Source organism: Parasteatoda tepidariorum, chromosome 5, assembly GCF_982258835.1.
Source record: "Parasteatoda tepidariorum strain Cologne lab strain chromosome 5, Ptep-v5.0, whole genome shotgun sequence".
Classification (NCBI taxonomy): Eukaryota; Metazoa; Arthropoda; class Arachnida; order Araneae; family Theridiidae; genus Parasteatoda; species Parasteatoda tepidariorum.
In genome coordinates this window covers 122,635,097-122,923,454 of record NC_141759.1, presented here as the reverse complement: position 1 = coordinate 122,923,454, position 288,358 = coordinate 122,635,097, and the positions used below count along the sequence as shown (strand labels likewise).

The following is a 288,358-nucleotide window of genomic DNA, read 5'->3' as shown; positions in this document are numbered from 1 at the left end:
AAATTCTGATGATTTCGGTACTTAGAAAAATTCAGACGATTTCGGTACATAGAAAATTCTGACGATTTCGGTACTTAAAAAATATCTGACGTTTTCAGTACTTGGAAAATTTCTGACCTTTTCGGTACTTGGAAAATTTCTGACCTTTACGGTACTTAGAAAATTTCGAATGATTTCGGTACTTAGAGAAATTCTGACGATTTCAGTACTTAGAAAATTTCTGACCTTTTCGGTACTTGGAAAATTTCTGACCTTTTCGGTACTTAGAAAATTTCTGACCATTTCGGTACTTGGAAAATTTCTGACCTTTTCGGTACTTAAAAATTATCTGACGTTTTCGGTACTTAGAAAAATTCTGTCGATTTCAGTACTTAGAAAAATTCTGTCGATTTCGGTACTTAGAAAAATTCTGTTGATTTTGGTACTTAGAAAAATTCTGACGATTTCTTTACTTAAAAAATTCCGACGATTTCGGTACTTAGAAAAATTCCGACGATTTCGGTACTTAGAAAATTTTGACGATTTCAGTACTTAGAAAAATTCTGATGATTTCGGTACTTAGAAAATTTCTGACCTTTTCAATACTTGGAAAATTTCTGACCTTTGCGGTACTTAGAAAAATTCTGACGATTTCGGTACTTAGAAAACAATCTGAAGTTTTCGGTACTTAGAAAATTTCTGTCGTTTTCGGTACTTAGAAAAATTCTGATGATTTCGGTACTTGGAAAAATTCTGCTGATTTTGGTACTTAGAAAATTTCTGACCTTCTCGGTACTTAAAAAATATCTGACGTTTTCGGTACTTAGAAAAGTTCTGTTGATTTCGGTACTTAGAAAACATTCAGAAGTCTTCGGTACTTAGAAAATTTCTGACGTTTTCGGTATAAGTACCGAAAAATTCTTACGATTTCGATACTTATTAAACATTCAGAAGTTTTCGGTACTTAGAAAAATTCTGATGATTTCGGTACTTAGAAAATTTCTGACCTTTTCGGTATTTAGAAAATTTCAAACGATTTCGGTACTTAGAAAAATTCAGACGATTTCGGGATTTAGAAAAATTCCGACGATTTCGGTACTTAGAAAAATTCTGATGATTTCGGTACTTAGAAAATTTCTGACCTTTTCGGTATTTAGAAATATTCTGTTGATTTCGGTACTTAGAAAAATTCTGTCGAATTCGGTACTTAGAAAAATTCTGTTGATTTCGGTACTTAGAAAAATTCTATCGATTTCGGTACTTAGAAAAATTCTGTTGATTTCGGTACTTAGAAAATTTCTGCCTTTTTCGGTACTTTGAAAATTTCAGACGTTTTCGGTACTTAGAAAACATTCAGAAGTTATCGATACTTAGATAATTTCTGACATTTTCGGTACTTGGAAAATTTCTGACCTTTACGGTACTTAGAAAAATTCTGACGATCTCGGTACTTAGAAAACAATCAGAAGTTTTCAGTACTTTGAAAATTTCTGTCGTTTTCGGTACTTAGAAAAATTCTGCCGATTTCGGTACTTAGAAAAGACTCGGAAGTTTTCGGTACTTAGAAAATTTCTGAAGTTTTCGGTACTTAGAAAAATTCTGATGATTTCGGTACTTAGAAAAATTCAGACGATTTCGGTACATAGAAAATTCTGACGATTTCGGTACTTAAAAAATATCTGACGTTTTCAGTACTTGGAAAATTTCTGACCTTTTCGGTACTTGGAAAATTTCTGACCTTTACGGTACTTAGAAAATTTCGAATGATTTCGGTACTTAGAAAAATTCTGACGATTTCAGTACTTAGAAAATTTCTGACCTTTTCGGTACTTGGAAAATTTCTGACCTTTTCGGTACTTAGAAAATTTCTGACCATTTCGGTACTTGGAAAATTTCTGACCTTTTCGGTACTTAAAAATTATCTGACGTTTTCGGTACTTAGAAAAATTCTGTCGATTTCAGTACTTAGAAAAATTCTGCTGATTTCTGTACTTAGAAAAATTCTGTCGATTTCGGTACTTAGAAAAATTCTGTTGATTTTGGTACTTAGAAAAATTCTGACGATTTCTTTACTTAAAAAATTCCGACGATTTCGGTACTTAGAAAAATTCCGACGATTTCGGTACTTAGAAAATTTTGACGATTTCAGTACTTAGAAAAATTCTGATGATTTCGGTACTTAGAAAATTTCTGACCTTTTCAATACTTGGAAAATTTCTGACCTTTACGGTACTTAGAAAAATTCTGACGATTTCGGTACTTAGAAAACAATCTGAAGTTTTCGGTACTTAGAAAATTTCTGTCGTTTTCGGTACTTAGAAAAATTCTGATGATTTCGGTACTTGGAAAAATTCTGCTGATTTTGGTACTTAGAAAATTTCTGACCTTCTCGGTACTTAAAAAATATCTGACGTTTTCGGTACTTAGAAAAGTTCTGTTGATTTCGGTACTTAGAAAACATTCAGAAGTCTTCGGTACTTAGAAAATTTCTGACGTTTTCGGTATAAGTACCGAAAAATTCTTACGATTTCGATACTTATTAAACATTCAGAAGTTTTCGGTACTTAGAAAAATTCTGCCGATTTCGGTACTTAGAAAAATTCTGTTGATTTCGGTACTTAGAAAAATTCTATCGATTTCGGTACTTAGAAAAATTCTGTTGATTTCGGTACTTAGAAAATTTCTGCCTTTTTCGGTACTTTGAAAATTTCAGACGTTTTCGGTACTTAGAAAACATTCAGAAGTTATCGATACTTAGATAATTTCTGACATTTTCGGTACTTGGAAAATTTCTGACCTTTACGGTACTTAGAAAAATTCTGACGATCTCGGTACTTAGAAAACAATCAGAAGTTTTCGGTACTTAGAAAATTTCTGAAGTTTTCGGTACTTAGAAAAATTCTGATGATTTCGGTACTTAGAAAAATTCAGACGATTTCGGTACATAGAAAATTTCTGACCTTTTCGGTATTTAGAAAATTTCAAACGATTTCGGTACTTAGAAAAATTCAGACGATTTCGGGATTTAGAAAAATTCCGACGATTTCGGTACTTAGAAAAATTCTGATGATTTCGGTACTTAGAAAATTTCTGACCTTTTCGGTATTTAGAAATATTCTGTTGATTTCGGTACTTAGAAAAATTCTGTCGAATTCGGTACTTAGAAAAATTCTGTTGATTTCGGTACTTAGAAAAATTCTATCGATTTCGGTACTTAGAAAAATTCTGTTGATTTCGGTACTTAGAAAATTTCTGCCTTTTTCGGTACTTTGAAAATTTCAGACGTTTTCGGTACTTAGAAAACATTCAGAAGTTATCGATACTTAGATAATTTCTGACATTTTCGGTACTTGGAAAATTTCTGACCTTTACGGTACTTAGAAAAATTCTGACGATCTCGGTACTTAGAAAACAATCAGAAGTTTTCAGTACTTTGAAAATTTCTGTCGTTTTCGGTACTTAGAAAAATTCTGCCGATTTCGGTACTTAGAAAAGACTCGGAAGTTTTCGGTACTTAGAAAATTTCTGAAGTTTTCGGTACTTAGAAAAATTCTGATGATTTCGGTACTTAGAAAAATTCAGACGATTTCGGTACATAGAAAATTCTGACGATTTCGGTACTTAAAAAATATCTGACGTTTTCAGTACTTGGAAAATTTCTGACCTTTTCGGTACTTGGAAAATTTCTGACCTTTACGGTACTTAGAAAATTTCGAATGATTTCGGTACTTAGAAAAATTCTGACGATTTCAGTACTTAGAAAATTTCTGACCTTTTCGGTACTTGGAAAATTTCTGACCTTTTCGGTACTTAGAAAATTTCTGACCATTTCGGTACTTGGAAAATTTCTGACCTTTTCGGTACTTAAAAATTATCTGACGTTTTCGGTACTTAGAAAAATTCTGTCGATTTCAGTACTTAGAAAAATTCTGCTGATTTCTGTACTTAGAAAAATTCTGTCGATTTCGGTACTTAGAAAAATTCTGTTGATTTTGGTACTTAGAAAAATTCTGACGATTTCTTTACTTAAAAAATTCCGACGATTTCGGTACTTAGAAAAATTCCGACGATTTCGGTACTTAGAAAATTTTGACGATTTCAGTACTTAGAAAAATTCTGATGATTTCGGTACTTAGAAAATTTCTGACCTTTTCAATACTTGGAAAATTTCTGACCTTTACGGTACTTAGAAAAATTCTGACGATTTCGGTACTTAGAAAACAATCTGAAGTTTTCGGTACTTAGAAAATTTCTGTCGTTTTCGGTACTTAGAAAAATTCTGATGATTTCGGTACTTGGAAAAATTCTGCTGATTTTGGTACTTAGAAAATTTCTGACCTTCTCGGTACTTAAAAAATATCTGACGTTTTCGGTACTTAGAAAAGTTCTGTTGATTTCGGTACTTAGAAAACATTCAGAAGTCTTCGGTACTTAGAAAATTTCTGACGTTTTCGGTATAAGTACCGAAAAATTCTTACGATTTCGATACTTATTAAACATTCAGAAGTTTTCGGTACTTAGAAAAATTCTGCCGATTTCGGGACTTAGAAAAGACTCGGAAGTTTTCGGTGCTTAGAAAATTTCTGAAGTTTTCGGTACTTAGAAAAATTCTGATGATTTCGGTACTTAGAAAATTTCTGACGATTTCGGTACTTAGAAAATTTCTGACCTTTTCAATACTTGGAAAATTTCTGACCTTTACGGTACTTAGAAAAATTCGAATGATTTCGGTACTTAGAAAAATTCTGACGATTTCAGTACTTAGAAAATTTCTGACCTTTTCGGTACTTGGAAAATTTCTGACCTTTTCGGTACTTAGAAAATTTCTGACCATTTCGGTACTTGGAAAATTTCTGACCTTTTCGGTACTTAAAAATTATCTGACGTTTTCCGTACTTAGAAAAATTCTGTTGATTTCAGTACTTAGAAAAATTCTGTTGATTTCGGTACTTAGAAAAATTCTGTCGATTTCGGTACTTAGAAAAATTCTGTTGATTTCGGTACTTAGAAAAATTCCGACGATTTCGGTACTTAGAAAACAATCTGAAGTTTCGGTACTTAGATAATTTCTGACGTTTTCGTTACTTAGAAAATTTCTGACCTTTTCGGTACTTAAAAATTATCTGACGTTTTCGGTACTTAGAAAAATTCTGTCGATTTCAGTACTTAGAAAAATTCTGTCGATTTCGGTACTTAGAAAAATTCTGTTGATTTTGGTACTTAGAAAAATTCTGACGATTTCTTTACTTAAAAAAATTCCGACGATTTCGGTACTTAGAAAAATTCCGACGATTTAGGTACTTAGAAAATTTTGACGATTTCGGTACTTAGAAAAATTCTGATGATTTCGGTACTTAGAAAATTTCTAACCTTTTCAATACTTGGAAAATTTCTGACCTTTACGGTACTTAGAAAAATTCTGACGATTTCGGTACTTAGAAAACAATCTGAAGTTTTCGGTACTTAGAAAATTTCTGTCGTTTTCGGTACTTAGAAAAATTCTGATGATTTCGGTACTTGGAAAAATTCTGCTGATTTTGGTACTTAGAAAATTTCTGACCTTCTCGGTACTTAGAAAAATTCTGCCGATTTCGGTACTTAGAAAACAATCAGAAGTTTTCGGTACTTAGAAAATTTCTGTCGTTTTCGGTACTTAGAAAAATTCTGATGATTTCGGTACTTAGAAAAATTCTGTTGATTTTGGTACTTAGAAAATTTCTGACCTTCTCGGTACTTAAAAAATATCTGACGCTTTCGGTACTTAGAAAAGTTCTGTCGATTTCGGTACTTAGAAAACATTCAGAAGTCTTCGGTACTTAGAAAATTTCTGATGTTTTCGGTATAAGTACCGAAGAATTCTTACGATTTCGATACTTATTAAACATTCAGAAGTTTTCGGTACTTAGAAAAATTCTGAAGTTTTCGGTACTTAGAAAAATTCTGATGATTTCGGTACTTAGAAAATTTCTGACCTTTTCGGTATTTAGAAAATTTCAAACGATTTCGGTACTTAGAAAAATTCAGACGATTTCGGGACTTAGAAAATTTCTGACCTTTTCGGTATTTAGAAAATTTCAAACGATTTCGGTACTTATAAAAATTCAGACGATTTCGGTACTTAGAAAATTTCTGACCTTTTCTGTATTTAGAAAATTTCAAACGATTTCGGTACTTAGAAAAATTCAGACGATTTCGGGACTTAGAAAATTTCTGACCTTTTCGGTACTTGGAAAATTTCTGACCTTTTCGGTACTTAGAAAATTTCTGTCGTTATCGGTACTTAGAAAAATTCTGACGATTTCGGTACTTAGAAAAATTCTGTCGATTTCGGTACTTAGAAAAATTCTGTTCATTTTGGTACTTAGAAAAATTCTGACGATTTCTTTACTTAAAAAAATTCCGACGATTTCGGTACTTAGAAAATTTCTGACCTTTTCAATACTTGGAAAATTTCTGACCTTTTCGGTACTTAGAAAATTTCTGTCGTTATCGGTACTTAGAAAATTTCTGTCGTTATCGGTACTTAGAAAAATTCTGACGATTTCGGTACTTAGAAAAATTCTGACGATTTCTTTACTTAAAAAAATTCCGACGATTTCGGTACTTAGAAAAATTCCGACGATTTCGGTACTTAGAAAATTTTGACGATTTCGGTACTTAGAAAAATTCTGATGATTTCGGTACTTAGAAAATTTCTGACGATTTCGGAACTTAGAAAAATTCTGATGATTTCGGTACTTAAAAAATATCTGACCTTTTCAGTACTTGGAAAATTTCTGACCTTTACGGTACTTAGAAAAATTCGAATGATTTCGGTACTTAGAAAAATTCTGACGATTTCAGTACTTAGAAAATTTCTGACCTTTTCGGTACTTGGAAAATTTCTGACCTTTTCGGTACTTAGAAAATTTCTGACCATTTCGGTACTTGGAAAATTTCTGACCTTTTCGGTACTTAAAAATTATCTGACGTTTTCGGTACTTAGAAAAATTCTGTCGATTTCAGTACTTAGAAAAATTCTGTTGATTTCGGTACTTAGAAAAATTCTGTCGATTTCGGTACTTAGAAAAATTCTGTTGATTTTGGTACTTAGAAAAATTCTGACGATTTCTTTACTTAAAAAAATTCCGACGATTTCGGTACTTAGAAAAATTCCGACGATTTCGGTACTTAGAAAATTTCTGACCTTTTCAATACTTGGAAAATTTCTGACCTTTACGGTACTTAGAAAAATTCTGCCGATTTCGGTACTTAGAAAACAATCAGAAGTTTTCGGTACTTAGAAAATTTCTGTCGTTTTCGGTACTTAGAAAAATTCTGATGATTTCGGTACTTAGAAAAATTCTGTTGATTTTGGTACTTAGAAAATTTCTGACCTTCTCGGTACTTAAAAAATATCTGACGTTTTCGGTACTTAGAAAAGTTCTGTCGATTTCGGTACTTAGAAAACATTCAGTAGTCTTCGGTACTTAGAAAATTTCTGACGTTTTCGGTATAAGTAATGAAAATTCTTACGATTTCGATACTTATTAAACATTCAGAAGTTTTCGGTACTTAGAAAAATTCTGCCGATTTCGGTACTTAGAAAAATTCTGATGATTTCGGTACTTAGAAAATTTCTGACCTTTTCGGTATTTAGAAATATTCTGTTGATTTCGGTACTTAGAAAAATTCTGTCGAATTCGGTACTTAGAAAAATTCTGTTGATTTCGGTACTTAGAAAAATTCTATCGATTTCGGTACTTAGAAAAATTCTGTTGATTTCGGTACTTAGAAAATTTCTGCCTTTTTCGGTACTTTGAAAATTTCAGACGTTTTCGGTACTTAGAAAACATTCAGAAGTTATCGATACTTAGAAAATTTCTGACATTTTCGGTACTTGGAAAATTTCTGACCTTTACGGTACTTAGAAAAATTCTGACGATCTCGGTACTTAGAAAACAATGAGAAGTTTTCGGTACTTTGAAAATTTCTGACCTTCTCGGTACTTAAAAAATATCTGACGTTTTCGGTACTTAGAAAATTTCTGACGATTTCGGTACTTAGAAAATTTCTGACCTTTTCAATACTTGGAAAATTTCAGACCTTTACGGTACTTAGAAAAATTCTGACGATTTCGGTACTTAGAAAACAATCAGAAGTTTTCGGTACTTAGATAATTTCTGACGTTTTCGTTACTTAGAAAATTTCTGACCTTTTCGGTACTTGGAAAATTTCTGACCTTTTCAGTACTTGGAAAATTTCTGACCTTTACGGTACTTAGAAAAATTCGAATGATTTCGGTACTTAGAAAAATTCTGACGATTTCAGTACTTAGAAAAATTCTGTCGATTTCGGTACTTAGAAAAATTCTGTTGATTTTGGTACATAGAAAAATTCTGACGATTTCTTTACTTAAAAAAATTCCGACGATTTCGGTACTAAGAAAAATTCCGACGATTTCGGTACTTAGAAAAATTCTGATGATTTCGGTACTTAGAAAATTTCTGACCTTTTCAATACTTGGAAAATTTCTGACCTTTACGGTACTTAGAAGAATTCTGACGATTTCGGTACTTAGAAAACAATCTGAAGTTTTCGGTACTTAGAAAAATTCCGACGATTTCGGTACTTAGAAAATTTCTGACGTTATCGGTACTTAGAAAAATTCTGACGATTTCGGTACTTAGAAAAATTCTGTCGAATTCGGTAGTTAGAAAAATTCTGTTGATTTCGGTACTTAGAAAAATTCTATAGATTTCGGTACTTAGAAAAATTCTGTTGATTTCGGTACTTAGAAAATTTCTGCCTTTTTCGGTACTTTGAAAATTTCAGACGTTTTCGGTACTTAGAAAAATTCTGACGATCTCGGTACTTAGAAAACAATCAGAAGTTTTCGGTACTTTGAAAATTTCTGTCGTTTTCGGTACTTAGAAAAATTCTGCCGATTTCGGTACTTAGAAAAGACTCGGAAGTTTTCGGTACTTAGAAAATTTCTGAAGTTTTCGGTACTTAGAAAAATTCTGATGATTTCGGTACTTAGAAAAATTCAGACGATTTCGGTACATAGAAAATTCTGACGATTTCGGAACTTAGAAAAATTCTGATGATTTCGGTACTTAAAAAATATCTGACGTTTTCAGTACTTGGAAAATTTCTGACCTTTTCGGTACTTGGAAAATTTCTGACCTTTACGGTACTTAGAAAAATTCGAATGATTTCGGTACTTAGAAAAATTCTGACGATTTCAGTACTTAGAAAATTTCTGACCTTTTCGGTACTTGGAAAATTTCTGACCTTTTCGGTACTTAGAAAATTTCTGACCATTTCGGTACTTGGAAAATTTCTGACCTTTTCGGTACTTAAAAATTATCTGACGTTTTCCGTACTTAGAAAAATTCTGTTGATTTCAGTACTTAGAAAAATTCTGTTGATTTCGGTACTTAGAAAAATTCTGTCGATTTCGGTACTTAGAAAAATTCTGTTGATTTCGGTACTTAGAAAAATTCCGACGATTTCGGTACTTAGAAAACAATCTGAAGTTTCGGTACTTAGATAATTTCTGACGTTTTCGTTACTTAGAAAATTTCTGACCTTTTCGGTACTTAAAAAATATCTGACGTTTTCGGTACTTAGAAAAGTTCTGTCGATTTCGGTACTTAGAAAACATTCAGAAGTCTTCGGTACTTAGAAAATTTCTGACGTTTTCGGTATAAGTACCGAAAAATTCTTACGATTTCGATACTTATTAAACATTCAGAAGTTTTCGGTACTTAGAAAAATTCTGCCGATTTCGGGACTTAGAAAAATTCTGTTGATTTCGGTACTTAGAAAAATTCTGTCGATTTCGGTACTTAGAAAAGACTCGGAAGTTTTCGGTGCTTAGAAAATTTCTGAAGTTTTCGGTACTTAGAAAAGTTCTGATGATTTCGGTACTTAGAAAATTTCTGACCTTTTCGGTATTTAGAAAATTTCAAACGATTTCGGTACTTAGAAAAATTCAGACGATTTCGGTACTTAGAAAAATTCTGGTGATTTCGGAACTTAGAAATATTCTTTTGATTTCGGTACTTAGAAAATTTCTGACCTTTTCGGTATTTAGAAATATTCTGTTGATTTCGGTACTTAGAAAAATTCTGACGTTTTCGGTATAAGTAATGAAAATTCTTACGATTTCGATACTTATTAAACATTCAGAAGTTTTCGGTACTTAGAAAAATTCTGCCGATTTCGGTACTTAGAAAAATTCTGATGATTTCGGTACTTAGAAAATTTCTGACCTTTTCGGTATTTAGAAATATTCTGTTGATTTCGGTACTTAGAAAAATTCTGTCGAATTCGGTAGTTAGAAAAATTCTGTTGATTTCGGTACTTAGAAAAATTCTATCGATTTCGGTACTTAGAAAAATTCTGTTGATTTTGCTACTTAGAAAATTTCTGCCTTTTTCGGTACTTTGAAAATTTCAGACGTTTTCGGTACTTAGAAAACATTCAGAAGTTATCGATACTTAGAAAATTTCTGACTTTTTCGGTACTTGGAAAATTTCTGACCTTTACGGTACTTAGAAAAATTCTGACGATCTCGGTACTTAGAAAACAATCAGAAGTTTTCGGTACTTTGAAAATTTCTGTCGTTTTCGGTACTTAGAAAAATTTTGCCGATTTCGGTACTTAGAAAAGACTCGGAAGTTTTCGGTACTTAGAAAATTTCTGAAGTTTTCGGTACTTAGAAAAATTCTGATGATTTCGGTACTTAGAAAAATTCAGACGATTTCGGTACATAGAAAATTCTGACGATTTCGGTACTTAAAAAATATCTGACGTTTTCAGTACTTGGAAAATTTCTGACCTTTTCGGTACTTGGAAAATTTCTGACCTTTTCGGTACTTAAAAATTATCTGACGTTTTCGGTACTTAGAAAAATTCTGTCGATTTCAGTACTTAGAAAAATTCTGCTGATTTCGGTACTTAGAAAAATTCTGTCGATTTCGGTACTTAGAAAAATTCTGTTGATTTTGGTACTTAGAAAAATTCTGACGGTTTCTTTACTTAAAAAAATTCCGACGATTTCGGTACTTAGAAAAATTCCGATGATTTCGGTACTTAGAAAATTTCTGACCTTTTCAATACTTGGAAAATTTCTGACCTTTACGGTACTTAGAAAAATTCTGACGATTTCGGTACTTAGAAAACAATCTGAAGTTTTCGGTACTTAGAAAATTTCTGTCGTTTTCGGTACTTTGAAAAATTCTGATGATTTCGGTACTTGGAAAAATTCTGCTGATTTTGGCACTTAGAAAATTTCTGACCTTCTCGGTACTTAAAAAATATCTGACGTTTTCGGTACTTAGAAAAGTTCTGACCTTTTCAATACTTGGAAAATTTCTGACCTTTACGGAACTTAGAAAAATTCTGACGATTTCGGTACTTAGAAAACAATCTGAAGTTTCGGTACTTAGATAATTTCTGACGTTTTCGTTACTTAGAAAATTTCTGACCTTTTCGGTACTTAAAAAATATCTGACGTTTTCGGTACTTAGAAAAGTTCTGTCGATTTCGGTACTTAGAAAACATTCAGAAGTCTTCGGTACTTAGAAAATTTCTGACGTTTTCGGTATAAGTACCGAAAAATTCTTACGATTTCGATACTTATTAAACATTCAGAAGTTTTCGGTACTTAGAAAAATTCTGCCGATTTCGGGACTTAGAAAAATTCTGTTGATTTCGGTACTTAGAAAAATTCTGTCGATTTCGGTACTTAGAAAAGACTCGGAAGTTTTCGGTGCTTAGAAAATTTCTGAAGTTTTCGGTACTTAGAAAAATTCTGATGATTTCGGTACTTAGAAAATTTCTGACCTTTTCGGTATTTAGAAAATTTCAAACGATTTCGGTACTTAGAAAAATTCTGATGATTTCGGTACTTAGAAAATTTCTGACCTTTTCGGTATTTAGAAATATTCTGTTGATTTCGGTACTTAGAAAAATTCTGTCGAATTCGGTACTTAGAAAAATTCTGTTGATTTCGGTACTTAGAAAAATTCTATCGATTTCGGTACTTAGAAAAATTCTGTTGATTTCGGTACTTAGAAAATTTCTGCCTTTTTCGGTACTTTGAAAATTTCAGACGTTTACCGTACTTAGAAAACATTCAGAAGTTATCGATACTTAGAAAATTTCTGACTTTTTCGGTACTTGGAAAATTTCTGACCTTTACGGTACTTAGAAAAATTCTGACGATCTCGGTACTTAGAAAACAATCAGAAGTTTTCGGTACTTTGAAAATTTCTGTCGTTTTCGGTACTTAGAAAAATTTTGCCGATTTCGGTACTTAGAAAAGACTCGGAAGTTTTCGGTACTTAGAAAATTTCTGAAGTTTTCGGTACTTAGAAAAATTCTGATGATTTCGGTACTTAGAAAAATTCAGACGATTTCGGTACATAGAAAATTCTGACGATTTCGGTACTTAAAAAATATCTGACGTTTTCAGTACTTGGAAAATTTCTGACCTTTTCGGTACTTGGAAAATTTCTGACCTTTTCGGTACTTAAAAATTATCTGACGTTTTCGGTACTTAGAAAAATTCTGTCGATTTCAGTACTTAGAAAAATTCTGCTGATTTCGGTACTTAGAAAAATTCTGTCGATTTCGGTACTTAGAAAAATTCTGTTGATTTTGGTACTTAGAAAAATTCTGACGGTTTCTTTACTTAAAAAAATTCCGACGATTTCGGTACTTAGAAAAATTCCGATGATTTCGGTACTTAGAAAATTTCTGACCTTTTCAATACTTGGAAAATTTCTGACCTTTACGGTACTTAGAAAAATTCTGACGATTTCGGTACTTAGAAAACAATCTGAAGTTTTCGGTACTTAGAAAATTTCTGTCGTTTTCGGTACTTTGAAAAATTCTGATGATTTCGGTACTTGGAAAAATTCTGCTGATTTTGGCACTTAGAAAATTTCTGACCTTCTCGGTACTTAAAAAATATCTGACGTTTTCGGTACTTAGAAAAGTTCTGACCTTTTCAATACTTGGAAAATTTCTGACCTTTACGGAACTTAGAAAAATTCTGACGATTTCGGTACTTAGAAAACAATCTGAAGTTTCGGTACTTAGATAATTTCTGACGTTTTCGTTACTTAGAAAATTTCTGACCTTTTCGGTACTTAAAAAATATCTGACGTTTTCGGTACTTAGAAAAGTTCTGTCGATTTCGGTACTTAGAAAACATTCAGAAGTCTTCGGTACTTAGAAAATTTCTGACGTTTTCGGTATAAGTACCGAAAAATTCTTACGATTTCGATACTTATTAAACATTCAGAAGTTTTCGGTACTTAGAAAAATTCTGCCGATTTCGGGACTTAGAAAAATTCTGTTGATTTCGGTACTTAGAAAAATTCTGTCGATTTCGGTACTTAGAAAAGACTCGGAAGTTTTCGGTGCTTAGAAAATTTCTGAAGTTTTCGGTACTTAGAAAAATTCTGATGATTTCGGTACTTAGAAAATTTCTGACCTTTTCGGTATTTAGAAAATTTCAAACGATTTCGGTACTTAGAAAAATTCTGATGATTTCGGTACTTAGAAAATTTCTGACCTTTTCGGTATTTAGAAATATTCTGTTGATTTCGGTACTTAGAAAAATTCTGTCGAATTCGGTACTTAGAAAAATTCTGTTGATTTCGGTACTTAGAAAAATTCTATCGATTTCGGTACTTAGAAAAATTCTGTTGATTTCGGTACTTAGAAAATTTCTGCCTTTTTCGGTACTTTGAAAATTTCAGACGTTTACCGTACTTAGAAAACATTCAGAAGTTATCGATACTTAGAAAATTTCTGACATTTTCGGTACTTGGAAAATTTCTGAGCTTTACGGTACTTAGAAAAATTCTGACGATCTCGGTACTTAGAAAACAATGAGAAGTTTTCGTTACTTTGAAAATTTCTGTCGTTTTCGGTACTTAGAAAAATTCTGCCGATTTCGGTTCTTAGAAAAGACTCGGAAGTTTTCGGTACTTAGAAAATTTCTGAAGTTTTCGGTACTTAGAAAAATTCTGATAATTTCGGTACTTAGAAAAATTCAGACGATTTCGGTACATAGAAAATTCTGACGATTTCAGTACTTAGAAAATTTCTGACCTTTTCGGTACTTGGAAAATTTCTGACCTTTTCGGTACTTGGAAAATTTCTGACCTTTTCGGTACTTAAAAATTATCTGACGTTTTCGGTACTTAGAAAAATTCTGTCGATTTCAGTACTTAGAAAAATTCTGCTGATTTCGGTACTTAGAAAAATTCTGTCGATTTCGGTACTTAGAAAAATTCTGTTGATTTTGGTACTTAGAAAAATTCTGACGATTTCTTTACTTAAAAAAATTCCGACGATTTCGGTACTTAGAAAAATTCCGACGATTTCGGTACTTAGAAAATTTTGACGATTTCGGTACTTAGAAAAATTCTGATGATTTCGGTACTTAGAAAATTTGTAACCTTTTCAATACTTGGAAAATTTCTGACCTTTACGGTACTTAGAAAAATTCTGACGATTTCTGTACTTAGAAAACAATCTGAAGTTTTCGGTACTTAGAAAATTTCTGTCGTTTTCGGTACTTAGAAAAATTCTGATGATTTCGGTACTTGGAAAAATTCTGCTGATTTTGGTACTTAGAAAATTTCTGACCTTCTCGGTACTTAGAAAAATTCTGCCGATTTCGGTACTTAGAAAACAATCAGAAGTTTTCGGTACTTAGAAAATTTCTGTCGTTTTCGGTACTTAGAAAAATTCTGATGATTTCGGTACTTAGAAAAATTCTGTTGATTTTGGTACTTAGAAAATTTCTGACCTTCTCGGTACTTAAAAAATATCTGACGCTTTCGGTACTTAGAAAAGTTCTGTCGATTTCGGTACTTAGAAAACATTCAGAAGTCTTCGGTACTTAGAAAATTTCTGATGTTTTCGGTATAAGTACCGAAGAATTCTTACGATTTCGATACTTATTAAACATTCAGAAGTTTTCGGTACTTAGAAAAATTCTGAAGTTTTCGGTACTTAGAAAAATTCTGATGATTTCGGTACTTAGAAAATTTCTGACCTTTTCGGTATTTAGAAAATTTCAAACGATTTCGGTACTTAGAAAAATTCAGACGATTTCGGGACTTAGAAAATTTCTGACCTTTTCGGTATTTAGAAAATTTCAAACGATTTCGGTACTTATAAAAATTCAGACGATTTCGGTACTTAGAAAATTTCTGACCTTTTCTGTATTTAGAAAATTTCAAACGATTTCGGTACTTAGAAAAATTCAGACGATTTCGGGACTTAGAAAATTTCTGACCTTTTCGGTACTTGGAAAATTTCTGACCTTTTCGGTACTTAGAAAATTTCTGTCGTTATCGGTACTTAGAAAAATTCTGACGATTTCGGTACTTAGAAAAATTCAGGTGATTTCGGAACTTAGAAATATTCTGTTGATTTTGGTACTTAGAAAAATTCTGACGATTTCTTTACTTAAAAAAATTCCGACGATTTCGGTACTTAGAAAAATTCCGACGATTTCGGTACTTAGAAAATTTTGACGATTTCGGTACTTAGAAAAATTCTGATGATTTCGGTACTTAAAAAATATCTGACGTTTTCGGTACTTGGAAAATTTCTGACCTTTTCAGTACTTGGAAAATTTCTGACCTTTACGGTACTTAAAAATTATCTGACGTTTTCGGTACTTAGAAAAATTCTGTCGATTTCAGTACTTAGAAAAATTCTGTTGATTTCGGTACTTAGAAAAATTCTGTCGATTTCGGTACTTAGAAAAATTCTGTTCATTTTGGTACTTAGAAAAATTCTGACGATTTCTTTACTTAAAAAAATTCCGACGATTTCGGTACTTAGAAAAATTCCGACGATTTCGGTACTTAGAAAATTTCTGACCTTTTCAATACTTGGAAAATTTCTGACCTTTTCGGTACTTAGAAAATTTCTGTCGTTATCGGTACTTAGAAAATTTCTGTCGTTATCGGTACTTAGAAAAATTCTGACGATTTCGGTACTTAGAAAAATTCTGACGATTTCTTTACTTAAAAAAATTCCGACGATTTCGGTACTTAGAAAAATTCCGACGATTTCGGTACTTAGAAAATTTTGACGATTTTGGTACTTAGAAAAATTCTGATGATTTCGGTACTTAGAAAATTTCTGACGATTTCGGAACTTAGAAAAATTCTGATGATTTCGGTACTTAAAAAATATCTGACCTTTTCAGTACTTGGAAAATTTCTGACCTTTACGGTACTTAGAAAAATTCGAATGATTTCGGTACTTAGAAAAATTCTGACGATTTCAGTACTTAGAAAATTTCTGACCTTTTCGGTACTTGGAAAATTTCTGACCTTTTCGGTACTTAGAAAATTTCTGACCATTTCGGTACTTGGAAAATTTCTGACCTTTTCGGTACTTAAAAATTATCTGACGTTTTCGGTACTTAGAAAAATTCTGTCGATTTCAGTACTTAGAAAAATTCTGTTGATTTCGGTACTTAGAAAAATTCTGTCGATTTCGGTACTTAGAAAAATTCTGTTGATTTTGGTACTTAGAAAAATTCTGACGATTTCTTTACTTAAAAAAATTCCGACGATTTCGGTACTTAGAAAAATTCCGACGATTTCGGTACTTAGAAAATTTCTGACCTTTTCAATACTTGGAAAATTTCTGACTTTAACGGTACTTAGAAAAATTCTGCCGATTTCGGTACTTAGAAAACAATCAGAAGTTTTCGGTACTTAGAAAATTTCTGTCGTTTTCGGTACTTAGAAAAATTCTGATGATTTCGGTACTTAGAAAAATTCTGTTGATTTTGGTACTTAGAAAATTTCTGACCTTCTCGGTACTTAAAAAATATCTGACGTTTTCGGTACTTAGAAAAGTTCTGTCGATTTCGGTACTTAGAAAACATTCAGTAGTCTTCGGTACTTAGAAAATTTCTGACGTTTTCGGTATAAGTAATGAAAATTCTTACGATTTCGATACTTATTAAACATTCAGAAGTTTTCGGTACTTAGAAAAATTCTGCCGATTTCGGTACTTAGAAAAATTCTGATGATTTCGGTACTTAGAAAATTTCTGACCTTTTCGGTATTTAGAAATATTCTGTTGATTTCGGTACTTAGAAAAATTCTGTCGAATTCGGTACTTAGAAAAATTCTGTTGATTTCGGTACTTAGAAAAATTCTATCGATTTCGGTACTTAGAAAAATTCTGTTGATTTCGGTACTTAGAAAATTTCTGCCTTTTTCGGTACTTTGAAAATTTCAGACGTTTTCGGTACTTAGAAAACATTCAGAAGTTATCGATACTTAGAAAATTTCTGACATTTTCGGTACTTGGAAAATTTCTGACCTTTACGGTACTTAGAAAAATTCTGACGATCTCGGTACTTAGAAAACAATGAGAAGTTTTCGGTACTTTGAAAATTTCTGACCTTCTCGGTACTTAAAAAATATCTGACGTTTTCGGTACTTAGAAAATTTCTGACGATTTCGGTACTTAGAAAATTTCTGACCTTTTCAATACTTGGAAAATTTTAGACCTTTACGGTACTTAGAAAAATTCTGACGATTTCGGTACTTAGAAAACAATCAGAAGTTTTCGGTACTTAGATAATTTCTGACGTTTTCGTTACTTAGAAAATTTCTGACCTTTTCGGTACTTGGAAAATTTCTGACCTTTTCAGTACTTGGAAAATTTCTGACCTTTACGGTACTTAGAAAAATTCGAATGATTTCGGTACTTAGAAAAATTCTGACGATTTCAGTACTTAGAAAAATTCTGTCGATTTCGGTACTTAGAAAAATTCTGTTGATTTTGGTACATAGAAAAATTCTGACGATTTCTTTACTTAAAAAAATTCCGACGATTTCGGTACTAAGAAAAATTCCGACGATTTCGGTACTTAGAAAAATTCTGATGATTTCGGTACTTAGAAAATTTCTGACCTTTTCAATACTTGGAAAATTTCTGACCTTTACGGTACTTAGAAAAATTCTGACGATTTCGGTACTTAGAAAACAATCTGAAGTTTTCGGTACTTAGAAAAATTCCGACGATTTCGGTACTTAGAAAATTTCTGACGTTATCGGTACTTAGAAAAATTCTGACGATTTCGGTACTTAGAAAAATTCTGTCGAATTCGGTAGTTAGAAAAATTCTGTTGATTTCGGTACTTAGAAAAATTCTATAGATTTCGGTACTTAGAAAAATTCTGTTGATTTCGGTACTTAGAAAATTTCTGCCTTTTTCGGTACTTTGAAAATTTCAGACGTTTTCGGTACTTAGAAAAATTCTGATGATCTCGGTACTTAGAAAACAATCAGAAGTTTTCGGTACTTTGAAAATTTCTGTCGTTTTCGGTACTTAGAAAAATTCTGCCGATTTCGGTACTTAGAAAAGACTCGGAAGTTTTCGGTACTTAGAAAATTTCTGAAGTTTTCGGTACTTAGAAAAATTCTGATGATTTCGGTACTTAGAAAAATTCAGACGATTTCGGTACATAGAAAATTCTGACGATTTCGGAACTTAGAAAAATTCTGATGATTTCGGTACTTAAAAAATATCTGACGTTTTCAGTACTTGGAACATTTCTGACCTTTTCGGTACTTGGAAAATTTCTGACCTTTACGGTACTTAGAAAAATTCGAATGATTTCGGTACTTAGAAAAATTCTGACGATTTCAGTACTTAGAAAATTTCTGACCTTTTCGGTACTTGGAAAATTTCTGACCTTTTCGGTACTTAGAAAATTTCTGACCATTTCGGTACTTGGAAAATTTCTGACCTTTTCGGTACTTAAAAATTATCTGACGTTTTCCGTACTTAGAAAAATTCTGTTGATTTCAGTACTTAGAAAAATTCTGTTGATTTCGGTACTTAGAAAAATTCTGTCGATTTCGGTACTTAGAAAAATTCTGTTGATTTCGGTACTTAGAAAAATTCCGACGATTTCGGTACTTAGAAAAATTCTGATGATTTCGGTACTTAGAAAATTTCTGACGATTTCGGTACTTAGAAAATTTCTGACCTTTTCAATACTTGGAAAATTTCTGACCTTTACGGTACTTAGAAAAATTCTGACGATTTCGGTACTTAGAAAACAATCTGAAGTTTCGGTACTTAGATAATTTCTGACGTTTTCGTTACTTAGAAAATTTCTGACCTTTTCGGTACTTAAAAAATATCTGACGTTTTCGGTACTTAGAAAAGTTCTGTCGATTTCGGTACTTAGAAAACATTCAGAAGTCTTCGGTACTTAGAAAATTTCTGACGTTTTCGGGACTTAGAAAAATTCTGTTGATTTCGGTACTTAGAAAAATTCTGTCGATTTCGATACTTAGAAAAGACTCGGAAGTTTTCTGTGCTTAGAAAATTTTTTGAAGTTTTCGGTACTTAGAAAAATTCTGATGATTTCGGTACTTAGAAAATTTCTGACCTTTTCTGTATTTAGAAAATTTCAAACGATTTCGGTACTTAGAAAAATTCAGACGATTTCGGGACTTAGAAAATTTCTGACCTTTTCGGTACTTGGAAAATTTCTGACCTTTTCGGTACTTAGAAAATTTCTGTCGTTATCGGTACTTAGAAAAATTCTGACGATTTCGGTACTTAGAAAAATTCTGATGATTTCGGTACTTAAAAAATATCTGACGTTTTCGGTACTTGGAAAATTTCTGACCTTTTCAGTACTTGGAAAATTTCTGACCTTTACGGTACTTAAAAATTATCTGACGTTTTCGGTACTTAGAAAAATTCTGTCGATTTCAGTACTTAGAAAAATTCTGTTGATTTCGGTACTTAGAAAAATTCTGTCGATTTCGGTACTTAGAAAAATTCTGTTCATTTTGGTACTTAGAAAAATTCTGACGATTTCTTTACTTAAAAAAATTCCGACGATTTCGGTACTTAGATAATTTCCGACGATTTCGGTACTTAGAAAATTTCTGACCTTTTCAATACTTGGAAAATTTCTGACCTTTACGGTACTTAGAAAAATTCTGCCGATTTCGGTACTTAGAAAACAATCAGAAGTTTTCGGTACTTAGAAAATTTCTGTCGTTTTCGGTACTTAGAAAAATTCTGATAATTTCGGTACTTAGAAAAATTCTGTTGATTTTGGTACTTAGAAAATTTCTGACCTTCTCGGTACTTAAAAAATATCTGACGTTTTCGGTACTTAGAAAATTTCTGACGATTTCGGTACTTAGAAAATTTCTGACCTTTTCAATACTTGGAAAATTTCAGACCTTTACGGTACTTAGAAAAATTCTGACGATTTCGGTACTTAGAAAACAATCAGAAGTTTTTGGTACTTAGATAATTTCTGACGTTTTCGTTACTTAGAAAATTTCTGACCTTTTCGGTACTTGGAAAATTTCTGACCTTTTCGGTACTTAGAAAATTTCTGTCGTTATCGGTACTTAGAAAATTTCTGTCGTTATCGGTACTTAGAAAAATTCTGACGATTTCGGTACTTAGAAAAATTCTGACGATTTCTTTACTTAAAAAAATTCCGACGATTTCTCTACTTAGAAAAATTCCGACGATTTCGGTACTTAGAAAATTTTGACGATTTCGGTACTTAGAAAATTTCTGTCGTTATCGGTACTTAGAAAATTTCTGTCGTTATCGGTACTTAAAAAATATCTGACCTTTTCAGTACTTGGAAAATTTCTGACCTTTACGGTACTTAGAAAAATTCGAATGATTTCGGTACTTAGAAAAATTCTGACGATTTCAGTACTTAGAAAATTTCTGACCTTTTCGGTACTTGGAAAATTTCTGACCTTTTCGGTACTTAGAAAATTTCTGACCATTTCGGTACTTGGAAAATTTCTGACCTTTACGGTACTTAGAAAAATTCTGCCGATTTCGGTACTTAGAAAACAATCAGAAGTTTTCGGTACTTAGAAAATTTCTGTCGTTTTCGGTACTTAGAAAAATTCTGATGATTTCGGTACTTAGAAAAATTCTGTTGATTTTGGTACTTAGAAAATTTCTGACCTTCTCGGTACTTAAAAAATATCTGACGTTTTCGGTACTTAGAAAAGTTCTGTCGATTTCGGTACTTAGAAAACATTCAGTAGTCTTCGGTACTTAGAAAATTTCTGACGTTTTCGGTATAAGTAATGAAAATTCTTACGATTTCGATACTTATTAAACATTCAGAAGTTTTCGGTACTTAGAAAAATTCTGCCGATTTCGGTACTTAGAAAAATTCTGATGATTTCGGTACTTAGAAAATTTCTGACCTTTTCGGTATTTAGAAATATTCTGTTGATTTCGGTACTTAGAAAAATTCTGTCGAATTCGGTACTTAGAAAAATTCTGTTGATTTCGGTACTTAGAAAAATTCTATCGATTTCGGTACTTAGAAAAATTCTGTTGATTTCGGTACTTAGAAAATTTCTGCCTTTTTCGGTACTTTGAAAATTTCAGACGTTTTCGGTACTTAGAAAACATTCAGAAGTTATCGATACTTAGAAAATTTCTGACATTTTCGGTACTTGGAAAATTTCTGACCTTTACGGTACTTAGAAAAATTCTGACGATCTCGGTACTTAGAAAACAATGAGAAGTTTTCGGTACTTTGAAAATTTCTGACCTTCTCGGTACTTAAAAAATATCTGACGTTTTCGGTACTTAGAAAATTTCTGACGATTTCGGTACTTAGAAAATTTCTGACCTTTTCAATACTTGGAAAATTTCAGACCTTTACGGTACTTAGAAAAATTCTGACGATTTCGGTACTTAGAAAACAATCAGAAGTTTTCGGTACTTAGATAATTTCTGACGTTTTCGTTACTTAGAAAATTTCTGACCTTTTCGGTACTTGGAAAATTTCTGACCTTTTCAGTACTTGGAAAATTTCTGACCTTTACGGTACTTAGAAAAATTCGAATGATTTCGGTACTTAGAAAAATTCTGACGATTTCAGTACTTAGAAAAATTCTGTCGATTTCGGTACTAAGAAAAATTCCGACGATTTCGGTACTTAGAAAAATTCTGATGATTTCGGTACTTAGAAAATTTCTGACCTTTTCAATACTTGGAAAATTTCTGACCTTTACGGTACTTGGAAAAATTCTGACGATTTCGGTACTTAGAAAACAATCTGAAGTTTTCGGTACTTAGAAAAATTCCGACGATTTCGGTACTTAGAAAATTTCTGACGTTATCGGTACTTAGAAAAATTCTGACGATTTCGGTACTTAGAAAAATTCTGTCGAATTCGGTAGTTAGAAAAATTCTGTTGATTTCGGTACTTAGAAAAATTCTATAGATTTCGGTACTTAGAAAAATTCTGTTGATTTCGGTACTTAGAAAATTTCTGCCTTTTTCGGTACTTTGAAAATTTCAGACGTTTTCGGTACTTAGAAAAATTCTGACGATCTCGGTACTTAGAAAACAATCAGAAGTTTTCGGTACTTTGAAAATTTCTGTCGTTTTCGGTACTTAGAAAAATTCTGCCGATTTCGGTACTTAGAAAAGACTCGGAAGTTTTCGGTACTTAGAAAATTTCTGAAGTTTTCGGTACTTAGAAAAATTCTGATGATTTCGGTACTTAGAAAAATTCAGACGATTTCGGTACATAGAAAATTCTGACGATTTCGGAACTTAGAAAAATTCTGATGATTTCGGTACTTAAAAAATATCTGACGTTTTCAGTACTTGGAAAATTTCTGACCTTTTCGGTACTTGGAAAATTTCTGACCTTTACGGTACTTAGAAAAATTCGAATGATTTCGGTACTTAGAAAAATTCTGACGATTTCAGTACTTAGAAAATTTCTGACCTTTTCGGTACTTGGAAAATTTCTGACCTTTTCGGTACTTAGAAAATTTCTGACCATTTCGGTACTTGGAAAATTTCTGACCTTTTCGGTACTTAAAAATTATCTGACGTTTTCCGTACTTAGAAAAATTCTGTTGATTTCAGTACTTAGAAAAATTCTGTTGATTTCGGTACTTAGAAAAATTCTGTCGATTTCGGTACTTAGAAAAATTCTGTTGATTTCGGTACTTAGAAAAATTCCGACGATTTCGGTACTTAGAAAAATTCTGATGATTTCGGTACTTAGAAAATTTCTGACGATTTCGGTACTTAGAAAATTTCTGACCTTTTCAATACTTGGAAAATTTCTGACCTTTTCGGTACTTGGAAAATTTCTGACCTTTTCGGTACTTAGAAAATTTCTGAAAATTTCGGTACTTGGAAAATTTCTGACCTTTTCGGTACTTAAAAATTATCTGACGTTTTCGGTACTTAGAAAAATTCTGTCGATTTCAGTACTTAGAAAAATTCTGCTGATTTCGGTACATAGAAAAATTCTGTCGATTTCGGTACTTAGAAAAATTCTGTTGATTTTGGTACTTAGAAAAATTCTGACGGTTTCTTTACTTAAAAAATTCCGACGATTTCGGTACTTAGAAAAATTCCGATGATTTCGGTACTTAGAAAATTTCTGACCTTTTCAATACTTGGAAAATTTCTGACCTTTACGGTACTTAGAAAAATTCTGACGATTTCGGTACTTAGAAAACAATCTGATGTTTTCGGTACTTAGAAAATTTCTGTCGTTTTCGGTACTTTGAAAAATTCTGATGATTTCGGTACTTGGAAAAATTCTGCTGATTTTGGTACTTAGAAAATTTCTGACCTTCTCGGTACTTAAAAAATATCTGACGTTTTCGGTACTTAGAAAAGTTCTGACCTTTTCAATACTTGGAAAATTTCTGACCTTTACGGTACTTAGAAAAATTCTGACGATTTCGGTACTTAGAAAAAAATCTGAAGTTTCGGTACTTAGATAATTTCTGACGTTTTCGTTACTTAGAAAATTTCTGACCTTTTCGGTACTTAAAAAATATCTGACGATTTCGGTACTTAGAAAAGTTCTGTCGATTTCGGTACTTAGAAAACATTCAGAAGTCTTCGGTACTTAGAAAATTTCTGACGTTTTCGGTATAAGTACCGAAAAATTCTTACGATTTCGATACTTATTAAACATTCAGAAGTTTTCGGTACTTAGAAAAATTCTGCCGATTTCGGCACTTAGAAAAATTCTGTTGATTTCGGTACTTAGAAAAATTCTGTCGATTTCGGTACTTAGAAAAGACTCGGAAGTTTTCGGTGCTTAGAAAATTTCTGAAGTTTTCGGTACTTAGAAAAATTCTGATGATTTCGGTACTTAGAAAATTTCTGACCTTTTCGGTATTTAGAAAATTTCAAACGATTTCGGTACTTAGAAAAATTCTGATGATTTCGGTACTTAGAAAATTTCTGACCTTTTCGGTATTTAGAAATATTCTGTTGATTTCAGTACTTAGAAAAATTCTGCTGATTTCGGTACTTAGAAAAATTCTGTCGATTTCGGTTCATAGAAAATTCTGACGATTTCGGAACTTAGAAAAATTCTGATGATTTCGGTACTTAAAAAATATCTGACGTTTTCAGTACTTGGAAAATTTCTGACCTTTACGGTACTTAGAAAAATTCTGACGATCTCGGTACTTAGAAAACAATGAGAAGTTTTCGGTACTTAAAAATTTCTGAAGTTTTCGGTACTTAGAAAAATTCTGATGATTTCGGTACTTAGAAAAATTCAGACGATTTCGGTTCATAGAAAATTCTGACGATTTCGGAACTTAGAAAAATTCTGATGATTTCGGTACTTAAAAAATATCTGACGTTTTCAGTACTTGGAAAATTTCTGACCTTTTCGGTACTTGGAAAATTTCTGACCTTTACGGTACTTAGAAAAATTCGAATGATTTCGGTACTTAGAAAAATTCTGACGATTTCAGTACTTAGAAAATTTCTGACCTTTTCGGTACTTGGAAAATTTCTGACCTTTTCGGTACTTGGAAAATTTCTGACCTTTTCGGTACTTAAAAATTATCTGACGTTTTCGGTACTTAGAAAAATTCTGTCAATTTCAGTACTTAGAAAAATTCTGCTGATTTCGGTACTTAGAAAAATTCTGTCGATTTCGGTACTTAGAAAAATTCTGTTGATTTTGGTACTTAGAAAAATTCTGACGATTTCTTTACTTAAAAAAATTCCGACGATTTCGGTACTTAGAAAAATTCCGACGATTTCGGTACTTAGAAAATTTCTAACCTTTTCAATACTTGGAAAATTTCTGACCTTTACGGTACTTAGAAAAATTCTGTCGTTTTCGGTACTTAGAAAAATTCTGATGATTTCGGTACTTGGAAAAATTCTGCTGATTTTGGTACTTAGAAAATTTCTGACCTTCTCGGTACTTAGAAAAATTCTGCCGATTTCGGTACTTAGAAAACAATCAGAAGTTTTCGGTACTTAGAAAATTTCTGTCGTTTTCGGTACTTAGAAAAATTCTGATGATTTCGGTACTTAGAAAAATTCTGTTGATTTTGGTACTTAGAAAATTTCTGACCTTCTCGGTACTTAAAAAATATCTGACGCTTTCGGTACTTAGAAAAGTTCTGTCGATTTCGGTACTTAGAAAACATTCAGAAGTCTTCGGTACTTAGAAAATTTCTGATGTTTTCGGTATAAGTACCGAAAAATTCTTACGATTTCGATACTTATTAAACATTCAGAAGTTTTCGGTACTTAGAAAAATTCTGAAGTTTTCGGTACTTAGAAAAATTCTGATGATTTCGGTACTTAGAAAATTTCTGACCTTTTCGGTATTTAGAAAATTTCAAACGATTTCGGTACTTAGAAAAATTCAGACGATTTCGGGACTTAGAAAATTTCTGACATTTTCGGTATTTAGAAAATTTCAAACGATTTCGGTACTTATAAAAATTCAGACGATTTCGGTACTTAGAAAAATTCCGACGATTTCGGTACTTAGAAAATTTCTGACGTTATCGGTACTTAAAAAAATTCTGACGATTTCGGTACTTAGAAAAATTCTGGTGATTTCGGAACTTAGAAATATTCTGTTGATTTCGGTACTTAGAAAACAATCAGAAGTTTTCGGTACTTTGAAAATTTCGGTCGTTTTCGGTACTTAGAAAAATTCTGCCGATTTCGGTACTTAGAAAAGACTCGGAAGTTTTCGGTACTCAGAAAATTTCTGAAGTTTTCGGTACTTAGAAAAATTCTGATGATTTCGGTACTTAGAAAAATTCAGACGATTTCGATACATAGAAAATTCTGACGATTTCGGAACTTAGAAAAATTCTGATGATTTCGGTACTTAAAAAATATCTGACGTTTTCGGTACTTGGAAAATTTCTGACCTTTTCGGTACTTGGAAAATTTCTGACCTTTACGGTACTTAGAAAAATTCAAATGATTTCGGTACTTAGAAAAATTCTGACGATTTCAGTACATAGAAAATGTTTGACCTTTTCGGTACTTGAAAAATTTCTGACCTTTTCGATACTTAGAAAATTTCTGACCATTTCGGTACTTGGAAAATTTCTGACCTTTTCGGTACTTAAAAATTATCTGACGTTTTCGGTACTTAGAAAAATTCTGTCGATTTCAGTACTTAGAAAAATTCTGTCGATTTCGGTACTTAGAAAAATTCTGTTGATTTTGGTACTTAGAAAAATTCTGACGATTTCTTTACTTAAAAAAATTCCGACGATTTCGGTACTTAGAAAAATTCCGACGATTTCGGTACTTAGAAAATTTTGACGATTTCGGTACTTAGAAAAATTCTGATGATTTCGGTACTTAGAAAATTTCTAACCTTTTCAATACTTGGAAAATTTCTGACCTTTACGGTACTTAGAAAAATTCTGACGATTTCGGTACTTAGAAAACAATCTGAAGTTTTCGGTACTTAGAAAATTTCTGTCGTTTTCGGTACTTAGAAAAATTCTGATGATTTCGGTACTTGGAAAAATTCTGCTGATTTTGGTACTTAGAAAATTTCTGACCTTCTCGGTACTTAGAAAAATTCTGCCGATTTCGGTACTTAGAAAACAATCAGAAGTTTTCGGTACTTAGAAAATTTCTGTCGTTTTCGGTACTTAGAAAAATTCTGATGATTTCGGTACTTAGAAAAATTCTGGTGATTTTGGTACTTAGAAAATTTCTGACCTTCTCGGTACTTAAAAAATATCTGACGCTTTCGGTACTTAGAAAAGTTCTGTCGATTTCGGTACTTAGAAAACATTCAGAAGTCTTCGGTACTTAGAAAATTTCTGATGTTTTCGGTATAAGTACCGAAAAATTCTTACGATTTCGATACTTATTAAACATTCAGAAGTTTTCGGTACTTAGAAAAATTCTGAAGTTTTCGGTACTTAGAAAAATTCTGATGATTTCGGTACTTAGAAAATTTCTGACCTTCTCGGTACTTAAAAAATATCTGACGTTTTCGGTACTTAGAAAAGTTCTGTCGATTTCGGTACTTAGAAAACATTCAGAAGTCTTCGGTACTTAGAAAATTTCTGACGTTTTCGGTATAAGTACCGAAAAATTCTTACGATTTCGATACTTATTAAACATTCAGAAGTTTTCGGTACTTAGAAAAATTCTGCCGATTTCGGGACTTAGAAAAATTCTGTTGATTTCGGTACTTAGAAAAATTCTGTCGATTTCGATACTTAGAAAAGACTCGGAAGTTTTCTGTGCTTAGAAAATTTTTTGAAGTTTTCGGTACTTAGAAAAATTCTGATGATTTCGGTACTTAGAAAATTTCTGACCTTTTCTGTATTTAGAAAATTTCAAACGATTTCGGTACTTAGAAAAATTCAGACGATTTCGGGACTTAGAAAATTTCTGACCTTTTCGGTACTTGGAAAATTTCTGACCTTTTCGGTACTTAGAAAATTTCTGTCGTTATCGGTACTTAGAAAAATTCTGACGATTTCGGTACTTAGAAAAATTCTGGTGATTTCGGAACTTAGAAATATTCTGTTGATTTTGGTACTTAGAAAAATTCTGACGATTTCTTTACTTAAAAAAATTCCGACGATTTCGGTACTTAGAAAAATTCCGACGATTTCGGTACTTAGAAAATTTTGACGATTTCGGTACTTAGAAAAATTCTGATGATTTCGGTACTTAAAAAATATCTGACGTTTTCGGTACTTGGAAAATTTCTGACCTTTTCAGTACTTGGAAAATTTCTGACCTTTACGGTACTTAAAAATTATCTGACGTTTTCGGTACTTAGAAAAATTCTGTCGATTTCAGTACTTAGAAAAATTCTGTTGATTTCGGTACTTAGAAAAATTCTGTCGATTTCGGTACTTAGAAAAATTCTGTTCATTTTGGTACTTAGAAAAATTCTGACGATTTCTTTACTTAAAAAAATTCCGACGATTTCGGTACTTAGAAAAATTCCGACGATTTCGGTACTTAGAAAATTTCTGACCTTTTCAATACTTGGAAAATTTCTGACCTTTACGGTACTTAGAAAAATTCTGCCGATTTCGGTACTTAGAAAACAATCAGAAGTTTTCGGTACTTAGAAAATTTCTGTCGTTTTCGGTACTTAGAAAAATTCTGATAATTTCGGTACTTAGAAAAATTCTGTTGATTTTGGTACTTAGAAAATTTCTGACCTTCTCGGTACTTAAAAAATATCTGACGTTTTCGGTACTTAGAAAATTTCTGACGATTTCGGTACTTAGAAAATTTCTGACCTTTTCAATACTTGGAAAATTTCAGACCTTTACGGTACTTAGAAAAATTCTGACGATTTCGGTACTTAGAAAACAATCAGAAGTTTTCGGTACTTGGAAAATTTCTGACCTTTTCGGTACTTAGAAAATTTCTGACCATTTCGGTACTTGGAAAATTTCTGACCTTTTCGGTACTTAAAAATTATCTGACGTTTTCCGTACTTAGAAAAATTCTGTTGATTTCAGTACTTAGAAAAATTCTGTTGATTTCGGTACTTAGAAAAATTCTGTCGATTTCGGTACTTAGAAAAATTCTGTTGATTTCGGTACTTAGAAAAATTCCGACGATTTCGGTACTTAGAAAAATTCTGATGATTTCGGTACTTAGAAAATTTCTGACGATTTCGGTACTTAGAAAATTTCTGACCTTTTCAATACTTGGAAAATTTCTGACCTTTTCGGTACTTGGAAAATTTCTGACCTTTTCGGTACTTAGAAAATTTCTGAAAATTTCGGTACTTGGAAAATTTCTGACCTTTTCGGTACTTAAAAATTATCTGACGTTTTCGGTACTTAGAAAAATTCTGTCGATTTCAGTACTTAGAAAAATTCTGCTGATTTCGGTACATAGAAAAATTCTGTCGATTTCGGTACTTAGAAAAATTCTGTTGATTTTGGTACTTAGAAAAATTCTGACGGTTTCTTTACTTAAAAAATTCCGACGATTTCGGTACTTAGAAAAATTCCGATGATTTCGGTACTTAGAAAATTTCTGACCTTTTCAATACTTGGAAAATTTCTGACCTTTACGGTACTTAGAAAAATTCTGACGATTTCGGTACTTAGAAAACAATCTGAAGTTTTCGGTACTTAGAAAATTTCTGTCGTTTTCGGTACTTTGAAAAATTCTGATGATTTCGGTACTTGGAAAAATTCTGCTGATTTTGGTACTTAGAAAATTTCTGACCTTCTCGGTACTTAAAAAATATCTGACGTTTTCGGTACTTAGAAAAGTTCTGACCTTTTCAATACTTGGAAAATTTCTGACCTTTACGGTACTTAGAAAAATTCTGACGATTTCGGTACTTAGAAAAAAATCTGAAGTTTCGGTACTTAGATAATTTCTGACGTTTTCGTTACTTAGAAAATTTCTGACCTTTTCGGTACTTAAAAAATATCTGACGATTTCGGTACTTAGAAAAGTTCTGTCGATTTCGGTACTTAGAAAACATTCAGAAGTCTTCGGTACTTAGAAAATTTCTGACGTTTTCGGTATAAGTACCGAAAAATTCTTACGATTTCGATACTTATTAAACATTCAGAAGTTTTCGGTACTTAGAAAAATTCTGCCGATTTCGGCACTTAGAAAAATTCTGTTGATTTCGGTACTTAGAAAAATTCTGTCGATTTCGGTACTTAGAAAAGACTCGGAAGTTTTCGGTGCTTAGAAAATTTCTGAAGTTTTCGGTACTTAGAAAAATTCTGATGATTTCGGTACTTAGAAAATTTCTGACCTTTTCGGTATTTAGAAAATTTCAAACGATTTCGGTACTTAGAAAAATTCTGATGATTTCGGTACTTAGAAAATTTCTGACCTTTTCGGTATTTAGAAATATTCTGTTGATTTCAGTACTTAGAAAAATTCTGCTGATTTCGGTACTTAGAAAAATTCTGTCGATTTCGGTTCATAGAAAATTCTGACGATTTCGGAACTTAGAAAAATTCTGATGATTTCGGTACTTAAAAAATATCTGACGTTTTCAGTACTTGGAAAATTTCTGACCTTTACGGTACTTAGAAAAATTCTGACGATCTCGGTACTTAGAAAACAATGAGAAGTTTTCGGTACTTAAAAATTTCTGAAGTTTTCGGTACTTAGAAAAATTCTGATGATTTCGGTACTTAGAAAAATTCAGACGATTTCGGTTCATAGAAAATTCTGACCTTTTCGGTACTTGGAAAATTTCTGACCTTTACGGTACTTAGAAAAATTCGAATGATTTCGGTACTTAGAAAAATTCTGACGATTTCAGTACTTAGAAAATTTCTGACCTTTTCGGTACTTGGAAAATTTCTGACCTTTTCGGTACTTGGAAAATTTCTGACCTTTTCGGTACTTAAAAATTATCTGACGTTTTCGGTACTTAGAAAAATTCTGTCAATTTCAGTACTTAGAAAAATTCTGCTGATTTCGGTACTTAGAAAAATTCTGTCGATTTCGGTACTTAGAAAAATTCTGTTGATTTTGGTACTTAGAAAAATTCTGACGATTTCTTTACTTAAAAAAATTCCGACGATTTCGGTACTTAGAAAAATTCCGACGATTTCGGTACTTAGAAAATTTCTAACCTTTTCAATACTTGGAAAATTTCTGACCTTTACGGTACTTAGAAAAATTCTGTCGTTTTCGGTACTTAGAAAAATTCTGATGATTTCGGTACTTGGAAAAATTCTGCTGATTTTGGTACTTAGAAAATTTCTGACCTTCTCGGTACTTAGAAAAATTCTGCCGATTTCGGTACTTAGAAAACAATCAGAAGTTTTCGGTACTTAGAAAATTTCTGTCGTTTTCGGTACTTAGAAAAATTCTGATGATTTCGGTACTTAGAAAAATTCTGTTGATTTTGGTACTTAGAAAATTTCTGACCTTCTCGGTACTTAAAAAATATCTGACGCTTTCGGTACTTAGAAAAGTTCTGTCGATTTCGGTACTTAGAAAACATTCAGAAGTCTTCGGTACTTAGAAAATTTCTGATGTTTTCGGTATAAGTACCGAAAAATTCTTACGATTTCGATACTTATTAAACATTCAGAAGTTTTCGGTACTTAGAAAAATTCTGAAGTTTTCGGTACTTAGAAAAATTCTGATGATTTCGGTACTTAGAAAATTTCTGACCTTTTCGGTATTTAGAAAATTTCAAACGATTTCGGTACTTAGAAAAATTCAGACGATTTCGGGACTTAGAAAATTTCTGACATTTTCGGTATTTAGAAAATTTCAAACGATTTCGGTACTTATAAAAATTCAGACGATTTCGGTACTTAGAAAAATTCCGACGATTTCGGTACTTAGAAAATTTCTGACGTTATCGGTACTTAAAAAAATTCTGACGATTTCGGTACTTAGAAAAATTCTGGTGATTTCGGAACTTAGAAATATTCTGTTGATTTCGGTACTTAGAAAACAATCAGAAGTTTTCGGTACTTTGAAAATTTCGGTCGTTTTCGGTACTTAGAAAAATTCTGCCGATTTCGGTACTTAGAAAAGACTCGGAAGTTTTCGGTACTCAGAAAATTTCTGAAGTTTTCGGTACTTAGAAAAATTCTGATGATTTCGGTACTTAGAAAAATTCAGACGATTTCGATACATAGAAAATTCTGACGATTTCGGAACTTAGAAAAATTCTGATGATTTCGGTACTTAAAAAATATCTGACGTTTTCGGTACTTGGAAAATTTCTGACCTTTTCGGTACTTGGAAAATTTCTGACCTTTACGGTACTTAGAAAAATTCAAATGATTTCGGTACTTAGAAAAATTCTGACGATTTCAGTACATAGAAAATGTTTGACCTTTTCGGTACTTGAAAAATTTCTGACCTTTTCGATACTTAGAAAATTTCTGACCATTTCGGTACTTGGAAAATTTCTGACCTTTTCGGTACTTAAAAATTATCTGACGTTTTCGGTACTTAGAAAAATTCTGTCGATTTCAGTACTTAGAAAAATTCTGTCGATTTCGGTACTTAGAAAAATTCTGTTGATTTTGGTACTTAGAAAAATTCTGACGATTTCTTTACTTAAAAAAATTCCGACGATTTCGGTACTTAGAAAAATTCCGACGATTTCGGTACTTAGAAAATTTTGACGATTTCGGTACTTAGAAAAATTCTGATGATTTCGGTACTTAGAAAATTTCTAACCTTTTCAATACTTGGAAAATTTCTGACCTTTACGGTACTTAGAAAAATTCTGACGATTTCGGTACTTAGAAAACAATCTGAAGTTTTCGGTACTTAGAAAATTTCTGTCGTTTTCGGTACTTAGAAAAATTCTGATGATTTCGGTACTTGGAAAAATTCTGCTGATTTTGGTACTTAGAAAATTTCTGACCTTCTCGGTACTTAGAAAAATTCTGCCGATTTCGGTACTTAGAAAACAATCAGAAGTTTTCGGTACTTAGAAAATTTCTGTCGTTTTCGGTACTTAGAAAAATTCTGATGATTTCGGTACTTAGAAAAATTCTGGTGATTTTGGTACTTAGAAAATTTCTGACCTTCTCGGTACTTAAAAAATATCTGACGCTTTCGGTACTTAGAAAAGTTCTGTCGATTTCGGTACTTAGAAAACATTCAGAAGTCTTCGGTACTTAGAAAATTTCTGATGTTTTCGGTATAAGTACCGAAAAATTCTTACGATTTCGATACTTATTAAACATTCAGAAGTTTTCGGTACTTAGAAAAATTCTGAAGTTTTCGGTACTTAGAAAAATTCTGATGATTTCGGTACTTAGAAAATTTCTGACCTTCTCGGTACTTAAAAAATATCTGACGTTTTCGGTACTTAGAAAAGTTCTGTCGATTTCGGTACTTAGAAAACATTCAGAAGTCTTCGGTACTTAGAAAATTTCTGACGTTTTCGGTATAAGTACCGAAAAATTCTTACGATTTCGATACTTATTAAACATTCAGAAGTTTTCGGTACTTAGAAAAATTCTGCCGATTTCGGGACTTAGAAAAATTCTGTTGATTTCGGTACTTAGAAAAATTCTGTCGATTTCGATACTTAGAAAAGACTCGGAAGTTTTCTGTGCTTAGAAAATTTTTTGAAGTTTTCGGTACTTAGAAAAATTCTGATGATTTCGGTACTTAGAAAATTTCTGACCTTTTCTGTATTTAGAAAATTTCAAACGATTTCGGTACTTAGAAAAATTCAGACGATTTCGGGACTTAGAAAATTTCTGACCTTTTCGGTACTTGGAAAATTTCTGACCTTTTCGGTACTTAGAAAATTTCTGTCGTTATCGGTACTTAGAAAAATTCTGACGATTTCGGTACTTAGAAAAATTCTGGTGATTTCGGAACTTAGAAATATTCTGTTGATTTTGGTACTTAGAAAAATTCTGACGATTTCTTTACTTAAAAAAATTCCGACGATTTCGGTACTTAGAAAAATTCCGACGATTTCGGTACTTAGAAAATTTTGACGATTTCGGTACTTAGAAAAATTCTGATGATTTCGGTACTTAAAAAATATCTGACGTTTTCGGTACTTGGAAAATTTCTGACCTTTTCAGTACTTGGAAAATTTCTGACCTTTACGGTACTTAAAAATTATCTGACGTTTTCGGTACTTAGAAAAATTCTGTCGATTTCAGTACTTAGAAAAATTCTGTTGATTTCGGTACTTAGAAAAATTCTGTCGATTTCGGTACTTAGAAAAATTCTGTTCATTTTGGTACTTAGAAAAATTCTGACGATTTCTTTACTTAAAAAAATTCCGACGATTTCGGTACTTAGAAAAATTCCGACGATTTCGGTACTTAGAAAATTTCTGACCTTTTCAATACTTGGAAAATTTCTGACCTTTACGGTACTTAGAAAAATTCTGCCGATTTCGGTACTTAGAAAACAATCAGAAGTTTTCGGTACTTAGAAAATTTCTGTCGTTTTCGGTACTTAGAAAAATTCTGATAATTTCGGTACTTAGAAAAATTCTGTTGATTTTGGTACTTAGAAAATTTCTGACCTTCTCGGTACTTAAAAAATATCTGACGTTTTCGGTACTTAGAAAATTTCTGACGATTTCGGTACTTAGAAAATTTCTGACCTTTTCAATACTTGGAAAATTTCAGACCTTTACGGTACTTAGAAAAATTCTGACGATTTCGGTACTTAGAAAACAATCAGAAGTTTTTGGTACTTAGATAATTTCTGACGTTTTCGTTACTTAGAAAATTTCTGACCTTTTCGGTACTTAGAAAATTTCTGTCGTTATCGGTACTTAGAAAATTTCTTTCGTTATCGGTACTTAGAAAAAATCTGACGATTTCGGTACTTAGAAAAATTCTGACGATTTCTTTACTTAAAAAAATTCCGACGATTTCGGTACTTAGAAAAATTCCGACGATTTCGGTACTTAGAAAATTTTGACGATTTCGGTACTTAGAAAAATTCTGATGATTTCGGTACTTAGAAAATTTCTGACGATTTCGGTACTTAGAAAACAATCTGAAGTTTTCGGTACTTAGAAAATTTCTGTCGTTTTCGGTACTTAGAAAAATTCTGATGATTTCGGTACTTGGAAAAATTCTGCTGATTTTGGTACTTAGAAAATTTCTGACCTTCTCGGTACTTAGAAAAATTCTGCCGATTTCGGTACTTAGAAAACAATCAGAAGTTTTCGGTACTTAGAAAATTTCTGTCGTTTTCGGTACTTAGAAAAATTCTGATGATTTCGGTACTTAGAAAAATTCTGGTGATTTTGGTACTTAGAAAATTTCTGACCTTCTCGGTACTTAAAAAATATCTGACGCTTTCGGTACTTAGAAAAGTTCTGTCGATTTCGGTACTTAGAAAACATTCAGAAGTCTTCGGTACTTAGAAAATTTCTGATGTTTTCGGTATAAGTACCGAAAAATTCTTACGATTTCGATACTTATTAAACATTCAGAAGTTTTCGGTACTTAGAAAAATTCTGAAGTTTTCGGTACTTAGAAAAATTCTGATGATTTCGGAACTTAGAAATATTCTGTTGATTTTGGTACTTAGAAAAATTCTGACGATTTCTTTACTTAAAAAAATTCCGACGATTTCGGTACTTAGAAAAATTCCGACGATTTCGGTACTTAGAAAATTTTGACGATTTCGGTACTTAGAAAAATTCTGATGATTTCGGTACTTAAAAAATATCTGACGTTTTCGGTACTTGGAAAATTTCTGGCCTTTTCAGTACTTGGAAAATTTCTGACCTTTACGGTACTTAAAAATTATCTGACGTTTTCGGTACTTAGAAAAATTCTGTCGATTTCAGTACTTAGAAAAATTCTGTTGATTTCGGTACTTAGAAAAATTCTGTCGATTTCGGTACTTAGAAAAATTCTGTTCATTTTGGTACTTAGAAAAATTCTGACGATTTCTTTACTTAAAAAAATTCCGACGATTTCGGTACTTAGAAAATTTCTGACCTTTTCAATACTTGGAAAATTTCTGACCTTTACGGTACTTAGAAAAATTCTGCCGATTTCGGTACTTAGAAAACAATCAGAAGTTTTCGGTACTTAGAAAATTTCTGTCGTTTTCGGTACTTAGAAAAATTCTGATAATTTCGGTACTTAGAAAAATTCTGTTGATTTTGGTACTTAGAAAATTTCTGACCTTCTCGGTACTTAAAAAATATCTGACGTTTTCGGTACTTAGAAAATTTCTGACGATTTCGGTACTTAGAAAATTTCTGACCTTTTCAATACTTGGAAAATTTCAGACCTTTACGGTACTTAGAAAAATTCTGACGATTTCGGTACTTAGAAAACAATCAGAAGTTTTTGGTACTTAGATAATTTCTGACGTTTTCGTTACTTAGAAAATTTCTGACCTTTTCGGTACTTAGAAAATTTCTGTCGTTATCGGTACTTAGAAAATTTCTTTCGTTATCGGTACTTAGAAAAATTCTGACGATTTCGGTACTTAGAAAAATTCTGACGATTTCTTTACTTAAAAAAATTCCGACGATTTCGGTACTTAGAAAAATTCCGACGATTTCGGTACTTAGAAAATTTTGACGATTTCGGTACTTAGAAAAATTCTGATGATTTCGGTACTTAGAAAATTTCTGACGATTTCGGTACTTAGAAAACAATCTGAAGTTTTCGGTACTTAGAAAATTTCTGTCGTTTTCGGTACTTAGAAAAATTCTGATGATTTCGGTACTTGGAAAAATTCTGCTGATTTTGGTACTTAGAAAATTTCTGACCTTCTCGGTACTTAGAAAAATTCTGCCGATTTCGGTACTTAGAAAACAATCAGAAGTTTTCGGTACTTAGAAAATTTCTGTCGTTTTCGGTACTTAGAAAAATTCTGATGATTTCGGTACTTAGAAAAATTCTGGTGATTTTGGTACTTAGAAAATTTCTGACCTTCTCGGTACTTAAAAAATATCTGACGCTTTCGGTACTTAGAAAAGTTCTGTCGATTTCGGTACTTAGAAAACATTCAGAAGTCTTCGGTACTTAGAAAATTTCTGATGTTTTCGGTATAAGTACCGAAAAATTCTTACGATTTCGATACTTATTAAACATTCAGAAGTTTTCGGTACTTAGAAAAATTCTGAAGTTTTCGGTACTTAGAAAAATTCTGATGATTTCGGTACTTAGAAAATTTCTGACCTTTTCGGTACTTAAAAATTATCTGACGTTTTCGGTACTTAGAAAAATTCTGTCGATTTCAGTACTTAGAAAATTTCTGTCGTTTTCGGTACTTAGAAAAATTCTGATGATTTCGGTACTTAGAAAAATTCTGTTGATTTTGGTACTTAGAAAATTTCTGACCTTCTCGGTACTTAAAAAATATCTGACGTTTTCGGTACTTAGAAAAGTTCTGTCGATTTCGGTACTTAGAAAACATTCAGAAGTCTTCGGTACTTAGAAAATTTCTGACGTTTTCGGTATAAGTACCGAAAAATTCTTACGATTTCGATACTTATTAAACATTCAGAAGTTTTCGGTACTTAGAAAAATTCTGCCGATTTCGGGACTTAGAAAAATTCTGTTGATTTCGGTACTTAGAAAAATTCTGTCGATTTCGATACTTAGAAAAGACTCGGAAGTTTTCTGTGCTTAGAAAATTTTTTGAAGCTTTCGGTACTTAGAAAAATTCTGATGATTTCGGTACTTAGAAAATTTCTGACCTTTTCTGTATTTAGAAAATTTCAAACGATTTCGGTACTTTGAAAAATTCAGACGATTTCGGGACTTAGAAAATTTCTGACCTTTTCGGTACTTGGAAAATTTCTGACCTTTTCGGTACTTAGAAAATTTCTGTCGTTATCGGTACTTAGAAAAATTCTGACGATTTCGGTACTTAGAAAAATTCTGGTGATTTCGGAACTTAGAAATATTCTGTTGATTTTGGTACTTAGAAAAATTCTGACGATTTCTTTACTTAAAAAAATTCCGACGATTTCGGTACTTAGAAAAATTCCGACGATTTCGGTACTTAGAAAATTTTGACGATTTCGGTACTTAGAAAAATTCTGATGATTTCGGTACTTAAAAAATATCTGACGTTTTCGGTACTTGGAAAATTTCTGACCTTTTCAGTACTTGGAAAATTAATGACCTTTACGGTACTTAAAAATTATCTGACGTTTTCGGTACTTAGAAAAATTCTGTCGATTTCAGTACTTAGAAAAATTCTGTTGATTTCGGTACTTAGAAAAATTCTGTCGATTTCGGTACTTAGAAAAATTCTGTTCATTTTGGTACTTAGAAAAATTCTGACGATTTCTTTACTTAAAAAAATTCCGACGATTTCGGTACTTAGAAAAATTCCGACGATTTCGGTACTTAGAAGATTTCTGACCTTTTCAATACTTGGAAAATTTCTGACCTTTACGGTACTTAGAAAAATTCTGACGATTTCGGTACTTAGAAAACAATCAGAAGTTTTTGGTACTTAGATAATTTCTGACGTTTTCGTTACTTAGAAAATTTCTGACCTTTTCGGTACTTGGAAAATTTCTGACCTTTTCGGTACTTAGAAAATTTCTGTCGTTATCGGTACTTAGAAAATTTCTGTCGTTATCGGTACTTAGAAAAATTCTGACGATTTCGGTACTTAGAAAAATTCTGACGATTTCTTTACTTAAAAAAATTCCGACGATTTCGGTACTTAGAAAAATTCCGACGATTTCGGTACTTAGAAAATTTTGACGATTTCGGTACTTAGAAAAATTCTGATGATTTCGGTACTTAAAAAATATCTGACCTTTTCAGTACTTGGAAAATTTCTGACCTTTACGGTACTTAGAAAAATTCGAATGATTAAGGTACTTAGAAAAATTCTGACGATTTCAGTACTTAGAAAATTTCTGACCTTTTCGGTACTTGGAAAATTTCTGACCTTTTCGGTACTTAGAAAATTTCTGACCATTTCGGTACTTGGAAAATTTCTGACCTTTTCGGTACTTAAAAATTATCTGACGTTTTCGGTACTTAGAAAAATTCTGTCGATTTCAGTACTTAGAAAAATTCTGTTGATTTCGGTACTTAGAAAAATTCTGTCGATTTCGGTACTTAGAAAAATTCTGTTGATTTTGGTACTTAGAAAAATTCTGACGTTTTCTTTACTTAAAAAAATTCCGACGATTTCGGTACTTAGAAAAATTCCGACGATTTCGGTACTTAGAAAATTTCTGACCTTTTCAATACTTGGAAAATTTCTGACCTTTACGGTACTTAGAAAAATTCTGCCGATTTCGGTACTTAGAAAACAATCAGAAGTTTTCGGTACTTAGAAAATTTCTGTCGTTTTCGGTACTTAGAAAAATTCTGATGATTTCGGTACTTAGAAAAATTCTGTTGATTTTGGTACTTAGAAAATTTCTGACCTTCTCGGTACTTAAAAAATATCTGACGTTTTCGGTACTTAGAAAAGTTCTGTCGATTTCGGTACTTAGAAAACATTCAGTAGTCTTCTTTACTTAGAAAATTTCTGACGTTTTCGGTATAAGTAATGAAAATTCTTACGATTTCGATACTTATTAAACATTCAGAAGTTTTCGGTACTTAGAAAAATTCTGCCGATTTCGGTACTTAGAAAAATTCTGATGATTTCGGTACTTAGAAAATTTCTGACCTTTTCGGTATTTAGAAATATTCTGTTGATTTCGGTACTTAGAAAAATTCTGTCGAATTCGGTACTTAGAAAAATTCTGTTGATTTCGGTACTTAGAAAAATTCTATCGATTTCGGTACTTAGAAAAATTCTGTTGATTTCAGTACTTAGAAAATTTCTGCCTTTTTCGGTACTTTGAAAATTTCAGACGTTTTCGGTACTTAGAAAACATTCAGAAGTTATCGATACTTAGAAAATTTCTGACATTTTCGGTACTTGGAAAATTTCTGACCTTTACGGTACTTAGAAAAATTCTGACGATCTCGGTACTTAGAAAACAATGAGAAGTTTTCGGTACTTTGAAAATTTCTGACCTTCTCGGTACTTAAAAAATATCTGACGTTTTCGGTACTTAGAAAATTTCTGACGATTTCGGTACTTAGAAAATTTCTGACCTTTTCAATACTTGGAAAATTTCAGACCTTTACGGTACTTAGAAAAATTCTGACGATTTCGGTACTTAGAAAACAATCAGAAGTTTTCGGTACTTAGATAATTTCTGACGTTTTCGTTACTTAGAAAATTTCTGACCTTTTCGGTACTTGGAAAATTTCTGACCTTTTCGGTACTTAGAAAATTTCTGTCGTTATCGGTACTTAGAAAAATTCTGACGATTTCGGTACTTAGAAAAATTCTGGTGATTTCGGAACTTAGAAATATTCTGTTGATTTTGGTACTTGGAAAAATTCTGACGATTTCTTTACTTAAAAAAATTCCGACGATTTCGGTACTTAGAAAAACTCCGACGATTTCGGTACTTAGAAAATTTTGACGATTTCGGTACTTAGAAAAATTCTGATGATTTCGGTACTTAGAAAATTTCTGACGATTTCGGAACTTAGAAAAATTCTGATGATTTCGGTACTTAAAAAATATCTGACGTTTTCGGTACTTGGAAAATTTCTGACCTTTTCAGTACTTGGAAAATTTCTGACCTTTACGGTACTTAGAAAAATTCGAATGATTTCGGTACTTAGAAAAATTCTGACGATTTCAGTACTTAGAAAAATTCTGTCGATTTCGGTACTTAGAAAAATTCTGTTGATTTTGGTACATAGAAAAATTCTGACGATTTCTTTACTTAAAAAAATTCCGACGATTTCGGTACTAAGAAAAATTCCGACGATTTCGGTACTTAGAAAAATTCTGATGATTTCGGTACTTAGAAAATTTCTGACCTTTTCAATGCTTGGAAAATTTCTGACCTTTACGGTACTTAGAAAAATTCTGACGATTTCGGTACTTAGAAAACAATCTGAAGTTTTCGGTACTTAGAAAAATTCCGACGATTTCGGTACTTTGAAAATTTCTGACGTTATCGGTACTTAGAAAAATTCTGACGATTTCGGTACTTAGAAAAATTCTGTCGAATTCGGTAGTTAGAAAAATTCTGTTGATTTCGGTACTTAGAAAAATTCTATAGATTTCGGTACTTAGAAAAATTCTGTTGATTTCGGTACTTAGAAAATTTCTGCCTTTTTCGGTACTTTGAAAATTTCAGACGTTTTCGGTACTTAGAAAAATTCTGACGATCTCGGTACTTAGAAAACAATCAGAAGTTTTCGGTACTTTGAAAATTTCTGTCGTTTTCGGTACTTAGAAAAATTCTGCCGATTTCGGTACTTAGAAAAGACTCGGAAGTTTTCGGTACTTAGAAAAATTCTGATGATTTCGGTACTTAGAAAAATTCAGACGATTTCGGTACATAGAAAATTCTGACGATTTCGGAACTTAGAAAAATTCTGATGATTTCGGTACTTAAAAAATATCTGACGTTTTCAGTACTTGGAAAATTTCTGACCTTTTCGGTACTTGGAAAATTTCTGACCTTTACGGTACTTAGAAAAATTCGAATGATTTCGGTACTTAGAAAAATTCTGACGATTTCAGTACTTAGAAAATTTCTGACCTTTTCGGTACTTGGAAAATTTCTGACCTTTTCGGTACTTAGAAAATTTCTGACCATTTCGGTACTTGGAAAATTTCTGACCTTTTCGGTACTTAAAAATTATCTGACGTTTTCCGTACTTAGAAAAATTCTGTTGATTTCAGTACTTAGAAAAATTCTGTTGATTTCGGTACTTAGAAAAATTCTGTCGATTTCGGTACTTAGAAAAATTCTGTTGATTTCGGTACTTAGAAAAATTCCGACGATTTCGGTACTTAGAAAAATTCTGATGATTTCGGTACTTAGAAAATTTCTGACGATTTCGGTACTTAGAAAATTTCTGACCTTTTCAATACTTGGAAAATTTCTGACCTTTACGGTACTTAGAAAAATTCTGACGATTTCGGTACTTAGAAAACAATCTGAAGTTTCGGTACTTCGATAATTTCTGACGTTTTCGTTACTTAGAAAATTTCTGACCTTTTCGGTATTTAGAAAATTTCAAACGATTTCGGTACTTAGAAAAATTCAGACGATTTCGGTACTTAGAAAAATTCTGGTGATTTCGGAACTTAGAAATATTCTTTTGATTTCGGTACTTAGAAAAATTCTGTCGAATTCGGTAGTTAGAAAAATTCTGTTGATTTCGGTACTTAGAAAAATTCTATCGATTTCGGTACTTAGAAAAATTCTGTTGATTTTGGTACTTAGAAAATTTCTGCCTTTTTCGGTACTTTGAAAATTTCAGACGTTTTCGGTACTTAGAAAACATTCAGAAGTTATCGATACTTAGAAAATTTCTGACTTTTTCGGTACTTGGAAAATTTCTGACCTTTACGGTACTTAGAAAAATTCTGACGATCTCGGTACTTAGAAAACAATCAGAAGTTTTCGGTACTTTGAAAATTTCTGTCGTTTTCGGTACTTAGAAAAATTCTGCCGATTTCGGTACTTAGAAAAGACTCGGAAGTTTTCGGTACTTAGAAAATTTCTGATGTTTTCGGTACTTAGAAAAATTCTGATGATTTCGGTACTTAGAAAAATTCAGACGATTTCGGTACATAGAAAATTCTGACGATTTCGGTACTTAAAAAATATCTGACGTTTTCAGTACTTGGAAAATTTCTGACCTTTTCGGTACTTGGAAAATTTCTGACCTTTTCGGTACTTAGAAAATTTCTGACCATTTCGGTACTTGGAAAATTTCTGACCTTTTCGGTACTTAAAAATTATCTGACGTTTTCGGTACTTAGAAAAATTCTGTCGATTTCAGTACTTAGAAAAATTCTGCTGATTTCGGTACTTAGAAAAATTCTGTCGATTTCGGTACTTAGAAAAATTCTGTTGATTTTGGTACTTAGAAAAATTCTGACGGTTTCTTTACTTAAAAAATTCCGACGATTTCGGTACTTAGAAAAATTCCGATGATTTCGGTACTTAGAAAATTTCTGACCTTTTCAATACTTGGAAAATTTCTGACCTTTACGGTACTTAGAAAAATTCTGACGATCTCGGTACTTAGAAAACAATCAGAAGTTTTCGGTACTTTGAAAATTTCTGTCGTTTTCGGTACTTAGAAAAATTCTGCCGATTTCGGTACTTAGAAAAGACTCGGAAGTTTTCGGTACTTAGAAAATTTCTGAAGTTTTCGGTACTTAGAAAAATTCTGATGATTTCGGTACTTAGAAAAATTCAGACGATTTCGGTACATAGAAAATTCTGACGATTTCGGAACTTAGAAAAATTCTGATGATTTCGGTACTTAAAAAATATCTGACGTTTTCAGTACTTGGAAAATTTCTGACCTTTTCGGTACTTGGAAAATTTCTGACCTTTACGGTACTTAGAAAAATTCGAATGATTTCGGTACTTAGAAAAATTCTGACGATTTTAGTACTTAGAAAATTTCTGACCTTTTCGGTACTTGGAAAATTTCTGACCTTTTCGGTACTTAGAAAATTTCTGACCATTTCGGTACTTGGAAAATTTCTGACCTTTTCGGTACTTAAAAATTATCTGACGTTTTCCGTACTTAGAAAAATTCTGTTGATTTCAGTACTTAGAAAAATTCTGTTGATTTCGGTACTTAGAAAAATTCTGTCGATTTCGGTACTTAGAAAAATTCTGTTGATTTCGGTACTTAGAAAAATTCCGACGATTTCGGTACTTAGAAAAATTCTGATGATTTCGGTACTTAGAAAATTTCTGACGATTTCGGTACTTAGAAAATTTCTGACCTTTTCAATACTTGGAAAATTTCTGACCTTTACGGTACTTAGAAAAATTCTGACGATTTCGGTACTTAGAAAACAATCTGAAGTTTCGGTACTTAGATAATTTCTGACGTTTTCGTTACTTAGAAAATTTCTGACCTTTTCGGTACTTAAAAAATATCTGACGTATTCGGTACTTAGAAAAGTTCTGTCGATTTCGGTACTTAGAAAACATTCAGAAGTCTTCGGTACTTAGAAAATTTCTGACGTTTTCGGTATAAGTACCGAAAAATTCTTACGATTTCGATACTTATTAAACATTCAGAAGTTTTCGGTACTTAGAAAAATTCTGCCGATTTCGGGACTTAGAAAAATTCTGTTGATTTCGGTACTTAGAAAAATTCTGTCGATTTCGGTACTTAGAAAAGACTCGGAAGTTTTCGGTGCTTAGAAAATTTCTGAAGTTTTCGGTACTTAGAAAAATTCTGATGATTTCGGTACTTAGAAAATTTCTGACCTTTTCGGTATTTAGAAAATTTCAAACGATTTCGGTACTTAGAAAAATTCAGACGATTTCGGTACTTAGAAAAATTCTGGTGATTTCGGAACTTAGAAATATTCTTTTGATTTCGGTACTTAGAAAAATTCTGTCGAATTCGGTAGTTAGAAAAATTCTGTTGATTTCGGTACTTAGAAAAATTCTATCGATTTCGGTACTTAGAAAAATTCTGTTGATTTTGGTACTTAGAAAATTTCTGCCTTTTTCGGTACTTTGAAAATTTCAGACGTTTTCGGTACTTAGAAAACATTCAGAAGTTATCGATACTTAGAAAATTTCTGACTTTTTCGGTACTTGGAAAATTTCTGACCTTTACGGTACTTAGAAAAATTCTGACGATCTCGGTACTTAGAAAACAATCAGAAGTTTTCGGTACTTTGAAAATTTCTGTCGTTTTCGGTACTTAGAAAAATTCTGCCGATTTCGGTACTTAGAAAAGACTCGGAAGTTTTCGGTACTTAGAAAATTTCTGACGTTTTCGGTACTTAGAAAAATTCTGATGATTTCGGTACTTAGAAAAATTCAGACGATTTCGGTACATAGAAAATTCTGACGATTTCGGTACTTAAAAAATATCTGACGTTTTCAGTACTTGGAAAATTTCTGACCTTTTCGGTACTTGGAAAATTTCTGACCTTTTCGGTACTTAGAAAATTTCTGACCATTTCGGTACTTGGAAAATTTCTGACCTTTTCGGTACTTAAAAATTATCTGACGTTTTCGGTACTTAGAAAAATTCTGTCGATTTCAGTACTTAGAAAAATTCTGCTGATTTCGGTACTTAGAAAAATTCTGTCGATTTCGGTACTTAGAAAAATTCTGTTGATTTTGGTACTTAGAAAAATTCTGACGGTTTCTTTACTTAAAAAATTCCGACGATTTCGGTACTTAGAAAAATTCTGATGATTTCGGTACTTAGAAAATTTCTGACCTTTTCGGTATTTAGAAATATTCTGTTGATTTCGGTACTTAGAAAAATTCTGTCGAATTCGGTACTTAGAAAAATTCTGTTGATTTCGGTACTTAGAAAAATTCTATCGATTTCGGTACTTAGAAAAATTCTGTTGATTTCGGTACTTAGAAAATTTCTGCCTTTTTCGGTACTTTGAAAATTTCAGACGTTTACCGTACTTAGAAAACATTCAGAAGTTATCAATACTTAGAAAATTTCTGACATTTTCGGTACTTGGAAAATTTCTGACCTTTACGGTACTTAGAAAAATTCTGACGATCTCGGTACTTAGAAAACAATGAGAAGTTTTCGGTACTTTGAAAATTTCTGTCGTTTTTGGTACTTAGAAAAATTCTGCCGATTTCGGTTCTTAGAAAAGACTCGGAAGTTTTCGGTACTTAGAAAATTTCTGAAGTTTTCGGTACTTAGAAAAATTCTGATGATTTCGGTACTTAGAAAAATTCAGACGATTTCGGTACATAGAAAATTCTGACGATTTCGGAACTTAGAAAAATTCTGATGATTTCGGTACTTAAAAAATATCTGACGTTTTCAGTACTTGGAAAATTTCTGACCTTTTCGGTACTTGGAAAATTTCTGACCTTTTCGGTACTTGGAAAATTTCTGACCTTTTCGGTACTTAAAAATTATCTGACGTTTTCGGTACTTAGAAAAATTCTGTCGATTTCAGTACTTAGAAAAATTCTGCTGATTTCGGTACTTAGAAAAATTCTGTCGATTTCGGTACTTAGAAAAATTCTGTTGATTTTGGTACTTAGAAAAATTCTGACGATTTCTTTACTTAAAAAAATTCCGACGATTTCGGTACTTAGAAAAATTCCGACGATTTCGGTACTTAGAAAATTTCTAACCTTTTCAATACTTGGAAAATTTCTGACCTTTACGGTACTTAGAAAAATTCTGACGATTTCGGTACTTAGAAAACAATCTGAAGTTTTCGGTACTTAGAAAATTTCTGTCGTTTTCGGTACTTAGAAAAATTCTGATGATTTCGGTACTTGGAAAAATTCTGCTGATTTTGGTACTTAGAAAATTTCTGACCTTCTCGGTACTTAGAAAAATTCTGCCGATTTCGGTACTTAGAAAACAATCAGAAGTTTTCGGTACTTAGAAAATTTCTGTCGTTTTCGGTACTTAGAAAAATTCTGATGATTTCGGTACTTAGAAAAATTCTGTTGATTTTGGTACTTAGAAAATTTCTGACCTTCTCGGTACTTAAAAAATATCTGACGCTTTCGGTACTTAGAAAAGTTCTGTCGATTTCGGTACTTAGAAAACATTCAGAAGTCTTCGGTACTTAGAAAATTTCTGATGTTTTCGGTATAAGTACCGAAAAATTCTTACGATTTCGATACTTATTAAACATTCAGAAGTTTTCGGTACTTAGAAAAATTCTGAAGTTTTCAGTACTTAGAAAAATTCTGATGACTTCGGTACTTAGAAAATTTCTGACCTTTTCGGTATTTAGAAAATTTCAAACGATTTCGGTACTTAGAAAAATTCAGACGATTTCGGGACTTAGAAAAATTCCGACGATTTCGGTACTTAGAAAATTTCTGACGTTATCGGTACTTAAAAAAATTCTGACGATTTCGGTACTTAGAAAAATTCTGGTGATTTCGGAACTTAGAAATATTCTGTTGATTTCGGTACTTAGAAAACAATCAGAAGTTTTCGGTACTTTGAAAATTTCTGTCGTTTTCGGTACTTAGAAAAATTCTGCCGATTTCGGTACTTAGAAAAGACTCGGAAGTTTTCGGTACTCAGAAAATTTCTGAAGTTTTCGGTACTTAGAAAAATTCTGATGATTTCGGTACTTAGAAAAATTCAGACGATTTCGATACATAGAAAATTCTGACGATTTCGGAACTTAGAAAAATTCTGATGATTTCGGTACTTAAAAAATATCTGACGTTTTCGGTACTTGGAAAATTTCTGACCTTTTCGGTACTTGGAAAATTTCTGACCTTTACGGTACTTAGAAAAATTCAAATGATTTCGGTACTTAGAAAAATTCTGACGATTTCAGTACATAGAAAATTTTTGACCTTTTCGGTACTTGAAAAATTTCTGACCTTTTCGATACTTAGAAAATTTCTGACCATTTCGGTACTTAGAAAACAATCAGAAGTTTTCGGTACTTAGAAAATTTCTGTCGTTTTCGGTACTTAGAAAAATTCTGATGATTTCGGTACTTGGAAAAATTCTGCTGATTTTGGTACTTAGAAAATTTCTGACCTTCTCGGTACTTAGAAAAATTCTGCCGATTTCGGTACTTAGAAAACAATCAGAAGTTTTCGGTACTTAGAAAATTTCTGTCGTTTTCGGTACTTAGAAAAATTCTGATGATTTCGGTACTTAGAAAAATTCTGGTGATTTTGGTACTTAGAAAATTTCTGACCTTCTCGGTACTTAAAAAATATCTGACGCTTTCGGTACTTAGAAAAGTTCTGTCGATTTCGGTACTTAGAAAACATTCAGAAGTCTTCGGTACTTAGAAAATTTCTGATGTTTTCGGTATAAGTACCGAAAAATTCTTACGATTTCGATACTTATTAAACATTCAGAAGTTTTCGGTACTTAGAAAAATTCTGAAGTTTTCGGTACTTAGAAAAATTCTGATGATTTCGGTACTTAGAAAATTTCTGACCTTTTCGGTACTTAAAAATTATCTGACGTTTTCGGTACTTAGAAAAATTCTGTCGATTTCAGTACTTAGAAAATTTCTGTCGTTTTCGGTACTTAGAAAAATTCTGATGATTTCGGTACTTAGAAAAATTCTGTTGATTTTGGTACTTAGAAAATTTCTGACCTTCTCGGTACTTAAAAAATATCTGACGTTTTCGGTACTTAGAAAAGTTCTGTCGATTTCGGTACTTAGAAAACATTCAGAAGTCTTCGGTACTTAGAAAATTTCTGACGTTTTCGGTATAAGTACCGAAAAATTCTTACGATTTCGATACTTATTAAACATTCAGAAGTTTTCGGTACTTAGAAAAATTCTGCCGATTTCGGCACTTAGAAAAATTCTGTTGATTTCGGTACTTAGAAAAATTCTGTCGATTTCGGTACTTAGAAAAGACTCGGAAGTTTTCGGTGCTTAGAAAATTTCTGAAGTTTTCGGTACTTAGAAAAATTCTGATGATTTCGGTACTTAGAAAATTTCTGACCTTTTCTGTATTTAGAAAATTTCAAACGATTTCGGTACTTAGAAAAATTCAGACGATTTCGGGACTTAGAAAATTTCTGACCTTTTCGGTACTTGGAAAATTTCTGACCTTTTCGGTACTTAGAAAATTTCTGTCGTTATCGGTACTTAGAAAAATTCTGACGATTTCGGTACTTAGAAGACATTCAGAAGTCTTCGGTACTTAGAAAATTTCTGACGTTTTCGGTATAAGTACCGAAAAATTCTTACGATTTCGATACTTATTAAACATTCAGAAGTTTTCGGTACTTAGAAAAATTCTGCCGATTTCGGCACTTAGAAAAATTCTGTTGATTTCGGTACTTAGAAAAATTCTGTCGATTTCGGTACTTAGAAAAGACTCGGAAGTTTTCGGTGCTTAGAAAATTTCTGAAGTTTTCGGTACTTAGAAAAATTCTGATGATTTCGGTACTTAGAAAATTTCTGACCTTTTCGGTATTTAGAAAATTTCAAACGATTTCGGTACTTAGAAAAATTCTGATGATTTCGGTACTTAGAAAATTTCTGACCTTTTCGGTATTTAGAAATATTCTGTTGATTTCGGTACTTAGAAAAATTCTGTCGAATTCGGTACTTAGAAAAATTCTGTTGATTTCGGTACTTAGAAAAATTCTATCGATTTCGGTACTTAGAAAAATTCTGTTGATTTCGGTACTTAGAAAATTTCTGCCTTTTTCGGTACTTTGAAAATTTCAGACGTTTACCGTACTTAGAAAACATTCAGAAGTTATCGATACTTAGAAAATTTCTGACATTTTCGGTACTTGGAAAATTTCTGACCTTTACGGTACTTAGAAAAATTCTGACGATCTCGGTACTTAGAAAACAATGAGAAGTTTTCGGTACTTTGAAAATTTCTGTCGTTTTCGGTACTTAGAAAAATTCTGCCGATTTCGGTTCTTAGAAAAGACTCGGAAGTTTTCGGTACTTAGAAAATTTCTGAAGTTTTCGGTACTTAGAAAAATTCTGATGATTTCGGTACTTAGAAAAATTCAGACGATTTCGGTACATAGAAAATTCTGACGATTTCGGAACTTAGAAAAATTCTGATGATTTCGGTACTTAAAAAATATCTGACGTTTTCAGTACTTGGAAAATTTCTGACCTTTTCGGTACTTGGAAAATTTCTGACCTTTACGGTACTTAGAAAAATTCGAATGATTTCGGTACTTAGAAAAATTCTGACGATTTCAGTACTTAGAAAATTTCTGACCTTTTCGGTACTTGGAAAATTTCTGACCTTTTCGGTACTTGGAAAATTTCTGACCTTTTCGGTACTTAAAAATTATCTGACGTTTTCGGTACTTAGAAAAATTCTGTCGATTTCAGTACTTAGAAAAATTCTGCTGATTTCGGTACTTAGAAAAATTCTGTCGATTTCGGTACTTAGAAAAATTCTGTTGATTTTGGTACTTAGAAAAATTCTGACGATTTCTTTACTTAAAAAAATTCCGACGATTTCGGTACTTAGAAAAATTCCGACGATTTCGGTACTTAGAAAATTTCTAACCTTTTCAATACTTGGAAAATTTCTGACCTTTACGGTACTTAGAAAAATTCTGACGATTTCGGTACTTAGAAAACAATCTGAAGTTTTCGGTACTTAGAAAATTTCTGTCGTTTTCGGTACTTAGAAAAATTCTGATGATTTCGGTACTTGGAAAAATTCTGCTGATTTTGGTACTTAGAAAATTTCTGACCTTCTCGGTACTTAGAAAAATTCTGCCGATTTCGGTACTTAGAAAACAATCAGAAGTTTTCGGTACTTAGAAAATTTCTGTCGTTTTCGGTACTTAGAAAAATTCTGATGATTTCGGTACTTAGAAAAATTCTGTTGATTTTGGTACTTAGAAAATTTCTGACCTTCTCGGTACTTAAAAAATATCTGACGCTTTCGGTACTTAGAAAAGTTCTGTCGATTTCGGTACTTAGAAAACATTCAGAAGTCTTCGGTACTTAGAAAATTTCTGATGTTTTCGGTATAAGTACCGAAAAATTCTTACGATTTCGATACTTATTAAACATTCAGAAGTTTTCGGTACTTAGAAAAATTCTGAAGTTTTCGGTACTTAGAAAAATTCTGATGATTTCGGTACTTAGAAAATTTCTGACCTTTTCGGTATTTAGAAAATTTCAAACGATTTCGGTACTTAGAAAAATTCAGACGATTTCGGGACTTAGAAAATTTCTGACGTTATCGGTACTTAAAAAAATTCTGACGATTTCGGTACTTAGAAAAATTCTGGTGATTTCGGAACTTAGAAATATTCTGTTGATTTCGGTACTAAGAAAACAATCAGAAGTTTTCGGTACTTTGAAAATTTCTGTCGTTTTCGGTACTTAGAAAAATTCTGCCGATTTCGGTACTTAGAAAAGACTCGGAAGTTTTCGGTACTCAGAAAATTTCTGAAGTTTTCGGTACTTAGAAAAATTCTGATGATTTCGGTACTTAGAAAAATTCAGACGATTTCGATACATAGAAAATTCTGACGATTTCGGAACTTAGAAAAATTCTGATGATTTCGGTACTTAAAAAATATCTGACGTTTTCGGTACTTGGAAAATTTCTGACCTTTTCGGTACTTGGAAAATTTCTGACCTTTACGGTACTTAGAAAAATTCAAATGATTTCGGTACTTAGAAAAATTCTGACGATTTCAGTACATAGAAAATTTTTGACCTTTTCGGTACTTGAAAAATTTCTGACCTTTTCGATACTTAGAAAATTTCTGACCATTTCGGTACTTGGAAAATTTCTGACCTTTTCGGTACTTAAAAATTATCTGACGTTTTCGGTACTTAGAAAAATTCTGTCGATTTCAGTACTTAGAAAAATTCTGTCGATTTCGGTACTTAGAAAAATTCTGTTGATTTTGGTACTTAGAAAAATTCTGACGATTTCTTTACTTAAAAAAATTCCGACGATTTCGGTACTTAGAAAAATTCCGACGATTTCGGTACTTAGAAAATTTTGACGATTTCGGTACTTAGAAAAATTCTGATGATTTCGGTACTTAGAAAATTTCTAACCTTTTCAATACTTGGAAAATTTCTGACCTTTACGGTACTTAGAAAAATTCTGACGATTTCGGTACTTAGAAAACAATTTGAAGTTTTCGGTACTTAGAAAATTTCTGTCGTTTTCGGTACTTAGAAAAATTCTGATGATTTCGGTACTTGGAAAAATTCTGCTGATTTTGGTACTTAGAAAATTTCTGACCTTCTCGGTACTTAGAAAAATTCTGCCGATTTCGGTACTTAGAAAACAATCAGAAGTTTTCGGTACTTAGAAAATTTCTGTCGTTTTCGGTACTTAGAAAAATTCTGATGATTTCGGTACTTGGAAAAATTCTGCTGATTTTGGTACTTAGAAAATTTCTGACCTTCTCGGTACTTAGAAAAATTCTGCCGATTTCGGTACTTAGAAAACAATCAGAAGTTTTCGGTACTTAGAAAATTTCTGTCGTTTTCGGTACTTAGAAAAATTCTGATGATTTCGGTACTTAGAAAAATTCTGGTGATTTTGGTACTTAGAAAATTTCTGACCTTCTCGGTACTTAAAAAATATCTGACGCTTTCGGTACTTAGAAAAGTTCTGTCGATTTCGGTACTTAGAAAACATTCAGAAGTCTTCGGTACTTAGAAAATTTCTGATGTTTTCGGTATAAGTACCGAAAAATTCTTACGATTTCGATACTTATTAAACATTCAGAAGTTTTCGGTACTTAGAAAAATTCTGAAGTTTTCGGTACTTAGAAAAATTCTGATGATTTCGGTACTTAGAAAATTTCTGACCTTTTCGGTACTTAAAAATTATCTGACGTTTTCGGTACTTAGAAAAATTCTGTCGATTTCAGTACTTAGAAAATTTCTGTCGTTTTCGGTACTTAGAAAAATTCTGATGATTTCGGTACTTAGAAAAATTCTGTTGATTTTGGTACTTAGAACATTTCTGACCTTCTCGGTACTTAAAAAATATCTGACGTTTTCGGTACTTAGAAAAGTTCTGTCGATTTCGGTACTTAGAAAACATTCAGAAGTCTTCGGTACTTAGAAAATTTCTGACGTTTTCGGTATAAGTACCGAAAAATTCTTACGATTTCGATACTTATTAAACATTCAGAAGTTTTCGGTACTTAGAAAAATTCTGCCGATTTCGGCACTTAGAAAAATTCTGTTGATTTCGGTACTTAGAAAAATTCTGTCGATTTCGGTACTTAGAAAAGACTCGGAAGTTTTCGGTGCTTAGAAAATTTCTGAAGTTTTCGGTACTTAGAAAAATTCTGATGATTTCGGTACTTAGAAAATTTCTGACCTTTTCTGTATTTAGAAAATTTCAAACGATTTCGGTACTTAGAAAAATTCAGACGATTTCGGGACTTAGAAAATTTCTGACCTTTTCGGTACTTGGAAAATTTCTGACCTTTTCGGTACTTAGAAAATTTCTGTCGTTATCGGTACTTAGAAAAATTCTGACGATTTCGGTACTTAGAAGACATTCAGAAGTCTTCGGTACTTAGAAAATTTCTGACGTTTTCGGTATAAGTACCGAAAAATTCTTACGATTTCGATACTTATTAAACATTCAGAAGTTTTCGGTACTTAGAAAAATTCTGCCGATTTCGGCACTTAGAAAAATTCTGTTGATTTCGGTACTTAGAAAAATTCTGTCGATTTCGGTACTTAGAAAAGACTCGGAAGTTTTCGGTGCTTAGAAAATTTCTGAAGTTTTCGGTACTTAGAAAAATTCTGATGATTTCGGTACTTAGAAAATTTCTGACCTTTTCGGTATTTAGAAAATTTCAAACGATTTCGGTACTTAGAAAAATTCTGATGATTTCGGTACTTAGAAAATTTCTGACCTTTTCGGTATTTAGAAATATTCTGTTGATTTCGGTACTTAGAAAAATTCTGTCGAATTCGGTACTTAGAAAAATTCTGTTGATTTCGGTACTTAGAAAAATTCTATCGATTTCGGTACTTAGAAAAATTCTGTTGATTTCGGTACTTAGAAAATTTCTGCCTTTTTCGGTACTTTGAAAATTTCAGACGTTTACCGTACTTAGAAAACATTCAGAAGTTATCGATACTTAGAAAATTTCTGACATTTTCGGTACTTGGAAAATTTCTGACCTTTACGGTACTTAGAAAAATTCTGACGATCTCGGTACTTAGAAAACAATGAGAAGTTTTCGGTACTTTGAAAATTTCTGTCGTTTTCGGTACTTAGAAAAATTCTGCCGATTTCGGTTCTTAGAAAAGACTCGGAAGTTTTCGGTACTTAGAAAATTTCTGAAGTTTTCGGTACTTAGAAAAATTCTGATGATTTCGGTACTTAGAAAAATTCAGACGATTTCGGTACATAGAAAATTCTGACGATTTCGGAACTTAGAAAAATTCTGATGATTTCGGTACTTAAAAAATATCTGACGTTTTCAGTACTTGGAAAATTTCTGACCTTTTCGGTACTTGGAAAATTTCTGACCTTTACGGTACTTAGAAAAATTCGAATGATTTCGGTACTTAGAAAAATTCTGACGATTTCAGTACTTAGAAAATTTCTGACCTTTTCGGTACTTGGAAAATTTCTGACCTTTTCGGTACTTGGAAAATTTCTGACCTTTTCGGTACTTAAAAATTATCTGACGTTTTCGGTACTTAGAAAAATTCTGTCGATTTCAGTACTTAGAAAAATTCTGCTGATTTCGGTACTTAGAAAAATTCTGTCGATTTCGGTACTTAGAAAAATTCTGTTGATTTTGGTACTTAGAAAAATTCTGACGATTTCTTTACTTAAAAAAATTCCGACGATTTCGGTACTTAGAAAAATTCCGACGATTTCGGTACTTAGAAAATTTCTAACCTTTTCAATACTTGGAAAATTTCTGACCTTTACGGTACTTAGAAAAATTCTGACGATTTCGGTACTTAGAAAACAATCTGAAGTTTTCGGTACTTAGAAAATTTCTGTCGTTTTCGGTACTTAGAAAAATTCTGATGATTTCGGTACTTGGAAAAATTCTGCTGATTTTGGTACTTAGAAAATTTCTGACCTTCTCGGTACTTAGAAAAATTCTGCCGATTTCGGTACTTAGAAAACAATCAGAAGTTTTCGGTACTTAGAAAATTTCTGTCGTTTTCGGTACTTAGAAAAATTCTGATGATTTCGGTACTTAGAAAAATTCTGTTGATTTTGGTACTTAGAAAATTTCTGACCTTCTCGGTACTTAAAAAATATCTGACGCTTTCGGTACTTAGAAAAGTTCTGTCGATTTCGGTACTTAGAAAACATTCAGAAGTCTTCGGTACTTAGAAAATTTCTGATGTTTTCGGTATAAGTACCGAAAAATTCTTACGATTTCGATACTTATTAAACATTCAGAAGTTTTCGGTACTTAGAAAAATTCTGAAGTTTTCGGTACTTAGAAAAATTCTGATGATTTCGGTACTTAGAAAATTTCTGACCTTTTCGGTATTTAGAAAATTTCAAACGATTTCGGTACTTAGAAAAATTCAGACGATTTCGGGACTTAGAAAATTTCTGACCTTTTCGGTATTTAGAAAATTTCAAACGATTTCGGTACTTATAAAAATTCAGACGATTTCGGTACTTAGAAAAATTCCGACGATTTCGGTACTTAGAAAATTTCTGACGTTATCGGTACTTAAAAAAATTCTGACGATTTCGGTACTTAGAAAAATTCTGGTGATTTCGGAACTTAGAAATATTCTGTTGATTTCGGTACTAAGAAAACAATCAGAAGTTTTCGGTACTTTGAAAATTTCTGTCGTTTTCGGTACTTAGAAAAATTCTGCCGATTTCGGTACTTAGAAAAGACTCGGAAGTTTTCGGTACTCAGAAAATTTCTGAAGTTTTCGGTACTTAGAAAAATTCTGATGATTTCGGTACTTAGAAAAATTCAGACGATTTCGATACATAGAAAATTCTGACGATTTCGGAACTTAGAAAAATTCTGATGATTTCGGTACTTAAAAAATATCTGACGTTTTCGGTACTTGGAAAATTTCTGACCTTTTCGGTACTTGGAAAATTTCTGACCTTTACGGTACTTAGAAAAATTCAAATGATTTCGGTACTTAGAAAAATTCTGACGATTTCAGTACATAGAAAATTTTTGACCTTTTCGGTACTTGAAAAATTTCTGACCTTTTCGATACTTAGAAAATTTCTGACCATTTCGGTACTTGGAAAATTTCTGACCTTTTCGGTACTTAAAAATTATCTGACGTTTTCGGTACTTAGAAAAATTCTGTCGATTTCAGTACTTAGAAAAATTCTGTCGATTTCGGTACTTAGAAAAATTCTGTTGATTTTGGTACTTAGAAAAATTCTGACGATTTCTTTACTTAAAAAAATTCCGACGATTTCGGTACTTAGAAAAATTCCGACGATTTCGGTACTTAGAAAATTTTGACGATTTCGGTACTTAGAAAAATCCTGATGATTTCGGTACTTAGAAAATTTCTAACCTTTTCAATACTTGGAAAATTTCTGACCTTTACGGTACTTAGAAAAATTCTGACGATTTCGGTACTTAGAAAACAATCTGAAGTTTTCGGTACTTAGAAAATCTCTGTCGTTTTCGGTACTTAGAAAAATTCTGATGATTTCGGTACTTGGAAAAATTCTGCTGATTTTGGTACTTAGAAAATTTCTGACCTTCTCGGTACTTAGAAAAATTCTGCCGATTTCGGTACTTAGAAAACAATCAGAAGTTTTCGGTACTTAGAAAATTTCTGTCGTTTTCGGTACTTAGAAAAATTCTGATGATTTCGGTACTTAGAAAAATTCTGGTGATTTTGGTACTTAGAAAATTTCTGACCTTCTCGGTACTTAAAAAATATCTGACGCTTTCGGTACTTAGAAAAGTTCTGTCGATTTCGGTACTTAGAAAACATTCAGAAGTCTTCGGTACTTAGAAAATTTCTGATGTTTTCGGTATAAGTACCGAAAAATTCTTACGATTTCGATACTTATTAAACATTCAGAAGTTTTCGGTACTTAGAAAAATTCTGAAGTTTTCGGTACTTAGAAAAATTCTGATGATTTCGGTACTTAGAAAATTTCTGACCTTTTCGGTACTTAAAAATTATCTGACGTTTTCGGTACTTAGAAAAATTCTGTCGATTTCAGTACTTAGAAAATTTCTGTCGTTTTCGGTACTTAGAAAAATTCTGATGATTTCGGTACTTGGAAAAATTCTGCTGATTTTGGTACTTAGAAAATTTCTGACCTTCTCGGTACTTAGAAAAATTCTGCCGATTTCGGTACTTAGAAAACAATCAGAAGTTTTCGGTACTTAGAAAATTTCTGTCGTTTTCGGTACTTAGAAAAATTCTGATGATTTCGGTACTTAGAAAAATTCTGGTGATTTTGGTACTTAGAAAATTTCTGACCTTCTCGGTACTTAAAAAATATCTGACGCTTTCGGTACTTAGAAAAGTTCTGTCGATTTCGGTACTTAGAAAACATTCAGAAGTCTTCGGTACTTAGAAAATTTCTGATGTTTTCGGTATAAGTACCGAAAAATTCTTACGATTTCGATACTTATTAAACATTCAGAAGTTTTCGGTACTTAGAAAAATTCTGAAGTTTTCGGTACTTAGAAAAATTCTGATGATTTCGGTACTTAGAAAATTTCTGACCTTTTCGGTACTTAAAAATTATCTGACGTTTTCGGTACTTAGAAAAATTCTGTCGATTTCAGTACTTAGAAAATTTCTGTCGTTTTCGGTACTTAGAAAAATTCTGATGATTTCGGTACTTAGAAAAATTCTGTTGATTTTGGTACTTAGAAAATTTCTGACCTTCTCGGTACTTAAAAAATATCTGACGTTTTCGGTACTTAGAAAAGTTCTGTCGATTTCGGTACTTAGAAAACATTCAGAAGTCTTCGGTACTTAGAAAATTTCTGACGTTTTCGGTATAAGTACCGAAAAATTCTTACGATTTCGATACTTATTAAACATTCAGAAGTTTTCGGTACTTAGAAAAATTCTGCCGATTTCGGCACTTAGAAAAATTCTGTTGATTTCGGTACTTAGAAAAATTCTGTCGATTTCGGTACTTAGAAAAGACTCGGAAGTTTTCGGTGCTTAGAAAATTTCTGAAGTTTTCGGTACTTAGAAAAATTCTGATGATTTCGGTACTTAGAAAATTTCTGACCTTTTCTGTATTTAGAAAATTTCAAACGATTTCGGTACTTAGAAAAATTCAGACGATTTCGGGACTTAGAAAATTTCTGACCTTTTCGGTACTTGGAAAATTTCTGACCTTTTCGGTACTTAGAAAATTTCTGTCGTTATCGGTACTTAGAAAAATTCTGACGATTTCGGTACTTAGAAGACATTCAGAAGTCTTCGGTACTTAGAAAATTTCTGACGTTTTCGGTATAAGTACCGAAAAATTCTTACGATTTCGATACTTATTAAACATTCAGAAGTTTTCGGTACTTAGAAAAATTCTGCCGATTTCGGCACTTAGAAAAATTCTGTTGATTTCGGTACTTAGAAAAATTCTGTCGATTTCGGTACTTAGAAAGGACTCGGAAGTTTTCGGTGCTTAGAAAATTTCTGAAGTTTTCGGTACTTAGAAAAATTCTGATGATTTCGGTACTTAGAAAATTTCTGACCTTTTCGGTATTTAGAAAATTTCAAACGATTTCGGTACTTAGAAAAATTCTGTTGATTTCGGTACTTAGAAAAATTCTATCGATTTCGGTACTTAGAAAAATTCTGTTGATTTCGGTACTTAGAAAATTTCTGCCTTTTTCGGTACTTTGAAAATTTCAGACGTTTACCGTACTTAGAAAACATTCAGAAGTTATCGATACTTAGAAAATTTCTGACATTTTCGGTACTTGGAAAATTTCTGACCTTTACGGTACTTAGAAAAATTCTGACGATCTCGGTACTTAGAAAACAATGAGAAGTTTTCGGTACTTTGAAAATTTCTGTCGTTTTCGGTACTTAGAAAAATTCTGCCGATTTCGGTTCTTAGAAAAGACTCGGAAGTTTTCGGTACTTAGAAAATTTCTGAAGTTTTCGGTACTTAGAAAAATTCTGATGATTTCGGTACTTAGAAAAATTCAGACGATTTCGGTACATAGAAAATTCTGACGATTTCGGAACTTAGAAAAATTCTGATGATTTCGGTACTTAAAAAATATCTGACGTTTTCAGTACTTGGAAAATTTCTGACCTTTTCGGTACTTGGAAAATTTCTGACCTTTACGGTACTTAGAAAAATTCGAATGATTTCGGTACTTAGAAAAATTCTGACGATTTCAGTACTTAGAAAATTTCTGACCTTTTCGGTACTTGGAAAATTTCTGACCTTTTCGGTACTTGGAAAATTTCTGACCTTTTCGGTACTTAAAAATTATCTGACGTTTTCGGTACTTAGAAAAATTCTGTCGATTTCAGTACTTAGAAAAATTCTGCTGATTTCGGTACTTAGAAAAATTCTGTCGATTTCGGTACTTAGAAAAATTCTGTTGATTTTGGTACTTAGAAAAATTCTGACGATTTCTTTACTTAAAAAAATTCCGACGATTTCGGTACTTAGAAAAATTCCGACGATTTCGGTACTTAGAAAATTTCTAACCTTTTCAATACTTGGAAAATTTCTGACCTTTACGGTACTTAGAAAAATTCTGACGATTTCGGTACTTAGAAAACAATCTGAAGTTTTCGGTACTTAGAAAATTTCTGTCGTTTTCGGTACTTAGAAAAATTCTGATGATTTCGGTACTTGGAAAAATTCTGCTGATTTTGGTACTTAGAAAATTTCTGACCTTCTCGGTACTTAGAAAAATTCTGCCGATTTCGGTACTTAGAAAACAATCAGAAGTTTTCGGTACTTAGAAAATTTCTGTCGTTTTCGGTACTTAGAAAAATTCTGATGATTTCGGTACTTAGAAAAATTCTGTTGATTTTGGTACTTAGAAAATTTCTGACCTTCTCGGTACTTAAAAAATATCTGACGCTTTCGGTACTTAGAAAAGTTCTGTCGATTTCGGTACTTAGAAAACATTCAGAAGTCTTCGGTACTTAGAAAATTTCTGATGTTTTCGGTATAAGTACCGAAAAATTCTTACGATTTCGATACTTATTAAACATTCAGAAGTTTTCGGTACTTAGAAAAATTCTGAAGTTTTCGGTACTTAGAAAAATTCTGATGATTTCGGTACTTAGAAAATTTCTGACCTTTTCGGTATTTAGAAAATTTCAAACGATTTCGGTACTTAGAAAAATTCAGACGATTTCGGGACTTAGAAAATTTCTGACCTTTTCGGTATTTAGAAAATTTCAAACGATTTCGGTACTTATAAAAATTCAGACGATTTCGGTACTTAGAAAAATTCCGACGATTTCGGTACTTAGAAAATTTCTGACGTTATCGGTACTTAAAAAAATTCTGACGATTTCGGTACTTAGAAAATTCTGGTGATTTCGGAACTTAGAAATATTCTGTTGATTTCGGTACTAAGAAAACAATCAGAAGTTTTCGGTACTTTGAAAATTTCTGTCGTTTTCGGTACTTAGAAAAATTCTGCCGATTTCGGTACTTAGAAAAGACTCGGAAGTTTTCGGTACTCAGAAAATTTCTGAAGTTTTCGGTACTTAGAAAAATTCTGATGATTTCGGTACTTAGAAAAATTCAGACGATTTCGATACATAGAAAATTCTGACGATTTCGGAACTTAGAAAAATTCTGATGATTTCGGTACTTAAAAAATATCTGACGTTTTCGGTACTTGGAAAATTTCTGACCTTTACGGTACTTAGAAAAATTCAAATGATTTCGGTACTTAGAAAAATTCTGACGATTTCAGTACATAGAAAATTTTTGACCTTTTCGGTACTTGAAAAATTTCTGACCTTTTCGTTACTTAGAAAATTTCTGACCATTTCGGTACTTGGAAAATTTCTGACCTTTTCGGTACTTAAAAATTATCTGACGTTTTCGGTACTTAGAAAAATTCTGTCGATTTCAGTACTTAGAAAAATTCTGTCGATTTCGGTACTTAGAAAAATTCTGTTGATTTTGGTACTTAGAAAAATTCTGACGATTTCTTTACTTAAAAAAATTCCGACGATTTCGGTACTTAGAAAAATTCCGACGATTTCGGTACTTAGAAAATTTTGACGATTTCGGTACTTAGAAAAATCCTGATGATTTCGGTACTTAGAAAATTTCTAACCTTTTCAATACTTGGAAAATTTCTGACCTTTACGGTACTTAGAAAAATTCTGACGATTTCGGTACTTAGAAAACAATCTGAAGTTTTCGGTACTTAGAAAATTTCTGTCGTTTTCGGTACTTAGAAAAATTCTGATGATTTCGGTACTTGGAAAAATTCTGCTGATTTTGGTACTTAGAAAATTTCTGACCTTCTCGGTACTTAGAAAAATTCTGCCGATTTCGGTACTTAGAAAACAATCAGAAGTTTTCGGTACTTAGAAAATTTCTGTCGTTTTCGGTACTTAGAAAAATTCTGATGATTTCGGTACTTAGAAAAATTCTGGTGATTTTGGTACTTAGAAAATTTCTGACCTTCTCGGTACTTAAAAAATATCTGACGCTTTCGGTACTTAGAAAAGTTCTGTCGATTTCGGTACTTAGAAAACATTCAGAAGTCTTCGGTACTTAGAAAATTTCTGATGTTTTCGGTATAAGTACCGAAAAATTCTTACGATTTCGATACTTATTAAACATTCAGAAGTTTTCGGTACTTAGAAAAATTCTGAAGTTTTCGGTACTTAGAAAAATTCTGATGATTTCGGTACTTAGAAAATTTCTGACCTTTTCGGTACTTAAAAATTATCTGACGTTTTCGGTACTTAGAAAAATTCTGTCGATTTCAGTACTTAGAAAATTTCTGTCGTTTTCGGTACTTAGAAAAATTCTGATGATTTCGGTACTTAGAAAAATTCTGTTGATTTTGGTACTTAGAAAATTTCTGACCTTCTCGGTACTTAAAAAATATCTGACGTTTTCGGTACTTAGAAAAGTTCTGTCGATTTCGGTACTTAGAAAACATTCAGAAGTCTTCGGTACTTAGAAAATTTCTGACGTTTTCGGTATAAGTACCGAAAAATTCTTACGATTTCGATACTTATTAAACATTCAGAAGTTTTCGGTACTTAGAAAAATTCTGCCGATTTCGGGACTTAGAAAAATTCTGTTGATTTCGGTACTTAGAAAAATTCTGTCGATTTCGATACTTAGAAAAGACTCGGAAGTTTTCTGTGCTTAGAAAATTTTTTGAAGTTTTCGGTACTTAGAAAAATTCTGATGATTTCGGTACTTAGAAAATTTCTGACCTTTTCTGTATTTAGAAAATTTCAAACGATTTCAGTACTTAGAAAAATTCAGACGATTTCGGGACTTAGAAAATTTCTGACCTTTTCGGTACTTGGAAAATTTCTGACCTTTTCGGTACTTAGAAAATTTCTGTCGTTATCGGTACTTAGAAAAATTCTGACGATTTCGGTACTTAGAAAAATTCTGGTGATTTCGGAACTTAGAAATATTCTGTTGATTTTGGTACTTAGAAAAATTCTGACGATTTCTTTACTTAAAAAAATTCCGACGATTTCGGTACTTAGAAAAATTCCGACGATTTCGGTACTTAGAAAATTTTGACGATTTCGGTACTTAGAAAAATTCTGATGATTTCGGTACTTAAAAAATATCTGACGTTTTCGGTACTTGGAAAATTTCTGACCTTTTCAGTACTTGGAAAATTTCTGACCTTTACGGTACTTAAAAATTATCTGACGTTTTCGGTACTTAGAAAAATTCTGTCGATTTCAGTACTTAGAAAAATTCTGTTGATTTCGGTACTTAGAAAAATTCTGTCGATTTCGGTACTTAGAAAAATTCTGTTCATTTTGGTACTTAGAAAAATTCTGACGATTTCTTTACTTAAAAAAATTCCGACGATTTCGGTACTTAGAAAAATTCCGACGATTTCGGTACTTAGAAAATTTCTGACCTTTTCAATACTTGGAAAATTTCTGACCTTTACGGTACTTAGAAAAATTCTGCCGATTTCGGTACTTAGAAAACAATCAGAAGTTTTCGGTACTTAGAAAATTTCTGTCGTTTTCGGTACTTAGAAAAATTCTGATAATTTCGGTACTTAGAAAAATTCTGTTGATTTTGGTACTTAGAAAATTTCTGACCTTCTCGGTACTTAAAAAATATCTGACGTTTTCGGTACTTAGAAAAATTCTGACGATTTCGGTACTTAGAAAACAATCAGAAGTTTTTGGTACTTAGATAATTTCTGACGTTTTCGTTACTTAGAAAATTTCTGACCTTTTCGGTACTTGGAAAATTTCTGACCTTTTCGGTACTTAGAAAATTTCTGACGATTTCGGTACTTAGAAAACAATCAGAAGTTTTTGGTACTTAGATAATTTCTGACGTTTTCGTTACTTAGAAAATTTCTGACCTTTTCGGTACTTGGAAAATTTCTGACCTTTTCGGTACTTAGAAAATTTCTGTCGTTATCGGTACTTAGAAAATTTCTGTCGTTATCGGTACTTAGAAAAATTCTGACGATTTCGGTACTTAGAAAAATTCTGACGATTTCTTTACTTAAAAAAATTCCGACGATTTCGGTACTTAGAAAAATTCCGACGATTTCGGTACTTAGAAAATTTTGCGAATTTCGGTACTTAGAAAAATTCTGATGATTTCGGTACTTAGAAAATTTCTGACGATTTCGGTACTTAGAAAACAATCTGAAGTTTTCGGTACTTAGAAAATTTCTGTCGTTTTCGGTACTTAGAAAAATTCTGATGATTTCGGTACTTGGAAAAATTCTGCTGATTTTGGTACTTAGAAAATTTCTGACCTTCTCGGTACTTAGAAAAATTCTGCCGATTTCGGTACTTAGAAAACAATCAGAAGTTTTCGGTACTTAGAAAATTTCTGTCGTTTTCGGTACTTAGAAAAATTCTGATGATTTCGGTACTTAGAAAAATTCTGGTGATTTTGGTACTTAGAAAATTTCTGACCTTCTCGGTACTTAAAAAATATCTGACGCTTTCGGTACTTAGAAAAGTTCTGTCGATTTCGGTACTTAGAAAACATTCAGAAGTCTTCGGTACTTAGAAAATTTCTGATGTTTTCGGTATAAGTACCGAAAAATTCTTACGATTTCGATACTTATTAAACATTCAGAAGTTTTCGGTACTTAGAAAAATTCTGAAGTTTTCGGTACTTAGAAAAATTCTGATGATTTCGGTACTTAGAAAATTTCTGACCTTTTCGGTACTTAAAAATTATCTGACGTTTTCGGTACTTAGAAAAATTCTGTCGATTTCAGTACTTAGAAAATTTCTGTCGTTTTCGGTACTTAGAAAAATTCTGATGATTTCGGTACTTAGAAAAATTCTGTTGATTTTGGTACTTAGAAAATTTCTGACCTTCTCGGTACTTAAAAAATATCTGACGTTTTCGGTACTTAGAAAAGTTCTGTCGATTTCGGTACTTAGAAAACATTCAGAAGTCTTCGGTACTTAGAAAATTTCTGACGTTTTCGGTAAAAGTACCGAAAAATTCTTACGATTTCGATACTTATTAAACATTCAGAAGTTTTCGGTACTTAGAAAAATTCTGCCGATTTCGGGACTTAGAAAAATTCTGTTGATTTCGGTACTTAGAAAAATTCTGTCGATTTCGATACTTAGAAAAGACTCGGAAGTTTTCTGTGCTTAGAAAATTTTTTGAAGTTTTCGGTACTTAGAAAAATTCTGATGATTTCGGTACTTAGAAAATTTCTGACCTTTTCTGTATTTAGAAAATTTCAAACGATTTCGGTACTTAGAAAAATTCAGACGATTTCGGGACTTAGAAAATTTCTGACCTTTTCGGTACTTGGAAAATTTCTGACCTTTTCGGTACTTAGAAAATTTCTGTCGTTATCGGTACTTAGAAAAATTCTGACGATTTCGGTACTTAGAAATATTCTGTTGATTTTGGTACTTAGAAAAATTCTGACGATTTCTTTACTTAAAAAAATTCCGACGATTTCGGTACTTAGAAAAATTCCGACGATTTCGGTACTTAGAAAATTTTGACGATTTCGGTACTTAGAAAAATTCTGATGATTTCGGTACTTAAAAAATATCTGACGTTTTCGGTACTTAGAAAAATTCTGTCGATTTCAGTACTTAGAAAAATTCTGTTGATTTCGGTACTTAGAAAAATTCTGTCGATTTCGGTACTTAGAAAAATTCTGTTCATTTTGGTACTTAGAAAAATTCTGACGATTTCTTTACTTAAAAAAATTCCGACGATTTCGGTACTTAGAAAAATTCCGACGATTTCGGTACTTAGAAAATTTCTGACCTTTTCAATACTTGGAAAATTTCTGACCTTTACGGTACTTAGAAAAATTCTGCCGATTTCGGTACTTAGAAAACAATCAGAAGTTTTCGGTACTTAGAAAATTTCTGTCGTTTTCGGTACTTAGAAAAATTCTGATAATTTCGGTACTTAGAAAAATTCTGTTGATTTTGGTACTTAGAAAATTTCTGACCTTCTCGGTACTTAAAAAATATCTGACGTTTTCGGTACTTAGAAAATTTCTGACGATTTCGGTACTTAGAAAATTTCTGACCTTTTCAATACTTGGAAAATTTCATACCTTTACGGTACTTAGAAAAATTCTGACGATTTCGGTACTTAGAAAACAATCAGAAGTTTTTGGTACTTAGATAATTTCTGACGTTTTCGTTACTTAGAAAATTTCTGACCTTTTCGGTACTTGGAAAATTTCTGACCTTTTCGGTACTTAGAAAATTTCTGTCGTTATCGGTACTTAGAAAATTTCTGTCGTTATCGGTACTTAGAAAAATTCTGACGATTTCGGTACTTAGAAAAATTCTGACGATTTCTTTACTTAAAAAAATTCCGACGATTTCGGTACTTAGAAAAATTCCGACGATTTCGGTACTTAGAAAATTTTGACGATTTCGGTACTTAGAAAAATTCTGATGATTTCGGTACTTAGAAAATTTCTGACGATTTCGGAACTTAGAAAAATTCTGATGATTTCGGTACTTAAAAAATATCTGACCTTTTCAGTACTTGGAAAATTTCTGACCTTTACGGTACTTAGAAAAATTCGAATGATTAAGGTACTTAGAAAAATTCTGACGATTTCAGTACTTAGAAAATTTCTGACCTTTTCGGTACTTAGAAAAATTCTGATGATTTCGGTACTTGGAAAAATTCTGCTGATTTTGGTACTTAGAAAATTTCTGACCTTCTCGGTACTTAGAAAAATTCTGCCGATTTCGGTACTTAGAAAACAATCAGAAGTTTTCGGTACTTAGAAAATTTCTGTCGTTTTCGGTACTTAGAAAAATTCTGATGATTTCGGTACTTAGAAAAATTCTGGTGATTTTGGTACTTAGAAAATTTCTGACCTTCTCGGTACTTAAAAAATATCTGACGCTTTCGGTACTTAGAAAAGTTCTGTCGATTTCGGTACTTAGAAAACATTCAGAAGTCTTCGGTACTTAGAAAATTTCTGATGTTTTCGGTATAAGTACCGAAAAATTCTTACGATTTCGATACTTATTAAACATTCAGAAGTTTTCGGTACTTAGAAAAATTCTGAAGTTTTCGGTACTTAGAAAAATTCTGATGATTTCGGTACTTAGAAAATTTCTGACCTTTTCGGTACTTAAAAATTATCTGACGTTTTCGGTACTTAGAAAAATTCTGTCGATTTCAGTACTTAGAAAATTTCTGTCGTTTTCGGTACTTAGAAAAATTCTGATGATTTCGGTACTTAGAAAAATTCTGTTGATTTTGGTACTTAGAAAATTTCTGAACTTCTCGGTACTTAAAAAATATCTGACGTTTTCGGTACTTAGAAAAGTTCTGTCGATTTCGGTACTTAGAAAACATTCAGAAGTCTTCGGTACTTAGAAAATTTCTGACGTTTTCGGTATAAGTACCGAAAAATTCTTACGATTTCGATACTTATTAAACATTCAGAAGTTTTCGGTACTTAGAAAAATTCTGCCGATTTCGGGACTTAGAAAAATTCTGTTGATTTCGGTACTTAGAAAAATTCTGTCGATTTCGATACTTAGAAAAGACTCGGAAGTTTTCTGTGCTTAGAAAAGTTTTTGAAGTTTTCGGTACTTAGAAAAATTCTGATGATTTCGGTACTTAGAAAATTTCTGACCTTTTCTGTATTTAGAAAATTTCAAACGATTTCGGTACTTAGAAAAATTCAGACGATTTCGGGACTTAGAAAATTTCTGACCTTTTCGGTACTTGGAAAATTTCTGACCTTTTCGGTACTTAGAAAATTTCTGTCGTTATCGGTACTTAGAAAAATTCTGACGATTTCGGTACTTAGAAATATTCTGTTGATTTTGGTACTTAGAAAAATTCTGACGATTTCTTTACTTAAAAAAATTCCGACGATTTCGGTACTTAGAAAAATTCCGACGATTTCGGTACTTAGAAAATTTTGACGATTTCGGTACTTGGAAAATTTCTGACCTTTTCAGTACTTGGAAAATTTCTGACCTTTACGGTACTTAAAAATTATCTGACGTTTTCGGTACTTAGAAAAATTCTGTCGATTTCAGTACTTAGAAAAATTCTGTTGATTTCGGTACTTAGAAAAATTCTGTCGATTTCGGTACTTAGAAAAATTCTGTTCATTTTGGTACTTAGAAAAATTCTGACGATTTCTTTACTTAAAAAAATTCCGACGATTTCGGTACTTAGAAAAATTCCGACGATTTCGGTACTTAGAAAATTTCTGACCTTTTCAATACTTGGAAAATTTCTGACCTTTACGGTACTTAGAAAAATTCTGCCGATTTCGGTACTTAGAAAACAATCAGAAGTTTTCGGTACTTAGAAAATTTCTGTCGTTTTCGGTACTTAGAAAAATTCTGATAATTTCGGTACTTAGAAAAATTCTGTTGATTTTGGTACTTAGAAAATTTCTGACCTTCTCGGTACTTAAAAAATATCTGACGTTTTCGGTACTTAGAAAATTTCTGACGATTTCGGTACTTAGAAAATTTCTGACCTTTTCAATACTTGGAAAATTTCAGACCTTTACGGTACTTAGAAAAATTCTGACGATTTCGGTACTTAGAAAACAATCAGAAGTTTTTGGTACTTAGATAATTTCTGACGTTTTCGTTACTTAGAAAATTTCTGACCTTTTCGGTACTTGGAAAATTTCTGACCTTTTCGGTACTTAGAAAATTTCTGTCGTTATCGGTACTTAGAAAATTTCTGTCGTTATCGGTACTTAGAAAAATTCTGACTATTTCGGTACTTAGAAAAATTCTGACGATTTCTTTACTTAAAAAAATTCCGACGATTTCGGTACTTAGAAAAATTCCGACGATTTCGGTACTTAGAAAATTTTGACGATTTCGGTACTTAGAAAAATTCTGATGATTTCGGTACTTAGAAAATTTCTGACGATTTCGGAACTTAGAAAAATTCTGATGATTTCGGTACTTAAAAAATATCTGACCTTTTCAGTACTTGGAAAATTTCTGACCTTTACAGTACTTAGAAAAATTCGAATGATTAAGGTACTTAGAAAAATTCTGACGATTTCAGTACTTAGAAAATTTCTGACCTTTTCGGTACTTGGAAAATTTCTGACCTTTTCGGTACTTAAAAATTATCTGACGTTTTCGGTACTTAGAAAAATTCTGTCGATTTCAGTACTTAGAAAAATTCTGTTGATTTCGGTACTTAGAAAAATTCTGTCGATTTCGGTACTTAGAAAAATTCTGTTGATTTTGGTACTTAGAAAAATTCTGACGATTTCTTTACTTAAAAAAATTCCGACGATTTCGGTACTTAGAAAAATTCCGACGATTTCGGTACTTAGAAAATTTCTGACCTTTTCAATACTTGGAAAATTTCTGACCTTTACGGTACTTAGAAAAATTCTGCCGATTTCGGTACTTAGAAAACAATCAGAAGTTTTCGGTACTTAGAAAATTTCTGTCGTTTTCGGTACTTAGAAAAATTCTGATGATTTCGGTACTTAGAAAAATTCTGTTGATTTTGGTACTTAGAAAATTTCTGACCTTCTCGGTACTTAAAAAATATCTGACGTTTTCGGTACTTAGAAAAGTTCTGTCGATTTCGGTACTTAGAAAACATTCAGTAGTCTTCTTTACTTAGAAAATTTCTGACGTTTTCGGTATAAGTAATGAAAATTCTTACGATTTCGATACTTATTAAACATTCAGAAGTTTTCGGTACTTAGAAAAATTCTGCCGATTTCGGTACTTAGAAAAATTCTGATGATTTCGGTACTTAGAAAATTTCTGACCTTTTCGGTATTTAGAAATATTCTGTTGATTTCGGTACTTAGAAAAATTCTGTCGAATTCGGTACTTAGAAAAATTCTGTTGATTTCGGTACTTAGAAAAATTCTGTCGATTTCGGTACTTAGAAAAATTCTGTTCATTTTGGTACTTAGAAAAATTCTGACGATTTCTTTACTTAAAAAAATTCCGACGATTTCGGTACTTAGAAAAATTCCGACGATTTCGGTACTTAGAAAATTTCTGACCTTTTCAATACTTGGAAAATTTCTGACCTTTACGGTACTTAGAAAAATTCTGCCGATTTCGGTACTTAGAAAACAATCAGAAGTTTTCGGTACTTAGAAAATTTCTGTCGTTTTCGGTACTTAGAAAAATTCTGATAATTTCGGTACTTAGAAAAATTCTGTTGATTTTGGTACTTAGAAAATTTCTGACCTTCTCGGTACTTAAAAAATATCTGACGTTTTCGGTACTTAGAAAATTTCTGACGATTTCGGTACTTAGAAAATTTCTGACCTTTTCAATACTTGGAAAATTTCAGACCTTTACGGTACTTAGAAAAATTCTGACGATTTCGGTACTTAGAAAACAATCAGAAGTTTTTGGTACTTAGATAATTTCTGACGTTTTCGTTACTTAGAAAATTTCTGACCTTTTCGGTACTTGGAAAATTTCTGACCTTTTCGGTACTTAGAAAATTTCTGTCGTTATCGGTACTTAGAAAATTTCTGTCGTTATCGGTACTTAGAAAAATTCTGACGATTTCGGTACTTAGAAAAATTCTGTTGATTTTGGTACTTAGAAAATTTCTGACCTTCTCGGTACTTAAAAAATATCTGACGTTTTCGGTACTTAGAAAATTTCTGACGATTTCGGTACTTAGAAAATTTCTGACCTTTTCAATACTTGGAAAATTTCAGACCTTTACGGTACTTAGAAAAATTCTGACGATTTCGGTACTTAGAAAACAATCAGAAGTTTTTGGTACTTAGATAATTTCTGACGTTTTCGTTACTTAGAAAATTTCTGACCTTTTCGGTACTTGGAAAATTTCTGACCTTTTCGGTACTTAGAAAATTTCTGTCGTTATCGGTACTTAGAAAATTTCTGTCGTTATCGGTACTTAGAAAAATTCTGACGATTTCGGTACTTAGAAAAATTCTGCCGATTTCGGTACTTAGAAAAATTCTGATGATTTCGGTACTTAGAAAATTTCTGACCTTTTCGGTATTTAGAAATATTCTGTTGATTTCGGTACTTAGAAAAATTCTGTCGAATTCGGTACTTAGAAAAATTCTGTTGATTTCGGTACTTAGAAAAATTCTATCGATTTCGGTACTTAGAAAAATTCTGTTGATTTCGGTACTTAGAAAATTTCTGCCTTTTTCGGTACTTTGAAAATTTCAGACGTTTTCGGTACTTAGAAAACATTCAGAAGTTATCGATACTTAGAAAATTTCTGACATTTTCGGTACTTGGAAAATTTCTGACCTTTACGGTACTTAGAAAAATTCTGACGATCTCGGTACTTAGAAAACAATGAGAAGTTTTCGGTACTTTGAAAATTTCTGACCTTCTCGGTACTTAAAAAATATCTGACGTTTTCGGTACTTAGAAAATTTCTGACGATTTTGGTACTTAGAAAATTTCTGACCTTTTCAATACTTGGAAAATTTCAGACCTTTACGGTACTTAGAAAAATTCTGACGATTTCGGTACTTAGAAAAATTCTGGTGATTTCGGAACTTAGAAATATTCTGTTGATTTTGGTACTTGGAAAAATTCTGACGATTTCTTTACTTAAAAAAATTCCGACGATTTCGGTACTTAGAAAAACTCCGACGATTTCGGTACTTAGAAAATTTTGACGATTTCGGTACTTAGAAAAATTCTGACGATTTCAGTACTTAGAAAAATTCTGTCGATTTCGGTACTTAGAAAAATTCTGTTGATTTTGGTACATAGAAAAATTCTGACGATTTCTTTACTTAAAAAAATTCCGACGATTTCGGTACTAAGAAAAATTCCGACGATTTCGTTACTTAGAAAAATTCTGATGATTTCGGTACTTAGAAAATTTCTGACCTTTTCAATACTTGGAAAATTTCTGACCTTTACGGTACTTAGAAAAATTCTGACGATTTCGGTACTTAGAAAACAATCTGAAGTTTTCGGTACTTAGAAAAATTCCGACGATTTCGGTACTTAGAAAATTTCTGACGTTATCGGTACTTAGAAAAATTCTGACGATTTCGGTACTTAGAAAAATTCTGTCGAATTCGGTAGTTAGAAAAATTCTGTTGATTTCGGTACTTAGAAAAATTCTATAGATTTCGGTACTTAGAAAAATTCTGTTGATTTCGGTACTTAGAAAATTTCTGCCTTTTTCGGTACTTTGAAAATTTCAGACGTTTTCGGTACTTAGAAAAATTCTGACGATCTCGGTACATAGAAAACAATCAGAAGTTTTCGGTACTTTGAAAATTTCTGTCGTTTTCGGTACTTAGAAAAATTCTGCCGATTTCGGTACTTAGAAAAGACTCGGAAGTTTTCGGTACTTAGAAAAATTCTGATGATTTCGGTACTTAGAAAAATTCAGACGATTTCGGTACATAGAAAATTCTGACGATTTCGGAACTTAGAAAAATTCTGATGATTTCGGTACTTAAAAAATATCTGACGTTTTCAGTACTTGGAAAATTTCTGACCTTTTCGGTACTTGGAAAATTTCTGACCTTTACGGTACTTAGAAAAATTCGAATGATTTCGGTACTTAGAAAAATTCTGACGATTTCAGTACTTAGAAAATTTCTGACCTTTTCGGTACTTGGAAAATTTCTGACCTTTTCGGTACTTAGAAAATTTCTGACCATTTCGGTACTTGGAAAATTTCTGACCTTTTCGGTACTTAAAAATTATCTGACGTTTTCCGTACTTAGAAAAATTCTGTTGATTTCAGTACTTAGAAAAATTCTGTTGATTTCGGTACTTAGAAAAATTCTGTCGATTTCGGTACTTAGAAAAAGTCTGTTGATTTCGGTACTTAGAAAAATTCCGACGATTTCGGTACTTAGAAAAATTCTGATGATTTCGGTACTTAGAAAATTTCTGATGATTTCGGTACTTAAAAAATATGTGACGTTTTCAGTACTTGGAAAATTTCTGACCTTTTCGGTACTTGGAAAATTTCTGACCTTTACGGTACTTAGAAAAATTCGAATGATTTCGGTACTTAGAAAAATTCTGACGATTTCAGTACTTAGAAAATTTCTGACCTTTTCGGTACTTGGAAAATTTCTGACCTTTTCGGTACTTGGAAAATTTCTGACCTTTTCGGTACTTAAAAATTATCTGACGTTTTCGGTACTTAGAAAAATTCTGTCGATTTCAGTACTTAGAAAAATTCTGTTGATTTCGGTACTTAGAAAAATTCTGTCGATTTCGGTACTTAGAAAAATTCTGTTGATTTCGGTATTTAGAAAAATTCCGACGATTTCGGTACTTAGAAAAATTCTGATGATTTCGGTACTTAGAAAATTTCTGACGATTTCGGTACTTAGAAAATTTCTGACCTTTTCAATACTTGGAAAATTTCTGACCTTTACGGTACTTAGAAAAATTCTGACGATTTCGGTACTTAGAAAACAATCTGAAGTTTCGGTACTTAGATAATTTCTGACGTTTTCGTTACTTAGAAAATTTCTGACCTTTTCGGTATTTAGAAAATTTCAAACGATTTCGGTACTTAGAAAAATTCAGACGATTTCGGTACTTAGAAAAATTCTGGTGATTTCGGAACTTAGAAATATTCTTTTGATTTCGGTACTTAGAAAAATTCTGTCGAATTCGGTAGTTAGAAAAATTCTGTTGATTTCGGTACTTAGAAAAATTCTATCGATTTCGGTACTTAGAAAAATTCTGTTGATTTTGGTACTTAGAAAATTTCAGACGTTTTCGGTACTTAGAAAACATTCAGAAGTTATCGATACTTAGAAAATTTCTGACTTTTTCGGTACTTGGAAAATTTCTGACCTTTACGGTACTTAGAAAAATTCTGACGATCTCGGTACTTAGAAAACAATCAGAAGTTTTCGGTACTTTGAAAATTTCAGTCGTTTTCGGTACTTAGAAAAATTCTGCCGATTTCGGTACTTAGAAAAGACTCGGAAGTTTTCGGTACTTAGAAAATTTCTGAAGTTTTCGGTACTTAGAAAAATTCTGATGATTTCGGTACTTAGAAAAATTCAGACGATTTCGGTACATAGAAAATTCTGACGATTTCGGTACTTAGAAAATTTCTGACCTTTTCAATACTTGGAAAATTTCTGACCTTTACGGTACTTAGAAAAATTCTGACGATTTCGGTACTTAGAAAACAATCTGAAGTTTTCGGTACTTAGAAAATTTCTGTCGTTTTCGGTACTTTGAAAAATTCTGATGATTTCGGTACTTGGAAAAATTCTGCTGATTTTGGTACTTAGAAAATTTCTGACCTTCTCGGTACTTAAAAAATATCTGACGTTTTCGGTACTTAGAAAAGTTCTGACCTTTTCAATACTTGGAAAATTTCTGACCTTTACGGTACTTAGAAAAATTCTGACGATTTCGGTACTTAGAAAACATTCAGAAGTCTTCGGTACTTAGAAAATTTCTGACGTTTTCGGTATAAGTACCGAAAAATTCTTACGATTTCGATACTTATTAAACATTCAGAAGTTTTCGGTACTTAGAAAAATTCTATCGATTTCGGTACTTAGAAAAATTCTGTTGATTTCGGTACTTAGAAAATTTCTGCCTTTTTCGGTACTTTGAAAATTTCAGACGTTTACCGTACTTAGAAAACATTCAGAAGTTATCGATACTTAGAAAATTTCTGACATTTTCGGTACTTGGAAAATTTCTGACCTTTACGGTACTTAGAAAAATTCTGACGATCTCGGTACTTAGAAAACAATGAGAAGTTTTCGGTACTTTGAAAATTTCTGTCGTTTTCGGTACTTAGAAAAATTCTGCCGATTTCGGTTCTTAGAAAAGACTCGGAAGTTTTCGGTACTTAGAAAATTTCTGAAGTTTTCGGTACTTAGAAAAATTCTGATGATTTCGGTACTTAGAAAAATTCAGACGATTTCGGTACATAGAAAATTCTGACGATTTCGGAACTTAGAAAAATTCTGATGATTTCGGTACTTAAAAAATATCTGACGTTTTCAGTACTTGGAAAATTTCTGACCTTTTCGGTACTTGGAAAATTTCTGACCTTTACGGTACTTAGAAAAATTCGAATGATTTCGGTACTTAGAAAAATTCTGACGATTTCAGTACTTAGAAAATTTCTGACCTTTTCGGTACTTGGAAAATTTCTGACCTTTTCGGTACTTGGAAAATTTCTGACCTTTTCGGTACTTAAAAATTATCTGACGTTTTCGGTACTTAGAAAAATTCTGTCGATTTCAGTACTTAGAAAAATTCTGCTGATTTCGGTACTTAGAAAAATTCTGTCGATTTCGGTACTTAGAAAAATTCTGTTGATTTTGGTACTTAGAAAAATTCTGACGATTTCTTTACTTAAAAAAATTCCGACGATTTCGGTACTTAGAAAAATTCCGACGATTTCGGTACTTAGAAAACAATCAGAAGTTTTCGGTACTTAGAAAATTTCTGTCGTTTTCGGTACTTAGAAAAATTCTGATGATTTCGGTACTTAGAAAAATTCTGTTGATTTTGGTACTTAGAAAATTTCTGACCTTCTCGGTACTAAAAAAATATCTGACGCTTTCGGTACTTAGAAAAGTTCTGTCGATTTCGGTACTTAGAAAACATTCAGAAGTCTTCGGTACTTAGAAAATTTCTGATGTTTTCGGTATAAGTACCGAAAAATTCTTACGATTTCGATACTTATTAAACATTCAGAAGTTTTCGGTACTTAGAAAAATTCTGAAGTTTTCGGTACTTAGAAAAATTCTGATGATTTCGGTACTTAGAAAATTTCTGACCTTTTCGGTATTTAGAAAATTTCAAACGATTTCGGTACTTAGAAAAATTCAGACGATTTCGGGACTTAGAAAATTTCTGACCTTTTCGGTATTTAGAAAATTTCAAACGATTTCGGTACTTATAAAAATTCAGACGATTTCGGTACTTAGAAAAATTCCGACGATTTCGGTACTTAGAAAATTTCTGACGTTATCGGTACTTAAAAAAATTCTGACGATTTCGGTACTTAGAAAAATTCTGGTGATTTCGGAACTTAGAAATATTCTGTCGTTTTCGGTACTTAGAAAAATTCTGCCGTTTTCGGTACTTAGAAAAGACTCGGAAGTTTTCGGTACTCAGAAAATTTCTGAAGTTTTCGGTACTTAGAAAAATTATGATGATTTCGGTACTTAGAAAAATTCAGACGATTTCGATACATAGAAAATTCTGACGATTTCGGAACTTAGAAAAATTCTGATGATTTCGGTACTTAAAAAATATCTGACGTTTTCGGTACTTGGAAAATTTCTGACCTTTTCGGTACTTGGAAAATTTCTGACCTTTACGGTACTTAGAAAAATTCAAATGATTTCGGTACTTAGAAAAATTCTGACGATTTCAGTACATAGAAAATTTTTGACCTTTTCGGTACTTGAAAAATTTCTGACCTTTTCGATACTTAGAAAATTTCTGACCATTTCGGTACTTGGAAAATTTCTGACCTTTTCGGTACTTAAAAATTATCTGACGTTTTCGGTACTTAGAAAAATTCTGTCGATTTCAGTACTTAGAAAAATTCTGTCGATTTCGGTACTTAGAAAAATTCTGTTGATTTTGGTACTTAGAAAAATTCTGACGATTTCTTTACTTAAAAAAATTCCGACGATTTCGGTACTTAGAAAAATTCCGACGATTTCGGTACTTAGAAAATTTTGACGATTTCGGTACTTAGAAAAATTCTGATGATTTCGGTACTTAGAAAATTTCTAACCTTTTCAATACTTGGAAAATTTCTGACCTTTACGGTACTTAGAAAAATTCTGACGATTTCGGTACTTAGAAAACAATCTGAAGTTTTCGGTACTTAGAAAATTTCTGTCGTTTTCGGTACTTAGAAAAATTCTGATGATTTCGGTACTTGGAAAAATTCTGCTGATTTTGGTACTTAGAAAATTTCTGACCTTCTCGGTTCTTAGAAAAATTCTGCCGATTTCGGTACTTAGAAAACAATCAGAAGTTTTCGGTACTTAGAAAATTTCTGTCGTTTTCGGTACTTAGAAAAATTCTGATGATTTTGGTACTTAGAAAAATTCTGGTGATTTTGGTACTTAGAAAATTTCTGACCTTCTCGGTACTTAAAAAATATCTGACGCTTTCGGTACTTAGAAAAGTTCTGTCGATTTCGGTACTTAGAAAACATTCAGAAGTCTTCGGTACTTAGAAAATTTCTGATGTTTTCGGTATAAGTACCGAAAAATTCTTACGATTTCGATACTTATTAAACATTCAGAAGTTTTCGGTACTTAGAAAAATTCTGAAGTTTTCGGTACTTAGAAAAATTCTGATGATTTCGGTACTTAGAAAATTTTTGACCTTTTCGGTATTTAGAAAATTTCAAACGATTTCGGTACTTAGAAAAATTCAGACGATTTCGGGACTTAGAAAATTTCTGACCTTTTCGGTATTTAGAAAATTTCAAACGATTTCGGTACTTATAAAAATTCAGACGATTTCGGTACTTAGAAAAATTCCGACGATTTCGGTACTTAGAAAATTTCTGAAGTTTTCGGTACTTAGAAAAATTCTGATGATTTCGGTACTTAGAAAAATTCAGACGATTTCGATACATAGAAAATTCTGACGATTTCGGAACTTAGAAAAATTCTGATGATTTCGGTACTTAAAAAATATCTGACGTTTTCGGTACTTGGAAAATTTCTGACCTTTTCGGTACTTGGAAAATTTCTGACCTTTACGGTACTTAGAAAAATTCGAATGATTTCGGTACTTAGAAAAATTCTGACGATTTCAGTACATAGAAAATTTTTGACCTTTTCGGTACTTGAAAAATTTCTGACCTTTTCGATACTTAGAAAATTTCTGACCATTTCGGTACTTGGAAAATTTCTGACCTTTTCGGTACTTAAAAATTATCTGACGTTTTCGGTACTTAGAAAAATTCTGTCGATTTCAATACTTAGAAAATTTCTGTCGTTTTCGGTACTTAGAAAAATTCTGATGACTTCGGTACTTAGAAAAATTCTGTTGATTTGGTACTTAGAAAATTTCTGACCTTCTCGGTACTTAAAAAATATCTGACGTTTTCGGTACTTAGAAAAGTTCTGTCGATTTCGGTACTTAGAAAACATTCAGAAGTCTTCGGTACTTAGAAAATTTCTGACGTTTTCGGTATAAGTACCGAAAAATTCTTACGATTTCGATACTTATTAAACATTCAGAAGTTTTCGGTACTTAGAAAAATTCTGCCGATTTCGGGACTTAGAAAAATTCTGTTGATTTCGGTACTTAGAAAAATTCTGTCGATTTCGGTACTTAGAAAAGACTCGGAAGTTTTCTGTGCTTAGAAAATTTTTTGAAGTTTTCGGTACTTAGAAAAATTCTGATGATTTCGGTACTTAGAAAATTTCTGACCTTTTCTGTATTTAGAAAATTTCAAACGATTTCGGTACTTAGAAAAATTCAGACGATTTCGGGACTTAGAAAATTTCTGACCTTTTCGGTACTTGGAAAATTTCTGACCTTTTCGGTACTTAGAAAATTTCTGTCGTTATCGGTACTTAGAAAAATTCTGACGATTTCGGTACTTAGAAAAATTCTGGTGATTTCGGAACTTAGAAATATTCTCTTGATTTTGGTACTTAGAAAAATTCTGACGATTTCTTTACTTAAAAAAATTCCGACGATTTCGGTACTTAGAAAAATTCCGACGATTTCGGTACTTAGAAAATTTTGACGATTTCGGTACTTAGAAAAATTCTGATGATTTCGGTACTTAAAAAATATCTGACGTTTTCGGTACTTGGAAAATTTCTGACCTTTTCAGTACTTGGAAAATTTCTGACCTTTACGGTACTTAGAAAAATTCGAATGATTTCGGTACTTAGAAAAATTCTGACGATTTCAGTACTTAGAAAATTTCTGACCTTTTCGGTACTTGGAAAATTTCTGACCTTTTCGGTACTTAGAAAATTTCTGACCATTTCGGTACTTGGAAAATTTCTGACCTTTTCGGTACTTAAAAATTATCTGACGTTTTCGGTACTTAGAAAAATTCTGTCGATTTCAGTACTTAGAAAAATTCTGTTGATTTCGGTACTTAGAAAAATTCTGTCGATTTCGGTACTTAGAAAAATTCTGTTCATTTTGGTACTTAGAAAAATTCTGACGATTTCTTTACTTAAAAAAATTCCGACGATTTCGGTACTTAGAAAAATTCCGACGATTTCGGTACTTAGAAAATTTCTGACCTTTTCAATACTTGGAAAATTTCTGACCTTTACGGTACTTAGAAAAATTCTGCCGATTTCGGTACTTAGAAAACAATCAGAAGTTTTCGGTACTTAGAAAATTTCTGTCGTTTTCGGTACTTAGAAAAATTCTGATAATTTCGGTACTTAGAAAAATTCTGTTGATTTTGGTACTTAGAAAAATTCTGTTGATTTTGGTACTTAAAAAATATCTGACGTTTTCGGTACTTAGAAAATTTCTGACGATTTCGGTACTTAGAAAACAATCAGAAGTTTTTGGTACTTAGATAATTTCTGACGTTTTCGTTACTTAGAAAATTTCTGACCTTTTCGGTACTTGGAAAATTTCTGACCTTTTCGGTACTTAGAAAATTTCTGTCGTTATCGGTACTTAGAAAATTTCTGTCGTTATCGGTACTTAGAAAAATTCTGACGATTTCGGTACTTAGAAAAATTCTGACGATTTCTTTACTTAAAAAAATTCCGACGATTTCGGTACTTAGAAAAATTCCGACGATTTCGGTACTTAGAAAATTTTGACGATTTCGGTACTTAGAAAAATTCTGATGATTTCGGTACTTAGAAAATTTCTGACGATTTCGGAACTTAGAAAAATTCTGATGATTTCGGTACTTAAAAAATATCTGACCTTTTCAGTACTTGGAAAATTTCTGACCTTTACGGTACTTAGAAAAATTCGAATGATTTCGGTACTTAGAAAAATTCGAATGATTTCGGTACTTAGAAAAATTCTGACGATTTCAGTACATAGAAAATTTTTGACCTTTTCGGTACTTGAAAAATTTCTGACCTTTTCGATACTTAGAAAATTTCTGACCATTTCGGTACTTGGAAAATTTCTGACCTTTTCGGTACTTAAAAATTATCTGACGTTTTCGGTACTTAGAAAAATTCTGTCGATTTCAGTACTTAGAAAATTTCTGTCGTTTTCGGTACTTAGAAAAATTCTGATGATTTCGGTACTTAGAAAAATTCTGTTGATTTTGGTACTTAGAAAATTTCTGACCTTCTCGGTACTTAAAAAATATCTGACGTTTTCGGTACTTAGAAAAGTTCTGTCGATTTCGGTACTTAGAAAACATTCAGAAGTCTTCGGTACTTAGTAAATTTCTGACGTTTTCGGTATAAGTACCGAAAAATTCTTACGATTTCGATACTTATTAAACATTCAGAAGTTTTCGGTACTTAGAACAATTCTGTCGATTTCGGTACTTAGAAAAGACTCGGAAGTTTTCTGTGCTTAGAAAATTTTTTGAAGTTTTCGGTACTTAGAAAAATTCTGATGATTTCGGTACTTAGAAAATTTCTGACCTTTTCTGTATTTAGAAAATTTCAAACGATTTCGGTACTTAGAAAAATTCAGACGATTTCGGGACTTAGAAAATTTCTGACCTTTTCGGTACTTGGAAAATTTCTGACCTTTTCGGTACTTAGAAAATTTCTGTCGTTATCGGTACTTAGAAAAATTCTGACGATTTCGATACTTAGAAAAATTCTGGTGATTTCGGAACTTAGAAATATTCTGTTGATTTTGGTACTTAGAAAAATTCTGACGATTTCTTTACTTAAAAAAATTCCGACGATTTCGGTACTTAGAAAAATTCCGACGATTTCGGTACTTAGAAAATTTTGACGATTTCGGTACTTAGAAAAATTCTGATGATTTCGGTACTTAAAAAATATCTGACGTTTTCGGTACTTGGAAAATTTCTGACCTTTTCCGTACTTGGAAAATTTCTGACCTTCACGGTACTTAGAAAAATTCGAATGATTTCGGTACTTAGAAAAATTCTGACGATTTCAGTACTTAGAAAATTTCTGACCTTTTCGGTACTTGGAAAATTTCTGACCTTTTCGGTACTTAGAAAAATTCTGACGATTTCTTTACTTAAAAAAATTCCGACGATTTCGGTACTTAGAAAAATTCCGACGATTTCGGTACTTAGAAAATTTTGACGATTTCGGTACTTAGAAAAATTCTGATGATTTCGGTACTTAGAAAATTTCTGACGATTTCGGAACTTAGAAAAATTCTGATGATTTCGGTACTTAAAAAATATCTGACCTTTTCAGTACTTGGAAAATTTCTGACCTTTACGGTACTTAGAAAAATTCGAATGATTTCGGTACTTAGAAAAATTCTGACGATTTCAGTACTTAGAAAATTTCTGACCTTTTCGGTACTTGGAAAATTTCTGACCTTTTCGGTACTTAGAAAAATTCTGACGATTTCTTTACTTAAAAAAATTCCGACGATTTCGGTACTTAGAAAAATTCCGACGATTTCGGTACTTAGAAAATTTTGACGATTTCGGTACTTAGAAAAATTCTGATGATTTCGGTACTTAGAAAATTTCTGACGATTTCGGAACTTAGAAAAATTCTGATGATTTCGGTACTTAAAAAATATCTGACCTTTTCAGTACTTGGAAAATTTCTGACCTTTACGGTACTTAGAAAAATTCGAATGATTTCGGTACTTAGAAAATTTCTGTCGTTTTCGGTACTTAGAAAAATTCTGATGATTTCGGTACTTAGAAAAATTCTGACGATTTCTTTACTTAAAAACATTCCGACGATTTCGGTACTTAGAAAAATTCCGACGATTTCGGTACTTAGAAAATTTCTGACCTTTTCAATACTTGGAAAATTTCTGACCTTTACGGTACTTAGAAAAATTCTGCCGATTTCGGTACTTAGAAAACAATCAGAAGTTTTCGGTACTTAGAAAATTTCTGTCGTTTTCGGTACTTAGAAAAATTCTGATGATTTCGGTACTTAGAAAAATTCTGTTGATTTTGGTACTTAGAAAATTTCTGACCTTCTCGGTACTTAAAAAATATCTGACGTTTTCGGTACTTAGAAAAGTTCTGTCGATTTCGGTACTTAGAAAACATTCAGTAGTCTTCGGTACTTAGAAAATTTCTGACGTTTTCGGTATAAGTAATGAAAATTCTTACGATTTCGATACTTATTAAACATTCAGAAGTTTTCGGTACTTAGAAAAATTCTGCCGATTTCGGAACTTAGAAAAATTCTGATGATTTCGGTACTTAGAAAAATTCTGACGATTTCGGTACTTAGAAAAATTCTGACGATTTCGGTACTTAGAAAAATTCCGACGATTTCGGTACTTAGAAAAATTCTGTCGATTTAGGTACTTAGAAAAATTCTGTTGATTTTGGTACTTAGAAAAATTCTTACGATTTCTTTACTTAGAAAAATTCCGACGATTTCGGTACTTAGAAAATTCTGATGATTTCGGAACTTAGAAAAATTCTGATGATTTCGGTACTTAGAAAAATTCTGACGATTTCGGTACTTAGAAAAATTCTGACGATTTCGGTACTTAGAAAAATTCCGACGATTTCGGTACTTAGAAAAATTCTGTCGATTTAGGTACTTAGAAAAATTCTGTTGATTTTGGTACTTAGAAAAATTCTTACGATTTCTTTACTTAGAAAAATTCCGACGATTTCGGTACTTAGAAAATTCTGACGATTTCGGAACTTAGAAAAATTCTGATGATTTCGGTACTTAGAAAAATTCTGACGATTTCGGTACTTAGAAAAATTCTGATGATTTCGGTACTTAGAAAAATTCTTACGATTTCTTTACTTAGAAAAATTCCGACGATTTCGGTACTTAGAAAATTCTGACCTTTTCGGTACTTGGAAAATTTCTGACCTTTTCGGTGCTTGGAAAATTTCTGACCTTTACGGTACTTAAAAAAGTTCGAATGATTTCGGTACTTAGAAAAATTCTGACGATTTCAGTACTTAGAAAATTTCTGACCTTTTCGGTACTTGGAAAATTTCTGACCTTTTCGGTACTTGGAAAATTTCTGACCTTTTCGGTACTTAAAAATTATCTGACGTTTTCGGTACTTAGAAAAATTCTGTCGATTTCAGTACTTAGAAAAATTCTGTTGATTTCGGTACTTTGAAAAATTCTGTCGATTTCGGTACTTAGAAAAATTCTGTTGATTTTGGTACTTAGAAAAATTCTGACGATTTCTTTACTTAAAAAAATTCCGACGATTTCGGTACTTAGAAAAATTCCGACGATTTCGGTACTTAGAAAATTTTGACGATTTCGGTACTTAGAAAAATTCTGATGATTTCGGTACTTAGAAAATTTCTGACCTTTTCAGTACTTGGAAAATTTCAGACCTTTACGGTACTTAGAAAAATTCTGACGATTTCGGTACTTAGAAAACAATCAGAAGTTTTCGGTACTTAGATAATTTCTGACGTTTTCGTTACTTAGAAAATTTCTGACCTTTTCGGTACTTGGAAAATTTCTGACCTTTTCGGTACTTAGAAAATTTCTGTCGTTATCGGCACTTAGAAAAATTCTGACGATTTCGGTACTTAGAAAAATTCTGGTGATTTCGGAACTTAGAAATATTCTGTTGATTTCGGTACTTAGAAAAATTCTGTCGAATTCGGTACTTAGAAAAATTCCGTTGATTTCGTTACTTAGAAAAATTCTGTCGATTTCGGTACTTAGAAAAATTCTGTTGATTTCGGTACTTAGAAAATTTCTGCCTTTTTCGGTACTTTGAAAATTTCAGACCCTTTCGGTACTTAGAAAACATTCAGAAGTCTTCGGTACTTAGAAAATTTCTGACGTTTTCGGTACTTAGAAAAGTTCTTACGATTTCGATACTTATTAAACATTCAGAAGTTTTCGGTTCTTAGAAAAATTCTGTCGATTTTGGTACTTGGAAAATTTCTGCCTTTTGCATTTGTAGTTGGCAGAGGAAGAGAAATTTTTACATTTTGAATTCATAATTTCAAGTTAAAAACCCAGATTGTTGATAGTCAACCAGTCTTATCACAATTTGTTTACGTATAATCTTTATCTCGAAGCCAATTTTGAATTAAAAAAAGTATTCTAAAATGATCCGTCAGAGAATTTATAACTTACTTTATTTTTGATGTCGTTCACTTATTATAATAAGTGATATACCTTAACGCTATAGCGTCAAGGTATCCTACTAGTTTCGACAACTTTTTTTAAAAATATTTACATAAAATTTTAAAAACTAGTTTATTTGTTCTATGTGTAAAGACATATAAAACTGGGAAAAAAATATTATTTTTATATGGCTATTTTTAGGTAAAAATAAAGCATTTTTTCTTAATATTCGCTAAACAGTGTAAAGAAATCGCCTAAAACCAAAATCCTTTGAGGATTTTATTTAGAATGTTATAAACTGTTTAGAACTATTATCTTAGAAAGTGCATACACTACTGAATTAAAGATCAATGTTGTTAAAAAAGCAAAACATTTTTGAGAGAAGACATGCATAAAAAATGAAATTCTACTTTTTTCTTAGTATGTAGTTCAAAACATGCGAGATACGGTCTCCCTAAGGGACATCACAAAAGTGACCTTCTAAGCGGGGTGACCTTTTTACTGATTCATTAGCAGTTCGTAACTAAGCACGTAAATAGTACACATTATGATTTTTTAAAAATGGTAATACAAATGAAAACGATCGGCCATAAATTAAATATTTAAGTCAATAAATTTTAACAGAATTAGTAAAGAATTAAAGAAAATAGATTTTTTAAAAAAATTTAATTTGAAATAAAGCTGTTTACAAATTTCCTCAAAGTGTACCTACATACATTACATCTCGTTTTTGGTTTCATTTTTCGAACAATGCGTTCTAGCGAACAATGTGTGTAACTTCTCAAAATGTTCCTCAGCTCCCTCATGGTTTGTAAAAAAAATTCGTATGACATTTATTGCATTGAAGGCTTCCGCTTGGGTTACAGCTACAGTCTGGGGGTCATTGTCCTCACTGTGAAACAATTTCTGAAATTGAGCTTGTTTGTTGGTTGCAACATTTTCATAGAACTCGAGAGGGGTAATTGCCTTGTAAAGAAGTTAAATAGGCTTTTGTCAGGAAAGAACTCCCCTCGCCTCAGATAAAAATGACCTTATAAGCGATAACGATTTTTAAAACTTGACCATATATCCGATAATCTGTAACAAAAAATTTCCAATTCAGTGAGCCGGGACTTTGGAAAAGTGACCTTATATTCGGATAACCTTATTATATTTGACAGTATAATCATAAGCACTCATTAAAAATTAGTTTAAAAACATGAGATATCGTGCTTAACGTGATGCTAAAACTAAACTCAGTGGCGCGACAGCCCATAGAGGGCCAAGGCCTACTGTGCCCATCTCAGTTTTCTTGACCTTGGGCTCTGGGGTGCAGGAGCAGATGTTCCGGTCAGGTGGTCTGCCGAACGCGGAACCCCCAGTGTTTAGTTCCCAAGCATGCTTGGTACTCATTTATCGACCCACTGAAGGGATGAAAGGCTGAGTCAACCCTGCCCGGCCCGAGGATCGAACCAGGGACCTGTGGCACGACAGCGCGAAGCGCTACCGCTCAGCCACCGGGCGTCGCTTAACGTGATGCAACATGTGAAAAAAATATCTGATTTTGAGATAAACACATGAAAGGCTTCAAATAATTAGTCTATCCACTGTTATCATCTTATACAAGCATTGCTATAATTTTTGTAAATAAGTGTAAAAGTAAAGTATTTTTAGAAAGCTAAGAGTGCATGAATTCTAAATTAACAATAATCTCAATTTCAAAAATTTTGTCCAAAATGTTTTTGCACTAGTCTTGCCTTAAATCCCGGCTGACCAAACGGTGATTCTAAGCAAATATTTTAAGAAAGTAACCCCAGCTTAGATCAAATTATTCACAGGAAACTTCTTATGTAGTGTGCAAATTAGCTTTTAAATTAATCGTTTTTGAATTCTGAGTTATTGTATCAGCATGGTTAATAAAAATGCAGGTTAATTCCATCAAAATCCTCAAATGCAAGTTAGTTCCATCGTTTCGGGTCCATAAAAAAGTCCTGCACGAAGACAAACTTTCTCCAGGATGCGTAGCCAAATCTTTGAGTCAAAAATAAGCACTTTTTAAAAACTTTTCAAGCACTTTACAAAAATTTTCAAGCACTCAAAAAATTCACATTCAATCAATGAAATAAAAAAGTAATCTAGCACACAAAAAAATTAATAATTTTTATTTATATTTTTAAAAAAATTTCTAGTCCATTTAACAATCTTACACTACAATAAACCCTTTCTTTCCAAGATAATTAAAAAAAAAAAGGTTACTAACCAGTTTTCAGCAATGTGGAGTTTGCCAGCTCTACTCTTAAAATGAATTACAATTGATTCAATCACATAAAACAAAGATTTATTAAGATTTATAATAACAATTTCACTTAAATGCAAAAAAGTATATAAACATACATAAGGCATATTTATTTTCCATACAGTTTCATATGTAGTTTTCATGTTATTTCTTATCAACAAATAGTTAAGTAAATGACAGGAACATTATTTTTTATCTGATAATTTGTTTTTTAGATCCAACAGTTCTTTCTGCTTTTTATTAATATCAATTCGTATAGCATTAGATTTTTTCAAAAATGAAAATTTTCTGCCTGGTGAGCCAGCTCGCTTGCTTCAGGTTTATTATATATTTCTCTAAATCTATTATTTTCTTTTTAATGCAGAACATTTCTTCTTCTTTCGTTTTCTTTCCTTTTCTCTAGCCTTTTGGACTTCTAGATACACTCTATACTTAGCATGTGCGCTGCTACATGAAACACGCATTTCTCTCGTTATTTCAACTTTATGGAGCCCCCCACATTTTTTTACATTATCGTAAATAATTCTCTGTGAAATATAGGAACTCAATTTCAATGTTCACACTGAATCCTCTTTCCACTGTCCATGACTCAAAATAATTTCCTACAACTTAGGAAATTTATCACTCTCAAAATAAGGGATCTAATCTTGTTTTCTTATGGTCAAAGTTTCTGAAGGCGTCAGGTATGACCACTTGTTTGTGAAAGTCTGAAAATACCGATGCACATTCTTTTTCTTCAGTCTAATTCAGCCGATATAAAGTTAAAAGAATATTTTTCACCCAAAAAGAAACGGCTGTAAATCGAAACAATCAGTACTTTCCTACATCATTGGTCCAATCCAAACGACCCTGAAGTCAGAACAAAAGTACCCTTACCCCCTACGTCAAAAAGGTGGTCGAAGTAAAATAAAATAAACAAGAATAAAATTAAAGTAAATTAAAAAGAAAAACAGGATCTGATATTCTCTATCCGAATTGGAGCACTCCTGTTTCGGTTTCAAGTGTATGCGCAAGTCACAACGTGGGTACGACATGAAGATTGCGTGAATGATTCCATAGCAAACACCCTATTTTTCGTGAAATGCATGGGATCCACCAGATATCACAGAAGAAAAAAAATATTCATGAAAAAAAAGTACTTTTTAAAAACGTCAGCTGAAAAAAGCACCTTTAAAAGCTTTTAAAAACGAAATCCCCAAAAAAGCACCTTTAAGTACTTTTTACATACGCTACGCACCTTGTTCTCCCAACGCTTGATCAAGGAGTCCCCTTGTCTTCTAGTTCAAGATTTGAACATTAGTAGACCCTAAAGAATGCTGTTCAACGACGTCCTAAAACTGTTACAATGTTTTATATCTGAGTCGAATAATGACTAAACAGAGTTGGTAAGTGTAATTAATTAATTAGCATGAAACAAAGTTGAGCATCTTTCCCTTGTTTTCAAAATTAAGAGACTTCTGTGTAGAACATAAGCCGCAGATCCAATATTGAACAAAGATAATAAAGCAAAGGTTAAAAGTTCTACCCATGACAATATTGGACCGTGTTATCGTTCAGATTTGCATTATCTGATGCGTGTCAAAATTGAGCCCATATCGTGCTAAACTCGATTGTGTTTATCAAATAAAAAAGGCTAATTCATAAGGTTGCAGGCTCGATATCATGGTTCTTCTACACCGGAACTAATGAAATGGTTCTAAAATTTTAGTTTTCAAATTTATTTTTTGTAAAGTATACTCTCGATATCTCGAAAAACCCTATGTCAAAAAATATTCATCCCTTGGCATTATATGTCTAAGTAATGTTAATTTGAATTCCTTTGTCGAAGAGTTTTTTCTCAAAACCTTTGTCGAATTTTTTTCGAAATAGAAGTTCAATTTTTTCAGAAGAATCACATGTAAAATTATTGTATATCGATTCATTTCTGTTTAATGTATATTTGTCTTAGTTTTAAAAATAAAATTATCATTGTTGTATTTAGACTTCTAATAATCTATCACCATATACAGATTTAATAATAGTTATTCTTCTGTTTCATTACTCTACTTTATAGTCATGTTTTAGAACATATTTAGTTCTTGTTATTTTGAACTCGCTATCTCTAAATCATTTTAACCTTCTACTTTAAGTTATTGAGAGTTTACTGTATAATATTAGATCAGCATTTTTAAATTTGATTTTTAATCATGATTGCAAAAATATAAAATTTTATTTTTAGGTTTGCGAGTGTTGAATTTTATTGTTAGTTCATCAAGGAATCACCAATGAGTTGAAAAAGATGAATTACCATTTGATGTGTTAAATCTTGAAACGCTTGATGAAGGGAATTGATTAACTTTGGAAAAACTTCTAATTACAAGTTATGTGAATTAATTTAATTTTACACTAAATTGCTAAAGATCTAAAATTTAAGCATATTCGTAATTAGTTATTTAAAGATTTCTAGCACTAAAACTTTTTAGAAGTAACTAGAAGTTCTTCACTTCATAATACTGACCCTTAGATTAAAGCATTTACAAATTTAATAAAGAGGAATTTTAAGAAGAAAAAGTTTTTAATATTATATATTTATAATTTTTTGCATTCTGATGGTGGCCTTATTAGCAATACTGAAAGATAATAAGTATCTTTTGAAGTATTAAAGTGACCTGCGTTATAGTGATTTAAAAAATTCTCGTAATATTTGCATTTTCTAGTAATCGTTCGTGAACCTTATTAGATTTCCATAATTTTATTTTGTAATTTCGGACTTATGAGGAACCTGCATGCGTAGGGTAATCTTGATGATTTTGAATAGTCTATAACATAAGACTCTCAAAAATCAAATCAGTATGTTAAAATTGACCTGTATTTTTTAAAATCATAACTCAAAATTAACTAGCTTAAAACGAAACTAACCTTCAAGGGACTCAAAAAAAGCGGGGATTGCTTATGACGTCAGTATATAGTACCTAGTTAAGCGGTTTTGATAAATGAAGTTATAGCAGGTTCAAGCACCTAGAGAAGAGTAGTGGATTCGAAATGGGATTGATTAAATTTTAGCAGAATTAGCCTCCTATAGAAAGATAGTGGGCACGAAAACAATTTTCTTGATAGTTCGAGTATGGATGGTGTTTTCAGTAGAAATGTAAACAATAACAATCTCGAGCTGTATGCCTGCTCTAGTTCCGGTTAGAAAGTTTGCAGCTGCTTACTACATGTTATTCTGCGAGGCGATATTTTCAAACTGATAATTTTGTTTTCAATAAAATAAATAAATTAGATAATTTCTGAGCTCAAATCTGCCGTATTTCATAAGATATTAATGTTATTATGTAATTCTGGTGAGTTTGAAGTGAAAATTTGTTTTAGTTATTTAGAGATATATTATTAAAAAAAGGTGACATGGTTGCTAGATTTTGATTAACTCGCTTTTTTGGCAGTCTTGATATGGCCTCTTTTCATAAGTTTATTACTGTTTGCTCTTGTTGCAAGCTGTGCAACATCTTACGTTAGCACTTTTAGCATTGTAAACACAAGTAATCAAATACAATGTTTGCAAGAATCTCAAAACACAATGATGCCAAATGGTTTTAAAATACAACGGAAACAGTAACCCGGAAATTTAGGCGGTACCTAGCTTGCAGCGTTCCCTAGTGTAGAAAACACCATCCATTGATTAAAATAAAAGATAAAAATTACCCTTTCGATTAACCAATATTTTTCTATCGATATTCCAGCTTGCTATAATTTGATAAGTTACTAAAAATCAATCTGTCTTGACCAATACTGGAATTATCTTTTTGTCCGTTGGTTAATCCACTAATATTAAAACAGTTTGTGAACCTTTTTTTAAAAAATTTAATCATTTATCTTTCTTTCTATCGATAATCAATTTGCTGTAATTTTTATAACTCTACCCACCTTTGGGACGATTTAAATTCACTAGTATTAATCACATATATATCGGCATTAGAGCATGTTGTGACTTGATTAACAACCAGACTTTTTATAAATATAGATTACTATTGTTTTAACCTGACCTTCCTTCAATTTGAATAGTTTTTTAATCCAATCTCGACTCGAACCTAATATTTTTCTAGCCTTACTCGAAGATGCACAACATTGGGATTGAAGGTAACGAGGAGGCGGATCAGCAAGCCAAAAACGATGCTCCCAATGGAAAGAACTTTCATTATTAGATACATAAAACAAGCCACAATGAATAAATGGATTGGAGTGAATCAGCAAAGGGCAGGCAGACATATAATTTCTTTAAAGATCCCACACTAACTCGCCTGCAGTCAAACTTCTATTTAAATCAATTCTTAACTGGCCACGGGGTTTTCGGAATATATCAACAGAAATTCTTCAATAAAAGAGCAACTTGTAAATTATGTGGGGTATTTCTCATTAATTTTCCCTTTTGAATACATAATTTTTTTTTCTTTTTCATTACCATTGGTTTTAAATGAGTATTTTTTTTAGAAACACGTTTAAAAGAATTAATATAAATAAAATAAAATTGCGTAGCAACAGAAGAAGTATAAATTTAATGACGTAAACCATGCGTGCTACCACGTAATGTTCTTTGAATTCATCTGACATAGCGAATATAAAATAATTAAATGCTTGCAATAAATTATTTTTTTGTTTAAACAGAGTTATAAGCTAGCAATTATCACTGATGTTATCTTTAAAATATGTGAAAATTGAATAGCTAAATTTAAAGCAATGGCTAACGCTTAACCAATCATAAAATTCCATTTCGTTTTCCGCTCATTCTGCAAGAACGATTTGTCGCAGAATGTTCTGATGTTGACAGTGACCTTCCTCCTGCTTGAAACCATCTGTATGTCAAATGTCAACGCTGTCTGTCGGATGGTATAGGAGTCTATAAAGGACACACATTCATTTATATATAGATAACTGGCGTTGGACAGCCGAGTTTTACATTTCTGTAACCCGATTCTGAGTTAATAACTATCAATGATCAACTACGTAACCTTCTAATTTTGAACTCAGCCCAAAAAATAATGGAACTCTTGGATTGAGACAAGGACTCTTTGATGGAACTAGCGCGCATTAGCATCACATGGAAAGGAAAACCTCGAAAACATCCCACCGTCAGCATGGGGTCTCTAACCAATGATCCGTCTTCCACTGGGCATTTTTAGTTGAGCCCATTTCCTTAAATGCGCATTTAGACCTGCGTCCATTATTTAAACATACATTATGAGCTATGTCCAGATCAAAAAGCTCACTATCAAACTGTTTTTATATTTTATTTGTAATGTTATGCCATAACTGATTTTGTTTTTAAATTTTTCAGACAATTGATACAGCTTATCAGTTAATCGGATCTAATGTTGCTGTATAAACGCTTGTGTGTCTACAGATTCATCAGCAAAACATTTTATAGACATGAGTTTTTGTAATATATTTTATGTTAAAACTTATTGATACTGTTAAACTATTTCATTGAATTTACTTGTAAAAAAAAGGAATAAAAAATAAATGTTAAAACTGCTTCTTTCTTTTTTTAAAAAAAAAATATTTTTATAATTTTGATTCCTTGTTAAGTATAATAAAGGTGCATGCCCATTTAAGATATTCCGCTTATATTTTATCGCTTTTTTACTTTTGCTACTTGAGATTTACTTGAAACTGATTTCTAAGAGAGTAGGCAATTTATTTTCTGAAGATTTAAATTTGTCAAAATACCCTAAAATCGGTAAATATTTTGAGTGGGCATATTAGAAATTTTCATTGCATCCCGTTATTCGCGATTGCAACGCTCGAAAACGATATCGGGAAGGGGACAGTTGTGTAGGAATTACAACATCCCTTTTCTTAATATTTTTTGTATTTAATTGTCAAAAATATATTTTTCAAATTTCCAGGCCTCTTTCTTTTAGAACTATGTTTAATGTAGTTTTTAGTTCCATTTAGTTTTTTAACTTAAAAGTTTTTAATCTATTTGAAAGTCAAGATAGAAATTAACTTTTATTTTCCTATGAGTCTACTCTCTAATGCAGAAAGCATGTGAAGTGTGGCTATAGGTAGAGATCGAGCAAATAAGAAAAAATGTGATTTTATACCTTTATTATTTACACCTGCTTGGGTTGGCCCCTCCTTCGCGGATTTACTGCGGCTCATTTTTACATCAGCTTACTAATACAAACTTTAACAAATTACTAACCACTAATTAATTATTTTGTTAACCTAAATAAAAAAAATGGTTCCTCCTAACCGACTGCTGAGGTGAACTGTTGATGTGGTAGAAGTCGAATTCAGGCCGTAGATGGCGCCACTGAACAACAGGAACAATCGCACCCCCGCTGCCAAAACAGGCATACGATAATAAAAAAAAGTGAACTGTTTGCTTGTGTTGTTACATGTTTATGTTATACCTGTTTTTTGCTGTCCTTTCTCTCTTCTTTTCTTTCACTATTATCTAACTACTTAACTCACAAATTATGCCAAAATTGATAAGGAATATATGGGGGAAAAAAAGAGAATTTTTCGATGAATGCTCCTCATATGGCTTCCCTGTCACCTTTCTAAGAAAGGGAGACGAGACACCATCTTACACCACCCTATATGTTTTCCCTAGCCTCTACCTAAACAGATGAGATGGGGAGAAATGCAGAGAAAAATATTCGTAGAAAATTTTCATGAAGTCCTTATAAAATCGTAATTACAATAAACCTTATTGTAAAAATTGTTTTTAAGATTCTCAACTGAGATAATTTTGTGATATAAATAGTGTGCAATAGTTGCTGTAGTACACACATAAATTTTTATGTAATAGAATATAGCGCCCTATAAAATCGAGTGTTAAATACGAATAATAGTATAATTCTCTTTGTATATCAGATCTAAAATTCTTTGGCTTCGTGAAGAAAAAAAAAATAGCGAAATGTTTTAAAATTAAAGTTGCTTAAATAATAGATGTGTTTACAGATTTCAAAATACCTCTAAATTGCTCATGTTATTCTTTAAACTTTTATGGTAATGGTTAAGATATTTTAGAATTTTGTGCTTTTTTATTTAATGTGTGGTGTGGTTTTTTTAATTTAAATGTCATGTTTGCAATATGGTATTTTCATTTGATTTCCCTTTTAATCGAATTCTATCAAGAAAACACACTGCATCATAAAAACAGGTTTCCCCCCCCCCCCAGTATTGAAGAAATAAATATTTATAGAACATTTTGAAAATGAGGGTATGAAACCGTAACTTCTTATCGGTATTTAAACCTGCTCTAATTTTATCAGTTTTTATAACTCTTTTAATCGATTCTAGTATTTGTTATCATTTGAGCAGTTTTCGAACCCGCTATAATTTGATCAGTTTTAAAAAATAAGTCTCCTGACCAATACTTGAACTCACTAAATTTCTATTAGTATTTGAACCTGCTAAAATTTGGTCGTTTTTCAAAATAATTATCTTTTCATTAATACTCACATCTACTTCCTACCTCTCGGTACTTGAAGAAGGTAGTGGGTTCGAATACGGCTAAAAATTAGTGAGGTCATGAATTGGCCGAAAAAAACTTTATTTGAAAACTAACCGAGTTATGGTCAGGTTGCGCACCAAGAAGAGTGTTGTGGGTTCGGGTATCGAAGTAAAAAATTTTATCTTTAAAAAATGACTGAATAATAAGGCTACGATAGAAACTAAATAGGTTTTAGTATAGAATTAAAGTTACTGTTTTGAAAACTGATGAAATAAACAGGTTCGAGTATCGAATGAAATATAACGAATTTGAGTACTTATCTAAATAGAATGGGATAGTGGATTCATGTACTAGACAGAATTTTAATTTTTAAAAACGGATCAGATAGGTTCGTGTAACGATAGAAAGTCAATGGGTTTAAGTATTGAATTAAAGAGACTGGTTTCGAAAATTTATCAATAAAAAGTGGGTTCGAGCATCAAATGAATTATAGTGAGTTCCTGTACTGTTCTAAAAATGACTTCTATTCGACATAGTTCTTTTGTGAACCAAATAAACACATATATTTTTAACGGTAGGTACCGTACTCTAGTTCTTCACTCGGAAAATGTTCTCATTTAGCGTTATCCAGTGGATACTGTCAACCTTAGTCACGGATTCGTGTAACTTTACCAAACAATTACCGAATTATTCGGGTATTGAATTAAAGATACTAGTTTTAAAAAGTGATCAAATAATCGCAGGTTAGAGTACCGATGTAAAGTTATTGGGTTACAAGTATTGATCGAAAGGGATTGGTTTTGAATACCGGTAGACCCATGGTAGATTCGAGTTCGGACAAAAGAGACTGACTGAAATTGAAAATTGCTCTAATGATAGTAGGTTCGAGTACTGAAGAATATAATCGAGGAACTAATAGGTTCCAGTATCGAATTGAAGAAAATGGTTTTTAAAACTGAACAATTAATTGCAGTTGCGAAGAAAATAAATTGGTTCAAGGAATTAATTAAATTGAATTGAATTAAAGATACTGAGTTTGAAAACTGAATATAGCGATTATAATAGAATGGGATGGTGGAAAACAAACGTATTGGCCAAAATGTTGATTTTTGAAAACTAATGAAACAATAGTCGGTCCGTGTATCGAAAGTTAATGGGTTCGAGTAGAAAATATAAGATGACTGGTTACTAAAGGTGATAAATTCGATAGCCAGATAGTGGATTTGATCAAAAGAAACTGCATTTGAAAACTGTTCATATGATAGTAGGTTCGAGTACTGAAGTAAAGTTTATAAGTTAGAGTATTAAAATGGAGTTATTAGTTTCGAAAACTGAATTGCAGGTTGCGATAGAAACATTGTAGGTTTGAGTAATTGTCTAAAAAGAATTTTGGTAAAAAAATAGATAGTAGGTACTAGTATTGTTCATTAGAGAGTGATTTCAACAAAAGTTTTAATGTTAGTGGTAACCGATATAATTTAGTGAGCAGTGTGGTCAAAGGATATTGGTTTTTAAAAATTACCAAATTATATGAGGTTCAACCTATAGAAAGTTAGTCGGTTCGCAATATCGGTCAGAAGACTTATTTTTTAGAGCTGCTCAGCGGTGACCAATACTTGATCACACTATTTTTCTATCGGTACACGAACTTGGTATTATTTTATCAGTTTTCGTAAATCAACTTGCTATCCTTCATTCAAACTAGTTATTTACTTTTAATCAGTCCCATTTGCTTCGAAATCTATGTTTCTATCAGTAATTATTTCAGCAAAACGCGCGCGTTAATTTAATAGTAAAACTTATTTACTTTACTTCTGTACTTGAAAATCTACTGTGTTAAAATCCAATACTTTACTCTAGGAATTTGACCATGTTATAATTTTGCCATTGTGCATTACCATGCAAACTTACTAATTTAAATCTGTACTTTAATCTATTATCATTAAATTATTTTCCGAACACACTCTTTTGATTTTTTTTACTATCAAGACTGGTTCTAACCCGTTAAAATTTGAGAAGTTTTTATAATCGAGTTGTTGCGAAAAGTTTGTATACTCCAATATCATTCATGCACTTATCTAACATACCTTCATTTGTTCAATACTTGAAACCTTAATATTTATATCGGTAGCCTAACCTACTATCATTATCAATATTGAGGAACTCAGTTGCCTTGACCGTCCGCGAGTTAAAGTTTGGTGCGGTGCTGCATATTAAAATAAATGAGATAATGTGGAAATTAATTTTCTTATAATTATATTTTTGAACTTATTTATTTTTAGCATATACAGAATTTGTAAACTTATTTAGTTGTAGCTTACTTTTACAATTCCGTCTAAAAAATAGATTTCAACAGAAAGTAACCTACTGAACGAGCTGCTGTTTTCAGGGTACGGCAGTCCATCCCTGTACTCAATTATTAATTTTATTTGAAATATTAAATTTATTTGCTGAGAGAAAATTCAGCATGCGATTGAATAATTTATTTACTTCGTATTTTCTATTTACCTTAAAAATAGAGAATTTATGGAATAAAACTGAAATTTTTACTACAGTTTTCAACATTAGATTTCAGAAACTGTATATCTTACTCCCTAACCTACCATCTTATTTTGGCGAATATATTTTTCAAATTTTATCCGAATTAAATTTTGCACTAGAAACTAACTCAACTAAATATGTCTAACTTGATCAATCTTCTGCTCAGCTAAAATTTTATTCTTCGTTGTAAATATGACACACACACTAAATAGTCTTTTAATTACATCACTGGCTTAGCCATATTCGTATTAAATACAATATAAATATAAGATCAGTTGAATCCATATACTTAAGAAATATTTTTGGGAATTAGGAGATTTAACTTCAATAGGGGGAGGGGGGTTAACGTTGAGCAATCGTATATGATTAATGTTATACACATATACAGCATGTTTTTTGTATCGCATTAAAAATATACAAAATATTAGACTGTTACAGATAAAAATGCTAAAAGTATATTTTAGAAAAATTCTTGACAAGGTTCTAAATTGTCCTATCTTCTCCATTTGTTCTCACTTCCAAGAGTCTTTTCTTCTATATCCTTGGCGATGATGATGAAGATTAGAGGGGTACAAGGCTTCACCAAGATACTTTCATCCCTCCCTGTAAAACATCTGACAAAAAGATTTAACTGATGGTGCCCTTTCAACTCCGCTTGCGATTTCCCTCAATGTTCCTCTGAGATTATTTTACGTTTTTCAAAGTTGTAACGTCTTTCTACTCTCGAACCCTCTGCAGCACTGTCAAATTTTTGAGGTTGCCAGTCTCCACCCACTCTACCCTTCTGTTATTAATCTGTAGTTCTGAGGTAAAAAAAGGCTTTTCCAGGCATTCGTTCAACTGATATACTCTCAATTTTTGTCGGATCAGATCAAATTTAATATTCTCTCAGGGTTGAGTCTAGAATTAGTAAATAAGGAGACTTGGTAGGTGAATGAAACAGATATATGCTTGTTTTCCATTTACTTTCATTGTAGTGATGCTTAATATTTGGCAATTAAGGATGATTCATTGTATCAGTAAGACCTTAAGTCTGAACCATACAACCCATCTCAGGTCCTAATATTTTTCTCTGATAGTAGTAGATTGCACTGCGGTAGGTTTGGCAACTGTGTCTACGCTAAATTAGAGGTTGGTTTGAATTTTCATCGCAGGTTTCGCAACACAGACAACTGTTCGAATGTTAGCTCAAATCTTGCCATCAGAGAGGCTTTGAATTTCGCCCTTCATTATGAACTTACTGACACTTATATTCTGATGGACGGCAATTGTTCAATCAAATACTTACAAAACTGGACAAAAAAGAATTGCACAAGATGTAATTTTCAAAATTTTTATACTTTCACAGTCAAGTTTGCTTCCAATGAATCTCTTCCCACTTCGGGGTCTATGAAAATGAGAAGGTGGATATGGGGCGAGTGTTACCGGCATTGTCAACCGTCATCGATGAAAAGGTATCCCATCATAGAATCGAGTTAACAAGTCCTATATACTAGTGAATTAGAATTGTATTTTTGTAGTGGTAGATACACTACAGTACTCCCCCACCAGAACTATATCTGATAGAATTCGAATGCCAGTACTTGACTCATTGCTGTTTTGTGAGATGCCGGGAAAACTGTATTAAGTTCACCGTCATGGTTGCTCCTATGTTGCTATTAGCAGTCGAGTGTATACAGGCCGACGTTGTGTGTGTAATTGAGACCTAGTAGCAGTAGCGTGAAGAGGTGAAAAATGCCGCAGTCACAAGTTGCAAGTCAACTGTTCAATGTGGACCATCCATTAAAATAGTTGGTTCGAGGTGGGAGTTTCTGTCAAGATAGGGGTGTTCATATCAAAGTGGGAGTTTCTATCAAGGTATGCATTTTCACATCACGTCCGGGTCACCAAAGTTATCAACCATGTCAAACTTGATCTATGAAAAGGCACCCCACCACAGAATTGAGTTAACATGTCTTATATACAAGTGAATTGGAATTATATTTTTGTAGTGGTAGAATTGTCTCTGCAATTTGATGATCTGCAGCACAAACTGCATTAGCCAGTTTACGAAGCGGCTACATATAATGTTTGAAATTCGTCGTAATCACATGTATTAAATAATTAATTTGGCATCATATGACATTTTTTTCACTCATCACTTCTTATTGAATTCATATCTGTGTGAGCAACGTATTAAACTATTCAACAGATTGACTCTACAGATCCTGAAACAAGAAGTACATTTTTAATGTCTTTTCATAGCATGTTATTACAATTATAAAAATTATAACTACTGTCAAAACAACATTTCTCTCTAACAACTTACTGTAATATCTGAAAATGAGCAACGACTGACTTTGTTGTTTAAACTATTCTCTCGATCATTTGAAGGCTAAATTAAAACTTGAGGTTTTATTGTCAAAAATTATGCAAGACTCGCTTTATCCATTGCGTTTTATTTAAGGTTAAAGTAATAAAAGTTGTTGGTTGAGGGGATGACATTTTGAGGCAAAATAGTGATTACTAGATCATATCAACTAAAATGTTTCAAGACAAAATTCATTCTTGCATATGTGCTAACGGTATCGTACTATACATTAATGCTTGGAACCAAATTAAAAATTTTAGTTTGTAGGTCAAAAATGGGCTAACCTTTGTCCCAATCACGAAATGTTTTAGAGGGTTAGCTAACTAACATTTTTGATGGGTTTTTAATTTCCCAGCATGGGTCAACAAATGGCGGTGAAATTCATACTTTTGGTTTTATAGTTAAAAATTCTCGAAGTTATGTTTTGGTCGTAACTTTTTTCGGCGATCCAGCTAAGGAAATGGCAAAGTGAGCCAAAATTTTTTTTATTAGACTAACAAATCGGATTAAATGTCTGAAACTGTTTGAAAATTGATTAGATTTATTAAAAACTAGTGGGCTGCGCCCCTTGCTCGCTAACGCTCGCCAACCCCCGAAAATTGTTACGCAATCTTATATGGTTTGCTTCGCTCGCTACTAACTTAGAATTTTGTGCATTTGCAATGTACCTATGAATTCAAAACAATCATTCAAATTCATAAAAATTTTTTTTTAAAAAATTACATCTTTTTAGTAAATACTAAGTCATTAAAATAAATTTGAATTCAAATAAATGACATGTAATTCGTTAAACCTATTAGAAATGTGCTGTAGTATAATTCGTGATATAAATCAAAAATCGTCAAATAAATTCGTAATGTATAATTTCGTGAAGAAAAGCGTTTTCGAAGAAATACTAAAATAGAGATCTATCGACAAAGACTACTCACTTCTGCCTAGCTTAATAGTATGAGATTGCCGCAGCTGATGCTCTCTGGTTACTTCAGCTTCCGTTTTTAAAAGCGCTATATGTTGAGCCACCTCAGCTAGATTTGGCATGTGACATTTTTAGCGGCAATCATTGGTCGATTCGCGGTGTAAGAGAAACAGTAACGTAAACAAAACAAAGCAAACGTTGCCACCGGCGGAAAAGAAATACAGCCAAAATTTGGGAGCCACGTAAGAGAATCTTATTATATAAAACGCTAATAGGTATGTATCAATAAAACCGATGATATTTCTTTTCTCGCCTTGGCAACAGTTTTCATTTTTAATTAATAGGCTTCGGCGCGCAAGAGCACGTAGTGAGCATCATATGGCTAATCTATATTACATAAAACGCTAATACGTTTTAATTGATAGGCTTCGGCACGCAAGAGCACGTAGTGAGCATATCATATGTCTAATCGGGTGAATTCTCACCGAATTCTCAAAAAAATTCTCACAAAATTATCTTCATAGAAGCGGATGCTTTACATCCGGCGTTCAGTACTATTTCATATTGTTTTACGACACATGGTTTTAGCCCTCTGGTGGGAAAGACATTAGAAATCATTAAACAAAAAAAGATTAAGCATTAAACAAAGATTAATCATTAAACAAAACTTACAACAGTTACTTTTCTCAACAACTGAAATTTTAGAATAGTGTGATTAAGAAAAATATGTGAACTGTTTGCAATTTCAAATTAATATTGAAATGCACAGGTTTAGAATTTTCTACAGTGAAACGTTTTCGGAACTTCAGTGTTCAAAAAAGTACACAAAAGCTAGACGTTAAGAACGTATCCAATGCGCGAGCAAAGAGAGCATCAGATTGCGAAGCAATCCGAAATTAACTGCGAAAGCAGTTCCGGGGTTTGGCGAGCGCCAGCGAGCAGGGGGCGAAGCCTCCTAGTTATATAAGATTAAGAAACCTAGATTAAGAAAAAGTTATTTTGAATGTAATTTTTTTGGGTCAGGTTGCCTACTGTAGGTAAAAAAACTTCTGCAATAAGGCGAATGTTATGAAGAAAGATTTAAATTTCCTTTAGTCTCAATATATTTTTATTTATCTTTTGGCTAGAGGAATAATCATTTCCTGCAACGGACTAACGCTTGGAGGTAAAATTCTAGCTTCGGTTATTGTCCAGGTCAAAAATGGGCTAAACTTATTTTTGCCTTGTTTAGGTGATTATCTAACGATGCTTTCTTGTGAGTGAACGAGGGCTACGTTTTAAAGCAGATTTCAAAATTATGTTTATCATCTTCATAATTTGCCACAACTTTTTTTTTGGAACGTTTTCTACCTACAATAGGAATGTTTATTCAATTCGATTATGTGCGAGACAGTGTCTCAGAGGATAAAGCGCTTGCCCCCCAGTGGGGGGGGGAATGGGGGTTCAATTCCCAGCAATGCCTAATATTTACGAATTCTGCTCCCGATTAGTACAGACCAGATGTGGTATATCCTCAATGTTAGACGGATCTTGGGTTCAAATCCCCTTGCCAACGGGTTAACAGTGGGAGTTTTTCCTCACTCGGTAACGCAAATGCAGGTGAGTTCCTTCAAAACGTTTTCCAAGAAGGTTACATTTATCCACGAGTTCAAACGCCGTTTGACGCCGGTTATAATATAGAATGGAGCAATTTTCTTTGAAGCGAGCGCTAACGAAATTTAGATAAATTTCACACCAACTAACAGTTCCGAGCAAAATTCGATAATTTGTTTAAAAGTTAACTTAAGCTGATAAGATGTTTTAGCCAAAAATTACTTATAAGCAGGTTAAAAATAAACATTCCCCCGCAACAGCATAATAGGTTCTAGGGAAAGAATCAAGAGAGCATCATGCATTGACCGCCTTTACTTTGAAGACGAGCTGGTACAACTGGATTTGAAGCTGGTGGACCTAAAAACTTTGGGGATCGAACCCCGGTTCTCCCAAACACACTTTAGTGCCTTCTCATAGTGGCTCTTTCTTTATCGTGTCCAAGAGAAAGAAAAAAATCTTGTCGTCTAACAATTTTTTTAGAGGAAAACAAGGACTTCCGATATCAGCTTTAAAATTGTCAGTTTCTTTAAAAGCTAATAAAATGCTGTTTTAACCGTTTTTCTTATTTTGATTAAAGATTTGTTCTTACAAACTTTTGGAGGTCAAATACAGATCCTTGGTTTCTAGTTCAAAAATTACGTGAAACTTGTAATTTTAAAATATTTTAACTGTCTGGAATGATGGACGAAAATGAAGACAGAAATATTTTGATGGGTTATGCAGGGATGGACAATACGTGAGACAAATTGCTTGCTTAGTAATTCTGAGTATAACGTCACTGATGAAAATGATGAAACGTATGAATAAAGTAGTACTTATAATGTAGCACGTATAAAGTAGTACTTCTATCATTTTATTTTATAACGTAGTCATAGATTACGGCATAAAAAAATCAAAAGCAAAATTAAATTAATAGCAAAATACATTAATTTGTCATTTTAAGATTTCAACAAAGTAAATTGGAAAAAAGTATAAAGTCGGTACAATTGTTACATCAGTAACCAACGTGAGATCCCTTTGTATTCAATTACATTTTCCAATCTCACATTCATGGACCCAGATAGCGTTCGTAAAATTTTGATATCAATATTTTTTTCCAAATATCTTGATTGCATAAATCGAATAAGAGTTGTTCTTGAATTGTCTATCCAATCTGTAAAAGTGTCTTACTAATATCGTTCAAAGATTTTCTACCGGATTCAGATGTGGGCTACGTGATGGCCACTTAACCGCTTTCCTGATCATCCCGAGTTAATTCGGGTATGTATATATTGCAAATATTGACTATCCCGAGAAAACTCGGGAGTAGTAGAATTTGTCAGTACGTTTTGTTTTATCCCATTTTTACACGGCCCGAAGAAAAAATATAATATGATGCGATTGGTTTGGAAGTTTGACAAGTTTTGTTTAGAATTTTTGCTGTTTGATTTTATTTTATTTTATAACCGTCGTTGAACAGCCGACCCAATTTCATGGATTTATGACTACTAATGTTCAACTCCGCAGCCTTGTAATTTTGAACCCAATCCAGAGGACAAGGGAATTCCTGGATCAAGTATTGGGAGAAATTTGTCTTCGTGGAGGACTTTTTGATGGAGCTAACCCGCATTTGCGCTACACGGAGAGGAAGACCACGAGAACCTCTCACGGTTAGCCTGACGGCAAGGGGACTCTAACCCATGATCCATCTATCACTGAGGATATTTCACGTCAGCACTGTGGTCGGTGGAAGCCGGATCGATTGGGATTCGGACCCGGTTTGGCTCATTGGAAGGAGAACGCTCTATCTCCTGAGCCATCGCGGTTTGCTGTTGGATTGTGGAACTGCACACGTCTTTTGTACGATTGTACATACGATGGTTGCTAGAAGAAAAAAAAAGAGTAGAAGGAAATGGCATCACTGGCGTTTAGAAAGTATCACTTTGTATATATTTTAGACAAGGGACAACACAAAGACTAATATATAAGTTTTTTTCATTTGCCCGAGATAACTGGGGATAGTAAACTGATGGTAATTTAAATGTGTTTCACACATAAAAAAAATTAAAATTTCAACTTAAAACTTGCATACTATGTTTTGTTTTAGTTCCTTCATTTATTACTGAAATAAAAAATCTACAGATTTTTTGCATTTAAAAAAAATGGTAAGGGAAGCGTTTAAGTGATTTCATGCGGTGTTTAGTTGAATATGAAGTACGGCATTGCTTCAGGAAAGTACGGCATTGCTTCAGGAAACGTACAACTTCGGAATAAACATATATCTTTTTCGATGAGTTCAAATTCTTTGCGGTCGAAAGTATGGATCCATTTATGCTAGTTTCACTCTTTGCTTATTTCGTTGTATTTCGTGAACTTTTAAAGCGAATCGAGAACATTCCTTTTAATCCAAGTCCCAGCAATGGTTGGAAGAATAGGCCGAAAACCAGTTTCAAGATCATCACCGGCTCAGCCCCTAAATGCTGCCTTTTCCCTTATACGCAGGTCCCGTGCCCACTTTTCGGAAAGCGGTTTACATTATGTCTATGGAAGTTAGCCTTCTTCCCTTAGTTCTTTGGAAATAGATTTCTATTTCTCAGGAAGCATTCGACCCATTTCGTTCAAATTTTACATTTTGCCATATACATTAGTTAAAACAAATGATAAGAAAAATAGTTCGTTTTTTATGCAATAAAAAAACTGACAAGACAAATAAAGCCAAACCTGGTCAAAATAAATGAGAAAAAAATGGGCACAATCTGTATTCTAAATTTAAAAAAACTAGTCACTTGTCCAGGGCAGAAGCTGACCGATATCCTGTCAGAGAAAAACATATCTAATAGGGTGTATAATCGCCCCAACAGCTACACAACTCTCGCACAGCTACATCAACTCTCGCTACATACTGTTTATCAGGGTAGATATCAATGACTATGGCAACCACACCCGCTCCTGCCCCAAGTTAACCTTTAGCTCACCGATGGACATTGGAGTTGGTCTTTAAGCGGCAATGAAGCATCCATGGATGTTTCATACCTGTTCGATGGGATTCAGTTCAGGGGACGTCGTAATTCAATCGTTGAATATTACCCGATTAAAGGCAATCATCCCGAACTGAGCCCTGTATGGGGAAGCGTTATCGAACAAGAGGTTGAAATTCGGTCCACATGATCCGCGGAAAAGTATCACATAGGGTGCAAGGATTTCGTTCCTGTATGGCTGACCTGTCAGAGGACATCAATCGAACACATAAAGATCGGTATGCTTGCCTATCATGATGCCTGCCCAGACCATCAGACCACCTCGATCATAGTGGTCCTTTTCGACAATGTTAAAGGACCCATATCGACTCCCCGGATCTCTTTAGATGAGAATGCGTCTCGAGTAGGTGTCCAGGCTGAATCTCAACACATCGCTGAAGAAAACCCACTCTCAATCATCCTTCGTTTCCGGAACCATGCTAGACGGTTTTTTTGTGGTTCACGGTAAACGGGACGCTGGGTTCAGGACGCCTGGCATACGGGGCACCTGTATTAAGCCTCTAGTCGACTGTTATCCGTAAAATAATAAATTTCTGCTGCATTATGCAGATTGCGAGGCTTTCACGGGGCTACCCCTTTTGGCTAGAACTGGCTAATAAAAATCTTGAGACAGCGTTGTTGCCCTTTTGTCGCTTTGATCAGGCTGACGAACTGCTGCTCCTCTCCCCCTCTCTCTGTGGACTTTCTCGAAACCTAGAGGTTCTTTCAACAAGTAGGCTGTTGGTAGGACACTGAGCCCGTGTCCAAGAGGTCGTGGGTTCTAACCCCGCCGGCCGAAGACTCCCCGTGTTTTCAATGGTGACTGTTGCACTCTAAATCTGTTGAGTCACCAAATCCTCCATGTTGCCATAACAAATCCTTCCTGTGGGGGTACTGATCCAGAAGTTTCTTTGTCTTCTAGATTGGTTCAGAATTACAAGGCTACGGAGTTGAACGTTAGTAGTCATAAACCCAAAATTGGGTCGGCTGTTCAAAGACGGATATAAGATATAAAAACCAAGTAGCCTGTGATTGGCCCACTTTGTGTCTTTCAACTCCCCGTCATCGTGCTGCATTGACTAGACTATAAAGACTGGCGATACTAAAGGTGGGTAAAAAAAATGTCAAAAAAAAAGATTGAACTAACAAGGGAAACTAGGGAAGTGTGACTCGCCAATTTTAAAATAAACTAGTGGGATGTATGCCTTATGAGGAATAATTTTAAGGGGCAACATTCGTTTCGGCCCATATAAGGTCCTGTGAGAGATAAAAAATAATTCAATATATAGAAAAATCGATATTTTATTATTTCAGTGCAGACTATTAGTTATTGTAACTGTCTCATACTCCAATTAATTTGTAATTAATTGGCTAATTAATTAATTTTCTAATTAATAAATCAATTAGCAAATTAATTAATTAATTATTAATTGATTGATTTGCAATTACATACTCCAACTAATTTTGAAAATTTTTGAAGAAAAAAAAGTTAAAAAATTTGATGTCAATTTTTTTTTTTAAGTTAACCTAACAGGTTTTTTTTGAAAAACTACAGATATATAAAATTTTCAAAATCAATTTTGAGAATAAATATGCATTATATAGTACGTGAAAGTAAGTACCACAAAATTAATTGGAGTATGAGACAATTACAATAACTAATAGTCTGCATTGAAGTAATAAAATACCGATTTTTCTATATATTGAATTATTTTTTATCTCTCACAGGACCTTCTATGGGCCGAAACGAATGTTGCCCCCTTAAATTATCCCTCATAAGGCATACATCCCACTAGTTTATTTTAAAATTGGCGAGTCACACTTCCCTAGTTTCCCTTGTAAGCTACGCTGTTTCAGAACGTCTTTACGCTACAATCTTAGGCGAGCAAATGAGGTACCACTACATAAATGTGATCATAGCACTACGACCATAAGATGTCACAGACTACTGCGTGGCAAGGTGTGCGAGAAGAGCTTAGCTATCATCTCATAACTCATTTGCATATAGGTGTTGCTTTTTATTTATTTATTTTTTTAAAAAAAAACGTTCCTTCCTTAATTGGTTTTATCAAAGTAAAGTTATATTCTTTGAAGTGACGCAGAAATTAGAATACCATACTATTCAATTTTTTTCCCCTAATCATTAAAGAAAATAAAACATGATAAATAATTATTAAAAGTCATTTTTTGCATGGAATTATCTTCGGATAAATATATTTTATAATTATGCACAAAATATTTTCAATTCGCTTAAAAAGTTCTCTAGATATTGGGGATTAAGCAAAAGGTAAAATTAACATAAAAGGGTCAAAACTTTGGGAGCCATATTTTACAGATTGCTGCTATTTCTTACATTTTGAGGGTCAGAAAAAGTACGTTTATTTGTCCGATTTTGTAACTTTATATATCGTCTGCGCTAATTAATTGGCTTATTTAATCCTCGAACCATTAAGATCTAGACCGAATACTTGAAGATCCAATCATGAGATTAAAACTATTTAGGTTGATTTGTTTTTCTTCTTTTATGCACTGTTCATCAAAATAAAATTTTATTGCGGAAATAGCTTTAAAGAAGTCTCATTTCAGTTGAAATGAACAGATTTGAGAAAAAAAGCCAACAAAAGAAATTGGTAGTAATATTAACAAAAAGGAGTGATACTTTTTGAAAAAAAGCATAAAAGTATTTCTACTGCAACTAAAATGATGAACTGGTGAAGTTGTTTCAGAAACTTTACTGTTGTCATTATAGTTCATTTACGTCGCATTAGAGCTGCACAATGGGCCATTGGCGACGGGTCTAAGAACCATCCCTGAGGATGATCCGACCATCAGAATTTTGATCCTCTGTAGAGGGGATGGCAACCCAACGACCTGCGCGCGAAGTCCAGCACTTCACGGTAGAACAGTTGAACGAGTACCCATACCGCACACCCTCGGGTCCCTATGCAGAGTGATTCAAGTGGTCACCCACCCGCACACTGACCACAGCCAGTGATGCCTGACTACGGTGATCTGCTGAATGATCAGTCCACTTGCGGGGCCAGAAACTTTACTGAGAAGTGAAAGTTTGAAAACTTAATTTTTGGTAAAAACATGTGTAGACATGTGTGTTACAAAAGTGATAAATCATGAGAAGGATATTCTTACCTGACATATAGTGTACGTCATTATACAGCTAATTTAAAGCCGCAACTCTTCCCTATCAGAAAAATAGTTACTTTAGTAGAACCATAACTCCAAAAAAGCAGACTAAATAATGTAATCAGAATTGAAGGGTGTGTCACAATTCCGCCCGGAATTGGAAATAAAGTTGGTTTGATCGCCAAATTTAAATCCCTGAGATATTTTTTATGGGGTTACATCAAAGATTTTATATTGATTTCATAGAATTACGAACATGGACCACATCCGCCACCATTGATCGTAATATCTTGCAGCAAGTGTGTGCAAGAATTTTAATTCCGCATCACCAAAGATTCTCATATTGAACGTTTTAGGAGAGAAAAAAATGTTCCTTTATCAAGTGAAAGTAAAATTTGTAGATGTATTGATAGTATTTTGTTTGTTATAAATCTTCGAAGCACTGAATGATATTGTGACACTCCCTGCATATAATTGTAGCCTTGAATAATAAAAGTAAGACACTAGTTAAAAAATATACATATAATAAACAGTTTATTGGGTTCATTATTGGATAAGTTTGCAAAGCGCTGTTTGAATTTGGTATAAGAAAGTTCCACACTACATGCTCTTTAATCCCGATCATGTGCTCTTCTACAGTTCCAAAAACGCATGGTACATATGTTAGTAAGCATAAATCACCATACAATCCATGGTCCTTACGCAAGTTGCTAGAGGGTGCCTCCCAGCGACCCCCATAAAAAGCCTGTTTACAGTAACTGTTTTCATTTGCTCTGTAGATCTCCGATCTGATGGATGCGTTACTCAAATCGGCGGAGATGCATTGCATGCACGGAACTACGTACGACAATGCAAGGGAAGTTCCAAAGATTGCACGGATGTCGTTTTCCAACATGTCCATGTTGCAAGAATATTTCAACGACTGAATCAACAACTATGCGAAAGGGGTTCTTTTTCAAGTTGCACGCAGTTCTTTTTCAAGTTGCAGTAAATTTTGCAAGTACATAAAAGTAGTTTTGTTTTATATTTTGACATTACTTTAAATGATAAACAAATTTTAGGATTTGCATTTAATCTTTTTTGTACGTAACTGTATATTTGTTAGTATTCGCCGAATTAAAATGTAGTTTTTTTTTTCAATTACTTTGCTCTTTCTATAGTTCCGATAAGATTATACTAGCAATTATTCTAGAGTTATTACTGAATTCAGTAATTTTGAATATTTTTTTACAAAGGAAAAAATTGCGTTGTAAAAAGTAAACTTTTCTGAAAACTTACTCATGACTAAACAATAAGCTGACAGAATTAATTTCTTTGTATTATTTTATTTTTAAATTGTATATTTGTCAGGATTCGCGGGATAAAAATTTGTTTTTTTCCAATTAATTTGCACTTTCTATCAGGGTTCGACAAGTGGGCCCACCTTAAAAAGACCTACTTGGGACGCTAATTGGGTTTTATTAAAAAAAAAAATGTTTTCATTAAAACTTATTGATTCCCATTTAATTTTATGTAACTTATTCTGTAGCATAAGTTTGTCAAATAGATTTGCATGCTTTATATGATTAAGTTTTTAATATTTATAAAGTTGAAGAAACTTGAATCTGTAATTTTATATTACTATTAAAAACTTTAAGCGGGTTTTTTCAAAAAGTAATATTTAATGAAATTAAATTAGATAGAAATTTAAATAACATAGTCTGTAAGGATCAATTTTTCAAATGCAGTTGCATGCTTTATATTATTAATAAGCAGGTTTTGAATAAATTATGAAGGAAGTTGAAAATATTTTTTTACCCGTTAAAGCACTTAACAGGTTTTTTCAAGGTAATATTTTTAATAAAAAAATATTAACACACGTTTAACTTTAAATATACTAATATGTAGGTACTTTTTATATCTGCTTTTTTCATAATTTAAAAGAATAATTTATTTTTTGAAATTAAAGATAAGGTTAAAATTATTTATCTAAAAAAGAAGTCTTCTTCTTAAGGTTAAATATTTGAAAAAATGGGACAAGTAACTGATACTCCTTGTAATTATACATAATTTTAATTTCACTTTCTATTAATCTTATTATAAAAACATGGAAAACCATTAAAAATTTATTTCAGTTTTTACTGATTATAAACAACTTACTCATACCTTAACAATATGCTGACAGAATTAATTGGTTGGTATTATTTTATTTTTAATGACTGTTCCTTATTGTCTGTTACCTTAAATATACTCGCTTCACCTTTCTTAATAAAATTTTTTACTTGTATTGCAGCAAAGATGAGTCAAAATTTTGAACAAGCGCCCGTTGGGGAAACTTTTAAATTGAGCATCGAAATGGAGAGCACATTTATTGAACTCTTGAAGAAAAAAGAGAACATTTGGAATGTAACATCCCGCCACCACAGGAAACATCATTTAAGAGCTCATAAAAAATTTATCGAAACTGCTTTTACATTTCTTTTGGAATAAATTGTTCACTTTTATCAGTTCCTGTTTTTTCCTAATTTTTAAATAGTTTGTGTTTATTAATGTTAAACCTTTAACAAAATAGTGCCGTTTAATAGCTTTCTTTTTTTTTAAAATTCAGTTTCACATAAACTTTTAATTTTCTATAAATAGCACAATTTTTTTCACACTAGAGCATTTCACTAAACATATATATAATAGTACTTATCGAACTCTTAAAAAACTATTTTAATAATTTTTCAAAAACTTAAAGTCAACATTAAAAAAATAATTGTTATTGCATTAATTTGGTGCAAAAATTTATCAAACTCTTAAATTTTGTTCTTACTGTTTATTTTTACTTTTATAATTTATATTAAATTTTGTTTTCTCCGTTGTAAAATATACATAGTAAATATAAATTGCAAAAAGCTATATTATGTTATTAAATATATGAAAAACTTAAAGGTAATTTATTTGAATAATTTAAAATAAGCATATGACTAAAGGTAAAAAATAATCTAAAAATATCTTTATTAACTAAAGATAAAAATCCATTGCGACTTATGAGTTTAATTTATGATAATAAGTGAAATTAATACAGCATGCAACGAATATATTTATAACAAAATGGTGATTTTTTCTTCCTAAATTACTTTTCCAATATTAAAACTAATTATATATTTTTAACATTTATGTCTAAGATTTCACAAATGAAAACAAACAGTTCTCTCAATTAATTTTCATAACAGCCTAATATCTGTCCTCGTAAGCGCCATGCTTTACTCCAAAGTGTCCTTCTCTTATCTTTTTTTTTCTTTATCAAACTGTAAATGATCAAACTTGAAATTGCTAAGGAAGGATCCATTGCCGTCGATTAAATTAAATTTAACTAACACACGAGCTGAGTCTTTCGATGAAAAATTTTATCCGTCTATGTATAAAGTGCTAAATCGCCTAAAGAGAAAGAAATCACTCGTTTACCAATGGTCAACTCTTTTCAACCGTATGGCAACCATAGTTCAACTGTTTCAGGTGGTTGTTGAACACATGGAGTAATTGAACGAATTTTCGCTATGTGTGATATGGCCCCAAGAATGCCATTTGTAACGGACGAAATTGTGCACCATATTTTGACGTGCGAAATTAAGTTTCGATCGTAAAACTACGTTGTTTCAATCTCTTTTTTTTCAACCATGGTTTTTGACACTCCACTATTTTCAACCTATTACGATACTCGAATTCCGAATTGTAAAATAATCACATTCTAACAAGCTTAATTTAGCGACTATTCTATCGTGAATCCATGTCGTTTTTTAATCATTTCCTCTTTAGTTTTTCACAATCCGATATTTTTTGTAAGAGATTAAGACGTTGAAATTCGAATTTCAAAGTAAGCACATTCTGATGCATTCACTAATAAATCGACGTCGTTTACATTGTTTATTTCTGTTTTGGTTTTCTTTTAGTATAAGATTCTGATATATGATATTTCGACGCAAATTATCACTTTTCTGAATTATCACTTTTTGATTCACGACGCTTTTAATACAAATTTGTTTCCGTGCATTTTTTTATCAATTTATCCTTTGCTTTTCAGTCATTTCATATGATTTTCTTAAAATCTGATATTTTATACAAATTTGTTTATATATTATGACGCAACTTACTAGTTTGGCAATAATAATTTCCTTAAATTAATCTTTCTTTTAAAGTTTTCTTTTTTCTGTTAATTCTAACTTTTTAGCTATTTTTTGTTAAAACAGTAGGTATAGTTACCTCTCATTGAACTTAGTAGCAAATAGTTGCCATTACAGGCTTTCTCTTCTCTCTTACAAAAAATAAACCTAAAATTGAAATGAAAACAATTAGAAATCAAATATAATAATATATAGTATATAATAAGCATTACAATATATGTTAAGGACGGGGTTACATTTAAAGCTTTTAGTATTAAGAAAACACTTAAAGACAATACAAAATAAATAATTATAGCTAGAACATCTTCCAGAGCTGTCTCCCCGTTGCCGTTTCGAGAGTGAGCGTTTGAAGGGAGTCTACTTTACTACAGATGGCGCTGCACTGCGTACGCAACATATATAATAAGTACTTTAAAGCACACAAGTTCGGAAATTAACTCAATCACAGGAAACTCAAAAGAGATGGATAAAATTCTCAATACATTTTTGTCTGATAGGCTTACAAAAAATTTGGTTGGTTAACGATTTTCTACAAAAGTTTAACGTTTCTATTCGATTTCTTTTTTGACGGTTTGGCAAACGAAAATAGCAAGTGAGCTCAGCTAATAAATTAGTTAGACTACAGTTTCTGTTTTAACAATTGTAATTGTTTTTAAATGTAGTGAATATCTATAAAAAATTAGGAAAAAGTAGCCATAATGATAATTTTCTTTTCAAAAGGTTGTCTATCGCAGGATAAACTTTTCTACAACAGGTCTACGATAGGAGACAAAATTTAAACTTTAAGTTATTGTTAAAAAGTTAAAACTGGTTTTAGTCATACTCTATTTTTTGACACGTGGAAAAACTATTTCACACAACAGTCTGAAGCTTGGTGATAAAATTAAAACTTGTGGTATTTAAGTCAAAAATTCGGTAGAACTTATTTTGGCCACAATTTTAGGGTGAGCGATGAGCTAACGAAAATATTTTGAGGGAGAACGTAAGTTAACGATTAATATGGATTACGTTTGTTCGCAGATTTTGAAATTGCGAGTGTAACAATTTTCAAAACATTTTTTTTTTTGGTACTTACAATGGGTAGGATTATTTATTTAGACAATAAGAGTCGCGGGAGACAGAGAGCTTCTCGTCCTAAAGGGGTGCCCTAGGTTGAAATCCCAGAGGAGGCTGGTCTTAAATAATTCTACTCCTGGCTCTCACAGACAACACTGGCGACGAAAAATACCCTCGATGGCAGATGGATCATGAGTTCGAACTCCCTTGCAGTCGGACTTAATGGGAGAGGCTTTCGTGGTTTTTCTCTCCATGTTTCGCGCTTTTCCTTACCTTGTTTTCCACTTCTGATTTGTTTCTTCAAAAAATCCTTCACGAAGGCTAGTTTTATTCCAATACTTGATCCAGGAGTTTCCCTGTCTTCTGAGATGGTTTCAAAATAACAAGGCTATGGAGTTGGACATTGAGAGTCATGAACTCAGGAGTGGATTGGCTGTTCGACGCTAGCTATGAATTGGTAAACGTATTGAGATGAGACAAAGATCAGAACTATTCTTTCCTGACCAAAAATCAGTTCAAACTTGTTGTTGAAGCTCTTTTTTTTAATGGCTGGGCTGGCGAAAGTATTTGGCGGATCAATATAAGATTAATTTCACACGTGCTAACAGTTCCAAACAAAATTCCTAAATTCAGTCCAAAAATAAACTTAATCAGCTATGAAAGTTGTTATGGCTTCGAAATACATGCAAGCATGTTAAAAGCAAGCATTCCTGCTATAGCCTAAACTGTTATAGACTGAGGGGGTAATGGAGGTTAATGATTAATTATTTCATGGACCAATGCACTGTGGGCCAGAAGACTATCATCTTTGGCCAAAAGTTAAAAGTTAAATTTTCAACTAAAATAAGTGTAGGCAGTTTTAATATAGCCCAAATTAAGTATTCATAATTAAAACATTATTTATCATTATCATTCCAAACATTATAATTTACTTTTTGAACCGACGAGAGTAAAATGTAATGAGAAATATGTTAAAATTGTTTTTTAAATTTTTATTTCAGAAACATGTATGGGAATTTCACCTTACTGTTACATTTTTATCAGAATAATTAGTCTGAAATTATAGTACAACTTTTCAATTTGTTGGATTAGTTAATACTCTTGACAAACTTATAGTTTGTATCTTATCATTTGACATTTTACAATGTTTGAATGACATTCAAAACTTCGTTCCAAAAAGTTTTACCAGGTAATTAGCTAATTTTTTTTTGTTGTCTTCTTTGATGTTTCTTCTTTCGATAAAACCTGCCCATTTGGCCCGTATTGCACAGGTGAACTAAATATACCAAAAAACAAAAATATTTTTTTTCTTCCTGTTTTCGCGTTATTTTGTAATATTACCTCGGAAATATAATTTGCTTTTCATATTTAATATAAAATTACGAAAATTATTATATTTTCATTGCTATATTTAATTATTTAAACGTACTATATTATTATTTTTATTTTTGCTCGCCATATTTCAGCCGCCATTTGGGGGGGGGGGGGGTATTTTCAGTGTATTTCAAAATTTTAGTTATGAATTCAATTTACCTGCACATAAAAGCCCCTAAATACCCCCCCCCCTCATTGCTATATATAATAATTTTGAAACAAAGTTTATCGAAATACTAATTTTGGCCACGAAACCTTGGATGCTGGTCCACTGCGCAATGGCATGATGGTGATGTAGTAGCCGATCTCATTGAAATCGATCTGAAGACTGCAGGAAGGTCATCGAACCTCAGTTCTTCCCAAAGACCCACTGAGAGACATCGGGGGATCTTTCCTTATCGTGGTAAAAAATTTAAGCTAGTTGGCTAATGAAAAGTTCGCTGTTGTTATAAGCTTACGATATCCTCATATACACTAATTATTGCTGGTAAAAGTTTAAATGTTACTTCCAAATTATCAGAATTTTTAAAACTTAAGGCGACAAAGGGCTTTCAAATTTTTTTTTTTGAAATTATAAAGGGATTTGCTTGAAATTTTCAGGATACATTTATATTGCTAAAAACAACTTTTATACAAAATTTCAAAAAAATATTTCAAAATTTAAGAAATTAAAAAATTTAAATTTTTTATGTTTTTTTATATTACTCCTCGCGTCTGAAATTTTGTCAAAATGACAAAATTCTTTTAAAATATTACATATTAGGTAATATTGAAAAAAGTGTTGGAAGTACTTTTTTTATTTTTTATTATAGAAACAAATAACATTAAAAAAACAGTAAAAAACCTACATTTTTAGGAAAAAATCATGATACCTCTATAAAATATCATGTATAAAAAAAATACTATTCACTTAATTCAAAAAACTTTCCCAACAAAATGTTAATAATATTCATAAATATATAGCTTTAAATTCTCAGGTCAATAGAATGAAAATTCATTACGCTGGAACAGTTTGAAAATTGTAAATTTCTCAAAAAAGAAATTTTGAGAAAAATGACTTTTAGTACTTTTTCATTGCAAATTTTATATCTGAACAAATATTTCTTGTTTTTAATATAAATACCTATAAATATTGTCGAATGAACTAGTTTAATAATTATATACTTTAAATTTTTTTTAAAAAAATTAACAAAATATTCATCTAATTTTAAATTAATTTTAAACTAAACTAATTTTAACAGTTACCTGCAGACAAAAAAAGGTAAAAAAAGGGGCGTGGTCAAAACTGAAATGGCCATAACTTCATTAATTTTGCTCTTATTCCAGAAATTTTTTTTTAAAATGTTCAGTTAAATGCCTAAATTTCAAAAATATAAAATGTAAAATATCGATTTTTTGACAAATTTTTGCTTCTTTGAAAGTCCCTTGTCACCTTAACAAAACTCTTATTTCGGCCGTAATTCTTATGTTCGAACAAAATATTTATTTTGCTAATGATATCCAATTATAAATTTAAATTTGGAGGTAAAATTCATTCTTTTGAAGTTCTCTGTCAAAAACTTATTAAAATTTGCCTCAGCTATATTTTTTAAATTTATTTACATTTTTTTTTTTGCTGTTTAGAATACGAAACTTTTTCATGGGATAAAATTTTACTAATTGGCATTAAGTTCGATAGAAAAATTCAATTTTCTCGTTTAATGATCAAAAAATATCTAGAGATTGTTTTTGAAATAACTTTTTATTGGAAAGAAAATTTTTGGTGGTCAAATGTAGGGCTAATAATTTCTTACAATGAGCTAATTTTTAAATACGATGTTCACTTTTTTAAACTTTGGTAATGAACTTGATTCATTTTTTATTGCGAAATTCATTTCCTTGCAAATGATTTTTAAAATGAAAAGGCGAATTTACACCTATCCCTAAACTAACGCAAGCTGTTTCCTGCAATGGGCTTAAACTTCGACGCAAAAATTTAAACATGCGGTTTAAAATCCGATAAATATTTGTCACCGTCATATTTTTATGACATCTTGGCCAGAAAAAACGTTAAGGGGCTAACGATTTCTTTTAATAAGCTTCTGTTTCATGGTGAATGGGCTATCAGTATCAAGCAATGGTTTATCAATTTTAATGGATTATCATTTCGAGTGGGCTAATATTCGTTCAACTTTTTGTTTTAAACATATCTTTGTATTATCTTTTTATTGAATTTCCGAATGAAAACTTTTGAAGGACTAAAGTAGAGAAACAAAATTTCTACGAGCAGCTAACATTTTGAATAAAAATTAAATATTGTGTTTTCTAAAATTCTAAGATTTACTTCATCTTACTATTTATGCAGTTACATCAAATATTTGTTGCATATTTTAACTTATAATCTCTGTATAACCCCCTCGAGTGTGTTGCGGTTTTACTTATCTTTCTAAAATTCTAAATAAAAGATTAATTAAAACTTGTTACTGCTTTTTTTAACGGTAGGTTTATAGATCACTAAATTTGTAAAACCAATTTCAGCCATAACTACATTTTAGCAAGTGAGCTAACGTACAGGGTTGCCGGATTTGAGCCAGATAGAACAAAGCTGGTGCGCTTTTTGTTCAGACCACAGGGATCTGTTTAGAAGAAATTTGGGTCCGTTAACGGACCCTTCACAAAATATTTCAACTTAAAAAAGGACTCTTCACAAAATGATTTTTCTTTTAATCGAACCCTTCCCTAATTTGTTTATCTTCATTATTGTTTTGTTAATCGAATAAACCCTTCCCAGGGCAGAAACCAAGAAAGATGGATGTAAACGAATTAAGTTTTGTCTCCAGCTGACGATTCTGCCATTATTCGTCGGAAATGAATATTCTGCTTTCAGCAGGTATAGGCTAAATACCATATATTTTCATGTTTAAGGGTGATTGTGAGCAAAATTCCGGAAAATTTCGTGAGTTAAAAAAAGGTTTAAATTGAAAAAAATTTAAAAAGTTTATTTTTCCCTTTTCTCAATATTTCTTAGTTTACTTAAAATATATTTACAATTTTACACATACCTATACCATTTACACATACCTATGATGACCTGGAGAAGTAATTAAAATTTACAAATATGTCTTTTTTTTCTTGAGTTTATAATTATAACAACTATTTACTGATAAAAAATTAATATTAATCATGATTACATGCTTATAAAGTATCTCTCTGGCTCTCCCTTACAAACAAATAAAATAAACTGTGTTTTTAAGTTCCACCTTTGAAAATTTGATTTCCGGAAATTTCTATGATTAATGATTTTTTTTAAACGTCTGGACCTTCAATCTCCGGAAACTTCCGGATCACTGTTAGCGAAAAATCCGGAAATACTGATTTTTTCCGGAGCACAATCAGCCCTGTATGTTGCATCTCTAATTTAGAAGCAGCAATTGCTGTTTATTTTTGAAAATTTAATTTTTTTTTATTATAATTTTACAGTGCCGAGCATAATCTTGTATGTATCTACAATTTAAAAACTCCTTGAAAAAGTTTTTTGCAATAACTGGACCCTATTTGCACAAATTCGTAAAAGCGGACCCTGGTTCAAAGAATGTGAGTAATTTTTCATATATATCTAATAGGGTGTATAATCACCCCAAACAGCTACACAACGTTCGCATCGGTGTTTCATACTGTTTATCAGGGTAGATATCAATGACTATGGCAACCACACCCGCTCCTGCCCCAAGTTAACCTTTAGCTCACCGATGGTCATTGGAGTTGGTCTTTAAGCTGCAATGAAGCATCCAAGGATGTTTCATACCTGTTCGATGGGATTCAGTTCAGGGGACGTCGTAATTCAATCGTTGAATATTACCCGATTAAAGGCAATCATCCCGAACTGAGCCCTGTATGGGGAAGCGTTATCGAACAAGAGGTTGAAATTTGGTCCGCGAAAAAGTGTCACATAGAGTGCAAGGATTGTGTCCCTGTATCACTGACCTGTCAGAGTACCTCAATCGAACAGACCGGTATGTTTGCCTACCATGATGCCTGCCCAGACCATCAGACCACCTCGATCATTCGACAATGTTAAAGGACGAATATCGAGTCCCGGGACCTCTCTAGATGAGAATACGTCTCAAGTCGGTGTCCAGATTTAAACTCAACACATCGCTGAAGAAAACCCACTCCCCAGAGGTTTTTTTGGAAACATGCTAGACAGTTTTTTTTTTGTGGTTCACGGTAAACGGGATGCAGGCTTCAGGACGCCTGGCATACGGGCCAACTGTATTGGTCTCCAGTTGACTTATCCGTAAAATAGATTTCTCTGCTGTATTATGCAGGTTGCGAGGCTTTCACGAGGCGATCCCTTTCGGCTAGAAATGGCTAATAATTGTCTTGAGACAGCGTTGTTCCTCTTTTGTGGTCTTGATCAGGTTGGCGAACTGCTTCTCATCTCTCTCTCTATCTCTATGAACTTTCTCGAAACCTAGAGGTCTTTACAGCAAGTAGCCTGTTTGTAGGGAACTGGGCCTGCGTCCAAGAGGTCATGGGTTCGATCTCCGCCTGCCGAAGACTCCCTATGTAGTAAATAGTGACAGATGCACCATAAATCTGTCGAATAACAAAGTCCACCATGTTGCCATAACAAATCATACCTCTGGGGGTACTGATCCAGGAGTTTCCTTGTCTTCTGGATTGGTTCAAAATTACAAGGGTCCAGAGTTAACGTTAGTAGTCGTAAACGCAAAATTGGTTCGACGGCGGATATAAGATATAAAACACAAGTAGCCTGTGATTGGCTTGCTTTGTGTCTTCCAACTCTCCGCCACAGTGTTGCATTGTCTAAACGATGAAGACTGGCGATACTGAAGATGGGTAAACAAAAAAATGTTAAAAACAAATATTGGGCTAAGCTACGATGTTTCAGAACGCTATTACGCTACAATATTCGGCGAGAAAATTCGACGAGGTACCACTACATAAATGCGATCATAGCGCCACTGCCATAAGATGTCACAAGCTACTGCTTGTCAAGGTGTGCGCGAAGAGCTTAGCTATCATCTCATAATTCATTTGTATATAGGTGTTGCTTTTTATTTATTTATTTATTTTTTAAAAAAAACCGTTCTTTCCTTTAATTGGTTTCATCAAACTAAAGTGATATTCTTTGAAGTGACGCAGAAATTAGAATACCATAATATTTATTAAAAAAAATTCCTGTCATTAAGGAAACTAAAACATAATAAATAATTATTAAAAGTCCTTTATTGCATGGAATTATCGGATAAATGAATTTTATAATTATGTACAAAATATTTTCAATTCGTTTAAAAAATTCTCGAGATATGGCGAAATGCGCAAAAAGTGAAATTAACATTAAAGGGTCCAAACTTTAAACCACTCCTCTGATCAAACTTTGGGAATCATATTTTCCAAATTCCTGGTACTCCTCATATCTTGAGGGTCAGACATCCGAATACGTCGGAAAAAAGTATGTTTATTCAGAGAAAGTACGTTTTTGTGTCTGATTTCGTAACTTCATATATTGTCTGTGTTAATAATTAGCTTATTTAAGTTTTTACCTTCGAACTATTAAGATTTAGACCGAATACCTGAAGATCTAATCATTCAATCAAAAGTATTCAGGCTGATTTGTGTTTTTTCTTTTCTGCACTGTTCATCAAAATGTAATTTTATTACAGAAGTAGTTTTAAAGATCTCCCATTTCAGTTGAAATCTGCAATTTTGAGAATAAAACCAACAAAAGAAACAGGCAGCAATATTAACAAAAAGGAGTGATAGTTTTCGAAAAAGAACAACATAAAAGTTTTTCTACTGCAACTAGACTGATGAACTGAAAATTGTTTCAAAAACTTTACTGAGAAGTGAAAGCTGAAAAACTCAATTTTTGCTCAAAACATGTGAAGATTACAAAACTAACAAATCATGAAAAGGACATTCTTACCTGACGTATAGTGTACATCATTATACTGCTCATTTAAAGCCAGAACTCTTCCCTATCAGAAAAATAGTTACTTTAGTAGTATCATAGCTCCAAAAAAGCAGTCTAAATAGTATCATCAGAATTGCAGGGTGTGTTACAATTCCTTCCAGAATTTGAAATAAAATCGGTTTGAACTCTAAATTTAAATCCCTGAGATATTTTTTTATAGGGTTACCACAAAGATTTTGTATTGATATTCCCTAGATAACGTGATTTCGTAGAATTACGCCCACGGATCACATCTGCTACCATTGATCGTGATATATTACAGCGGCAAGAATTCTAATTCTTGCCGCATCAAAGATTCACATATGGAACGTTTTTGGAAGAAAAAAAAGTTTCTTTATCAAGTGAAAGTAAAATTTGTAGATGCATTGATAGTATTTTGTTTGCTATAAATCTTCCAAACACTGGATAAAATTGTGACACTCTCTGCATATAATAGTTGCCTTGAATAATAAAAGTAACACACAAGTTAAAAAAAAATATAATAAAGAGTTAATTGGGTTCATTATTGGATAAGTTTGAAAAGCGCTTATTCGATATAAGAAAATTCCCCTCCACATGCTCTTCAATCCTGATCATGTACAGGTCCAAAAACGCATGGAACATATGTTAGGGAATGATAGAACGCACCTAAACAACCATAAATCACCTTACAATCCATGGTCCAAACGCAAGCAGCAACGAGAGAACCTAACAGCGATTGCTGTTCACAGTAACTGCTTTTATTTGCTCTGTGGATTCAGAAGAATACGTACTCAAGTCAGAGGAGAAGGTGGAGATGCATAGCATGGAACTACATACGACAATGCAAGGGAAGCTCAAAGATGGCACCGAGAGCGTTTTCCAACATGACAGTCCCTGATGCAAGAATATTTCAACGACTGAACCAACAAATTCTTTTTCAAGTTGCACGCAAGATATCGGACGTGGCAGGTGTATAAGAATGCAATTTATATCGGACGAAATTTTGCATCATATCAGCGAAAGGCCTGTATCTAGCACGCATACGATGTCACAAGCAGTTTCCCGATTCATGCGAAATGAAAGAATACATCACTACCATGCGCTGAGAGTTTAGAGCATGGAAGCATCGGATTATCAGACACACGTCGTCAATTTTATCACGTGGTTTTGATAGAACAAGTGTTAAAGATGACTGCGAACACAAAAATTTGTGCACACGTGTTGTTCATTGACGAATGCACATTCACACGGAAGAGTATTTCGGATACCTACAACTATCGTGTGGGCAACCGAAAACCCGTACGCAATGCACCCACGTTTGTTCCATCAACGTTTCGAGCTAAATGTTTGGCGGAATCATGCACAGTCATCTGATCATCATACCTACCAACACGACTGGAGGGAAATTCTCTTGTATATGCAAGAGGTGTTGACAGAACTATTAAACCGTGCTCCAGCACACATCACATGCTTCCAACACTACGGGACACCAGCCCATTATATTGTGGATGGGTGCAAGATATATGGGTCGTGGCTGCCCAATTAACTGGCCTTCACCCGATTTGTCATGTATGGACTTTTTCTTCTGGTGTCATCTGAAGAGCTTCATCTACTACGATGGTCCTATGGATTCTGCTGAAGACCTTGCTTCTCGGATATTCGAAGTTGCTGACACTATGGTGTTTTCACCAATGTGCGACGGCCAAGCATTGAACAGAGTACGTTAATTTTGTCGACTGCAAATTTGAACAGTTTCTGTGATGGGAGACAGTGTTGTGTTTAATTCCATTTTCATGTATAAAATGATTTTCTTCTTCTTATCGGTTTCTTTTCAGTCCATCTCCAGTGACGTATCTAGGGTGTGGCAAGTATGGCGAATGCCATATACGCACTATTTCAGAAAAGAGCCAAATCGATCAACGCAAATGAGTTTTTTTTTTTTTTTACTTAAAAAAATATGAAATAAAATTCTTAAGATAGGGCAGAATTTAAAATAAAAAATTCTACAGCATTCAAAGAAAAACCAGAATGCAGAGAATCCCTGACTAAATTTGTATTTTACTTAATGTTCCACAACCACAAGCAAAGAGATGCTAGCAAATCTTGAATTTTATCAGGGGTGAAATCTCCTGGAAAAACATTTTCGGAATCTGTTGAATAGATTTCAAATAGATCCCCTGTTGTTGTAGCGTAAATCCCTCCACAGAATATTTTTGCCTCCAATGGTGGGAATAGTCTCCACAAAACTGTGAAATACTAAAAATAGGAGGTACCTCTGCCACGCTCGATAATTAATTTGAACCCATGAAGCGATTTAACAATGAATACAAACCACTTTTTGGAAAAATAAAGACAGACCTAACTGCAAATTGTTAGGAGCTCAGGCTTATATAAAAAAAATTCTACTCTTATAATTGAAAGTAATAATTGTAGAAATATGGTAACAATGTAATATTAAGACCATAATATGTAGTTTGTAATCAACCATTACAACAGTTAAGTTTCTCAAAAAAAGTATCATTAAAGTGACAATAACAGTAATTTTTTTTTCATTAAATAATTATCTTTATCTTAAGAATAAAAAAAAGTAATAAGCATCTTATGCATAGAAAAATCAGAGCTTGTTTAATTATGAATCATGCAAATTCTTATAATGTATTTTCATAAAGATATAAAAAGCCCTCTTTTCCCCTAATATTCCAATGATTCATATTGCACTTTTTCTTCAAAACAACTTTTAAAACTAATTAAATTTAATTAATTAAAAAAATTTCTTTAAGAAAAGACTTGTGATGCAGGTTGGTTTAAATTCATATAGTTCAAATACGGTGTTAGGATTCTTGAGAAATCTACTTTAAAAAAAAAAATCATTTATTAAAAATTTGATTTCTCAGAAACTATTCGAACAATTTCGCTCAAATTTTGTATTTTTTCCATGTCATATTACCTTCTTTTAAAACGATTAAAAAAAGTATACCTTCAAATTTTTTCTGACTATTATTAAATAAAATAATAAATACTTACTAACAGTTAATTTCAGACAATTTTTGTCAATATAACTGAGAGCAAAAAGTTTTCAATTCGCTTAAAAAGCTCTCGAGCTATTTATCAGATTGCCATTAACCTTTACATTCTGGGGTTCAGTAATTCGAATCCATCGAAAAAATGCCATGTTTATTCAGAGAAAGTACGTTTTAGTGTATGATTTCGTAACTTAAAATATCGCCTCTGCACTTTTGAAGTCGCATATTTGAAATCATCCCCTTGAACTTTTAAGGCCTGTTTAGACGGTCCAATTTCTTGGACAGAGATTGATTGATATTGATGGAAACTTGTTTTGCTTTGAGCTTGGATCGTGTAAACAAACATCCAAGAACTTGGTCCAACTTCTTGGACGATAGTAGAGCATGTTCTACTTTCCATCCAAGTTTTTTCTCCCTTAACCAATCACCGTCCTAGGTTTTGTGACGTCAACAAGCAGGCAGCAAATTATGACATTTTGTTGTCTGTTTTCATATATTTTAGTCCAGATAAATTGATCTGTTGCGGTTTATTTGTGTTATTGTGATTTTATATGAATTTATTCAGTAATTTTAAAGTCATATAAGTATGATTTCATAATGTTGAATAGGAACAATGCGCATGCGCAAGTGTTTCTCCCGTCCAATCAGCGACATTCAAGAACTTGGATAGTGTCAACGAATCATCAAATTTCTTGGACAGAGAAATCCGTCCAATTTCTCGGATACAAGAAATTGGACCGTGTAAACAGGCCTTTAGGAATGAGTCACAGAATGTGAAGATCTAATCTTTAGATCAAAAGTTAACAGAATGATTCGTTTATTTATTTTTTTTTTTGCACCCTGAACGACTAAAAGTTTATAATCCAAATCCGTTTAATTTTGAAAAGGTTTTGTAGGTATTTATGTGCACATTTTTTTATTATCTGTTATTACATAATGTTTGTAAAACTTTATTATATTCAGAGCATCGATTTTTTTTTTTTTGCACAGGAAAGAAACTAACCAAAATATATAATTTGATTGTAGCTATTTTACTTATAATTGTCGAAACTTGTTATAGTCATTTACACTGTAATCTTTACTGAATTTATAACATCACGAAGATTTTATTGTTTTGATGTTAGAAAAGCATAATTATTTTTAAAAAAAAATTTCCTTTAGTTTTAATTTTAAAAATATTGGGTAATAATCCGCTTATGTTTTAGTTCTTTTTTAATCCATAGTTACATTTGCTGCGCGTGCATATTTTTGATATTAAATTATATTTGTAAAAGTTAAAATATAATTGTGCTTAAACAAATTGTCAGAATTTTTATTGACAACTGAAAAAATGCCATTTCTGCAAGATTTAGTTTAATTTCCAATATTTTGATGTGATATTATTACGAAACGCATATTTCGAATTTGAGTGATCACATATTGATGTGTGAAAATAAAGTTTCGATCGTATACCTACGTTGTTTTAATCTCTCTTTTCTTTCGACCATGTTTTTTGAAACTCCAGTATTTTCAACATATTACGATACTTGAATTCCAAGTTAAAAGAAAAACCAGAATGCAGAGAATCCCTGACTAAATTTTCCAATAATCACATTCTATCACGCTTAATTAGCGACTATTCTGTTGTGAATCCAAGTCGTTTTCTGATCATTTCCTTTTAAGTTTTTCACATTGCGATATTTTTTGCATGAGATTAAGACACCTGAAATTCGAATTATGAAATAGGCACATTCTGACTCTTTAATTTGCGCATTCATTAATAAATCGACTCTGTTTACTGATCACTTTTTAGTCCTGCTTCGTTTTTTTTAAATACAAGATTCTGACATATGATATTACGACACTCGATAAAAAAACTGAATTATCACTTTTTGATATTGCTCAAAAACTGATATTGCGCTTTTAATACAAATTCAAATTTGTTTCCGAGCATTTTATTTTTTATAAATTTATCCATTGCTTTCCAGGCATTGATTTTTTAAAATCTGATCTTTTTATACAAATTTGTTAATAAGATATTATGGCACAACCTTCTAGTTTGGTAATAAATTTTTTTTTAAAATTAATCTTTTTTGAAAGTTATTTTTCTGAAAATTGTTTCTTTTTAGTTATTTTTTTGCAAAAATAGTAACCATAGTTACCTCGCATGGAACTTAGCAGCAAATAGTCACATTTTAGTTGCCATTAGGGCTTTCTCTTCTCTCTTGCAAAAATAAGCCTAAAAAAACAATTAGAAATTAAATTTAATATGTAATAATATATAGTATATAATAAGTATTACAGTATACAATATATTGGCATTCAAAGCACACGAAATCGAATATTCACAAGAACAGGAAGAAAGAGTGTAACTCAAAAGAGATGGATTAAGTTCTCAAATCATTTTGATTTAGAGTTTTTGATTTTTGTCTGATAGGTCAACAAAAAATTTGGTGTTTTAACGATTTCCTATAAAAGTTTAACGTTAGCAGGGAAAATTCGAATTCGTAGTTCCTTGGTCAAAAATAAACTTTAAACTATTTCTGTATTTTTTAGCGGATGGAATAAGTATTAAAATACAAGGGGCTATTGTTTAAAGGAAAATTTTAATCGTGTTTTCTAGGTCAAAAATAATACCTTTCTTGGTCATATTTTTTTGGTGAAAAGGTTAACGATTTTTTTTTTCTGTTTTGCTAGAAAAAATTCAGCTTTGTTTATTTTACTTGTTTTGGTTGTAACCTAGTCTCGGTCGGTGCCCCGCAGGATAACGATTTTTTATAGGTTAAGGTTTGGAGGTCAAATTGGAACTTGTTTACAGTTTAAAAAGTAGCTAATATTTGTCTTAACCGTAATGATTAAGACGAATGAATTTTTTGAGCGGGTTAGAATAATGATTTCTGAGTACGGAATAACGGTGGCATAATTGAAACCTCCAGTTTTTTGATAAACTTTCAGTAATGTTGTTTAGTTGTACAGTTTAAGTGGGCAAATGATTTCCTTAGTTGGGCGTATAAGGTTTAAATGTTTGAAATTAAAAAAATGCTTAGATTTATCAAGTGTTTACAAAAATCTGTTTTGGCCACTATTTTTCTACCGGAACCGTGGTGGCTCAGAGTACAGAGAGCTTGCCTATCAATGAGGTAAACCGGATTCGAATCCCAGTAATGGCTGGTTGAGTCGATGTTGGCGTAAAATATCCTCAGTGTTTGACGGATCATGGGTAAAAATCCCCTTGCAGTCCGGCTAACCGTGGGAGGTTTACATGATTCCCCTCTTCATGTAACGCAAATGAGGGTTAGTTCCATCAAAAAATCTCCCAATACTTGATCCAGGAGTTTCCTTGTCTTCTGGATTGGGTTCAAAATTACAAGGTTACGGAATTGAACATTAGTAGGCGTATATCCGAAATCGGTTGGCTGTTCAACGATAGCTAACGAAAAGTATCGGTGATCGAGCATGAGCTCACGATTTCTTACAATAGGCTAATGTTTTCGGACAAAACTTCTGAATTTTTTTGGCTGAAGATCAGTTTTTGTCGTAGTTTCTTTTTTTAAATCTTATAACTTTTTTAATCGGCTGAGAAACCTTTTTTACCGGAGTCCCAATAAACTATCACTTCGAAATAAAAAAATTTTAAATTTAGTTCAAAAATTATCTGTAAGCAGCAAAAACATGTCAAAAAAAGTCAGCAGGCTGTATGAAACTGTAGTGCACAGTAGAAACTGCAGTGCAAAAGTTAGTGCATACGAGTTAACATTACGTGGTGCAATTTCGAACTAAGTTTCAAAGTGGCAGATTTTTTTTAATAATTAACTAAAAGCTGTTTCGGCAGCAGTTTTTATTTTGAATGAAGTTTTTTTTCACTAACCATTCCATAGAATGGATCAAGGTTTTGGGGCAAGCTCAAACTTGTGACTTGCAGGTCAAAAATTAGCTCACATTTGTTTTGGCCATAATATTGTTTGGTGGATGAGCTAACGAAAATCTGATATTTTAATATAGGCTAACGATGTCTTAAAACGGGCATGATTGATTCTGACAATAAAAACAATTGGTTTTTATTGTCAGAAATGAGATGGTTTTGCCAATTTTTTTCTTCTCCAGATTGGGAAAACAATACTTTCAAATAACTTAACGCAGAGGTGATTAAAGCGTGCAACGAATGACATGCCAAAGCAAAGTAAAAAGCGAACAATATTAAAATGTAAAAGGTTTTCCAAAATATTTCGTCGTTTTTTCAATCGAGGAATATGCATTAAGTTTCCTATTGATCTCATGTAATAAATTTTGTGAAAAACCAATATCGTTTATCACGATCAGATGGAAAGTTTAGAAGCTTTTAACTGGGAATGTCTATCAAAAAAGGGAATGTCTATCAAAAAATTAGGAAAAGTAGACATAGTGATAATTTTCTTTTCAGAAGATAGTCTATCGAGGATAAACTTTTCTACAATACGTTTGGAGACAAAATTTAAGCTATTAGCTATTGTTAAAAAGTAAAAACTAGTTTTAGTCATAATATACTTTTTTACGTGTCTATAAACTACTTCATACAACTGTCTGACACTTGGAGATAAAATTAAAACTTGTGGTATTTAAGTCAAAAATTCGGTAGAACTTATTTGGGCCACAATTTCAGTGTGAGCGATGAGCTAACGAAAATATTTTGTGGGAGAACATGAGCTAACGATAAATATGGGTTTGTTTGCAGATTTTGTAATTGTGTGTGGAACAATTTTTGAAACATTTTTTTGAAACTTTCAATGGGTAGGATTATTCATTTAGACAGATGGCTTCTCGTCCTGAAGGGGTGCCCAAGGTTGAAATCCCAGAGGAGGCTGGTCTTAAATAATTCTACGCTCACAGACTAAAAATATCCTCGAAGGCAGATGGATCATGAGTTCGAGCTCCCTTGCCGTCGGACTTAGCGTGAGAGGCTTTATCTCCATGCTTTGCGTTTTTCTTTTCCTTGTTTTCCGCTTCTGATTAGCTTCTTCAAGAAAATACTTCACAAAGGCTAGTTTTATCCCAATACTTGATCCAGGACTTTCCCTGCCTTCTGAGATGGTTTCAAAATTACAAGGGTATGGAGTTGGACTTTGAGAATCATAAACTCAAAAATGGATTAGCTGTTCGATGCCAGTTATGAATCGGTAAACGTATTGAGACAAATATCAAAACTCTGCTTTCCTGAACAAAAATCAGTTAAAACTTGTTGTTGAAACTTTTTTTTAATGGGTGGGCTGACGAAAATATTTGGCGGATAAGATTAATTTCACACCTGCTAACAATTCCAAAGAAAATTCGTAAATTCAGTCCAAAAATAAGCTCAATCAGCTATGAAAGTTGTTATGGCTTCGAAATACATGTAAGCAGGTCAAAAGCAGGCATTTCTGCTGTAGCCTAAACTGTTATACGCTGGGGGGGGGGGGGTGGAGGTTAATTATTTCGTGGACCAATGACATGATGGTGGCAATGTAGTCAGCATTCCACACCGGTCGCCTTTTTCCCCGGTGATCTCATGGAAATCGCTCTGAAGCTGTTATGAGCTTTAAGAATCAGCCCTGTCATCGAACCCAAGTTTTTGCCAAAGACAGTTCAGTACTTTATCCACTGAGACATAGGGAATCTTTCTTATCGTGGTAAAAAAATTAAGGAAATTGGCTAATGAAAAGCTTGATAAGCTGTTGTTATAAGCTCACGATATCCTCATACACACTAATTCTGCGTTGTAAAAGTTTAAATTTTGCTTCCAAAAAATCTCAGAATTTTTAAAACTTAACAAAACGCTATTTTGGCCGTAATTCTTATTTTAGAACAAAATATTTGTTTGGCTAATTATAGATTTAAATTTTGTGGTAAAATTCATTCTTTTGAAGTTCGCTGTCAAAAACGTATTAAAATTTGCCTTAGCTATATTTTTTTATTTATATTTTTTTCTGCTGTTTAGCATACGAAACTTTTTCATGGGATAAAGTTTTACTAATTGGCTTAAATTCGATAGAAAAATTCACTTTTCTCGTTTAATGATCAAAAATTATCTAGCGACAGTTTTTAAATAACTTTTTATTGAATTTTTATAGGAAAGAAAATTTTTGGTGGTCAAATGTAGGGTTATTAACTTCTTACAATGGGCTAATTTTTTAACACGATGTTCACTTTGATTTTTATGTCAGGCTAAAACTTGTTTTTGCCATAAAATTATCAGACAAATGAAACTTTTTTAAGGATTAATGCAGAGGTGGGCAAACTCACGCCACAAATGATAGGCATTCTGAGTGACCTGTGATTCTGTTAGCAACATTGTGATGGACAGCACTATACAACGTTAAAAAATCATTCTAACGTTTATTACATATTTATTCTATGATATTTCAGTTTATGTGTTACCTACCTATTTTTATTCTGTAATAAATATTGTTTAAAAACAAGTACCGTTCATTGCCTTCTGATGAACATCTTAAAAACAATTAACCAATTTCAAATTTACAACTAGCAATCGAATAACTGACGAAAATTTATCAAATTTAATTAACTGGCTAAAATTTAATTAAACTAAGTGTCATCGCTGTAAATTTTTCAATGTTATAATTTGTGTATGTAAAATTACAGCGAAAATGTAAAAAAAAAATTGGCTCTGAAATATGTCTGTGAAGCTCATTTTCTTGCTTGTAAATGATTTCTATACTCATTTTATAATATTCTTATTTCCATCATAGTTCAAAAATTTAGTAATAAAATAGAAATTTGTCTTTTTCAAATATAGATAAATTTTTTTTAAATTCCTACTGCACATTATAATTTCTTGAACTTTGGTAATGAACTTGATTCATTTTTTATTGCAAAACTCATTTTATTGCAAATGACTTTAGTGGTTAAAATGAAAAGGCGAATCCAAAATTTTTTGCATCTATCCCTAGATTAACGTAATCTGTTTCCTGCAATGGGCTTAAAATTCGATGTAAAAATTAAAATTTGTGGTTTAAAATCCGATAAATACTTGTCAGTGTTTGACAGGTTGGCCAGAAAAAAACGTTAAGGGCATTCTTTTCATAAGCTTCTGTTTCATGGTAAATGAACTATTAGAGGAGTGAGCTAACAAGCAATGGATTATCAATTTTAATGGTTTATCATTTCGAGTTGGGTTAATATAAGTTCAATTTATTTTCCAAACACATCTTTGTATTATCTTTTTATTGGATTTCCGGACGAAATTTTTTGAAGGATTAAAGTAGAGTAACGAAATTTCTACAAAAAGTTAACATTTTGAGCAAGGTTGGGTTTTTGACGTCAAAAAGTGGTTTTTGACATGACAAGGGAATAATACTGGTTTAACCCACCGACGGTTCTGCACGTAGAAAGTCGTACTTTTTTTTACGCTCGCAAATGGTCGTGAACGTAGAAAACCTCCCTTCATTTTTCCCCTATAGATGGTCCTGCACGTAAAAAAAGCCTCTTGATTTTTGTCCGGCGAAACGGCCATGCACGTGAAAAGTCGCTAATGCTTTCCCCCTTACTTGCGGAAATGGGCGTGAAATTCACTCCCTTCTCAGCTATGGTTAATTGATGTCCACTCCATCACCTGAAGGGTAGAAATACTCAATACACAATAGAGTTTGCTTTCGAAGAAAATGCGAAAGGATTTTCGAATATATTTAACTGAAACATTTTTTTTTAGTATAAAAAGGAAAGAAAAAAAATAAAGAAATCGGTATGGGAAGAGAATTACATGACAAAATAGAACTAATTTTCATCTAATGTTAATTCGCAAAGATTAAAATTGATTTTAAAAAAAGTAAGAGGTTAAAATTGACTCAGTGCAGGTGATTGATTTTAATTTTGAAAATATAGTGCAATAAATCTCGGTAAAAGTGATTCACCTAAATGTATGAAAAATAAGAAAATGATATATTTGAAAATAATGCTTATAAATGATTTACATATAGTATTGTCTTCAAATCTTTAAATAGTTTTCCATTTAGTTAGATTTCCTTTTTTTTATAGAGTATTTAGCGAGTAAATAATAGTAGCTTTTCCCGTTATTGTTTTTTTTTTTTTTTTTTTTTTTTTTTTTTTTTTTTTTGCTGGTTGAAGGAGCATTTTTTAATATTAAATTGTGATTTTTTTGTTAGTGATTAAAAAACTAATATTTAATATTCAGTTTCAATTTTTATTCTTTCAAAGTATTATCAAGTTTTAGAGGAAGGCATTAATTATTGAATTAATGATTCAATAGTAGATTTAGTTAAGGATGTAATTGCTGGTTGGTTAGCATCATCTCACTTAACTTCGAAATGCTTTTTTTTTTCATATGATCGTATGTAAATTTTTTTATATTCTCTCCCTCCCAAATCAGTTGCCACATTTCCAGAAAGTTGAGTTATAAATAACTTTCGATGCAGTTTAATAGAACAACAACTGTAAAATTATACTAATACTGAATTCACGATTCATTTACTAAAATATCATTTTATGCGATTACCTATGGAAGAATCGTAACAAAAATGGGATTTGTTTGACAGAGTGAGAGCAATTTTGTCTAGCACCAACTTTTTTTTCAAAATTAGCTTCGAAAAAGAATTTGGAAACTAATTTGGTGCTGATTTAAGTAGGAATGATCGGTATGTAAACGTTGTAAACTGATAGCATAGCACCCTGAAATCTCTGAAAAGTGTTTAATCAAAATCATAAACTCATCAGTATCAATAAGTAGTGCAAAGGTATTTAAACGTAGAAAAGGGAGTATATTATTATTAAATGTCAATTATCTGACAGCTGGGCTTTCAGGTTTTTCTTTTTTTGTCAGAAATTTGTGTATATATTTAAATTATATATATGCACAGGTTTCACATGAAATGTAATAAATTAATTAATATTTTAAATAATTTTCTAAAATTTTTGTAATAAAATTTTATTTCCTTTGAAAGGTATTCATACTTTTCTTGGGAATGTACCACCTTAAAAGTATTATAATATCGAATAATAAGATGAATAATACGATGTCGAATAAACTGTCGAATAATAAATGTTTTATTCTTTCTTAAATCGATGTAAATAAATGATTTTGTATTTCTCTTAATTTGCTCTAATTAAGTTTATACAAACACATTGGAAATTTGCTACTTTAATCCTTTAATGGGCCATTTTTGTAGTAAAGGTAAGTTAAAGTATTCTTAGAATTGAAATTGACAAAAAAATAGTAATTGATATAAGGAAAAAAAACTCATTTAGGTTAGGTAAATATATTTACCACGACCTATTAGGAATTCATTGACTTTCATTTTTCGTTATTTATAAAATAAATTTTATAAATGCTACTAACTTTAAAAAGAAATATGTATTTTATAACTTTTATACGCTTTTTTAAACTAATAAATGTTTTCCAATTTTATTCAAACGCGCTTCAAGAAAGCTGAAGTTGTTAACGAATGGAAACCTAAATTGAGAGTGGTAAAAAAAGCTCGCCATGGACTTTAAAAAGTGGTGTTAAGTATACTTATCACGGCCTTTGAAAAAGTTAATAAATATTTGCCTTGGAATTTTATATAATAACCAGTATAATAATATTGTGACGTTGAAGTTTCAAAAAGTTTCTGCATATCTAATATTAGGTGAAATGTATCGTAATTTGTTTTTTCGCATTTTGCTCTTGAAGATACCCCCCCCCCTTCAGTTATGTTATTTTTGATGTTTAAATTTATTTATCATACCCTTGAAATGAAATAAGCAGTTCTATAACTTTTTGTGCAAACTCTTGAAATAACATTAGAAAAAAAATTTTTTTTTAAATAATCGCTTATAATTTTTAATATATAATAAAAAAAAATAATGTGACATTTTAAGAATTGTAATGTACACAAATTTGTTATAATTTTATAAATTATTTAAAACTAACAAGATCTTATTTTTAGAATTCGTTTACCCAAAATATGCTCTTAATATTTATAATACTTATTAATTTTAACACTTATTTATTAATAATAATAATTAATTAAATCAAGTATTCAGCAGCAGTCTGCTGTGATCCAGAGGTTCATTGAAGTTAAGGCTCCACATACAATGACATAATTGTGACGGGATGATCTACCTTACGCACAGGCAACCTTTACTTCCCTGACAAGCTAGTACCCATCGAACTGAAGCTGGGATGGCTGCTAGCCGAAAAGCGAAGCTTAGTACTTCATAATGATAGCTCAGTTCCCTAAACCACTGAGCCATCATTGCTCAATTAATTTAATAATAATAGAATAATATACGAATTTTAGAGTATGATTTTTTTTACAATTTCTTAAATTATGTAATGAATGACGAAATCTGAAAATGAAACGAAAGCATTAAAATAGTTTCCGATAAATAAAGGCGATAATATTTTCGATTTTTTTTTTCTTAGGGACATTTTCAACTTATTTCAGCCAAATGTAAGATTTTTTTCATTTCCAGCTACTATTTTAAGAGAATGTATAATTATGGATACAGTGAGTACAATTCGAAAACAGGTATTTTTTATGGCTTTAATCATTGAAAATGAATGTTATTAAACTTACACAAATTTACCCAACGTAAAAAAATTTTATAAATGAATTTAAAAATTTCAAAAAATTTAATTATTAAAATCTCAGTTACTTAAATTTCAGAGATACAATCAAAACATAAAAAATAAAAGTAAGATACAAACTATGAAACTAAGAATCAAATTAAAAAAAATTAATGAATAAAATGAAGCAAAAGGTAGTATAATCACATCTTATCTTAACATCGTTGACTGAAGATATCCCATTAAGTATATTATTACTTTAAGTATTTTCAACTTCTATAAATTGTTTTGTCATTTTATATAATCTGTTTCTGTACTCACCTTTTACTATTTTTTTTTTTACTGACATATATTGCAAATTTGATATATTTTATGGCAAAACGATGAGAAGGAATTTCGGGAGACAAGAGAATTAAAATATGGAAGGAAAAAATATCCTTTGATGTTTTGACAGTGAATTTGTATTGTATTATTTGCACTGTTGTATGAGTGTACAGTTGCAGTACTTAATCATTTTTGTCACCTTATGTATGGAGCGAGATAAGGAATAGAAAGGTGTTTACTAGTAACATGTATCAGTGAGTAGAAGGAAGATTTAGTACTGTCATCTTACTACATACAGACATTTCGGCGCACTGTAATTTCAGTACCATTTACTCTGATAACGAGGATTTTTATGAATAAGTTTTTGAACTTGACTAGAATGAATAAAATGAAGATATCATGCAGCTAACATTAGAAATTGAATGAATGGAAAAACTACTCATTCATAACTATATATCACAGTAACGTACAATTTTGGAAACCCTGGGAAACTTTAACAATGTGTAGAAAACGATAGAGAAACGTTCTGGAATAGGTTTCTTAGTATAGAGTATTCAGGACAAGTAATAGTAAAAAAGTTTTACAAAAATCTCAAATAAATTATTGCGCATTATTTTTTATAAGAAAATAAAGGGATGTGTTAAGAAATGTAAATTAAGCTTATTTAACTTTCAACTCTAATTGCTCCCTAAGCTTTGGGATTTATAATATATAGTCAATCTGATGTCCCTCCCTGATTTACAAAAATATAAGAGAAAATAAGGGAGCTAAATGTTAAAAGTAAAGTCTCTACTAATTATGTGTTGATAGTAAATTTATAAAAATATACCATCAACTTCTGATGATTGTAACAAACTCTAATAAAATAACTCAATTAAGGTAAAGTGGACTTAAATTACACAAATTAATGTGCTGGAGTAAATATAAAAGTATTATTGAATAGTTATAATGAACGAGATATAGTTTCATGAAATATGTAAAGTTAATAATTAAAAGAGTTAAAGTCTAAACAGCTGAAGAAACAAAAACTAAATATTTAGTAATTTTTATTTTGCTACTAAGTGTTCATACGAACTTTCATCATATCTAGAAATTAAATAGATAATTTCAAAGTGAGCATAAGTCACATATTTTACTAAATCGAGTTAGCATTGGCTTTGCTATGTTTTTAGGTATAAATTTAGATTTGTACAGAAAGGAAATGAATTGCATAACAACTATACTCTTTATTCATCTGTCATAACATTTATTTAATGTAGAAAAAACGAGAGCCGTGAATTGATATCATTATTTTAAACTTTTATTAAATGAATTTTAGTTGAATGGACTTAATAATTAAAATAGATATTTTATTTTCGTTTTACTACAATTTTTATAACTTCTAAATAAACCTTTGCATTGTTGAAAAAATAAAAACTGAAATTTTATTACCATATTTACTTTATCTCTAGAATAAATACTTATTATTTCATTCTAAAAAAAAAAAAAAAGTTAGAAAAAAAATACCCATGCCATTTTTTAAATAACCGATTTAATGCAAATGAATTATTAAAAAAGGTTTGTTTGAAATATTTCGCACAACTTCAAAGAATATTTCTGTCTTTATACTATTAATGGGAAAGTTGATTACTCCAAATTAATTAAACACTTGCACTTCTACATAATATGCCGGATTATTTTTAGATACATCTTGATGTATTCTATATAAAATATTCTACGTTATCGACAAAAAATACTGTAATAAAAAGGACAATGATATGATAAAGAGAAAAATATTGATAAAAACAAATTTTAAAACGCAACGCTAGATTTTACTTTTTTCTTTTTCTTTTTTTTTCCGCAAGAGATTCCATGCTCACTCACAGATCATATGAAATATTTTCAAACAGGCTGCAAAAGTATTTATTTCATGTTCAAAATGACCTCAGCAAAGTGAATAGTGCGGACAGTCTATAATTACAACACCTCAAGAAGTAAACCACCCCACCTGTCAAGTAAATAATAGGAGAAAAATGGCCCTTCAAACCACCGTTTCCCATTGTAAGGGGGGAGGAATTATCTCTTACCGTTTGGCAAGGGGTTTTAGAACAGGCAAGTGGCTATTTCAGGAACCGCAGTTTCTAGATATTGCAACCATTTGGAAGAGGTCAAAATTAAAATATCAAAACCGTCAGTGGGTTAAACCATCAAAAACTCGTCAAAAATGTCAAAAACTGAAGTTTGCCAAGAAAATATATAAACTTCAAAACTACCAACAGTTGCCATGCATTATATTGAAAATTAATTATACTATAGGTAATCAGCAGGTTTTAAAATATTTTTTAATTAAAATTAAGGTAAAATAACAGATATAAAATCTCAGAAATTGATATTCAAATGCATGTGCAGAAAAATTTTGCAAAATTTCTTTAAATATTTATATTTTGAAAAAAAAAATTTTTTTTTGATACTTAAGAAAATTAAAAGTTTATTACTATGCATTTTTGACATATAAGGAACATATAACTAATATTTATAAGGAACTTACAAGTTATGTTGTATAAATACAAACTTGATACAAGTGTATGAAAAAATTTTTTAATGTTATACCGAATATCTTTATTATCCAGTATGTTAATTTGAATTTAAAAGTAGTTATATTTGGGAATAATGATAAATATATTTCATATTGTTTATTATATTTATTTATAATTATTACACTTATTATTTTAAAAAAATTTTTACCTCTTAATTTTTCCCCCACTTGTATTAAGAATACAAATAATGCATATCTTGAAAGCAAGAAGTAATTATTCAACAGCTGAATATTTAGATATTCAACAAAACTATATAGTATTCAGTAAAATGAAATTCACAAGTATTTGGATAAACTAAATTTCCAGCATAGTAAATGAATAGGCTGAATATACTGTAAATCGACACTAACTACTCTGTGTATTTAACAGAAAGCACTTAAATTTGTATTGTCTTTTGTTAAAAAGATTATTAAGAAGATTTAAAAGAATATTAAAAAGATTTTTCTTTAAAAGATGTCTAATGTACAAAACTGGTAATGTTTATCTTTAAAAATGTCAAATTTTTAGTATAATCTATACTATACACTAAATTTGGTTATAAGTAAATTTCTTAATAATATCACTGCAGATTTTCAATAACACATGAAAATGAATACATAATATTACAAAAGATGTGAGCTTTCAAAAGTACAAGATTTTGGTTACTATTCAAAATATAAGTGTTTTCTTCAAAATTTTAAATTTATTTTTTCTAGAACATATTTAGAAACGCTATCCTTTATAAAAAATATATAAATTTTATGTATTAATTAAATTTCACATATGAATATAGGTTTTTGACATTTTCGACATTTTTGACAGTGAGGTTTTTGACGTGACGGTTTAAACCATTGTTTAAACCGTCCAAAACTGTCACATGTCAAAAACCTGCCAACCCTGATTTTGAGTGAAAATTCAATATTCTGTTTTCGAAAATTCTAACATTTACTTCATCTTACAATTTATGCTGTAATCAACAAATATTTAATGTAATATTTTAATTTTTAATCCTCCGTATACACCCCTTGGAGGGAGTCTGGGTTCTACTTATCTTTCTAAAATTCCAAATAAAACATTAGTTAACACCTGTTACTGCTTTTTTAAACGGTAGGTTTATAGAAAATTTGTAAAACCAATTTCTGCCATGACTACATTTTAGCTAGTGAGCTGACGAACAGGGTTGCCGGATTTAAGCCAAGATAATACAAAGCTGGTGCGTTTTTTTTGTTCAAACCACTAAAATAAGATCGACTAAAATAAATAAAACACACCCTTTTACGAAAACAAAATATTTTTCAAAAAACCAGATGACGTAAAAGAAGCTTGATAGTTTTAATTAAATGATACAGTGCTCAAAAAAATATATCACCCTCAATAACTTTCCTTCTAACGATCATATTTTCTCGCACTAAGTGTCAATCATAATGGTTCTTGGGGGGTGAGCTCAAATATGCTAATTATTTAATGACAACTATTAAGTTACGAAATCAGAAACGTAACTTTCTCTGAATTAATATATATATATTTTTTTACGTATTTGGATTCTTAACCTTCAAAATACAGGGGGTAGCCGCAATCTGAAAAATATGGTCCCCATAGTTTGGTCAGGAGAGCGATCCTAAGTTCGGACTCCCTAATGTTAATTTCACTTTTTGCGTTTTTAGTCATATTTTAAAAATTAATTAATCATTTCAAAAAAACAAAAATGCACCCACTCATAAAAGATACTCAAAGATAGTTTCATGAGTTACTCAAAGATAGTTTCATAAAAAAATAATTTTTAACAATTACTTATTATTTTTTATTATTTAATTGAGGATAAAAAAATTTGAATTATGAGGTATAATTTTTATAACATTTTAAGCTTCGTATTTCTCTAAAAAATCGGAAGTTTCAACCGTTTTTAGAAGAAGCGGAGAAAAATTAAAATTGTTTTTAAAAAAATAATTTGTCGAAGATGAAGAAATATTTAAATAGGGATGATTAATATTTAAAAGTAGATAATTTACGAGAAATTTAACTTACGCGCGTAGAGTAAAACTTCATATTTTTTTCGTTAATAACCGATTGCTAATCCTTTTTTTTTAAATTATAAAATACGATGTTTCATTTTTAATCGTCTAAAAACTTATTCGTAATTTAATAAAGAGATTTGAATAAAACATTTTATTAAATAAGAATAGTATATTAAGGAATGCTGAGTTTTATAAGAGCATGTTTCTTATAGAATGTGATTATTCATCAGCTTTTTAATTTTAGTTTTTTAGTTGTTTTTTTCAATAACTGATACAATTTCAATAATATATATACGTATGCATTGATTTGGAATAATATATTTATCAATTTCTTCAGTATATATTTTAGAATTATTAATACGAATACGTAGTCAACATATTTAAGCATCGTAAAACTTCTCAACATCTTATATATTGCCTTAATCTTACATTTTTTTTAATTACCTGTCCGCGCGTGTTTTGCAGAACTATTTATCAATTATTTAATTGAACTTTAACATTTCTCAAAATCTTTTTCTTTACGCTACCACGTATATTATTTTCTTATTAAACTAATAATTTTTGTATTTTTTTTTCAATTTAGGTTTTCTTTAAAATAAAATTATTTTTTAAATTATTGTCAAGTTTTTATTAAAAGAAAACTTATTGTCAGTTATCTAAGAATTAAATCTTGTTAAGAAATTAAAAATATTCTGCTGATCAAAAATTCTATACTAAACACTGACTATTTACTACTGACTATTTACTGAGCATACTATTAGGGACATCAGAAGGTAATGTCGTTTCGGTGCATTTGATATTTGTTATCAAGATTTTGTTTTGAATCAATGATGTATTCACCCTCGTTAGCAACAACAATTTCAATGCCGGAACGAAAATGAATCGAAATGGATGAAGAAAAAAAATAAATTGGTTTTTAAATTCCATTCGTTAGTCTTAAGACTAACGAATATTTAATGCACCAAAACGACATTACTCTCTGATCTTCCTAATAATTTTTCAAAAAATGAAAATAAATTATTGTTTTTTTGAGAAATGAAAAGTAAATGCATATGTAACAGATTGCTTTGTTTTTTAAATGAATGAACATTATGTACGTACAATTTTACTTTGATGTCCAAACTTATTCTTGCCCACAAACTTTAAGAAAGTATCCTCTTAAAAAGGTTAATGTTGATAAAACTTGCTTAAAGTTAAAAACTCTCCTTTAAAAAAAAAAAAAACATTTTTATATTTGTCCGGAAAATGCTCGATATGCCTTACTTTGAGAAAAAGCAAACACTAAAAATAGAAAATTGTAAAAAGATTTCAAAACCATGCTTCATTTTTAAAATATAATTATAAAAAATTGTTGTTTTTCTAACTTTATTTTTTTATTAATTTTCTTAGCCCTTTACTGTCGTATTAAGTTTATACATGGGTGTCATGCTGGTCGGAATTACTTCCCGTTGAACAAACAGTAATACATAATATACAAGATTATGAAGGAAAAATAAAATTTATTAATTCTTTTTGTAAACTTTAGATATATGTGACTCAATAATATGTTTTAATTTTGAGTATAAATTATATTTTATAGTTCTCCATCGTGTGATATCTTTCAAAGCAGTCTCCAATATGAAGCCCTGGTTTTCGAGAACATGTGTCGCAAAAATAATAAGCTTGGCCTTTAATTTTTCTGTTTAGACATTCAGAACAATCTTTACTCTTTACATCTTCACAGTGTCGTATTATATGTAGTTGGCCATTAAGCTGTGGCTAACATCTTTGCTGGGGTGGCTGAGAGCAGACATACGTCTGGAACGATAAAAAAGTGTTGGTGGCTGAGAGTAGACATACGACAGCAAAGGGTTAATACTAAAATAAGATATATCAAGAGATGTTTAGATAACAAACTATTTTATAGCTGTAATTCAGCAAATAGTTTTAATATACTTTTTTTAGAAATCATAAATAGAAATTGCTCTTTTATTTCATTGTAAAAAGACAAGAATGTTAATGTTTCATTTATGCTCAATCGAAACGTGACAATTAACCCCAGAATTTAAATCTATTTGGACATAACATTTAATAGCCTGAAACAGAAATAATTAAAATTATTAGATTGGAAACTAAACTTGTTATGTTAAGGGCGGCAGGAAAGATGAGGAAAAGACATTTAGGTGAAAATCCGATCATTAGAACGAAAATTATTCAGAGTCATACCTTTTTTTTCCTTTTTTTTGGCGAACTGTACATTACATGGTATGATTTGATATGATAATTTGAAAATCGGATAGTTTATTGGAGAAACAGATGTTAACTTTAGAAGTGTTAAGAACAATAATTTTAAACTACTTGAAATTATAATGATCAATTTCTCAAATTTTACAACCAAATGTATTTTAATTAGTACTTTTAACAAATCCAAGATTTTTATAGAAAACTCCTGATAAAAAGATTCAGCACAATTTATGAAAAATACTTGCTTAAGCAGGAGCAATGTAAAGCACAACTAGTACGAATTAAAACATGACTGTAATATATTTAGAATGATTTAGCTGATTTTAATTGTTGATTTTGATTGATGATTTAATGATTTGATATTTAGAATGATTAGGCTGATTTTAAAGTAAATGGGATGAATTGCAACAACAAAAAAAGGATTACTATACATTACTAACATTTTAACTATTTGTGTAATAAGTACCATTAAAAAAAGTAAATAACTTTAACTAGGAAGAAATTTCTTTCAGAAAAAATTAAAAAATATCCGTATTATTAAAGTTTATTCGCACAGTAAAAATTTTAACAAGTGCAATCTTATTAATAATCTATTTTGATATTGGGAAAGATTGCGGCACCCCCCTATATTTTGAGGGTCAGAAATTAAAATCTGTTAAAAAAAAGTTATGTTTATTCAGAGAAAGAACGTTTTTGTTTATGATTTCGTAACTTAAAATATCGTCCACACAAATTACTACGTTTGAAGTCTCCTCTCGGAAACATTTAGTTTGAGTCCTAGAACGAGAAAATCCGATCATTGGACAAAAAGTTATGCACAGTGGTTTGATTTTTTTTGCACACTGTACTTGATGTATATAAATTCATAAAAATTTAAATTATTCACTTATTTCTAAAAACGAAGTTTTACTTCAAAAAAATAAAATTTGAACTTCTGCAATTTGAAGACATGAAAATATCTTTTAAATCATTGTATCAAACAACTTGTAGTAGATAAGATACTGATTGTTTCTGTCACGTCTGTTGTATCATTTTAACAGGAATTATTGTGAGCAGCAGCAGTAGACGTCTGATGCATTATTTCATCATAAAAATTACTATTAATTGAAAACTATAAATAATCAATAAATTCAATTTGAATACAATAGGCAATATGTCTATACACAATGGACAAAAAAGTTGTGAGCCCAACTCAAAAATCCTGAAAATTTCTTGAGTAAAATCATTAATGCTGCTTTTCAAAAAAAATATTGGTTTTATAAATTTAAATCACTGATATTTTCAGAACATGAAATTCTAAATAAATAATATGCAGCATAATTTAAATTAATAATTATGAATAGGTTTATTTTTATCACTAATCACATTTATTATTCTACCAGAAAAAATATTTACAAATGAAAGAGATGCCAAGTATAAATTCCAATTCTAATATTTCTAAATAAAATTGTATACAAGAATTTTTATACATATATGTGATTGATTTCTCTAAACTTTTGGACCTTGGATTTCGGGATCGCGGTTAGAGAAAAATCTGGAAATCCGGATTTTTTTCCGGAGCACAATCTTCTCTGCAGTAAGTTAAAAAATTAAAAAAAGTCAATAAAAGCTATTTAAATAAAAGACTGTTTCCTTAATAAAATCCACCTGGCTTGGAGTGTTTTTAGAATACACAGACAAATGCTACACTGCTAACAAATGCTAACTATGGACCAACAGTTTGAAGACACCATTTCTGGTGGGATAAAGGTTTACTACTATAGGCTAACAGTTGAAGACAAAATTCAAACTGTTATTTCAAGGACAAAAAGTTTTATAGTTCTCTCTTGTTGCGCCATATTATTTTGCGGGTAGAATAAAAAAATTTTGGCAGTTTAATATGTACTAATAATTTCCAGCAACGAGCTGTTTGAAAGTAAAAATGAATTATTTTGTAAGCCAAAATATAGTTAAAAATTTATTTAATCCAAAACTGTTTTTAACAAATGAATATTTTATTTGGATTAACAATGTCGTAAACTTGGCTTAAATTTGAAGGCGAAATTTAAATGTCTGTTCTTTTTCGTCGAAAACTAACTATAATTTATTTTGAAGATTATTATGCCTTTTTTTGTGGAGAAATTACGAAACATTTATTGGATGTCAATTTTCTGATTTCGATATTAAATTCAAACATTTAGTTTTCTTTTGTTGTCAAAAATCAGCGAAAAACTGTTGGCATTTTTTAGCGGTCAAGCAAACGAAACTTTTTGGAGATCAAATTTAAGTTACCAATTTTCTATAATTTTTATTGCTGTTTAATAAATTTTATAAATTGCCAGAAAATTGTAATTATAAAGGGTCACTAAAGGAACTGTCAGAAACGGTCGCAACGCCATTTTCTTAATGATGTTATTTCCTATAACCATTTGGGCAAAAAAGCATCTCTTAAATTAATAAAAATGAAAAGTATTTGTGTGCATCAAAATTCAAGTTCATAGGAGAAATAGTTTTTAAAAAAAGTATGTAACCTGTGTTTGGAAATTGCAGTTTTGAGAAAGAGAAAAAAAAAGTCAGCAAAAGGGACAAGTAGCAACATTAATAAGTTACACTAAGAGTTTTTTTCTTCAAAAAACAAGCAAACATAAATAGTATTACTCTAACTAGAATAAAAACTTAAAATCTATATATATATTTCTCTTACACGGCACCAAAAAAAAGCCTCATTGCAACTCCCCGAATGGCAACGTTAGAAAATCGACCAATGATTGCTAATAAAAATGTCACATGGCAAATGTCACATGAGGTGGCTCAACATATAGCGCTTTTAAAAACGGAAACAATAACCAGAGTTAGCATTATCAGGTTGTTCAGTTCAGATTCATGCCCTTATAACATGATAATATTTAATTTAAACTCAATTAGGAATTAATTAGGCTGGCCTTCTCCATGACTATAAATAAGTCACAAGGTCAGACTTTTGAGAAAATCAGTTTAGTATTGACTAAACAAGTTTTTAGTTACGGACAACTTTATGTTGGCCTGTCAAGAGTTAAGTCATTTGACAGCCTTTCAGTAATTGCTCCAAGATGCCAAATCTATAATTGCGTTTTCAAAGAAATTCTAAATGCTTAGTGTTAATTTCTTAGAGCTTTGCAGAAAAAAATGTTTTTTGGAAAAAATTTAATTGAAACTTCTATTGGCAGTAAGCAAGGGAAACTGTCAAAATCAAAACTCCCCGATTAGAAATGCAGCATGGCGACCTCTACGTGGTATTTCTCGGGTAATGCTAGCAGCCATGCATTTTAATTTACTGTATGTAAAACATCCTTATTTTGTTCTAAAATGTTATGTACTTTATCACAAATGTTAATTAATATAGAAATTGATTTCAATAATGCTGATCACCAAAAAATATTTCATTTGGCGATAAAACAAATTTTTGTGTTCTTGAAAATGAAAGACTTTTTGAGGGTTATTATCTCACAAGGAAAAGTTAGGGTTTAAAGTTTATATTTTTAAATAATAAAATTTTTTTCTAAAACTTTCAGAATTTCTAGCATTAACTAATTTATTATACACATTTAGTTGAATTTAGGTGAGCAACTGCAATATTTGATAACTTATTTTGCTAATATGTTTCTCATTTAGCTAATGTTTTGATTTTTTCACCATGTATAATCTAAATAGCTAATATACTTTTTTAAAAGCCAATAAGAACATTGATAGAATTCTTCTACATAAGTACAATACTATGTCTTTGATGATAAAATACTATGTCTTTGATGATAATATACTATGTCTTTGTGCTAGAACATTGTGTTCATTGGCGAGCGAGCGCAGCGAGCCATGGTTCACGGCGTGAACTACATAGGATTGCGTAGCAATTCTCGGGGGTTGGCGAGCGTTAGCGAGCAGGGGGCGGAACCTCTTAGTATTTTTTATTCCTTATTGAGAAGTGAAAATTGAACTAAATATTTGGTCGGCACTGGGAGATCTTAAAATGAATGGAACATGAGAATGAAATTCGTACCTGAATTATGGTGTATCACATTATACACCTGAATCAACGTCATCAGGACTCAACTCTATCAGGAAAGAAGGCCACATCTTGTTCTGTAAAAATTACAAAGAAAATTATAAGAGAATAAACGTGGTAATCGACATTTCAAATAATAAATTACAATAAAAATTTATTCAAAAAATAGTGACACTTATATTTTACAAAACGAATGTGTGCAAGGTGCAAAAGATTACGAGAACAGGGAGGAATGAGACAATAACTTATAGTTTGTCTATTTAAAAAATCACCTTAGGACTAAGTTTAAAGCCGTCTACTGCTATGGAAACCAGAAAAATAGCAGAAAAAGTTTATCACAAGAGGGTGCTTTTCTCCCCTGATTCCCTTTCTCTCACCAAACCTATCTTAAATATTGACCCAACACTCCAACTTGAAATAGTTCGTCACCGTCTCTGCTCCAGACGAATGGCGAGGGGAGTTCTTTCAATAGAACGACTGTAAAAGAGATGGTTTAAGTAAGTATTTCACGTGTTTTGAAAAAGCGGACTGTGATTGCCTTGCTTAATTATTTTTTTTTTTTAAATTTCAAGATAGGCTAATCATTTAAAATAAATTATCATTAAACATAAGCATAGCTTATCGGTTTATCTTTCACTTACGCTGCATGCATGTGGTTGGTTGTCGGATTTTTTTCAAATTTCAGACCTAAAATAAGCATTTTTTTTATTGCTGAAAATTAATATCCTAACTTCACAAATGCAAAACATTTGTTCTCAAGCAGTTTTTAACATGACGTATTGTTGGCGTCCCAACAACTGATCTCCAGTTTTCCCTGTTTTATCTTTATAAAAAATTCAATGTGATAACATATTTATTACTCTATTGCTTTAAAGTGTGTATGATCTTCAAGAAATAGTTATTAAACTTAGGTAAAAAATATTTTTGTAAATACTTTTTTCAGAACTATCATCTTCGGATAGAGAGATAATAAATTCACTGTCATTGGATTCACTCTCCGAATACATCATAACTATTTTGACATGCAACGGTAACATTAATGAAAGCTAAATTGCAGAAAGTACAAATTGATTTTGATTTCAATTCAAGGCGGAAAATCTCAATGCGAAAATTGTGACGAAAGTGGGACTAGTTGCGCCATCTCTTAGCAATATTCAGAAATACAAAAGTAATCACAGGATTTAAAGAATCGAGTAGGTAGCGACGAATTCAATTTCAATGATGTAATTTTTTTTTCTTCCTCACATGGCATGAGAAGTCTACCATACGGCCACAAAAAGGCCGAGATGCGATACCAACAGAGAAAGGGTTAAAGGTAGGCATGCAAAAACAAGCTGGCATACAGGTTTGTGTGGATTTTCTTTTGCAGTAAGATAGATTTTCAGATGCCAAATGCCGATTTTTTTAATATAGTTCGCCTATTGGCCGGGATAGCCTGGTCGGTAGGGCGCTGGGCCCAAGTCCAAGAGGTCGTGGGTTCGATCCTCGCCGGCCGAAGACTGCCCGTGTAGTAAATGGTGACTGATGCACGTTAAATCTGTCGAGTCTCAAAGTCCTCCATGTTCCCATAACAAATCAATACCTCTGGGGGTACTGATCCAGGAGTTTCCTTGTCTTCTGGATTGGTTCAAAATTACAAGGCTACGGAGTTGAACGTAAGTAGTCGTAAACCCATGAAATTGGGTCGGCTGTTCAACGACGGTTATAAAATATATGTTCTCTTACTTATAGTTCAAAAATTCGGTTAAAAATTCTTACAAATGTTATTTACTTCTGAAGGTAAACTGATGAAAAATTGAGCAAAATAAAAATTTTCTTCGATGAGCTAATATACCGTGAAATAGTTTTAAATTTTCCTTCAAATCAAAATTCTGAATTATCATAATTTATCAGAAGTTGGATACAAGATGTTTTGGCCGCAACAATTTTTTTGCTTTTGAGATAAAAATATTTGGCAAACTGATTCTCCAGTAATGGTCTATTTTTGACTAAAAATATAAGCACGTGGTTGTTTGCTTAAAAATGAGTTAAAACTTTTTTTCCCCACCATATCTAGCGAAACTTTTTGTTGTTCTAACATAAGGAGGTTAATTAATAAGGCTGGTACACAGTCCTGTACTTGATCCTTTTGGTTCGTATCAGTTGAAAGCAGCGGCCAGAAATCTTGTTTTTAAGGGCAAAATTATAAGGCGGTTAAATAAAATTTTCTTTTCAGATCATAAATCGGTTGAAACTTGTTCAGACAGAACTATTTTGAGGCGTTGGCAGTAGTCTGAAAAACTGCATTGCTATTGTAGTTAACTACATACAACTATGACTACTGTATTACAAATGTAATTAACTACAATTACTTTTTTAAATGCAGTGACTACGAACTATTTTTGAAATATAGTCACTATTTCACGACGTTTACGAGACGAATTTTGTTGGAGAATTTCATTTACAACCATGTCCAAAATATTTTTGAATGAAAAAAAAATAGGCTTATTAAAAATGAGAAATAATTACGCAATGTTTTTTCATGTTTGCATGAGTCAGTTTGTTATTCTAAAGAGTTTTTCTCGAATTTTTTCTGTTAACAATTTAAACTTTTCATGACTTTATCGACGGCGCATATTTATTAAAAAAATGATAAATGAAAAAAAATTTCGAATACGTGCAATTTTGTGAAGCGTTTAATATTCTTATTTTAAAAATTAATTCAAAATTGCTTTTTTATTTCAATTGTAGTATATCAAAAATTAGTAAGAAAATATCTTTTCTTCCATTAAAATAAACGGTTCATCAATTTACAGTGCGAAAAAAAGAACCGAACTAATTTGAATAACTTTTTATCTGATGATTGGATCCTCACGTTCTAGTACTCAATCTTAATGGTTCGAGGGAGTAAATACTAATATGCTAATTAATTAATGCAGAAAACATTTTAAGCTACGAAAGCATACACATATCGTACTTTCTCTGAATAAACTTAAATTTTTTTCGGGGGATTCGGATTTCGGATCCACAAAATATAGGTGGTAGTCTCAATCGCAATCTGGGTAATATGGTTCCAATAGTTTTGTCAGGAGAGCTGTCCAAAGTTTGGACACTTAAATGTTATTTAGACTTTTTTGCATTATTTGCCATCACGCGAGGACTTTTTAAGCGAATTGAAAAGTTTTAAACGCAATTATAAAATTCGTTTATCAAAAGATAATACCATACAAAAAATAGCTTTTAGTAAGTATTTATTATTTTTAATTATTTTATTTCATAATAGACAAAAAAATTTTTTTAAATATATGCTTTCCAAACTTTTTACATCTTTTTAAAGAATTTAATTTTAAATAACCAATCGAAAAAATACCGAAAGACAGCGAAATCGTACGAATAGTTCCTGAGAATTCGAATAAATTTTAAAAATAAATTCCCCTCTCAAACCGTTTAGATCAGTGTTTCTTAACCTTTTTGGTATAATGGACCCCTTTTAAAATTTTTTAAGAAGTCACGGACGACACCCCTGTGGAAAAAGTAATTGCAAAAAACATCAATTATTAGAAAGCATTTAATTTTATTATTTTAATAGCATACAAAATTTTTTAAATTAAAATTTTTAATGTTAAGGTTGCTGCTGCTTTTCCTTAATTAACAAATTGAATTGGGGGATAGATTTTGACAAAGCAACGCGCATATCATGTTCAACATTCAATCGATTTCGATGTTTTGTTTTTATTGTCATGAGTGTGGAAAATCCCGCTTTGCAAAGATACACCGTAGCAAACGGAATTATAGCTGCCATAGATCTCTTTACAAGCAATGGGTAGGCCTCCAAACGTTTTAAAAATTTGGAGTAGTTAGCGGACCCCCAAAATATGACTCATGGACCCCTTAGGGGTTCATGAACCACAGGTTAAGAAACCCTGCTCTATGTAGTTATTAAATTGTTATTTATATTATACAGTTATTAATTGGTGAATAACATCCCTGTATTTTATTCAAATTCTTGTTTTAATATTTTATAAGCAGTACAGACAAGTAAATTGCAATCTATTTTGGGATATCTTTGTATGTGTTTTACTCTAATCATCTCTTTTTATAGAATCTCATTTTATTTTTTAAGAAAAATTATATTGTAGTAGATTGAAATGCGATTCTAGTAACTATTTTGATTTTGTTTATTCTCTGAATTCAACTTGTATTTACATATAACTTTGTATTTACATATTTTTGTTAACAGTTTTTCAATTGTGTTATGTTTCCCGTTAGTTTTTATTTTTAATCTTATTCTGATTTATTATAGTAGACTAGTCAATTACTAGTCATGAAAAAGTCATTGAAGTAATATGTGTTATAATTAGGGTTGCAAGTTTGTCAGGGAATGAATTTTCATGCTCATTTCCATGATTTATTATTCTTAAATCCAGAAATTTTTTGAAGTGCTGTGATTTTTGCAAAAATTGTTTAAACAGAGAAGTTTTTTCACCTCATTCTAATTCAAGAACACTAATTCTAACAACTATTACTACTTCTCTGCAGCTTTAAAATTGATAATTTTTTATTGATAAAATGTTTAGGAAAATAGATCAATAGCAATTTCACATGAAAATAGTTCAGAGTAGTCCAAATCTTATTAAGCTTACTATCTTTTCTGTTGCTTACTATCTTTTCAATTGTCAATTAATAAAAGCAACATGCCCTCCAAATAGTGCAATAAGCTCTTACTTTACCAAAAATGAATTGAAATGACAATTAACTGAGTGAGGAGGTAACACAGGCTATATGGCCAGGACTGTGAAATTTATAAAAAATTTCCACCAAAAAACGTATAGAAATGTTAGCAAACAAATATTTGAAGAAAGAAAAAACATAAAGAATAATTTTGCAATTTGCAATATTTATATGAATAAATTTAACGTTACATAAAACTAAATTAAATTAAATCGAACAATTTTTTCTGTTCTTTTACATGCTTATAATTGTATTCCTCGGAAATTTCTAAATTTTATGTGAAATTTGACGACAAACTTGCAACCCTAATTATAATCAATTTAAAAACACATATAATTCATTGTTAAATGATCAAAAGAAATTCTTGATCTTTAAGAATTCGTGAATCAATTTTTCAGCAAGCTGGTTTTTAGTATTTGTGTTTTGCATGTCATGTTGTTCTATTTGTTTATTACTTAATTAAAAGTTAAAAACTCATTATAAATTATTGACAAATATATTTCATTTATATGCATAATACAGTAGACCCTCAGTTATCCAACACCTCTTTCAACGCTTGTTAAACTATATTGCATTCTAGCTGATGTATTGTTTCTTTTTAGTCATTAAACTCATTAATTACTATCATGATCACAATTCTGAAAAACTCCTAGGAAATGACCAAAAAAAATTGAGAATGACTTATTTTTTAATGCTATTGTGTCATAGGATTATTTTATTTATGACAGAAAAAAAAATGCGGGTAAGACAGACATAGGATTATTCAAAGTTTCTAAATTTTAGAAGAGAGAAAATGCTATATTAACTATTGATTTTTTTAAATAATATTTCTACATTATTTTGCTATTTTACTCTAATATGATTTTACTCTCCTTATTTTTATTCTCTGCTGCCAACTCTCCTGTATTTTCTAGTAGTCTACTGGATTTTGGCCAGTTTCTCCTTGTCTACTGGTTTAAAAAAAATTCTCCTGGTTTTTGTACAATTCCCTAAAATTGAGTAAGTTTCCTAAAAGTAAGTTCCCTATTAAAATAGCATTTTTGCACTGATTGCTGCTTGCTTGAATATTTAAATATGTATTACTGATACATTATGAAGCGAGCCTCATTTATAATAATCAATTTAAAACTTTTTTCGTATTAAGAAGTACTGTTATTTTATTTATTCTGAACTCCCTTTTTCAATTAAAAGACTTTTAATTTTCTTTGAGGAACTAAATGCCTACTACTATTCAAAATTGTGTGTAAACATAATACATAGCATTTTAAGTTCATCTAATGTCAATCCTAGTTGGGCAATATTATAGTGTTTCTATTTTGATGACGTTAAAGATCCCTAAAATTCCCTATGTGTAAAATATTTAGTACATAATGCCATAATTATCATGAAATGTATGTTATTTCATAAAATCTACTGGATTTTTTCCTATCCATGTTGGCAGCTCTGTTAATCATGATTTATTTTTAAGAAAAACTTTTGTTAGACTCTCAATTTGTAGATAAAGTAAAAAAAAAAAAAAACTTTAAACAAGTATCTAAATAATTTAAATATTTGCTTTTTGTAAAAAATAGTTTCACATGCTTTTTTATTGTGTTTTCATTATTTGAATTGATAGGTATTTTTAAACTTTTTGTTTTTTTCCTACTCCCATGCCTGATAAGGGATTATATTATCATTGCTGATTGCTTTGAGTAATTTTACTCACACTTATAAAATTGACATAAAAAGGTCAAAAAAAGGATTTCAATTTTCCAACACACCCCTAGTCCCCTGGGTGTTGTATAATTCGGGTTCTACTCTATTATTTATCATTGCATTTTGAAGTGTCTTCCCATTGTATTTCAAAAGTTATTTTGTTTTTGCCAAAAATATGTGAAAATAATTTTATTTCCTGGTCGCTAAGTTTCAATAAAATAATGACTGTTCCTAATCTGATTCTAATTTATTAGGTTAATTTTAGAGTTGAATAATTTAAATAAAGTAAAAATTGTTTTAAAAATTATTCTATTAAAACGATCATGATAATCAGAGTTTATAACATACCTAATTTTGAAAATTTTCCAATTAAACTTTCTTTTTTTATATTAGATTAAAATGAATGAAAAAGTACTATTATATATTAATTCCAATTAAAATCTGATCAATTACTAGCCTTCATACAGTCGTAAGGCATTTTATTTAAATATTTACAATGAATGTGTGGCAAAAAATTGTGTACTTAATTTTTAAAGATAATGATAAAGAGTGTCAGTGTCTGTAGAAATTTGATAACTGTTGCTAAAAACTTGTTATGTGCTTTGCTCTTTTGCAAACATCTTTATCATGTGCTTAATTTTTAAAAAAATTTTTATAACAATTATTTTTGACAGTTACATAAAAAGTGCAGGTCTTAGTATTTATTTTTAATTGACAAAGTATATATTATTTTTATTTATTTAATTAATTTTGATGTCATTGCATTAATTAAACTAAATACAAACACTATTTTACCCATAAAACATTTTTTAAGGTTAATTATTTTATGTGTAAAATGTATTCAATGCATTTAACCAACTATGAGGTATTTTTGGAGATAAATTTTATTATATAAGGTACGCTTAATTTTTAATAATATTTACTGCCAAGGAAAAAGGTTTTTTTTTATTTTAAGTAAAAGTTATTTTATTTCAGTTGTGTGATCAGTTATTAAGATTGTGTGATCTTATGTTTTTTATTATTTTGCATATTTATTAATGCTTTTTATTTAAGTTGTGGCATACTTATGTTGTAATTTGTGTCTAAATAATTAGTAAAAAAAAAGAATTATGCTCAATTTTTCTAACATTTTAATTTAAATATACATTAATATTGAAGACAAAATATGATGGTCTCAAAATATTACTAGCATGTTTAAAGCTTTTTAAATCTTGTAGTTAATGCAACATATTTCTGAAAATAAGCTCATAAGCTTGATAAAGTTTATTTTGTACATTAAAGGTTAATTTTCAAAAAAATCATACCCAATTAGAAGTTTTTTTAACAGCTTTTATTTGCTTTTAATTAGTGTTTCATGCTAACATGTTTATTTGTACGTAGATTTCATGTTTGTAATGTTTTAACCAGTTATTTAAAAAAAATTATGAAGTTCTATAATTTTTGTTAATGTTAAACTTTAGTGTTGTTTTAGCAATACTTTACAAACAGGGATAAATCATAGTTGGTTATTGTAAATTGTTTCTATAAAGGTGCAGATGACTTACTTGACACAACAGAATTAAAGGAAAATTAAAATATTTTTTAAATAATCGATTTTATGTATAAATACACCTAGTGATCTTGTATTTTGTGTGAAGTGTAAAAAAGTTCTACTTTCGATATTATTTTTGAGTTTTATGAAAATTTCAAAAAATGTCTTTATTTCATTTGATTCCAAAAAAAAAACTTAAGCCTGTTAACTCTTTTATTAAAAACAATCATTCATTATATCATTTATTATTATAGTAATCATTTATATTATGTTATATAATAGTTATCATTTATATAAGAATTATCATTTAGAAAATAATATAATATGATAAATAATAATGATTACAATATAATGATTATTATTTAGTAATCTTTATTATTATTAATCATATTATTATTACAAAAGTAATATATTTCTCATAATATTTTTCAGTTTGTTTTAGTTTAACATTTTTGTTTATTTTCTCATACAACTCTTCAATTAAATTACTTATTAAAATGTTCAATATTGAATTTCTGAATGTTTAAAGGCACTGAAGCATAACACAAAGAATTTAATTTTACATGCCTGATTTTAGCAATGTACTGCCCATTATTAATATACACATTTTTGAGGAGTACGTTTAAATTAAATCTGACTTATTTGCAATTTCAGTCTTGTGTATTTTTGTTGTACTCATTTTTGTTGATTTGTTTTGTCATAAATTTTATTTTCCTGTGCTTTGCGTTTAAATATTTTTTTCTTTACAAATTTATTTCAACTTATGTAAATAAGGGAATGGGAAAAAAACTGAAGTGTTGCTATTTGATTGAAATATCTTTTTTAACTTATATATAAAATTTATTAAAGAATATCCGGACATAATCTGAATTCATGAGAAATTTGTTCATTTAAATTAATGCTTTTTTCTTTTTCTTTCATTTAAAAAAAAAGTATGATTTTGCTTTATTTTATAAAGATAAGGTTCTTTATTGATCTCTTTTTTTATTGAATGTGCTTCTTTAATATATTACAGGATTCATGAAGTCTTGGTTAAAATCATGTTTCAAGTGACCTTTTTATTATGAAGTCTTTTTCAGAAAATAACTTTTTGCAAAATGTAGTTAAACTTGTCATTGATAAAAATTATTTATCTGCAGTCAATTTGTAATAACTTAAGTCTAGAATGACCAAGAAAAACAAATTCGTCTTTCAGAAGGTTTGGGCTTTCAAACATTGATTTTACATTTTTATTTATTTTTCTTCACAGAGAATTGATTCTTCAGAGGCAAAAAAAAAAAATTCTCCAAACAAGAAATTTTCATTTTTTGGTTTAAAATTACCCTTAATATTATCTTCTTTTTTTTAAGTTACTATGGCTTTTTCAAAATATTTTTGGAAAGTAAAGTTTATATATTGTTAAAAGTTTTTCGTTAATAATTTGAATTTATAAAATTCATGAATAAAATATAATAGCTTATGCTCTAAAAAATAATAAAAATTTGTTGAAATAGTTATAATTTATGAAACTAAATTTCAGTTGCATTTCATAAACTTAGGAAATCCTAAGTAATTATCAAATTGACTTATAAAGTTATTTATTATATTTAACATAACAGAAAATGTTACTGTTGATTTTTTTGCAGGGAACTTTAACTAAATATTGAATTGCGAATAAATTTTTTTTTTATTATTATATAATTTTATTTTATTATTTTTATAAGCATGTATTAAAATAAGTCCTTTTAAAGACGTCGCAATTCGATAGTTTACACAATGTCTTCCTTTAGTTGCGTGTTTTTCCACTCTCAAAATCCGTTAAAACATCAAATAATAAGAACTAGATCATTTTTTTCTGACGAAATATTACCATATATAGATAAAATGTAGTCTAGAATTCTAGAAAAGTCTAAGAATTTTATTTTTGAAATTTCATGAACTTGATGATAAAACAAGTTTGAAAAAAGGTTTAAAAAATCATTTGCTCTAAAGATTACGCCTTTACTGATCTCTAAAAAAAATTTTTTTAAATATGTTTTGCATATTGGTTTATAAATTATTTTACACGAGCAGTTTATTAACAATATTAGATGTAAAAGCTGAATTAATCATATTTCTTATTGAAAATGCATATTAACAAAATCCTTAAGGACTTATGCATTATCAAGACTTCATATATTTGACAGAGCAATCAGATTGTTAAATTAAATTATTGATACGAACAAAAGGTTCCATTTTAGTACAAGTTCCCCCCCCCCTCGTCATTTCTATGGTGTTTCTAGTTTAAGAAGATATAAAATTTATGAAAAGTTCCATTTATCTCTTTTGAAGTTGTGTTGTAATATAGGTACTGTAGTTGATAATAAATTCTATTTCCTTTTAATGTAATAAAGTAAGAATTCGGTTCATTGTTCCTGTACAGAAAGGTGCAATAAAAGTTGTTATTGTAAATACTTGCCTCATTGTTTTTCTTTGCTAGTTGCAGCGCTCACTCTGCTCGGCTTCTGCTCAGGTGCGTCCTCTCAGAGAAATTCCATCCAGCAGATGATGTCATAGCAATAGATCCATCAAAGTGGGAATCAAGTGCAGACTCCGGAATTTGAAGTAATGTCCATCACCAAACATTTGGGAACTGAAAAAAGTGTGAGGAGCTTTGTTAATAATTTATATATATATAAATTATTAACAAAAATTGTAAAATTTAATGCATTTTGCATTACAAATTTCGTCAAATTCAATCTTTCTTTTTAACTCAAATTAAAGGTCTCGTGATTTATTTTTCCGGAATATAAACGGTTACAAATACTTGAAGTTAGAGATTTTTTTTACACGCCGGGAATTTTTCTATATGTATATTTGAGATTTAACAAGTCTACGAATTGAAATGTGATTATTTTAACACAATTCAACAAACTATTATATATACTTACGTAGTAACTTATAGCGCCACTTTGTGGGCCCCCTATTAAACCTATAATTATTTCCTTTTGTAGGGTACGCTAGTACCCGGTAATATAATACGTGGTCCAATTTAAATATTAAGGGGAGATATAGGGCCATGTTGTAATACAAAATATTGGCTTGGAATTTCATCATTTTAACGCTATTTAACACACTTTTATATATATATATATATATATATATAAATATATATATATATATATATATATATATATATATATATATATATATATATATATATATATATATATATATATATATATATACTTACGTAGTAACCTATAGGGCAACATTGTGTACCCCTAATAAGCCTATAATTATTTCCCCTGGTAGGGTACACTATTACCCGTAATTTTGAACCGAAGGGAACTCCTGTATCACGTATTTGGAGAAATTTACCTTCGTAGAGGTTTTTTTGATGCAACTAACCCTCATTGGTGCATCATGAAGAAGAAAAGTTCCCACGGTTAGCCTGACGAATATGGGGGCCAATGATCCGTATACCGCTGAGGACATTTTACGTCAAGCACTGTAATCGGTGCGAGCTAGGTGCGAAATTTGTATCGACTAGTCACAGTTGGGATTCGAACCAGGTTCACAATATTGGAAGGCAAACGCCTTATCCCCTGAAAATGTGCACGTGCATTATCAAAAAACGCGTTTATGTTTTGGATATTTCACGAATTTATGCTTAAAGAGCCGCGATGGCTCAGGGGATAGAGCGTTCGCTTTCCAATAAGGCGAACCTGGTTCGAATTCCAGTCGATACGAATCCCGCATCCGGCTTCCACCGACCACAATGCTGACGTGAAATATCCTCAGTGGTAGACGGATCATGGGTTAGAGTCCCTTTGCCATCTGGCTAATAGTGGGAGGTTCTTGCTGTCTTCTTCTCCATGTAACGCGAATGCGGGGTAGCTCCATCCCGAAGACAAATTTCTCCCAATACTCGATCCAGGAGTTCCTTGTCTTCTGGATTGGGCTAAAAATTACAAGGCTACAGAGTTGAACATTAGTAGTCGTAAATCCATAAAGTTGGGTTGGCTGTTCAACGACGGTTATAAAATAAAATTTAAGCTTAAACAAAAAAAAAAAAAAAAAAAAACTCCGGATCCGAACCATTGCGAAATAAGACCATTGAGATCTCCAAAGTCTTTAATCGACGTCACAAACAGTAGTTGTTAACCGACAATTTTAAATATTTGTTATTGAACTTCGTTTTTTCCATCGGTTATGCTATATCATTGTATAAATAATATTGTATTTATACATGTACAGTACCGAAATGTAAAAGTTTTTGTAAGAATGGGCCTAATGTTTTAGATTACAAATTACCCGTTAATAAGGAGTTAAGACAAAAATGGAATCATTCGATTCTGTCGTATGCCTGTTAAGGCAGAGGCGTGCGATTGTTCTTGTTTTCCAAAAGCACCTATGACCAGGAATTCTACTTCTGCCACACCATACGTCACACCCGTTTATAGGGCGGACCAATTCATACATCCATTCATTCATCCCCAGATTGTCATTTTGACCTGAATCAGAGGACGATCCATCGCCAGGTCTGTACCCTCAGAGGTATAATTTGTTATGAGAACATGGTGAACATTCTGACTCGGCAGATTTAACGTGCATCAGTCACCATTTACTACACGGGGAGTCTTCGGCCGGCGAATACACGAACTCTCGGACATGGTCCCGGCGCCCTACCGACCAGGATATCCCGGCCTTAAACCAGGTTTTTCATGAAGATTGGCATCAGATGAAACCGTCACACATAATATCCCCATTTTAAACATTTCAAAAAAGCAAAAGTGTGATCTTAATTACCAACTCAGTATATTTTAGGTAATAAAAAAATACTGATTAGAAATGTGGAAACTTTCACACATTCTTCTATTCAATGCTTACATTTAAAAAGTCGGAATGGCTTAATTCTAAAAAAAAAAAATCTGCATGAAGTCTTTTCATCTTGAGATTTCAGTCCCGCTGAAATGTATTAAATCCTAGCAATATGAATTAAACTCACATTTCTTAAGAGTTTCAGCTCTATACATATTTCTGAATAAAAATCGCATTTTTTTTAGTCATTTAAAGCTCTGGCCCCTGGAGTATTCAGTCATAAGATCTTCATATAAATTAATAAAATTTTCCGTTACAGTTTTCGAATTTATTTTTTTATAGTTTTAACTAAGGAAATAAGAATTTCAATTAAGGAATTAGTACTTTCACAAGGATCTGCGTTTGTGTAATAATCAAAAGCTTTGAAAGCTATAAAATCTTCAGCGCAATGGGAACTATTTGCTGTTTTAATAGAATTGTATTTCGAGGATATAAAGCAGTTCAGAAAACTTCATTGTTAGTGTGTACACTTTTGTCAGTAGAAAATTATCTTTGTCGAGATTGCTTAGCATAATGGAGAATTTGTATAGCTAGAATATTACGTTCGTGTAATAATGGAAGATTAAGATTTAATAATGGTTTTGACAAAGTCTTTCAGCATTTGGAAAACTAGAATTCTGACGAAACTAAGTGAACCATTTGGACAGTTTATTTTATTCAGAAAATTTTGTTCTATTGAACTTACTCTCAAAATGTTAAACAATTTTTTTTTTTTTTTTTGATTTTGAAAGTTTTAAAAATGCTCTAAAAAACTTTACTAGTCTAATTTTTAAATACAAAAACTGTTTAGATGTGGTAACCAGGTGTATAAAGAGCTTTCAATGAATAAGAAGAATTACATAAAATAACAAAATTTAGTTTAACATACTAGTACACAATGAGAAAAATTCTTTAACCGACGCAGATCAGACGCCAGTATTTCTTATATATTTTTTCAAGATCTCTAATTACAAGTGAAAATATATTTTTAATTCTAAAAACAATTCAATAGTTACTGAAAAATCGTCACTTTATACTAAACTATAAAAGCCAAATACGAAATTTTCAGTCATATTTCCAAAATTTGATTTTTTAAATTATCCGTAAAATTGGAAAATTAGGAATGATATTTAATAATGGTTTTAAAAAGATCTCTGCCCTCCGCACCAGTATTTGGAAAATTCTGAAGCAACTAAGAGAAACATTTGAGCAGTTAAATAAATTCTTTAAATTTGGTTCTATTGAACCTAGTCTCAAAATTTAGCTTAAAATTTTTTTGAAACTTTTTAAATTAAATTTTAAGTAACTTTATTAGTCTAATCTTTAAATACAAAAACTTTTTAAATCCGGAAACTACGTGTAAAAAAGCTTTCAATGAATAAAAAGAATTACATAAAATAACGAACTTAGTTTGTTAGCCTACCAACGCACAATTCCTTAAAGTTTGACGTAGGTGAGCCAGTTTTTCTTTTATATACTTTTGACACATTAATTGCAAGTAAAAATATATTTCGGTATAATAAATCCTAAAATCAGTCTAATATTTACTAAAAATCTAAAATAATCTGAAATCTATACTGAAATACATAATCCAAAAAGTAGTTTTAATTTTTTTTATTTATAGTCAAAAATTTAATAATTGATTTTGTTAATTAAGGAAACTTCAATGATGAATTACTATTTCTTAGATGTAATAAATTTTTAATAAGTGTAAATTTTTAAATTTAGAAGTGAGCCGCGTTGCAAGAATTTTACCTTTACAGCAACAAAAAAAATTGACATTCTCAATTTCATAACCAAGAATGATCAAAATTCTAACTATAATACAGGGTGTTTATAAAGTCCAGGACCCATTCTGATGTTTAATAACTCATAAAATAATAAAGATAGATTAAAATTAATAACATAAATGGTTAGATAGACTCAAAAAGTTCCATGACCCTTGTCAATAAACTTCCATGCGTGCCCCCTTCGTGGCACGGAAAATATCAAGTCGATAGTCAATTTCACGCCAGGTAGCTGCAAGCATGTCTGCATCCATGTCGGCGAATTGGATCTCCCCGCCCAATCCATCTTCCTGGAAAATGGCCATTCAAAGAACTACGAACGATGATACCCCAATGAGGTGGTGCACCATCTTGTTGCAAAGAGACATGTGTCTGAAGCTTTTCTAGTTGTGGAAATACGAAGTTTTCGTTCGTAGTTCTTTGAATGACCATTTTCCAGGAAGATGGATTGGGCGAGGAGGTCCAATTCCTTGACCACCCAGATCACCTGATATAACGCCACTGGACTTTTTTCTTTGGGGATTTATAAAGGACAATGTTTACAGGAGGATCGTGTCGAACATTGATAACCTAAAAGCCAGAATTACAACCGCAATAGCCTCTGTGCATGCCGACATGCTTGCCGCTACCTGGCGTGAAATTGACTATCGACTTGATATTCTCCGTGCTACGAAGAAAACACACGTGGAAGTTCATGGACAAGGGTCATGAAACTATTTGAGTCTATCTAACCATTTATGTTATTAATTTTAATCCATCTTTATTATTTTATGAGTTATTAAACATCAAAATGGGTCCGAGACTTTATAAACACCCTGTATTTTCAATTGTTTTGACTTTTATGCAATATAATGAAAAAGTAAGACATGTTTAATACAATTTCTGCTTCAAAGAACTAATAACACTTCATTAACTTTATTGGAAATGCGTACACTTTAATCAGTCATATGCTTATCATAATGGAGAATTTATAGAACTAAAATATTACGTTCGTGTCACAAAGGAAAATTAAAAATTGAAATTTAAGAAAAGGTCTCTTCCCATCCCTTCAACATTTGGAAAATTGGAATTCTGAAGAAACTAAGTGAATCATTTGAACAGTTGATTTCATTTAGTAAATTTTGTTCCATTTAACCCAGGGCTCGAAAAACCGCACGTCCGCCCGTCCTCGGCGGTCAAAAATTCCCCGCGGACAGCAAATTTCTCGAATCCGACGTCCGCGCGGACGGCCATTTTCCCGTTGATGTTCGTGATACATTTTCAATTTTTGTCATCTTACAAGAGTCAAGCACCTCACTTCTAAAATGACCCTCTAATCTAGAAATCCCGTTAATTCCTTCGTCAGACCAAATGCGCATGCTCACGTAATTGGTAAACAAAAGAAAAGTTGATCTGTGCATGTGCATTTGGACAGGTCTTAAACAAGAAGCGTAAACGCAATTATGAAAATCTACCTAAATTTAGATAGAGTCGTTGTACGTAAAAATAAGATCATTACATCAAAAGTTATTCAAAATGGTTCGTTTTTAGTGTGCACTGTACATATAAGGCAAGCTAATCTAGATGATAGTGCAGAATTTATTTTGTTGTTAGGTAGTCTTACAGATATGTGTAGCATGTTCATTTGTTATTTCTTGTTTACTGTTGTCTTATTTCAGCCAAAAACTTTTTATCAGTGATCGAACTTACGACGATTTTCAATGATATTCCCTACATTAGGTTAAAATTGAGGCGAACTTTAATAAGTGGTTTTTAAATTTTTAGGTACTTTCTTGAATTCACACTCATTCTGATTGAACGCAACAGTCTTTGCAGAAACTCATCGAATGCAATACGTTGAACACATTTCTGATCCTCATAAAGTAATAAATTGTCCTCCCGGTCAAATGACCGGTTGTGGTAGAATACAACAAGTATTATTCGAAACAAACAAAATATAAAAAAAATTATATAGATTATTAACTGTATATAATTGTTAGAAAAAGTCAGGAAGTCAAATGTGCAAAAAGATCATTTTCGATGTTCTTAAACGGTTATTTGAGGTATGTTTAGTGTTAATTTGGAAAACGCTTTAAAGCAAATTTAAATGTTTTGTTTTCCAGATAATATTATAGTTAAAACTTTGCTTAGACAGAACTTCTTTTTGGCAAGTGGGTTAAAGAAGAACTACAATGGATCATAAATTTGACGCGATGTGATATTTTGGCTATTTTTTCTTAGGTGGGTTTAGTTCACAAACATTTTTGTTTGGCTAGAATAGTCTATTGATTTCCTCTACTGGGCTAATGTTTATATCTGAAACTTTTGGTTGCCAACTTCAAAATTAGCCAAAATGTGTTTTGATGGATAATTTGATTTGTTAACTATATTCAACAATTAGCTTTAATTTGAAGGAAAACTTAAACCTGCGATTTATGTATCCAAAATTAGCTAAATTATTTCATATAGTATAAAAAAAAGAAAGATAATATAAATATTTAAGGAAGGGCGCCAGTACGAGATCTGCCATAGGCGCCTCTAATTCCATCTGACTATCTAGTTTCCAATCGTATCGTGGGTTTCGCGCTCAAGCGATTTACGGCAATGGATTGTATGCGTTTTGTGCTTGCACATTTTTGTTCTATTACCCTCACATTGTATATATATATATATATGCACACAATATAAGAAAAATAATCTGTATTCACACAGATTCCCAAGAAATCCATGCGGATTTTTGATCGTTTTTTCAATGTGGCTTATGAAATTTCAACATTTTGAATATAATGTAATGATAATCGAATTTTGAATTTGATTTATCACTTTCTTTTACGAGACAGTTTCATTGCAAAACCAAAAATTTTTTTTGTACTTATTTTGGGCCATTACCAAAAATTGGTTCAAGGTCGGAGTGTCCCTTTCAAGTAATCCCTTTTTTTGACCCTCAATATAGTTATTCCATCAACGACGTTTTCCAATGTCCTTAGTTGTTGTTGGCCATTTCTGCAATATTTAGTTTAATTTCCGATATTTCGATGCGATATTATTACGAAACGCAAATTTTGAATTTGAATGATCACATATTGACGTGTGAAAATCAAGTTTCGATCGTAAACCTACGTTGTCTTAATCTCTTTTTTTTCCGACCCTGTTTTTTGAAACTCCACTATTTTCAACGTATTACGATACTCGAATTCCGAGTTATAAAATAATCCCATTTTAACACGCTTAATTTAGCGACTATTCCAATGGGAATACATTTCCTCTTAGTTTTTCACTTTTTTTGTACGAGATTAAGACACCTGAATTTCGAATTATAGAGCAAGCACATTCTGACGCATTTTATTTGCGGCATTCACTAATGAATCGACGTCGTTTACTGATCTTTGTTCAGTTCTGCTTCGGGTTTTTTTAATATAAGATTCTAATATATGATATTTTGACACGCGATTAAAAAACTTAATAATCAATTTTTGATATTGCTCACGAAACTTTTAATACAAATTAACATCCGTTTCCGTGCATTTTTTATGAATTTATCCATTGCTACTTAGCCATTTCATATGATTTTTATTTTTTTAAAATCTGATATTTTATACAAATTTGTTTAATAGATATTATGTCGCAATATTGGCAATAATATTTTCTTTAAATTAATATTTCTTTTAAAGTTGTCCTTTTTTCTGTTAATTGTAATTTATAGTTATTTTTTGTTAAAATAGTAGACATAGTTATCTCGCATCGACCTTAATTGCAAATAGTCGAATTTTAGTTGCCATTACAGAATTTTTCTCTTCTCTCTTACAAAAATAAATCTAAAATTGCAAGAAAAACAATCAGAAATCAAATATAATATATAATAATATATAATAATATATAGTATATAATAAGTATTACAATATACAATATATAATAAGTATTTCAAAGCTCACAAGTTCGAAAATTCGCAAGAACAGTTAGAAAGAGGGTAACTCAAAAGAGATGGATTAAATTCTCAATAAATTTTTGATTTTTGTCTGATAGGTTAACAAAAAAATTGGTTGGTTAACAATTTTCTAAAAAATCTAAGGGAAAATTCTAATTCGTAGTTTCTTGGTTAAAAATAAAATTAAATACTATTTCCGTATTTTTTTAGCGGATGGAATAACTATTAAAAAAAGGCTATTGTTTAGAGTAAAAATTTAATCGTGTTTTCTAGGTCAAAATAAGCTAAAACTCCTTTTGGTCATATTTTTTGGGTGGAAAGATTAACGATTTTTTTTTTAATTTTGTTTTGGGAAAAAAAATTCAGACATTTAAAAAAAAATTTCTAACATTTTCGTTGTAACCTAGTCTTGGTGGATGCTCGAACGCAAAAACGCAAGATAGTGAAAGCAAGAGAGTGATTACATGAAAAATGATTAAGTAAAAAATTATTACGTAAAAGTGATTACGTAAAGGGTGTTTACGTAAAAAGTGATTAAGCAAAATGTTTACTCAAAAAATGCTTACTTAAAAAATGTTGACATAAAAATTATTACTTGAAAAAATGATTAGCCGAGTGGAAATCGAAATATTGGGTTCAAATCTAGACATAATCTTTGGGTCCGTGCTTCCTTATTCTGTACCATCTGATTTTTTGGAGTTCAAAAGAAATATTACTTTGTATTGAGCGCACCAGCCTGCATATATGTATGTACGAATGAATAAATCATGGCAATACTTCATGCGTCTTCACGTTTAACCTGATAAATAATCTGAAGTATTAAGTTAGTGGGTTGGATTCCATCTCTAGTTTCTTGTCCTTTAATGGCCAATGGGTGTTCTTTTGAAATGTGCACACAAGCCTTTATTTATTTATAGTTGCAGATGTGCAGACATGTAAGCTCATCAGAAAGTACGACTGTATCCTGTAATCCTTTGCTTTAATTTATCAAATGTTTACAAAAAACTGTTGTGGCCACTATATTTTTCAGCAGGTTAGTCGAGGGCTTATACTGTCTTAATATTGATCAATATTTAAAAGCAATATTAAATTTTTCAGTTTTTAAATTGTAATTAGCAACATTAATTATCATTCTTAATTTTAGAATTGCTTTTCTTTATATTGTTTGTTTTTGCAGTACGCATCATAAATAATAGATGCCAAATTTAACTAAAACACATTATGTATAAATTATAAATAAATGTAAATGGTGGTAATTAAATGTGTACATTCATCAAGCTATTAATTTCGGTTCAATCCACGTCTAAATTTCGACTACGAGAATACGTTTCTAAGATACGTTTCTTGATGGTTGTTTCGTAGATGTCTGCTAAAGCCCACCGCTTGTATTAGCCATATTACGTCTATCATAGATATCTTTAAGACGTCTATACTTGTTGAGGATTTATAATACCAGATGGAGCTGAGCACAAACAATTTTTTTTATTATTTTTTTTCTGCACTTCTTAAGTTTCAGTTTAGATTTAACCTACTGAACCACAGTGGAATAAAATAATTTGAATCATTTCAATTTGTGTAATTATTGTTGAATTCGAGTTATGGTGCTACACCGGCCGAAAAATAGGCCACCTGCATGAAATATGAGTTAACATTTGTTTTGTTTTGGTCTCCCTTAAGTCGGTAATTTATTTTGATATTTTATTGTATTAATTGTATTGTATTTATTATAGTAACGTGCGAGCTGTTTATAATGGATGATTTTGAAAAATTAAAGTCCAAACGGGTTGTAATCAGACAGCTGATTACAAAATTAATAAATAAAATTGACAAATTGTTATTAGAAATACTTCCTGATGAGACCTTGTATGATTCACTAAATCAGTTAGTTGAAAAAAACGGAACTTTAAAGGATCTTGATTTGAAAATTGAAAATTATTTTGATAAAAGCGATGAATTAGAGAGTGAAATTATACAAAGTCAAGAGTATCAAGATCGAGTAGTGGCTTATAAAGGCAAAATTGAAAGATATTTACTGAAATGCCAGACTACAAGACAGGAAGTAACGGTTAATAGTGGTAATAATAATTTACAAGAAAATATAACTTATGGAAATATCTCGCATGTTGCTAACGTTAAATTACCTAAATTGGAGATAAACAAATATTTTGGTGATGCTTGTGAGTGGCACAATTTCTGGAATAGCTACAACATAGCTATACATAGTAATGAGAGTCTTAAAAAAATTTATAAATTTAATTATCTTAAGATGTATTTAGGGGGAATTGCTTTGAGTGCAATTTCTGAATTCTCATTAACTGAAAGTAATTATGATTCTTCTAGTTGGAGTTGCTTACCGAAAGATTTGGTAGGCAAGATTTAATTATTAGTAGTCATATGAATAAAATTTTATCAATTAATTCTGTAAGAAATTCATATGATATTAAAGCTCTACGTAAGTTCTATGACGAATGTGAAATCCACATTCACAGTTTGCAATCAATGAATATAACAAAAGGTAGCTATGGTAATTTACTCTGTCCTGTTATTTTACAAAAGCTACCAGAGGATTTAAATTTAGATTATAATAAAAATAGAAAATCAAGTGTAGATTTTGACATTGATGAACTAATTTCATTTATTAGAAAAGAGGTAGAATGTAGAGAAGCCTCACATGTGTTGTCTAATAGTTCTAAAAAACAAAGTGTTCATTTTGAAACACAGCAACGTTCGGAAAGCCACAGTAAACATAATTATAATCGAAAGTTCTCATCTTCCTCTGCATTAGTTTCGGCATCTAACAACATATTTTGTTTGTTTTGTAATTCCAAAAATCACGAATCGAAAGATTGTTCTCTGACCATCGAAGAAAAAAAAAAAACGCTAAAAGATCAATTTCGCTGTTTCCGCTGCTTAAAGAAATACCACACATCTATTAAAATCTTCCCCTTAACGTCCGGCAGATGGCGCAGCGCCGCAACTGTTGTGTCTGTTTTGTTTTGCAAATGTAAGAAAGCGTAGAGGTGCGCGCAAATGAGCCTGTGCAATTATGATATCTGTAAATATTGTTTTAAATAAATAATTAATATTATTATCTTCTTACTCCCCCCCCCCCAAACGAGTTACTCGACACATGAAAAAATGATGTGATTACAACAAAAATCAGAAGTGGGATGAAAACCCCGTGAAAGAACCTAACGTAAACTCAAGGTATGTCTTTCTTGATTTTAAAATTATGCATGAGTCGGTATTATGAATTAAAGAAAGTACTACGTATTTTAAGAAAGTAAAAAGTATTTTATGGAAGTCAAACGTATTTTAAAAAAAGTGAAAAGTATTTTATGAAAGTATTACGTATTTTAAGGAAGTAAAACGTATTTTAAGAAAGTAAAAAGTATTTTAAGAAAGTTTAACGTATTTCTATAAACTATCAAAATGTCTTTTCTGGGAAAAGGCAGAAAAAATGATTTGATTGAACTGGCTAGCGAAATAGGTGAAACTGTACCACCCAATGCAGTGGTAATAGAAATTAAGAATATTATCACAAAAAGTAAAAATTATGAGGAAACATTCGTTAAACAAATTTTAGAGCGGATAATTGAAGAAAGAATCCAACGCGAAGAAAATGAAAGTAAAGAAAAATAAAAACTGTTAGAGTTTCAAGAACAGGAAAAATTAAAACAATTAGAATTGCAAGAACGAGAAAAAGTTAGAGAATTGGAAGTACAAGAACGTGCAAAACAACGCGAGATAGAGGAACGACTTAAGCTTAAGGAAATCGAAGACCGTGAGAAACAGAGAAATTTTGAGTTGCAAAAACTGCAATTGCAAAACGAAAATAAAATTGTATGCCAAACGTCAAATGAAGGTAATACTACGGTGCCAGAATCAAATATAAAGACTATTGATTTTCGAAATCTAATGCAAAAATTCGATGTAAAGGAATCCGAGATTTCGTCATTTTTAATATTATTTGAGAGACAGGCAAAACGAGTAGGGCTAGAAGAAGGCGATTATGTTTTTCACCTATTAGGATTGTTACCCCTCGAAATAACTCAATTAATTGCTAGAGAATCTGAGGAAGAGGCTAGTAATTACGCATTCGTTAAAAAATTATTGCTAAAACGTTTTAAGTCAAGTCCAGAAAAATTTCGTCAAAAGTTTGTTAGTCACGTTAAAGATTCAAAAAGTACATGGTCAGATTATGTTTTCGAAACACGTAACTTTTTTAATGAGTGGTTGTCAGGGTTAAAAATAAATGATTTAGATTCATTAAAAGAACTAATAATAACGGACCAATTGAAAAAACGCGTCCCAGGTTTAATGCGAGAGCATTTTATTGATTCATGGCCTAATTACGTAAACGCGAGCGAGTTAGCCACTAAATTAGACGAATACGATAGTGTGCGTTCCGGATTAAAAATAAACAGTGAAAAAAGTACTAAATCTGTAGGTCAATACGATGATTACAAAAATTATTCGCGGGTATCAAACTTCCCCAACTCAAATAGATACGATAATAAATTTGAAAACAGAAATGCGATGAGCCATAAATCTTTTGAAAAGGAGAGTCCGTTTAAATATGATAGCAATAAATCGTTTAATTCAAAAATTTGTAATGTAAAACGTGAACCAAAATGTTTTTCTTGTAATAATTTTGGGCATATCTCAAAAGATTGTCCGTATCCCTGTAATTTATGTGGATTAAAAGGGCATAGCAGAAAGAACTGCATTAATAAGAATAAAAAGGAAGTTAATTTAAGTGCGAGTGACCCTGAATATTTCGCCTGCGCCGATAAATATTTTGAGGAGTGCTACAATTAATAAACACATCGTCAGCTGTATTCTTGACGCCGGCGGCGTATTGACAAAACATACCGTAGATTGTAAAGGGGTTGGCGAAAATATCTATCGGCGTTGAAGGAGCGTCTCGCAAATCGCCAAACAACTGTGTGCTTATGTTTTTGTTTTGTTTTCGGTATCACGTATCTATCATTCACCAAGTTATATATGGGTGTCACATTTCAGAGTTTCAAATAAGCTGATCTTCATTAGATTCTTCTGCATTAAATGAAATATAAAGCGTATTTTTTTGTTATAGCTCCGACATAATCGTTTGTATTTGTTAACATAATTGTGTTTATTAGCGTTTTTTAGAAGATCGTAATAAAACTAAGATAAAAAAAATTATATATTATTACCTCCATAGCCCCCTTCTGTATTTTCATAACTTTCAATGTCATGTGCACTATTGTTTTTGAAATATATCCAATGTAACACAACAAAACAATATTTATTAAAATTTAAAACGATAAACAAAACAATTATGAGTATATAATAAGGGCCCTCAGCGGCCAACATAGAATTATAAAAATATTCTCTTATCGAGGAAAGACCAGCCTACGCGCCGGCTCCTCTTAATCTCTCTTCTGAAATCTTTAATTGGGTTAGTGATTAACTCGCCCTCTAGCGGTGAGCCAATCACTACAAAATGTATACGCGTATTTCGAGTAGTGAACTTCTTTACCTACTCATCCACTTATTAAAATTAATAATTTCACAATAACCTCTAATCCTTAATAATGAAATGATTATTACAATAAAGTTTGTTTACTTAAAAGATTAAAAAAAAAATTATTGTTCAGCAGTGACTTTGTTACTAATTCTATATTCATTAATTAAACTTAATGGTTCTGCTCGATAACCATTTACAATTTTTTTTAAATTTTATTTAATTTTCAGTTATTATGGAATTCCTTAAATATTTTTCGACGTAGATGTTATTTAGCAATAATGCGAAAAGCTGAAATTTATAAATGTATAATATTTATAAATGTTTAAGAGAATTATTAGCAGCTATTTTGTACTAATTTTTTTTGTTGAAATGTTCATTATACACAGTTTTATAAAAATAATCGTAAAATTCATTGAACGATGGATACATTGACATTTTAAAATGCAAGTAGAATTCAATAATCATTTCATTTTATAACTGTAAAACGGTAGCTAAGTAACTTCGTTATCAAGTTTTACATAATACGAGAATATTATGCTATTGCTTTATAATGAAAGAACAACATTTTAAGTTCTAAACTTTTTGTGGAAAAGAAAAAAAAAAACGAAATTTTTTTCCTGTCATCGGTGTTAGCGATTAGAGAGTGTTTTATCGTATAAATGTTAAGTCAGTACCGTTCCATTTTAAATAAAAATGTATTTTGTTCCGGAAAAAAAATTACTTGAATTTGTCAATAGAAATTCCCTAATTATTGTTGCAAGAACTTTTAAATTTCTAATCAAACTTTCCTCTATTATAATTTTGTGCAAATAATTATTATTAATAATATAAATGACTATTAAAAGGAATTAATTGAGAATGTTCAATTTTAATAAATTAACTGTTTACGCAATCAGATTAATAACTTTTTTCATAATTTACAAATGGAGAAAAAGTCTTTTACAGTTTAAAAGTGAAAAGAAAAATAAAGTTGAGATTAAATTTATAAAGTAAGCATAACTCGAAGGAGGTTGAAGTAAGGGCATTAGACGAAGCGATTGTGTTTTTTTTAAATATTATCTAGAAAGAATTTTTCTAAAAGTATTTCTTTTAAAGTTTTTATCAAACTTTTGTTTTTTATTTATCTATAGTTATTGAAAGTTAAGTTGATGATTTTTAAGTTGAAATGAATGCCGCCCTGCTTTGCATATTTCAAATATTATTTCTAAAGAAATGTATAACTTAACATTAAACACCCAGGACCTTACAATTGTAAATCAAACAATCACTACATTTATTTATTAAAAAACACTCTTATGACCTGATAAAAAATTGATCTAAATCTTAAATGTGAGTTTTATAACATGTAATTTATTTAAACTCAGCACATACATCTAACCTCTGCTGTCGCCAATGTCTCAATTTTAAAATATGGTTTTTCTTTTATAAATTTTCTGATATTTTCATATAAAAGATAGTATTAAGTTCGAGAATTAAAAATTTGTGCCCAAAAAAGTTGCTAAAAATTATAATTATTATTAATATATGACAACAGGAAGTATTTAATTGAAGGTTGAAATTTTTTTTAATTATGTTATTTTTTAATTATATTTTTAATTACCAAACTCATATAACAGTATTTAGGAATCTATAAATTTATGTTACGTATGATAGTTGCATTATGACCTGTACGCAATGCGTGTAAATAAAATATATTTTTAAAATTGTGCATTTTCTATTAATTGCATTTATTATTCTTATATTGAAAAGGTATCAAGTTATCTATGACCTCCATAATGAATGAAGTATTTACCGACTTTTATATATATTAAGGAATTGAATCAATTTTTCACCAAGTTTAAAATCTCATCTCATTCCAAAAAAAAGTTATTTCATAAAATTATGCAAAAAAGTAATTTAATATATATTTTTTTTATAATGAATGCTTCTAGTAATGAAACAAACGCTTTCAAACTTTATTTTAAAAATATTGATTATTTCGTTTACAAGAAACTATTACTTTAAAGCGTGATAACATTTTTGAATACTCTATTTTTTTTCTAGTAAATAATATGTCTTTGTTTATTTCTAAAAAAATAATCTTTATAAAAAAGCTTACATTATTCTTTTATAGAGAATATTGATTTCATAGAAAATATCACTAAAATAAAACAGGTTATGTTTTCTTACAATAAAAGTTAAATAGAATTAATTCTTCAAAATAGCGTTTCAATAAAACATAGTATTAAAATGTTACGTTATTTTTTGTGATTGGTTCATTAATAAATTATTTTTATTTCTTCGCAAACACAATTCTTGTAAAAAAAATTGAAAAATTGAATCTGTTTTATCAAAAAACTAGATCGTTTTATAAAATATAAATTATAGCGCTTAATAAAATATGAATACAGTGTATTTGTAAAGTGAACCTGACAATAAAAAGGTGTTATTTTCTTTTTTATTTTCTCTGCTAAAAGGAATTAATGAGTTATTTTTATTCATAATGGCTAGTCGAGGAGAAGAAGAAAATATCGAATTACACTGCTTAGGTTAATGTAATTTCGTTCTCCCACCACATTTACGCGTAATCCATCGCCAACTCCACCTGCAATCGCCACGTTTACAATCTACGGTATGTTTTGTCAATACGCACACCCACCGGCGCCTCTTCTTGTTTATTGAAAGAATCTGCGGCTAAGCAAGTGCGGGTGTGGGAGCGAATAACGCCGTGTAAAAAGGATCTTTATGGCTTCGGAAACAAAACAAACTCTGCTTCGCAGAGCATGGGAGCAGTGATGTTAGATATTAAAATTGAGGATGTATTGGGAAAAAGATATTTCTGTTTTGATCGTCCCGGACGTAGCGCAACACGTTGATCTAATTATCGGGAGGACATTTTTAGATTTCGCATATGCTAGAGTCGGCGATACCTTGCATATCGGTTATGAAAAAGATTACCCATTCATTAAATTAAATTGTATCAAAGTATGCCTTGTGTTAAGTTGAAAACGCAAGAAACTACGAAAATAATAAACAACAGCGCAAAAACTGAAGTAGTAAATAATGGGTTAATTTTGATTCAAGGAAATGAAAGTAATTTCGATTCTTTACTAGAAGTAAGGGAGGGTTAGACGATTGTACCAATCATTAATATCGGAAATAAAGAAATAACATTAAAGAAAAATCAAATCATTGGTAAGGCGGATTTAGTGAAAGAAGTGCTAAATGTAAGTAATTGTAATTTACTTGAGGATAATCCATCATTAGAATATTTTAGTGTTAATCCAGTAGATGTAGAACAAAAACCCATAACTTTAGATGAAATAAAATTTAATGAAAAATTAACGGAACAGCAACGACAGGATATCGTTAAGCTTTTGAATAAATTTAGAGACTGTTTCGCATTAAACATTTCGGAGTTAGGTTGTACAAATTTAATAAAAATGGATATTAAGGAAATTGAGGGATTAAAGCCCGTATGCATGAAACCATATAAAACGAATGCAATCGAAAGAAAAGCAATTAAAGAAATCGTAAACGAATGGAAAGAAAACGGTATTGTAACAGAAACGCGTTCACCATATTCGAGTCCTGTACTTTTAGTGCGTAAAAAGACAGGTGAAAATCGGTTAGTTATTGATTACAGAAAATTAAATAATCAAACGATAAAAGATAAATTTCCCCTTCCAAAAATCGATGACTTATTGGAACAACTACACGATTGTAGTCTGTTTTCAGTTTTAGATTTGGCTCACGGTTATTTACAGCTTCAATTAACCGAAGAAGCGAAATTAAAAACCGCGTTTATCACTCCAGATGAAACCGGACAATTTGAAAGAATGATATTTGGTCTTACCAATGCTCCAGCAGAATCCCAACGTTTAATGTATCGCGTGTTAGGATGTTTATGTAACAAGGATGTTTTATGTTATCTTGACGACATTCTTGTTCATGCTATAACGTGGGAAGAAATGCTAAATAAATTAATTAAGGTATTTGAGGCATTACGGGAAGCAAATTTGACATTAAAGTGTGTGTTTGCAAAAAATGAAGTTGAATTTCTGGGATTTATTGTTAATAAAGATGGGATAACACCGGGCTCCAGAATGGTTGAGGTAATTTCCAAGTTTCCCGAACCTAAAAATGTGCATGAGGTTAGACGTTTTCTTGGTTTAACAAGTTTTTTTAGAAGGTTTAATCAGAATTACGCCATAAAAGCTAAGCCCTTAACCGAATTAACTAAAAAGAATGAAGAATTTAAGTGGAACGAAAAGAAAAAGAAATCTTTCGAAAAATTGAAAAATGAACTCTCACGACAACCAATTTTGGCACTTTACAATGCCGAAGCTAAAACCGAAGTTCATACTGATGCAAGCGCAGACGGCATCGCAGGAATGTCACTTCAGTTGGGAAGCGATGATAAGTGGCACCTAGTTTACTGTGTCAGCAAGAAGACTACTGAACCGGAAAGGAATTACCATTCAAGTAAATTGGAGTTGATGGCCATAGTTTGGACACTAGAAAGACTCAGACAGTTTTTGTTAGGTATCAATTTTACAGTTGTGACAGATTGTCAAGCATTAATCGACATGAATGCCAAGTAATCCCCAAATCGCACGATGGAGTATTCTAGTACAAGAGTACAATTTTGAAGTTCGCCACAAACCAGGCATTAAAATGACCCACGTAGATGCTTTGAGCAGAGCTCCTATCTCAGACCCAGAAGACACCATGACAAGCCTCTACGAGAAATGTATGTCTAACACTGAGCGAAGATGAGCAAATTTTAATTATCCAGCATACTGACAAGGAGTTAAAGACATTAATAGACATTTTTAAGAAAGATGAAGGAGAAAGATCTGTAGAAGAAAGACAGAAAATAAGTAATTATATTTTCAAGAGAAATCGATTATACCGAAGAATACTAGAAAAAGGAAAGGAAAAACTACTCAACGTGATCCCAAAAAGTATGAGAAAAAGTACCGCTGTTAAATTTCATGATTTGATGGCACATTTTTCTCTTGACAGGACTGTCAACAAAATAAAAAGAGCTTTATTGGTTTCCCTACATGAAGCGTTATTTAAGAAAACACATATCCATGTGTTTTGAATGTCTAGTGAATAAAATTCCCGGGGGAAAGCAACAGGGACATTTACATCCAATTAAGCCAGGAAAAAGACCATTCTCAATAATACACATGGACCATTTAGGCCCATTTGTGAAGAGTTCTAGAGGAAATCAGGATTTGCTCGTTATCATAGATAATTTTACAAGATTTACCAGACTCTCTCCAGTTAAAAACACATCTTCTCAACACGTTTTAAAAGCTCTGGAGAATTTCGTTCAGGATTTTGGACTGCCTGATCGGATTATTAGTGACAGAGGTTCATGCTATACGTCACATCAGTTTCAACAATACTGTCACGACAATGGAATAAATCACACATTGAATTCTACCCAACATCCCAAGGGTAATGGAATGGTAGAACGGGCTAATAGAACAATTCTATCCACAATAACAACATCGATGAGTGATCCACGTCATAAAGATTGGGATTTACGAATCAAAGAAACTGAAAGAAATTTAAACAACACCGTCAATAAAACTACTGATAAAACGGCTTTTGAAATCTTGCATGGATATTCTCCAAGATTCACTGATGGTATCCTTCGAAAACTTGCCGACGAGAGTGCAGAATAGTGGACTGATCCCAAGGAACTTCAAAAAGAAGCAACCAGTGTGATTGAAAAGAAACAACGTAAAATGAAGGAATACTACGATAAGAAAAAGTGTCGAACCATGACTTTTGAACCGGGAGAAATAGTAGTTGTCCGACGTCCAGCAAAAGCAACAGGAGAACCAACAAAGACTCAGCCAAAGTACAGAGGTCCTCTACTTGTGACTGAAGTCCTCCCCAACGATACGTACAGAGTGACCCAATTGGAAGAAAAAGTGGGAAATAGGTACAACGTCCCACGTGAGTCAACTAAAGCCATGGCGACCACCGTTACACGATGATGATGATGAGGTCTCAGGTAACTTATAAATTGGAAACAGGTAATATGAACTTTTGTTTTTTTTTTTACTTCTAAGAAAAGAACTTTAGTATTGAACAGTTGAAAGACTTTTCTTTTTGGAACAATTAAAAAAAAAACAGAACTATTAAGCAAGACAAAAAAAGAACTGTAATAGAACTTTAAAATTTTTATTCATTCATATTTCAAAAAATAAAAAAAATAAATGTGTATTAAGTATGAAAAAAAAATGTTAATTGTCTATATCTATTATGTAATAATCGATGTATGTATCTTTTGTTAAGTAAGTGTCAATTGAGGGCAATTGTATCATCAGGATGCCCGAATATTAAAATCTTCCCCTTAACGTCCGGCAGGTGGCGCAGCGCCGCAACTGTTGTGTCTGTTTTGCAAATGTAAGAAAGCGTAGAGGTGCGCGCAAGTGAGCCTGTGCGATTATGATATCTGTAAATATTGTTGTAAATAAATAATTAATATCATTAAGCTCTTACTTCCTCTCCCCCCCCCCCAAACGAGTTACTCGACACATGAAAAAATTATGTGATTACAACATAGGTACCTATCAAAAATATTAAATATCTACTCTAAGATATACCCGAGAAGTAAATATTTAATGATAAAAATAAAAAATACCATTTTTTTCGAATCAGTAATAATTTCATAAACTATTAAAACCGAAATATTCCGATTAGCTGTCATTTCAATCAAGGGATTCATATTAATCCGATTCATATTAATCAAGGGATTCATTTTGATCAGATTTATATTAATCAGTGGGATTCAATATGAAACAAAACTTGAACATGTGAAGCTTTGTGTGAAAAATATTTCAAATCGCTTTAAAAGTTCAAGCTATAATGAAATACGCAAAAAGTAAAATTAATATTAAGGGGTCCATATTCACCACTCTCCTCTTCTAACCACTAAAACCTTATTTCTCAGATTGCGGCTACCTCCTATTCGAATCCGCCAAGAAAATGATATGTTTATTCAGAGAAAGAGTACGCTTTTGTGACTGATTTCGTAACTTAAAATATCATTTGCACAAATTAATAAACACATATGATATAACCCCTTCGAACCATTCAGATTGAGCCCTAGAACGTGAAGATCTAATCGTTAGATCAAAAATTATTTATGGTAATCCATTAATATTATATATATATATATATATATATATATATATATATATATATATATATATATATATATATATATATATATATATATATATATATATATATATTAATAGATTACCATAAATTCATGTTTATACAAGATTCATATTCATATTTAAGTTTTCCATTTGTGTTGCATTTTTGAAAGAAAGAAAAATCCAGCAAACGAAACAGGTAGCAACAGGTATTAAAAAATTTAAATTTTTGGACAAAACATGTGAAGATTTCAATATTGAAAAGACAAGAGAATTATAATGTTACCTGTATTTTGTTGTACTAGCTCAATTGGCATTATAACTCTTTCCTATAAGAGAAACATTTGCTTTAGCAAAACCATAGTTCAAAAAAAAAGAAACAAACAAACAAACAGCAGTATAAATAGTACAATCAAAAATGCAGGACATGTAATGACTCCCTCCAGGGTTGAGAAAAATTTAGACCAGACGTAACCCCCTATGTGTTTTTCAAATTCCGATTCTTTGATTAAGACATTATATAAGATATTATAAAACACACACTCTATATTTATCAAATTACACTCTCACTGCGTGAAATTTTAATCGAAAAACCATATCGTTTTTATTTTGCTTTTACAACCCTTTTATTGAAAAATTTTTTCTTTCGGTCTTTTATACTCAAAATACCGCATTTAAGTAATCGCTTTTTTTTTCATTGTACCAACTTCATCGCAGAATTCATTACAATTTCAAATTTACTTAAGCAACTAATTTTTTTCAGAAATGGGTAAGTTCATTTAATTCAGAAATTTCGATGTGATGTAATGATGAAATTGAGTGCTGATCATATTCTGACGTGCTAAAAACACGAAAGGAATCTAAGAAAGAATCTTTTGATCATTTTCACATGGTAATAAAAACTTAAATATTTTAAACATATTACGACACTAAGAGACATACTTAAGGTCTTAAGCGACTCCGGGCGAAACATTGAGGCATTTTATCATGGTTAATAAATATCAGATTTTGTTTAACAAGGTATAAATTAAACGTAAGAATTTTTTATTCCAATTATTATTTTTTACCTTTTAAAACTGTTTTCGTATTTAACAATCAAAAATCTGACAAAATGCATAAATAATTTTTAATATTATTTAACTAAAATTCTTAATAGTACTAATAATTAAAAAAGTTTATTATTTATTCATTTCAAACTATAATTACTGAATAAATTAGCTTACTTAGCCAGTTATTTTTTTCTCAAAACATTAAACTGCGTGCGTAGCCAGAATTTCCACCAAAAAACAAGCACCTTTTAAGCACACGAAAAATATTTTTAATCACTTTCCAAAAAAAAAAAAATCATAGTTAGGATCTGTGCAGGAATAAAAATTACTCTTTTTCTATCGTTTTAAATTCTTAATTTATAAACATAAAATCAATAAAATTTAAAAACATTTTCAAAGACTTTACATAATCATAATAAAATACCTAGTTTCTGATAAATATTGCAGAGAAAATTGTGAATATCATGCATTTTTTTGTAATTTAGAACGACAATCGAGAAAAATTTTTTTTTTAAAAGATAGAAAATTAAGCACCTTTTTACAAACCAAGAATTAAAAAGCACATTTAGGGCCACATTTTTAAAAAACCCAAATTTAAAATAAGCCCCTTTAAGCACTTTTCAAAAAAGCTGCGCACCCTGTTAAAGAATGACAAAGACAGAGAACCAACTTGTCGAATGAAAAGTAAATTAATTTAGTTGTGAAAACATTCTTAAATATAAATTATTCTAGGTAGAAAAAGTCTTTATTCTTTATTTATACAAGGAGTTACACTCTAACTACGCATTTAATTAATTTCAAAATAAATTCATTATCTATACATAATAATAAACGCGGCTGTGTGTGTGTCTGTAATCACAATATATCGCCCCAGAAGCCTCGCCCAGGCACGAAACTCGGCACATAATTGTGTTTTGACATAATGAAGTATTTTTTTTCTTTTTCAAAAATTTGGATTAGTTTTTTAGTTATCAGTCATTTTGTAAGAAAATCTATGCTTTTTCGTCTTCAAAGAGCCATATTCAAAAAACTATTAAAAAATGCATATACTTTTCTCCACTCTTATAAATGTATGCTAATGCGAACCTTACAATTGAAATATTAATTTTCGACAACTTAAACCAATAATATACGAAGGAATTAATAATTTAATTGTAAGGTTCGCATTAGTTTACATTTATCAAAGTGGAGAAAAGTTTAACTTTTGTATTAAAAATGTGGCAACATATTCGACACGTAAATAGAACGCTTCGCTTTGATATATTTGTTGCTGAAATAAATTTTGTCATTGTCACTCGATTACAAAAGTAAATTTAAACCAAAACTTGTTGGCATTTGAAGAAGAGCCTCAGAGCTCAAATAAATCTTGATAGGCTAAATTAAGCCTCACCTATTGAAACGCAGGGCTATAAGCGAAAGCAGAGAGCACGCCGCACTTTACTATACTCAATACTAAATATTTGTTGCTGTTCATAATTGTTATAATAAGTTTTTTTTCTTCTTTCCACACTCTATTTTTTTTTTCTTAAGCGAAGACGATAATTTTTGTAGCGATATAGAAATAGAAATTGATACCATAAAAAATTATATAGAAATAGAAATTGATACCATAAAAAATTATATAGAAATAGAAATTGATACCATAAAAAATTATATAGAAATAGAAATTGATACCATAAAAAATTATATAGAAATAGAAATTGATACCATAAAAAATTAATTCGTTTTCGTGTTCTTTTCATGTATTTAGTATTTTAGTTTTTTTTCTTAAGCGTTGTAGCTATATAATACTTGTATATAAAAGAGGAATTTAATTGCTTTTGAAGGAACGATCACACTTACCTTGGATCTCTTTGGTTTTTCTATTCTATATTTTAACAGTTTTTATTAAATGTAATTAGTTACTTCAGAAAGTTTCAGTTTGCAGGTAAGCACTTAGATTTATATATTGAAGTTTTATGATTTGCTTTCGTAGTAATTGTTGTTCTAAAGTATTCGTTGACTTCTTAAAAACCCGATTACTGACATGGTAAAACAGCCTTCCAAAAAACTTTGTATTTTGTCAAAGAAAAAGATATTAAGAGATTCTCAAAGAAGAAGAAGGGCCCAAGAAACGTCTGTGGAACGTCAAAGAAGGATGGAACATGACCGAATTTCGACAAGCAATTCTAGAGCCCAAGAAGTATCAGAGAAACGTCAAAGAAGATTAGAAGAGGATCGTGTCTCAACTAGCAGTGCTAGGGCCCGAGAAACACCTGAGGAAGGTCAAAGAAGATTGGAAGAGGATCGTGTCTCTATTAGCAGTGCTAGGGCCCAAGAAACATAGCGTGGCGGACTGCTGGCCGCCATAACTGGCTAGTTTTAAATAAATGTATATGAAAGGAAATTGTCATAAATGAAATATATTGATTGCTAATAAAACAGCAAATTAGTTTTCACACTGAAATGAGAGCTCTAAAATATGAAATGAATAATGAAAATTTATAATTTACAAGTTACATTCTTATCTACTTTTAAGCTTTTAAACAAAACAAAAAAAATTGTTTTTTAATTTATTAACTTATTCCTTTGCGGTGCTCGGTGCTCTCTCCAGTTTAAGCCTGTAATAATGCTTGTTAATAATGTTAATTCCTTTCTTAAAGTTACAGTCCCTGACCAAATTATTAGAAGCACTGCAGTGTTTTAATAGTGACATGTTTTGCACCAGTTTGTATGCAATAATTATATATTTAAATTTACATGTGATGAGATTTTATTCAGGAAATCTTTATATACTTCCTATTTATATTTATTTTCAATTTATTGCATTACAATGTTAACCGATTGAAACACGACCGTAAACAAGTGCAAACCGGTTTCAGTCGCGTGCGTCAGTTGCGGACGTGTTTCTGTGACTTTATGTGCTGAACTTATATGTTTTACAGTTTTGTAATACGCAGTTATTTGCTTATTTCGTGTGCAGTGTTTAAATAATCAATTGAAAAACTTCAATCTCGTGTAAAGAGGGCCGGGATAGCCCGGGATAGTAGGGCACTGAGCCCACGTACAAGAGTTCGTGGGTTCGATCCCTGCTGGCCGAAGACACTCCCTTGTGTAGTAAATGGTGACTGATGCACTTTAAATCTGTCGAGTCGCAAAGTCCTTAATGTTCCCTTAACAAATCAATACCTCTGGGGGTTCTGATACAGGAGTTTCCTTGTCTTCTGGGTTGGCTGTTCAACGACGGATAAAATCACATATAAAGAAAAAAAAAAGGTCGAGATAGTCTGTTGGTAGGGCACTGGGCCCACGTCCAAGAGTTTGTGGGTTCGATCCCCGCAGGCCGAAGATTCCTCGTGCTGTAAATGGTGACTGATGCACGTTATCTCTATGGAGTCGCAAAGTCCTCCATGTTCCCATAACAAATCAATACCTCTGGAGGTTCTGATTCAGGAGTTTCCTTGTCTTCTGGATTGGGTTCACAATTACAAGGTTACGGAGTTAAACGTTAGTAGTGGTAAACCCAAAATTAGGTCTGCTGTTCAACGACGGATATAAAATAAAATAAAGTCACTCTTGAAAAAAAAGGCGATCTTTCACCATGTAAAAAAGTTAAAGTAAAGGCCCTCGTGAATGCTAAAATATTTTCAAATCACAAAATATCACGAAGATTGAAGGTTTCTGAAGTTAGCGAACGACGCATAAAAAAGAAAATTGAGTCAGGGGTCGAATTGAGGCCGAAAAGAAAGAAAAGATGCGGCAGAATCTTATAGTGTGTCGAATAATTTAGTCAAAGAAATAAACAAATTCTCAAACTTCTTTCTGCATTATTATTATAGGACGAAAACCGTCACAAACGTAAACGCTGAAAGTACGGTGCGAAACAAAAGCACCATCCTGAATAATATTTCATGCAATAATCGATTTTCACGATTGTGATTTGTGATTCTTTTTGTGATTGCGACATTATCTTCCTCGCGCTGTTGCTACCCAGTCTCGATCACACACAACGTGTCGCTGCACACACTGGTATAAGCAACCGAGGAGCGATCAAGCACACTACCATGATGTTAAAACATCTCTCATAAGCAGCGCTCAAAATATGGTTATCTTAATACAGCGCTCCCGGCCTCTCATAAAAGCAGCAATGAATCATTCAGTGATATCCATTGATAGAATTCGATCCAAAATAACATTCTGGTGTAAGAGTAATGTAGCACTACGATTATTCAATACCAATTTACTAGTATGCAACAGTGTTCATCAACCTTCTTCGGTCCGGTCTAAGTTTGATAATTTTACCAGGGCCCACAAAAAGAGGGCGCAGCTATAGTTCGTTCACCAGTAGATGGCACTTGGCCCCACCTCCTTTAACGCAGAGTTCATTTTGGTGCGGGAGTAAGATGAGAAAAGTCTCCGCGCTTGGAATTGAGACAACCCTTAATGCACGCTAAACGTAAACAGTGAATTCTTTTTCAGTCACTTACTTCGCTTCATCATCTGCAATTCTACCGTTCGTTACTCTAATGAAATATATTACAGCAAAATGCCTCAAAAAGGACAAACTATAGACTCAAAAGAGAAAAATATCATGACATTTATGAAATATTTAATGTTAAAAAAATGCAATTAAAGATTGCTAAATAAATATTTTGTCACACGATTGCCAAATAGCAAGCTTGGTCAGGATTGCTCACTTTCTTCTCCCAAAGTTAGAGAAATAGTATCGTCGGATACCACGTGATGAAGGCGGAGTCAACTGCCAACTCCTGGTGAACGAACTATTATCCAGATATAATATCTAATTAGAAAGTTTAATAAGTTTTAGTTCATAAAACAGTTAGCTCCCAGCATTACAATCTTATGAAACTTTCCTTCCCCCCCCCCCCGAAAAGAAAAATTATAAAAACACAATTGTTTCATAATCAGCATTCATATAAAAAAATGAAACAGTCTTGCTCTAGCGCCTTCTTAAAAGATTGCAAAAATTTTCATTATTCGTAGTTATTTAGCGTAAACAAACCAGTTCTATCAATTAAAATATATTAATAATATGAATATTAAATACATAATATAATAAAAAAATTTTAATCATGCGTTTTAATATTTACTTGCAATAGTTTTTATTCGCATTTTACATTGATTAATTTATCTTTTTTTAAAAATAAATTGTGACATCTTGTTCGATACTAAACATTTAAAATGAATTGTATCATTTGGTGGTAAGCAAATATTTGCATCAATTCAATATTTATATTTATGCTTTGCATGTAATTTTTGCATTGGGCAACAAATTGATTGATTTAATAAATTAGAGTTGAATTATACACGCATGGTTTTATTTTTAGTCCCAGAATTTTGTACTTATTTTTCATTTTAAAAATTAAACGTAAATTTTTATCATTGCCTATTGAAAATATAAACATTTTTGTTACATTAAATAAATAATTTCAGGAAACTAAAGCGGCAAAATATAACCCGATTAAAAACTTTGTTCGCTTCAAAAAATATTCAAACAAGGAATAACAGTATACATGTTTCAAACGCTCAAAAACAGGCGCCCATTTTCAAAACTTGCCAGATGTGAATCGGAGGAAACGAAAGGGATTTGAATTATAAAACGAAGAGCTGCTTATGAAAAATGGAATGAATAACAGGAAGATACATAAGTAAAAAAAAATACACAGAAGTCAAAAGAGAGAAAAAGAAAAAGATACCCTGATCATTTTTACACCCCTGTTTATCATAAGCGTATAGCCGTCTTTTTACCACCTCATATTAATTTTATTCACCCTAATTGTCATAACATTTCTACATTCCATACTTCCGTTTTGCACACATTTACAACCTTCTAAATTTACTCCGAACTTGCATCTTCGGCTCGTTTGATGTTGACAGTGCATTCAATCGCTTCGATAGTTGATTCATCTTGACTAAACTAACTAGACTCAAACGTCCCTCTTCCTCAAATCCTTACGCGTGGATCATTTCTTATTCTCCCGCTCGTTATAAAATTGCTAATATACTCTTCTGTTTTGGTTTTAAAGTCCTTTTTAGGCCTTTTAACAAAACCAAATTTTGTTATTATATCATTATTGCTATCATATCATTTTGTTATTATATTATTATTTGTAATTATCATTGTAATTATATCATTTATTGCTGCAAAAAAAACCAAGCCTATTAGCTTTAATGATCGTTGTGGCATTTACTCCATTCATTGTCAGTGAGACATTGGCTATACCGGATAAACTAGACGCGCTTTAAAATTTAGACTTAAAGAAACATGATTGTCTGCTATCAAAACATCATTTATTGCTGCAAATTGTTGGAATTATGGGCGCAAATTCAATTTTTAACGATGTCGAAATTATTTCCATCACTGCCGCATAAGCTCATCTTGATGCCTTGGAATCTTATTTTATTCAAATAAATGCTTATTCCCCTCTCAACGATATTAGATCCTCACAACTTCTCCATAACGAGTGGAAATGCATTTTACCTTGATTTGTCTCTCATGGTCACTGTGGTTTTTCTTGTTCTGTGGATCTTTTATCTCTTTCGGGTACTGTGGTTTTTTCCAGTTTTGCTTCTCACCTTTATTTTTTCCCTTTTTCGTGAACAACTTTTTGTTTTATTTTAAACTTATGTTTCTTTTCATTCACGTTTGGCTTGTCTTGAATACGGGCACCTGTTTTGAGCACTTGAAACATGTCGACTGTTATTTCCTATTACAGTACAGAACCCGTTATCCGGAAATCAGAAAACCGGAAAACCGGAAAACCAAAAAACCGGAACGAAATTCGGTAAATTTTCCCGCAATTTAAAAAAAAAATTTTTTTTCCTCATAAGATTTTAGGATTTTTCTTTCTTTTTTGAAAGATGTTTACCATACCATCTTTTTAGAAATAATCATTACTGTATTATTTCATCGTTTTTTCTTCTTTTTAAGATTATTTCGTAATATATTTTTTTTAGTTGAGTTTAACAATAGAAAAAACGGCTTTTTGTAGCGATTCAGAAAACCGGAAAAATCAGTTATCCGGAATAGCGATGGTCCCGATCGTTCCGGATAATCGGTTCCCTACTGTAATATGTCGTTTGAAGCGAGCGAAATTTTTAATCTTGAAAATCTTAGTTATAATTCAAAGATGGAACGTTTAGATTACTTTAAACTAATGCATGAAAAAAGTTTGATAAATAATTAGCCAAAAATACATCCTCACTCAATTTATTTTATAACAAATGAGCATCTTCAAATTATATTAGTAGGGGTGCACAACCTTTTTGAGTGAAGGGCCGCAAGCCAAAGTACTTAGATAAACATGTTTAGTAATTGTAAGTAGTGATTACTATATAAACATTGTTCAAGGCACTAAATTAATCTTATGAGTTAACCTTGTAATACGTTGGCATAAAATTAAATATTTTTAAACCTTTAAAATAAAAAACTTCAAAACTGATAACTTAGAAAATAAAATACAATCAGAATCAATTTATCAGGAAAAAAATTCAGATTAATTAAAATAATTAAAAACAATGGGAAAATTCATCTTTGTTTTAATCACATTATATAATACTAAAGTCCATTTAATAATAAATTTTAACATAAAAAATTTGTTCAGTGAATTGAATTAAAGAAAATAAATATTCCAGTTATTAACATTAATGAAAATTAAATACTTTGATTTAAAGAAAGTTCATAGGGTTAAAAATGATTAAAATTAAAACCCTTGCAGCTTAAATAAGATTCAACATTTATTAAGGAATATACTTAAACTTTGAAAGATTTATTTTTGGCTGAGAAAGGGGCAAAGGGCTGAGAAAGGAAAAGAAAGAAAACATTAATTTTGAAGGAACTATTTCCTTAATAAATAAAAAAAATTATAAGATACTTACAATACTTTATGACCCATACTTTTTAAACATAACACTATTAGCAATTAATCCACATGTACTAGCAATAAATTAAAATTTACATTGCTTTATGATACTTAAATTGATTACATTTTTTACAGTTAAAATTTAATGATATACAAATAATTTCTCAGCATATAATTATAAATGATGTAAAATGGTTAAAAAATTTTCTTATTGGCATATTCCACAATTTGCAAAATTTTAAAACATTGTGATAGTTTGATCTACTTGATCATGTGATAACTTTTTCGGGTTATTAAATGAAAATTTAATGATTTTGTTTAAAGACTGCTCCTTAACCTGGAACATTAATTTATACAGAAGCTGTTGTGGTTTAGTATTAAATTTAGGGCACATAACTTAATTAGTTTGGGGATTTGTCCCATATGAGGAATCTTCCTTTCCAGATTTTCAAATTGCGAGAATACTAATCGAGATATGTGATTTTGAAATTGCGAGAAGACTCACAATGTATAATTTTTGAAACGTGTGAATATGAATAGCGATATGTGGTTTTTAAATCACGTGAATATAAATCGCGGTGTATGATTTTTAAATTGCGCGAAGAGTAATAACGTATGATTTTTAAATGCCAAAATATGAATCACGATTTGCGATTTTAAATCTCATGAATACGAATCGCGATAGATGATTTTTAAATCTCGTTAATGTTAATACGAAATGCGATTTTTAGATTGCGTGAACACGAATTACGATGTGTGACTTTTAAATTGTGACTGCCAAAAAATAAACGTTCAAAAAAATACTTATATTTGCGTTGAGATCGACACTGACACGTGATTAATTTAATGCGCGACTCAAAACTCGCATGCCGTGAAAATATAGTAATAAAGATATCAGGACTTTTTGAACCGTGGGGAAAAGCGCAGGGTCCCATCGTAAATATAAAGGGATTTTAATAGCTATAACTACCGAAAAAACTATTAAAATCTATTTACATTTACGATGAAATCGGTATAACTAGCGTCAAAAAGTAATGTATACACGGGATTCGCATAAAAAATATTAGAACTTTCGAAACCTTGTTGAAATGTATCGCAGTTATAATTGCCGAAATAACGATTCATAAATTATTTGATTTGCGATAAAATCGTCAAAAATAAATCACTTCAAAAAATGGTTAGCTCAATGAGCGAATCATTACTCGCAATTCATAATAATGTTCTAAAAATATCGCGATTTTAAAAACCACGATGAAATGCGAAGTAATAACTGCCGAAAGAATGATCAAAAGTCATTTAGATTTACGATGAAGTTTGCACAAATAAAGCGTCTCATAACTTTCAAGACGTTAGAACATACTCGTATTTCGATTTCCTGAAAAAAAAATTGCGATTTCAGAAACTACGTGAAAATGGGTAGCAATAATTATCTAAAAGTCATTTCGACGAAATCACCACACACGAAGAGCGTCAATAATAATGTCGAATCAAAATGTTGGGATTTACAAAACTATGCGTGAATCCGTTGCATTAACCATTGAGAAACTACATTGGTTGAGGTTTAATACATTAAAAACTTGATTGCGCAATTTCATTTTATTTTTAATCCGTCGTAGAACATCCGACCCAGTTTTTGGGGTTTACGACTACTAATCTTCAACTCCATAGCCTCGTAATTTCGAACCAATCCAGAAGACAAGGAAACTCTTGGATCAATACCCCCAGATTTGTAAAGGATGAAGTATGATTTGTAAAGGGAACATGAAGGATTTTGTGATTCGACAGATTTAACGTGCATCAATAACCATTTACTACATGGGGAGTCTTCGGCCGACTGGGATCGAACCCAAGAACTCTTTGACATGGGCCCTTATTTATTTTTTAAAATTATGTTTAGATTGCTGCCACAGGCTATACCTACGACTGTACAGGTCGTATGTTGCGCCCCTCTACTTAAAACAATTAAAAATAAATTTCTTTAAATGGTTTGGACAAACATTTGCTCAAGATATCCTTCAATGATGTTTATTTTTAAAGATCAAGTGCCATTGCCTGGCATACATTTGCCCGGTATACCATTACAATGTATGTAAAGTAACTACATCACCCCGTTTGGGCAATACTTTCAAATTTAAAAAAACTGAAACATTTATAATTTCAACGTTCAGTAAATAATATAAATTTATGAAGAGTTTTTAAGCAGCAATAGAAAAAATACATTGCCAAAAAAGAATTATGCTTCCCCAATTGTGACAATTTGTTTTTGAAATAAATGGAAAAGTATGCATTAAGAGTTTACTTGTGTGATTATTTAACAAATGAAGATTTCTTGTAATTGAATGAAACATTTCTTCTTATCCTACCACAAACACCACATTCTATTCCTTTATTTTAGGCCAAGCATAGAAATTCTATTTGCAACTTTAATCCATCATAAAAGCATAATGATAAATCTCAAATGGAATAATTATACATTTTCAAAAAATTTCATTTGTCATTTAACGTTTTAAGTTAAACGAAAACTTCAATAGCATAAAAAATTTTCTCAGCAGAAAGTGTTTACTCCAATTGAATTACTGTTAATTTTTGTGTGTCCTAAGAACCCTTGGCAATTGCAGAAAAATAAAATTAGTGAAAAATATACGTCACAATGTTAATAAAAAAATATTTATTGAAATGGTGCGTCTGCTCAACTTTGGCCGAAAATGGGTTAAAATAAAGTAAATCTGAAAGTAGACCACACGAAATTTTAGATAAGAGTAAAAACAAAATTAAAACGATTAAAAGTGATAAAAAAAATTGAAAAGCGAATTAAGGCAAATAAGAAGGACTTTGGAATGAACTGGCCTTAGTACTTAAAACTTTTTTACCAATAAAATAGGTCCCTATCAAATATAATATTAAATTTTCACTTAAAGATATACACGAAAAATAAATAATTTATGATAAATATAAAAATACCGTTGTTTTTGAATCGGTAATAATTTCATAAGATATTGAAACTAAAATATCTAGATTTGTTGTAATATTAATGAAGGGATTCATATTAATCAAAGGATTCGTATTGATCGTGGGATATATATTAATCAGATTCATATTAATCAAAGGATTCATATAGATCAGATTCATATTAATGAAAGGTTTTTAATATGAATTAAAACCTTTTTCTTTAGTACTACAGAGGCGTTCATAATTCTGACTGGGTTATTTAAAATAACATCATTATCACAGGCACCTCTATACTGTGAGCAGTGCACAAAAAAATGAACTCCTTTAATAACTCTTGATTTAATGATCGGTTATTCGCCTTCAAAGATTCAATCTTAATAGTTCGAAAGCCTACCTTTAAATAAGCTGATTATATAGAGAACCCGATATTTTAAATTACAAAATCAGGTGCGAAAACGTATACTTTCATACCTAACGTAGTATTTTTAAGTAGAGCAGAGGTATTTTTTTAAACAAATTTGAATTTTTGACGTCCAAAATATGGTGTAGTCGTACTCTGCTCCTAATAATTTCGCGGGGGAGCGATCAAAATTTAAGACTCATAAATATAAATTCACTTCTTAGCATAACTCATTAAATCTCGAAAATATTTTAAACATATTGCACATAAATATAAAACTGCTTTATCCGAAAATAGATACACATAAAGAATAAATTTAATTATTTTTTATTACATTAATTAATAGCAGTTTAAAAATATTTGAAATGCAGGGGTATGCAAATTTTTACATATTTTAAAGTAAATTTGAAATGGTGAAATACAAAATTTAAATGCAATCGGTTGAGAAATTATCGCGAAATAAAATTCAACTAAACATTTTTAAAAATTGGATTTCTCAAAAGCTGTTTCGCGGATTTCACGATTTTTTTTCCATTTTAAATTACTTTAAAATAACATGATTTGTGCACTTCACAACTTAGAATTTAATTATTTTTAAATAAATTACTAATAAAAATAACTTATATGTAAATATATATATTCTTCGTTACTAGTAGACGTCCAATTAGACGTTAGCACTAGTCTTATTCAGTTAAAACAATTAAACAAATCAATTAAAACAAATGAAACAAAATTTTGAATCTAAATCTATATATATAAAAATCTCTTGTCACAGTTTTAGTGTTTAAACTCCTCCGAAACGGCTTGACCGATTTTGATGAAATTTTATATGTATATTCAATAGGTCTGAGAATAGGTTTATGACTAATTTTTTTTCATTTTTTGGACAGATTTAACGTATATTTTAAATATATCTTTATTTAATCGTATTCGGATCGAAACTAGACATAGAAACAAATCAAAAACAATATTCACGCACGTTGCAACAAGTCATATTAAACTCTAATACTCATGCTCGCCCTTAAAAGAAGAGTATCAAATATATTTGTAAGTATGTGAATAAGGGCAGTGATATAGCAGTATTTCGAGTTGAAAATACCAATGTAACTGCTCTTCCAGTGAATAACAACGACGAAATAACGCTGTACCAAATAGGCCGGTACATCAGCTCCAATGAAGCTGTTTGGCGTATCTTTGGTTTCCCAATTCATGAACGAGATCCAACCGTTATTCATTTAGCTGTCCATCTTGAAAACGGTCAGAGCGTAGATTTCACAAACGAGACAGTGATTGACCGAGCTATAAATCCACCAAAAACTACACTCGCCAAATTTTTTGAATTGGGTAATCGTACGGATGCTTTTGGTGCCTTTGCACGGACATTACTCTACTCAGAAGTACCACACTATTTCACATGGGCTCAAACAAAAGAAATGGACACCCCGCAAGCAAGACACACCGGTTGATGCATGTCCCTGTTTATTTAAATCAAACTCCTTGGAGAGAGTATTTACAGTCAATCCAAGGCAGACTGAGTGTTTTTATTTTCGACTGTTGTTGGTTAATGTCACCGGCTCATTGTCATTTTAAGATATACGTAAAGTCGATGGACATCAGCATCCAACGTATAAAGATGCATGCTTTGCACTCTGCTTGCTGGAAGACGACAACCAGTGGGAATGTATGCTTGCTGAAGCAGCATTGAACTGTACTGCAAAGCAAATTCGTCTATTATTTGCTATAGTATTAACTACATGCTTCCCTGCCCGTATAGAAACGTTATGGGATAATCACAAAAATTCGACGACAGATGATATACGGTAGCAACATCGCACACGTTGCAACGTTCTAACGATAGCATTCAGCGATGCTATGTACAATGAAGCACTGATTGCTATTGAGGATCTTTGCATTATTATTGCCAACTTGCCACTCAGTCATTTCGGTGTGCCTCCGCCAAATCGAAGTGCATCTGATATATTAAACACTGACATGAATCGCGAACTTCAATACAATACGATAGAAATAGCAGCGATTGTTACTCGCAATGTTCCACTAATGAATGAGGAACAAAGGAACATTTATGACCGCATTATGCTCGCAGTTTCGGCAGGACAAGGTGAATTTTTTTTGGATGCACCAGGTGGAACTGGCAAAACATTTATTATTTCGCTAATTCTCGCTGAAATACGATCAAGTAATGGCATCGCGTTGGCCGTTGCATCATCTGGCATTGTGGCAACTTCATTGGATGGAGGCAGAACAGCTCATTCAGTATTTAAGTTGCCACTAAGTATTCAAAACAACCCAGATGCAGTGTGCAACATAAAAAAGCAATCGTCTATGGCCACAGTGTGGAAACACTGAAAAATTATCATCTGGGATGAATGCACTATGGCACACAAACATTCGCTTGAGGTGTTGAACAGGACATTGAAAGATACAAAAAACCAATGACAAATTATTTGGCGGCGCTCTGTTATTCCTTTCGGGTGATTTCAGACACCCCCCCCCCCGTCTTTCCGCGTTAAACGTGCGATGATCAGATCAATGCTCGCGTGAAATCATCTCTACTGTGGCGTAATGTTGAAAAAGTTCAACTAAAAGTAAATATACGCGTCCAAATTCTTCAAGATCCATCTGCTGAAACATTCTCAAAACAATTGTTAGATATCGGTGATGGAAAAGTTACTAAGGATGAGACTGGATGCATAAAATTACCGGACGATTTCTGCACAATCATTGATTCACAAGATGCTCTAATTAACCTAATATTTCCCGATGTACACACACAATACATTTATCTTGAGTGGCTGGCAGAAAGGGCGATTTTAGCAGCAAAAAATGTGGACGTCAACGAATTGAGTCTGAAGATACAACAGTTATTGCCAGGTAACTTGGTGGCAGATAAATCTGTTGATGCAGTTTGCAATCCCATTGGAGCTGCAAATTTTCCAAAAGAGTTTTTAAACTCATTGGATTTACCAGGAATACCACCGCATAATATAGTACTCAAAGTTGGGTTATTTTGCTTCGTAATTTGAACCCACCACGGCTTAGCAACGACATGCGATTAGTCGTTAAAAAATTAATGAACAACGTTATCGAAGTCATTATTTTAAATGACAAATTCCGGGGTGAAAGTATATTACTTCCAAGAATCCCTATTGTACCCACAGATGTGCCAGTTCAATTTAAACGCATTCAGTTCCCCATTAGATTGGCATTTGCAATGACAAGGCCAAGCAACGTCTGTTTGTGTCTTAGATTTGAGCACACCATGTTTTTCATACGTGGCATGCTCTCGAGTGGGCAAACCATTCAGTTTATTTGTGTTAGCTAAAGATGGAATGACAAAAAATGCTGTACTCCATTGCACTAAGAGATTAATATTGTTGACTAATATTTTCGGAATTCGTTGCATATATTATTTGTAAGAAAAAGTTAACATAAATTTAAAAAAATATTATTTGGTGTTTTGTTATTTTCACATTTCGTCATCGTTCACAGCGGTCCATCATGCCTCTTCCACTCATATACCACATACGCACACACTTACAATAAATAAGATATATTTTCATACTCTTGAAATAATTCCTATGGCAAAACAACGTTTGCCGGGTCAGTTAGTATAATATAAAAACACAACAATATGATTTTCAATACCTTAATTTTAAAAATATTTTACAGTATGGTATATCCCAAAACCTCCACCCACATTTCCCTCTCTCGACTGAAGTCGTAATCGGTAAAAAACTGCGACCACTAATGGGAAAATAGTGAATTATGTTATCCTAAAGTAGAAACGAACTCAGCTCGGGCTTCGCAAAATCGAAACGTTAATTTTTTTCCTGCCCGAAGTCTGGCATCACAAACTACGTGTAGTAACTGCTCGAATTGGATTCGGACAAGGGGTTAAGATAAGTAAATTTTTTTCAGGGCAAATATGAATTCCAAAATACCTCTTAAAAGCGAAAATAGAATAATTTATATCTTTCTTCTCAGCACTAGTCACTTTATATTTTAGCTAACCAATCACTTATGTTTTTTGGGGCGCTTTCTGAGTACAGCTTTATTTAAATAATGGACTTAAAAGTTCTAACACTGGATTAAATTAATCAAAACTCCGACACAAATCGGCTCAGATACGACCTATAATAACGAAAAATATATGAACAAAGTGCTTTATTATTATTATTATTTTTATAATTATAAAACTTCCGATATTATTCTGTAATAAAAAGATACGAATTCCACTTTTGTAAGCATTAAAATTACTAAGTATTAAAATTTCATTTATTAAATCAGAATATAAACTTTTTTTTCGTTAAATAAATTTACTTTTAAATAATTAGTGTAACAATGAATTAGTATAGTTATGTGGTGACTAGTGCACGCTAAATCTGTTGGGTGACAAAGTCCTTCATGGTCCGATAACAAATTATGCCTCTGAGGTACTGGATTGGAGATTGATCGTTTTTTGGTTCAGGTCAAAATTACGGATGAATGATTGAATGGAAGGATGTATGAATGGGTTCGCTCTATAAGTGGGTGTGATGTATGGGTGTGGCAGTTGTCGAATTCTTGGCAATAGATGACGAAACTGGAAAACAAGAATTATCACACCCCCAGTGCCTTAATGGCTACGACAATAACAAAAATAATAGCTATGTATAAAAACGAAATTGAAATGCCTGCTCTGTGATAAATAATCATAAATAATGGCTACATTATTAATAATACTATATGATAAATAATGGCTGCTATATGATTCTAATGCCACTTGCCAATATCAGCAAGCCTGCTTAGTGTAACTAAGCTTATGTATGGAAGAAGTGCTTCAGTGACGCCATCTCTGACCAAAAATGTGAATTCAATGACACACACGTCACAGCCTATTAACAGGGCGGACACATTCATATATCCACTTATTCATTCACAGATCGTAATTTTAACCTGAACCCGAGAACAATCAATCTCTAATTCAATACCCCAGATGTATGATTTGTTTTGCGAACATAGAAGACTTTGTGACCCGACAGAATTAATGTGCACCACTCATCATTTACTTCGACCGGCGGTGATAGAACTCACGACCTCTTGGACATGGAACCAAAGCATTATTTACCAGGCTATCCAGGCCCTACTTAAAATTCTAAATCTTATATATTTCTATTTCCTCTTAGGGACCAAACCTTTATGTGAAAAAAATTTCAAAAAAGTTCTTATAGATAGTATAGATGTTTCATATGTATAAACCAGTTTACAATGCAAAATGACATAAAATTGTAATTTTTGAATAAAATGTAATGAATGAATTGTAAGGTTTACATTTTTAGCATCGTTATAAAAAATGCAATTTAAAATGGCGAAATACAAAATTTAAGGAAATCAGTCGAATAGTTCCTGAGAATGTTTTTAAAAATGCGTATTGCTTGAAAAAGTCTTCTGTTTAAAAATTAAGGGAATCTGTCGAATGCTTACACTACATTTATTAGGATGTCTTAATTATATTTTATTTAAGAAATAAAATGGTGCGTATAGACACTATTCACCAAATCAATGAATAAACCATTTGCTAAAAGCTTGTTTTCTTATGAAAATTGTTTTTTTTTTTAATTTTTTATTCACTGACTTGCAACTTTAATCCATCATAATAATAAATCTAAAAAGTAATAATTATACATTTTCAAAAAATTTCATTTGTCTATAACCATTTTATGTTTAAAAAAACTTTAATAGTTTAAAAATTTCCCAACAGAAATTGTTCACTCCAATTGAATTACAATTAATTTTTGGGGTTCTTAAGAATCCCTGATAGTAGCAAAAAAATAAAATTAGTGAAAAATATACGTCATAGTGATATTAAAAAATATTTATTGCATATTGCACATTTTTGCACATAAATATAAAACTCATTTATCCGAAAATAATTACATGTAAAGAATAATTTTAATTATTTTTTTATTATATTGTTTAATAGCAGTTTAAAAATGTCTTAATTTCAAGGTATACTGATTTATACATAATTTTGAAGTATTTAATTTTAAATGGTTAAATACAAAATTTTAAAAATTTCAACGAAGCATTTTTAAAGATTGGATTTTGCAGAAACTATTCGACCGATTTTATTCCATTTTTTTTTCATTTGAAATTACTTTAAAATAAAGTTAATTTGTAAAATGATTTGTATACTTTAAAACTCAAAATTCATTAATTATTTTAAAATAAATTAATAAGAAAAATAACTTACGTATATATATATTTATAAAAGCGTAAAATAGATTTCTCCTATTAATTTTTAAGACAGAGTCACACAAAGAGACATAAGTATTTAAGAATCCAATTAAAATATTATTTTCTGAAGTTAATAGGTAATATTCTTTTAGAAATATACTCATTAAGAAAACTCCCGAAATTCCTATTAGTCTAAATGTTTTTGAACAAATCATTATTTCTAAATTTCCCTGCTTGAATGAATTTTGATTAAATTTCAGAATCCCTAGTTAAATAGTGGGAGCAATACAAAACACATTTTTTATATATAAATACATGGCTTTTTTATTACTAGATAAATCTGAGCCAAATCACACTATTCCTACTATGGTAAACCATTAATGTAAAATGCAGAAACATCCAAAGGAAGCTATTACATCCCCGAAATTTCCCTTAATCTAAACGTTTTGGAACAAAACAAGAGTTTTAAAAGTGAAAGTAGAAAAAATTTTGTCTTTCTTTTTCAGCGCTAGTCAATTTATTTTTTAGTTAACTAATCATTTATCATTTCTTGGGCGCTTTCTGAGAAATCTCCATCTAAATAAAGTTTTTTAAACTTCTAACACTGCATTAAATGAGTCAAAATTGTGTAAGAAATCAGCTCAGATGTGACTCATAATAACGTTAAAAATATGAACAAAGTGGTTTATTATTATAGTTTTTTTATAATCATAATACTTCCGATATTATTCTAAAAAAAAAAAGATTCTACTTTTTCTATGCATAAATATTACTAAGTATTAAAAAATTTATTTATTAATTCAGAATATATATTCAATTTTTTTTATTTTTAATTGATTAGTATAACAACGAATTTGTATAGTTATGTGATGACCAGTGCACGTTAAATATGTCGTATCACAAAGTCCTTCCAGTTCCTTTAACAAATTATGCCTCTAGGGTACTGGATTGGATATTGATCGTTCTATGGTTCAGGTCAAAATTTCTGTATGTGGATGAATGAATGGATGCATGAATAGGTCCGCTCTATAAACGGGTGTGGCAGAAGTCGAATTCGTGGCCACAGATGATGAAACTGGAAAACAAGAACAGTCGCTCCCCCACTGCCTTAATGGCTACGACAACAACAATATAGTTACGCAAAGTCCTCCACGAAGGAAAATTTCTCCCAATACTCGATCCAGGAGTTCCCTTGTCTTCTGGATTGGGTTCAAAATTACAAGGCTATGGAGTTGAACATTACTAGTCGGAAACCCATAAAATTGGGTCTGCTGTTCAACGACGGTTATAAATTAAAATAAAATATAGTTATGTAGGAACGAAATGAAATTGAAATCGCTGCTATATGTTAAATATATTTCTATTTATGAGGTGAAGAGGGTTTCCTTTATTAGTTTTAAAGTATGTCGATCTTTTGAAGTTAGTTTATTTTTAGTCTTAGTGTCACTTGAATTTAATTCAAGGTTGATTTTTAAATTCCATTAAATTAGCATTGTTTTAGAAGTTTTAGATTAACTGCTATCCTATGCGTTATTAAAATAAATCATGTTTTTGCTCGAAGTTGGTGTTTCTCCATTTATGGTGCAAATGCAGTTATTTAATTCATGTTATATATCATATAATAAATAGTAAATAAACTATTTTCTGTTAAATATTTCCAATAGTAATTAGAATTATCATTCAATAATTAAGTCTAAAACTAAGATTCCGTTATTCCTTATTAAATTGCCAATATCAATTAATTTAATGTAAGACATACGCGTGTTAGAATCGATTTAAGCTTAGTGCTGCTTAAATACAAAATTGGTTTCTTTTTACGTAAAAAACTGTGAATATTAAATGCTGCAGGGGATAGGTGGTTCAGGGGATAGAGCGTTCACCCTCAAATGAAGTGGCTGGTTGAATTCCGCACCCGGCTTGCACCGACAGCAGTGCTGACGTAAAAATATCCTTAGTGGTAGACGGATAATGGGTTCAAGGGATCTTGAAGGGCTTCCGTGGTTTTCCGCTCCATGTAACGCAAATGCGGGTTAGTTTCATCAAGAGGTCTTTCATCAAGAGGTCTTTCCAATACTAGATCAAGGAGTTCCCTTGTCTTCTGGATTGGGTTCAATATTACAAGGCTACGGAGTTGAATATTAGTAGTCGTAAACCCAAAATTGGGTCAACTTTACAATGACGGTTATAAGAATAAATTACTAATTTTGTAGAATATGTATAAAAAAATAACCATAAAGAAGTATTGCTTGTGGGTTTTTTTAAAAGCATTTTTTAAAATTTGTATTAAATTATTTGTTTCGATACTTTTACTTCATTCAATTTATTTTGGTATTAAAGTAAATTGGTATAACATTTTTGAAACGAGTGTGATATACTAATACCCAATTTTACGGTGCATTTCGAATATTGGTTGGTAAATGAAATATTTTCTATTAAAAGTCAATTTTTTTGTCAAATGTCAATTTATTTTAAGTTATTGGAATTGATTTACACTAAAGGTATAGTTGCTTAAATTCCATTTAAACAATATCAGTAACAATCATGTAAGCATAAAAAATTCTTCAACAGGAAAAAATCTTTACATAATTTTAGAAATTTTACAAAAGCAATTTCAATAATATATTCTTTGTGAATAATTTAGCAAATTTTAAAACAAAATTTGCAATTTTAACAATATTCAAATTTTAAAAAAGGAAAATTTAAAAATCATTCTTTATTTTAATTCCACAAGACGTAGTACTTTTTTTACGTCGCACTTTAAATTCTTTAAACTATCTATGATATAAACACAGATAAAAAATTGCTATTGTATTTTTATATTTATTTTTAAAAAAAACTTTGCGCGAATTTTATTTTGCAAAATACATTTTGCTAACATATTTTAGCTAATAATAGTAAAAAATTTAAAACTACAACATTCGTGTTTAGTTTATTGCCCTGAATAAACTCAATATTATACACAAGAAAATTCATATATGTATAAATGTATAAGTATTTATTTTTTGTAGTTTTTCAGGAAGAAGGGATAAAAAAAAAAGATAAGCAAAAATAAATAAAGTTTTAAGTATTATTTGCATCGCCAGTAAAAAAAACATGAAATTCTGTTGTAGTTGTTTCTAATGCTACTGGCTAATACCAACAGGCTTGCTTGGTGAAACTAAGCGAATTTTAGGCAGAGGTGTGTTTCTTGTGCTTCAGTGACGCCATTTATGGCCAAACATACAAATTCAATCACACACATACATCACACCCCAATTACAGGGTGGACGCATTTATTCATCCATAGGTCGTAATTTTGACCTGAACCAGAGAACGATCAATCTCCAATTCAGCACTTCCAGAGGTATGATTTGTTTTGGGAACATAGAAGACTTTGTGACCCGAACAGATTTAACGTGCATTAGTCACCATTACTTCTGCTTGCGGTGCTGGAACTCACGACCACTTGAACACTTGCCCAACGTCCTAACAACCAGTCTATCCTGGCCCTACTTAAAATTCTAAATCTTAAATATTTCCATTTCCTACTTACCATTTAGGATCAAACTTTGACGTGAAAGAATTTCAAAAAAGTTCTTATGTATGTATACGTATTAACCAGTTTACTTATAGCGCAAAATGACAAAACAAAATTGTAATTTTTGAATAAAAAATATTAATTCTCAAACCAAATATTCTTCTGTGTTTGCAATATATCACAAATGTAACACAGTTTTGTCAAAAACAGGCATAGAATAAGACACCTCTGTAAACAGCATCACTTTACCGTAAGACAAGTTTCGGTTTGGCATAATCCGCTTACGAATTAAGTGGATTCTGACGGCCTAATCTTGCCTCTTTTTGAGTCACGTGAAGTTATTTTCGATTTAAGCTAATTTTGAGTCATGATTTTAATAAATCCTGATTAATTTTGAACATGATCAGTTGATTTTTGAAAGTTTTCAGTTATAGACTAGTTAAAATAATCAACATTACTCGATTACCCTACGTATGCAGGTTGCTCGTTCTCAATATTACCTCTTTGCGCATTCCACTATATCTCAAGAACTTCCAACGAAAATAAAAAAGATTCTGCACAAAATAATAAAATTTGTTTATCCATAGATAATTCAATGCAAAAATTTTTAATAATTATTTTATTTAAAAATGGTTGAAGAAATTTTGAATTGTAAGGTATAGAATTTTTGCATCATTTTAAATAATGCAATTTCAAATGGTGAAATTGAAAATGTGGGGAAATCGGTCGAATAGTTCCTAAGAAATTGAGTTTTAAAAAAGTGGTATTTTTAAAAATGCTTAAGTCGTACTGCTTGAAAAAAAAGTCTTATATTTAAAAATTGATTTCTCAGAAACTATTGGGTCGATTTCGCTCAAATTTTATATTTCACTATTTAAAATTGCATTATTTAAAATGAAGATAAAAATATTTGGTAAAAGTTTTATTTTGCTTGAAATTATTTCTGGATAAATCTCATGTGAAGCTTCGTGTGAAAGATACGTAAGTTTGATAGATACGTTCAAGATACGATGAAATACGCAAAAAGTAAAATTAAGGGGGTCCAAATTCTGTCCAAACTACTGGAACCTTATTTCTCAGATTACGGCTCCCTCCAAAATTCATGTTTATAGTAGTTTTTCGTCCGTGTTGCAGTTTTGAAAAAGAAAAATTCAGCAAATGAAACAGAAACAGATATTAGAAAATTTAAATTTTTGGACAAAAGACGTAAAGATTATAATCTTACCTGTATTTTGTTGTACTACGTTATACAGGTCATTTAACATCATAGCTCTTTCCTATAAGAAAAATTGCTGCTTCATTAAAACCATAGTTAAAAAATAACAGCAGTCTAAAAAGTACAATTAAAAATTCAAGATATGCTACTACTCTCTATGGGGGTTGGAAAAAATTGGGTTCCGTCTGCAGACAAACTTCCTCATGTTTTTCAAATTCCAATACTTTGACCAAGATATTATAACGCGCATACTATGAATTTAATTTATAACTTTACAAGCTCAATGAATGACAATTTAATGGAAAAACCACATCGTTTTTCTGTTGCTTTTATAACCTTTTTATAGATAATATCCTTCCATCCGGGTTTTCACACTCAAAATATCATATTTAGGTAATCGCTTTTTTTTTATCAGTGTACCATGTACGTTTTTTATTATCAGTGTACGTGAAATCCATTACTGTTTGAAATTTATTTTGTCAGCTAGTTTTTTTCAGCCATGGTTAAGTTTTAATTCCGACATTTTGATGTCATGTTAGTACCAGTTGCCTCTTCTAACATCGCGTTACGTAAATCTATATCGTTTAAATAATTTTTAGACCATTTTACATGGTATTTAAAGCTCCAATATTTTCTACATATTACGACAATCAGGGACGTACTTAGGGTCTTAGCAGTCCAAAGCGAAACATTGAGGCATTTCAGCATGGCATAGGACTTATTTTTATTCCAATTATAATTTTTCATTTTTTAAAATTGTTAGATCACACACACAGGTCTGACTAAATGTAAAAATAATTTTTAATATTATTTAGTACTGCAACTAAAATTCTTAATATTACTAATAATAAAAAAGTTTATTATTTATTCACTGCAAACTAATTATTGAATAAATAAGTGTAATCAGTTATTTTTTTAAAAATCAAACTCAAAGCAATAATGAATGGCAAAGACAGAGAACCAACTTGTCGAATGAAAAGTAAATTAATTTAGACAATACAAACTCTTCTAATACAATTCTTTAAATACAAACTCTTCTTGGTAGAACAAGTCTTTATTCCTTATTTACAAGTGGATAACTACACATTTAATAAATTTTAAAATTACTTTTATTTGAATAAATATAGATAAAATTAAATGCGCATAAAATAATGAAATACTAGGAGGCTTCGCCCCCTGCTCGCTGGCGCTCGCCAACCCCCGGAACTGCTTTCGCAGATCATTTCGGATTGCTTCGCAATCCGATTCTCGCTTTGCTCGCGCACTGCATACGTTCTTAACGTCTAGCTTTAGTATACTTTTTTGAACACTGAAGTTCCGAAAACTTTAACTGTAGAAAATTCTAAACCTGTAAATTTCAATATTAATTTGAAATTGCAAACAGTTCACATTTTTTTCTTAATCACACTATTCTAAATTTCAGTTGTTGAGAAAAGTAACTTTTGTAAGCTTTGTTTTAAAGCTTTTCCCACCAGAGGGCTAAAACCATGTGTTGTAAAACAATATGAAATAGTACTGAACGCCGGATGTAAAGCATCGGCTTCGATGAAGATAATTCGGTGAGAATTCACCCGATTAGACATATGATATGCTCACTACGTGCTCTTGCGCGCCGAATCCAATCAATTAAAAATGAAAACTGTTGCCAGCGCGAGAAAAGAAATATCATCGGTTTTATTGATACATACGTACGTATTAGCGTTTTATATAATATAGATAGATATTTATTGCTGAAGAAATATATTTATTGCCGAAGAAATATATTTAGTGCTAATTAAACATCAAATTATTTTATACACTGCATTGAGTACTTTATGAAAATTACATATGATATGAATAATGAAAATTTATAATTTAAAAGTTACATTAGCTACTTTTAAGCTCAGAAGAAAATATTGTTTCTTAATTTATTTACATATTCCTTTGATGTACTCGCCACTCTCGCCAGTTTTAACCAGTTTCTCACTAATATTTTTCACTCCCGCAAGCTTGGCGAGAAAAAGTTTTATTTTATTTTATAACCATCGTTGAACAACCGACCCAATTTTGAAATTACGACAACTAATGTTCAACTCCGTAGCCCTCTAATTTCGAACCTAATCCAGAAGATAAGGGAGCTCCTGGAGAAATTTGTACTTTTCAACGGAACTAATCAACATTTACGTTACATGGAGAGGAAGACCACGTTCTACTGTTAGCCTGACGGCAAGGGGACTCTAACCCATGATCCATAAGCCCTGTGCAAGCCGGAATTCATATTGCCCAGCCGTGACTTGGATTCGAACTCGGTTCACCTTACTGGAGTGCGAACGTTCTATCCCCAGAGCCATAGCGGCACATTAATAAAGATTTTGAAGAAAAGATAACCCTGTGATAAACATCCTCAGTCTAAGGGAAGTCTTACCTTCGTCACATAACGGCGGCAAAATGTTTGTTAAAAATGTTTATTCCTTTGATAAAGTTATACTAATATTTTGAATAAATTGTTCTGAGAAAATTTATCCTTTTATATTCTCTCCAGTGGTGACCGCGTTCATCGCAGCACGCTGAAAGAAACCTTCTTGGAAAAATTATTAGATTATATTACTTGAATTTTTGCATTGTTTACTACGCGAGTGACGTTTCAAATTGGTTATTATGGTCATTCGTTTGGTTTAATTATGCAATTTGTTCCCCTTATAAATTAGGTTTTTCGTTATTAGTATAAATTTTAATATAAATTTAATTCTAAACTTAGAATACATGTCAAAATTACGTTAGTACATGAATTCAGTTTAATTTGCTTAAAATTAAAAATTGAGCAGAATCTTACTGAATCTCTATATGCACGTATACTTTTTAAACTACCACTAAACATGGAAGAATAATATCAAATTTTGGTTTGTTAAGTAATTTGAATTTATCAGGAATTACTAACGACCAAACGAACTATAGCAATATTATAGCAGATATTGACCCAGAAACTTAATCGACAGTTTCAGATATTTTGTTTCATCTTCCAGCAGCTAATAAATATAATACTCTTAAAGGAAGTCGTATTGCGCAATTTACAGACTCTGAAAATAAACGAATTCGCAAACTTCTTCCCGCATTGCAGTTAGGGGACGACAAATAAAAAACGGACAACACTGAATAATTTTTGATAATAATGTAACAATTGATTTTAATAATTATGTAATAATTGATCTTCACATTCTAGGACTTAATCTTGATCGTTCGAGGGGTGACCTCTAACATGCTAATTAAGAAGTGCAGACGATATTTTAAGTTACGAAATCGGACATAAATACGTACTTTCCTTGAATAAACAAACCTTTTTTCAGACTGATTCGGATTTCTGATCCCCGAAATATAGGAGGTCCATAGTTTGGTCATCAGAACACTCCAAAGTATGGACCAATTAATGCTAATTTTACTTGTTGCGGATTTCACTATATCTACGGAAACGAATTTCATTATTGTATTCAAAGAATATTTCAGTTAGCTTAAAAAGTTTTCGAGATATAGCGAAATACGCTAAAAGTAAAAGGACCATTAAGGGGTTCAAACTTTGGAGCGCTCTCCTGACCAAATTATTGGAACCATATGACAAAAATAGCGTCGATATTTAGGGGGTCAGAAATCTGAATCCGTCATTAACAAGGTATGTTTATTCATTGAAAGTACGTTTTTGTATCTGATTTCGTAACTAAAAATATCGTCTGCACTTACTGAATACCATTTTTGAGGTCACCTCATCGAACCATGAAGATTGAGTCCTAGAACGTGAAAATCCGATCATTAGATCAAAAGTTATTCAGGGTGGTCTTTTTTGCGTGCACTGTACATCTTTAAATGAACATTTTTTGAAAACCTGACGGCTACAAAGTTTGCCAACAAATCTTTCCGTTAGCTTAGCACCACTTGAAAATTTAGCTCAACTAGCTGATAAAATAGCCAAATTTAGAACGGATCCCTTACTAAACGTTTGTGTAATAAATAAATCCACGAGTTCAAATCCCGCACTCTCTGCAAATCCACGAAAAGATTTTTCAACATCGAAGCTGGTATATCAACACTTCGTATCGATGATAACGATACCAGGTAACACCAGGTATCGATGTAATTACACTTCGTCAGCAAATAACAGCACTTAGCCAGCAATTTGAAAGATTTTCTAGAGAGAGATTGCGCAATCGATCTCGAACAAGATATAATAATTTTCTTAGAGATAGATCCAGCTCTAGGGAAAAGAGGAAAAAAAAAACGTCTAAATTCATTTTTTATCATTCGAAATTTTGTCAAAAAGTTAGGAAATATTGTTCATCGTGTTCTTACAACAATAGCCAGGAGAGCAAAAAACGGCTGTCGCTGGGACGGCGACAAGTGATCTAAATGCCGAATGATGTTCGTGTCGCTTATTTGTATTTGATAAAAAGACGAATTAAAATTTTTTAGTGGATTCAGGTCTGGACGTGAGCTGCTCGCCCGTCTCGAAAATGATTAGAAATTTGTAACTTGATCCATTACAATTATTTAAAGCTAATAATTCAAAAATGTTGACCTGCGGAACTCAGTCATTGAACATTAATTCAGCATTAAGAAGATACAAAATTTTAATTGCTACGTGTCACCTATTCCAATTATTTTCAGAGCACTCGGGCTGTTGATTGACCTAAAATGATGTCACGTTTCTTTGTTTGGCATAACTACCGAAACTGATACTTTTCAAATAAAATTAATTTCAAGTGACACATATTTTTTATTTCATAGCCGTCGTTGAACAGCCGACCCAATTTTTTTGGTTGACGACTACTCATGTTCAACTCCGGAGCATTGTCATTTTGAACCCAATGCAGAAGACAAGGGAACTACTGGATCAAGTATTGGGAGAAATTTTGCCTTCGTGGAGGACTTTTTAATGGAACTAACCCGCATTTGCGTTACATGGAGAAGAAAACCACGAAAACCTGCCCTGCTTAGAATGATGGCGAGGGGAATCTATAATTCGTCTACCACTGAGGATATTTTACGTCAGCGCTATGGTCGATGCAAGCCGAGTACGGAATTCGAATCAACCAGTTGTTGCTGGGATCGAACCCGGGTCACCTCATTAGCAGGCGCTAATGATTGGCGCTTTCATACGCTATGGACTGACGGTAGGCCGAAATAGATTGTGGTTGAATGAATTGTGAAAACGTTGGATAGAACAAAGTGAAAAATACGTGGCGAAAATCGACACGTTAAAGAAAAAAAAATCTCATTTTCGAAAAGGGAAAATTAAGCACTTTTTAAAAACTCCCAATGAGAAATAACACCTTTAAAACTTTTAAAAAATGAAAATCGAAAATAAGCAAGCTTAAGCACTTTTTAAAAAGCACCTTGGCAGCACAAAATGTGTGTCCCAGCCGTTTTTCAAAATTAAACGAATGTTGTTTAATAGTGAACGTATCAAACTGTCTGTTTGGAGTGTCAGAAATTTCATTTTTTGGATAATTAATAACTAAGGATAGCAATAAACCACAACCTGATAAAGTAGACACTATCTTAAATTGCCCACAGTCAAAAATAATTAAGGAATTATGAAGATATTTCAGATTTCTAAATTTTTTGTTTTCTACTTCGTGCAGCTCATAACCAAATTTATTTAAATGATTTTTTGTAAGGCTCAAAGAGCGTAATGATAATCATATGATTGACTGGTCAGAACAGTCTAATTTCAAAATTGAAAAACCCTTTTAGCAAACTCTATGCTGCTTACACATTCTAACCTCGAAGCAAATTTAGAATTACGCGTGGTTGCCTCGGATTTTGCAACAGGAAACTAATTTCTTCAACTGTTAGCATTTTTTTCGCAATAATTTATACGAAACTGAAAAAAGCTATAGCGCTTACGACAGGGAGTTGTAATCAAACAATTCAGTTAAATACTCGAAATTTTGTTTTGTTCACAGAAAACAAACCACTCACCTATGCATTTAAGCAAAAGTTAGATAAATGTTCACCCCCAGCAAGCTCGTCAGTTAGATTTTTTTTTTATCTCGGTTTACAACAGATATAGGATACCCAAATGGTTCTGATAATATAACAGGAGATGCGTTATCAAAAATATCTTCTATAAACAATACCGAATCCTGTAGATTATAGCAAAATTGCAGAAGCTCAGGAAAATAATAAAGAATTAAATCGTTCAATCAATATTTCCCAAGATTTAGATTTTAAAAATGTAAATATGGCTGATACAAACACTTTTTTATATACTGCGACATTTCTACTAAATATTTTAGACCTTTTATTCCAAAACAATGGCGTACACAAATATTTGATACTATTCATTACTTATCACACCCCGGTACAAAAGCAATTAATAAATTGATTGGTAATGGATTTATTTAGCCTAACTTAAATAGAGATTGCAATATGCGGTCTAGATACTGCATGCCATGTCAAAAATCATAAGGCATACTATATCCCCTATCTTTTCTTTTCCAATAAAGTCCAACCGCTTTGACCTCTTTCATCTTTGATATCGTTGGCCCATTGCCACCATCTAAAGGCTTTTCATACTGCTTAATGATGATCGACAGACTTACTAGATGGGTGGTTCCGATTATAGAAGAGACTGTAGCTGAGGCTTTCTTAAAAACCTGTATTGCTCGCTTTGGTACTTCATTTACCTCTCACACTAGAGCTACACAATGAGCTATTGGCGACGGTCTCGAAAACTTCTCTGAGGGTGATCCGAAGACATGCCATCACAAATTTGATGGCTCTCCTGCTTTGGCAGCCCGACGACCAGCTCTCGAACTAGAGCACTTAACGGTTGAACAGTTTAACGAGGACCGATACAGCACAGCCTCGGTCCCTACGCAGGCAGGTCACCCACCCTACTTACTGATCGCAGCGAGTGATGCTTGAGTTCTACTGGGAAACGTATCTTTACGATCAGTCCACTGCGGGACTGCCCGGCTTAGGTCACCTTCAGTGATAACGATCAACCAGGGTCACCAGTTCGAGAGTAGACTCTTCAAAACTCTAGCACATCTCGTGGGCATCAAAAGAGTTGATCCTCACCTTACCATCCTCAAAGTAATGGAATGATAGAACAATGGCACCGACCCTCGACAGCTGCCCTCAAGGCCTACAATACAGACTGTGGGGAGAGTAGAAATCGACAATGCCAACCTATATTTATCAAAAGGTACCTCAAGATTGGATCGAGTTAGCAGGTCTTATATACTAATCAATTGATGTTTGATAATAAGGATAGTTAAGCCATACTACTCCGCTACTAGACTTTAATCAGGGATACAATTCGATGAATGAATACTACTAGGACTGTGTTAAGTTTACCGGATTTTGAGCATTTATGGTGAGAGTTGTATTAAGTTCATGGCAGTGTATGTGGTCTCTCCTGTGTTGCTATTAACAGTCTAGAGTTTGCAGGATCACGTTGTGTGTAAAAGAAACTGAGAACAGCGCGAGGAGGACGATGACTCAGACACAAATAGAAAGTCAACTTTTTAATGCATACCATACATCGAAGTAAGCTTGTTCATAGCACGTCAGCAGGTCACAAATATGGGGAAAGCAGAAATCGACTATGTCAACCTTCATCTATCAAAAGTACCTCAAGATTCAATCGAGTTAATATGTCTTACAGTGAATTGATGCTTAATAAACATAGTTACAGTTATGCCCACAGGACCATTGGTCAACCTTCTTACCGGCTATTCTCTTGGGCTTCTGAGCTGTATAAATGAAAGATCTACAGTCACCATCTTCAAAGCTCGTCTGCGGAACAACACTTTGCATCCCAGTTGAATTTTTTGATTCTACTCCATTTGTGGACTCGTCCAAAATCCAACTTGCTATTATTCACAGAAACATTTCTCTACCATCAGAACATCTCCAGCTTCCTGCCATTTTAAAAAGTGAGCGCATCCAGCCTTTAAAGTCACGTTTTCATCAGGAATGATAGGAATGCCTTTGCAGGTTCCTTTTGATGTTGAGTATTCGAGGTCAACAATCTCTACTTCGTTCACCAGGAGTTGGCACTTGACTCCACCTCCTCGGAGTTCATTTCAGAGCAGGAAATAAGAGGAGAAACGTCTCCGCGCTTGAAATTGAAACAATCCTTAATGCGCAAACAGGGAATTCTTTTTCAGTCACTTACTTCGCTTTATCATCTGCTATTATACCTTTCGTTACTCTAGCTAATTAAATATATTGCCGCAAAAGTCTCAAAAAGGACACATTATTCAAATTTATGAAATATTTAATGTTAGAAAAATGCACATAAAAATTGAGAAATAAATATTTTTGTCATACGATCGCCCAATAACAACCTTGTTTAGGATTGTTCACATCCTTCTCCCAAAAATAGCGAAATAGTAACGTCGGATACCACGTGATGAAGGCGGATCCATGTGCCAACTCCTGGTAGACGAACTGTGGATCGCGTGAAACCTGCCCTCCTTGAAACTAAATTGCTACCACTCTCTGGGATAACTAAGACTGTATAGTGTGAAATACCGTTTACTCCTGCAATTTAGGAAGACAAAAAAAAAAAAAAGATTTGGAAGAACTGTGCTTCTTCCAAAAAAGGTATAGCCAGTGAAACACTGCTGTGCTCTATTCTGACCAGTAGTTTTACTCCGGAAATGGACACAAATGAAATATATTTATTGCTAAATATCAAATAATAATAAATTATTAACTAACAAATTATTTTTCACACTACAACGAGTATTTTAAAATATGAAAATTATAGGTACGATTGAGAGACATGACGAAAACTTTTAGAACTGTAATGTATATACATTTTTCGTATCATTTTAAGTAATGCAATTTTAAATGGTGAAATAGAAAATCGGTCAAATAATTCCTAAGAAATTGAATTTTGAAACAGTCGCATTGTTTGAAAAAGTCTTATATTTAAAAATTGATTTGTCAGGAACTATTCGGTCAATTTCGCTCAGTTATTTTTATTCTTTAAAATGCTGCAAAAATAGTATACCTTTGAATTCAATTCTTTTTTTACTATTACTAAATAAAATAACAAATATTTACTAAAGGATTTACTTTGGTTGAAATATTATTTCTGGAAAAACGAAGGTTATAATCGTGTTTGCTTAAAACGTTCTTAAGTTATGATAAATACGCAAAAAGTAAAATTAACATTGAAAGTTACAAACTCAGGACCACTCTTCAACCCTGAGACCTTATTTCTCAGATTGCGGCTACCTCCTTTTCAAATCAGACGATATGCTTGTTCAAAGAAAGTACGTTTTTGTGTCTGATCTCGTAATTTAAAATGAATGAATTAATGTTTGAACAAATTGCATGTTTGAAATGACCTCCTCGAATCATTCAGATTAAGACCAAGAGCTTGAAGATCCAATCATTAGATCAAAAATTATTCAGAGTGGTCCATTTATTACTTTTTTGTACATTGTAAATCAGAATTAATAGCTGCAGTAGTTATCCATTTGTGCTGTAGTTTTGGAGAAAAAAATATTGAAAAATTTTAATTTTTGGTCAAAACACGTAAAGGTATCAAAATAAATAAAACATGAGAATTATATTCTTACCTATATTTTGTTCCACTACGTTATACTGCTCAATCGACATCATAACTCTTTCCTATAACAAAAATAAGTGCTATAGTAGAACCATACTTCAAAAAAAAGCAGTCTAAATCGTACACTAAAAAATGCATGGTATGTCACAATTCCATTTATAATTTAAAAACCGCATTCTTATCTGCTTTTAAGAACTTAACCAAAAAAATATTTTGTTTCTTAATTTATTATTTTATTCCTTTGCAGTGCTCGCCACTCTCATCAGTTTTAATCTGTAACTGTCACCAGTTTCTCTCATCAGTAGTTTTACTTCCGCCAGCTTGGCGAGTTAAGTTTTTTTTTAAAATTAATTTTATTTTATAATTGTCGTTGAACAGCCCACCCAATTTTATGGGTTTAAGGACAACTAATGTTTAACTCCGTAGCCATGTTATTTTGAATCCAATCCCGAAGTCAAGGAAACTCCTGGATCGAGTATTGGGAGAAATTTGCCTTCGGGGAGGACTTTCTGTTGGAACTAACCCGCATTTGCGTTACATGGAGAAGAAAACTACGAGAACCTCCCACGGTTAGACTGACGGTAAGGAGACTAACCCATTATCTGTCTACCACTGAGGATATTTCACGTCAGCACTGTGGTCGGTACAAGCCAGATGCGGAATTCGTATCGACTGGGATTCGAACCCGGTTCGCCGAATTGGAAGGCGAACGCTCTATCCCCTGAGTCATCGGTTTTGAGGGAAAGGCAACTCTATGATAAACATTCTCCGTCAGGTGAAGAACAAGCACCTATAGTTTGACTATAGAAAGAACTCCCCTCGCCACAGTCGTCTGCTACTTTGGAAACAAGAAACAGTGCACCTCCTTTCCTCCCTGGTTCCCTTTCTCTCATCGACCCGAGGCAAAACCTATCTTAAATAATGACCAAACACCCCTACTTGAAATAGTTAAACCTCGTAACCATAGTCACCGCCACCTCTTCAGACGAATGGCTAGGGGAGGTCCTTACATAGAAAAACAATACTTTTTACTAGTTAGCTTGGTCGCATAGCGACCTCATAATGTTTAAGTTTGTTAATAATGCTTATTCGTTTGTTAAAGTAATACTAATATTTTGAATAAGTTGTTTGAAGAGAATTTAACCTTTTATATTCTCTTCACCTTAATTCTATGAATGAAACATTTAATATCATCGAGATTTGATATCAATGGTTTATTACCACAGCCTTAAGGTAACCGAAGGCTGATTAACAAAAACTTTAGATGGTGAAACGATTTTCTACAATAGTATTGAATTTTGAGTAAAAATGATGACATATAATATAAATGTAATTAAATAAAAGTAGAATTATAAAATAAGATTTATTTTTATTATAGTTAAATATTTTTTAGCTTAAACTATTTAAGAACTACTGTGTTAACAAAAACTTTTTTACGTGAATTTAATCTAGCTATTTGTTTTTCTAAACTTTGTTAGCAAGATTGAAACTTGTATTTTTTGATCAAAAATTAGTTAACTTTGTTTTAGCAATTATAGATTTTGGTGGGTTGGATAACAGTTTTTTACAATAGGCTCAGGCTTGAAAGAAAAATTAACTTTTCGGGTTACTAACTTTTAAACATAATTTGCTTTTGACACAGGTTTTAGGAGGATAATTATTTCTATAATATGCTCTAATTTAAAAGCGAAATTTAAACTTAAAAGTTTTTTGGTTAGAAATTTGCCACGTTTGCTTTTTTCCATATTTTATTTTGGTGAATAAGGGAAACTTTAAGAATTTCCTTCATTGGGAAAAAGTTTGAAGGTGAAGTTCTGTGGTTCCTAAAACAAAAATTTGCCAAATTTTGATTTAAGACTATAAATTTGGTAATAGGCTAAAGAAAACTTTCGTAGGACTGACATTTTTAAGTTAAATTCTTGAAATGCGATATTTTAGTTAATATAACTTGTTTTAGGCACTACTTTTTTTGCCGAATAGGGTAACAAGTTTTTGTTGGGAGGGAATAACATTGTTTTTTTAATTTGATCGAAAGATTTGAAGCAGAATTAAATTTTCTAGTTTTTTGATAACTAAAACTTATTTAGATATAACTTTCCTCAGTCGTCCACACGACGAGGAAACCTCTTCCAACAACGGGATTAAAATTTGATGCAAAACTCAAACTGTTGCTTTTGGTTAAAATTCAGCCAAAAGTTTTTTTGGCCAACCCAAGTCAAAAAGTCTTGATCAAAACATTTTGACTGTTCATGTTGGTTTCAGAGAGATTGATGATGGTTCAACAACATTTGATGGTCACCATCATCCAATATTTTCCAATATGCATTCATGGTATGTCTGCAAACCATTCCATGATAGAAAACGCTACTTTAATACAATGATGGCTACTTTAATACCATGATGGTCAAGAGAATTCTTATGAATCCAATGATGATTTAATGGGAATTCTTATTGGTTTTCAGGACAACAAAACAATGTTCTTGTTGGTCCATCAGTCCAAATTATTCCTGATGATGGTTGCTCATAATTGTTCCAACATTTGATTTCCAAGGAACTATGATGAGCAAACCTTCAAAACAAGTTGCTGTTCTTACGGTGAACCATCATTCATCGGTCCGAATTCCTACATTGGGATGATGGTAACTTGTGATGGTAACCATCAAAAAATATAGTGGTTCATGATAGAATTATTAATGGTTACCATCAAAATTATGTTGGTCCATCAATGGAAAGCCATCAAATATGGTAATCTTTGTGGCTATAAAGTTTTGTTTGGTTAGACTGGGGTATTATTTTCTCGTAATGAGCTAATACTCGGAGGTAAAATTTAGTATCTTAAATAATGACCCAACACCCCTACTTGAAATAGTTAAACCTCGTAACCATAGTCACCGCCAATTTCACAATTGGGTATAATATGAAAAAAACACAACTACTTCGATTTAGTAGGAACAACATATGACGCAATGCTAAACGAATGGAATTTAGTTGTTGTTTATTTAGTTATTGTTATTAGTAGTTGTTGTTATTTGTTTCAGTTGTTGTTGTTTATTTAGTTGTATTTAGTTTCAATAACTTTTCTTTATAATGCAATAAAACCTGGCGAGCAGCTATTTAAACGATCGAACACTTCGTTTGTTTATTTGTGGCTTGAAGTTAGGCTCGCAGAAAATGCCGTTCATGGGTTAAATTTAGTAGGAACAACACAACCTGTGACGTAGGCTATATTATACCCAATTAAGCCCTAATTTGTTTAGGACAAATCTTGTTTCGGATCGTGAACTAACGAAAACTTTTGCATGATTTACCATTTTCAATAAAGAGCCTAAACTAGGAGGAAAAATTTAACCTAGTGGGGTTTTGAACAATAAACAGCTCATGACCGTAGCCTCTTCTTGATGGGTTGTCTATCGAAACTTTTTGGCGTGATAGCCTTTGATCTCAATTTCCCGCAATGGGCAAACAGTCCTCAATAAAATTCGTAAATTTTATTAAAAAATTAGTTTGCCGCTGAGGGAATAGAGCGTTCGCTTTCCAATGAGGTGAACCGTGTTCGAATTCCGCATCCCGCATGCACCGACCTCAGTGCTGATGTAAAATATCCTCAGTGTTAGACGCGACATGGGTTAGAGTTCCCTTACCATCAGGCTAACCATGGGTGGTTTTCCTCTCCGTATAAAGCAAATGCGGGTTAGGTCTATTTAAAAGCCCTCCACCAAGACAAAATTTATCCCAATACTTGACCCATGCGTTCTCTTGTCTTCTGGATTGGGTTTAAAATAACAGGAGTTGAACATCGGTAGTTGTAATGGGTAGCCCAAAAAATTGGGTCGGCTGTTCAAAGACTGTTTAAAATAAAATTTAAAAAAAAGTTAGTTTGGCTAGCAAAGAAGTGTTTTGGCTAAAAAACACATGGATTTCAAAATAAAATTTTTTTGTTGCATATTTTATAATGAAAAGCTTGTGCTGTGCAAGCATAGACTTACTATATCCTCATATAACGCCAACTCGGAATTGTTAAATTTGATATATATTTTGCTTTAAAAATTTTCCATTTTTAATAATTAAACAGAAAATTCTCTCCTTTGTTATTCTAAGTTTGGTTAAAAATTAGTTTTGATTAATAATTTCCAAAATTGAACTTAAATTTGGGGGAAATTCAACTCTTTATTTTTTATTAATAAATTTTTTTTTGTTGTTGTCAAAAACTAGGAAATTTTTTTTTGCGATTCAGCAAACGAAATTTTTTTCTGTCATCACGGATTCCTACTATAAGCGAATGTTTGAATGCGAAATAAAAATTTTTTGTCTTCAAGTTCAAAAATTAGCATAAGATTGTTTTTTCCAATATACTTTTTTATACGTGGGATAGGAAGCAAAATAATTTGGTGGGAAAATGTAGGCCTATTATCTCCTGCAATGAACTAATTTTTGAAGAGCAAACTTAATTTCTTGGATTCAAGGTCAGAAATAAGCTGTACTTGCTTTTGCCTTTAAACCGTTTAGCGTTTAGAAATGAGGCACTTAAATGAAAATAAAAATTGATGAGGACAAACTTTTATCTTATTACTGAGCTCTTAGTTGAACTCTAATAATTAAAATATAATAAAGTATCGAAATAATTTAAAAATTAGCGAAAAAAATGGGTTTGACAGAAACTTACTTTTCCAACACGTTTTTTTTTTTTTTTTAAATTGTACTAATAATTTTTGTGTACAAATATTAACGTTGAAAAACTTTGTAGCTTAACTACCATTACAATTATTCAATTCCCATTCATTAGTATATAAAACATGTAAACTTTATCTCGTTTTGATAGATAATCATTTACATTGTCGTTCACATACTTCTCGCATTGGACACTTTCGGACGTGAACAGAACTCGCTCAGGGGATAAAGCGTTCTCCTTCGAATGAGGTAAACCGGTTTCGAATCCAGCAATGGCTTGTCGAAACAAATTCCGCATCTGGTTTGCACCGACCACAGTGCTGGCGTGAAATATCCTCAGTGGCAGAAGGGTCATGGGTTAGAGTCCCTTTATCGTCAGGCTACCCGTGGGAGGATCTCGTGGTCCTCCACTCCATGTAACGCAAAATGCGGGTTAATTCCATCAACAAAAAGTCCTCCACGAAGGCAAAATTTCTCCAAGTACTTGATCCTGGAATTCCCTTGTCTTCTCGATTGGGTTCAAAATGACAAGGCTACGGAGAGGAGCATTAGTAGTCGTAAACCCAAAAAATTAGGTCGGCTGTTTAACGACGGTTATAAAATAAATAAAAAAAATATAATAATAATATAAATATTTATATTTGGTTCTGTAATCATTGGTACTGTAACATTAGTTTTAACGTTAAAGTGATTGATACAAATAAATTTAATACCATTTTTTAAATTCGGTATTTGTCATACGTTGGTTAATTTTTGTGGGTAAACTGAAAATTTTTAGTTCTTGATTAAATTAATTAAATTTTTTTTACTAAATTAAATTTTTCTGAGTCACTTGTCACTGCGAATAAGGAACTCGGAGTTTCGAAAGGTTGGCTGAAAATGTGGGTAGTAAACTATTAATCAAAGCACGTGGAAGTTTTTCTAAGTTTGTAACTACCTAAATTTACACAAATTTCTTGACTTACTTATCAGATTTCTTTTCATATGTAAATACTTCCTAAACTATTGTGGTGATCTAGAACATCCGATAACAAATTTTAAAAAACAAGAAACATCGTTCATGATCTAGATTTTGGTACGATTTGAAACAATCTGGCTGGCTTTCGGAAGACGTGGAAACTTTCGTAACAGTCACTTTATGGCCCAAAAACACATAAAATCAAAATGAAAACATTCAGGCTTGCTGGGATTTTATACAGCTTCTAAATTGCATGAAATAAAAAATGGTAACTGTGAAAATAAAAATGAAAATAAAAATATTAAATTTAGAAGTAGTGAGAATTTTATTTATAAGAATCTCTTCGTTGGAGAGAGTATCCAACATTGAGCCTTTACATCTTTCGCGTTTACGAAAGCTTTATTTTTTTAATGTGCCTTTTCGTATGTAACATAAGCACTTTAAAGCTTTAAGAAATAAACCCAATTCTCTTAAAGACCAATCTGTTTCTGAAATAGTCCATTTAATTTATTTTAAGAGCTTGAAAAAGAGTTTGCTTCAAAGTTTTCATTTATAATTAAATAATTATTTTAATTCATTTTTTATTTTCCCCTTCATATTTAAAAACTAAGATAGAAAAATAAATTGTAAATAAATATGAGTCTCATTTGCTTTGTCAAAATAAAAGCAAAACGTATCCTGTTTCTCGCTGAGGAGACTGTTATATACCTTCTTATATTATATATCTTTATTATACTGTAATATACCTTTATTCTACGGTATATACCTTTACATATGGTTATATACTTTTTATATTGTGTTTATACAATGAGGATGTTTTCTAGAGTAAGCACAAAGTTTTGCTTTTTCTTTCTTTTCTTTAGAAAAAAAGAAAAAAGAAAAGCAGTGAAATTATTTTGATTGAATTAGAACTATGTTTTTTTCTAGTGAATATAAGTTTCTTACTAAAGGCTTTAAATATCAGGAATAATTTTCTGATAGGAAAAGAGTGATTTTTTTTATCCTTTTGAGTTCCTTAAAAAACAAATATCTTGAAGTAGTATTTACAATAATTTTATTGGTTCAAAATAATTATAAATTAAATGTGTCTTAAGCGAATATCACACGAGAGAAAAATAAGAGCAACTATAAACGGTAGGACGGGCGATATAAAAATTTTTTTATATCGTGATGCATCGTTAATAGCGATGCATCGCGATATAGTATTTTTGAAATTCATTTACTTGTAAGGCACAGAAAGTAGGATTTCTATCAAAACTTCATACTCAGATTGATTTAAATCAATTTATGAATTTGAAGATACATATGTTTTGCTAAAGAAAGATATTAATGTTATATTTTCTAAAAATGATCGCGCAAATAACGAAAGATTTCTTAGCTTAAAAATAAATAAAAAAATAAATAAAATTGAAATTTATCAATATAATATTTATCTAACAATATAGAAAGAAAATTTAAAAAATAAGTTCGTTAAAAATTATTTGCAGGCTTAAAACAAAGTGCTAAAAAAAAAGAACGCTTTTAAAACAACCCTATTTTTTATCATTAGATATTATTTCACATAAATAATTAAGTTAAATTGAATAATTACCAAATTCTGAACGAAAAAACAAAGTAAGGTTTAATTTCTTGAAAAGAAAAACAAAAGAATTATGATATTCAATAATATATTTAACTGACAATATTGAAAGAAAATTAAAAAACACGGTTATACTCTTTAATAAAACGAAGTGCTTAAAAAAAAAAAAAGAAGTCGCAAACCTTACTAATTTTTTTGAATAAACAAAGTTGATTGACTTATGTCCAAATCCAAAAGAGAAAAAAGAAGTTTTGTTTTAATTTTATTTATAAAAACAAAAACAACTAAAGATTTATAAATTTAAAATTTTAAATTAAATTTAAAAACCCATTAAATTATTAGAAATTTTATCCCAAAAGTTTTTAATAAATTAAAATAAAGTAAAAAATAGCCTAACAAATTTAATTACTTTGTAATTTAATTCTTTATGGGCACCTTAAATTAGATTTCCGATTGTAATAAATTCAATAATGTAAAAAATTACTTAAGCATATAATATCAAAATTAATTTTCACATTTAAAAATAAATAAAAAAGTTTTGTTTTAAAATAATTAATTTACCTAATTAATTAAGAAACACTTCTTTATATATTCTTTTCAATAATAGATTACATTCAGAACAAGGTAAAGGCGGCGATCACTAAGTCAGTCCCACTGAAAATAATCTACAAGAAACGATATCAAGTCGCGACAAAGGAAAAGAAAAAAACTATGAGGCGCGAAAACGAGCATGCGAAATCACGATATATGTTCTCAAAACTGATTCTGTTTCTACCGCTCATCAATCAAGGCCGTTTCAAGACGATACGTACATCGTCTTCCCCAGCGCGAGTTGGATCGGAACGTAAGAGAAGATCCTTGCGTGTCTTGTATCGCTATATCGTTAGTCTTCTTTACTCGACAGCTGATGCATCGCCTGGAACGAAAGTCACTCAGTGGCGTAGCGAGGGGTGGGCAAGGGGGGGCATCATGCCCAGGGCGCTACTCACAAAGGGGTGCCAAATGGTCCGCAAAACAAAAAATTGCTGGATAATTTTTTTTATTATAATTGATTTCTGGAAAATATATTTTAAATTTGTGCCAGTGTAATATAATAAATGTTAATTCATAAATATTATTCATAATATTTAATTCATATAAATATTATATTAAATTCATATTCATATTAAATATATTTCAATATTTAATTCACGTCCTTGTCATCGCGCTCTGCTTAGAATAAAACTGAAATGTTATTAAATGTTGTATATAAGTTTAATGTCAGCATAAATTATATTGTATATTTCACTATGTTATTACCTTTCAAGTTCAAGGCATTCTTGGTAAGTAATAAATCAAATAAGATTACTTACTACATCTATTCGACGATTCTATTATTAAGTGAATAGAGTATGAAAAAATTTGTTGTACTCATATTTGTCACCACAGATTCAAAATGAATTCATTCATCTTCTGGCATCTACAGTTCGAAATCAACTAATAAACGATATCAAAAGAAATAAATATGTATTATGGACTTTTGTTTGATTCAATTCCTGATATCTCTCATCGAGAACAAATGTCCCAAGTCGCTAGGTATGTAGATGCTGATTTTATCAATAAAAAAGTTTCCATCAAAGAATCTTTTTTGAGTTTTATTGAAATACATGCTAAACATGCAGCCTCGATCGAAAATACAATTTTAGAGAAATTAAATTACGATAAAATTTCATTAACAAACTGCAGATCACAATGTTGCGATAATGCTGCCGTGATGGCAGGTCACACATCTGAAACGCGATGGAGCGCCAGAATAGAAGCGGTTATCGTTATCATCTATGGGCTATAGAATATAAGAACTAATAGAAAAATTAGCAGAGCACACTACCACTACAAGTGACAACAGAAGTGAAGCTACAATTCTGTTGCAAAATATACTAACCTTTAGTTTTATAACTTTAGTTAATATCTGGTACGAAATCTTAAGAACGATTGATCGTGTGCAGCTCAGATTACAAGATCCTAGAATGAATTTTAGAGAAGTGTTCCATGATCTTGAATCATTAGCGACTGAACTAGCCGAAATTTGAGACAAGCTCTGTAAAGAGGCAATAGAAAAAGCAGAGTCTCTTTGTGAAAAATGGTATATGGATACAACAATACGTGCCTGGAGAATTGGCTATGGTGGTCTTTCCGCAGAAATTGAAATTTCTCGCGTTATGAAAAGCACTTTTGATCGTCTCCAACAAGAAATGTGTAAACGATTAATTGACCTTAATTTCAAATTTGGATTTCTACTAGACGTTGAAAATTTATTAAACAAGGATAATGTTGATAACGACATTGAAAAAAAATTTTAAAAATCTGGGTGAATTTTATGATACAGATTTCAATGTAATAGAACTTTTTATCAAAATATGTGACAGCAAAATGTTACTCCGCAGTAGAAAAGAAATTAAACCTAAAACTCCATTAGAATTTCTTACTTTTATAATCAATCTCGAATGGAGAAGATGTTTTTCCAAATCTGAGAGCGGCATTTGAAATACTCCCGACTATCTCAGTATCAATTGCTAGCTGCGAACGTTCATTCTGCAAATTAAAATTAATTTTGACAGACCGCCTAAGTGACCTAGCATTTTTAAGTGTGGAAAGAGAACATTTTTAAATGATCAATTTTGATGATATTATTGATACATTCTCTTCATCAAAAGCACGGAAAATTTAGACATAGTAATAGTTTTATTAATGTATTATAATCATATGATTATTAAATATATGTATCTCCTTAGAGATAATAAATATTTACTTTTTTATTGTTTAAAAACTGCGTGTTTTTAAAATATTTCTTTATAAATATGTAAAATAAATAATAGGTATCTTTTGAACTAATTCTAGATGATCATATACATTTCAAAATCTAGTCTTGTTCTCTCAACTACATTTTTTGTCTCAAATTTAAAGCCTAGCTTGAGTCTATGACTTTATTTATTTATTGATTTGCTAGTATATTTTACATATAATATTATATAGTTTTCGAATGGGGGGGGGGGCGCTAAAAGGGTATTGTGCCCCGGGCGCGAGTTAAGCTCCCTACGCCACTGAAGTCGCTGTATCGGTGTTAAATCGATGTGTCACGATATATCGATTTATAGCCCAGTCCTAATTTGCGGAAACTCAACTCTAAAGGCAATTTCGCAGTTAGTAAATTCGCAGTAGCAATTTCGCATAGTATAAAAAGGATTATGATTTCTAGCTCATTTTTATGAATATGATATTAAGATGCAAATGAATTCCATGTTGCATCTCTAAAGAGATAATAAAAGGGGAATAGAATTAAATACTATTTAGTATTTTTTTGCGTTCAATCGAGTGACTAGTATTATAAAAGTTATTTATGTTTTATGTATAAAAGTAAAGTTTATTTATACATATTTACGTATCTAGAATTGCTAGCTAGGCAAGTGAGGTATCGTACACGCGAAATCGAATAAAACCAAGTTGTCTGATTTAATACTTGAGCAACTCAAAAATTTATAAAAGTCTCCGGTGTAGAAAGAACATTTTCTTTACTTTGACTTGTACCACTTTATGCAACTGACATTGATATCTAGACAAGTAAGGCTTCTCTTCCAATTTAATTTTTTATGCTTAATCCCATAAAATAGTCCTTTGAAGCAATTGTTTAGAAGAAATGAGGATTTAATGTATGAAATATGCAAATTTTGACTTACTCTTTAGTAATAAAATATTTATAGCATGAGAACCATTAGATCTATCAAATCAATTCTAATTTTTGTTTTAAATTTAGCCTAACAATATATATCAACTCCGCCACATGGATAGCTTCGGCTATTCCGTGCCCCAGTCCCAAGCCTGGATAAAGGAGGAGGGTTGGGCGTAGGGCTAGTCCCTCTACCCCTACCCCGTAAAACATCCCTGACTACAGAAACCAAAAGCATATCGGGCCAAATTCTCTTGGCGGAAGCAATGACTTGTGAAATTTCAAATGACAGTTATCTAATCTGGAATGAGGAAATCGGGCCCATGAAGTGTCGAAGGGAAAGCCATTTGGAGCTTTTGATGCAGAAGAAGTCATTGATGAAACCTAAACACAAGTTACGAATTGGTGCTTAGAATGTAAGAACTATGTACCAATGTGGAAAAAGCAGACAGGTCAATGGAAATGGATAGATACCAATTGGATATCTTGGGAATATCAGAACTAAGATGGACAGGTTTTAGCAAGCTTAAAACTGGAAGTGAACAAATCATTTTGTACTCAGGAGCTGAAGAAAAGCACGAAAGAGGCGTGGCGCTAATCATTAATAAAGAAACAGCGAAGAGTCTTTTGGAATGGGAACCAATCAATGATAGAATTTTATTTTATTCAAAATACATTAAACTATCAATTATTCAAGTGTATGCACCAACGAATGATGCCGATGAGGAGGAAAGGGAGACATTTTATGATCAACTACAATGTGTTTTAAATCGAGCTCCAAAACATGACATGATAATTCTTATGGGAGACCTTAATGCTAAGGTTGGAAAACGGATTAGTGATGATGAAACCTCCATGGGAAACGAATCACCGGGCGACAGGAACAAAAATGGAGAACTGTTTGTTTCCCTGTGCGAACTAAATAGTTTGAACATAGATGGGAGTAGATTCAAGCATAGAGAGATACATAAATGAACATGGACCTCACCAGACGGAAGAACAAAAAATCAAATAGATCATATTGCAATTAATAACAAGTTCAGGAGCTCACTAAGAGACGTAAGAGCGATGAGAGGTGCCGATGTTGGATCAGATCACTACTTGATTCTAGCAATATTAAAAATAAAATTAAGAAAATCATCAAAGAAGACGGGACATAAAACAATAAGCTATGACATTGCTAAGTTAAAAGCCAAAGAGTGCAGACAAGAATTTTCAATCGAGTTGAAAAACAGATTTGAGCTGTTAAGGGAAGAAGAAAATCATAGCAACACTCAGCAATCAGAAAATGAGGTAAAAGAAAAAGTTGAAGAGACTTGGGAACAGATCAAAAACATTTATTGCGATGTAGCAGAAAAAGTGTTGGGTAAAATGAAATGAAAGAAAAGCAAAGAATGGATAACGGGAGAAACATTAATTCTAATTGAAAACAGAAGGAAAAAGAAAATACAGATGGAAACTACAAAGTCTGAAAGATTATTTAATCGGTATAGACAGCAGTATAGTCAAATTGATAGAGAAGTATAAAGTCAATTAGAAAAGACAAAAGGAAATATTTCAGACTTTGCCACTGAAGCTCAAGATGCAGCGCAAAAAGGACAAATAAGTACTTTCTATCAGAAAGTGAAACAAATAAAAGGAAATAAACGAAATTCGCAATGTGCAATACGAGACAAAAACAATACGTTACTTACTACGGATGAGAGGATCGAAGAAAGATGGAGAGAATATTTTGAAGATACGCATAACACCATGTTGAAAATTCTGAGCAACTCCCAAATGTTACATTAAATGTAGCATCTACTGTAGATTTTTCTTTGGAAGATATCTCGCTGGATGAGGTACAGAATGCCCTGAAGGCCACAAAACCAAAGAAGGCTGCAGGGTGAGATGGAATCGTGGCAGAGATGCTTAAGGCAGATTTTGAAACCGCTACAAGACAGTTGCAAAAGCTCTTCAATGAAATCTGGAGAAATGAAAGAATACCAGAACAATGGAAGGAAGCAGTAATAGTGAAAATTCCCAAGAAAGGCGATCTAACAGAATGCGAAAATTGGAGGTGCATTAACCTACTTTCCATACCGGGAAAAATATTTGGAAGGATAATTTTGAATAGACTAAAACATGAAATTTATGAAATTTCAAGAGAAGAACAAGCAGGTTTCCACAGTGGAAATGGAACAATGCAGCAAATCTTCACACTTAGAAATATCATTGAGCAAAGCTTGGAATTTAATACCTCTTTATGTTTAAACTTGATTGATTTCAGTAAAGCTTTTGATTCAGTTAAGAGAGAGAAATTATGGGAAATTTTATCACTTTATACTATACCAGAGAAATATATTAACATAATAAGATATGTATGATAACAGCAAAACATGTATAGAAGTAAATGGAGAATTAACTGAATTCTTTTTGGTAAAACCTGGCGTGAGACAGGGATGTGTTTTATCAGGATTTTTATTTATACTGGTGATAGACTGGATTATGCGAAACAGCTTGAAAGATGAAAAAAGAGGAATAAGGTGGAATTTCACAACTACTTTAGAAGACCTTGATTTTGCAGATGACATCGTACTTATTTCATCCAAATGTACAGAACTTCAGCTTAAAACAGACAAATTCAACAAATATTCAAATAGTGTAGGTTTATTCATAAACAAGAAGAAAACTAAAGTAATGAGAATAAATCAAAAGAAAAATGACAAAATTAAAATCACAAATCACGAAATAGATGACATAGAGTCATTTAGCTATTTAGGTTCTATTGTAGATAAAAAAAGGTGGAAGTAGTGAAGATACTAGACAGAGAATAATCAAAGCAAGAACATGTTTTAAGGGATTACATAAATTTTGGAGAGAGTCAAATATTGAAATAAAGACAAAAATAGTTGTTTACAAAGCTATTGTTAGAGCAGTACTATTATATGGCACAGAAACCTGGAAACAGACTGAGATCGAAATACAAAAATTAGAAACCTTTCAAAACAAATGTTTAAGATTTATTTTTAAAATTTTCTGGCCTTACAAAGTATCAAATTAAAATCTATTAAAGAAAGCTAAAATAAAAACAACAGAAGATGAAAATAAAAAACGAAGATGGAGCTGGCTCGGACATATCCTTAGAATGTCCAAAGAAAAAATTACATCTGTTGCGCTTACATGGGCCCCTGATGGTAAAAGAATAAGAGGAAAACCCAGACTTACCATCCAGCTCATGTTTTTGAGCGAATTAAAAGAATGTAGAATATCTGTCTGGGAGGAAGCAAGATCTATTGCTAGAGACAAGAGGCGTTGGAGGGATATGCTAGAGGCTTTAAGTGCCCAAAGGCACGTAGAGGATAAGTAAGTAAGTAATAAATATATAACATAAATAATGTCTGATTTGACTCAGAATTTTATTGTCATAAAATGTTTTTACATTGCATTTTAACTGCAAATATTATCAAGAATATCACTTTCATGAAATACCAACTTTTTTTAATACCAAATTGTTTTTAAAAATATAGCAGAATTTTCAATCTCATGCTTACAATTTATTATTGTAAAATTTTAAATATTCATTATTTATATAAGATAATTTAATTAAAATTTGCAGGATTTATTTTAGGACAAATTTGCTGTATGTTAATTTACACACAAAATAAATTCAAATTTATTAATAACATAGAACATAGAAAAATAAACAATATTTTATTAATAGCATACTTTTCATGCACCCTGTTATTTTTGTTATAGGCTCTTTAAACGTATTTTGTATTTTAAATAATGCAAGAATCAATTTAAAAAATGTCAATACTTAGAACTTTATTCATTTACATAATTTTTTTTTTCAATTCCAATCATAAAAACAATATAACATCTTTTTCCTTCTACACCAGACAAATCTTACATGTTTCCACAAAATATCAGAAATAGAAGACAGAAATTACTATCAGGATAAAATTTTATCCACACATTATTAGAAATCAGTTAAGCCTTCAGGTATCCCTCGGAAACTTATTTGAAGTTTGATAATATTTTGATTATAGTTCAAAGATTATTCTATACACGAATGAAAGATTATTACATTTGGTTTTGTAGTTTTTATGTTGGGACTGAAATTTGCTTTAAAAAAATAAATGGTATTTATAAATGAAGACTATTGAAAATGAAAGTATATTGAATAATTAATAAGGTAAACTTACATACTAACTGCCATTGTAGAAAAGTAAAATATCAATAAATAACTTTGATAAAAAAAACAGTCTTCAAATTTGTTTTATAAGTATGATGTAACAATTATTTATTCGCATTAAACTAATAACATTAAAACTTATTATAATTTTTTCCAATCAAAACTTTCATTACTTTTCATAGAAATAATTTCTTAATTAATATAGAGGAATAATTTTTCTGGCATTTCACATTAAAATATTAGCCAAGCAACTAGCCAAACTTCGTTGCATTGTTATTTTAAAATATAAAACATAAGAGATTGTATTTATTAATTTTAAATTTCAATCCTTATTTCTGTTGATTAAAAAAACATGTTTTCTATTGTTTGAAGAAAAAAATTAATTTTCCTTAAGAATTCTTTAATTTTTGAATTGCTTCCTTAATGCAATTTAGAAAAATCAGAAAACATATTCGGTAAATATTTACCTTATCCCCCACAAAGTCACTCCATTTTATGGTAATTATTAAAAACTTTTTTTAAAAAAAAAGTAGTGAATATATTATATAAAAATAATGTTTAAAATTAAAAATTCCACACTTCAAACTGCTCTATATTCTACAATCCCTTTCCGTTTTATTTTCTTATCTGCTTCTGCATTCGTCCCCTCTCTGTTTTGGTGTATTTTGATTAGCATAATATTTTGTTTATTATTATTTAAAGTTAACACTCATTTATCTATAGATACTTTAGTTTTCTGTAATGGTAGCAAGCATACAATTTTACCTTACTAATTTTTCAATATAGTTTTATTTTCAATATAACGAAAAATGCTTTATAAATACAAAATTTTGTTGCATAATTATAAATAAGGCCCGGATTTTGATGACATTTGCATTTTTTTGCATTTTTTGTATTTTTGGACATTTTTTGTCCTTTAGAGAATTTTTTTAGATTTAAATGGCATTTTTTTAAATTTTGGGGCGTATTTTGCATTTTAAAGTATTTTTTAAGTTTTTTGTTAATTTTTTCCAATTTTTATTATTTTTTGGGGTATTTTTATTACATGAAGAACAAGATTTGTCTTATAATTTGTCTTGATTCAGAAGATGCTGCATCAATTAAGATAGCGCAAAACGTGTAGGCCTCTGATAAAATCGAAGGAAACTTATCATTTATCAAGTCTAACTTTGCTATTGTGTCCTCGACAATTACAAGCTTGGAGAAACAAGAATTGGAACTTTGCGATGCAATAAATTCTATTGACGTAGTGAGTCAATTGTTGCAAAAAGCAAGTGGAAAGATAGCACAAATAGTTGCAGCTAAATTGAACAAAGTTTTGGAGAAGAACACTGGCTTCCAAACAATGAAGAAAATATCTAGGATATTAGCAGGTGAAGTAATATCTTTTCAAATTGAAGACGAATTGATAGTAAGTGAGACCGTCTTTTTCAAGTACGCACCAATAACATCAGTAGACGTTGAAAGAAGCTTCTCCAGGTATAAAAATTTACTTTCAGACAAGAGACGCTCGTTTACATTTCAAAATATCAAAAATCATTTAATAATCCAATGTAATTCTAATATTTAGTAGATTTATTAGATGGAAATTGTTATATTCATTAAAGTTTCTATACAAAATGAAAATGTTTTGGAGTCAATACATTTTCCTTTTTTTTTGTTATTTTAGGATATAAAATATATTTTTCAAACTTTAATGAACGTAGAACAAGTAGTGCATTGCTTTATATTTTTTGAAATGACTCATAATATTAAAGAGTGAGAAATTCTTTTAGTTCAATATTTTTACTATATTTAAGTCATGTCATAAGGAATTTTTAGCGCAATGTTCGCATTTTTAGAGCACATTTTAAGGGCATTAGTTGAGATTTTTTAGCTCATCAAAATCCGGGCTCTAATTATAAAGTATAATAAAGATTGTATTTCTTAATTTTTAAATTTTAATATTCTTTTTAATTTTTATACCTGTTGAAAGTAAAAGCATGTGTTTGATTTTTGAAAAAGTGTAATTTTTTTTATTTGTGAAATAGTTCTTTTATTTTTTCATGCGAATTGCTTTAATTTTAGAAAAGCTTATTTTAAAACACGTTAGAAAACTAAGAAAACATCTGTGGCAAATATTTACCTTATCTCTCACAAAGTTACCCAATTTTTAAAAATACAAATTCTCAATACCCCTATCTGTTTCTACATTCATCCCCTCTTTTGTTTGGTTTATGATGATTTGCATAATATTTAGTTCATTATTATTTAAAATTAACTATTGATACTTTTTTATTTATACTTTACATTTATCTATTGATCCATTACTTTTCTACAATGTAAGTATGTACAGTGGTGGCCAAAAGTGTGGACACTTTTTGAAAGTCTCATGTTTTTCAGCTTTGTGTGCTTGTAGAATATATTAATTTTCACTTAAATACAAACGTTTATATATCAAATTGAAGGTAATTTAATGTAGAATTCAATAATAAATACAGTATTACAATATCTGTATTACGAAAAAAGTTATACAATTAATAGTAAGATCTATCTTAGATTTGCAATTTTTTAAAGTGATACTTTCACAATCAATACTTAGTAGGATAACCCTTAATTTTTAAGACAGCTTCACAGCGTCTTTTCATCGAGTGAACGAGTGTTTGGAGTTCATCTTTCATAATCACATGGTGCCAAGAATCAATTATAGCTTCACTTAGTTGTCTTTTATTGGATGGACGTTTTATTCGTACAAGAATTTTCAAACGTCGCCACAAATTTTCAATTGGATTGAGATCAGGGCTGTTTCCTGGCCATGGTAATATATCTATGCCTTTATTTTGAAACCATGCATTGCATACTTTTGCTGTGTGGCATGGAGCTGAATCCTGCTGAAAAATAAATGGTTCGTTGTTGGGGAAGAATTCCCTGATGGAAAGTATCAATTTTGGTTTCAGGACAGTTTCGATGTATTTTTTGGCATTCAGGATGCCAAATCAGGCCGAAAAAAATGCACAAGTGCTACTACCGATAGAAAAATTAAATGGCTATACCTTCAAGATAGAAAAATGTCATCAGATGCCATTAGATGTGAAATGAATGCAGTAAGTTCAAGAACAATAAGAAAAAGCTTATCAGGATTTGGACTACAAGCTAGAATTCTAAGGAAAAAACCATATTTAAATCAAAAGCAACGCGAAAAACGAGTTAAGTCGGCAAAAGAACACATTAAATGGTCAGAAAATCAGTGGAAGCAAGTAATCTGGAGTGATGAGAGTAAAATATCGCTCTTTGGAAGTGATGGTAGAAAATACGTGAGACGTAGAGTAGGTGAAGCGCTTCATCCTGATTGCATTGAAGCAACTACTAAAAATCCAACAAATGTCATGATTTGGGCATGTAGATCTGCAGATGATGTGGGCCGAATTCAAGTGATTCATGGCATCCTGAATGCCAAAAAATACATCGAAACTGCCCTGAAACCAAAATTGATACCTTCCATCAGGGATCTCTTCTCCAACAACGCACCATTTATTTTTCAGCAGGATTCAGCTCCATGCCACACAGCAAAAGTATGCAAAGCATGGTTTCAAAATAAAGGCATAGATATATTACCATGGCCAGGAAACAGCCCTGATCTCAATCCAATTGAAAATTTGTGGCGGCGTTTGAAAATTCTTGTACGAAAAAAACGTCCATCCAATAAAAGACAACCAAGTGAAGCTATAATTGATTCTTGGCACCATGTGATTACGAAAGATGAACTCCAAACACTCGTTCACTCGATGAAAAGACGCTGTGAAGCTGTCTTAAAAATTAAGGGTTATCCTACTAAGTATTGATTGTGTAAGTATCACTTTAAAAAAAATCAAATCCAAGATAGATCTTACTATTAATTGCATAACTTTTTTTTTAATAAAGATATTGTAATACTGTATTTATTATTAAATTCTACATTAAATTACCTTCAATTTGATATATAAACGTTTGTATGTAAATGAAAATTAATATATTCTACAAGCATCCAAAGTTGAAAAACATGAAACTTTCAAAAAGTGTCCACACTTTTGGCCACCACTGTAAGTTTAAATTACTAATTTTTCAATATAGTTTCATTTTCAATAGTCTTCATTTATAAATACCATTTATTTTTTAAAAGAAATTTCAGTCTAATCATAAAAACTATAAAACCAATTATACCTCTCATCTTTCATTAGTTGTGTAGAATAATCTTAGAACAATAATCAAAATATCTATCAAACTTAAAATAAGTTTCTGAGGGATACCTGAAGGCTTAAATGATTTCAAATTAAAGGTATTTAATCTCTTTTGGTCTAATAATGTGTTGATAAAATTTTATCATGATAATAATTTCTTTCTTTTATTTCAGATATTTTGAGGAACCCTGTAAGGTTTGTCTGGTGTAAAAAAAGAGATGTAATATTGTTTTTAAGGTTGAAATTGAAAGACAATAATTCAAAATTGAAAATACACTTGTTAGTAAATGTTTTACTTTTTACGCTGATTCTTGTGTTATTTAAAATGTAAAATACGCTTAAAGCCTATAAGAAAAATAATAGGGCACATAAAACAATTTATCCTAATACAACATATTTTTTTCTAGTAATTAATACATTTGAATTTATATGGTATATGTTACAATAAATTTGTCCTAAATTATATCCTGTAATTTTTAATTAAATCATCTTATACCAATAATTAAATTCTTAAATTTTACAGTAATAAGTAAATATGACATTGAATTCAGGAAAACCAATCCTCTTTTATTTAAAATTTTTCGTTTCTACATTTCACGCATTAAACCTTCATTTCTTCTCAAAAATTATATCAAAGGACTATTTTACCGGATTAAGAGTAAAAAATTAAATTTGAAGTAATGCCTCACTTGTCTAGATAGCAATGTCAGTTGCATAAAGTGTTGTTAGTCTAAGTCGAAAAATTGTACTTTCTGCACATAAAACCTTAATAAATTTTCAAACTGTTAAACTATTAAATCAGACAGCTTGGTCCTATTCTCATTCGATTTAGCGTAATGATATGCATAGGTAACGATATCTTACTTGCCTATTTAGCTATGTTAGATACGTTAATAGATATAAATAAAAAATTGTACTTTTATACATAAAACATAAATAACTTTTAGAATATTGGTCACTTCATTCAATTTAAAGAAATCGTAAAAATACTAGATAGTATTTAAAAGTCAATCCTATTTTTATCCCCTTAGCCTTTTAGAAATGCAACATGAAATACATTGTTAATATCAATTCCATATTAAGAGCTAGAAATCATAATTCTTTTCATACTATGGTGCTCCACTAACGCGGAAGTAAAGTTTTCAAAATTTCTATTTGTAGCTGAATAAAGAAGTTATAAAATGCAAAAAAAATTAAACGGGTATCAATTCAGCGTCTGTCCACAAACTGTTTTTAAAGCTTTTAAAATATATTAAATGGATTATTTCAAAAACAGGTTGGTCATTTAAAGCATTCAGTTTACTTCTAAAATCTTAAAAGTGCTTAGCTGACATACGAATATACACACTAAAAAAATAAAACTTTCGCAAACTCGAAAGATGTTAAGGCTCAATATTGGACAGGACTCAATATTGGACATTAACAAATAAAGTCGACACTGCTTCTAAATTTAATATTTTTACTTCTAAATTTACAATTACCATTTTTTTTAATTTCATGTAGTTCGGAAGCTGTATAAAATCCAAGCATGCCTGAATGTTTTCCTTTTAATTTTATCTGTTTTTGAGACATAAAGTGGCTGTTACGAAAGTTTCGAGGTCTTCCGAACCCCAGCCAAATTGTTTAAAGTCGTTGCAAAATCTAGATCATAAACGATGTTTCTTGCTTTTTAAAATTTATCATCAGATGTTTCAGATCTCCACAATAGTCTAGGAAGTCTCTTCATGTAAAAAGAAATCTGATAAGTACGACAAGAAATTTATGTAAATTCAGGCGGTTACAAACTTAGAAAAACTTAAGTCGTACTTTGATCAACAGTTTACTATCCTCGTTTTTTGGCAGAACTTTCGAAATCCTGAGTTCCTCATTCTCAGTGAGAAGTTTCCCAAAAAACTAAAAATTTTAAGTTTGCCCACAAGAAGTAACCAACGTATGAAAAATACCGAATTTAAAAAAAGTGGTAGTAAATTTAACTTTCATGATTACAGAGCCAAATATAAATATTTACATTAATACAGGATGAGCAGCCAAATTTTTCAACAAAAAATAAGCACTTTTAAGCACTCAAAAAGTATTTTTTTAACACTTTAAAAAAATGACATCATTAGGATATGCGCTCAAATAATTTTTCTCCTTCATATTGTTGAAAATTTTTTATATTTATTTTAACAAATGCAAAATAATTTTGAAAGTTACATGATCATGATAAAATAACTAGTTTCTAACAAGGAATTCTTTTCTTAATTACATTGGCCACCATAAAAACAACTTATGCGCAATTTTAAATATATTCAATATTGAGAGGATTATTCTATTTTTTAATTTAATAATTATTTTACACAATTATGAAAAAAAATATTTACTCAAAATTAGAATTCATTATTTACTATTAAGAAGGTTATCAATTGTATTTTATTAGATTTAAATAAAAGTTATTTAAGCACTGTCTTACCAGCAAATAAGGAAAAAAAATATAATGTAATAATGATAAAAAGAAAGGTCACGTACCTTCCATTCTCTGAAGCGAGTCAGGGTATCCAGTCATTGATTGAGCTCTATCTCTCCAGATAAATTACCAACAGAACGTCCACCAGCAGTCTGTCGGGCTTCAAACCAAGCTGCAGGTCTTCTTGTTCTGCAAAATATAATGGCCTGACCGATTGATATGGAACCACAGATCTTGGACAATACTGGATATCTGCCTTCGATGGTGTGACACATAACATAGAACTGCTTGACATTTTTTGGCCTCCATTGTTCAGCTGCAACGTTATGTGTTCAGTTATAATCATTTCTGCAAAACAAATCAGGCGAGTAAGTGGCGGAGAACAGCATCATTTGACAACTATTAGACACCTTGCGGTGATTACGCAAACATTGATCATGATGCCTCAAAGTCGAAATCATGACATCAGCTTCATCCAAAACAAAAATTCTCAACTTATCCAAATCGAAGTATCGCTCTCATCTAGCCAATGAAACACTTTTCCAGGCGTTCCGATCACAAAATTCTCTTTTATTGTAGAACCTCTTGTCAAGCTCTCGCCTCTAATAGCTCTTTGGAATTCAATCCCTTCGATAAATTGCGCCATTTTTTGCCACCTTGCCAATCTGCAGGGCAAACTCATATGTAGGTGATGCAAGCCCTGATCTATTCTTACTTAACTAGACAAAAGAGCCGCGATGGTTCAGGGGATAAAGCGTTCGCCTTCCACTGAGGTTAACTGGGCTCGAATTCCGGCGATTGCTTGTTGATACGAATTCCGCATCTGGCTTGCACCGACCACAGTGCTGACGTGAAATATACTCAGTGGTAGACGGAACATAGGTTAGAGTCCCCTTGCCGTCAAGCTAACCATGGCGTGGTCTTCCCCTCCACGTCAGGCAAATGCGGTCTACTTCCTCCAAAAAGTCCTCCACGAAGGCAATTTCTTGATCCAGGAGTTAGTTCCCTTGTCTTCTGGATTTGTTTCAAAATTACAAGGTTATGTAGTTGAACATTAGTTGTAAAACCGAAAATTGGGTCGCCTGTTCAATTACGGTTATAAAATATAAAATAGAGATAGACAAAACGAAAACTGTAGTTTAACCTGTGCGATTATGTTGACTGGGGGATCAGCTAGCAAAGATGCAAGAGTTTTTTCTTGACTCTTGGAAGGAGCATTAATGGCTATTTTTAACAGATTTTGTGGCAGATGGAGCGTAAAATTTCACCGAGTACACAGCAGAGTCACCGTTCTTTTGCAAAATTTCAACTTCATGGGATGAAACTAACAGATGAGTCGTTAGAATCTTTCTCATAATGGATATTTCAGCCGACGACAAACAAATTTCATCATAATCATCATTCGGTAAGATTTGCGTCAACTTTAACATCGTTTTTGTTGGTGTCAGTTGGAGAAGGTGTATCGAAACTCCTAAACGCTCGCTTTTTTGTGCCTGTAGACCTTTCTGGAGCTGTTGATCGAGATAGTGGTGAGCTGCCAGCTTCCTATGGCGTTAGAACAAGCTTAGAAGAAAGTCTAGAATAATCTAAAAGCTGGCTCAAGTCTGTCATTTAGGCTGTCATATCTAAAATCGAAAAAAAAATGCTCTATAAGAAAAATAAAGTTGCAAAAACAAGTTAAATAAAATAGTTATTAAATTCAGAGAAAAACAATATTTACTGTATATATTTAACATAAAAAGCTTCAACCAATCTTTTTCTGTTTTTCCTTTTCTGTAAATCTCTCTTAATTTTCTATTGAAAACAAAACTCTCTTTCTCACACTTTAAAATTCACATGCTGTCTTTTAAACTATTTTTAGTTCAAGTATGCATTAATTGACCTTGACATTTTTCCCTTTGCTAACTCGTGAGAAAACTATATTCCCATAGACCAATTACAATGATTTCCTTTATTCCCTAAAATGAAACATTCAACTAATTTACTTCGGAAGATTTTCCCTAATTTTTATTGAGGAGCACAACGATTTTGTGACTTGAATGCTAGCTCTTTAGGAATGTGTCTCAATAAATGATATTCAGGTATAGCCTGGTGCCTGAAACCTGCTTATTTCCATCTCTCGGCTACGTCTGATTATATATATATAGTAACTCGTATCTTTTAGACTATTTGATATTCATAATCGATAACTGATCAGACAAAAATACTGACTGTAATTAAGTTTTGAATACAAATAAATCTCTGTCATTTCTTTTACCCAAATAATCACAGTGATATAAACAAAATTTAAGAAATATTTCTCGTAAAAGTTTCTTTTTTCTTTCACACAATTAGCTTATACTTAAATCGCAGTACACAAGCAAAGGAGAAATCTTTTTCAATTGCAAATCGTAATCAAAGGAGGCAATTTAACTTTTTGAAAAGCAATTCTACTGTAGAGAATGATGGAAAATAAATTTAAAAATAATCAAATACATCAGTGTTCTCTCTGAACATTTTTGGGGGTCTGGAGGTTATATACGTATATAAAAAAAACTGATTTTGGAGGTTATATATACATATATATATGTGTGTGTGGAATACAGATCCGATCTACGAAGCATTCATCCTATCACGTGATGATATCAAGGACACTTACCTCTACATTTACTCTTCTTTTACTTTTACACCATGTAGTTGAAATGACTGGCTCTAGGAGGATGCCAGTGGAAATTGTAGCTTATTTTGTTATAATATATTTTTATTAAGTTTAGCACAGCTTCTTTATTTTTGAGAAACCCTCGCTTCACCCCCTTTATCCTACAAATGGGGGCTCGTCCACGGGAATGTGGATTGCGATTTGAGCAATAACTTTTCATTTTTTCAACGATTATAGCCAACGAGTCAAGGTTGAGCTATTAAAAACTATTTGAGCCGCGGAGGGCCAAAATTAATCCATTCTACAACGTCGATTACGTCGCGTAGGACGATAATCACAAAAAATTACTTGCTAACAAAAAAAATACGCTGAGCATTGCGTAACCAAACTTCGAAAATAAAAACTGTGGACCAAAAACTGTGACAACGAATCCATTTTCAAGTTCCGCGCAGGGCTGACTTGAATGAAAAACTACAACTGCTAGAAACGCCGTGAAGTTCCTGGAAACAGCTAGATTTACTGTGGAAATTGCCGGAAACAACTAGAATCGTCATCGAAGTTGCTGGAAAGTACTAGAATCACCATCGAAGTTGCTTGAAACTACTGAAACTACCGCATATCGTCAACTGATACAGAGTTCATGCCTGAATTGTGAGTTGCACCAGTGTTACCGGATACCAAAAATTTTATCTGCAAATAAACCTTTGAAGTAGGTGACTCTTTTTTTTTTCTTCTTTTTGTGAACTTCGAAATGTACAAATCAACAAAAACAGATTTAATAACATTAACCCAAGAACTAAATATTCCCACTCCTTCTAACGCTACAGTAATCGAACTAAAAACTATAATTGAAAATTCAGACGAATATAAAAAAGAACCGAACACAGTAAATGGTAAAAATGCAACAACTTAATTTAGAACTAGAAAAAGTAAAATTAGCTAGAATAGAAAAAGAAATTCAACTTCAATCACTTAGTCAAAATGAGCGGGATATGAGCGTAAACAGCAGTTCTGATTTAACAAATTCGCATCAAGATTTAGAATCACTTATTAAAAGTATACGAACCTTAACAGTAACTGTTCCGAGAAATCCTGAAAATCTTGGCTTATTCTTTAATTCTTTGGAGCGAGCATTCAAAACCAAAAACGTAAAAGATTAACTTAAATCCGAAATTCTCATAGCAATTTTGCAAGAAAAAGCAAACAAAGCGCTTTTATACGTGGAAGAGGAATTAAAAAATTACCAAAAACTTAAATCATTAATCTTAAGAGAAAACCAAATAACCCCTCAACAGTGTCTATTTAATTTTCGCCACCAAAGAAAAAATTTTGATGAATCACACATTCAATTTGCAACATGAATTCGTTCAACTTTTGAGTATAATTTACGTCTGAGAGAAGTAAATGACTTTAAAACATTATGTGACTTAATCATTTCGGATAAAATCTATGAAACACTAGACAGAGACACATCCGCCCATATTGGCGTAAGACAGGCTAATGGTTGGATCAAGCCTCTAATAAAGTAAATAGGAACAATTGCAGCAAAAAGAAAAAAAAACGCATCACTATATATTGCTAACATTTTTACTATTTGTGTAATGCACCATTAAGAAATAAAAGTTAATAACTTCAACAAGGAATGAAAAAAAAATTGAGTGAATTAATACACTTATTATTAAAGTTTATTTGCACAGTAAAAAATTCAACTAGCACAATCTTATTAATTTATTTTTATATAGCGGAAGATTGCGGCGACCCCCTGTATTTTGAGGGTCAGAAACTCGACTCCTGTTTGTTTTAGAAAAATAACGTTTTTGCGTCTGATTATGAAAATTAAAATATCGTCTACACAAATAACCACGTTTAAAGTTACCCCCTGGGAAAGAGTTTGAACGTGAAAGTCCGATCATTGGGAGAAAAAGTTATTCAAAGTGGTTTGATTTTTCTTTGCGCACTGCACTTCATGCATATAAATTAATAAAAACTTAAACTATTCACATATTTCTGAAATACAATTTTTACTTCAATTAAAATTTAAACTTCTGAAGCTTGAAGACATGAAAATATCTTTTAAATATCGCTGTATCCATCATACAACTTGTAGAAGGTAAGAAACTGATTGTTTCTGTCACAGTATCTGTTATAGCATCTATCTTCTATATTATATAAAACGCTAATACGTACGTATGTATGTATGTATCAATAAAACCGATGATATTTCTTTTCTCGCGCTGGCAACATTTTTCATTTTTAATTGATTGGATTCGGCGCGCAAGAGCACGTAGTGAGCAACCAGATAACAATAACCAGAGTGAGCATTATCTGGTTGTTCAATTCAGATTCATGCACTAAAAACATGACAATATTTAATTTAAACTCAATTAGGAATTAATTAATTAATTGAAGCGAGAATGCTTTAAAAGGCCGCTGTTGAATTGATATTTTTCTACTGGGAGCTACCTAAACGTCTAAAAAACGTTTAAGTGTTTGTATTGAATGAAATTGAATTTTTTTATATTTCGCGTTTATTTATGCATTGAATTTTCACGCTTTAAAATGCAGAATATTAGTGAATCAATATTCGATAATTTATTTTGCTAATATGTTTCTTATTTAGCTAATGTTTTGATTTTTTCACCATGTACAATCTAAATAGCTAATATACTTTTTTAAAAGCCAATAAGAACATTGGTAGAATTCTTCTACATAAGTACAATACTATGTCTTTGATGATAAAATACTATGTCCTTGATGATAACATATTATGTCTTTGTGCTAGAACATTGTGTTCATTGGCGAGCGAGCGCAACGAGCCATGGTTCACGGCGTGAACCACATAGGATTGCGTAGCAATTCTCGGGGGTTGGCGAGCGTTAGCGAGCAGGGGGCGAAGCCTCCTAGTATTATTGAAACAGGTATTACTGGCAGCTGCAGCATTAGACGTCTGGTACATTATTGTAACATAAATGTTTTTATTTATAGCTTTTAATCAATAGTAATCAATAAATTCAATTTAAACACAATAGAAAATATGTTTATACGCATAGGTTTAGAATATGGTAAAAAATTGAAAAAAAAATGCCAATAAATGTTTGCTTTTAAATAAAAAACTTTTTTTTAATAAAATTCTTGGAATTTTTTAGAAAAGGTCAACTTCTATTGCTGCCTTGTTAACGACTGTTTACAATGGACGAACATTTTGAAGACACGAATAAAGGTTTACTACCATGAGGACTAACATTTGAAGACAAAATTCAAATTCGTCATTTCAAGGACAAAAAGTTTTATAGTTTACTCTTGTTATGTAAAATCATTTTGCGGATGGGATAACATAAATTTTATTCAAATTAATATACGTTAATAATTTCCTATTCCGAGCTATTTTTTAGAAGTAAGAATAAAGTGTTTTCTAAATGAAAGCACAGTTAAAAGTTTTTCAATCCAAAACTTTTTTGAGAAATGGGAAAGCGAATATCTTATATCGGTTAACGATGTCGGGAGCTGGGCTTAAGTTTGGAGGCCAAATTTAAATTTCTGTTTTTATTTCTTTCGTTCAGCTAAAATTAATTTTGAATATTATTATTATATCTTTTAATATATTAATTATTATAGTATTTAAATATTATTATATCTTTTTTGTGGAGAGATAACGATTTATTTATTGTGATATCGATTTTCTAAATTCGATGTTAAATTTAAACTTTTGATTATTTTGTCAAAAAACAGCGAAATCTTGTGTTGGCCAATTTTTTGGTAATCAAATGAAAGTTACCGATTTCCTGTAATTTTTATTAAAATTTAAAACATTTTAAAAATTGCCAGAAAATTTTTCTGTTTGTAAGTGTCACTAGTAGAATTGTCATAAAAGGTTATGAAAGCAACGCCATTTTATAAATGATTTTTTTTTTGGAATAATTATTTGGACAAAAAAAAGCTTTTTTTAAATTAATGACAATGAAAAAGATTGTGTTTAAGAAAATATGTACCTTGTGTTTTGAAATCTACAATTTTGAGAAGAAAAAAGTCAGCAAAAAGAATAGGTTGCACCGTTAAGAGTTATTTTCATTTTTTTCAAAAAAAAAAAGAGACTATAAATAGTGTTGTTGCAACTAGAAAAAAAAACTAGAATTGTTTTAGAATCATTATTGAGAAGTGAAACTTGAATTTCGAAACAGGTAATCATAAAATTAAGCACGGAACATGAGAAGGAAATTCGTACCTGAATTATGGTTTATCACATTATGCACCTAAATCAACGTCATCGCTCTTCCATATCAGGAAAAAAAGGCTACAACTTGTTCTGTAAAAATTGAAAAAAAAATTATAAGAGAATAAATGTGGTAATCGGCATTTCAAATCACAAAATTTAATAAAAATTTATTGAAAAATTAACGACACTTACATTTTAAAAAACGAACTTGTGCACTGTGCGAAACATCACGGAAACAGGTAGAAACGAGACAGCAACTTATAGTATGTCTATTTAAAGAACTCCCCTTAGGACAAAGACTAAAGCCGTCTACTGCTATGGAGTCGCAGTCGTTTCAGGTGGCCGGGGTGCAAGTGGCTCTTTTTACCCCTTCATCATGAGGTGAGGATAGTTGAGGTGGTATGCGTTCTGGTCCTAGTAAAATAAAAGTAAGTATTATTAAGTGGACACATTACATGAGTATTTATCATCAGAGATGATGCAGATTGAACAGTTCGGAAAAAAAGATATCACCCTGAATAACTTTCGTTCTAATGATCGGATTTTCACAAACTAAGTGTCAAACTTAATGGTTCCGGGGGATACTTCAAATATGCTGATTAATTAGAGCTAACTATTTATCAAGTAACAAAATCAGACACAAAAACGTACTTTCTCTGAATAAACATATATATTTTTTACATATTTGGAATCCTGACCCTTGAAATCGGGGGGGGGGGTCGACAAAATTTCGAAAAAATTGGGTTGCAATAAAGATTTATATGAATGGCGAAAGAATGCCAAATTACCTTGCCATAAGGTGAAACAATTAAAAACAACCTCAGAGAAATTGAATGCATGACAAGACTGCGAAACGTGTTTCTCCGTTGCAACGCACCAAGAGGAAAATTTTTGAGGCTGCTTTCTAGGCAAAGAAAACAGATTGTCCTTTTATTTTTTTACTCTCCTTTAAAAATAAAATTTGAATCAATTAATACATTTACGATTTTCCAATATTTTAGAATCTAAACGCTGAACTTCCTATCTGACATTTTTTTAAAATCTGTTTTAACGTCATTTGTGTGAAATTTTTTTACTAAAACCAAATTTACATAAGTTATTATAAATTTATGAAGAGTTGTAGGGCTAATTGCTTTTACACCTCAGTTCGAGTCTCTTAGGTAAGGGAAAGAAAAAAATAAGATCCAGCAAAAAATTTGGAGAACCCGAAAAAGATTTCGATTTTGATGCAGAATCCCAAGTTTTTGTAAAATTCACGATATTTCTTTTCGATAAAATTGAAAAACTTAGTAAATGTTACAACATTCCAGTAACAACATTCCTTAGTAAATGTCCTACAATATGCAAAACCACAACATAGAATATTTAATTTCAAAAACTTGAAAATTTGTTGTCACGAAATGTTGGGTTTCGAAATTTTAGATGTAACATTTGTGAAATAACAAGTAATTTTTAAATTTAGAATTCTTAAAGAAATTAGCTAATTACTTATATGAGTTCACTCTTGAAACTATTAATCATACATAAACTATCCTACTACCCTACACGGGGGCCGTAGAATTTGCACTTCATAAGATTTGTGAATGATACTAAGTAAACTTGGTTTGCAGTAAAAAGAATGGATGTTATTTACGCACTCATTTCATTAGTTTATTAAAAAGAATAATTTATAAAATTAAAAGAAAGGAAAATGAAGGTTTAAAATACCCCTAATTAAACAAAAGAACAATTGTTTTTACAATACTTTTTTAACTTAGACATTCCTCTCATGAGATAATTTCTTTTCTCTTTTTTTTATAATTAGTTAAAGCCAGCTTACGCATTCTTGTATTAATTTTTGCATTTTATATTTGAAAATTCAAAGTCGAATGGCGTGCACCCCTAGTCCAAAGAATAAAAGTAAAATAGTTGTAAGGTCGATTACATTATATCGTTATTATATCGACATTATTTCGAAAAAAATTAACTACTCTGGTTCAATGAAACAGTTATCAATGAATCATTCATATTCTTGTTTCCTTATTACGAAATACTAGATCACAACTTGTATTCATAATTTCTTCAAAACATGTGTTAAAACTATTATGATAGGTTATTTAAGTAGAAAAAAGAACAATTTTTGAGATGATGATTCTAAAAATAGCACGATTTTTGAATCGATGACAAATAAGGCATATCGAACATTTTCCTGATATGCAATATTTTTTTGAACTGTGTTAAAGTTGAAAAATATTTACAATTTTTTAAGCAAATTTTTTCAACATTATACTTTTTAAAAGAGCAACTTTCTTAAAGTTAAATGAGAGGAATAACTTTGAACGTCAAAATAAAATTGTATGTCCGTAATTTTTTGCTCATTTAAAAAACGAAACAAAATGTTATGTTTTTTGCTGGGCACCCATAGGCATTTGCAATTACTCAAATAAATAAGAAACAATAAAAAAGACGATCTTCATTTTTTATCTTTATTTTTCGAAAACAAAAGTATGCTTAGTAAATAGACAGTCTGAATCGAATAAATTTGATTTGCAGAATATTTTTAATTTCTTGTTAAGATTTAATTTTCAGCTAGCTAACAATTATTCTAAGTCTTCTTTTAATAAAAATTTGACAATAATTTAAAAAGGATATTTACTTTGAAGGAAAACCAAATTTAAAGTACTAAAATAATTGACTAGTATATTAAGGAAGAATATTTGAAGAATAAGATTTTGAGAAATGTAAAAACTTAATTAAATAGTTGGTAAAATAATTCTGTGAATCACGAGCAGACGGGTAGTTAACAAATTATAATTTTAAGATGCTTAAAAACGATGACTACGTATTCGTATCAATAATTGTAAAATATATAATGTAGAAATTGATAAACATATTATTCCAAATCTATGCATATGTTGTTATTGAAGGAACAAGCTAAAAAATAAAATTAAAAAGAACTGATGCATAATCGCATTCTATCAGGAACATGCTTTTATAAAAATACTTTTCGTTGAATAAAATATTTTGACTCAATAAAATGTTTTATTCAAAGCTCTTTATTAAATTACGAATAGATTTTTAGATGACAAAAAAAAGAAATATCGTATTTTATAATTTAAAAAAAAATGATTAGCAATCTGTTATTAGCAAAAATATATATGTATGAAATTTTACTCTACACTCATTTAAGTCTACTTCCTCGTAAGTTAACCACATTTAAATATTAATCGCCCGATTTAAATATTTTTTCTTTTCTTGCCAAATTATATTTTTTTAAATGATTAATTTTAATTTTTCTCTGCTTCTATCAAATAAAAACTGTGGAAACTTTGAATTTTGCAACAAAAAATTCGTAGATTAATATTTAATCGTATAAGAATTTTATACCTCACAATTCAAATTTTTTTCATCCACAATTAAATTAAATAAAAAATAATAAATTATTTAAAAATATTTTTTGCATGAAATTATCTTTGGGTAAATGGGTTTTATAAGTAGGTGCAATTTTTTTTCGAATTTCTGAATGAGTTTTAAAAATATTACTAAAAACGCAAAAAGTGAAATTATTAAGGTGTTCAAACTTTGAATCGCTCTCCTGACCTAACTACGGGGACTATTTTTCCCGGATTGCGACTAACCCCTATATTTTGAAGGTTAAGAATCCAAATATGTTTAAAAAAAAACATGTTTATTCAGAGAAAGTACGTTTTTGTGTCCGATTTCGTAACTTAATAGTTAGCACTAAATAATTTCCATATTTGAGATCACCCCCAGGAATTATTAAGGTTGACGCTAAGTTTGTAGAAATCCGATCATTAGAACGAAAGTTATTCAACGTGAAATATTTTTTTTTGCAGACTGTACAGTCCGCAAAAAAAGAAAGATATCACCCTGAATAACTTTCGTTCTAATGATCGGATTTTCACGAACAAAGTGTCAATCTTAATGGTTCCTGGGGGTGACCTCAAATATGCTAATTAATTAGTGCTAACTATTAATTATGTTACGAAATCAGACACAAAAACGCACTTTCTCTGAATAAACATATATTTTTTTTTACATATTTGGATTTTTAACCTTCAAAATATAGGGGGTAGCCGCAATCTGGGAAATATGGTCCCCATAGCTTGGTCAGGAGAGCGATCCAAAGTTCGTACCCCTTAATGTTAATTTCACTTTTAACGTTTTTAGTCATATTTTTAAAACTAATAAAGCAATTCAAAGAAAATTTCACCCAGTCATAAAAATTATTTACCCAAAGATAATTACATGAAAAAAATAATTTTTATTAATAATTATTTTTTATTATTTAATTAAATTGAAAATGAAAAAAATTTGAATTATAAGGTATGAACTTTTTTATACCATATTAATCTACATATTTTTCAATTGAAAAATCTAAAGTTTCAACTGTTTTTATTTATTAGAAACTGAGAAAAATTAAAATTAATTATTCAAAAAAAATTAATTTGGCGACAATAAAGAAATAATTAAATGGGGCGATTAATATTAAAATGTGATAAACTTGCGAGAACTTGACTTCGCGCACGTCGCGTAAAATTTCATTCATATATTTTTCGCTAATAATCGTTTGCTAATCTTTTTATTTTTATATTTTAAACTATAAAATACAATGTTTCTTTTTTAGTCTTCTTAAAATCGATTTGCAATTTAGTAAAGAAATTTGAGTAAAACATTTTATTGAATAAAAAACATTTTTTTCAACGAATGTCGAGTTTTATAAAATCATGCTTCTGATAGAATATGATTATACAACAGATTGTGCTTCCTTAATGTGATTACTTTTTATTTTTTAGTTTTTTTACTCAATAACTGATACAATTGCAATAATATACATACGTATGAATAAATACGTATGAATCTTGAATATATATTTTATAAATATTAATAAAAATGCGTAGTCAACATTTTTAAGCATCTCTCACAACATTGCAAATTTCTCAACATCTTATAAGGTAAACAAACCAGTGAAGGAACACTTAAGCTTAGCTTGCCTTTAAAAAAATCATAAAAATCTCAAAATTTGTAATTTCAGCTAAATGATAGTGTCGACGTATTTGTTATTAAATGCAAATTATGTAAAAAACATTTAGATAACTTACATAATATTGTTCTAAGCTTTTGGTGGTTTAAATAATAAGTAGTAAGATAACCAAGTGAAGGAACAGTTCTTACCAGTGAATAAACACTAAATTTTCCAGTGAATGAGCACTTAATTTTTAGAATGTTTGATGTTCGTTAGGAATCCACAGGCCACACAAATGTCTAAAAGCAAGATTTTTCTTGGAATTACAACATATAACCACAGTTAACGTGGAAAGTGTTACTTTTTTCAGTCATGGAATGTAAAGTAAAATATGTTTGAATACATAATTTAAAAAAAATGTTTTTAATTTTTTTTCTCACAGTTTAATAGTCCGTTCTAAATTATGAGCGTTTATCATTGTGTAATACAATGTTGTTTTTATTATTATTATAATTAGATCACTTTTTTGTTTACTCTTTTCCCTATATTTTTTAAGCTTTTTTTAAAATCTTTTTAAGTATTTTTTTTCTCTTCGTCATACTTTCGGCTTTAACTTTTTTTTCCAGCTCTTTCAATCTCTTTAAAGTTTTGTTCTTTTTCTGAAGTTAATGCAAAAAAGTAATTTATTTCTTTTTCTTTTGATTTAACCGTCCTCTTTTTTCCAAATTTTTGGCCAATGTAAATGTATCTTCGAAATTTCTTTTGATTTTTCCAGTACCATTTCTAGAATTCCTCACTGGATAATAAATCAGAAAAAGGAGTTTCGAAGTTTGAGTAACATCCACCTCTCATTGACTTATATCTAGTGGATCTTCAGCAGTACTCACCATTTACTTATGGAACCAATTTTTTTTGCAACTAACAATGCCTTAAGAGGACTTATCTCAAAATCAGTTTTCAAGATGCATTATCAATGTTAGTTGTTTCATCTTCAGTGCCAAAATTTGATTAACCAAATGTTCTTTTTGAAATAAATTCTTCTATATTGAGAAAATCACAGGCTATTGGATATTTGGGAGATTAAACTTTTCTGTCAATGTTCCTTTAAGAATTTGCAACATAACTTGTGAGATTTCCTTCTCAAGCTTCTGAAGAAATAGTGCATCGTTACTCTCGAAGCATGTGTTTTGTTGATAAGCTGTCTTGCTCATTAACTCTTGGTGTCTGTCTCGCATGCATTTGTTAAAGTAAACGTTTTCTACATCGAATGGAAAAATATCAAATCAAAATCTTATTTAAGAATGGATGTAAAATTTTCTCGACATATGTTTTACAATTCTTTTGTTTTCAAGATCTAACTGGAGATTTCCATGAATTAGGTACTAAACCAGAAAATTTGTTTTGATGAACAAAACTTGCTCAGTTTCAAATTGATATGAGATTTATATCTATCCAGAAGAAGCAAAATAGGGAATTTGATAGCATTTTTAATTAGCCATGGGTAGAAACATCTGCATTATAATTGTAAAATGTTGCTGCGGTCCTCGTTTCATTTCATGAATCGCTTTTTACAATGAAATATATAGCAGTGACTGATTCTGTAATATCTCAAGGAATTCTTCAGTAAGGAAAAACTACCAAAGGAGGTACTTTTTTCTTTCCTAGGTACTTTAGAATATAAATCCTTATAATTTTTAGGGCCAAAGATTTTTCCAATTTAGGGGAAGTATTTAACTCTGGTTTCGTTCGCATTGTAAATGCAATCACTTTCTAAAAGGATGCCAAGACTACATCCCTCCTAAAGATTCTTTTAAATTTCTTAAAACCAGTATTTCGAATATTATTCTCTAAGGGAAGTTTTGCCTTTTGAAATTATCTTCACATTGCACTGAGTTATCGGTGGATGTCTCCTTAAAAAAAATTTCACCCATTTTTCACCTGGATGATTGCCTTTAAATCGATTTTTCTTACCAGTTCCCGTCAGGACGTTAAAGACCGCGATAAGATAATAATTTACTTAATTATTGGCACAAAAACCTGCAAAGAAATTTTCTATTCAAGCTTTTATTATTATATTTAGTTGTTATATTTAGTCAGTAAACATAGTTTATTAAGGTGTCTAAGGTATGATGTAATAACTAATCACTACATTTTTAAAGATAAATAATAAATAAATTATTATTATAATTCTTTAAATATATTTAGCAATTAAATTTGCATTTTGAAATGAAATTGTTATAGGAACTATTCATACATCATTTAACTGAATTTTAGGTGTCCTCTATACCTAAAAACTACTTATTATCCATGTAAAATCATATTTCACACATACTGTTCATTCACTGGGAAATCTATTCACAGTGAAGGAACATGTCTGTTCCTTCACTGGTTAGAAGTTGATTTTTGCATTTTTAGCATGATTTTGATTTATAATATGACTAAAGGTACAAGAAAATTAATATTTTTCTCTTATTTTCATTAACTTGAAAAAATCCCAGTAAAGGAACACTTGTTTATACATTGGTTTTTCATCGCTCTGTAATCCAGTTAATTAACACCCCCTAATCTCAGTACTTGCTTATGTTATGATGGTTAAAATAAATAAAACGTAACTTCAATGACCATATTTTGAATTCTTTTTTTCACAATGAAAAGAAAAAGCATTATTACATGCAATTAATTGTAGTTTAAACGGATAACAACAAACACTGACCTTATAATTTTGTCAAAGAAACAAGGCGTTGAACAGATACTAACAAATTCAAAACTTTTTCCAGAGAAGACTCTAAGACCAGGTAACTCAGCGCATTGTTAGATGACTTCCTATTGTTAGGTAGTAAGCTACTGTTACCAATCAATCGAATTAAAATGATTAAAATCTTATTTTTAAAAAATATCTATGAAATGTTCTTTCATTGGGGTGTGTTCCTTCTCTGGTTGGTTTACCCTATATCGTCTTAATCTTAAAAGAAATTTCCGGAAGTGTTTCGCAGAACTATTTTACCAACTATTTAATTAAATTTTAACATTTTTAAAAATCTTATTCTTTACCCTTTTACGTTTATTATTTCTTCATTAATATACTAATCAATTTTTTTAGTACTTTAATTTAGGTTTTCTTTAAAGTAAAGTTCCTTTCTAAATTATAGTCAAGTTTTTTTAAAAGACTTATATTGCTCCGAGGGATCTACTCAATAATTTCGCTATTTCCAGAATGGAATCTGCTTGATCGAAACATATTATTCCTTGAAAATTAAAATGAGGAAAAAATTAACTTTTATTGTTTATCTAAGCTTATTCCATTTATAGCGGTATTAAGGTTAAGGATATGCGATGGAAGCCCCGTTTACTATTATACTATAAATGCATTAAATCATGTATCTTGAATAATTCATTTCAAGCAAATTATTTAATAATTTTAAGCAAATAAAGGTGTAAAAATAAACTCGATCGAAATATTCCGAAAGTATACCCTAAAATATATGTAGAATAAACTTTGAAATCGATATATAAAAAATACCTTTTCAAACAACTTCGAGTAGGACATTAACGCTAACTTGTTTTAAATAGTTGTCCTTGTAACTATTTAATTTCGATTCCTGGTGCTGGGGGACATTCCATTTTCACATTCGACTTTTGAAATATCAATTGTAAACGGAATTTTTTTATGTCCTTAAATTAAAATGTTAAGGCTTGCAGCAAAAAAAATGTACTGCATTGATTTTTTCACAAAGCAGTGAATTATTAATTTTTTCAATCTAAGAACCTGTGCCTCTAACTTATGTAAAACTTATTTTAATATCGAGTGAAATAATTTAATATGTTGTGTAACTAAATGGATAATCCCAAGAAACTGAATCGAAAATATAAAAACTTCATTGATTTAAAAAAATAATAGATAATAATAAAAATCTACATGTTTTGAGCGTACAATAATATAAGTCACAAGTTATTCAAGCCTGACAAGTCTTGAAAATGGGCGATTATATTTGAACGCTCGAAACTTTTCAACTTTTACTACCCTCTTCATATGTTTTGAAGCCAGTTGACTTTTTATTGTAAATTATACTGTTTTACAGTTGGGTCTTGATCATTATTTTGATAAGGATTTTACACTCGTTAAAGTAAACATATTCATTTTAATATTTTAACAGGATTCATGTGGTCTTTAAAAACGTAAGAGCATCAATATTGTAAAAGTTATATTTAACTTAAAAAGTAAAATTTTGAGACCAGATATTTTCAGTTAATGAAATTGAATATTTTATCTTTTAAGTTTTTGTGCCCCTATTTCAGTATCTTAAGTATCTTACAAGCTCTGTTTAGAAAGAGAGTATCAGATATACATAAGGAAACAAAAATAATCATAAGAGCAGTATGTGGTGGTAAATGTAGCTTATCGTAATTGAAGAACATGCTGTGCGACACTTAATGGCGAATTTGCGAACATAAGTTTCAGAATGTATCGAAACATGAGGATGATATTTTCTAATCATCTTTATCCAAAGAAAACCATATGTAACCTAAATATCTAGCAGAATGAAGCGATTTTTTAAACAATTAATCATACAATACGCAACATATTATTTCAATATCTTATTCTTGAATATAACATATTTCAATGTTTTTAAAATGCCACTAAACATTCAGCAATACCTTCAGTTATAGAAAAAAGAAATATCGTAAATTACAGAAAACTCTGTGAATGTGCATTAGAATTACTATACAATCTACATTTTATTTTTCAAGCACTTTTTTTCCATTCAAACTTTCTTGCCTAGAAGACTCAATTAAAGCTGTAAAAATGATAATCTCTAAAATTTTGTATATAGCTATAATAAGTTATGTTAATTTGATTTTAGTATGAAATCCTCGAATAAATATAGCAAAAACAACATAATCTAAATAATATCAGAAAAAAAGTTCATGTGTTTAAATTCTAAAAACTCAGAACATAATAAATTATTTATAAATCGATTCAAATTTTCTTATCAAATGGGATTAAAATAATTTTTATTTTTTGCTTTTTGGACAGAAATCAGTTTAAAAATTGTCTATTGCTTAGAAACTTCGAGATATTTTCTATTAACAATTAATAAAACCTCTCCAAGCAATAACAGGACTTTATTTCAATTTTTTTACGGTCAGATTTTGGTTGCCTAGCAACCTAGTAAAATTAAGCATTCCTCTTTTGAATTAGTCGATGGGTTATCTTAAAATATTCATTTGCGCAGGCGACTTTTTTTTAGCGGTTTTCTGGACTATCGCCAAATATATAAACCTTTATTGCTACCCAATTTACCACCCAATTTTTTTAAAATTTTGCTACCCCCCCCCCTAATTCAAGTGTCTAGATTCCAAATATGTAAAAAAAAATATATGTTTATTCAGAGAAAGTACGTTTTTGTGTCTGATTTCGTAACTTAATTAATAGTTAGCACTAATTAATTAGCATATTTGAGGTCACCCCCAGAAACCATTAAGATTGATACTTAGTTCGTGAAAATCAGATGATTAGAACGAAAGTTATTCAGGGTGATATCTTTTTTTTTTTTGCGGACTGTACATACATAAGTATAAATACATAAATAATAATAAATATGAATACAAAATACAAGTATAAATATGTAATTATATAGATTTTGATTATCTTTATATATAGATTTTGATTATATATCTATATAATTATACTTCTATACTTCCATATATCTATATAATTATACTTCCTGTACCAAGTTTGTCAGTATAACAAAGCAACAAAAAACATGTCTCTACTATACATCACATCACATAACGCTTATTCATCATTCCAATAGATATCACCCAGTTATACCCCAGTTAATAGTGCAATAACCAAAAAATGGCAAGAAACCAAAAAATAGTAGAGCAATAATGGAAGCCAGAAAATAGCAGACATAGTTTATTACACGAGGGTGCTTTTTTTCTCCCCTGATTCCCTTTCTCTCCTCAAACCTGTCTTAAATATTGATCCAACACTCCTAACTGAAATAGTTAAACCTCGTCACCACCTTTGCTCCAGACAAATGGCGAGGGGAGTTTTTTTCCATAGACAGGCTGTATAAGAGATTGTTTAAATTTTTAATATGTTTCGGAAAAGGTGGTCTGTTGATTGCCTTGCTCAATTAATTCTTCATTTTTAGACAGATCGTTAAAAATAAATTATAAATCATTTAACGTAAGCATTGCTTTTCAGTTTATCTTTTCCTCACGCTGCATGCATGTGATTAAAGGTGGGTATGTAAAAACAAGCTGACATACATTGTGGATTTTCTTTCGCTGTTATAGGTACATTTCCAGATGCCGATATGTGTAAATATGTTCTGTTGTTGAAAGACAGGCATTATATCTTAATTATATTACATCATTTTATATCTTAATATAGACATTATTTTTCGATAAATAGCTTCTTTAATTAAAATTGTCCTCTATTTCCTGTTGGAATAGATGAATCAATGTGTTTTATAACATTTTCCATCATGTAAAAGTTAGTTTGAAAATCACTTATTTTAATTGTGGTATGTATATTAACAACAATGTAAATAGAACTCTTATTTAGGCAATCGATAATAAAATAATTTTTCGATTAATCGATTTAGGTACATTGAAAGAAAAAAAAAATTTTTTTCAACTGAAAAAATGCTAATAATTGTAAAAGTCATTAATTAACTGAAAAAATGCTAATAATTGTAAAAGTCATTAATTAAATAATTGTTTTGTTCAGTTCTTTCAATCTATTGTATTTGAAGTTTCAAAGCACACAATATAAATCGATATACCTTTTACTTGTAGTTAGTGGCATAGCCTGCGGACAACAAGAAAGAACATATGTCCTGGTTGTAGGATTAGATATGCGCCAATTTTTTAATTTCTTTTTAATATGATTATCTCTTTATTATATATAATCTTTGTTTAGTATATCCTTTTAATATAAAATAACTAACTGAATGCCCTCCAGATTGATTTGCCAATTACAGGCCCAATAACTACTAAAAATTGTATAGGGCATGTATTATTGTTTGCTAATGCGTGTAGGCTTATTATTTAATAAAATATTTTTTTTGCGAATTGGAAAAGCAGATACTTCTCCTTCAATCAAAAAAAATAAATATCAAGTGTAATAGATTTAATTGTTATAAGAACTACATAATTCAACGCATACAGTTCAATTTTAAACCAAATCAAATTCATGTTCTTACAATAATGAGTTACGTTGGTTTAAATTTGTAAATTCTTTTTCAATGTAAAATTTAACAAATGAATTTACTTATACAGTCAATGCTAAACTTATAACAGTCCCAAAAAATAAAAATGTGACTTGTTTTTACACATTGGAGCAAGATAACATGTTTTGTTACAGTTTACTTTATTATTATTATTTTTTTAATTTTCTATTATTAGTGTAATTAAAAAAACTGAACTTGTTAGATATTTACTGACCACAAATAAAAATTTCAAATGATGTAACCCTTGATTTTACAGTTTTGCCTATAAATTATGGAAAACTAACATTAAGTTAAAAGTCATTATTTCTAAAACTCCAGTTTTTAACCTTGAAAATGATACCTTGTTGTTTAAAAAATATTAAGTTTAAAATTCTTGTCATCTGGTTGATCTTAACTAGGAATTGCAAAACTAAATACCTGTGCAGTGCAGAACAAAATAAATATAAGTTTCCTTTTCCTTCTTAATAATAAACACATTTGAATGAAATTCTATTATATTTTATGATTATATATCATTCAACATGTTTCCTATACATTTCTTAGTTTTCGCCAACTTTTTAGGATATAAGAAGGAAACAGTTTCTGAAATATCATCGCTAGAACGTTTACAAACTTTCGTCTGAGTAATTTCTACAAAATTTAAGTTTTGAGTCGAAAATCAAACATTTACCAAAAAAAAACAGTAAAATTAAATGTTAACATATAATTAGTTTGTAAAAGAACCGTTCTATTAAAAAAATATAAAAGGTTAAAATAAAAATCGAAAAATAACCATCCATGGAATAATTGTAACAATTTGTTGACAAACATTGCTGTTTTTAAGAAACTGATGGCTTTGCTGAGAAAAATTAATTCATTAATTTCATTGGACGAGAGTACAAAAGCTTTCAGAAGGGGTGCAATAAAAAATCTATTATTAAATTGTAACCATCTAATTTTTGAAGAATTTCATAAAGTGAAAAATATTAAAACATTTTGAATAATTTTGTCAAAAGAAAAAAAAAATACCCTCAAAGAATCAGAACATGCTTGAATAAATAGATTTAGCCCACAGAATAGAACAAATAAATAAATAAAAAAACTCATGCTTTTATATAAAAAAAAAAGTAATCCCCTTCTTCCACCTCCACAACAATCTTTGTCGTTCCTAAACTGCAGTCTCCAAATAGGTTGAAGGTTTTTCCATTCAACCATGACAGGTCGAAGGTTTTTCTATTCAACCATGACAGGTCAAAGGTTTTTAGCAACCATGAGAGAGAGAGTTATAAGTGGCTTTCAAGTTTAACAGGGTTATAATGGAGCAAATTTAAACGCAAGTAAAGTATTGCTTAGTCGATTATATTTAAACTGTTTGGTGATAAATTTCCATCTAAAGAAGTGAATGTAATGGATGGTAAAATAATTTAAAGAAAAAATTCTAGCTGATAATTGCAGGTGGGTGGCCACCCTGTTACTGATCCCATTAGTCTCTGAAGACTGTATAGGAGTCCTAAATAGACCACCATTAGAATGTGATTTTGAATGTTGAACTTAAATTATAAAACATAAATAATTGAGATAGTTAATACAGCAAGTGTCAGTTAGAGTAATAAATCATAAAGTATGCAAACAACTAAGGAAGAACTCCATTATAATAACTTCCAGCATGCAGATTCTCATAACATAGTTTAAGAAATAGTAAACATTATAGAGAACATACTTTATGTTGGCTATTTATAATTTCTAGGTGGTTATTTATAGTTTCATGCAAGAAGTACCAAAAATAATTCCACAACTTTCAAATACCTGGAGTTTGCTTCAAAAACTGGTCTAAACACTTCAAAAATGTTTTCTTTGGAAAAGTTATTGACAGAAGGTACACGGTCATCAAATACGCTGTCGTAAGACTGTCGCTTTATTGGATTGCCTAAGATTTCACAAGCTGAAATACAAGACAGAATTATACAATTAAATTATGAAAGGGTGAAAAAATGCCAAAAAAAGATAACAAGAACTATGAGTAACAGTCATTTATAAAATTCCATACAAAAAAAAATATTCCAAGCTGCATTATTATTAGTAAATAAACAAAAGACTAAACTTTATAAACTAGTTAAGGGAAAGAACTACTAAGATTAAACAGGTCAACTTATTAATCCTGAATAAAGTTCATGACAATATAGACAAATTATTTACAATATTTGCATAACTGGTGTATAGATGATAAATATATATGCATGTTTGTATGCTGTGATCAGATTTTGTCCAAAAATCTAGAATAAGATTCTTTTTTCATTAAAACCCACAATACAATAATTTATAATTTTGACAGAAAGAAAATTTATGATCTCTCTCTCTCTCTCTCTCTCTCTCTGTGAACCATTTCCGTAAAATGAATACCACATTTCTCAAAACCCAGAGATCCTTACGTGTTCAAGAGTTCGTGACTCAATCACAGGTCGGCCGAAGACTCCCCGTGTAGCAAATGGTGACTGGTGCACGTTAAATCTGTCGAGTCGCAAAGTCCTCCATGTTTTCATAACAAATCAATACCTCTGGGGGTACTGATCCAGGAGTTTCCTCATCTTCTGGATTGGCCCAAAATGACAAGGCTGCAGAGTTGAACATTAGTAGTCGTAAACCCAAACATTGGGTCGGCTGTTCAGCGACGGATAGAAAAAAAAACAAGTAGTCTGGGCTGGAATAGCCTGGTTGGTAGGGCACGGGGCCCATGTCCAAGAGGTCGCCGACCGAAGACTCCCCGTGCAGTGGATGGTGACTGACGTACGTTAAATATGTCGAGGTCACAAAGTCCGTCAAGTTCCCTTGACAAATCAATGCTTCTGGGAGTATTGATTCAGGAGCTCCCTTTTCCTCTGGAGTCAACTTTGAAAGTAGTTTCGGCAAATAAAATTTCTCCCGAAATAGGAAAGATAGTAGCGGAGAAGAGATATCAAATATCAAACAATGATTTTACTTCATATATGTTTATTACAATGCACTATTCAAAATAAAAATATTTGTTTCTATGAACACTGATTTTTTTTTTGCGGCCCACCTAAAGTTAAGTATTGTTTATTTGGCCCAAATTAGCTTTTGAGTTTGACACCCCTGGTGTAGGGGCATGGAACCATCAGGCACGTGTCAGTTTTATTAAGTGGTTTCTCCAACAGATGGCTGTAGGGCCGGATTTTAGTGCACGTGTTGTTCACTGACGAATGCGTATTCACACACGAGAGTATTTCGGATATCTCTCGGATATCTTTCGGATTCTACAACTATCATGTGTGCGAAACTGAAAACCCGAACGCAATGCGCTCACGTTCGTCTCAGCAACGTTTCTGGCTAAATGTTTGGTGGAATCGTACAGGATCATACCTACTAACAAGCCTGAAGGTAGATTCCCTTGTGTTTTCGCAAGAGGTGGTGGCAGAACTATTAAACCAGGTTCCAGGAATTTATTAAAACTACGTTTTTAATAGGAAACAATTTTATTTTTCTGAGTCCTAAAACAAAAAACTGAAGAGTTCCTGACAGTTTTTACTATAAATAATGAGGCTGCTCCATGTTAGTTAAGACTAATACCCATTTTACTAAGACAAAAATGAAAACATTTTTCAAATTTAACACATTTCAGAAAAAAATAAGTTTTATTTTAAAAAAATTCTAAATTCCTAATTTATTTTAGTTTTAGGTCTAAGTCTCTTTGAGTTTCAACTTAAATTTCGATAAATAAAGTAGTGATAATATTGCCATTAAATTTTTTTTAACAAACAAATATAACTTTATTGGGAACAAAAACACGTAAATACAAAGAATATATATTCGTCGTCAAGAGGAAGATCCTGTACAGGCGACAAAGAAAAGTAATACAATAAATTTAAAATAGAAATTTTTTTTTTTAAAAAAAAAGGGGGGGGGGGGAATTACAATCATAAATTATTTTGCTCATCATAAGATGTCATATATTGTTGAACACTGTAATAATAGAAAACAAAAAAAAAATTTTTGAAACTATATAAAAAAAATAACAAAGGTAACATAAGAAATTCATTTGGATTGACACAAGACTGGTATAGAAAAATCAAATGCTTCCTTTAAAGTGAAAAATAGAGATCTAAATCACAAATTGGAATCACAAATTGAATCATCACAAATTGAAATAAAGCACGCTTAAAAGAAGAATATATTTTGATGTTTTGCAACTGAAATGGCAATTTATTTTATAATTTAGGTGCTAAGTAAAAAAACTGTTTTCGTGAAATTTCTTTTGTAAAGAGGGGAATCTCATACATTTCAGTTGGTCTCCTTTCAGACACATTAGTTTTTAATTTGCATATTAATTTATTGTTGTGTAAATAGAGTAAATTACGAAGAAATACATTATGGCGAAATGGTAATAGGTTAATTCTTGTATATATATTGGTAGTAGTTACACTTGAATTATTTATATTTAGAGAATTAATAATCTTGAAGCATTTATTCTGAACTGAGATTAAGGGAAGTAAATTAGTTTTATATTCACCGCCATATATTATTGCACCATAATTAATTAAAGAATAAAACCAGGAGTAATAGAGTGCTTTCACAAAATTAAAATGAATTTTATTCTTAAGGTGATAAAATTTAACTAAAACAAAACGCAATTTTTTAACTAAATTGTTAATATGTGTTTTCCATTTCAAATTAGAATCGATATCATTTTATGCGCTTTATTTAAAAAACAATAGCTAATCAAAAAGCAGCACATTGTTCTCAGACACAGAGCTGCAGTTGAAATTACGGTACTTATGCTATTTACTAAGTTATAAGTAGTACTAAATTATAAAGGTGATCCAAAATTTGGACTAACAAAATATTTTATTCCGTGATGAATGTATTCTTGTAGCTATGACGATACCAATGAAACATTCATTACCCCCAGGCACAGTGTAGCAGAAAGAGATTTGAGTGCACTGGCTAGTTGGAAAGTGATCAAAATTTCTATTGCAAAATTTTCTATTACAGACTCGAATGGGATTTAATAAAAATTTTATTAAAAAAAATAAACTTTTTTAATAAATTTGGCCAAATATGATAATAGTTTTGTTTTCTTAAATAACAATATTTTAATTGGCATTTTCCTAAGCAAAAATAATTCACGCTAGTTTCAAAATTGATTACTTTATAGAATTTTTACTTTACTTTATAGAAGAATATGAATTTTTAAATGAATGTAAATACTTCATTGAAATATAAATAGTATAATAATGAAAAAGTAGTTTTTACCTTTCTCATTTAAGCTAATTGTAGTCATCAAATTACTTTTAAGATTAATTGTAAAAAAAAGTAAGCCAAAACATAAAATTAAGACACCGTACGAAAATTAAAAAAAAGAAAAAAATCAACACTTGAGTGAAAAACAGAGCAAAGTGAAATCCGTACGAACAAAAACTTATTACGAAAAATATTATCTTTCTACTGTATCCATAGGATAGAATCACTTAAAATCTAAGATTTTTCCCTTTATTTTTTTAAAAGAAAACATATTCCCGAACATATGATTATATTTTCGTGTTTTATATGCAAAACATTTGCGTCGATTAAAAAAAAATTGCATTTAATGGACCTAATCACAAAAACCGTCTAAAATTTTTTTAAATATATCTTATTTTCTAATTATCTAATTTTGATTTATAAAACTTTTTTCCCCTAGACCTGAGAATATACTACTTCCTTTCCCATTTCATCGTTATCATAAAACTAGATTTCCTGCTATCGAATTCTTAGAGCGTTGGTTTCAAAATTGTATAAAGAAGCTGGGTTGCGAGAAAGACAATGGAATAGTTATCACTAAGGCCCGGATTTTGATGACATTTGCATTTTTTTGCATTTTTGGACATCTTTTGTCCTTTAGAGCATTTTTTTTTAGATTTATAGGGCATTTTTTTAAATTTTGGGGCGTATTTTGCCTTTTAAAGCATTTTCTAAGCTTTTTGTTAATTTTTTCCAATTTTCATTATTTATTGGGGCATTTTTATTACATGAAATGCAACATTTGTCTTATAATTTTAAATTTCATATTGTAGCTCTCAATATCACCTGCATGTCATTATGTTTTTCCATTATGTTATTGATTGATATAAAATCTTTAGAAGTAATTGTTTGTTACAGCTTTCCCATTTTCTCTGATTTGTATAGTTTGGAACATTACAATTTTCTAGGAAATTTTCTTCTCCAGGACTAAAAATTTACTTTCAAACAAGATACGCTCGTTTACATTTCAAAATATCAAAAAACATTTAATAATCCAATGTAATTCTGATACTCAGTAATATTATGAGATGGAAGTTGCTATATTCATTAAAGTTTCTATACAAAATGAAAATGTTTTGTAGTCAATATATTTTCCTCTTTTTTTGTTATTTTAGGATATAAAACATATTTTTCAAACTTTAATGGACGTAGAACAAGTATTGCATTGCTTTATATTTTTTGAAATAACTCATAATAATTTTAAAGAGTAAAACATTGTTTTAGTTTAATATTTTAACTTTATTTAAGTCATGTCATAAGGCATTTTTAAGGGCATTTTTCGCACTTTTTAAGGGCATTTTTTGCACTTTTTAAGGGCATTAGTTGAGACTTTTTAGGTCATCAAAATCCGGGCTCTAGTTATCACACTTGGCGACGCTTCATCACAATATCTTTTTCTTCTTCTGGGTTGGAAACTTTAAGGTTTCTCAGTGTTTATTGGTATTTTAATCTTTAAATATTCAAGCGCTGTTTGAATTAAAAACATATTAAAAATAAAACTAGTATATCATTTTAATTAAGAGTATGAATTGATAAATCGCGATAAATTGATAATAAAAAAATTAGAAATCGGTTTAGTTACAATTGGAAGAGCAATAAACTACAGCCATTTCAGAATTTTTCTTGTTGCTATGGTATCAATATTTATGTTATGCCCCTTTTATATTTTCCCAGCACAAAAGACATAAAACTATGCCAAAGAACAGCAAATTTTTGATGCACTGATTAAGCTATTTAAAGATAAAAATATTATTTATTTTTGGTTTGTTTGGCAAATTTTCTCTTAAGAATAATTTTTTGAGGAAACTAACATTTTCTCAAACAATTAACGATTTATTCGGTAAGAAATAACATGAATCACTTATGAAGCATAGATATCATAATTTTTAATATCTAATTACTTCACAAAATAAATATTATGTTTGACATTGTATTTGTGTATGAAAGATAATTTAAACGGTTTAGAATAGTTTTGAAAGCAAAGGAAAAGAACATGCACTCGAAATGAAATTGTGAAATTTCGATAAATTAATCACTCCATGTTAAATCGACGAGAAAAAGTTTTTTTCCGTTTCGTTCGGGTAAATCTCGACCCATCAGAGAATGTCGTAACTCTCGAACGAAGTTAAATGGAAGTACACAAAACTTTTGAATTATCAATACTGCAAAAGAATTACATTTAATTATTATTATTTTTAATATCACCATCATGAAGCCGCATGGAGCTCTGTTCAGACTTTCCCTAACCTTTCATGGCTCTGCATACTAAAAGTTACCATTCCATGGTATACTATTTAAATTAGGAAATAAATTCATTTCTAAATAGAATAAGTCCCCTAAGAAACTTCAAATAGAAGTTTTTTTTGTTTTAATCACTCCATGTTAAATCGACGAGAAAAAGTTTTTTTCCGTTTCGTTCGGGTAAATCTCGACCCATCAGAGAATGTCGTAACTCTCGAACGAAGTTAAATGGAAGTACACAAAACTTTTGAATTATCAATACTGCAAAAGAATTACATTTAATTATTATTATTTTTAATATCACCATCATGAAGCCGCATGGAGCTCTGTTCAGACTTTCCCTAACCTTTCATGGCTCTGCATACTAAAAGTTACCATTCCATGGTATACTATTTAAATTAGGAAATAAATTCATTTCTAAATAGAATAAGTCCCCTAAGAAACTTCAAATAGAAGTTTTTTTTGTTTTAATCGATTAAATATCTTATTTAATAAAGATGAGGGGGATCAATTTCTTTTCAATGTCATTTTTATTATTTGTTTCCTTTTTTTGCATCGCACATTATTTTTTAATATTATAAAACCGAAACTTAGGAAGGCGAAATAGAAGAATCACCTTGCTCGCAACTGTCGGAGAAAGCGCTATTGTTAATTGGCGAAATTTGATTGTCGTTAAGAGTGCTAAAGAATGTTCCGTCGTTGAACAGCCGACCTAATTTTGGGTTTGTGATTACTAATGTTCAACTCCTTGTAAAATTGAACCAATCCAGAGGGCAAGAAAACCCCTCCATCAGTACCCTCAGAGGTATTAATTTGCTATGGGCACACGGGCATCAGTCACCATTACATCGGTCGGCGAGGATCGAACCTCCTGAATAAAGGCCTTACCAACCAGACTATCTTGGCCCTAAAATAATGTCTGATTTAGAAAAGTGCTTCCCGGACAGCTGCTGACACCATAATGCATGGCGTTTTCATCAATGTACAACGGTCTCACCTGCGTTAATGTTGTCGACCGCAAATTAGAGCAGTTCTTGTGAGGATGTCTAATTTCATTTTATCGGTTTCTTTTCATTCCATCTCTCATTTCGTGCTCTAAGTCAGTGGTGCGCAAACTTTTTTCGACTGCGACCCCTTTAGTAGAGAGAAAATTTTTGGCGACCCCTAGAAATAAATGTTCACAAATAAGATGTATATTTTGCGCATTTCTTTCGTTTCATCGAATAAAAACATCATCATATTTGACTCATATTAATTTTATTTATAATTTTAAGAAAATACTTTTTGTATAACACAAAAATCAGTAAATTGCCCTTTAATGAGATGTATGTGGCAGCAAGTTTCTAATTATCTCATCGATGTTTTGGATGTATGTTGTTAATTGCAATTCGCATATCATCCTCAGGGTTTAAACGCGAGCGGTATTTTGTTTTTATTGAAACTAGTTTGCAAAATCCAGTTTCACATAAATACGTTGATGCAAATTGTATTAACACTCTGATGGCATTCTTGCATAAAATGGGATATTGTTTTTCCACGGATAGCCAAAATTTTTTGTCAAGGCTGAGTCTTAAATTGATTTCGACTCAGTAGTTCTCACTAATTTGAAGAGTTGAACTGCATATGTCAAAGGAAAATGGATCACGAATCCAACCAAGATTTTCAGGAAAATCATCGAGTCTTCTCGAAGAATTTTTCTTTAACTTTTCAATGTGATTTTAATGTTGAAATGATGTTTTTAAATGTAAATATATCTATATTATTTTTTTTCCTTGATAAAATCGTTAAAGCAAGGGAACATGGTGTTGTTTTTATTCAGTTCAGTTTTGTCAGAGACTAAGCTTATTCTTCAAAGCTTGAATTTTACTGGCTGCAGTTATGATAGTTGAATTCTCACCCTGCAAGCTCAAATTTAAGTCGTTAAGTTTTTCGAAAATATCAACTAAATAGCTCAGCTTCCCTAGCCAAACTTCATTGATATAATAACTTGCCAATCTATGTTTCTTTTCGATTAAAAACGTGTACACTTCATTTCTTAAATCAAATATCCGTCGTAGTATTTTCCCACGTGAAAGCCATCTGACTTCGGTGTGTAACAGTAAATCTCTCATACGTTGAACCCATCTCATTGCAAAGTATTGAAAAGAGACGGCAGTTGCATTTAATGTAGTTAATTGAACTAACAGCGTCTTGTAATACGTTGTGCAATTCTTCATCCATATCTTTTGCAACAAGAGCTTGCCAATAAATCATACAATGATTAAATACCATATGAGGCGCCACCTTCTGAATTAAGCCTCTGAGCCCCTTATTCGAACCTGTTAATGCTGCAGCACCATCAGAAAGAGTGGACAGCATGAAATTGCAATTAAACAGGGAGTGACGGCGCTTCACTCTTTATAAGTACACTGTATGGTATGCAGCATGCAGGGATAATGCATTTCATGAAAATTTGGCGACCCCCAAAAAACTTCTGGCGACCCCTAGTTTGCGCACCACTGCTCTAAGTGATTCACGACCATGGATAGGATGATTTGGGATCTATCACTTTATACAGGTCAACGATGCACTAAAAGATTCTAATCATCAGGGGATAAACAATTTTATTGTGCGACTGAAACCGGTTTGCACTTGCTCGTGTATCAATGGGTTAAATGAGACGATATCAATTTGACGAAATTAGAAGATATATTAGATAAATATAGAATTTTATATCAGGTATTATATTACAATAAACAGACGAAATTATTATACGCACTGTAGTAATGACGCGTTTTCCATGAGTTTATAGGCTTTTGTTTTTAAACATAAATGTAATTGATGTTTATTCAGGAGATTTGTATTTATTTTTAACGTATTGTATTACCAATGGATGGTGTTTTCAATAGAAATGTAAATAACAATCTCGAGCTCGGGACCTACTCTAGTTCCGGTTAAAAAGTTTGCAGCTGCTTACTACATGTTATTCTGATAGGTGATGTTTTCAAACGGATAATTTTGTTTTCAATAAAAGAAATAAATTAGATAATTTCTGAGCTCAAATCTGCCGTCTTTCATAAGATATTAATGTTATTATGTAATTCTGGGGAGTTTGGAGTGAAAATGTGTTTTAGTTATTTTGTTATTTATTATTAAAAAAGGTGACATGGTTGCTAGATTTTGAATAACTCGCTTTTTTGGCAGTCTCGATTTGGCCTCTTTCCATTTGTTTATTACTATTTGTTCGTGTTGCAAGCTGTGCACCACCTTACCTTAGTGTTAACACTTTTAGTATTATAATCACAAGTATTGTTAGCATTGTAAACATAAGTAATCAAATACATTGTTTGCAAGAATCTCAAAACACAATGATGCCAAATGGCTTTGAAATACATACATAGAACCTAATAATTTGGCAAGGGACTGCATATACGTTCATAATATAAAAAAATAAACAGTCTATTCACACAGACTCCGTGGAAATCCATACGGATTTTCTATCGCTTTTTGTTCATTTCAATGAGGTTTATGAAATACCATTTTGAATGTTATGATACGCGAATTTTGAATTTGATTTATCTATTTTTTATACACCCAATACGCTACAGTTACATTTCAAAACCACATCATTATTCCGTACTTATTTTCGGCCATTTCCAAAAATAGGTTTAAGGTCAAAATATCGCATTCAAGTAATCACTTTTTTTAAAATTCACAACGTACTTATTCCATCGTTTTCTATTTTTTTCAATTTCCTTTTACAGACGTTTCCAATTTCCTAAGCAGCGATTTGGCCATTTCTGCAAAATTTAGTTTCAATTCTGATGTTCCGATATGATATTATTACGAGAAGGCAATAAACGGTACTTGTTTTTAAACAATGTTTATTACAGATTAAAAATAGGTAGGTATCACATATTTATAAACTGAAATAACAAAAAATAAATATGTGTAAAATTTTAGAAATTTTTTTATTTTTTAACGTTGTATACGTCGTTTATTTTTTAACGTTGTTATAGATTGAGCACATTCTGACGCCTTACGACATTCACTAATAAATCGACGCTGCTAACTGATAATTTTTTAGTTCATTTTCTACGTTTTCTTTTTTAAATGTAAGATTCTGAAATATGATATTATTACGTCACGTGATTAAGAAATTGAATTATCACTTTTTGATATTTCTCTCGACCCTTTTAATACAAATTCATATCTGTTTCCGAGCATTATTAATTTATTCATTGCTTTTCATGATTCACTGCGGCATGATTTTTCGAAATATGATATTTTGATACAAATTTGATAGTTAGATACAGCGCAACTTACTAGTTTGACAACAATAAGTTTTTAAATTAATCTTTGTACAAAGTTGCCATTTTTCTGAAAATTGTCAATTTTTAGCTATTAATTGTAAAAATAGTAGTCTTACCTCGAACTTAGTAGCAAACAATCGAATTTTAGTTGCTATTGGTGGCTTTCTCTTCTCTCGTAAAAATAAAGGCCGCAACCTAAAATTGCAAAGAAAACAATGAGAAATCAAACATTATAATAAGTATTTCAAAGCACACAAGTTCGAAAATTCAGAACAGGGGGAAAGAGAAGGAACTCAGAAGAGATGGATAAATTTTCTTTATACTTAGATTCGAGTTTTTTTTAAATTTTTGTCTGATATACAAAACATTTGGTGGGGGTTAACGATTTTCTATTAAACTCTTGAAGTTTGCAGGGAAAATTCTAATTCATAGATTTTGTTACACATATGCTTAAATAATTTCCATATTTTTTAGCAGATGGAATAAATATTAAAAAACAAAGGGTTATTATTTAGAGGAAAAATTCAATCGTGTTTTCTAGGTAAAAAATAAGCTAAACTCTTTTTGGTCATTTTTTTTTGGTGGAAAGGTTAACGATTTTTTGTTTTGTTTTGGGATAAAAAAATTCAGACTTTTTTTTTTTACTTAATTTGGTTGTAACTTAGTTTTGGTGGGTGCTCCAAAGCATAATAAAATTTTTTATGCTTTAAGATTTGGAGGTCAAATTCGACCTTGCTTATAGGTTAAAAAGTAGCTAAATTTTGATTTAACCATAACTTAATTTAGTGGGTGGGGTAACGATTTCCAAATATGGGATAACGATGGCTGAATTAAAACTTCTGGAAGCTTGATAAAATTTTAGTAAGTTTGTTTCGTTGTAAAATTAACGACTTCCTTAATCGGGAGCACAACACAGTTTTAGCATTTGGAATTTTTAAAAAAAATTCTTAGATTTATCATGTGTTTATAAAAATCTGCTTTTGTCAGAATTTTTTTCTGCAGGATATCTACCGTGGTCTTATGCTGTCTTAACATTGACCAAAATTTAAAGGCAATATTAAAATTTTCATTTTTTTAACAAATAGTTGGGTACTTGCACTTCAGGAAGAAGATCGCAGATACCCACTCATGTGATCTATGATACCAGTGCCAGCTGATCATTTATAAGGAAAATAGAGTGTTAAAATCGAGCTAATTTTCTCCACATAAGTTAGAATGATAGTTCATTAAATACCGTGCACATCGAATTCGTTGAAATGTAATTCTTTCTCCTCTTTCACTTAATTTAGAATATTTATTTGTTTATTTTATGGTAACCAGGATATAATTTTGTTTTGTGTATCTGACAATGCATAATTAGTTTGTTCTATATGTTCCTGTGCTGAATAAGAAATATATACGGAGAACTAAAATATTTGAGTGAGAATATAGAATGTGACACTTCAGATGCTTGAAGGGCTTGGCTTACTCGAAATAGAATGGAAAGAGCATAATTGCTAACAAATACCAAGTTTGGTCAACAACCAAATTAGAATACCCATATTACGTCACTTGCAGGTATCCCTTTTAGATAAAATTTACTTTAGTCATAACTTCTCGTTTAAATAGCTAACGGAAAGTTTTGGTGATCGAGCGCGAGCTCACGATTTGGTACAATAGGCTAATGTTTTCGAACAAAACTTCTGAGTTTTTTTGTGTGGCTAAAAACCAGTTTTTGTCGTTCGTCGTATTATTATTATTTTTCATGAAGTATTGACTAAGCAATTACTTTTTATAAGGGTAAAAACGAGAGTCTCAATAAACTAATATTTCAAAACAAAATATGTAAATTTAGTTTAAAAGTTAGCTCTAATCAGCGAAAAGATGTAAAAAAAAATCAAAAAGTTTAAGAGATGCAAAAAGTTTAGTGAGCAAACTTGGGATTCCGGAAGTTAGTCCATATTAGCTAACACTACGAGGTGAAATTTTGAATTTGATTTCAGAGTGGGGGATTTTTTAAGAATTAACTGAAAAAGCAGTTTTGACCTTAATTTTTATTCAGAATGAAGGTTTTTTTCTAACAATTTTATACAACAGGCCAACTCTTTGGGGTAAAACTAAAATTTGTGGCTTCTATGTCAAAAATCAGTTTACACTTGCTTTGGCTATAGTAAACTGACTGAAAAAAAAATCTCAAAACCAAGAAGGAGAAAAACTAAATTTAGTGGGCTTGTTTGTACAACTAAAAGATTATGTCCATTCAGATTTCACGCTTAGAGCATAAGTTTGGTACTACTAGCGCCACTGTGAACATGCAAATCAGGGTTGCTTTAAATACATGTTCAACAGTTTGTAAACATTATTTTTCCTAAGCTTTTGACATCGTGAGTTGATGTTAGGGAATAATGCCTTTAAGAAGACCTTATCTTAACCCAGCCCTGTGATCTTAATACAGCCCTCAAGATCAGAACTCAAAAAGGAAGGTGATTTTAATACAGCTCTCTCGGCTTCTCACAAAACAGCAATGAATCAACTAGTGGGATTTGTTCATCGAATTATTTAGCTGATATAATTCTGGTAGTAGACGCACTTTAATGAACTTTCATTTTTAATTTTGGAACTGCTTTTTTTTGTGGTTCTTTTTATTTTGTTTTTCTGCTGAACACTTCATAAATATTTTATGCCAAATTTAAAACACATTATGTATAAATTGCAAATAAATGTAAATTGTATTTATTAAATGCCTTCATTCATAAAGCTATTCATTTCACTTCAATCCAAAGTCTAATTTTCAACGACGAGAAATCTGATTGACGTTTTTTTAAAGTTGTTTCGCAGACGTCTTTTAAGATTCACCTCGTGTTTTACCCATATTACGTCTACCATAGTTATTTATAAAACGTCTGTTCTTAGGCCATTGTGGACTATCCATAATTAAGTTAGGTAGAAAACGTCTAGTAGATGCCGAATGGATAACGTGGATGAATTCTAGACGTCTACAGGATGAATTTTACTGAATGGAAATAAAATTCAGATTTTTTGGACAAAAATTAGCTATTATTTAATTAGGGTGTTAACATTTTGTTGGCTGAAATAGGTAAACGATTTGCTTTCTTGGGTTAACGTATGAAAACGAATTTCAATCTCGGTTAAAAATTAATTCTCCAAATCATGTTTTGATAAAATTTGGCAATTGGGCTAAAGATAATAGCAAGTGAGCTAAGCTAATTCCTTAGTTAGACTACCATTTCGGTTTTAACAATTGTAATTTTATTTATATGTTTTTGGTTGTCAGATGTATGACTAATGATTTCAAACAATGAGCAAATTTTTGAACACGAAGTTCACTCTCTTGGTTTTTAGGTCAACAGCTAGCTAAAACTTGTTTTTGCCACAAAATTGTATAGTAATTAGACAAATGAAATTTTTTGATGGGTCAATGTAGAGGTGGACACCACAAATTATGCGGGAATGCATTCTGAGTGACTCGCGATTCTGTTAACAATATTGCGATGGACAGCGCTATACAACGTTAAAAAATAAAAATTATTCTAAAATTTTATACATATTTATTCTTTGTTATTTCAGTTTTATTTTTAATCTGTAATAAACATTGTTTAAAAACCGTTTATTGCCTTCTGCTGAGCATCTTAAAAACCATCAACCAATTTCAACTTTATAACTAGCCATCGAGGAAAACTTTAAACTAAGTGTCTTTCGATTTTAATTTTCAACGTTACAATTCGTGTTTGTAAAACTATTGCGAGAATTTAAAGAAAAATTTGCTTTGAAATGTGAAACATACTTTCTTGCTTGTAAATGATTTATATACTTATTTTATTATATTTTTATTTCCATCATTGTTCAACTAACAATTTAGTAATAATAAATTTGTCTTTTTCAAATATAGAAAAAAATATTTTTTCAAATTCCTACTGCATATTATAATTTTTTAAACAATGGTAATGAACTCGATTCATTTTTTTATTGCGAAATTCATTTTATTTCAACTGATTTTGGTGGTTAAAATGCAAAGGCGAATTCTAAAACTTTTACATCTAATGCCTAGATTAGCGCAATCAGTTTCCTGCAATGGGCTTCGATGCAGAAATTTTAACATGTGGTTTAAAACCCGATAAATGTTTCTCACTGTCGTAATTTTTTTTTGACAGGTTGGCCGGAAAAAAACCTTTAGAGGCTAACGTTTTATTTTAATAAACTTCTGTTTCACGATAAATGGGGCTATCAGAGGAATGAGCTATCAAGCAATGGGTTATCAATTTTAATGGATTATCATTTCGAGTGGGCTAATATTCGGTCAAACTTTTGTTCCAAAGATATCTTTGTATTGAATTTCCGAACGAAACTTTTTGAAGGACTAAAGTTTTTTTTTTCAATGCCCGCCTGGGAAATGACCTACGTCATACAGGCAACTGAAGGGCAGACTTGTTTGGCCACTCTTTCAGGGGCACCCTATTAGGTGGCCAATGTTGCTCCCACAGTCAGGGACAGATAGTACGGAAAGGGAAAGAACATGCATGCCTTGCCCGGAATTCGAACCCAGAACCTTTCTGATGCACGAAGGACTAAAGTAGAGTAACGAAATTTCTACAAGCAGCTAACATTTTGAGTCAAAATTCAATATTGTGTTTCCTAAATTCTAACGCTTACTTTATCTTATTACTTATGCTGTTATCAACAAATATTTTATGCAATATTTTAATTTTTAATCTCCGTATACCCCTTGGGGGGTCGGGGTTCTCCTTATCTTCCTATCTACCTTAGTCAACACTTGTTACTGCTTGTTTTAACGGTAGGTTTATAGATCGTTAAATTTGTAAAACCAATTTCAGTCATAACTACATTTTTGCTAGTGAGCTAACGAACAGGGTTGCCGGATTTAAACCAGATAATACAAAGCTGGTAAATTTTTTGTTCCAACAACTAAAATAAGATCGGCTAAAACAAATTAAATGCATGTTTTTATTAAAACAAAATATTTTTCAAAAATCCAGGTGACGTAAAAGAATCTTGGTAATTTTAATTACATGGCACAGTGCACAAAAAAAAGATATCACTCTGAATAACATTTGTTCTTACGATCGGATTTTCAAGTACATGTTCGAATGATTGAGTAATGATCACATACAGGTTTTCTTGTTCTAATGATCTAATTTCCCTTAATGGTTCCTGGGGGTGACCTCAAATATGCTAATTATTTAGGGATAACTATTAATAAAGTTCCACAGCGATGGTGTTCCCACCTTAACGTGGTGTTTTGGTTTGTGTGTGTTGTCGATCCCGAGAGCTATGCCGGCGGGAGCTTTGGCTCCTGGTAGGGTCACCCAAGCCGGACAGGTCGGAGGGGAGACACCAGACTAAGAGGAACCCACTGGTCCTCCAGGTTGGGGGTTGGGCGCGGGACTAACAACCCCACCTCGTAAAAACCGACATGTTTCGAAATCCAAAGAAGTAAATGCCGGACTGCCTTCATGTAATTTGACCAGGAAACGTTCAAAGGAAATGAGATTTGGGTACTGGAAAATACGCACTCTCTATCAGAGTAAAAATCTGCAACTACTGATCGAGCAAATGGACTCGTATAGATTGGACTTGTTGGCTATACAAGAAATGCGCTGGACTGGTAGTGGAGTCCTGGAAAAGAGAAGACACACGCTCTTTTACAGTTGTCATAAAACAAAACATTTATATGGAACTGGCTTCATCTTAAATAAAAGACTCAGCCATCTGGTTATTGATTTTCAAGCTATCTCCCCTAGACTATGTCTATTACGCTTAAAAGGAAGTTTTTCCAACTATTCCATCATTAATGTATATGCACCAACTAAAGAAGGAGATGATGAGGAAAAAGATAATTTTTATGACGAGTTAGATCGCCTCTGGGGCTTATGCCCAAGACATGACGTGAAGATCATCATGGGTGATTTCAACTCTAAAGTTGGTCATGAGGAAGAATTTAGACCAGTTTTGGGAAACTATAGTTTACACGATGTCTCAAATGATAATGGAGTCAGGCTTATTAGTTTCGCTGCATCTCATGATATGATAATTGGAAGCACTTTCTTTCAACATAAGAACATTCATAAGGTAACGTGGAGATCCCCTGATGGATCATACAGAAATCAGATTGACCATATACTAATTAGCTCTAGATATCGTACAAATCTTTTAGATGTAAAAATTCACAGAGGAGCTAACTTAGACTCTGATCACTATTTAGTGATCTGTAAGCTAAGGGAAAGAATCTCAATGGTGAGAAAAGCAAGAAGAGTCAATTCTGTAAGATTTAATTGTGAAAAGTTGAGCAATCCTGAGGTTCGCAGGGAATTTCAAACTCAACTCTCAACTGAGCTTAATGCGAAAGAGGATTGTGATGAATTAAATAGGGAATGGCAACAAGTAAAAGATTCTATACTCTCAACAGAACATGAGCTGCTGGGCAGAAAAAAAAGATCAATAAGAACTGACTGGTTTGATGAAGAGTGTAGAATGGTCAATGAAAGAAAAAATAAAGCTTATAAAAATATGCTTAACAGAAAATTCACGAGAGGATCAATTGATGACTATAGGAGTGCACGTAGAGAGGAAAAGAAAGTACACAAAGGAAAAAAGAAAGCTTACAGGGAGAACCAATTTAAAGAAGTCGAATCTCTCAGGACCAACCATGAAAGCAGAGCTTTTTATCGGGTCATCAATGAGGGAAGAAGAGACTTTAAACCTAGGATCTCTCTTTGTAAAGATGAAAATGGAACTATTGTTAATGAGAGAAATAAAATTATGGACAGATGGGTTGAAACACTTTGACCATTTACTTAACTCCAATGAGTCAAGTGAATTAAATTTTACGGTCAACAATATCAATGATACACTGGTTGACACTCCGACCCTGGAAGAGGTACAACACGCTATCAACAAGCTGAAATGTAATAAAGTGGCAGGACCAGATGATATCCCAGCTGAATTTCTAAAATATGGTGGGAACGCTATTGTAAACAACATCTGGAAAATTATTCTATCTAGTTGGGAGAGAGAGATATTACCTACTGAATGGAAGTTGAGTATTTTATGTCCAATACATGTATTCCTCTATAGTTGTGACATAGATATTCCTCTATAGTTGTGACAGTCCAATGTATTGGACTGTCACAACTATAGAGGAATATCTGTTATGCGTTGCCTATAAGGTCTTCTCAAATATCCTTTTCGAACGTCTGTCTCCCATTGTAGACAGCGTCATAGTTGACTATCAGTGTGGCTTCCGCAAAGGAAGGTCCACAGTTGACCAAATCTTCACCCTACGACAAACTTTGGAGAAATGTAGAGAATTTGGAATAGAGACCCATCATTTATTTGTGGATTTTAAGGCGGCATATGATAGTATTAATAGGACTGAGCTATTAAGGACCCTATATGATTTTAATATTCCATCAAAATTAATCAGACTTGTAATGCTCACACTCACTGAAACCATTTCAACAGTACGAATTCAAGGGGAACTATCCACTTCTTTTGAAATTCATAATGGAGTTAGACAGGGAGATGCATTAGCATGTTCAACATAGCCTTAGAAAAAGTTATTAGAGATGCTGGCATAAATACTACAGGTACTATATTTAATAAATCAGTGCAGATTTTGGCATACGCCGATGTTGTAGATATCATCGCAAGATCTAGGACAGCACTGAGTGAAAATTTTTTGGTACTGGAAAAATCAGCTAGAAAAATTAACTTAAGAGTGAATGTAGAGAAAACAAAATATATGTATTGTGGTACAAAGAAAACCATCCCTATATTGTTTAAAATAGATTCTTTTAGATTTGAATCTGTAAAAAATTTTACTTATCTAGGATCAGAAATAAACTATCAAAATGACATTAATCCTGAAATTAGAAAAAGAATAATCGCAGCCAATCGCTGCTTCTATGGTTTAAGATCATTATTGAAACCTCACTTAATAAAAAGAAAGACTAAGATCTTACTTTATAAGGTATTAATCAAGTCAGTTTTGACTTATGCTTCAGAGACATGGACTTTAACAAAGAGGGAAGAAAAGTTATTAGAAAGGAAGGTCCTACGTACCATCTTTGGCCCTATACTCGATAACGACAACTGGAGGAAAAGATATAATTTTGAAATATATAGGATCTTTGATGGCGATGATATCATTAAATCTATTAAATTAAGTAGAATGAGATGGGCCGGGCTTGTAGTGAGAATGAGCCCAGAACGAACAGCATTGAGAGTCTCTAATGCAACCCCCTCCAATAAAAGGCCAAGAGGAAGGCCCAAAAAGAGATGGAAGGACTGTGTAGATGAGGATTTTGCCATCCTAAAAGTAAACAACTGGAAAACAATTGCTAGGAGAAGGACAGAATGGGAAAAGCTTCTGAGGAAGGCCCAGGCTCACAAAGGGCTGTCGTGCCAATGCTGATGATGATGATTAATAAAGTTACGAAATTGGACACAGAAACGTAATTCCTCTGATATATATATATATATGGATATTTAACCTTCAAAATATAGGGCATAGCCACAATCTTGGAAATTGGTCCCCATAGTTTAATCAAGAGAGGGATTCAAAGTACGGACTTCTTAATGTTAATTTCCCTTTTTGCGTTTTTAGTCATATTTTAAAACTAATTAAGCTCTTCAAAAAACAAACAAAAAAAATGCACCCACTCATAAAATCCATTTACCCAAAGATAATTTCACGAAGATTTTTTTTAATAATTATTACTTTTTATTATTTAATTTTATTATGGATAAAAAAATTGAATTTTGAGGTACTATTTTTATAGCATTTAAATCTACGTATTTTTGTATATCAAAATCAGAAGTTTCAACCGTTTTTAGTAGAAGCCGAGAAAAATCAAAATTGTTCTTAGAAAAATAATTTGGCGAAAATGAGGAAATATATTAAAATGAGAGAGATTAATATTATTTAAATGCAGATAATTTACGACAAAATTAACTTACGCTTTCGCATAGCTTAACATTTCATTAATTTTAATTTCGTAGCGTAATATTTGTTTTGGTAATAACCTACTGCTAATATTTTTTTTTAAATTATAAAATACGATGTTTCTTTTGTAGAATTAAAATATTTGTAGTACTAGAAATTTATTCGTAATTCAGTAAAAAAAATTTGAATTAAAGATTTCATTAAATAAAAAACATTTCATTCAACGAATGTTTAGTTTTATAAAAGCATGTTTTTGATAGAATGATTATTCATCAGCTTTTTTAATTTTATAGTTTGCCTTTTCTAAAATTGATACAATTTTAATAATATACATACGTATGCATAGATTTGGAAAAATATATTTGTCAATTTCTTAAGTATATATTTTATACTTATTCATGCAAATACGTAGTCATCATTTTTAAGCATCTTAAAATTTTTCAGCATCTTACATAATGTCTTAATCTTAAAATAAATTTTTTAATTACCTGTCCACGCGTGTTTCACAGAACTTTTTTACGAATTATTTAATTAAATTTTAACGGTTCTCAAAATCCTTTTCTTTACGCTACCAAAATATTATTTTTTTATTAATATACTAATAATTTTTTTTTAAATTTAGATTTTTTTTTGAAGTAAAATTCATTTTTAAATTATTGTCAAGTTTTCATTAAATGAAAACTTAGAATTATTGCCAGCTAGCTGGGAATTAAATCTTGCTAAGAAATTAAATATTCTTCTGATAAAAACTATTCTATGCTAAACAGCTATTCTGTGCTATTTACTTTTTTATTCTTTTTTATTTTTTAACGAAAAGTAAATGCAAACACTAAAAATAGAAAATTGCAAAAAGATTCCAAAAACGTACAATTTTTGGAATCATCTGAAAAAATTGTTTTCTTAACTTTAGAATTTCCTTAACCCTTTGCGATCGTATTAAGTTTATACATGGGTGTCATGCTGGTCGGAATTAATTTTCTTTGAACGAATATTAATACATATTATGCAAGAGTGCAAGATTATGAAGGAAAAATAAAATATTTTAATTCTTTTTTTAACTTTAGATATATGTAACACAATATGTTTTAATTTTGTGTAAAAAATATATTTTAGCAATTCTCCATCGTGTGATATCTTTCAAAGCAGTCATCAATATGAAGCCCTGGTTTTCGAGAACATGTGTCGCAAAAAAAATTAGTTCGGCATCTTCCGCCTTTGATTATTCTGTTTGAACATTCAGAACAATCTTTACTCTTTACATCTTCACAGTGCCGCATTATATGTATAGTTGGCCATTAAGCTATGGTTAACATTTTTGCTGGGGTGGCTAAGAGCAGACAGACATGCGTCTGGAACGGTAAAAAAGCGTTGGTGGCTGAGAGTAGACATACGACAGCAAAGGGTTAATACTAAGATAAGATATATCAAGAGAGTTTTAGAAAACAAATTATTTTATAGCTGTAATTCAGTTTGTTAAGAGCGGCAGGAAAAAGGTGAAAATGGTCCATTAAATTTGACACTTATATGAATATCCGATTATTAGAACGAAAATTATCCAGGGTCATACCCTTTTTTTTTGGTGCACTGTACATTACTTGGTATGATTTTATATGATAATTTGAAAATCGTTAGTTTATTGAAGAAACAGATGTAAACTTTAGAAGCATTAAGAACAATAATTTTAAATTACTTGAAATTATAATAATCAATTTCCTACAGCTTTTACAATCAAATATATTTTAATTAGTAATTTTAACAAATATAAGATTTTTATAGAAAATTCCTGATAAAAATATTTAGCACAATTTATGAAAAATATTTGTTTAACCAGGAATATTGTATGAATTAAAACGTGACTATAATATATTTAGAATAATATTTTAGGCTGATTTTAAAGTAAGTAGGGTGAATTGCACAAACAAATGAACTACTGTATATTACTCACATTTTTACCATTTTTGTAATAAGTAGGGAGAGTGGGGTCAATTGTAACATTTTTTACTTAACTATTTTTAACTAACAAAAAATCCAATATATTATTAGTATTAATTGACAGACAAGTAAAGTAAACTATCCTCTACTAGAAAATAAATACCTTATTTTAAACGTTATTATATTAGTTATTAACAATTTTTGACAGTCGTGCACTTGTTACAATTGTCCCCACTTACGGGGTCAATTGTAACAGTTTATAAACTTAACTAAAACATAGTTAACTATACATATTATCACAGTTGTGATATATTTTTTTACTGATCAAAATAGTAGTGATATTTTAGGAGTAAAAATAATAATGAGCAGAGGCCTAAAGGGTTAAACTTTTAACCTTAAGGGGTTAAAAATTTTAATTTATGCTGTGAAAGGTGACTAATAAAATAATGCACATGCAACATAATATAAATGATATAGGAAACTATTGGTGGTTCTTAAAGAGTTAAGTAATGGTTTGTAAACGTAAAATTATTTATTTTCAGCTGTTACAATCGTCCCTTTACTTATTGTTACAATCGTCCTCAAGACGCCATTTCAGCTTCCTTTGTTAAAAACAATGCTAGTTAATTAACAAAACTAATTTTTTTTATTGAAATGTTAATTAAGGTGTCCACTTACATATTCGGTTAATAATTTTTATTTGTTTAAACAAAATTACTTTGTTACAATATAATATTCTAATGCCAAAAAAAGTACTTACGTAGCGTGAAAATATCTTTTGTGATGCAACTCTTTCAAAAGTACATAAAAATGGTTGCCAGCAGGAATGTACATGTAGATTTATTAAATCACCTTATGCGCCAACTAGGAACCAAATTTAGAACCCGACACTCGAAACTTTTGCTCTGTTACAATCGTACAAACCATTGTAAAAACAATAAGGTAAAAAAAAAGCCCATAAAAGCTTTTAAAATTAAAGACAGTTTCTTTAATAAAATACGCCCGGCTTGGAGTTTTTTTTTAGTGAAAAGGCAGACTTTTATTTGCTAACAAATGCTTACTATTGACCAACAGTTTGAAGACACCATTTCTGGTGGCATAAAGGTTTACCACTATGGGTTAACATTTAAAGGCAAAATTCAAATTGTTTATTTCAAGGACAAAAAGTTTGTTTTATAGTTTGCTCTTGTTGCGACATATTATTTTTCGGATGGAATAAAAAAGTTTCAGGCAGTTTAATCTGTGTAATAATTTAATATATAATTTCCTGCAACGGGCTACTGTTTAGAAGTAAAAAATGAATTGCTTTGTAAATCAAAATGTAGTTAAAATTTATTTAATCCAAAAATTGTTGACAAATGGTCAAAGAATATTTTTATGGATTAACAATGTCATAAACTGGGCTTTAATTTGGCGACGAAATTCAAATTGCTTTTTTTTTCGTCGTCAAGTCAAATCAAACTTTTAGTTCTTTTGTTAAAAATCAGCGAAAACCTGTGTTGGGCATTTTTTAACAGTCAAAGCAAACGAAACTTTTTGATGATCAAATTTAAGTTACCAACTTTCTATAATTTTCATTGCAATTTAAAACATTTTATAAATTGCCAGATAGTTGTTCTAATTGTAACGCGTCGCTGAAGGAATTCTCAAAAAAGGATATAAAGCAATGCAGTTTTCTTTATGATGTGATTTTTTCGAATAACTATTTGAACGAAATAGCTTTTCTTAAATTAATGAAAAGAAAAAAGATTTGTGTATATCAAAATTCTAGTTTATACGAGCAATAGTTTAAAAAAAATATGTAACCTGTGTTTCGAAATTTGCAGTTTTATAGAAAAGGCAGATAAGAAAAAAAAAGCCAGAGAAGAAACAGAAAGAGAAGTTTGAGAGAGAGAAGGAAAAATAAAGAAAGAAAAAAGCGAGAATAAAAAAAGGGAGCAAAAGGAACAGGTAGCAGCAACTATGGGTGACACTTTTTTCTCCTCCAAAAAAGCATAAATAGTATTATTGAAACTAGAATTGAGAAGTGAAAATTGAACTAAATATTTGGTCTGAACAAGTTGAGGTCTTAAAATTAATGGAACATGAGAATGAAATTCGTACCTGAGTTATGGTTTATCACATGTTGTACCTCCATCAACGTCATCGCTCTTCTCTGACGGGAAAAGAAGGCCACAACTATAAAAACTGCAAAGAAAATTATAAGAGAACAAATGTGGTTATCGGTATTTCAAATCATAAAATTGAATTAAAAATTTAATAGAAAATTAACGACACTTATATTTTACATAACGAATGTGTGCACTGGTCAAAAGATCACGGGAAAAGGTAGAAACGAAACATCAACTTATAGTTTGTCTATTTAAAGAACTCCCCTTAGGACAAAGTCTAAAGCAGTCTAATGCTGTGGAAACTAGAAAAATAGCAGAAATAGTTTATCACAAGAGGGTGCTTTTTTTCTTCCCTGATTCCCTTTCTTTCACCAAACCTATCTTAAATATTGACACAACACTCTTACTTGAAATAGTTTAACTTTGTCATCGTCTCTGCTCCAGACGAATGGCGGGTGGAGTTCCTTCCATAGACAGACTGTATAAGAGATGGTTTAAGTAAGTCTTTCATTTGTTTTGAAAAGACGGACTGTGATTTGCTTTGCTTAATTATGTTTATACGCATTAGTAAAAAACAATAAGGTAAAACATTAAAAAAGCCAATAAAATTTTGCTTTTAAATAAAGGAGTGTTTTTTTTTAAAAAAAAAACTCTTTTGACTACTTAAGAAAAGGCCAACTTTTATTGCTACCCTACTAACGTATGCTTACAATGGACGAACATTTTAAAGACACGGATAAAGGTTTACTACCATGGGGACTAACATTTGAAGGCAAAATTCAAATTCGTCATTTCAAGGACAAAAAGTTTTATAGTTTGCTCTTGTTAGGTAAGATCATTTTGCGGATGGGATAACATAAATTTTAGGCAAATTAATATACGTTAATAATTTCCCATTCCGGGCTATTTTTTGGAAGTAAGAATAAAGTGTTTTCTAAATCAAAACATAGCTAAATTTTTTTCAATCTAAAACTTTTTTGACTAATGGCAAAAGTATATCTTATATGGGTTAACAGAGTCGTAAGCTGGGCTTATATTTGTAAGCGAAATTTAATTTTGTTTTTTCTTCCGTCGAAAACTAGGTAAAATTAATTTGGAATATTATTATTATATCTTTTAATATATTTATTATAGTTTTTAAATATTATATCTTATTTCCTGGAGAAATAACGAAACATTTATTGGGATATCAATTTTTTAAATTTTGTATTAAATTCAAACTTTAGGTTATTTTGTCAAAAATCAGCGAAATCTCGTGGGCATTTTTTTAGCGGTCAAGTAAACGAGTATTTTTGGTTAAATGAAAGTTAACAATCTCCTATAATTTTTATTGCGATTTAAAACATTTTAAAAATTGTCAGAAAATTGTTCTGTTTCTAAGGTGTCACTGGAGGAACTTTTAGAAAAGGACATAAAAGCAACGCAATTTTCTTAGAGATTTTTTTCGAATAACTATTTGGGCAATAAAGCTCTTCTTATATTAAAGAAAATGAAAAAAGATTGTTCTTAAATTTTATTGAGAAGTGAAAATTGAATTTAATTTTTTAGGCGAAACAGGTGATCATTGAGGGAATATGAGAATAAAATTCGTACCTGAATTATGGTTTATCACAATCGCAATCGCTCAATCAACGTAATCACTCTTTCCTATCAGAAAAAAAAGGTCAAAACTTGTTCTGCAAAAACTGAAAAGAAAATAATAAGAGAACAAATGTGTTATTAGGAATTCCAAATAATAAATTTCAATAAAAATTTATTAAAAAAATAGCAATACTTATATTTTACAAAACGAATGTGTGCACGATGCAAAAGATCACGGGAATAGGGAGAAACGAGAGAGCAACTTTATGGTTTGTTTATTTAAAGAACTTCCCTTAGGACAAAGTCTATAGTCGTCTCCTGCTATGGAGTCGTGTCAGTTGGCAGGGGTGCCTGAGGCCAAAGAGGCACTTCATCGCGAGGTGAGGATCGCTGAGGTGGTATGCCTTCTGGTCCTTGTAGCCTAGAAATAAAAGTAAGTATTATTAAGTGGACACATTACCCGAGTAATTATCGTCAGAGATGATGCAAATTATACATACATAAATATAAATTCATAAATAATAATAAATATGAAAACAAAACGCATAAGTATAAATACGTAATTATTTAGATATATAGATAATCAAAATTATACTTTCTGTACAAAGTTTGTCAGTATAACAAAGCAACAAACAGAAGCAACAAAAAACATTCCATCACATAACGCTTATTCATTGGTCCAAAGCTTTGCTTAGTTAATAGTGGAATAACCAGAAAATAGCGGGAAACCAGAAAATAGTAATAATGGAAATAATGAAAACCAGAAAATAGCACGGATAGTTTATCACAAGAGGGCACTTTTTTCTCCCCTGATTTCCTTTCTCTCTTCACACCTGTCTCATATATTGACCCAACACTTTTAATTGAAATAGTTAAACCTCCTCACCGCCTCTGCACCAGACGAATGGCGAGTGGTGTTCTTTCCATAACGCTGCATAAGAGATGGTTAAAATTTTTAATGTGTTTTGGAACAGGTGGAATGTGATTGCCTAGCTTAATTATTTATTTATTTTAAGACAAACACTGATCGTTAAAAATAAATTATAAATTATTAAACATAAGTATTGCTTTTTGTTTTATCTTTCCTCATGTGTGTGATAGATTATTAAAGGTAGGCAAGTAAAAACAATCTGACATACAGTGTGAATTTTATTTCGCTGTTAGGTATATTTCCAGAAGCCGATATGTGTAATATGTTCCGTTGTTGAAAGGTACTCATTCGTTAGGAGGAATCAAGAAAATCGTTATATGCATGTGACGTTAAATTTTGATATTACGCACTACCGATGGTATTATGATAATTCGCACAGTTTTAATAAAGAATTTTAAAGCGTATTTCCCGTAGTTTTAGAAAATATTTTTACTAGTAGTAGTACACCGAGAAGGATAACAATTAATATAGCTGTTTTAATTGCGTGGGTATATTTCGTAGTGATGTTCATTGCTGATTAATTGATTTTTTTTATTCATCCCGTACTGAGAATGAGTATTATCACTAGTCATAAAATAAAGGTTAATGTTATGATTTTGCTGCCGGAAACAAGCATTGTGCAAATGTTATTAATTTAAAATATGTTAAGTCTGGAAAAAATATTGCGCAGAAGTGGTTATTAATTAAAATATGTTACTCCTAAAACTGATATAGGGATGAATAAGTACATAAAATATGGAGTTGTAAATGAAACAAAAAGAAATGGTACGATATGAAAATTTATAAGCTATGGATAGAGCGGTCGCTTTCCAATGAGGTGAACCGGGTTCGAATCCCGGCGATGACGGGTCGAGGCGAAACCGCATCCGGCTTGCACCGACCACAGTGCCGACGAAAAATATCCTCAGTGGTAGACGGATCATGGGTTGGAGTCCCCTTGCCGTCGGGCTAACCGTGGGAGGTTTTCATCTCCCTGTAACGCTAATGCGAGTTAGTTCCATCAAAAAGTCCTCCATGAAGGCAGATTTCTCTCAAGACTTAATCCAGGAGTTCCCTTGTCTTCTGGATAGGGTGATAAATTACAGGTCAACGGAGTTGAACATGGGTCATTGTAAAGCCGAAAATTGGGTCGGCTGTACAAAGACTATTATAAAATCGAAACGCCATGTGGATTTACGATACTATAAGCGTCAATTGAGAAGTGATTATTTAAAAGGGGAAGTGTAGAAATAATATTAACTGATGAGTAAACGGAATTTTTAAAACCCCAAGTAAAATGGTAGCAATTAAACTCTGAATCAGCTGGTTATTCAGGGCTTTATTAGCAATAACTGCCCAAAAAACACAATGAAATAAGTGCAATAAAACTTCTCAATTGTAAACGTAAAATTATTTATTTTCAGCTGTTACAATCGTCCCTTTACTTATTGTTACAATCGTCCTCAAGACGCCATTTCAGCTTCCTTTGTTAAAAACAATGCTAGTTAATTAACAAAACTAATTTTTTTTATTGAAATGTTAATTAAGGTGTCCACTTACATATTCGGTTAATAATTTTTATTTGTTTAAACAAAATTACTTTGTTACAATATAATATTCTAATGCCAAAAAAAGTACTTACGTAGCGTGAAAATATCTTTTGTGATGCAACTCTTTCAAAAGTACATAAAAATGGTTGCCAGCAGGAATGTACATGTAGATTTATTAAATCACCTTATGCGCCAACTAGGAACCAAATTTAGAACCCGACACTCGAAACTTTTGCTCTGTTACAATCGCTCAAACCAATCTGCTCTGTTACAATTGACCACACTCTCCCCTAGTCTTAAGCCCGAAAAATTGGGTTACCTGTTTAACGACGGTTGTAAAATAAAATCAATTTGTAGAAGTTAGGTACAAAATGTTTAGACTGTAACTTTTTTAGCAGTTGAGAACATAAAAAGTTTTGACAGGCTAACAATTCCGTATTTAACGGTTAATGTTTGGTGTAAAATTAAAACACGTGGTTGTTTGGTCATAAATAAGTGAAAACTATTTTTTGACCTTATCTAACGACAATTTATTTTTTGATCTAACGTAAGGTGGTTCAATAAAAATAACACTGGCACACAACCCTGTACTTTATCTTTCCGGATCCAACCAGTTGACCGCTGCCACCAGAATTTTATTTTGAGAGAGAAATTTTATTGAAACTTTTGTATTTCTGGATCATACGTTGATTAAAACTTGCTTTTAAACTTCTTGTCGCATGAGCAAACGATTTTCTACTATAGCGCCTACTTTTGAATAAAAAAATAAAAAAAACAATCTTGTGTTTCGTAGGTCAGAACTCAGCTAAAATTTGATTCGCTTATAACCGTTTTTTAACTGTGATGGCTAACAAAAATTTTTGTCGAAAATTTTGTTTGACAAAATACGTAAAGAAGGAAACTATCAGTTTTATTTAAAATTTTAAATCTAATTATGTCATAAAAGTGCTTATTTTTCTATTCAAGGAAATTGTATAAAATATAGTGTATATTAGGTATTCATTTTTCTGGGTTACTTTTTAGTTTGAAGTTGTTTATTAACTGTATCGTGAAATATGTTTTCAGGGTTTAAATTTAACTGCAGGATATGAAATAATTGACAAAATGGATTAAAATTAAACTTTGGTTGGTTGGTGTCGTATCCTCTATAGAATCATATTTCATGGTGTGCTTGAATAGTTTTGTTATTTCTAAAAAAATACCTTAATCGGCTAATACCTTTGGGTGGTAGGAGGGAAATAAAATACCTCCCGCGGACCAACAGGCAGAAGTCCAACCTCTTCGTAGGCTCTGGCAACCCCCCTCCTCATTTCAAATTAAACTTTACTTACAGAATAAGCAGAAAGCATCTTTCTTTAGTATCTAAACTCATATTAGGAGGTTCAAAATCATTCTGGAATTAATCTCAGTCACACAGATTCCAAATAACGAACTAGATCCAATTTTGTCAGGTTGTTTCCTATTTATCAGACTACTGTGAAGAAACATATCCTACAAACCTAAATTACATTACATTATAATAAACTAGAGACAACATTGATATCAAATAATTTAAAGTCCCAAAAAACCAAAAAATTTAAAAAATCTGAAAAAATTAATAACATCTGAAAAGAAATTAAGTTAACGACATTAAAAGCACACAGTACAAGGAAAACGACTTAACAATCACTAAACTAATTAACACAGAGATAAAAAAACATGGGGTGGAAAACTAATTTACATCGGATCAAACCAAGAAAAAAAAATCTGAATAGCAGAACATTAAAAAAAATTCCTCGAAATATCTATCAAACACATTAAAAACACTTTAAGAAATTGTAAAAAATAAATAAATAAATAAAAAGGTTGAAAAAAATTGTAAAAATATACATACTTTTTTATTAAATAATGGAAATATTATAAAAGTGAACCCAGTGAAAGATGAAAATCAAGCATAAACAAGATAATATAAACAAAAAGGAACAAAAACAACGAACACAAATTTCATTCGATGCACAGAAAGAAAAATGCTACCATTAAAAACATAAACAAGATCACACACACTGGAACGAAATCGAAGAAACATTAGGAAAAAGTGGTATACCAATTAGAAAAACAAAACACCCATTCATAAAGCTAAAAAAAAAAAATTGGGAAAAGAAACATTGGAGAGAAAAATTATCCAAAAAAATAAATAAATTAACCATTGAAAAAAAAACGAACAGAGATTGTAAATGAAAAGCCAACACGCATTGGAAGTGAAAACCAAACACACATCTGCATGAAACCCAACCACAAACTAACATAAAAGTGAAAAACGTCTTAAAAAATTCATCTATTTGAAAAACACTAGAAAACAGAGTGAAAAGAAGAATAGAGAAAAGGGTGGAAAAATTGGATTAAAGATTTGGATCAATTGGACTGGAGAATCATGAAGTATGGAGAAAGTAAAATAAAAAAATAAAATAAAAAAGAAATGAATAAAGGAAACATAACTCGAACAAACAGAGATCTAATACTAATATAAAAATTAATAGATATAATAATTAGAATTTGAAAACGGAAATAAAATAAAATGAAATTCGTCGCTTGTAATTCGAATAAAAAGAAAAAGGAAATACGTCAAAAATCCGATGAAAAAAATTAGAATAATGGATAAAAGCGTTCGATGTCGAATGTTGTTAAAACGGAATGAACAAAATTCGCCGCATGTAAAAGCGGGCAAATCTCGAACGTATGTTGCGAGCGGCACGCTGGAACGAAAATGTGCTAGTCGTCGGAAAAAAGAAAAACCCGAAATAAATTAATTCTGTTTCATATCCAAAGAAAAAAATGCATTAAAGCCACTTTACCTCATTCCAGCAATAAATGTGCGTGTACTTCCAGTATCGCACCAAGCATAACTCAGGATAAATAAATGTCTTACCTTACAAGTGTGAACTTACCTATCAACATAAGTACAAAAAGAACGCCCTTCAAAAAGTCTTTTTAAAGTTAAATTAAAACTTACCAATACTTTTTAGTTACTTTATATTGATTCATTTCATGAATGTTAGACACATAAATACTGAAGTTTATCTTCTGATTCTAGTTAGGAAAAATGAAGAAAATTAAATTCTATTCATAATGGCAAATCATAATATTGAATTGCATTTATTAATACTCATTCATTTAAGAAAAATAGTTTGTTCCTTATGCATAGCAATTTACTTAAACAAGATATATTTAAACATTGAAAGTAAAAAACATATTTACAGCAACGATTGTTTTGAAAAATACTTTGAAATGTGTAGTCTATTGCGATGTATTATAGCAGTCGTGAAACTTCTCAGCACCTTTGTTATCATTTGTAAACTTAATAAAGTTTAAAATAAAACATTGAAGTAATCTTTCATAGTCTTGAATTTTAATTATTTAATGTATTCATAGGAATCAAATCGTTTATAATAAATTGTATTCACATAGCAGAGCTACCAACATAGTTTCAAAGAAGAAAGTAAAAAAGGACCATCTTGTAGTTAAAAATATAACTTAAGAGGAAAATGTATATTTAAAACCATTTACATTCAGTTACTACAGCAAATCATTTAGTCAAGTCTATTTTTTTTTTTTGTAAAATGTTGCTTAAACAGGATTGATTAACAAGGGAAAGACTCGATTTGAGAAATTCACAATGTAAGGAAACGTGGTTTAATAGAAGCATAGCTTGAGGGTGCTCACCTCTTAAAATTACCTCCAAAGAAAAGAATTTTAAAATGTAAGCGTTCCTTATACGAGGGTTGCTATTTATATTTCTAGCCTTGGCAACAGTAAGTGTTGCTAGGCCACCGCAGACGATTTCAATCGAAAGTTTGATATTTTTCAACATAAATTCAGCAGACAATTTACCATTATAGCTTCATTTGTGCTGTTGACAGTAAATTGAATCGTGAACATTTTCGTGCCATTATTTTTCATAACTTTCGACGTGGATTGTCAAGACAAGAGTGCTTCGATGAACTTAATTCTTTATTCAGCGATAAAGCGCCATCCTACAGCACTGTAAAAAATTGGTATAACGAATTTAATCGTGGTCGATGTTCGATCCAGGACGAATCCCGTGCAGGTCGTCCAAAATCCGTTGTTGTGCCAGAAAAGATCGATGCTGTGCGTGAACTGATAAAGCAAGATCGTCATGTGACATACCGTGAGATAGAGGAGTCTTTGGATATTAGTATGACTAGCATCAATAAAATATTGCATGAACATTTGAGCGTAAAAAAAATTTGTTCGCGTTGGATCCCGCATAATCTGACAAACGCTCAAAAAAAGGCTCGTGTCGAATGGTGCAAGGAAATGTTGGAAAAATACGTTCAAGGCACATCAAAGGCTGTGTATAACATCTACACAGGTGACGAATCATAGATCTATGCATATGAGCCGGAAACAAAACAGCAATCAACTGTATGGGTCTTCCAAGACGAGGCAAAACCAACAAAAGTTGTTCGAGGAAGAAGCACATCGAAACAAATGATTGCCTGTTTCTTCGGCATTAACGGTCATGTGGCAACAGTGGCGTTAGAGCAACGCAGGACGATCAATTCTGAATGGTACACGACCATTTGTTTGCCAGAAGTCATCGGAGAAATTCGAAAAAAGCAGAGGAACAGGTGAATCATTCTTCATCATGACAATGCGAGCTCTCACACATCGACTCAAACAAAGGCATTTCTGATGGAGCGAAAGAAGAACTGATGGGTCATCCGCCGTACAGCCCTGATTTGGCACCCAATGACTTCTTCTTATTCCCACACATCAAAAATAAACTACGTTGACAACGATTTTCGACTCCCGAAGAAGCTGTTGATGCATTCAAAACGCACGTTTTGGAGTTACCTCAATTGAACTGGAAAAAGTGCTTTGAAAATTCGTTCAAACGCATGCAAAACTGTATTGATCATCATAAAGAATATTTTGAAAAACAATAAAGCCAATTTCGATCCTATATATTTGTTTTTTCATTATTGGGCTAGAAATATAAATAGCAACCCTCGTAATCTAGCTACTCTTACTTCTACTGCAGCTCTATGTCTGAGAACTTCACAAGTTTAATAAGTAAAAAGTTTTCCTGATCACCACAAGCAGAATTATCATTAGGTAATATTTTTACCATTTTTCGACTAGTTAGGGTGTTTAAATTTTAACTGGAGTATTGTGTGAGATGACAGTATAAGTATCAAACGTTTTCTATAACGTTCAGCTATAATCAAAATGTTACTAGCTATTTCAACGACCAAAAGATCTTTATGCCCATCGAAATTTCCATTACTTTTCAACAAGCTATTGAGCTCAAAATGTAATTTAGTGCGTGATGTTAATAATCCAATTTGATATTATTCAATTCCTATTATTAATTCACACTCTTGTTCAATTGTTCAATAAAATACTTTTTTATTCATCCACTCAAGTGTTCAAATACATTTTTTTCAAACTTGTAGTGGATGATGACACTTGAAGTGAATGCAGTTTTTTCAAATATTAATTCATTCATTACATTTAGTTAGGAAATTTTTTTAATTATTTAATAAAAAGTAAGTAAAATAAAAACATTTTTGTTGACCTAAGTAAGAATTGAGTTCAATTTTTTTATATTACTTTTTTTAAAAAATAATGTTAGTAAAATTAATGGCACTACTTTAACTAAACTTAATTTTTAAGTAAGAACTCACAAAGAAAATTACAGACATCAAACTAAAATAAAAAGTTTAAAAAATTATTTTCTAAAATGTTTTAAATTGGAAAAATATTTTGATTTTTGTTAGACCTAAAATGGGTAACGAATCTTAACCAACACAGGGCGCATTATTAAAGTCATTGCCGGCGGACCATGCGATACTGGAAACAGCGCCCTAAGCTTTAGTTTGAAAAAAGAAGCTGGATCAAGAAGATATCAATATTAACTTCTTTTTCTTGAATTGTCTCACTGATATTGTCATAACGCTGTGTAAAATAGCTTTTTATATTTTACATACCACAAAAATATAAAATCAGTTTCAACTCTAAATGTTGATTTAAACATATGAACAAGATGAATAACAATTAGCCTCATTCATTGTTAAAAAAGAAAGTCGTTAGTTTAATTCATGAGAATATCACCTCAAGTATTCTAAAATAAATATCTATTATAGGTAATATTTATTATAGTAAATATTTATTATAGTCAATATTTATTATAGTCAATATTTATTATAGTGAATATTTATTATAGTCAATATTTATTATTGGTAATATTTCTTATAGTCAATATTTATTATAGGCAATATTTATTATTGGTAATATTTCTTATAGTCAATATTTATTATAGGCAATATTTATTATAGGCAATATTCAATATAGGCAATATTTTAAATAAGCATAATCTTTTATGACTAACAAATATCAAATCGTAAACATTAAAATTTATTTTTTTCGCTCTAAAGTGGACTCAAACAGTGTCCGATTCTTTAAAATAAACTATTCTTGTGGTTTTATTTTCAATAGAAATTACTGAAAAAGAATTTTGACTCACTGTCATTAGGGACTATGTCGATATTAGACATTATGTAGCAACAATACTCAATATTTTTTGATCCATGTATTTCTTTCATCATTGTTAGATCACTTGCTTGTCGAAATCTGAAATCCGTAAAGGAAACTATGAAATCTAATTAAAACGTGAGTAAAAGTATAGTTATATGCTTTCATAAATTGAAAATAAGGACCTAAAGTTCTTAACAAAAAGAAAGCGTAATTATTTTAATGGAAAAAGTTCAATTAACGTGTCTGCACTAGGGAAAAAAAGTTAAATTTGTCTCAAATTGTCAATAGTGAAAAGTGCTCTTCTTAAATTGAGGATGAGATTTATTTTGATGTTTTAAAATACTTGTTTTTAAACTTTATAAAATATTAGTCGGGGACCAGCTGGTTTGGCTTTTAAAGAAGTAGAATTTCAAATATTTCGAGATTTAAAATCAAAAAGTAAACCAATTTGTAAGCATAAAAACAGTTATTGTTCAAGTGTGAGGGGATTTTAATTTCTGCCTCGTTTAATTTCTTGCTTGATCTTATGGTATTGTGATCAATTTGTTATTAAAATGTTTAGTACAACATATGCTAACATTAAAAAAAAACATACGCCAGTAATATCAATGGCGTCTTGATAAAAAATAAAATTATCAACCTTCCCAAAATCAAACTGCGCACTTCTTTTATTTATTAATTACCAGTATGGGGTGAAAAAAAAAGCATCAATAAATCTGTAATGAACAACACTGCAAAATAGTTCAAAAAATTTTCCCACAAATACCGACGTAAACAACGAAGTTAAAATAATTACAATGCTTTTTTTTATTTATAATTATTTGTTGACTCTTATTTCGTTTACATTATTAGCTTAAGCAAAGCTGATTTTTAGCAGTTAATCCTCTCAAAATAAAGGCTAACTTTATTCAGCATCATCTGACATATCTATTCACATAATAAATCTATTATAAAAATGTACAGTATTGTTGCAGCTGTAATCTGCACCAAATGAAATCTGCACTGCTGTAATCTGCACTCTAAAATACATTGTACCTATATAAAAGTATATTTGGTATCTATCAAAACTTCAACTATTACCATAATACCAGTAGTGACCATTGCCAAACATAGGTATCATTGATGTCAATAATAGCATGCCGACGGTGCCTCGTAATAAATAAATACATTTTCTGTACATAGCATATCTTTATGTCATTATTTATTATAAAAATTAATTCAGCATCTTTGACATCAATAATAGTTTGCTAATTTTTTTATGCTCGCTTAAACGACATTTCTACTGTTTTTTTTTTGCCTTTTAGTACATTTATTATTGTACTTTAATTAGTAATTTGCCAAAATTAGTTATTCTTGGCGTCCATAATTAAATTAGTGCTTTTTATGTTTATTCCTCAGTGAATTAGTTCCATGTTTCCAATAATTTTGTATTTTAGTACAAAACTTAAGCTTTTATTTCAATTAGCCTCAATTTTAAATTGTTTAGTCTTGTAAAATCACGGTTTAAAAGCATAATTATAAACAAAATAAACGCTTGTTTTCAAATAATCTTAGAAATAATAATTTGGTGGTGTAGTTTGCTTATTCACATTAATCACACAGATAACCTGTCATAACAATTAAAATATAAGTAAGTATAACTGGAAGCTCAATAAACAACTTTTTTATGATTAGAGCAATAAGCTATAATTTATCTTTAAAATATTTGAAGAAACTAAATCCTCCACAGCTTATTTTAAAACACTGGCTTCCACTAAGTCTATGAGAAAATTTTGTTCTTAAAAGTCTCTGTATTTAAAATGTAATTTTAAAAAATCAAAAATCGGGCTTCGTAATTAAGCTTATAATCTTACTTATTTAGATACATTTTTAATCTCGTATTTTTACAGCTGCTCACCGTATACCCAAAATACGGCATAGAGACACACAAACAGACACTCAAATTTTAAATTTAATTTTATGTATAGATTTGCTGCTTTTCTTGGCAACTCCAACATATTAGGTTAAATAAAACACATTTTTAGCAGCCCATCTAGTAGACGATCGTAGATTGTCCTTGTAGACGATCTTTTATAGTACCCCTAATAGATCCATATCTCCATTTTGTTTTGTAGTACAAAACTGATATTTTTCATTTCAATTACCGTCGCACCATTATAAAAAGACGTTTCAAAATGGTAACAAATATAAACACGATGGTTTCAAATAACCTTAGAAATATTAAATTTGCGATGTAGTTTGCTTATGCTACCATCATTACGTTAATCAATCAGTTAACCTTGCATAACTAATAAAATATATTTAATAATAACAGAACACGCAAATAACATCTTTTTTGATTAAAGGCATAACATAAAAAACATAACTGATGAAGTCTTTAAAATATTTGAGAAACTCAATCGTCTATTGCCTATTGAAAACAATGGCTTCAGTATTATCTGGCATAATACTGGTAACTCATGATAGTGAAAATTTACCAAAGTCAAGCTACTTTGTCCTGTACTTACATCTTATAAAACTGCAAAGTACTGGTGTCAATAAATGTTATGGCAGAATTTTATGGTATCCCGTAACGAATGAATACATTTTCTCCATCAATTTACATTTTTAGTACATAGCTAATTTTTTTAAATTTCAATTAGTACATATTTCCAAAAATAAGTAAGCATCATTGACATCAATATTATTTAACCGATTTTTATAAACGAATTAGTACCATTTTCTGATTAGTTTTTCCTATGACTTATTTTTTTATTTCAAATTGTAACGATTACCAAAATTAATTATCATTGACGTCCATAATAATTCCGGCATTGTACTTTCTCTTCAACGAATTTGTACTATTTTTCCCTTAATTTAGCCTTTTATTTCAATTACCATTGATTTTTAATTATTTATTTTTGTTAAAACCCGTTTTAAGAGTATAACTATAAATAAAATAAACTCGTAGTTTCAGATAACCATGAAAATATTAATCAGGTGACGTAGTCTGCTGATGCAAGCAAGATCACGTTCATCTTTCAGATAACCTGGCATAACGAATAGAAAAATAAGTATTGCAGAACGCGCGATAAACAAGTTTTTTTTGATTAGATCTATAAGCTAACAAACACTACTGGTGTTATCTTTAAAATATATGACAAAACTGAATCGTCTATAGCTTACTATAACAAAGGCTTCCGCTAAAGTCAATGAGAAAATTCCATTTCTTAAATGTCTCTGAATTTAAAAATCAAAAATCGAGCTTCGTAAAAAGCACAAAATATGGTTTCGTAATCTTACCCGCAATTACAAATACAGATATACATACACACGCACAAATAAATTCTTTATTTTATTGTATGCAAAGATAAAACAATGAATTTCAATTGTAAGGTTTTTTTTCACCAAAACGAAACTAACATTAACTGATTTTTTTCTTTCTTTTAGTTAAAAAAATAAACGGATTTGAACAGCAAATAATACATTTTCAAGCAAAATTCATTGTTAAATGGCACTTTTCAAGAACTAAAAGAAGTGTAACCAAGCAAATGAGTTTTTACGTTAAAAAGTTAAAATCAGTCTTAGCATTTATTCGACTTGGTGATTAAATTTCATTATTTACTGAATTGGTAAAAAAAAATGGACTTTAGCTGCCTACCAGTTATACACCGAAGAGCCATTACATTATGACCACCCTGCTAATAACATGTAGGACCACCTTTAGCTCTCAAAACTGACAGCACCCGCCGAGGCATTGATTCCACAAGGTGCTGATAGGTATTCTGAGGTATCTGGTACCAAGCGCTCACCAACTGGTCCTGCAATTCCCTCACATTACGAGGGGGTAGCGTGGCAGCACGAATTTGGTTTTCCAAGTAGGACCCCAAATGCTCTATTGGATTAAAGTCAGGTGAATTTGGGGGCCAAGACATGACTTGAAAGTCACTGGAATGTTCCTCGACGATTCGACCCTTATGACATGGTGCATTATCCTGTTGGTAAACACCATCCCCCGCAGAAAAAACTGTTGCCATAAATTGGTGAACCTGGTCTGCAACTATGTTTAAATAGCTTACAGACGTCAGGGATTGTTCTATGAGGATTATGGGTCCTAATGTGCCCCATAAAAACATTGTTCCTGGGCTAGAAGCCATGAAAACCTGGGCGAGCCCATTGTTATAGATGAAGAGTGGTCATAATGTAATGGCTCTTCGGTGTATTTGATTTTTGTAAGCCCACATGAAAGATTTTTCCTTTTCCTAATATTGAGACCCTTGTTTAAGTCAAAAATATTATTTATTTACAGAGCTCAAAAAAATAAAAGGAGCACCTGAATATTTTTTGATCTAATGATCGGATCTTTTAAGATCTAAAACTGAATCTTAATGGTTCGAGGAGAGGAGTGGGTTTCAGATATGCCAATTAATTAGATCAGACTATACTTTAGGTAACGAAATAAAACACAAAGTGTCACTCTGAATATATCTTTTTTATTCGACCTTCAAATTATAGACGGTAGACAAAATCTGGAAAATATGTCGGATTTTAAAATATCGACTTTTTTAAAATTCAATTTCTCAACTACTCTTCGACCAATTTCGCTCAAATTTTACATTTTGCCATGTAAAATTATGTTCTTTAAAATGATGGCGAAAATTGTACATGACAAAAGTTGTTTGACACTAATTAAATAGTATAATAAAAAAAAACAATAAATATATATTGAAATATACTTTTTAGCATG

The 288,358-nt window shown here is 31.2% G+C and overlaps 1 protein-coding gene and 2 long non-coding RNA genes across 11 annotated transcripts in view; 1 reads left to right on the top strand and 2 right to left on the bottom strand.

The window, feature by feature from the left end:
- Positions 1-95,506: 95,506 nt before the first annotated feature.
- On the bottom strand, positions 95,507-275,666 carry LOC139424883 (uncharacterized). Of its 8 annotated transcripts, none has more exons than XR_015434258.1 (18): positions 275,231-275,666; positions 274,648-275,056; positions 273,047-273,130; positions 260,166-260,244; positions 250,028-250,163; positions 236,225-236,446; positions 236,042-236,122; positions 229,244-230,806; positions 207,465-207,516; positions 197,902-197,953; positions 174,949-174,991; positions 153,907-154,080; positions 143,528-143,610; positions 124,027-124,103; positions 118,854-118,905; positions 110,571-110,638; positions 106,353-106,404; positions 95,507-97,557 (listed from the first exon to the last, which is right to left on the bottom strand). It is a non-coding gene; the product is annotated as an uncharacterized LOC139424883 (long non-coding RNA). The 8 variants fall into 8 exon arrangements; XR_015434262.1 differs by adding an exon at positions 256,755-256,921 and having other exon boundaries at positions 274,648-275,663; XR_015434259.1 differs by having other exon boundaries at positions 274,648-274,739; positions 274,829-275,657.
- LOC147810138 (uncharacterized) lies at positions 106,974-108,832 on the top strand. The gene is made up of 2 exons (XR_015434265.1): positions 106,974-107,346; positions 108,619-108,832. It is a non-coding gene; the product is annotated as an uncharacterized LOC147810138 (long non-coding RNA).
- A 2,014-nt stretch (positions 275,667-277,680) lies between the features above and the next one.
- The window catches only part of LOC147810137 (histone deacetylase 9-like), a 21,162-nt gene continuing 10,484 nt past the window's right edge, over positions 277,681-288,358 (bottom strand). Inside the window, exons 6-8 of one of the 2 annotated variants that reach the window (XM_087165042.1) lie at positions 283,622-283,728; positions 280,085-280,161; positions 277,681-278,594 (exon numbers count right to left, since the gene is read on the bottom strand). In XM_087165042.1, the coding sequence (XP_087021168.1) occupies positions 280,127-280,161; positions 283,622-283,728 (142 nt within the window). In that variant the 3' untranslated portion in view covers positions 277,681-278,594; positions 280,085-280,126. Of the gene's footprint in view, positions 278,595-278,799; positions 280,162-283,621; positions 283,729-288,358 lie in introns of those variants that run through there. The other variant, XM_087165041.1, reaches the window with a different exon arrangement.